At 44.3% G+C, this 288,358-nt stretch overlaps 1 protein-coding gene and 1 long non-coding RNA gene across 2 annotated transcripts; one reads left to right on the top strand and one right to left on the bottom strand.

Moving 5' to 3' along the window:
• Window positions 1-106,561: 106,561 nt before the first annotated feature.
• On the bottom strand, window positions 106,562-234,137 carry rgs7bpa (regulator of G protein signaling 7 binding protein a). The gene is made up of 6 exons (XM_078548976.1): window positions 232,629-234,137; window positions 231,682-231,848; window positions 157,996-158,126; window positions 123,880-124,030; window positions 123,737-123,807; window positions 106,562-106,961 (listed from the first exon to the last, which is right to left on the bottom strand). Exons 1-6 carry the CDS (start codon window positions 232,776-232,778, stop codon window positions 106,870-106,872), a joined length of 762 nt encoding a protein of 253 aa, XP_078405102.1. The 5' UTR covers window positions 232,779-234,137; the 3' UTR covers window positions 106,562-106,869.
• On the top strand, window positions 233,651-235,208 carry LOC144684777 (uncharacterized). The gene is made up of 2 exons (XR_013577567.1): window positions 233,651-233,764; window positions 234,428-235,208. It is a non-coding gene; the product is annotated as an uncharacterized LOC144684777 (long non-coding RNA).
• Window positions 235,209-288,358: the final 53,150 nt, after the last annotated feature.

The raw sequence follows: 288,358 nt of genomic DNA on the forward strand, positions 1-288,358 counted from the left end.
CAACACGGGTAGGATGGCGGCTGCCATGGAGACCTTGGTCCAGGACATCACTCCTGCACTGCTGTGCGGGCTGAACTCCATTGCTGACGCTATAGTTGGCCTCCAACAGTGTGTACGTAGGGCGGCTCAATCTCACTCCAGATACCCTTTCTCCTCAAGGAGTCAGCCAAGGGCCCTTGGGCACCCATAGGGAGAAGGAACAGCAGGTGCATAACCCGGGGCCATCCACCCTGGTTACTCTGGGAGTGTTCTGACCATCCAACTCCCCTCTTCCTGTGACCTCAATGGCTCCAACTCCACAGGCCAAGGAGGGTGGCACTGCCACATAGCAGGACTCTGAAAGCAGGCAGAGGCCTTCCAGGTCTCGGCCCTCCAGAGGATGCCCATCAAGGTCATCACAGACAGGGCGTAGCAGTCAGCAGGCTGCCTCCACTTCCACTGCGGGTAGCACCAAGATGTAGCAGCAGGGTTAGGAAAGTTAAGAACATGGGACTCTTTTCAGTGAAAACAATTAAACCAAATTAACAAAATCAAGGATAAAGTAAAAGCATCCCTTTAAAGGGAAACTGCAAATACAAAAGACAAAATGCAAAGGAAACTTACTGACATCAAATCAAAATGTGATTAAGGGGGTCTATAAAACACCCCAGTCCCCATGGTGCCCACCAGGCACGGAAAGCCTCAACAGTGCTGGCGGACACCGCGTGCTCCCTCTCCAGAGACACCCGGCCACGAACATAGCCGCGGAAGAGGGGCAGACAGTTGGGTCAGACAACCCCCTTGATTGACCACTGCCTGGACCTGTTAATGGCCAACTTGACAAGGCCCAGGAGCAGTTTCACGAGGAGACCCTCCTCCCTCCCGTCCCCCACTCCGCACGGGGTGCCTGTGGTTCAGGAGCATGGGGCTGAAGCACAAACAAAACAACAGTAAAAGGTTTTTCAAGAAACTAAAAAGGGGCTGCAGCCTAAAACAATTAACATTATACATGGTCCACGGACTCCACAAGGACGCAAAAGACGCAGGCATCTTGGGAGTCAGTGAACTGACACAACTTACGATTGTATGGGACTGTCACGTGCAACACCCTCCACCCCAGGTCCCCAATGGAAAAGGGGAGGACACCTCCGTAGGGGTCCCCCACCGGGGACCTCCACTGCCAGACAGCAACAAGGCACGCCAGGGCATGTCTGGGCGGCAGGTGAGGGCAAGGAAGTGAAGGGTGTGCAGCAGCAGCCCATACAGGACGTGTACCACGCCATGCTAAAGGGCACAGAGGGCATTTCCACGAGGTGGCTCAGGTTGTAGGGCACCGGCTCCCGAGGGAGGGTTCGGGATTTGGGGACATTGTGGAATTCCGTCAGAACAGGGGAACACTTAGATGGAAGACCACCGTGCACCTGCGCCGCCTCGAAACCCAGAATGACGTCGGGGTCAAGCTTGACCGTCCTAAGGTCTTGAATGGCATCGGCCGCGAGCCGGACGTCCACGGACACGCGATGTGCCAACTCCTGTGGTAGCATCCAGCCTACTCCTCCGCCGCCCAACACATCCCAGATCCTGGTCACCCTGGCAGCCACAGCCCCCCTCTATGCCAGCCACTGAAAAGGGAGGAGGTGCAGAGTCCTGAGCAGTGGCTCTCTAACGATAGCCGCTAATCCTGACAGTGGAGAGCTGTATCGCGAGGCGACCATGTTCCAGACTTTGATCAGGTCCTGGTAAAAGACGGGCAACACCTTCAAGGAGCCACAAAGGCCTCTCAGGTCTATAAACAGGAGCTGCACTTCATAATTCAGGCCGTGCACCTGGCGGAAGAAATACGTTGTCAGGGCCACCATCTCAGAGGAGGCTCAAACTAAAGGTATCGTTGCAGGGTCTGAAGGCGGAAAGTCGCCACCTGGGAGTGTAGGCACACCAGCGCCTGACTGCCCTCCCCTAAGCGGGAGACTCAGAATCTCAGCAGCAACCCAGTGCAGCCTTTTGTCCCAGAAGAAGTCAACGAACATTCTCTGGAATTTTATGACAAAGTCCAGGCGAGGGGACAAAGTGACCAGCCGGTACCACAACATGGTGACAATCAGCTGGTTTATGGCCAGCACTTGGCCCCAGTAAGACAGCACTCGGAGCGGTCCTGTTCAGTGCCACAGACGAGTGGTGACTTTGGCCTCCAGCTCCTGCCAGTTCGCCAGCCAGGGTTCCTCAGCAGGATAGAGGTGGATCCACAGGTAGAGGAGGCTGGTCCTGCTCCAGGTGAAAGGCCTGAGCTCCTTGGGTAGGGGATCCATCTGCCATTGACCGACCAGGAGTCCAGAACACTTGTCCCAGTTGATCCTGGCAGAGGACGCGGCAGAGTAGACCTGCTGGCACTCACACATCCTCCGCAGGTCAGCCGGGTCGGTGAACATGATGATCACATCATTGGTGTAAGTTGAGAGAACCACCCCGATGCCCGGCTCGCGCAGAACCAATCCCGACAACCTCCTCCGCAAGAGGCGCAGGAAAGGCTCCACACAGATAGAATACAACTGGCCAGACAGGGAGCAGCCCTGATGCACTCCTCTCCCAAAACGAAGGGGTGCAGTCAGGGACCCGTTAACCTTAACTAGACACTCTGTGGCAGCGTACAGGAGTCAGATCCGGGAGATAAAAAGCGTCCCGAGCCCGAATGCTCGCGGAGTCCCGAATAACTATTCGTGATCCACCCTGTCGCACGCCTTTTCCTGGTCAAGAGACAGGAAGGCGCTCGACAGACCAATCCTCTGTGAAAAGTGGATGATGTCCCGGACCAGATGGATATTATTGAAGATGGTCCAGCCCAGGATGATGTAGGACTGGTCAGGGTGGATCATGCGGTCCAGCAAGGTGCCGAGGCGAGAAGACATTGCCCTGGCAAAGATCTTGTAATCGTGCTGAGGAGGGAGACCAGGCGCCAGTTTTTAAGAAGGCGGAGATCTCCCTTCTTAGGCAGCAGGGTAATAACTGCCCTGCACCGGTTGTGACAATCTCCCCCAGGAACCCCCACATAGTCGTTCCCCAGGACTTCCCAGAATGCCCTGAAGAACTCCATGGTCAGCCCGTCCAGTCCCGGGGATTTGCCCCTGGAGAGGCTGTCGAGGTGAATGGACACTTCCTCAAAGAAGCTCGCTTGCTGCTGCGCGCCCAGGGGAGGGTACACATTCACAAAGTGAAGCGCCGTCCCCTCCAGGTGCACAGTAAGGTGCAGCAACCAGCCTGGCACTGGCTCCTTGACCCCTAAGATCTCTGGCTGAAAATGTGGGGCCAACAAGATAACCACCCCGCCAGAATTGGAGGCTAGGTGACTCATGTAGACCTCCCCTCGCCACTCCAGGAGCCACGTAGCTTTGTCTCCCGGAACGGTATGGGTTTCCTGCAGGAAGCAGATCGCATACTTCCCGTCCCTGAGGACCGAGAAGTTCTGGAACCTGCGCTGTGCGTCCTTGCTGCTGTGGATGTTGAGGCTGGCTATGGTAGTCTTCATTTTCAGAAGTATGTGCTGCCATCACCTAATGCAAAGTACTAGAAGGGGAGGACTGTTTTAATCCTTCCCCTCCTTCAGGAGCCCAGCGGGAAACGTTTGGACCCTCCACTTGGCATTCTGGTCCAGCCCAGGGGCCTTGAGGGCCTCGCGGGTGGACCAGAACACAAGAGGAAAAGAATGGCCACCGGTCCAGGGCTGACTGGACCCTGTCTCGGTGACTGTGATTACTCGCTAGAAAATCCTGGAGCTCCCGTAAAGGGATGAGGGGAGAATCGATGGGGGGCACCAGGGGATCCGATAATGACTCTAAGTCGCCGCAGTGCTCACCACCAAAACCCCACCCTCCTCCCGTTCGACACCTCCAGCTTCCAGCCCCTCCCCCGCATTGAGTGTGGGGGCTGGTTCGGAGCTGCCAGTCGGCTCCGTCTCCACCTCGATCCCACCCCCAGGATCAAGGGCAGATGGGTTCTCTCTGGCCTCCCCTTGGGTATATGGGCCAAAGGGGGGCGGCACCTCAAAGCCCCGCTCCCCCTCAGGCACCAGGTCACCCGGAGGGTTTGGAAAAAGCTCCGGAATTAGCACGGAGGCACCCAGGACTGAAGGTTGGAAGGGAGCCGCCCGATGACCCAGTGGTCAGGGCCATGAAGGGACTGCTGCAGCCCCCCGGTGGGCCAGATGGCATCTCGGGGGTACAAGGTGGATCAGGATGGGGCACCACCGCAAGGGCAGTACCCTCACCGACCCCCGAGGAGCCCTGCTCAGGGGACTGCAGCAAGGGAACAGGGGTTTGGGCTCCCCCCAGAGGGCAGAGTGAGGACTTACTGGGTGGAGACGCCACCACCACTTCACTGGGGGAGGGGACACATCCGACCTTGTGAGTCGCAAGGTCCTCCCCCTCCGAGGTCTGGCATCTCTTCCAGGATAGGCTGGGGGCTATGGAGACTCCTAAGAATGTCTCCCTGCCTATGGCTCCTTGTTCTGATGAGCAGTGTTCTTGTCACTCAGATGTGAAAACTTTCTGCACAAGATAAAAGGCAGGTGTCTCAGTCCAGGGCCTCTTCCCTGTGCTTTGTGCAGCCTTCAGACCACAGTGATGGTCCAGCCTCACACCCCCTGGAAACATTACTGATGCCTGCACCTCGGCAGTGCTGGTCATTGCTGCCAGAATGTTGTAGGCAGGAGCAATTGCGTTCCGTCACTCTCTGTGTGCTCTCAGCACCTTTGAGGTGGAAGGTATGATGAGGCTCTCAGCACACAAGGATCAGATGCTTTTAAAGTTTCAATGCTGCACCTCCATGATATGAACCTGATCACAGAGCGCAAGTGAGCTGCCCTTGGTCAGACAGGAATCAGATCTTCTCAGAGGCTAAATGAAGATCTATGGAGTGTCCTCACTGCATGTCGTCATCATCCTCCTGCAATCGAGCGACTAATAGGGCCTCCACTGCATCTCCATGATCGGAGCATTCTCACAGAGGGTATGTGTGCTACCATAAGCCAGACTGGAGTCAAACATTCATAGATGCGATGTGAGGATCTATGGTGTCTCCTCACTGCATGTAGTCATCATCCTCTTCTCTTCCCCCGTAATCTCGTTCATTTGAAAAAAGAACATGAGACGTTCTATGTATTGAGACCAATCATCTATGGCAGGTTCAAAGGTTCAATTCTCCCAAATTGTGGCATTTTGAGAGAAGATAACTTCTTCAATTCTAATGGAGCTTGCTACTTACAAGCACTGGGTGAGGTACAGTGCTGATTTCTTTCTAATTTGATTTCTCCTGTTCAATACTGTTTTATCCTCATTGCCAGTTTGTTGTGGGGTGGCTGTGTTGTGCTATTAATGATAGAGTTGATCTGCAGACACTTCTTGGGTGGAAACTTTAAGTTTATTTACAATACACCCAGCAACAACTACACGTGTGCTTTCAACTCCAGCTCTATCTCTACACTGACTGCGAGGTAGCCTGTGCTGCTCTCCTATTGGTTACTACAGATCATCTGTTCTTTCTCAACAAGTATTATTCTTAAAGTTACATTGCACACTAAATAAAGCAATAATTACTGCAGAGGGCCTCCAGAGCACGCCTGCCTCGTCTGGCCATTGCAAAGGCTTCATCGCCATCATTGTTGCCTTCGAGGATCTCCTCACCCTCATCACTGTCAACATCCTCCTCATCAGAGGAGACCTCCAGCTCTTGCATTTCCTCTTCAACCAGATCCTGTCCCTGTTGCAGCGCCAGGTTCTAAAGGGCGTAGCAAGCGACGATGATGCGTGACACCCTGTGTGGACTATATTGCAGGACTCCACCAGACCTGTTCAGGCACTAGAGCCTCATTTTCAGCATCTCGAAGATTTGCTCCACCAAGTTGTGAGCTGCAGCATGAGCCTCATCATACCTTCACTCTGCTGCAGTCTGAGGCCGCCGCACGGGTGTCATCAGCTACAACCTCTGTAGATAGCCCTTATGCCCGAGGAGCCATCCCTGCAACTTCTGTGGACCCTGGAAGATGTCAGGGATCTGTGACCGACTGAAAATGTAGGAGTTGTGGACACTTCCTGGAAATTATGCGCAGACCTGCAGGATGCGTTTATGGTGGTCGCCACCAGCTGCACATTCAGTGAATGGAACCCCTTGTGGTTGTCATAGTTGACCACGTGCTGCGACGGAGATCTGAGCGCCACATGAGTGCAGTCGATGGCACCCTGCACCTGTGGGAAACCTGGGCAAATCCCAGCGCTCTTGCATCCTGGCTTTCCTAGTCCCAGGCGAAATGCACAAAGTTGCATGCCCGCGCGATGATGGCATCTGTGACCTCATGGAAGCATTTGTGGTCGGAGGCTTGTGATATCCCACAGAGGTCACCTGTGGAGCCCTGAAAGGAGACACTGGCATAAAAATTGATCGCCCTTGTCACTTTCACGGCCACGGGCAGTGGATGCCCTCCATGTCCATGTGATGCCAAATCCTGCAGCAGCTGGCAGATGTGACCAACCAGTACCCTAGACATGTGCAGTCCTTGTGAACACTTGTTCTCAGTCATCTGCAGGAATGAAAGCCGATGTCTATAGACCCTGGGTGCCGACCAGCGATGGCTCGCTGTGACTCTTCGGCAGCGTGTGTGGGAGCCTCAGCCACCCCTTTCTCCTGAGGGTGTTGCTCATCCTTCTGCGCAGCCAGGCGCCTCAGTTGCTCTCTTCTCCGTCATCTCGCTCTCTGTACCTCACAAGGCATACAGCTAGGTCACCAGGCCTCATGATCCTGATGTACTCCTCCTGCAGGATGAAAAGAGAGACACACGTGGGTTAGCATGGGTGTACTAAGAACCTGCCTTGGTTAAGCCCGAAGGCCCCTTAACACATCCCAGAGAGTGCTGGCCATCACTTGGATGGCCAGAGATTAGTGCGCTGTTTGGCTGCCCGAAACCCCACCCACCTCCGCCCCACTCCACTCAACCGATTGTCAGCAGCTTTGCCCACCTGGCTGCACGCTGTGCTCTCAGCTCAGGCATTCTCCTAACCCGCACTGCAAGGCTGCACTGGTAGCCTGAACCATGGGGGAGACTAGTCCAAACCAGGATGATGACATTGCAAGAGGCTGTGAGCACCTCCACCAGTGACTGCTCCATGGCCAGCTTTAGCAAGGAGATTGTACATCTTGCCCAGTCATCAACTGTTCTGCAGTCCTCTAAAATTAGTTTGCAGTCTGTGCCTGAAAAGCTCTGGAGCACTTGGTGGCACTTTGATGCCTCTGTGTTGCTTGAGTGGGCAGGTAAGCTAGAGGCCTGACTCCAATCATATCAATGTGGCTGCACCTGAACTGTCTCAGTTGCAGAGGAATGGTCACTTTATACAAGGTTTCCCTAGTACGTGGCCACTTCCCTCACCCACCAGCATGTGCTTGTGCGCTACCTTCAATTGCAGGGTAGCCTTTGCCCACCCCCCACTAAAGTTGCCTCAACTTCAAGGCAGCCTTTGTCCCCCTCCAATGCACCTCAATCTTGAAGTCCAACAGGCGTCCCTCGCAAGCGCTCCGCAACGTTACTGTGTATCACCTCTGAGTTCCCCTCAGAGTGCAGCTCACCATGTGCACAACTTTTATATGCTGTTGTGAAACACATCACCGTGCAATCACAGCGACTTGGGCGGATGGTCCAGCAGGTAGGGGGGATGAGTCCAACTGGCTAGCCTTATAATGATATGCAGATGTATTACAATAAGGTTCCCAACATCCAATGGTGGGAAACATGGTCGGCCATTGACGGGCTGAGAGGACAATTGCAAACTGGTTTCACGTCGTGATACCTATTTTTGGCCTTCTCGCCATATTGTCCACTCACGCCACTGAGCACGCCGGACACCAGCAGGCACAGACGATTCCGCCCTGAGGTCCAGAACCAGAGGATCTTGAAGGCACTTGAGGCAAAGCCATTGTGGACTTCAGTCTAAAATAAGAACAGGAATTGCTGGAAATACCTGGTCTAAAAGCATCTGTGCAAAGAGACAGAGGGTGGAACTTTCCCAGAATTGCACTAAGTGCGGTAGTGGGTGGGTAAAATGGAGCCCTACCCGCTGATGAAAACAGCAGGTTTTCACACCGTATCTTCCCGAGCCCGCCTCATTATTTATGCATTCCCGGGAAACACGCCATTTCCATGGCAGGCGGGATCTCATTCGCCCGCTCGTCATCACACCGCTGTTGCATCACACCGGCCGCCATCTTTAAAGGGCAGCCACAAGCAAAGTGCACATCACCACCAGCTCACCACCGCTGCCTGGGAGACATGGCCAGCAAAGGAAAAGAGACTGCAGCCCCCCTTCCCTATTTCAACAATGGGTGCTTCGAACGACTGCAGGATGGGCAGCAACGTCACCAACCCAGCTTGGGAGGCGGTGGCAGCGCTGGTCAGAGCGAATGCCCTGCAGAGGAGGACAGCCACCCAGTGCTGCAAAAAGATGAATGATCACCGTTCCGCCAGGGTAAGTCACTCATCTCATCACTCCCAACTCACACACTCACAAACCAATCGCAGGGCCCTCACTCACTGCCAGGTCAAGGGACATCACCATTCACTCCTTCACACACACCATCATTGTCCACATCCCGTCCATGGGACGACTCACCACCCACACAAGCCAGGTATACTTATCATCTGGCCTGGCAGGCATCCTGATACACTCTGCCCATCTCTATCCATGCAGAACAAACTGGCTCACAACAGGAGGGAAAGGTCACAGGCAGGTGGAGGGATGCAGGATATAAAGGTTCTGACAGAATTTGAACACAGCCATCCAGCTGGCCGGCGATGATCAGTACCGGTCCTGTGTTGACGGTGAGGTTGGTGCTGCTCTACCAAGTGAGGATCCAGCAGTGCAACATCCATCAGACAACCATGCTGTGAGTGATGTGTCCTCTTTCACAGGCCACTGCCATACACTGATTATCTCTCCTTGCTCTCGCTGGCACATCTGCCAATCAGCCGACAGAGTCCATGACCCAGGGCCTCCAAACAAGCTCTGAAGAAACCTCTGAAGAGGAAACTGGAGGCACCCGCCCTGAAGTCCCATCACAGCGCTCACCCACACCCTCCACAGAGCAGATACACACACCTCGGTGTGTAGCTTTAGAGTAGCCTTGGGATCTGGTGAGCACATCGCACTGTCTGATCCACAACAGCCAGAGGCAGGGACTTGCCAGGTGTCCGGCACTCGGAAGATTTCTGGAGACCAGAACATTGCTGAGTCCGAGTCAGATGACAAGCCCCTGAACTCGGTCATGCCACAGTTGCTGGAGCTGGAAAGGCAAGCTTGGGAACATCAAGAAGGAATGTCCGCTGCAGTCCTCAGATTGCAAGGCACGATGGAGCGCCAGCATTGCAATGCACCGAGGTCAACGCTGGCGGGATGGCGGCTGCCATGGAGACCTTGGTCCAGTACGTCACTCCTGCACTGCTGCATGGGCTTAACTCCATCACTGATGCCATAGTTGGCCTCCAGCAATGTGTGCGTGAGAGGGGTGCTGGGCAGCTTGACCTCACTCCAGCTCCCCCTTCCGCTCATGGAGTCAGCCAGGGGCCCTCGGGCACCCATAGGGTGGAGAATCAGCAGGTACACACTCAGGGGCCATCTGCCCAGCTGACTCTGGGAGTGACCGGTCCATCTGAATCCCCTTTTCCTGTGACCTCCGCAGCTCCAGCTTCACAGGCCGAGGAGGGTGTCACTGTCAAACAGCAGAACCATGAAAGCAGGCCAGGGCCCTCCAAGTCTCGGCCCTCCAGAGGACACCCACCAAAGTCATCACAGACAGGGCGTCACAGTCAGCAGGCTGCCTCCATCTCTGCTGTGGATGTCCGGGGAGCACCAAGACGTTGCAGCAGGGTTAGGAAAGTTAGGGAAAAGTAGTTGCATAGCCTGGGCACGGATGTTGATCACTTATACAAACTGTTCACTATTGTCAATAAACTACTAAGAATGTCCCCCTGCCTGTGACTCCTTGTTCTTGTCACTCAGGTGTGAAACCTTTCTGCACAAGCTAAAGGCAGTTGTCTCAGTCCAGGGCCTCTTCCCTGTGCTCTGTGCATCCTTCAGGCCACAGTTATGGTCCAGCCTCACACTCCCTGGAAACATTACTGATGCCTGCACCTCGGCAGTGCTGGTCATTGCTACCGGAATGTAGTGGGCAGGAGTCACAGAGTTCTCTCATTCTCTCTGTGTGCTTTCAGCACCTTTAAGGTGGGGCTGGCTTCTGAACGGCTGAGGTGCTGAAGGTGGACACAGCATCAGATGTGTCTAAAGTTTCATGGCTGTGTCTCTGAGATGGCCCTGATCATGGAGCGCAAGCGAGCTGCCCTCAGCCAGACAGGAGTCAGACATTCTCAGAGGCTATGTGAAGATCTATGGAGTGTCCTCACTGCATGTTGTCATGATCCTCCTGCGATCGAGTGGCTATTAGGACCTCCACTGCATCTCCATGACAGGAGCATTCTCACAGAGGGTATTGGCATTGGAGTCAAACATTCACAACTGCGACGTGAGGATCTACAGGGATACCTCACTGCATGTCGTCATCATCGTCCGCAAATCTGGCAGCTACGAGGGCCTCCCGAGTGTGCTTGCCTCATCTAGCCAGTGTGAGGGCCTCATCCCCATCGTCGTCAGCACCGAGGACCCCCTCACCCTCATCTCTGCTGCCATCCTCCTCATCTGAGTTGCTGAAACCCCTGAGGCCTATAAACATCAGACGAGCTGTGGGGGACACTACTGTTCATTCACCTCAGTTCCCCCAAAATGAAGGCCGCCAAGTGCATGTCGCCTGTGTGCTGTTGTGAAACATGTTGATGTGCTTTCCCGATGACGTGGACAGAGGATACTGCAGGGTTCCAAGAGCCTGGCGGGATGGCCTTTTAATTATATGCTAATATATTATAATTAGCCCCCTGCCGACCGAAGGTGAAAAACGCGGCCCGCTGTTAGCAGGCTGGGCGGACGGTCACTGTTGTGAAGCAGGTCGCACTACATTTTCCGCGCACGCCATCTATCGCGCCCTCTGCCAGCAGGCTCGGGAAATTCCGCCCAGAGTTAACGTTTAAGGTGTGTGACCTTTCACAGGACAGAAATCCCCCACTGTGTTTAATAAAACCACAAAACATTGAAACATCAGATCGAGGATAAGGCACTTATGCTTTAATGCTCAAAATGGCACTATTCCCATGACTTAGCCCGAATGGTGTTACTTCCACAGTCATGATTTAAATTAGAATGATCAATCAGTGCTTTTATTTTTCTCAGTCTAACAAGGTTTTGATGATGAAAAAACTCATTATCCACAATGCAATTCGCTCCCCGCATTTCAGCCAAATAAATCCCACAATAATTTGTCCTTGCAGGTTCAATTGTCTAAGAAGCTCTGAACATAATATGCTTCTAGCGGCAGTGTTTAGTTTAGTTTAATTCTGGAGGACATTTCATAAACAAAAGCTTTGTTTTTGGATTTCTACTTTAAAAGTCATTCAGTTCTGTTATGCTGAAGTTACTGTCTGGACTGGTTTTGCAGTCTGGTGGGTGCATCAATAGGAATTCCCTTCACTGATAATTAAATAGTGACACTGCCATTATTGTAGTGATATGCCTCAATGCCAGCTGTATATTTGCTTAATATTGTTATACTCTTGACAACAAATACAAAATAATAATTCAGTCAAATCAAATTGTATTTGGCATCATCATGTAAGTTTACATGACAAACAATGATTTTTTAAAACAATAATATAAGTATGAATATTTTGAAAATGTCAGGGGAAAAATAAATATTAACTCAGTGCCAGGTTTTTCCCAATCCCTGCATAGAGGCTGCAGAAGAATGCAGCCTTTTAAATAAAGTTGGTATTCTTTAAAAGGTTCTGATTTTCTACAGCCTCAGTGCAGAGGTTATAAGATATAATAGTGAGTGATTCCCTTGTACCCCTATACTATTATTCCCTGGTGTGATTTTTCTCTGAAGTCACAGTTCTGGTGGTATTGAAACAGTGGCTGTTTTAACACAATAAATATTGTGACTACAGGGAATAAACACAGCAGGAAATAATACCAAAACTGGATTAATAGGGATGAGCCGTGTAACTAGGAGGAACTGCAGTGCGAAAGTGCTGTGGAAATTCGGGGAGTGGTGTTACATGTCCAAGCATGACATAGTTTCATTACTCAAATCCTGGAGACAAGGGAGTTGCAGTGGGAAGCCTTCAGACACCCATGGCTATAGACAGTGGCCAAGGTAAGGGAGCAGCCTGGTGGCTGCAACTCAGACTTGGGACCAGGCTTGGAATGATGGGTGGTGGGGGTAGGGTAGTGGATGGGGGCTGGGATGGACTGGGGCTGAGACTCAGGGGCTGGGGATTGGTCTTGGGGACTCATTCGATGCGGGATTTGCAGGGATCAGGGCTGAGGCTCAGACTAGGGATTAGGGCTTGGAGTGGATGGGTGCCAGGAGCTGGAACTGGGCCGGGGCTGCAGCCAGGGTTGGGGCTGAGGCTTCACAGTGAACAACTGCAGTTGTGGTTGTGGAGGAAACTTAAGTGCTGAGCAGAGTCAGAAGGAACAGAACAAGTAGTCAACTGAATTGAATGAAAACATATTAGATTGTTAATACCTGCTGACGGCTTTCTGTGTGAAGTGGAAACAAATGTTTTTATTGTTTTGAAATTTTTTGCAAATTCGCTCTCCAGCGCCAGCTAGTCCTACTCCACTACTCTTGTCCTTGTGGCTGAGTTGGCCAACAGCTGAGTGCTTGTGCAGGTGCATGGTGCTCATGAACAAAAAACAAAGATGCAAGGGCAGTGGCAAGAGGAGTCTCACCAGCAATCTCCCAGTTGCACTCCAGAAAATATGGGACAAATGGCATTCCAGGCATCAAAAAAGGGATGCGGGACAAAATATAAAATTATGGGATGATCCCATAAAATATGGGATGGTTGGTGACCCTGCTACACCTCCCACCACCCCCCATGACCTTTTACAGTCCCCATGCCAAATCGTACCAACATATGTCAACTCATGCCCCCATCCAACACCCATGGCCCTTTATACCCCCATGCCAACTCCTGCCCACTCATCCAATATCCACCCTGGGCAGACCTCAGGAGACATGTGGAGATGAAATAAAAGAAAATTCTAAAAATATAATGCAGATTTTACAATACCAATTTGATAGTAAAAAAATTTCCATTCATGAAAGCCCATTCATCTTAAAAAAAACTCAAGTGCTTACTCTCTTATAAAACAAACAAATTTCTATTCAAATCCCACATCAAATCCTTTAATAGCCTCTTTAAGCTGTCAATCAAACTGTCAGCTCAGGAACCTTTGCTAAAATAATTGTAGCTTTTGGAAATGAGCCAAAAATGCATAAAGAGCCCTTAGGGAAATGTTAACAAACAGCTATTGAAACTGCTAGAACAATTTTTAAAAATTCACTGACACCTGCGGTCTATTTCTTTTCCTCAATTTTAAATAACTTCAAAAATGGCAGTTATGCAGACCTTATCCATCTTTCGAGAGCCTTTATGTCTACTAGATTTGGAGCTGGGATTGGGAATAAAATTAGAAAACCTTCCAATGCGTTTTCACCTCTGAACAACATTTCCAGAGATGGGGTCTGACTGACATCAGCTACCGGCCTGGCAGCAGTACATAGTAAATTAGGCTCATTTAGTGCCCTCTTGGGGGCAGATTTGTGATGCTGCCAGGATCTTTTTGATGGCGGATGGACCCCCGAAGCAGAAGCCCAAACAATGCCTGGAGACAACTCCCGGTTGCAGGCCCAATGTGGGTGGTGGGGGTTGGGAGGGCGGTGTGCAGTGAGGCCTCCTTTAAATATAACACTTTCCCCGCCTCCACCCCAGAGCCACAGGTATCAGAGGGCCACAGCCACTACTGAAGGCTATCCTGTAGATGGATTCCCCTCTACAATGATGACCTGGTGGCTGTGGCCACAATTACATTTTAACAATTTTATACTTATTCAGAGGAGCCTCCATCTTGTGATGCTATGGCCTTCTCCTACCTACATTGACAGCACCCAACTCTCCCAGTGTGTCTGCCAACCAGATATCACTGCAGGCCCTCTGATGGGCTTCCTGGTTCCCTTCTCTGTCTGCCATCCTTAATTGGACCTGGCTCTTGGAGGCAGATTCTTAATTGGTTAACTCCAGGAAGATCATAACCGATATCCTGGTATATGGCCACTTTCAGGTTTCCAACCCAGAATTGAGGCCAATGCAGTGATCACAACCCAACCAGGAAAAGTCAGTCCTATGGTTCCCAAAGTTCTTCATATCATATAACTAACAGGATAGTAGAAGGTTCACTCAAAGGACATTTGTCTTTTTTTGTCCAGCAATTTTGATGGTCCAAAGTGACTTACTTAAGGAATGGATTCAGCTTGTTTTCACATGGTGAGCACAAATTCAAAATTATAAACCTACACTACCTTATCTGTGCAATTTTCAAAATTGACTTTGAACTTCCTTTTTCACAGATACTGCATCAATAGAAGCTGGCAAACCTTTTGTGCCGTGACCAAATATACACATGCCATTTTGCTATTGCACAATGTTACATTAATGTACTTTAGCTTAATCAAATGCTTGCGGTTCATCTCAGGACTGGTGTGCAGCAGGATGACAAAGACCAACAACCTTAATACATTTTATAAGAAAGGAAAGAGAATAGATCAAAGGGTTCAATAATTCCAAAAATATTCTCTAAATGCTGCATTCTAACGCAGAGAGCTTGTTTGATGGGTTACTATGGAAACTGAGTGCTATATGGTTATGAGTGTATGTTCCAAGCATCTCTATGCTCGTTAAGTGACTTTGGATTATATGAATAGGCTTCTGATGGGCCTTGGCTGAGTGCCATCATGATTAACAGGACAGTTGTAGCGAACAGCTTGTGTTGGTGTGAAGACAATTCTTGCATCAGCTGGGCATCCATGTAAGCACCCATTAATGTCTTTGATTGTACTGCCTTGAAATATCCAATATATTTATCACCCTTTGGGCAAAGGAACTTAAAATTGTTATCTGTTTTAAATCTTACTAGGATAAAAGCATATAGAGAAAGCCATTTGACCCATTAGAACTTAACCTTCACAGCAACAAATTGCCACTTGAATGAATCCAAAATTTCTGCCTTCACTACTGCAAAAACCATTCCATGTGTTGGCTGCTCTTTGAATAAGTGATTTTTGATTCGAGATCTAGATTTGTCATTTACTTTTCAGATCTTAAACTTCTCTAATCTTTCCTTATACTTTATCTGTTGTTCTTTGGAAAGAAGTTAAATATTTTGTATTTGTGCTTTGGAGGTGATCTTCCAAAATGCTATAGATTCTGGAATGGTTCCTGCGGATTTGGTAACATAACCCCACTATCTAAGAAATGAGGGAAGGAGAAAATGGGGAACTACAGACCTGTTAACCTGACATCAGTAATAGGGGAAATTCTAGAATCCATTATAAAGGATGTGATAACCAGACAACTGGAGAATAATGGTAGATTGGGCAGAGTCAGCATGGATTTATGGAAGGGAAATCATGCTTGACAAACCCTGTTAGAGTTTTTAAGGATGTAACTAGCAGAATAGATAAGAGGGAGCTAGTGTATTTGGATTTTCAGAAGGCTTTCAATAAGCAGGATTGCCCTATGAGGAGAAATTGAGGAGACTGGGCCTCTATTCCCTAATGTTTAGAAGACTGAGAGGTGATCTCATTGAAACTCACAAAATTCTTACAGAGCTCAACAGACTAAATGCAGGAAGGATGTTTTCCTTGGCTGGGTGGTAGTCAGAGGACCCAGTCTCAGAATATGGTGTCGGACTGAGATGAGGAGGAATTTCTTCACTCAGAGGGTGGTGAATCTTTAGAATTCGCTGCCCCAAAGGGCTGTGGAAGTTCAGTCATTGATTATATTCAAGACAGAGATCAACAGATTTCTAGATATTAAAGATATCAAGGGATACGGGGATAGTGAGGGAAAATGGAGTTGAGGTTGAAGATCAGCCATATTCCCATTGAATGGCGGAGCAGGCTCGAGGGGCCGTATAGCCTACTCCTGCTCCTATATTCCTATTTAAGTAAGATATACCACATCCTCAGGAAAGCCGGAGTACTTTGCAGCTCATGAATTACATGTGAAGTGTAGTCACAGTTGTGTTGTAGGCAAACACAACAGCCAAATTGCACATCTCACAATTAGTAATGAGATATACATCAGCTTATGTGTTTTTCATGGTGCTGGTTTAGGAATAAATGCTGAGCAAGGCGCCAGCTCTTCTTTGAATATTGCCACAGGATCTTTTATGTACACCTCCACAGGCATGGACCTCTGCTTAAAATCTCATCCAAAAGGCAGCATTTCTAACAGTGCAGCCCTCCTGGCATGTCCTGGAATGGAGTTTCTGACTCAAAGTCAAGGGCACAACCACTAAATCATGTCGACATACTTCAGCATCTTCACAACAACAGCAACAACTTAAATTTATATAGAACATTTAACATATAAAACCTTCCAAGGCACTACACAGGAGCATTATAAAACAAAGTATGACATATAAGGAGGTATTAGGTCAGATGACCAAAGGTTTGGTCAAAGAGGGAGGTTTTAATGAGAATTTTAATGGAGGAAAGCAAGGTAGAGAGGTGTTGAGAAGACATTCCAATGCTTGGGCCCAAGGGAATTGATGGCATTTCCACCAATAGTGGAGCATTTAAAATCGAGGATACACACAAATTAGAGAAGTTTAGATATCTCAGAGGTTTGTTGGGTTGGAGGTGATTACAGAGATAGGGAAGGATGAGGCCATGGAGGGCTTTGAAAACAAGGATGAGAACTTTTAAATCAAAACATTGTTTGACTGGAAGCCAATGTAGATCAGCAAGCACAGGGATAATAGGGAAATGGAACTCGATGTGAATTAAGACACAGGCAGCAGAGTTTTGTGTGGCCTCAAATTAACAGAGGGTTGACCGTGGGAGATCAGCTCATGGGGATAGCCGAGTCTAGAGATAATGAAGGCATGGATAAGGGTTTGAGCAGCCGATGAGCTGAGACATGGGTGAAGATGGATGTGGAAATAGGTGGTCCCAGTCATGACAATAATGCACCGATATCCCTTTGGAAATGTAGCAACTTGTACAGTGGCCAGGATTTTCCTGCCCCGTCGCGGGTGAGGTGGCACCCCAGCCAGAAGTCCATTGACTTACAGTGGGACTGGACGATCCCGGCAACGGGCGGTTGCGGAAAATCCCGCCCAGTAGATTAGTGGGCCTTGTGCCTGGAACCAGGGGTGAGGCCTGCAAAAGTGGCAGTCACCTTATGGTTGAAATCTGAAAATGTTTTGCATCATATGCCAGGAAAATAGTATCTGCCTGCTTGGTGCATCTCCCTTCCTCACTCCTCTAATCTAAGGAAAGTTGAATGTAAATTCTAAAGCTGTCTTTTTGTGGACAAAGTCTCTGCTGAGTGGGAACCCAGAAAAATCCGGTCATAACAATATTACAGTTACTAATCTGATACTTTATCTCCTTAACTGTTCTGCCTCTTTCCCTGTGAATTCAGTTATAGCTTTGTACTGTCCACTAAATGTATGTAATAACATTATTTTGCTATTTTGTCTTTGCTAGAATATAATAGAATCATAGAATAGTACAACAGAAGGAGCCAATCAGCCCATCAACTCTATATCGGCTCTTTTGGACAGCAATCCAGCTAGTTCGGCTCCCCTGCTCTTTCCCCACATCCTTGAGATTTTTTTTCCCCCTTCAAATATTTATCCAACAAAAGTTAAATATCCGAACGTTATTAATGAATCTTTATCCAACACCCTATCTGGCATTGCATTGCATTTCAAATCCTAATCACTTATTGCGTAAAAAGGTGTTCCTCCTATCATCTCTGATTCTTTTGACGATCACTTTAAATTTGTGCCCTCTAGCCTTTATCGATCCTTCAGCTATTGGAAACAATTTCCCCTTTTTATTCTATGTAAGCACTCCATAATGTTAAAGGTGGTGGCATTGTGGTGTTGCCACTGGACTAGTAATCCAGAGACCCAGGGTAATGCTCTGGGGACCTGGGTTTGAATCCCACCATGGCAGATGGTGAAATTTGAAATCAATAAAAAATTTGGAATTAAAAGTCTAATGATGACCATGAAATCAATTGTTGATTGTTGTAAAAACCCATCTGGTTCACTAATGTCCTTTAGGGAAGGAACTCTGCTGTCCTTACCTGGTCTGGCCTACAATGTGGTTGACTCTTAAATGCACTCTGAAATAGCCTAGCAAGCTATTCAGTTCTCAATGGCAATTATTTAATGAATTATTAATGGTTAGTAATGAATCTTTATCCAAGTTGCATGAATCCTAATCACTTATTGCATAAAAAGGTGTTCCTCCTATCATCTCTGATTCTTTTGACAATCACCTTAAATTTGTGCCCTCTAGCCTTTATGAATCCTTCAGCTATTGGAAACAATAAATGCAGGCCTAGCCAGCGACACCCCATCTCATGAACAAATTTTTAAAAAAACCTGCTCTAAGAAGAACAACACTGGCATCTCCATGTAATTATAACTCGTTGTCCCTGGAACCGTTCTAGTGAAACTTTTCTGCACCCTCTCCAAAGCCTTTAAGTGCTTCCTAAAGTGTGGTGTTCAGAATGGGGAACAATACTAGGGTCGAACGAGTGTTTTATGCAGGCTTAGCATTGCTTCCAGGTTTTTGCACTTTATGCCTCTATTTATGCTTTACTAAGGGCAATTTGCGATGGGCAATAAATGCTGGCTTAGCCAGCGACGTCCACATCTCATGAATGAATTTAAAAAACTGCTGCGTTAACATGTCCTGTCAGCCTCAAAGATTTGTGCACAAACAACCCATGTATTTCTCTTCTTACACCCCCTATAAAATTGAACTATTTAGCTGGTATTGACCCTCATCATTCTTCTTATCAAAATTTATCACCTCATACTTCTATGCTGGATTCCATCTGCCGTGTATCTGCCCATTCCACCAGCCTGGTATGTCCTCATGAAGTCTATTACAATCTTTCACACCATTTATTACACTTCCAAGTTTCATATATCTGCAATTTTTTTCAAAAAGTGCCCTTTGTCTTCAAATTCAAGTCAGTAGTGTATCTCAAAACCAGCAGCTGTCCTGGTACTGAACCCTTGGGAACTCCACTATATACCTCCTTTCAGTCTAAAAAACAGCCATTCACCACAGCTCTTTTCTATCCCTTAGCCAATCTTGTTCCTTTTGTCTCATGACTTTCATTTCACTAACAAGTCTAACATGGGGTACTTTATTGGAAGTCCTCTTACACAACATTAACTGTGCTGTTCTCATCCACCCTTTGTTACCTCGTTAAAAAACATAATCCAGATGGTTTGCCCTTAGTGGGCTTGTGCTAGCTCCCCTTTCTGAATCCATGCTTGTCCAAGTTGCTTTTAATGTCCCAGGTTTTCTGGTTCTAATAGCAGTAAACGATGAGCAGTAAACGATATTGAGAGCCACAAGTTCCGGGGAGCTGAAATACTAGAAGCTAGAACTTGCGGTTTGCCAAAATTGGCTACCTGGGAGCCCATGCTGATGGTCAGGACCTGTCAGCACATAAGCTTGGGCTGTTTTCTCAGTAGCTACTTGGTTATTTTCACTGATATATTTAGGGCTGCTTCTAGCAGGTGTAAAGCCTGCTCCAGGAACACAATCCTTTAAATCAGGAGAAGTGTCAAGCACTCCTGCACCTACAGCAACCTGGCTCTGTTCGCCAACACCCAAGCCCCCAACCCCCAACACCCCCAGCTCTGTTCATCACACTCCCTTGGCACCCAGGGCTCTGCTCACCACCTCCCCTCCCCCCACCCCAACCAGCTCTGTTCACCACCCCATCCCCATGGCTTTTCTCACCGCCCCCACCCACCAGCATCCCAGCTCTAACCACCCCACCTCTTCTCACCCCTCCCCCAGCACCCCTGGCACTGCTCACAACCCCTTCCAACATGATATACCCCACTGATCAAGAAAATTCTCCTGAACACACTTCAGAAATTCCTTCCCTTCTCAAATCTTTGTGCTACTGTGGAGCTTGAGGACAGAACTGGGTGAATCACAATTGGAATGGCTTGCAAACAGAATGGAAGTTGGGGATAGTTGGAATTTGGTAGACAGGAGGTAGGCAGTTTCTCATGCCCAATTCAAATTAAAGGAGCGGAACCACAGAACTCAAAGATTATAAGTCAAACATCTAAGTTAAAAATCTAATATTTAGGTTCTACGGCCACAAAATTTATTTGTGCAGTGTCTATTTTTTCAGCCTTACGAGTGCCGTTTTAGTTGCAAAAGGGCGTCCGCTGTGTGTACGCAAATGTCTGGTGGGGGCCATGCTGGATGCTATCTTGGGAAAGACAGTAACATGGGTGCAGGAATTGTACAGTGGAAGTACGCAATGTAGCCAGACTGTGATGTTGATTTTAAGCCAGCACTGCCATTTTGGACCTCAATGCTCTAGAAAATACCTGTTCTGCAGCAGGAAAGACCCCCCCCCCCAACCCCCCCCCCCGAACTCCTCATTGACCCCTCCCATCAGCACTAAATAAAGGCATCATAAACTATTTTCAGGCGAGTTGCTGATTGGAGTTTTACTGATTGTTGCTGAGTTTGTAGAATTGTTTTATTTGTACAACCATTTAAAGTTGCTAAGCCTACAGGGAGCAATGAGACAGGTCCTGTAGCACTTGGTACTGATTTCAAGGGTCCTGCATAGAACACTTGCTCCTAGATATGGGTGTAATATTTTGCATCTCTCTTTGACTACAGCAGGACAGGGGGGATGAGAAGGGGCGAGACAAAGCAGGATTAGCTTCTGCAAGAGGGAGGTGGAGGAAGAGGAGACGGGCTTTCAGATGGAGGCCATATACACAAAGGATGTTCAGGAAGAAATTTCTATACTTCAGCTGCATCAAAGTACAATGTGTCAAGCGTCTTCACTTCACTAAAGACACCTTCACTGAAATCTGTCACTTACTGCAGCCATAGTTGAAACCTCAGAGCAAGGCAAGAACAGCATAGCCAGTTGCTGTGAAGGTGACCGTGGCTATGAACTTTTATGCAACTGGTTTCTTGAGGCCGGAGAAGGTGATATTTGCAACATACATTAGTTTTTCTGCCACTGTTGCATAAAAATCATAAAATCATAGAAATCACAGCACAGAAAGAGGCCATTCAAGCCATTGTGTCCACGACGGCCAACAAGTAGCTATCTAGCCTAATCCCACTTTCCAGCAATTAATCCATAACCTTGTAGGTTATATCACTCAAGCCTCCGCTTGGGCTCCAAAATGCAGAGATCACTTAGGTCCTGTATTCCAAGAGAGCTGAATGCATTTCATTCTCTCCTACCAGAGAGAAGCAGGCAGAGCAAGAATGGGGCTTCCACTGCCTGTACCACTTTGGAGGAGACACGCCGTGCTCGGCAGAATTGGTGTCAAGATTTCTGGCGTATGCTGCATGGTACACAACCTTGCCATCATACAGCCACCAATTATACGGTGACCAGAGAAGCAGGAGGAAATAGTGAGAAGGAAACCAACACAGTCACTTTCTAGGCAGGATATCAATGATTGACTCATCTAACTGGGTACCAGTGAACATAAACCCAATTCCTCATTCAATGACAGTCCCATGCATTATCTTCCTGCTGTCACTGAATATCACAGCATTCTCTTGGCCACAATATTAAAATAGGAGCCACCACAAAACAAACATTCCAAACAGTCCAAATCAAATTCATAAATCAAGCCATCCAATATTTAATTCCACCCTTTTTCATTCCCTTAGTGCCTGTCCTCCATGTGCCTTTGCCTGTCCCGGTGCTCCTACACAGTCCTAACCCAGTGGCTGCAGCATGACTGGTGGAAGGGGCTGATGCTGACTTTCAGAGAGGGAGATTGCAGATGGCTATACAAGATGCCCTGGAGCAGCCCTGGGCCTAGGAGGTCCTGCTTTGAACTGCGCCAGCTTGGCATGGCAGTAGAAGTCTGGGCTGGCTGGTTGAAAGGCATCAGCAAGGGCACTGGAGGACGTGGCAGTAGTGGGAGGATGAATGCTGCCATCCTGAGAGAGGGCAGCAAGTTTGTGCTCCAAGAAGCCACTGCCATTCTCTGGAGTGGCCCCTCAGAAATCCTAGCAATGTGTTGGAGGGCAGATTGCTGGACTAGTGTGATGCCCAGAACATTGATATCTGCAGCTAAGAAATCACTGTATAATACTTCATAAAATCCTAAGAAATTTATTGAATATTATAGAAATAGCTCTCTCTCTCTCTCTCTCTCACTCTCTCATAAAGAAAGCTCCCATAGCAGCTTCCTAGGCTGACAAGCACAAGACAACAAAGGTCAATATCCTGGCCAATGAAATTTCTCTAGCACAAGCACTGAAAAAGCATTGCTGATAGGGGGATGGGAGGTGACCTCATGACCTGTATGTAAACTAATTGTCTGAAGGTTAAACAGGATGTCCTAGCAAGCAATGAGCCAGGAGTTGACTTCATGGGCATCTGACAGAAATCAGCACCCCCATGCCTCCTCCATCCGTTTGTCCAATCTGGGACCAGTAAACCATTTTCACCTCTTACAGACTGTATATTTTTTCTGCCTATTTAGCTTATGCATCAAATATAAACTGTTGCTCCTTATTAAGCTTAATAAATTACCTTAAAATCACTTAGGAATTCTCATCCACCTATTTTGGGTAATCTGTGACTCCCAAACCCTAAACCTTACAAATTCGGGTCAGAAGTGAGATTCACAGTGGTCAACCTATCACCTTGGAATTTGAGAACCAACAGTTTTAGCTTGTAGTAAAATGTGTAGTTCTTAAATGAAGCCAGTAGCTGCAAAGGCATTGACATTTGCTAGAGAACAACTGATAGAGAGTTTGATTGAGAAAGCAGCTGTGCCTGGAGCAAGAGATGTCCCAGAAGGTGTAGAAGGGTGCGATGGAGATTGTGAGTGTATTATTGATAGGCTTTCTGTTATAAGGATGGCCGAGTTGCACTGTTAATGATAGAGTTGATCTGCAGACGCTTCTTGGATGGAAACTTTGGGTAGAATTTTTCCTATGACGGGTGGGCTGTTCGGGAGTGGGCGTGGGTGGGCACAGAGCCAATCACTGGCTTCACGCTGGCATATTACGCGGGCGGGCCAATTAAGGCCCACCCAGTGTGAATTGCGGCTCCCGAGTACAGCGGGAGGGGGCAGGCGGCGGTGGGAGTCCAATGACCACCGGGTCTAATGGCGACCCAGTGGCCTGTTTAAAAATGGCACAGGCAGCCTTCCAAAGGCTGCCACCGATGTTGCACAGGAGGATGTCCGAGAGCACTCTTGGACAGCAGGCCAGGCGGGAGGGCTGGTCAGCGGGGCAGTGTGCTCCGAGATTTTCAGATGAGTGCCTCGCTGCCCTCCTCGAGGAGGTGGCAGCAGGCTACAACATCATAGCGCCAAGGGACGGGAGGAGGAGGAGGCCCCCGACATGACGAAATGTGCCTGGGAGGAGGAGGCAAAAAGGGTCAGCTCCCACGATGTGGTGAGACTCACCTGGGTGCAGTGCCACAAGCAGTTCAATGACCTCTTGCATTCGGGAAGGGTGAGTACCGTGTTGGCATGGGTCACTTAGCACAGCAGTTAGGTTGACCCCCCCTGGCCCCCCCTCCCCGCCCCAACTCGGAATGTTGTTATTGTATTCATTTATTCACGGGATGTGGACTTCGCTGGGTGGGCCAGCATTTATTGTCCATGCATAGTTCCCCCTGAGGAAGTGGTGTTGAGCTGCCTTCTGTATCTGCTGCATGTGGTGCAGGAACACCCACATTACTGTTTTGGGGACGAGCTCCAGGATCTGGACCTAGGCACAGTGGTGGAACGTCAAAACATTTCAAAGTCAGGATGCTGACTTTCTTGGAGGGGATCTTCCAGGTGGCGGGGTAGGCATCCATCTGCTGCTCTTGTCCTTCTAGGTGGTAGTGCTCCTTGGTTTGGAAGGTCTTACAGTTTGGGTGGCAAGTGTGATGGAGGCAGCATCTGGGCAAGGGGGTCAGCCCTGGCTGCTTGGAGTGAGTGTATTGCGGGTCCAGGGTCACGAATCAGATGAGCCCTGCAAGGTTTTCCTCAGGTGGGGTTGGCCAGGCTGCAATGGCAATGCAGGTACAGGGTGGACTAATCAATGCTCCTCTCTCCTTTCAGGAGAAGACAGCACACAATAATGCAGAGCGGCTGCGGACTGGCAGACGGCAGCCCCACCTACTCACACTGACCAGATATGAGCAGGAGGCTCTCGAGCTGCAGAGGAGCCATGTACCCAGGTCTACCGGCCATGGTGAGGTTGGGGTGCCACTGGGAGGTAAGAGATTACAATGTCTGTCAGTGCAAATATTCCACTGTTGCCTGTATATTGATTTCAGCCTCCAACATGGGATCCCCATTGATAATGGAAGGATGAGTGCATCCTGCTCTGGGTGCCAGGCATGCACATTAACAGTGTAACAACTTCAACTAATCAAATGTTCCTGTTCTTCCTTTCAGCCTCTTCAGAGCACGCCCACACTCAGGAGGCAGAGGGGCCACCACTGACAACTAAGGGCCGTGAAGATATACATACACCAGCGTCACACCATCTCAGCCAGGCAGGCACCAGCACAGATACCAGCACCTCGGTTGGGATAAGATCGTTGGCTAGTATCTCGGTGCACAGTGGTGAGGGCACTTCACACTCGCTTGAGGTGCAGGCGGAGACAGAGAGTGCCCAGGACGCCGGCAGTCGGAGGACTGCTGGAGACCAGGAACATGCTCAGTCGGTGGCTGATGATGTACCTCTGGAGTTGTCCTTGAGGCAGCAGATGCTGGAAGTCCAGCAGGGTGTGCGGGAGGATCTGGCGGAGATACATGAGGGAATGCACACCATGGTCTCCGTGATGGAGGAGTCCATGTGGAGCATGAGCAATGCAAGCGCAATGCTTCCTCCATGGAGAGAGAGGGGACTCTCATGGAGAGGCTCCTCCAGGAGAACAATCAGGGCTTCCTGGGGATGCGCTTGCACCTGCAAGCCCTCACAGCAGCAATGACCTCATGTGGTCAGTTTCAGTGTGGGAGATGGATTGGGCACCCAGTATCCCAGCTCAGTGCCCATCCATCAATGGTGAGCAGGGAGGTCCAAAACGACCTCACGTTGGTGCACGAGCTGCTCGTCATCTCTGCGGGCTCCTCTCAGGGCGCTCCAGATGAAGGCAGCAGCTCCTCCGCCCCTCTGCCAATCACCGTGGCATCTGATGAGGCTGCGGCAACTGGGGAGATGCCAGCCATGCCACTGGCCACTCCCTCCCAGGCAGGGCCAGCACAGGCTCCATGGGCCAGAAGACGACTGCCAAGGTCATCAATGCCAACAGGGCAGCAGAGTGAGCAGGTTGTCTCCAATGCCGGTGCCAGCGAGGTGGGGGCACTGAGACGTAGCAGCTGCAAATGTAAATGTCAATCACCTTAAGCACAACACGGGCTTCTCACTGGTGCTTTTCTTTTGCCCCACGTATCAGTTGCTTTTCACTCGGTGTGCTGCTCAACACCTTTTTGTGCACTTTCATTTCTGTTTTGTAGTTTGCAATCATTAAATGTTTTCATTCTCAACAAGGTGATTCCTTACTTCTGCAGGTGGACGGGAACCCATGATGTTATGAGTGACTTGTTTGTCATTGAGCTTTATTGACAAGTCACATAGTTAATGTTCCTAACCAGGTAGATGTATCGAGTATGGAGCCTGCAGCCCTGGCGTGTGTTGGAAGCCCATCTGTGGTGTGCTAGCTGAAGGATCATTGCATCAAAGCCTCCCGGGTGTCCTTGCCTCCCTGGAGATTGCCCAGGTCTGCGTCTATCCCCTCAGAGTTCTCCTGAGCGTGTGCATCCTCGGACTGACTACTGGACTCATCGTCCGCAGCCAGAGCATCTGCGACTACATCTTCTTCCCCCAATGCGTTCCCCCCTTTCCAGCACCAGATTGTGGAGAGCGCAGCTTGCAACCACTATCAGTGACACACGATCTGGGGGGTATTGGAGTGCGCCCCCTGAACGGCCCAGGCATCGGAAACGCATCTTGAGAAGACCAATATTAACTCTGTCTTCCTCACCACAGATGCTGTCAGACCTGCTGAGTTTTTACAGCAATTTTTGTTTTTGTTTCAGATTTCCAGCATTCGCAGTATTTTGCTTTTATCTTGAGAAGACCAATGGCTCTCCACCACAGCCTTTGTGGTGTCGTGGCTCCTATTGTATCGCAGCTCAGCTTCTCTTCTTGGATGGTGGAGAGGCGTCATGAGCCACCTTTTCAGGGGATAGCCCTTGTAACCCGGCAGCCATCCATCCAGCTGGGCTGGAGCACTGAAGAGCCCCGGCACCTGGGAGTGTCTGAGGATGTAGGCGTTGTGGGAGCTGCCTGGGTACCTTGCACAGACTTGTAGAATCAGCATCCTGTGATCACACACTATCTGCACGTTCATGGAGTGGAAGCCCTTCCTGTTGACGAAGGCACCGGCTTACCTGCTGGCGCCTTGATGGCCACATGTGTGCAGCCTATTACACCCTGGATGCGGAGAAACCCAGCAATTGCTGCGAAGCCTCTGGCTCACTCTGTCTGGCTGGCCTCGTCCAAGTGGTAGTGAATGAAGGTCAATACACGCCTGAACAGAGCATCTGTAACCTGCTTGACGCAACTGTGGACAGCTGATTGGGAGACTCCACAAAAATCACCCACCGACCCCTGGAAAGAGCCGGAGGCATAGAAGCTGAGGGCAGCCGTGACCTTCAACACCACTGTGTGGTGTTCACCCACACAGTCAGAGCTGAACTCAGGGCCAATCCTCTGACAGATGGAGGTGACTGTCTCCCTTGAGAAATGGAGCCTCCTTCGGCACTGCACCTCAGGCATATTGAGGTAGCTGAATTGCTGCCTGCAAACCCTGGCAGCAGGATAGTGGTGTCTTCTGCGGCCCCTTCCAACTTGGCCTTCCTGCTGGCCCTGTGCCCCTTGTGCCTGCACCTCTCCTCCCACAGGCTGCTCCCCTGGAAGCTGCATTGGGACACCTGGACTCATCCCCCTTCTGGCCCTCTCTTCCTCCTCAGAGGAGGTGCCTCCAGTGGAGACCACAATCACCATTCCCAGGGTAAGGGAAGGCTGTCTGATACCTGGAAGGCCGCACACGGTGTGAATCCTCTGGGGGCTTGGAAGACATCACCGAGTCCTGAACTGAAGCATCTAAATGCTCTGAATGCAGTGCTGAAGTGAAATAAAGCTGTCCTGTTCACAGAAGCAAGCAGCAGCAAGTGATGTCCAAAACTATTCACTATTCGCTTTGTGAAGCCCACTGACCCCTTTTATCCCACCGTGGATGAGGTTTTGCAAATTGTGGCCTGCCTGCCTGCCCGTTTTTCCCATGTGACATCCTGAAAATCACATGAGCTATGTAAACCTGGAGTCAATTGGTCTCTCAAGGGCTTTAACTGGCCACTTAATTAATGGAGGGCGCGCCTCCGTCTTCATTGCGTGCCTGCCTAGTGAAATATCGCGAGAGTGCGCGGTGACATCGGGACGCTCGTCTGACGTCAATGCGCTTTATTTCACGCATGGGCCTGTCGGGCGCGCACCCACATGCCAAGGGTAAAATTCTGCCCATATGGACACAGGCTCCATTTTACAATAGATTCCAATAACATCATGGACATTTTTATATCTTCCTGACAAGCCTGCCTGAATCTTTCCTTGCACTGCCTCATCACATGTCCATTTCTATGACAGCAGTAGCATTCGATTTTTTAAAACTGCCAATCGCTAAAAGACTGATTGTTTCCATCTCTATTAAAATTATTCTTCGATTTCGCTGCCAAGTTATTTTTCTTTATTCATCGGCTAGCAGCAGCTGTTTCCTGCTTCTCGGCAGAGCCTTGCATTTTCACGCTGTTTTCAGCCTGGTGTGGAAGATGTCACCATTTGAATCTCTTATTGCGCTTTCCATGGCCAGTGCTATCTCTAGCATCTTCTTGAAATCCGGGTTCACTTCAGAATATAATCTTTTCTGAATATTGTCCTCTTTCACACTACACACTAAACAATCTCCGAGCATGTTGTTTAGAGATGTACCAAACTCACAATGTTCTGTTAGCTGCTTTAAATTTGCCACGTAGCATGCAATTGTCTCACCCGGGGCTCTATTTTGTGAATTAAACCTGAACCATTGCATCATGACTGAGGGCTTTAATGAAAATGACCCTTCACGGTGTCCACCAATTCATCGAAAATCTTCGAATCTAGGGCACTGGGTGCCATGGAACTCTGAATCTAACCGTAGGTTTTGCTCCCACAAGTACTCAGGAGGATTGCTCACCTCTCCTCTTCCCCCGATATCTCGTTCACTTGAAAAAAGAATGTGAGGCGTTCTATGTAATGAGACCAATCATCTGTGCCTGGTTCAAAAGGATCAATTCTCCCAAATTGTCGCATTTGAAGAGAGGATAATTTCTTCAATTCTAACAGAGCTTGCTAATTACAACCGCTAGGCGAGGTATAGTGCTGATTTCTTTCTAACTTGATTTCTTCTGTTCAATCCTGTTTTATCCTCGCCACCAGTTTGTTGTAAGGAAGGCTGAGTTGTACTGTTAATTTTAGAGTTGATCTGCAGACACTTCTTGGGTGGAAATTTTAAGGGGAGAATTTTCTCCCTGTCGGGGGATATTGGGCAGGAGCAGGCACGGGCGGGCGCACAGCTGATCAACGCCTGTGATCAGCTGCGCGCTGCCATTTTACGTGGGTGGGTTAATTAAGGCCCGCCCAGTGTGACACGCACCCGGAAGCGCTGAGTGCTTCCTGTGCGGGTGGGAGGAGGAGGCTGAATTGGGGCCTGCACTCTTTCGCACATGCGCGTGAAAGAGCGCAGAAATATCCCTGAGGCACAGAGCTGCCTCAGGGAGATTACTTTGATTTTTAAAAATTTTAATGAAGGAAAAAAAAATTTAAAGACATGTCGCCTCATGTGACAGTGTCACATGAGCTGGGACATGTCTATGAATTGTATTAAAAATTTTTATTTATGTTTTAAAGCCTTCACAAAACCTCATCCCTCCCGCGGATGAGGCTTCATTAAAAATGCGAGGGCGGCCTGGACTCTTCACCTGCCCACCATCCTTAAGGTTGGACGGGCGGCGGTGTTAATTATTTCAATTGGAATTTAAATGGCCTTAATAGGCCTTTGACAGTTTGGCGGGCGTGCAGCCAACTCCAGTGCGTGCCCGCCGAACTTAAGATCTGAATGACACGCGGTGACATCGGGATGCACGCCCGACATCACCGTGCGTCATTTTATGCGTTGGCGAGCAGGGCCCACCCCCACTCGCCAACCCAAAGATTCTGCCCTAAGTTTATTTACAATGAACTCTGCAGTAAATACACGTGTGCTTTCAACTCCAACTCTATCTCTACACTGACTGATGAGGTAGACCACGCTACTCTCCTATTGGTTACTAGAGATACTGCGATCTTCCTTAACAAGTATTATTCCTAAAGATACATTACACACTAAATAAAACCATAATTACTACACTTTCTAAAGAGGTTTAGAAAGGCAGGATGAAGTTGACGAAGGTTCAGTATAAGATCGGTATATGGTGCACATATGTATGTCTTAATAGTTGAATAGAAAGTACAAGAAGTTAAGGGAACGGGTAGATAAGTTGCAAAAGTGATGGCTGGCAAGACAGCAGCGCTATTCTTCATAATCAGTTACATTGGGAACAGGAAGCAAATGATAGAATGTGTTATACAAGGAAAAACTAGACTAAACACTGCAACAAAATATTGGGTGGAAATTTACGGCCCTGTTGCGGCAGGGGTGGGGCTGTAAATTGCAGCGAGCCACTCAAAAGTTCATTGACTTCGGCGGGGCTGGAAAATCCCGCTGGAGGGAGGGACCATAAAATTCCACCCATTGATTCACAGGCAGAAAATACCAGACTAAGTGAGAAGTTAGAAGATGCAACGGGAGCTTTGACGGAGTTAATTCAATAACAAATTGAAACAGACCACTCCCAGTGTTTAGCTAAAGTCAAACAGCTTCAGTCACAAATTGGTCAACACTGGGAACTCATGGCTGTTGTCTCCAAAACCAAGGCAGGTAACTTTGCTGGAACAGCATAGTTGAAAGCACTTATGTCTCTGCTCTACCTCTCTCATAGGATGAGGAAATGCTGGTGTCCATGGTACCTTGAGCCAGGACCAAGATAGTGAGAGGAATGGGGAAGAACCATGATCAGAGAAGAGGTCATGACCGCACACAGGCCCTTTTCTCTGGCGAGGTTAGGGCCTGGGAGGAATAATTGGGCAAAGCATTGGAAACGCGTACTGATCCTCTCCCCGTCATCTCAAAATGGGATATTTATAAGATTTCACATCCAGAATTAGAGAGTGGTGATTTTAAACAGATCTTTCGAGCTGCAGTCTCCCTGGAGTTAAAGCGAGAGATGGATCAGGACACTATGACCAGATGTGCGCGCAAGGAGGTAGAGGCTGCTCTTCAAAGGGCCCTAGGGGAAGGGAACATTTATTTTCACAAGGTCCTAGTTAGCATCAAACAGACCCCCACAAAAAGTCCAGTTGTATTTGTAGAGAGACTCCATGACTGTTACCGTAAGAGATGAGAGGGGGAGGGAGAGAAGGACGAGGATGGCCCGAAGGCTCCTTCCCTAACCAGAAACCTGAGCCGCGTAGAAGCTTTGTGTTGAGAAGGAGTATACCAGTACGTTGGCTGAAATTTCCTGACCCTGTTGGCATCGGGTGTCATGTTGGGTGGTGAGGGACAATGTGGCAAGAAGGCCAAAAGTTAGTTTCAGACCTAAGTGAAACCACTTTGGGATCACCCGCTCCACCCGTCAATGGCAGGCCGCGTTTCCCACCGCCGAACATCGGGAACCTAATTTCAATACTTTAGCATCTCATTATAAGCCCTGCTCACTGGAATCATTCCCCCCTTGCTGGATCATCAGGGCACGTTGACATGATTTCATGCTGATGTGCCCCACAGCTGTATATAAGTGACGTGTACCTGGTGAGCTGTATTTCGCTCCGGGCTTCAAGGTTTGTTTGCCTACTTTGCTTCGGGCCTTCACAGGCAGCACAACATCCACTTTTAGGGGGGCTTACGGACAGGTCTCTAACTCTCTAACTACCAGGCCAGCCATGAGGTGGGGGTGGCTTTTCAATTGCTACAGGGCTAGGGCTTCCTTGGGGAAGGGGGAGAAATGGCCTCAGGCAAGGGAAGAGGCTGCAGGGTGAGGGCTGTACTGGGGAAAGAGGGTATCCCAGGTTATGTGTGGGGGCACATGTTGATCTGTTCAAGTGGCCTTAAGATCGTGAGATCTGAGGAGGCAGTCTCCAGATGAGCTGAGGCCAGATGGAGATGTGATGATGTATGTGAGAGAGTGAGTGGTGATATCCATTGAGCTGGCAGTGAGCGAGATGCCAGTGAATGTGTGGTGGCCTTGTGAGTGCGTGAGTTTAGATGGTTGCCTCACCCTGGCGGCATGGATGAGATCACTCATCCATTTTCTGCACTGGATGGCCGGCCTCTTGTGTGCACTGACCACCTCTGCCACTGACTCCCAGGCTGATGGGCCTCCTGCGGCCAGAGCAGGGGTAGAGGACATCACAGCGGGCCTCCATGGCATCTAGAAGGTGTCCCAAGGATGAGTCACTGAATCGGGGGCTGCACTCTTCTTGGCCTTTGTAATAAACATGGAGTGCAGGCCTGGTTTCTTGTAAGAAACAGTAAACTTTATTTACAGACTCCAGATGAGGCTACATGCTTGTTCCAAGACCAAGGCTAAAAAGCTCTGCCCCTAAGATTCCTCCTGCTTAAGGCTGATTCGTATATAGAGTCATATGATCTCCATAACAGTAAGAAATGGTTTAACTTACACTCATTACATTCCTTCCCCTTTAATTTTGCTTTACCCTCTTATTTACAAAAATGTCTTAACCCATTTTATCTACAATTATACATAGTTCGTGCCATCATAATCTTTGAGGGGGTTTTCGGATTCTGGTAGAGAACAACTCTACAACTGGTGGTTCTTCCATTGGATCGCCTTGCACAGGAACTGCAGCATCACGAACATCCTTAGACAATAGCAGTTCAGAATTATTTACTTCAACAGAGACAACCGGTATGTCTATTCTTTGTTGATCTGGCACCTCAGGGGTCAAAGTTTCGTCTTCAATTTCAGGTGGGTTAACTGGTTGTTGGAGGGTTTCTCGACTTCTTTTCCTAACAATCCTATTTCCCACTTCTACCTGATAAGATAAAGGTCCTGCTTCAGAGACAATTGTACCAGGGACCCATCTCAGTCCAGTTGCAAAACTTCGTACAAAAACTGTCTCTCCCGCAGTAAACTCTTGACCTTTACTGTGGACGTTATGATTCACTTTCTGACTCCCCTGGTTTCTCTCCACCTGCCCCTCTAAATTAGGGGATACTAGACTCAATCTTGTATGAAGCCGGTGCTTCATTAACAATTCTGAAGGTGTTAAACCAGTGGTCGCATGAGGAGTTGGACAATAGTTGGATAGAAATCTTGAAATTTGTGTTTCCAAGTTACCCCTGATAGTTTCTTCATGCCTGTTTTAAAGGTTTGTCTTGCTCTTTCTGCTTACCCATTGGACAAGGGATGATACAGTGCTGTTCCGGTGTGTTTAATTCCATTTAGGTTCACGAATCTTTGGAGTTCAGTGCTAGTGAAAGCGGTACCATTATCTGACACAATAACTTCAGGTAAATCATGGACACTGAAAATCTGGTGCAGATTTTAAATGGTTGCAGATGAAGTAGGTGATTTCACTTCAAACATGTCCATCTATTTTGAATGTGCATCGATAATCACCAGAAACATGGTACCTAGAAATGGATCTTGGGATTGGGGTAGTGTATTGAGGTGGATAGAAAACCGGTTGGCAGACAGGAAACAAAGAGTAGGAATAAATGGGTCTTTTTCCGAATGGCAGGCAGTGACTATTGGGGTACCGCAGGGATCGGTGCTGGGACCCCAGCTATTCACAATATATATTAATGATTTAGATGAGGGAATTAAATGTAATATCTCCAAATTTGCAGATGACACAAAGCTGGGTGGGAGGGTGAGCTGTGAGGAGGATGCAGAGATGCTTCAGTGTGATTTGGACAAGCTGAGTGAGTGGGTAAATGCATGGCAGATGCAGTATAATGTGGATAAATGTGAGGTTATCCACTTTGGTAGCAAAAACAGGAAGGCAGATTATTATCTGAATGGCTATAAATTGAAAGAGGGAAATGTGCAACGAGATCTGGGTGTCCTTGTACACCAGTCACTGAAGGTAAGCATGCAGGTGCAGCAGGCAGTAAAGAAGGCAAATGGTCTGTTGGCCTTCATAGCGAGAGGATTCAAGTACAGGAGCAGGGATGCCTTGCTGCAATTATACAGGGCCTTGGTGAGACCTTACCTGGAATATTGTGTGCAGTTTCAATCTCCTTATCTGAGGAAGGATATTCTTGCTATAGAGGGAGTGCAGTGAAGGTTTACTAGACTGATTCCTGGGATGGCAGCACTGACATATGGGGAGAGATTGAGTCGGTTAGGATTATATTCGCTGGAGTTCTGAAGAACGGGGGGGATCTCATAGAAACTTATAAAATTCTAATAGGACTAAGTTTTTTACGCAGAGGGTAGTGAGTGTCTGGAATTCGCTGCCAGACGAGGTGGTGGAAGCAGGTCTGATAGTGATGTTTAAGAGGTAGCTTGACAAATACATGAATAGGATGGGAATAGAGGGATACAGTCCCCGGAAGTGCAAAATGTTTTAGTTGACGGGCAATATGATCGGCGCAGACTTGGAGGGCCGAAGGGCCTGTTCCTGTGCTGTACTTTTCTTTTGTTCTTTGTTCTTTAGACAGGGTAGATGCAGGAAGGATGTTCCCAATGGTGGGGGAGTCCAGAACCAGGGCTCACAGTCTGAGGATATGGGGTAGACCATTTAGGACTGAGATGAGGAGAAATTTCTTCACCCAGAGAGTGGTGAGCTTGTGGAATTCGTTACCACAGAAAGTAGTTGAGACCAAAAACATTGTATGTTTTCAAGAAGGAGTTAGATATAGCTCTTGGGGCAAAAGGGATCAAAGGATATGGGGAGAAAGCGGGAGCAGGCTATTGAGTTGGATGATCAGCCATGATCATAATGAATGGTGGAGCAGGCTTGAAGGGCCAAATGGCCTACCCCTGCTCCTATTTTCTATGTTTCTATGACCTACATAGCCTATATGTAGTCTAACCCAAGGTTGACCAGGCCACTCTCACGGATGCAGTGGGGCTGAAATGGGCAAATTCTGCTGTTGCTGACACTGGAGACAGTGGGCAGAATTTTCTGGCTGATGTGCGGGTGGCGGAGCCTGCATGTCAGTGCTTAAAATGTTGCGCGGCGTCCCGACATCAGCGCGCGGCATCACGACATTTAGATTGGTGGGCGTGCTATGCCGCGGGACACACGCCCGCCATTAATTAAAGGTCTCGTTAAGGCCCTTAACTTGCCAATCAACGATGATTTTGAGGGGCCCATGCAAACTTATGCTCGGCGCATGGGCCCAACGGGCAGGCGGGTAGGTGATTTTTTATTAAAACTCATGCACGGGCGTGATGTGTGGACTCAGAGGGGTTGTTCATGTTTTTCATGAAGTATTTAATGCAGAAAGTGTTTTAAACTTGCCTATGTGATTGTTGGCAATTCACATCGATTTCCAAGAGCTTTCTCTGTACTTTGAAGCTTCAGCTCAGCAGTCTGCAGACAGTAATCTTTATCGGGCCTGCAGCTTTCCGGAGGCCTCCATTTAGCCTGGGTATAGGTTCTGACATCTCCACTGGAGGCAGCTCCTCTGAGGGGGAAGGGAGGGCTAGAATAAGGAGGAGGCCAGGAGTGGACAATCAGCCTCCAGGGGAGCCACCTTTGGGAGGCCAGGTACAGGCAAAAGAGGCACAGGGCCAAGAGGTTGTCCAAGGTGGAAGGGGCCGCAGAAGATGTCACTATCCTGCTGCCAGGGTATACAGGCGGCGAAGCAGCTACCTCAACATGACTGAGCTGCAGTGCCAAAGGAGGCTCTGTCTCTTAAGGGAGATAGTCAACTATATCTGTCAGATGATTGGCCCTGAGATCTCCGCTAATTGTGTGGATGGATGCCCCATGCCAGCAGCTCTGAAGCTCACAGCTGCCCTCCACTTCTTTGCCTCTGGCTCCTTCCATGGGTCGGTGGATGATCTTTGCGGTGTCTCCCAATCAGCTTGACACACTTGTGTCAAGCAGGTTACAGACACTCTGTTCAGGCGTGCATTGACCTTCATCCACTTCCGTTGGGACCAAACAAGCCAGACATAGCGAGCCAGAGGCTTCGCGGCCATTGCTGGCTTCCCCCTCGTCCAGGGTGTAATAGGCTGCACACATGTGGCCATTAAGGCGCCAGGAGGTGAACCCGGTGCCTTCGTCAACAGGAAGGGCTTCCACTCCATGAACGTGCAGATAGTGTGCGACCACAGGATGCTGATTCTACAAGTCTGTGCAAGGTACCCAGGCAGCTCCCACGATGCCTACATCCTCAGACACTCCCAGGTGCCGGGGCTCTTCAGTGCTCCAGCCCGGCTGGATGGGTGGCTGCTGGGTGACAAGGGCTACCCCCTCAGAAGGTGGCTCATGATACCTCTCCGCCATCCAAGAACAGAGGCTAAGCAACGGTACAATAGGAGCCAAGCCTCCATAAGGACTGTGGTGGAGAGAGCCATCGGTCTTCTCAAGATGCGCTTCCGTTGCCTGGATCGCTCAGGGGGCGCACTCCAGTACCCCCCAGATCGCATCTCTGTGATAGAGGTAGCATGCTGCGCTCTGCACAATCTTGCGCTGGAAAGGGGGGATGCAGTTGACGATGAAGACCTTGACACAGTGGATGAGGCTGCACATGATGTATCCAGCAGTGGCTCAGAGGATGAGGAAGCACAGGGCGATGATGAGGGGCACTACGCCGACCCGCTACTACACTAAGGAGGCAGGGACATCCGGGACACTTTAATCCAACGAACATTCAGCTAGCTCCACACACATGGATCAGCAGGAACAGCATTGCCTGGCACTTCCACACGTGGCATTTAGGTGCTACATCTTCCACCTTATCAGCTGCAACTAAGGGCCTAGTACAGAAACATCAATGTCCACTCAAACACTCATGATATGTTTGTGAAACAGACAAATGCAGCACAAAGGAAAAAGCCTCAGCCACCGTCAGAAAACTGGACTTTATTCCATCCAACATCAGAGAGAAACGTCTCTATAACAAACATAAATATTTGTTCCCTAATCTAAGGCCAACACAGAATCACCAGTGACATACCCGTGGAGTGCCTAACGTGCCTTATGCTTATGTTTGCGGGTGCTACGTCTAGGTGCCGTCCCATCACGCGGAATGGCTTGTGAGACAGCCTGCTGACTCTGCTGTCCTGTTGGCCTCGATAACCTTGGCGGGCGTCCTCTGGCCCATGGAGCCTGTGCTGGCCCCGCCTGGGAGGGAGTGGCCAGTTCCAGAACTGGCACCTCCCCAGTTGTCGCAGCCTTAGCAGAAGCAACGTTGACTGGCAGGGGAACGGAGGAGCTGCTGCCCTCATCCAGAGCGCCCTGAGAGGAGCTCGCAGCGACGACAGGCAGCTGCTGCGCCGACGTTAGGTCACATTGGACGTCCCTGCTCACCACAGATGGATGGGCACTGAGCGGCAACACTTGGTGCCCAGAACATCTCCCACATTGGGAATGACCACCTGTGGTCATTACCGCTGTAAGGGCTTGCAGGCCAGAGCGTAACCCAATCAGAAGAGTCTCAATCCGATTGAAGCCCCTCTCCATGAGAGTCGCCAATCTCTCTGTGGAGGAAGCCTGAAGCTCTGTCCTGAGGTTCATGCCTTCACTGACACTCTGCCTGGACTCCTCCACCGCAGTGACCAAGTGAAGCACACCCTCATGCAACCCTGCCAGATGCTCCCGCATATCCTGCCGCTTGTCCTACAGCTGCTGTATTGGTGACATCTCCAGAGGCACATCATCACTGCCGGACTCAGAATGTGCCTGGTCCCCTGCAGCCCTCTGGCTGCTGGCACCATTGGCACTCTCTGTCCGTGCCATCTCCTCCAGCGATTGTGAAGTGCCCTCTCCACTGTGACCCGGGACACTAGTCGACGTTAAGTTCCCCACCGAAGTGCATGTGGCTGCGCTGGTGCTTGGCTGGCTGAAATGATGTGACACAAGTTACACATCTTGGCCCTCAGGTGTGGAGGGGGGGCTCCGGTCTTGTTGGCCACGACCATGTGGCGGTGATGCTGAAATTTACAACAAGCACAGTGCATCAGTTAGCGTTTAGTCAGTAACACCTTTCATCCCTTTCCCCCCCAGCCTCACAAGTCGCTCACCCTTCAAGAACCTAAGGAGATGAACATTGGTGGGGTGGATAAGAGTCAATAGGAGGTCCAAACATTAGATGTGCATACAGACAGGCTGGTCAGATGGCCTATGGAATGCTACATGGCATGATATGTACCATTGGAGTGGGGAGAGTGCAGAGGTACCTGATCTGGATGCATGCTGGCCTGGAGAGTTGCGGGGCTGAGGAAACATCGCAAACACTTGCGACATTTACCGTGGATCACAGGAGATGGAGAGGTCACATTATTGGCCTTCATACTGTTATGAGGGGCATAGAACGGGTGGGCAGAAGGCAACATTTCCCCTTGGCGCAGGGATGAGTAACGTGGTGGCATTTATTTAAGTTGAGTGCCATGAAGTTGACAGCTGAGGTGTTGAGGACCTTTTGGACAGAGTAATGTGGAGCGCACTGGCTGAAAGGGTGGTGGAGGTACCAACCCCCTTAAGATGCAAAACGTCTTTAGCTGTGCAGCAGCGATGCCAAGGCATGTTAGGCCATCGGGATAGTGGTCAAAAATGGGATAAGGTGACTTTGGAAGGTGCTAGAGACGCGCATCCTCAAGGGGACGAGGGACCTTTGTGTATGACCCACACGTCTGACTGTATCAGTCTGTGAATGAGCAGTGTTGCTGCATTAACGATTGCGGCAACCATCAGTGGTTTGGATGGTGGGCAGACAGAGTGGATGGGACTGTGGACCTCAAATACCTGGCCGCTGGACCCCAGCCTCGCCGCCCCCGGCCGCCCTGGCCGCCTGCCTCCTCCCCAGCTCCATGGCCTGCTCCTCAAATGTGGTGAGGCACTGGAGCAGGGTGTGCCCACCTCTAGTCCTCTGGTGCTCGCGCTGATTGTGCTCAGTTTCTGCTTGCAGAACAGGGAAGAGCATTTATTGGTGCTGATCGCTCATGTACTCTGCACGCACATGCCACACCCCAACCACAGTGGCCCATTTGAGGCTTCCAGCGGCTCCTGTCCACACTACTGGTGATCAGTCCCCAGAAGATAGTATGGCTGGTCCCAACCCCCTCCCCCAATGGCCACCTTGGACACATTCGGTGTCCATCACTTTGAATAACACACGGGTCTTAGCGCCCATGGCAAGGAGGCACAATTAGGTGCGGCGCCGAGGTCAGCAGATGGCTCTTGGCCACGACACCTTGAGGCTCCCCTTCCACCATCTCATCACCATCAATAAGACATGTGTTGGAGTTCTGAGTATGTCCCTAGTTGCCTCTCCTGCAGGTTGTCCCCAGACTACTCAAATGCGACAAACACCAACATATGCTGCGGGGAGAACCTACCTTCTCATCAACCACTGAGGCTGATGTAAGCATGGTCACTATCTGTTTGCCCACCCAGTGTGTGCCAAATGCCCAATGCAGTAACGACACTGTGATGTGGTCGGGGGGGCCTCAAAGGCTAAGGCTACCTGCTGGGTTAAATGGATATGTAATGGTACATGGTACTCACCCTTCCAGAGCGCAACAAACCATTGAATCGTTTGCGGCACTGTGTTCCTGTGCACCGCACATCATCATGGGAGCTCACTGCCTCACCCACCTCCTCCCACGCCTGCCTGGTGACATGGGGGGGCCCTCCTCCTCCCATCATCCACATACAAAATATCCCGACTGTTGGACACCTCTTGGAGGAGGACAGCAAGGCAGGCTCTGAGAATCGAGGGGCACAGTGGCCCCCCGCTGGCCTATCCTGCAGCCTGCCCCTCTCCTCCTCCTCCTGCTCCTGTGCTCTGAGACCAGCCTGTCTCTCTCTGTGAGTGGCCATGGTGCACTGCCTCAACGAGGCTGCCTGGCCACTCTTTATACAGACTGCCAATTCCCCATTGGAACCGGCGGTCTGAACAAGCCCGCCTCCGCAATGATTTTCCCATTCTACACGGGAGTTGCTAACCAGCTGGGCGGGCCTTAATTGGCCGGCCCGCGCAAAATGGTGGCACAGCCCGTTTTGGCGGTGGCAATCGGCTGCCTGCTCGCCGCCGAGTCGGTCGGGCCCGCCCGCCCATCAAATGCAAAATTCTTCCTAGTGTTTCACCATTTTCTCTATATCACTGCCTGTACCTGGCCACCAGATATAACTTGTACAAGCATCTTCATTTTCAAAATACCAGGATGCGCACTATGAAGCACTTCCAATAGTGGTTCTGTTCCTTGGACAGGGATAACGACTCTTGCTCCCCATAACAGGATACCATCTTGACAATTCAATTCGGATCTATCTACAAAGAATGGTTTTAATTCTTCAGGGACTTGTGCATTTGACCATCCTTGTAATACCTGTTCATGGGCTTTTGCCAAAATTAGATCCCAATTTGTCCAATTCTTTATCTGTCTTGCACAGACTGGTTTAAATGCAAGTACTACTTCTTGAGGTACTGGTACATGTGTAATAATATCTGGCAAAGGGAGGTGACTGAGGGCATCTGCATTTGATGTATGCACACCCAGAGGGTGCAGAAAAGTGTGCTCGTATGCTGACAAAATTAAAGCCCATCTTTGAATTCTAGCAGAGGCTATTGTTGGGATTGCTTTATCTTCACTAAACAAACCCAACAGTGGTTTGTGATCTGACACTATGGTGAAGTGTTGGCCGTGTAAATATTGATGGAACTTTTTTACTCCAAATATGATAGATAAGCCTTCTTTTTCTATTTGCGAGTGTCCTTTCTCGGCTGCAGAAAGGGTTGTGGATACATATCCTGTTAATCTGTCTGATTTGATTGCTGTTTTTCCTTCTTGTGTTTTTCCACAGAGTTTTGTCTCATCCTTCATTTTGATTTCACAGTTGGCCAAATTCCTCCCTGGTGATATTTTAACTTGGTTCAGTTCGGGGCTTGAGTTATCCATTCACCTCTTGGAAAGTTCCATAATTTTTCCTTCTAATGCCTCTTTTGTATAATCAACTGATTCCTCAGTTCTTCTGTCTCCTTTTTGTATCTTCTAGTTTCCCCTTGGAACATGGAACACTGTTGGATTTTTTCTTCCAACTGTTTCTTCAGTTGGTTCAGAGTGGCACTGCATTTGTTTAGCTTCTTTTCGTGATTTTTCTGTGGAAACAACTCTGACCTGAGGGATCCTTGCTGCCTGTGAAGGTCCTTCGGTTCTTTTATCTTATTCCAAAAGACACCATCATATTCCCTCGTCAACTCAGGATTTCTACCTGCTCAGACTTGAAAAATTTCTGGCCAATTTAGTTTGATTTATTTCAACCAATCATGGCCCAGAAGGTCACGGACCTGGAAAATACTCACCTGGACCTGGAAAAATGTATTAATTTTGCTTCCAATTTCCACCCCTCCATCATTTTCACATGGTCCATCACTTACACTTCCCTTCCCTTCCTTGACCTCTCTGTCTCAATTTCTGGCGATAGACTGTCCAACAATATTCATTTCAACCCACAGCTACCTCGACTACAGCTCCTCACACCCCACTTCCTGTAAGGACTCCATCTCATTCTCTCAGTTCCTTCACCTCCATCGCATCTGTTCTGATGATGCCACTTTCCAAAACAGTTCGTCTGAATGTCTCCCTTCTCCGTTAACCGAGGTTTACCACCCACGATGGTTGACATGGCCCTCAACCGTGTCCGGCCCATCTCCCGCACATCCGCCCTCACACCTTCCTCTCCCTCCCAGAACCATGATAGGGTCCCCCTTGTCCTCACTTATCACCCCACCAGCCTCTGCATTCAAAGGATCATCCTCTGCCATTTCCGCCAACTCCAGCATGATGCCATCACCAAACACATCTTCCCTTCACCTCCCCCGTCGGCATTCCATAAGGACCATTCCCTCCAGGACACCCTGGTCCACTCCTCTGTCACCCCCTAAACCTCAACCCCGTCCCAAGGCACCTTCCCATGCAATTACAAAAGGTACAACACCTGCCCCTTTACTTCCCCCCTCCTCACCTTCCATAGGCCCAAACACTCCTTTCAAGTGAAGCAGCACTTCACTTGCACTTCCCTCAATTTAGTCTACTGCATTCGCTGCTCCCAATGCGGTCTCCTCTACATTGGAGAGACCAAACGCAGACTGAGTGACCGCTTTGTGGAACACCTTCGGTCTGTCCGCAAGCATGACCCAGACCTCCCTGTCGCTTGCCATTTCAACACACCACCCTGCTCTCGTGTCCACATGTCCGTCCTTGGCCTGCTGCAATGTTCCAGTGAAGCTCATAGCAAAATGGAGGAACAGCACCTCATCTTCCGATTAGGCACTTAACAGCCTTCCGGACTTAATACTGAGTTCTACAACTTCAGATCATGAACTCTCTCCTCCATCCCCACCCTCTTTCCGATCCCCCTTTTTTCTAATAATTTTTCTACTTTTTTAATACATTTTTCTTTTCCCACTTATTTCTATTATTATTTTAAAATTTATTTCCATCCATTGTTTTATCTCCACCTTTTAGCCTATTTCAATCCCTTCTCCCTACCCCACCCCCACTAGGGCTATCTGCCACTTGCTCGTCCTGCTTTCTACCCTTAATGTCACCATTAGCACATCCTTTAGCTAATATCACCACCATCAACACCCCTTTGTCCTTTTGTCTATGACATCTTTGGCAATCTCTTCTTTGCCTCCACCTATCACTGGCCCTCTATCCAGCTCTACCTGTCCCACCCACCTCAAACGGCTTATATTTCACCTCATTTCTATTTTCCTTTAGTTCTGATGAAGAGTCATATGGACTCAAAACGTTAACTCTGTCATCCTCTCTGCAGATGCTGCAGACCTGCTGAGTTTTTCCAGCTATTTTTGTTTTTGTTTCAGATTTCCAGCATCCACAGTATCTTGCTTTTATATTATGGCCCAGAAGGTCTCCTGTTACAACAATTATTGGCAGCTGGGCTGTCTGTTGTTTGTAGGATACAGGCACAGAGGTGATGCCTTTCACCTGTATTGCTTCTCCTGTATATGTTTTTAATTGAGCAGCAGTTTTCTCCAAACTCAAAGGCTGGTTTTCTTCTCTGAGGTATTTAAAGATGTGTTCTCCCACCACTGTGGCCGATGCTCCTGTGTCAACCTCCATGAGCAGAGGCTTTCCATTTACTTGAAATGTAACAGTGATTGGTTCAGTTTTCCTGACCTACAGATTGTGTAGGGAATAAACGTCAGCCTCAGTAACTTCTGACTCATCTACGTTGTGCATTTCATTTAACTTGACCTGATGTCTGAATGGTTGTCTAGATCTAGTCCTGCACTGTTTAAGAACATGCCCTTCTGGTGGCAGGAATGGCATTCTGCCTCTTTAACTCTACAGACTTCGGGTGCATGATTTCCCCCACATTGGTAACACTTTTGGATTACTAGTGAGCTGCTTCTGGTATTTCTTTTTACTTTTCTAGCAGTAGGGTCTGTGTGCCACTTCACAGTTGCCTCCCTGGTCTTCCCACCTCACCCAGTGGCCAGTTCCTGCCCCTAACTGCAGAATGGCGCCACGTTGCTCAATCTGCAGAGCCTGCGAGTCCCTCTCAGCACTCTCCATTGCTAGCGCTATTTCCATGGCACGCTTCAGGTCAATCTGAACTTCTGCAAGCAAACGGCGCTGAATGGCGTCGTCATGTACACCACAAACCAAACAATCTTGAAACATGTCGTTTAAAGTATCACTGAAGTCACAGAGCTCTGTTAACTGTTTTAACTGTGCGATGTACTCACCGAGGTATCTTACTCAAGAGTTAAACTTGAATCTTTGCATAATCACTGAATGTTTAGGCTGAAAATGTCATTTCACGAGGTCTACCAGCTTGGTGAAGGATCTGGAATTTGGTGCATTCAGAGCCGTGAAGCTACGGATTAGGTTATACATTTTGCTTCTGTGACACTAAGAAGAATTGCCTTCTGTTTCTCCTCTGCCATTATTTTGTTAGCTACAAAGTAGAAACCTAATAGATCATGTATTGACTCCCGTCCTCAACGGATAAGTCGATGGATCAATTCTACCAAAGAGAGGCATTGCTGGTGAATATACTTCTTTTCTTCCTTCCCTCAAAATATCAGAATACTCACAGTCGCGAGGCGAGGTGTTGCGACAGTGATATATATATCCTCATTGCCAGTTGTAATAAACTTGGAATGCAGGACTGGTTTCTTGTAAGAAACTATTAACTTTATTTACAGACTCCAGATGAAGCTACATGCTTGTCCCAGACCAAGGCTAAAAAGCTCCGCCACTAAGATTCCCCACACTTGGGGCTGATTCATTGATATAGTCACATAATACCCATAACAGCAAGAAATGGCTTAACTTACAATCATTACAGCTTTTGAGGCCAAATCTTCACTGGACCAGTCCTGGGCTGCAAGCATTGAGAAGTGTGTAGGGGGCTGCGTGAGGAAGCGGTGAGATAATGGCATAGTGGGACAGTTGGAGGCCACCCACCAGCAAGATGTCATGTTTCCTGTGGCTGCATAAATAATAAATTGGGAATGGGATGATACTATGCAAATACCTGTTTTGCGGCCAACGGGTAAACTGACTTTTTTCCTGTCCACTACCACACGTGGTGCAAATCTGGGACCATTCTGCCTGTTGTTTTAACTGCAACAACTTGGGCCACTTTGCTCTCAGTTGCCATAATAGGTGTACTCCGGGAACTGATAGAAATAGTGAGCCTTGCTTCCCTCCTCCTCTAGCACAGATGAGTCCCAACTCTGTCGAATAACATCTAGAAAGAATCGAGGTAGCAACAGAGGCCATGTGAATTGGAAATGGGGCCCGACGGTGGCTGCTGCAGTGCCTCAGTCCCCTGGGCCAGTGAGTCAACCTCTCCTGTAACTCATATTGACCTCCCAGGGAGAGGTTATATCCGCTCTCCAAAATGATGGCCATCGGAGACCGCACTGTTGCTAATGGAGGATATCAACAATTGATGTTAGTCGACTTGAGCTTCTCTGCTACCATCATCCACGACCATCACCCAGACCCCACCAAGGGCCCATCATAAACTCTAACAGGGTTCAACAATTCAGCTCAGACATTGATACAGGGGTCCCTTCCCATAGAGTTAATCATGGATGGGATTTGAGTCACAGCATTGTGCTCGATTTATATGACCATGTACAACAGCTCACAGCTAATTGGGTAGTGATGTTCTCAAGAGTTATGGAGCAATCGTTGATTATGCCAATAATTGTATCTGGTTCCACCAGATACAGGCAATTCTCGAGTCAGTCGTGGGCCTGATCATGACTAACAAGCATGAGTGCGGAAGCATGACTGGACCCAATGAGATTAGTGGACTTGTATATGCTCCTGTGTAACAGTACTCCTACTCAGCCGACAGTATAATGTATATCTGAGACACTATTGAGTTTTTATTAAAGGAAGATGTTGTTCACAAACATTAAAGATTCAAAAAATCAGTCTGGGGAAGAAGCTAATCAGTGTGGAAATAATTGGGAATTTAATCTAAAATGTTGTCTTCCCCGGTGAGAATATTTTCTTTTGATGTTAATAATGTTACTAATGGGTTTTGCTATTTTCAATTCCTAAGGATAAGACAAAATTTTGTGCAAGTTTAAAAAAGATAACAAAGGAAAACAGTTTAAAATGGTGTTTGATTTGTCTTCGATCTGGAAGAAAAAGAGTTATGTAAAATGGACACCATAGCGTGCGTTTCAGAATGCTCGATCTGTTCTTTTGCAAAAAAGCAGAGGCTAGCCCTTTCCACTGACAGTGTGGTGACAATTTAAACTAAAGACTTCACCTTTTAAAAGTTTGATCTTTTCTTCAAGACCAAGTGTTCAAGAAGGGAAGATATGGAAGCCACTTGAAATTAGCTGTAAGCATTTTTGTCTCTGATGTAAAAACATCATGTGAGAATATTGAATTGAACAATAAAGTTCCTCCAGGGCTCATGAATGAGATAGAACAGTTATTAATGAGATTCCCCACTTAGAATAAAAGATTGAGAGAGGAAAATCATACCACCAAATGGGAATTGGAATAACTCACCACAGGTGTAATTCAATTGAATATTGCAACCTGGTATTGATGCACATTCTAGTGAAAGGAAAGTGTGGATGAGACTTGTATGTTGATAGCTTTCTCTTGGAGATGTCTGTATCCTTGCCTATGAAACGTTTACAAGAACTGAATTGGATAGTTTGGCTGCTACCCGAGACATCAGGGCCATGCAGGGGGAGATAAGCAAAGATCTTCAAACAGGCACATCCTTGATCTTTTGAGATTACCTGAAAGTCACGAAGGCTTGTATGGGATGGAATGTCTGTGGAATGATATTGGGACAGTGTGACATGAAATTGGTAATGAGGCCAGTGAGTGAGGAAACATTTTTAAATCATGAAGCTATGGAAGCATACTCCATAGAGAAAATGACTTTAAGACAATCAGAATAGAGTTAAATGCACTAGTATACAGTATATGAGTGGGGGTAAATTTAAAGCAGATTAAAGAGGATTATAGAATCTGGGTTTAGAAAATATCCACACAGTGGAATCAGGAGAACAGGGAGCTAAAGAACATTTAAAGTCCATGTATGAACTTTTGACTGAACCATGGGCTGAATTCTCTGGTTGGCGAGCAGGAACAGAGCCCACTCACCGATGTGTAAAATGATGCTCGGTGACGTCGGGCAGACTCCCACCTGTCATTTAGATTTCCAGAGTCTGCTGCTCGCCCGCCGAACTGTCAAGGGCCTATTAAAGCCTGTTAAAAACTAATTAAAGCAAATAAATGAGCTGCCCGTCCAACCTTGTAGTTGGCGGGCAGGCGAAGAGCCCAGGCAGCCTTCGCATTTTTCATGAAACCTCATCCACGGGTAAAATTCAGTAAAAATTTTTAAAATAATTCTTTGACATGTCCCAGCTCATGTGACAGTGTATGTGCGCATACCCGGACTCAGGGAATCCACCCCCCACCTCACAGGGAGCATTCAGCGCGTCATGATGGGCAGGCCTTAATTGGCCCCCCCACGCAAAATGGTGGCACGGCCCCAATCAGAGGTACCGATCAGGTTCACGCCTGCCCCAGACAACCTCCCCACAATAGGGGGAGAATTTTTCCCCATATGTATTTACAACATGCCAATCATTTAGAATTTTGAGAGATGATCCACAGGTTGGGTTGGGTTGGGAGGGTGGGTGCGTGAGGAATCTAATTTGAAAGTTATCACATTTTACTGGGAAAGTTTTTATATTCATTCTTAGTGCTTGTTTTGATGATTCTGATAATTCTAGCAGCTTAGGTTGTTATCTACTGTGTTTGATCAAGAAATTAGGGGAACAAGCTTGTAGTTTAGAAATAACTAGATTGCTAAAAATAGGCTGCGAGATGTCCAAAAGGATATTTCCTTCTCAAAGGGGGGAGCTGTAAGAAATCATTGCATAATGACTTCATAAGATCCTAAGAAATGTATTGAATATTATAGAAAAACCCTCTCTCTCTCTCTTATAAGGAACGCCCCTATAGCAGCTTCCTGGGCTGATAAACACAAGGCAGCAAAGGCATGTCTCTAGCACAAACACTGAAACAAGATATTGCTAATCCTGATCAGTGGTGGGAGGTGACCTCATGGCCCATGTGTAAGCTAACTGTCTGAAGTTAAAAAATAGGATGTCCTAGCAAGCAATGAGCTATAAAATGACTTCATTGGCTTCTGATAGAAAATAGCACCCCCTGCTTTCCCCCATCTGTCCAATTCGGGACTAGTAAATCGTTGTCGTCTGTTATGGATCATATGTCTTTATTGTCTAATTTGCATATGCATCATATCTAAACTGTTGCTTCTTAATAAACTGCATTAAAATCACTTATGAATTCTTGACTGTACCTCTCAAACCCTAGGATGGTAGGAGCCTGAACTTCCATAGTAGCAAACTGAGCTTTCATGACTTCAGTTGGAGCTTTCACTGCAGCACCCAAATGTTGGCCACTTCTGTTCATGTTGCAATGGAAATTGGCACATCAGACATCAGTCACTGCATCATGGCTGAGACTGCAAGTGTTCCCATGGAGCTGGCCATTGCATCCACCAGAGAGGAAGGGCTTCAAGATCTGTACAAAATCCTGTGCCAATATAATGCTGGACTCCTCAATGCTCGTTAACAATGAATGCAGGTTTTCTAATAGGCTTCCCAATACACCATTTCAGTGTGCTTACCCATCAGCCTTTCTCTATGGGGCCCCAATCACAGTTCTCGTCTCAGTCTTCAGCAGCAGAACACAAGTACAACCTTGCCCTCCAGCGAGCTGCCAAATGTGCTACACTTGTCCTCTGGCTTGAGTGCAGGCCATTCATGCCTGGTGTCTCATCACGTGCAGATCCTGCCTCCGTTATCTTTTAAAGTGTGCATAGTGTCAGTATCTGAGCTAGTGGCTGTGAGAGCAAGTGATGGCGTTTGTTCTTTGTAACTGTCTTCCTGCTCAGTGGTGTAGTGCTGCTAGAGCGCACCGGAGGCACCACTCCGGCACCTTCTATTTAAAGCAGGCTCATCCAACTCAGTGCGGCCCACCAAACGTTTTGGACATTCAACTGACATATTCAAACAAAGTTGCTCATTCAATCATGGAATGGTTTTCTCTGCATTTGCTGCTGATAGGCTCACCGATAGGCAGGGAGGAATCAGCCTGTGATTGGACATGCAGCAAAGAGTGTGAAGTGGGAATTCTTAAAGGTAATTTCCAGGGCCTGGTGTGCAAGGCAGCTGGAGCGGAGCCCAGATGAGCCTGAGTGGTGTGCGAGGCAGCTGCAGCAGAGCCCAGATGATGCTGGGCAGCCATAGCAGGGCCAGGTGAACATGAGTGGGGCCCAGGTGAGCCCCAGAGGGGCCGAGAGGGGCATGAGGCAGCCGTAGAAAGGCCCAGGCGGGCGGAAGCAGGGCCAGAGGCAGCCCAGAAGGAAAAACCAGTTTGGACCAGTACTCTTATTTCCCAGTTTTTACTGGTGTTCCATTTTAATGTATACAAGACCAAATAAGTATTCTTATTTCCCAGCTTTTACTGCTTTTTCCTTCTGGGAGCCTACGTGGGGCCCACCTGTATCTGAGGAGGTGAGTGACTGAAGTCAGAGTGTGAGGTGGTGGGGGGTGGGGACTGTTATGACTGATGCAGTTGGTAAAGCCAAGTTATTTTTTAAAATCCTAGAGGGAAATTTTAAACAACTGTCATAACCAATAATTTAGGTGTTATGTTTAAGACGCGACTCTAAACTCAGGAATCAGACCATTAGTTCTCGAGGTTTTATATTAAACTAAATGAAACATTTTATTAATTTACACAGATTAAAATTTATGTACACATGTCTACAAATTACTACTATCGTAACTTTTAACAAATTCCCAAATTAATCTCCAAGGCAACAGCAACTCATAGACTTAACCAGACACCAGGCAAAGAATTTTCATCTTACAAATTCAAAACCTGTGGAGCCAGTTGGAGGCTTGCAGCTGCCTTTTGATCTCATGTTGCATCTGCTCTGCAAACCCGAAAACTGCTGAAGTTATACCTACCACCACTGATTGAATTCAAATTCTCGTTGTTTCACCAGCCTCTTTGAACTTCACCTTTTAACAATGAAACCCCTTTCATAGTACCAATTTTATTAGTAATATAAACATATTGCTTGGTAGCTGCTAGATAGGCATCAAGTTTTCACCCCACTTCTTGAATGCTTAATTCAGAAAATGGAAATGCACGCTATCTCTCTTCCAAATCAAAACTAGTACACATCAAAGCACCCAGACTAGAAGGATTTAACTCAATTAAGACACACCCACAGACTAAACCTCTATTTTAAAAGAAAAAGATTTTCCAAAATATTATATACATTAACAGCTTCATGATATCCCCCCTCCTTATCGATAAAAGAACCATCATAATTTTAAAAAGATGGCTTCATTTTTATAACCCATCTCACACTATCTCCTATACTCATGACACTATTACACTACCAGTATAATAGTATAATTACATAACAATATATATATATACACATAGGACTGAATTTTCCCCCCATTTGTGGGCAGGGAGGTTGATGGGTGGCGCACTTCCGATCAGTGCCCCCGATTGGAGGCGCGGTGCCATTTTACCTGGGCGGGCCAATTAAGGCCCACCCAGCGTGACGTCTGCACAAAAACACTATGCGCTCCCTGTGCGGGCGGGGGACGGGATCCCAAAATCGAGAGTGCACTCTTTCGTGTACGCGCATGAAAGAGCGCACTCACCTCCCTGAGGCTAAGTACAGCCTCAGGGAGATCGGCTCTAAATGTGAAAAAGACAAAAATAGAAAAATAAAATTTCCCTTACATGTCCCCTCATGTGACAATGTCACATGAGTTGGAACATGTCCATAATTTTCATAAAACCTTTATTTAAATTTTTTAAAGCCTACATGAAACCTCATCCCACCTGTGGCCCCTGCTCACCAACTCGTAAAATTCTGCCCATATGGCCCTTCAACAGAAATCATTCCAGTTCAATGTCCAGGTTTTTTTTTAAATGTCCCAATTTCCTTTAAGCTTCAAACTCTTGATAATGCATCTGCAAACAGATTTTCTCTCCCAGCAATATGTATAATACGTAGATTAAATGGTTGTAAAAATAGATTCCATCTGAAAAGCCTTGCGCTTTTGTCTCAAAATTTGTCCACAAACTTCAAAGGACTATTATCTGTATAAACAATTCTTTCTGATCAATTGTTTGCAACATAAATTTCAAAATGCTGCAATGCTAACGCCAAACTCAAAGTCTTTTTATCGATTGTTGAAAATCTTCTCTGTTGTACATTCAGCTTCTGTGAAAAATACCCTATCGGTTTTTCAATTCCAGTGTCTTCTTCTTGTAACAACACAACCCCAATGTCTATATCACTTGTGCCAACAGCAAACTTGAATTGCTTGGCATAATTGGGCACTGCCAACACTGGTGTCATAGTTAATACAGTTTTAAAACTATCGAATGGCTTCTGACATTCCAGTGTCCATTGAAACTTCTTGTTCTTTTTTAATAGTTCAAAGCAACCACTTGGCTAAAGTTTGGTACAAATTTCTGGTAAAACCCACTCATGCCCAGAGATCTCAAAACTTCTCGTTTTGTTGTAGACACTGGGAAATCCATGATAGCCTTGACTTTCACATCTCTTGGAGCCACCTTACCCTGTCCAATGGTATGGCTTAGATACGTAACCTGCGCTTTTGCAAATTCACTTTTAACCAAGTTCATCACCAAATTAACTTCTTGCAGTCGAGTAAATAATTCTTCCTGATGCTGTAAATGCTCCTCCCAGGTCATCAATATGAACAGTACAATTGCTTAGACCTGCAATTACTTTGTTTGTCAGTCTTTGAAATGTCGCAGGTGCATTTTTCATACCAAACGGCATGATTTTAAACTGATATAGTCCACTTGGCATCACGAAATCTGATATCTCCTTTGCCCTGTCCGACAATGGTACCTGCCAACATCCTTTTAGCAAGTCAATCTTTGTGATGAATTTTGATTGTTCCATTTTCTCAATGCAATCCTCCAACCGTGGTATGGGATATGAATTGGCTTTTGTCATCGCATTCACCTTTTGATAGTCCACACACAGACTTTGTGTTCCATCTGGTTTTGGTACCACTACAGTAGGCAAACTCCTGTTACTGCAACCAGACTCAATGATATCATTTTGATGCATGAAATCAATTTCTTTTTGTACTTGTGATAACTTTGCCAGATTTAATCTATAAGGTTGTTGCCTCACTGAAGGTGATATTTCTATACATGCATCATGTAAAGCTATATGTGTCTTTCCCAACTTATTTCCACAAATAGGTTTGTGTGACTGTAATAGCTTTTCCAAATCACTTTGGCATTTGCGTGGAAGGTAAGTCAATATTGCATTTAAATTTTCAAACACCCCCTCCCCCCCATTATCTAATTTGATTCGAGGAAAATCAATTTCAGAGTCCTGCACTTCTACCTCTTTCTCATCATCCACCATCATTAACACCTCTTTTTAGTTCCTCTTCCCTGTCAAAGTACTTTTTAAGCATATTTACATGACACATCCTCTGCTTCTTTCTTCTATCTGAAGTATTCATTAAATAATTTACTTCATTCAATTTCTTTTCAATCCTGTAAGGCCCACGAAATCTTGCATTTAAGGAGTCCCCTAGTACTGGTGTCAAAACTAGTACTATCTCTGAAATTTGATACGTAATCCAGGAGAGTAGTTTCTGAATTTTGACCCACCAATTTCTCATGAATCAATTTCTGTGGTCCCCTTACTTCATGGCATAAACTAGTTCAAAAGGGCTAAAACCAGTCGATGCATTAGAAGCGTCTATAATAGCAAATAACAAAAATGGAATTCCTGTATCCCAATCCTGTGCATAATCAAGACAGTATGCTCTTATCATAGTTTTTAAAGTTTGATGCCACCTTTCCAAAGCTCCTTGTGACTCCGGATGATAAGCTGTTGACTTGAACTGCTTTATCCCCAAACTGTTCATTACTTCCTTAAACTGCTGTGACATGAAATTTTACCCCTGATCTGATTGTATTTCCTTAGGTAAACCATATCTTGTAAAAGATTTAATTAATTCCTCCACAACCTTCTTAGCTGTAATATTTCTTAAAAGTATCGCTTCAGAAACCTAGAAGGCACATCCATTATTGTTAATAAATACTGATTTCCACTTTTTGTCTTAAGGAGGGGCCCTACACAATCAATCATGACCCTGGTAAAAAGGTTCTTCAAATGTTGGTATTGGAATTAAAGGCACTGGCTTAATCACTGCTTGCGATTTTCCTGTTACTTGACATGTATAACAGGTTCTACAGAATTTGACTACATCCCTATGCAATCCTGGCCAAAAAAATACCTCTGTATATTTTCCTGTGTTTTCCTAATTCCTAAATGTCCCCCCATTGGAATTTCATGAGCAATGCTCAGAACCTCATTTTTATATCCTAATGGGATAACAATCTGATGCACCTCTCTCCAGGTTTCATTTGCTGAGACATGATCCGACCACCACTTTCTCATTAATATATTCCCTCAAAGATAATAACATACTGGAATACATTTTGCTTCTGTTACCGTATAAGATTTCTGATATAACTGTTTTAATTGCAAATCATTTTTCTGTAACTCCAGCAACCTCTTTGAATTAAACACTTCAACTGAACTGTCCCGCATTCCTTCCTCCTGCACAATGTTATCAAATACAGTGCCAGCTAATTGGATTTAGACACCTTCTTCTTGCCTTTGAACTGCCTGCTTGTCTTGTTTATTTTGTTCTTCCCTATGGGCCTTTGATCTTGTTATAACACAATCAGGAAACAATTCAGGATGTTTCTTCTGTAGCACTTCTGTTGAAAACACTTCTACAGGCTGCTCAACTACCATTTGCAATCCAGCTATATCATTGCCCAGAATAAATTGAACCCTTGCAATGGGCAATTTCTCCATCACTTCAACTGTAACTTCACCTGTCTTCCATCTGCTCTTTAAATTTACCTTCCACAACGGAATAGATTTAGCATCTCCATGAACCCCAATTATTGTTACCTTCTCCTACAGCACTCCTTCTGAACAACAAATATCACTATTCCACAACATTAAGGATTGACTAGCTCCTGTGTCTCTTAAGTTTTTTTAAATCTTTACCTACTCCACCCTGTACACACGGAAAGACTTTCCCTTCACATACAAAGTCTTTAAACATTTCTGCAACCTGCTCATCAGAATTCTCTTGAGTAAACTGTGAATGCATTCCCACTCCTGTACCTTTCATTGATTCTCCCTGTTTGACCTGTACACATACCATAGGTTTCTCCTGTGCCTGAACCTCAGAATCCACAGTACCTTTACTTGCAGAGCTTTTCTGTACCTCAATAATTCCTATAGATTAGTAATATTGCTTGGTAGCTGCTAGATAGGCATCAAGTTTTCACCCCACTTCTTGAATGCTTAATTTAGAAAATGGAAATGCACACTATCTCTCTTCCAAATCAAAACTAGTATACATGAAAGCACCCAGACTAGAATGCTTTACCTCAATTAAGACACACCCACAGACTAAACCTCTATTTTAATAGAAAAAGATTTTCCAAAATATTATATACATTAATAGCTTCATGACAGGGAGAGATAGTTTTTGAAGAGGTGGGGGAGAGAGAGTGTGAGGAGGTGGGGGGAGAGAGAGAGTGAGTGTGAGAGGGGAGCAAGAGAGCGTGAGGAGGTGGGGGGAGAGAGATCGTGTGGATGTGGGGGAGAGAGAGAGTGTGAGGGGGGAGCAAGAGAGAGTGTGAGGAGGTGGGGGGGGGAGGAGAGTGTTTGAGGAGGTGTACGGAGAGAGAGAGAGAGAGAGAGAGAGAGTATAAGGTCTGCGGCTCTGGCTGCTCAGACTGGACAATCATCTCATGTGCTACTGAAAAAGATCTCGCGTACTATAAGTTGCTGACCTCTGATATAAATTGTAAATCGCTGCACTGATCCTTGTGGTACTCCACTAGTCACAGTCTACCAACTTGAAAATGCCCCATTTATGCTTACTCTTTGCTTTCCGTCTGTTAATCAGTCCTCTATCACCCCCAACTCCATGAGCCCTATTATCCCCAACTCCATGAGCCCTTATCTTGCCTATCAACCTTTTATGTGGCACCTTATTGAATGCCTTTTGGAAATCCAGGTATACTACGTCTACTTGTTCCCCTTTATCTACCCTACTAGTTACATCCCCAAAAACTCTAATAAATTTGTTAAACACTATTTTCTTTTCATAAACCATATTGACTGTGTCTGATCATACTTTGATTTTCTAAGTGCATTGTTAGAACTCCCTTAATAGTAGATTCCAGCACTTTCCCAACAACTGATATCAGGCTAACTGGCCTGTGGTTCCCTGTTTTCTTTCTCCCTCCTTTTTTGAATATTAGGGTTACATTTACATTTGAATATTGATTAAATGGGAAGCTTTCTAATTTATAAATACACTTGATTGATCTGGATTCCAGGAAATCCATTACCATTAAATTTAAATGTGGGTTAAAATGTCATTGCAATGCTCTAAGAAAAGGTACAGAGGGGTTTACCAGGATGTTATGAGGGAAGAGTATCTTTGCTTAAGAGAAGTTATTGGAAAAGTTAGGACTGTTCATCTTGTAACAGAAAAGATTAAGAGGTTACCTAACAGAGGTTTTCAAGGTGATTAGAGGTTGTGATTGAACGGATAGAGAAAAGTTATTCCCTCTGGTCAATGGGTCATTGTCCAAAGGCCATAGATTCAAATCATTAGCAAAAGATCTCGAGGGGAGAGGAAGAGGAATATTTTCACTCAGAGAATCATTAGGATCTGGAACAGTTTACTTGAAAAAGTGGTGGAAGCTGATTCCATAAACAATTTTAAAAGGGAGTTGGACAGGTAGTTGAGGTTCAAGAACTTACAACTTTATGAACAAAAGTAGTAATGTGGAGTGGGTTATGCCCTCGAATTAAACTGGGAAATCTGTGGGTTGAAACCAGCTTCCAAACGCATTGATATTTTCAACAAATTTAAGCCCCAACCACACCTACATGATCCTCAATGTTAAATTTTCCTCTATGTATCAATAAAGAGTAAAATAACTTGCATTTATATAGCACCTTTCACACCCTCAGAACCTATCAAAGGACTTTACAACCAACAAAGTTCTTTTGAAGTATAGTGACAGTAGCATTATAGTGGCACCCAATATGTACACAGCAATAAGATGATTATTGGATAAATTGTCTCAAAGATGTTGATTGAGGGATAAATATTGACCAGGACACCATAGAGAATCTTCTGCTTTTCTTTGAATAGTGTCATGGGAACTTCTACATCAACCTGAGGTGGCACAAGGCACCTTGATTTTACATCTGATCTGAAAGATGACATCTCCAGCAGTGCAGCATTCTCTCAGTGCTGTGGTGGAGCCTGTTTTACATTATTACCTAAAGTTAAAATTATCTCCAGGATGTTTTAATAGTTAGTCAGTTGGTCTACCTACACATCAAATTTGGTAGCCCAAATCATGTAAATTAATTTGCTCCCTCTGTTTCCCATAATTGTGCTTCTAAATACTCACCTGGATGAGAGAAATTACCCTGAAGACCCTTCTCCTCCATGCAATCTCTTCAGTGTGAATAAAATTCTCAGTTACTGCTGTGTGAAACATAATAATTCTTGCATGTTTGGGACCCTGTCTTGCTAAGCAACGATGGAAGGATAGTTAGACATTCTAGACTTCCATGTGGTTACCATTCGATTAGCTTGACAGGAAGAGAGAAACTAATGTAACATTTTCTCAGAGAATAAATAGGTGCAGTAAAGCACAAGATAGAACAGATGGTCTGTTGTAAGAAGGAGCTTCATGAGCTACTTGACATTTTCTCCATTGCATGCTTTACTTTATTGTAATTTAACAGTAATTAATTACTAGGTTAGCAAAGTCAAGTAAGAGCTGGAAGGGTTGTTTGGAAGAGAACAAGGTTGCTTTTTGTTGCTTATTGTTTGGTTCACCCTAATAATTCAATCACCTATTGTACAAAACAACTCCAGCAATACAACTCAATGATAACTTCATACTTTTCAGTGGATGCATTAACAACTGAAAAATTATCTCCAGAAACTGTAGCCTTTGTTTAACATTTGACAGCTATCCTTGTGATTAATTCCTGTTTCAACATTCAAACAAATGGTTTTCACAAGCGCAACTGTTATCAAGGCTTCAGCATTATTTAAAATGTAAAGCAATTTTACGAAGTAATGGATAGGATTTTGTTGTTACAGAACTCTGCATTATAAAATGATACTTTAAATTAAGAGTAGCATTAAGAAAAATACCTACTGGTTAATCCTGCGATACTTTTCCAGTCAGGTATTGAAGAACCTATTTAACTATTGTGACCTTAATCTTTAAACTTTGTAGACTTATAAAAATTATTATATTGCAGATTAAAATACAATGTTCAAAGCAAAATTATGTGCACATAATATCAATATGTGCATTATTTTCAATTTTTTGTTTCATAAAACGCCTAAATCTGAATTTTTATAACTATGTTTCCTTCCAATAGTTTATTTTTGTTAAATGCTTGCTTAATATTTAGAGTTATAGTGTAGTCTTAGAGTCATGATCCCTGCTCACCTGACTAAAGGTCGGGGCAAGCCCACCCCTGCTCAGGCAGCTTGCCCAACTGACATTTAACGCTCAGAGAGGAGTTAATTAATTTAAGGCAGGACATCTGCCCCGCCTCAGAGAGCTGTCGGAAAATTAAATGGCCAGCAGCTCCCTGGCCCCAGCAGCACCACCGGGAGCAGTAGCCATTGCTGGATTTACAGCAGTCCCTAGTGCGAGGAGCTGGAGATGGATGCAGAGGGAAGGTTAAGTGGAAGAGGGGATTATCGCTGGAGCCATGCTAGAAAGCCCCAGCCGCCGGTGGGGAGGGTGGGGGGGGGGGGTAAGGGCAAGGTGAGTGGAAGCTGGGGTGGACAGGCCGGTGGGGGGAGCAGGAAGGAGTAATGCCAGGGCCCTCATGGCTTCAGGTGACCAAAGGACACCCGCCAAGGTCACCCAGGCCAAGTTGACGTAAGGGTCAGCAGCCTGCTTCCTGCCGATGGCGTTGTGAGAGCACCATGATGCAGCAAATAAAAAAGAATAAATCACTGTAGACATTGAAGGGCCATCACCAGCGTGAGCTGGATGTGTTGTGCTGCTCACTTGCACATTGTGCCATTTTACATTATTTTTACATGCTTATGCATGGAATTAACAGTGGAATCGAAAGAAATAAAACAAGTAAAATTATTTTCTTATCTGGGTAGCCAAATAGCATCTGATGGGAAAAGTGATCAAGACATCAGAAAAACATAATGCTTGCAAAACAAATCTTCAGAAAAATGTCAGACCTCTTTAGAAATATAAACATCTCCATGGAAAGTAAAATGAGATTACTAAAATGCTACCTCTGGTCAACAATGCTATATAGATGTGAAAGGTGGAATATTAGCAAGAGAGTGGAGGATAAATTAAAGACAATAGAAATGTGGTTTCTGATGAGGATTAGTTAGACAACATACACAACTAATGAGGAAGTTTTGAGGAAAGCAGGCACATGAAAACATTTTGCCAATGGTCGCCAAGAAACAACTACAATTCTTTGGGCATGTGCTTAGGAGAAAGAAGCTAGAACATCTGGTAGTGACTGGTAAAGTTGAGAGTAGCAGAGCTAGAGGAAGACAAAGGAGGAACTACACTGACAGTTTAAGAAGGATGTAGTAATTATGGTTTTATTTAGTGTGTAATGTACCTTTAAGGATAATATGTATTAGGAAAGATCACATGGTCTGTAGTAACCAATAGGAGAGTAGCGTGAGCTACCTCAGCAGACAGTGTAGAGGTAGAGTTGGAGCTGAAAGCACAAGTATGGTTGCTGCTGAGTATGTGATAAATAAACTTAATGTTTCCACTTAAGAAGTGTCTGCAGCTCAACTCTGTTACTAATAGTACAACTCTGCCACCCTACGACAAACTGGCAATGAGGTTAACACAGGATAGAACAGAAGAAATCAAGTTAAAAAGAAATGGGCACTGTACCTCGCCCAGAGATTGTAAGTAGAAAGCCCCATTAGAATTGAAGAAGTTATCCCTCCTCAAAATGTCACAATTTCGGAGAATAGATCCATTTGAACCAGCCACAGGTGACTGGTCTCAAAACATAGAACGTCTCACGTTCTTTTTTCAAGTGAATGAGATTACAGGTGAAGAGAAAAGGCAGGTGATCCTCTTGATTACTTGTGTGGACAAATCCTATGATTTGATTCAAAGCTTGATGGCATACAGTGCCCCAGATTTGAAGAATTTTAATGAATTGGTGGACCTCGTGAAGGGTCACTTTCAACCCAAGCCCTCAGTCACGATGCAGAGGTTCAGGTTTAATTCATGAACTAGAGTTCTGAGCGAGACTAGTGAATGTTACGTGACAAATCTGAAGCAGCTAATAGAACATTGTGAGTTTGATACGACTGCGGACGACATGCTGAGAGATTGTTTAGTGTGTGGTGTGAAAGAGGACACTATTCAGAAAAGATAAATGTACAAAGTGAACCTGGATTTCAAGAAAGCGCCAGAGATAGCACTGGTCATGGAAAGCTCAGTAAGAGATTCAAAAGCAATACAGGGTGCGCAAAATGGTGCCGTCCTCCACATTGTGTGGGAATCCTCAAGCGAAAGTGACATGATAAGGCGACACTCTGCTAAGAAGCAGGGAACAGCCCCCGCTAGTTGAAGAATAAAGAATAACTTAGCAGTAAGATCAAAGAATAATTTTAATAGAGGCAGAAACAATCAGTCTTTTAGCAAATGGCAGTTTAAAAAAATCGAAAGCTATTATTATCACAGAAATGCACATATATTGGGACAGAGTAAGGAAAGGTTCAAGCAGGCTTATAAACAAAAGTAGAAGCCCAATGAAATCTACAATATAGAAGAGCCTGAAAAACAAATTCTGACATTTACTCGTAGTTTAATCTGAAAGTTAGAAAGACAGAACCAATATTTGTCACAGTGAAAGTAAATTGCAAACCTGTTAGAATGGAAGTCGACATGGGAGCTTCCACTACAGTAATTGGGGAACATACCTTCAGATATTTGAAAAATAGTGAACATCAATTAAGTTCAGAACAAACAGTGGCTAAGTTAAAAACATATACAGGTGAAGACATTCAAGTAAAAGGCATAAGCAGAGCAACTGACAATTATGGAAGCCAAACAGCAAAGCTACCAGTGTTGGTATGAGAAGCAGAGGACCAAGCCTTCAAGGGCAAAATTGGCTAAGGGAAATCAACCTTGATTTGCTATTGAGATCCCGAAAGGAAGCTGGAAATGTTCCTGTTTTGAAAAAGGTGTGTGTAAGGACTCAACAACCTGAAGAAATGCAGGCTGTCCTAAGCCAAAACCTGGGAGAACAGCAGAAGAATCTTAAAGAAACCATGCTTGCTGACAGAGTTTCAGACGAGGTGAGTAAACTTCACAGGGGAAAAGAAAAGCTGCTGATAGACTTTCACACAATACAAGATTCCCTCAGGCCAAAATTTGTACCTCTGGAAAAGTATGAAGAGAAACAGAAGGAATTCAGCACTTCTCTGAATAAACTGAAGGATGAGTTGGCAGAGAAGACACAACAATGCTCAATTTTCCAGGAGGCAGCAAACAAATACAAAAAAGAGACAGAAGAGCTCAAGAATCCACTAAATGAAGCTAAAGAGGTTTGGAGGCAAAACTCACAGAATTTCCCAAGAAGCAGACAGATAATGAAATTTTGGGAGACTCAGCCACTGAGCCCAGACAAGTTGAGCTGGCAGCTGAGAGAAGTCTGGCCAACAGTGAAGTCAAAAAGAAGGCCGAGGTTAAAGTCTGTGCTAAAAAGAAGAAGGCACATAGAAAGCAGATACAGAAATACTAATAGGGCTTTAATTCTGGCAGCATATGAATACACTTTCATACATAGGCCTGGCAATCAAATCGCAAAAGCTGATGGCCTTAGTCATTTACCTTTACAAGAAAATGTTGAGGATGTCCCAGTTCCACAGGAACTTGTTTTATTGTTAATTTCTTAGATTTCTCGCCGGTATATACTCGACAGATCAGAGACTGGACAAGTCAGGGCCCAGTCCTATCCCAAGTATGAGAACAAGTGCTACAGGGTTTGTCACAGGAGCCCATATCTGATGAAATGAAACCGTACTTCAACAGAAGACATGAAATAACCAGCCAGGATGGCATCTTATTGTGGGGAGCATGAGTGATAGTTCCTTCAAAGGGTGGGGAGCCACTTTTAGTTGAACTACACAGCGGACATCCAGGAATTTCCCGAATGAAGACGATAGCACGCAACTATCAATGGTGGCCTGGGATGGATGATGAAATAGGGGGTTTGGTAAATCATTGTGTGCAATGTCAGCAACTGCAAAAGTTGCCTGTGACAGCCCCATTACACCCATGGGAGTGGCCAGGTAAACCCTGGGTGTGGTTACACATTGCCTATGTTGGACCTTTCCTGGGAACAATGTTTCTGCTCATTATTGATGCTCATTCAAAATGGATGGACATACATGAGGTGAAGTCACTAACATCAGCTGCTACAATTGAGAAACTATGTCAAAGTTTTGCCATTCATGGACTGATTACGGCACGGTATTTTTGAATGCTGAGGTTCAATGGTTTAGCCTCAACGGCATCACTCATGTGAAAACTGCACTGGACCATCCTTCCTCAAATGGACTGGCTGAAAGGGCTGTTCAAACGTTCAAGGCAGGCATGAAAAAGCTAACTGGTGTTTCCTTGGCAACCAAGCTAGCACACTTTCTCTTTCATTACAGGACCACCCCTCACACAACAACAGGTGTCACACCTGCGGAGTTATTGTTGAAACGCTGTGTCAGGATGAGATTGAGCTTAATGCTGAATTTAGAGGGGAAGGTAAAGGGAACCTGGGAAGCCAGAAAGCTAGATATGACTGGCATAGTCATGAGAGGAAATTTACTGTGGGAGAGACGGTATACGTGAAAAACTTCGGGGAAGGACCAAAGTGGTTACCGGGTGAAATAAGTGCAGTGACTGGACCTCTATCTTACCACGTGGAGGTGGAAGGCCAGATCATCCGTAAACATGTGGACCATTTAAGGAAGAGACAAATGACCAAGATATAGTTCCACCAGTGGCCATGAATGGCTCTGCATTTCTCTGTTGAAGATACTCAACCCAGGACTGATGTGTCTGATGTTCCTGTAAGAGTTAAGGGTACAAAATTGCACCTGATGTTCAGGCAACTCCAGAAAGGAGATTCCTGACAAGGAATCTGAAGTTGTGGAGCTGCAATGTTCCACACATACCAGGAAACCACTTGAAAGACTGAATTTGTAAATTCTTACCCAGTGTAAACATTATGTTGTCTTGTAAAGTATATACTTGTAAATATAGTATGTATAGCCTAGTTAAACGGGGAGGAATGTAGTAATTATGGTTTTATTTAGTGTGTAATGTACCTTTAAGAGTAATACTTGTTAGGAAAGATCACATGATCTGTAGTAACCAATAGGAGAGTAGCATGGGCTACCTCAGCCAACAGTGTAGATATAGAGTTGGAGTCGAAAGCACACGTGTGGTTGCTGCTAAGTATGTTGTAAATAAACTTAATGTTTCCTCTTAAGAAGTGTCTGCAGTTCAACTCTATTACTAATAGTACAACCTGGCCATCATACAACAAAGGAGAACAGGTATAAGATTTGAGAACAACGCCTAGATGTTGGTTGTTATCAAAGACCATGAAAGCTGGACAACAATGATCACCAACATTGTAAAACGTGACACCTGAATATGTATGGACTGGGCATTACCTTATATTGATAAAGGCAGCAATGCTATGGCACTGTTGAGGAAAATCAGAGGACCGTGTAAGATGTTTGCAGAGGCGGGCATTTTGGGTGTTTTAAGCGTGTGCTTCATAGGCCTGGGCAGAAGTTAGATGGTGGCACCACACTGATGTTTGGGAGAGGTCTGCAAAACTCAGTTGAATCGCCTCATTATAAGGGCCTCTTGCCTCCATAGCACCCAATTTCTGCTGGCCACCATGTGGATCCTGATCAAAGTCTTGTTCCTCCTCTGAGTCATTACTGGCCTCATCATCTCAGGATGAAAGGCAGCCCTCCATGTTCTCATCCCCAAGGTCTTAGCCAAATTGTGCAGCTCACAGCTGATGACAGTGATCAAGGACACATAATCTGGGGCGTACTGCAAGGTGCCAGAAAACTGGTCGAGGTGACAGAACCAAACTTTGAGCAGACCCATGGGGCAGAATTTTCTGCCGTCAAGCAGGTGGTGCGGGAGCGGGAGCAAACCCGAACGCCGCCCGCGATCAGCGCCATTTTACACGGGTGGGCCAATTAAGGCCCGCCCAGCATGAATCGTGGCCCCCGAGGACAGCGGGAGTGGGCAGGTGGCGGCGGGTCTGCAATGACCGCTGGGTCCGATGGTGACCCGGCAGCCTGTTTGAAAAAGTTGCTGCAGCCTTTCAAAGGCTGTGAATCATGGCCAGTGGAAGGGCTCCCCAGAGCGCTGCTGGTGAGCAGGCCAGGCAGTAGGGTAGGGCAGGGGGGCACTGTGCCCCTCATTTTTCTGATGATTGCCTTGCTGCCCTCCTCGAGGAGGTGGCAGAACAATAGGAGGTGCTCGTACCCCAGGACAGGAGGAGGAGGACCCCCACATGACCAAACGTGCCTGGGAGGAGGTGGCGGAGGTGGTGAGCTCCCGCGACGTGGTGCGGTGCACCTGGATCCAGTGTCGCAAGCGCTTCAATGACTTCTTGCGGTCGGGAAGGGTGAGTACCATGTTGGCATTGGTCACTTAACCCAGCAGGTAGGCTTTCCCCCCTGGTACCCACCACCCCCCTCCCTCCCCACCAAGTCTGAGTGTAGTGACTGCATTGAATCATTGATGGAATGTGTCCTTCTCTGGGTGGGCCAGCACATATTGCCCATGCTGAGGTCAGTCTGAGAGGGTGGTGAAGAGATGGGCTCTGCACCTGCAGCATGTGGTATACTGAGACCCACATTACTGTTTTGGGGGTAACCTGGAGGAACTGCACCTAGGCGCAGTGCTGGAATTCCAGGACATGTCAAAGTCAGGGTGATGAGGTGGTGGGAGGGGAGCTTCAAGGTGGCAGGGCACCGATTGATCCGCTGTCCTCTGCGCTCCACATGCTTGCGCCTCCTTGCTATGGAAGGATATACCACATGGTGCCTAATGTGATTTAGGCAGCATGTAGCCAAGGGGGTGGGGGCGGGGGTGGTGGACAGGCCTAGCATCTTTGTGTGAGTGTTCGGCAGCAGCGGGGTGAGGAGGCACTGAAGCCCTACAATGTCCCACTCTGGTTGGGGTGGGCCGTCCACAAAGAGAATCCAGGTACAAGCTGCACTAATCAATTCTCTTCTCTCTTTTTCAGGAGAAGGACTGGTGGAGGGCCGGCCCAGTTGGAAATTCTCAGCCGCTTCAAGTAGGAGGCCCTAGATTTGGAGAGGTGCCATGCTCCCCAGGTCCGCAGTGTTGGTGAGGCTGTGGTGCCACGGGCAGGTATGTTTGCCCAGCAGTGATAGCACCATTGTTCTCCCAACAGCCATGGCACTGCTGAATGTTCAGTGATTGAAGTTTGCAACATGGCTTGACCATTGCTTATGGAAGGATGAGCGCATAATGATCCAGGGGACAGGGATGCACTTTGTCATTGTCTCCACATTAACTGATCCAATGTCCTTGTTCTTCCTTTCAGCATCAGTGGAGCAGGACTGGGAGGAGGAGCAGCAGAGGCCCCTCTCACACCTGAGGGCCCTGATGTCATGGACTCACCAGCATCACACCATCTCTGCCAGGCAGGCACCAGCGCAGATATTAGCACCTCGGTGGGAATTAGAACATCGGCTAGTGTCCTGGGGCACAGTGGTGAGGGCAGTTCACAGTCGCTGGAGGAGCTGGCAGAGACAGAGTGTGCCCATGGCACCAGCAGTCGGGGGACTGCAGGAGACCAGGCACATGCTCAGTCGGTGCCTCATGATGTGCCTCTGGAGTCGTCTGAGACGCAGCAAATGCAGGAAATGCAGCCGGGTGTGCGGCAGTATCTGGTGGAGAAACATGAGGCTATGCTTGGCTTGGTGTCCATGGTGGAGGAGTTTATGTGGACCATCACCGATGCAATGACCCGCATGACCAAGCACCATGCGTCCTCCATGGAGAGAGTGGTGACTCTCGTGCAGAGGCTCTTCCAGGAGACCAATCAGGGCTTCCTGTGGGTGTGCTCAGACCTGCAAGCTCTCAGCAGCATTGACCTCAGCTGGTCAGTGCCAGTGTGGGAGATGGCCTGGGCACCAAGTTTTCCAGCTCGGTGCCAATCCATCTACAGTGAGCAGGGAAGTCTGAAGCGACCTCACGCCAGCGCAGCAGTTGCCTGTCACCTCTGTGGGCACCTCTCAGGTTGCTCCAGATGAGGGCGGTAGCTCCTCCACCCCTCTGCCAGTGACTGTTGCATCCGGTGAGGCTGCGACGACTGGGGAGATGCCAACTGTGGAACTGCCAGGCGTGGCCAGCACAGGCTCCACTGGCCAGAGGACGCCCGCCAAGGTCATCGAGGCCAACAGGGCAGCAGGCTGTCTCAGATGCCAGTCCTAGGGAGGGGGCAGCACCAAGACGTAGCACCCGAAAACGTAAACATAAGGCACCTTAGGCACACCATGGGTTTATCACTGGTGCTTTTGTGTTGGCCCGAGATGAGGTCTTTATGAGTTGGTGTGATTTTTAACACCTTTGTCGTTTTGTTTTCTTATGTTCCTTTAGTTGTAATATTAAATTCAGACATGTCACCATGGCTGAGGGTGCCTCTTTTCTTCTACAGGTGGATGGTTTCCAATAATGTTTTGAGTGATTTGTGGGACATTCAGCTTTATTAACAAGGCCCTTAGTTAATGTTCCTATCCAGGCAGATTTTGCACTTAGGTATTGAGTATGGAGCCTGCAGCACAGGCTTGTCCTGGAGGTCCGTATGTGATGTGATAGCTGAAAGTTCATTGGATTAAAGCCTCCCGGGTGTCCCTGTCCCCCTGGAGTATGCCCAGGTCAGCGTCTACCCCCTCAGCATTTCCCTGTGCCTGCTCATCCTCGGAATCACTGCTGGACTCATCGTGTGCAGCCGCAGCCACTGCGTCTACATCTTCATCTTCCACAGCGTACCTGCTTTCCAGCGCAAGATTGTGGAGAGCGCAGCATGCTACCATTATCAGTGACACACAATCTGGGGGGGTACTGGAGTGCGCCCCCTGAGCGGTCCAGGCATCGGAAGCACATCTTGAGAAGATCGATGGCTCTCTCCATCACAACCCTTGGCTCCTATTGTACCGCTCCTCAGCTTCTGTTCTTGGATGGCGGAGAGGCGTCATGAGCCACCTTCTGAGAGGATAGCCCTTGTCACCCAGCAGCCATCCATCCAGCCGAGCCGGAGCACTGAAGAGCCCGGTACCTGGGAGTGTCTGAGGATGTAGGCATCGTGGGAGCTGCCTGGGTACCTTGCACTGACTTGCAGAATCTGCATCCTGTGATCACACACTATCTGCACGTTCATGGAGTGGAAGCCCTTCCCGTTGACGAAGGCACCGGGCTCACCTGCTGGCGCCTTGATGGCCACACGTGTGCAGCCTATTGCACCCTGGACACAGGGGAAGCCAAAAATTGCCCCGAAGCCTCAGGCTCGATGTGTCTGGCTGGCCTGGTCCCAATGGTAGTGGATGAAGGTCAATGAACGCCTGAACAGATCATCTGTCACCTGCTTGACACAAGTGTGGACAGCTGATTGGGAGACACCACAAAGATCACCCACCGACCCCTGGAAGGAGCCAGAAGCATAGAAGTTGAGGGCAGCTGTGACCTTTAGAGCCACTGGCATGGGGTGTCTACCCACACTGTTAGTGGAGATCTCAGGCCCAATCATCTGACAGATAAAGTTGACTGTCTCCCTTGAGAGATGGAACCTCCTTCGGCACTGCACCTCAGACATATTGAGGTAGCTGCTTCACTGCCTGTATAGCCTGGCAGCAGGATAGTGGCATCTTCTGTGGCCCCTTCCGCCTTGGACTACCTCTTGGCCCTGCACCCCTGTTCTCTCAAAGGTGGCTCCCCTGGAGGCTTAATGTCCTGGCCTCCACCCCCTTTCTAGCCCTCCCTTCCTCCTCAGAGGAGGTGCCTCCAGTGGAGAGTTCAGCTCCCACTCCCAGGCTAAGGGAAGGCTTCCTGAAGCCTGCAGGCCCAAAAAAGACTTCTCACTGCAGAGTGCTGACCTGAAGTTTGTGAGTCCAGACCAAGCAGCTGGTATGCATTTTGAAGAATTGCAGATCACACATCAGTAACTTTGAAACATCAATATTTGACAGAGCACACTCGCGACCCCACTGAGCCCTCTCATCCCACCCGTGGTTGAGGTTAATACAAATGTGTCCTACCCGCCTGCCCGTTGCACTCGTGCGCCGACCCGAAGATCGCACGGGCACTGAAAAATATTTGTCGATTGGCGCTTCAAGGGCCTTAAGTGGCCCATTAATTAATGGTGGGCATGCATCGGATATCATCGCGCGCCCGTCCAACTAAATATCGCGATGGCACATGGTGATGTCGGGACTTTTAAGCACTGGCGTACGGGGCCTGCCCCCACACGGCAGTGGGAAAATTCTGGCCATGGTTCTCTCGATGGTCATCCTGGTGGAGGCAAGGCTGGGATTGTACATTTCTTCCGCTTGAGACTCTGGATGCCTGTTGGGTGGTCATAAGCCTCCCCTTTAACAGATATCCTTGTCTCCTATTAACCAGCCATCCAGAAGAGGAGACAACGAGACAGTCGTGCCTGAGGATGTAGGCATATTGGCTGTTCTCAGGGTACCACACAAACACACAACACCCAGCTGCAGGATGCATAGACGGTGATTACATACTGTATTAGCTGCTCCCAATGCAGCTTCCTCGACATTAGGGAGACTAAATACAGATTGGGTGACTACTTTGCGGAACACCTTGCTCAGTCTGCAGATATGATCCAGAGCTTCATGTTGCTTGACATTTCAACACACCACCCTGCTCTCATGCCCACATGTCCGTCCTTGGCCTGTTGCAATGTTCCAGTGAAGCCCAACGCAAAATGGAGGAACAGCACCTCATCTTCCGATTGGGCACTTTATAGCCTTCTGGACTTAACATTGAGTACAACGGCTTCAGACCATGAACTCTCTCCTCCATCTTTACTCCTTTTTAATCCATTTATTTATTTATTTATTCATTCATTTTAAATTTCGTTTTAAATCCTTTATCCCCAACTAACTCCCACAGGACCCTTTGTCACTTGTTTCTATGTTTTGCTTTCACAGAACGCTGACCCTTGTTCTGCTATTAACACATTCTGCTATCTTATCTTTATGCCACTATCAGCACCTTTAGTATTTAACACTACCATTAACACTCCCTTTTTCCTGTGTCCATGACATCTTTGTCAAATTTCTCCTTAGCTCCCACCTATCCCTGACCTCCTATCTTGTTCCACCTGCTCTACCCCTCTTAAACGATTTAAAATCCATCACATTTCTACTTCTCTTTAGCTCTGAAGTAGAGTCACATGGACTCAAAACGTTAACTCTGTTTCTCTCTCCACAGATGCTGCCAGACCTGCTGAGTTTTTTCCAGCATTTTCTGTTTTTATTTCAGATTTTAAGCATCTGCAGTATTTTGCTTTTATCGTAGCGACTACATACAATCTGGATGTTCAGAGAGTGAAAATCTTTCTGGTTCATGAAAACCCCTGGCTGTCCCAGGGGTGCCCTAATGGCCACATGTGTGCAATCGATGGCCATTTTAGGAAAGCCTGCCATAGCCCAAAGCCTCTCCCTCTCTCAGCCTTGCTCTCGTCATCAGGGATGAACTGGGTGAAGCTTTTCACTCTCCAGAACAATGTGTCTATCACTCCACCAATCATGTCACTTATGGATATCACTACCTCCCTGGAGAGATAGAGCCTTTTGTGACACTGCTACTCAGTCATTTGAAGGTAATTGGAGCACTGCCTGTACACCCTTCCCTCATGGTAGTGGCTCCGCCTGGCATGTGCCCTCCTACACTCTGTTCGTGGGCATCCTGGACCTTCAGCAGCACCATGACATTCATGTTGCTGGTGAGTTGGTTGTTACTGCCCCAAAGCAGCAGCCTTTCTCCCCTTCCTTCTCCTCTTCCTCATTGGATCAGCCTCCAACTGTTCCCAAGGCATCTTTGGCTTCTGTTGCTGCAGACTGCCCTGTAATCACCCTTCCTTTGTTCAAGCCCCTCTTCCCAGTGAGTCCCTCACAGCTGATCCCTTCATTGGCTCAACAGCAAACTTGTCCACAAAGTAATCATTGGACAACTTCACCGACTTCTCCTGCAGACTCAGCTGCAGCCTCCGACTGCTTAATGTTCTCTGGTATTGCCTTCTATCCTGCCCTGGAGCCCTTTGGAGCACCCTACCATGATTCTCCACTGCCTGTGCAGCCCATGTGACCACTGGTAAATTGCACAGGCTGTGTAAAATATCAGTGTATTGGCAAATTAATTGCCTAAACTATTGCAGAATTAACCTTAAATGTAAATGCCCGCCTTTATATCGAATTCAGACGTAATGACGTCAGGGACCTGACCTGATGTCACCATGCCAGATTTTGCATCGGAGCAGAAGGGACATCCATCCGCTTTTTGTTCATTAAGTTCTGCCCCAGGATTTGTTCCTCTGATTCTTTGTCATGTCTACACAGAATTATATAGAATTTACAGCACAGAATTTGTCCAATTCTTCTATGCCAGTTTTTATGCTCTGCATGAAACTAATGAGTATTGGTTGCAGGGTGACCAAGACTGGGAACTCAATATTCAAGGGTATTCGACATTCCAGAAAAATAGGCAAACAGGAAAAGGAGGTAGGGTAGCTTTGTTAATAAAGGAAAGTGTCAGTGCGGTGGTGAATAGTGATACAGATGCAGTAGATCGTGATGTGGAATCAGTCTGGGTAGAAATAAGGAATAGCAAGGGGAAGAATTTTGAAGTGTTTAAAAATTTAAGCACAGATTTAAAGTTATTTACAAAAGAAGCAAGTGTTACGTGAGAAAAAACTTTTTCACACAACGAGTGGTTCTGGTCTGGAGTGCACTACCTGGAAGTGTGGTGGAGGCAGGCTCAATCGAGGCATCCAAGAGGGCATTAGTGACTATTTGAATAGAAACAATGTTCAAGGGTTATATTAATGACTTGGAGGAGGGGTCAGAGTGTAATGTATCCAAATTTGCTGACGATACAAAAATAGATGGGAGGGTATGTTGTGATGAGGACATAAGGAATCTCTAAGGGGATATAGATAGGTTAAGTGAGTGCGCAAAAACTTGGCAGATGGAGTTTAATGTAGGACCATGTGAGGTCATACACTTTGGCAGGAAGAATCAAAAGGTAGACTATTATTTAAATGGAGAGAGACTTCAAAAAAGTGCAGCACAGAGAGATCTGGGTGTTCTTGTGCATGAAACACAAAGTTAGCTCGCAGGTGCAACAAGTAATTAAGAAGGCAAATGAAAATTTGGCCTGTATTGCTGGGGGGTTGGAATCTAAAAATAGGGAAGTCTTGTTACAACTGTACAAGGTGTTGGTGAGGCTGCACCTAGAGTACTGAGTACAGTTTTGGTCCCTATACTTAAGAAAGGATATACTAGCATTGGTGGCAGTTTAAAAGAGATTCACTAGACTGATCCCTGGGATGAAGGGGTTGACCTATCAAGAATGGCTAGACAGGTTAGGCCTTTATTCGTTAGAGTTTAGAAGAATGAGGGTTGATTTTATTGAAACGCGCAAGATTCTGAGGGGGCTTCACAGGGAAGATGTTGAGAAGATGTTTCCACTGGTGGGGGAATCACAAACTAGGGGAGATAGTTAGAATAAGGGAAAACTTATTTAAAACTGAGATGCGAAGGAATTTCTTCTCTCAGAGGGTAGTGGATGTCGGGAATTCTCTACCTCCTAGAGTTGTGGAGGCTAGATCACTGAAAGTATTTAAAGAGGAGGTAGATAGATTTTGGAAATATTGGGGAGTTGAGGGCTTTGAGGAGCTGGCACGAAAAAGGAGTTGAGGAGATCAGCCATGATCTTATTGAATGGTGGGGCAGGCTTGAGGGGCCAAATGGCCTACTTCTGCTCCTATTTCTAATGTTCTTATGTCTTAATCTGAATTCCTTATCTATTTCCATGCACATTTCAGCTGCTATGGCCATGACTCCATCTTTCTTTTCTTTGAAATTTGAGGAATGCAAGTTTATAACAAATCACATTAAAATGGTGTTTCACAATGTTTAATTAATGTTTCATAGTAATAGAAATACATTCCCACTAGCAGCCAAAATTTTAGATTTTTGCACAATTTTATCATTGTCCTTAGCCACAGGGATGGATGTGGAGATGGGGTGATTTTAACTGGAAGATGGTTTGAGATGGGTGGGAGGATGGGTGTAGGGTATGTGGGGCACAGCAAGAGTCACAAGCTTCATTTAATCATTTAGACAGTTAGCCAGCTTCCCGCCTCCTGGTCTAACAAAGGTAAGTCACATAAGGCAGAAGTCCCACCTCAGAGAGCTGCCAGCCAACCTGGAAGGGTGTGGGAAGGCCGCGGGAAGGCCATCTGAAGAATATTACAGACTCTCCAGCTGCAAACCCACCTGTGGGGGACCATAAAGTTCTGTCCACAATATATCAAAAAAATCTAATGTATATTTTTTTTTAAAATATTCACTGGAAAAGGGAAATGTGGCAGAGGGCTGCCAGACAGCTAATCTGATTCCTATATACGCAAAAGGAGGTAAAACAGGTCCAGGGAGCTATGAACCAATTTTTAAAATATTGATTGACAGGATGTGGGCTTCGTTGGCTGGGCCAGCATTTTATTGTTCATCCCTAGTTGCCCTTGAGAAGGCGGTGGTGAGCTGCCTTCTTGAATCGCTGCAGTCCATGTGGTGTAGGTACACCTACAGTGATGTTAGGGAGGGAGTTCCAGGATTTTGACCCAGTGACAGTGAAGGAATGGTGATATATTTCCAAGTCAGGATGGTAGAGGCTTGGAGGGGAACTTCTAGGTGGTGGTGTTCCCATCTATCTGCTGCCCTTGTCCTTTTAGTCGGTAGTGGTCGTGGGTTTGGAAGGTGCTGTTTACGGAGCCTTGGTGAATTCCTGCCATGCATCTTGTAGATGGTACACACTGCTGCTACTGTGCGTCGGTGGTGGAGGGAGTGAATGTTTGTGGATGTGATGCCTATCAAATGGGCTGCTTTGTCCTGTACAATGTCTAGCTTCTTGAGTGTTGTGGGAGCTGCACTCAGCCAGGCTTGATATTGGTGGTGGGAAAGATTATGGAATCCTTAAAGATGTATTGGAAAAACATCTAGAAAACTGAAATTATAATAGTCAGCATAGATTTCAAAAGGGAAGGCTATGTTTGACCAAGTTTACTGAATTCTTTGAAGGAGTAACAGAAAGGGTCAATGAAGGTAATGTAGTAAATGTAATATATTTGAATTTCCAAAATGTCTTCAGAAAGGTACTCCATAGTAGACTCATAACTAAGATCAGAACATGTGAAGTCAGGGGTCAAGTAGCAGAACACAGCAAGCTGAGTTAAAGGTAGATACTGAGACTGACAAAAGGTGGAAAGTGGCGTTCTATGAGGATGGTGCAACGACTGCTGTCATTCACAATTTACATAAACAATCTGGAACTGGGACTTACAGTCACAATTTCAAAATCTGTGGATGTCACCAAATTGCAGGAGGGATGTGGTGAAGGGTATAGTTAACAAAGGGAAACATTAATAATCTTGCTGAATAGGTGCATAACTGGCAAATTGACTTTAATATAAATACGGGTGAGGTGGTACATTTTGGCAGGAAGAATAAGGAGGCTATATCGTGGAAAATAAGTGTCTAATGGGATTGAGGAGCAGAAGAATCTGGGGTAGAGATACACAGGTCACTGAAAGTGGTGATGCAGGTTAATAAGACCATAAAAAAGCAACCTAAACACTGCGGTTCATTTCTTGAGTGAAAGAACTGAAAAGCAGACAATTATGTTATGTACAGAACCTTGGTTGGATCACACTTGGTATACTGTGAACAGTTTTAGTTTCCATGTTATAAAAATGATGTGGAGGCATTAGAGAAGATGGGAAAAGATTTGCTAGCATGATACCAGAACTGAGAAGTTGTACCCATCAGGAAAGGCTGGGCTTTTTTCTCTAGGAAAGAGAAGACAGATGGGTGACCTGAAAGTGGTCTTTAAGATTAGGAAAGGGTTTGATCAGATCGACACAGAAATGTTTCTATTTGTGAGGAGATCGGAACTAGGTGCCATGAATATAATATAACCATTAATATATCCAACAGGGAATTCAGGAGAAATTCTAGAGAGTGGTTCCTATTATACTATTGGTTACATCTCAGTAGGTTTTAATGAAGTCTTCATAGTCTGAAGTAGGTTAACTGCAAGTCTTTTTTAACTACTAGAACTATTTATAAAGATACAGTAAAAGGTACACACTAGGGGCTATCTCCATGCTTGGGTCTGCACACGGCTCTGTCCAACACCACACTGACCATGGGTGTAGGTCATGTGCTCTCTTACATCGCTGTGTGGGTGGTACAATACTCAGCCCTCATTATCTCTATATGTGCCAGACCCTTATACTACATCTGCAAGTCTTTATTCAATGTGATTATAGTTCCCTTATGTCTTACTTTGTTATTACCATTATAATTATACATTTACATTGTCATTACTCAAGGCATCAGGTCAAACATGGGCAAGGAAACCTCCTGCTGATTACCACCTACCCCCTCCCTCAGCTGGTGACTCAGTACTCCTCCATGTTCCACTTGGAGGGAGGACTGAGGGTGGCAAGGGCACAAAATATACTCTGGGTGGGGGACTTCAATGTCCATCACCAAGGGTGGCTTGGTAGCACCACAAATGACCAAGCTGGCCGAGTCCTAAAGAGCATAGTTGCTAGACTGGGCCTGTAGCAGGTGGTGAGCGAACCAACAAGAGGGGAAAACATACTTGACCTCATTCTCACCAACCTGCCTGTCACAGGTGCACCAGTCCATGACAGTATTGATAGGAGTGAGTACTGCACATGCTTGTGGAGACAAAGTCCTGCCTTCACATTGAGGCAACCCTTCATCATGTTGTGTGGCACTACCATCATGCCAAATGGGATAGGTTTCGAACATATCTAGTAGTCAAAATGGGCAACCATGAGGCGCTGTGGGTCTTCTGCAGCAGCAGAATTGTATACAACCACAATCTGTAATCTCGTGGCCCGGCATATCCCCCACTCTACCATCAAGACAGGAGGTCAACCCTGGTTCAATGAAGAGTGCAGGAGGGCATGCCAGAAGCAGAACCAGGAATACCTAAAAATGAGGTGTCAACCTGGTGAAACTATAACGCAGGACTACTTGCATGCCAAACAGCATAAGCAGCAAGTGGTAGACAGAGCTAAATGATTCCACAACCAACAGATCAGATCTAAGCTCTGCAGTCCTGCCACATCCAGTCGTGAATGTGTGTGAACAATTGAACAACTCACTGGAGGAGGAAGCTCCACAAATATCCCATCCTCAATGTTGGAGAGACCAGCACATCAGTGCAAAAGATAAGGCTGAAGCATCTGCAACAATCTTCAGCCAGAATTGCCGAGTGGATGATTCACCTCGACTTCCTCCGGAGGTCCCCAGCATCACAGATGCCAGTCTTCAGCCAATTCCATTCACTCCACGTGATATCAAGAAATGGCTGAAGGCACCGGATACTGCAAAAACTATGGGCCCTGACAACATTCCAGCAATAGTCCTGAAGACATGTGCTCCAGAACTAGCTGCACCCTTAGCCAATCTGTTCCAGCACAGCTACGATATTGGCATCTACCAGCAATGTGGAGAACTGCCCAGGTATGTCCTGCTCATAAAAAGCAGGAGAAATCCAACCCAGCCAATTACTGCCCCATCAGTCCAAGTAGGTGGTAATCAATAGGAGGTTTCCTTGCCCATGTTTGACCTGATGCCTTGAGTAATGACAATGTAAATGTATAATGATAATAACAAAGTAAGACATAAGGTAAACTATAATCACATTGAATAAAAACTTGAAGATGTAGTATAAGGGTCTGGCACATATAGAGATAATGAGGGCTGAGTGTTGTACCATCCACACAGTGATATAATAGTTAGTGTGGTGCTGGACAGAGTCATGTGCAGACCCAAGCACGGACCCATCAGTCTACTCTCGGTCATCAGCAAAGTGATGGAAGGTATCGTTGACAGTACTATCAATTGCTTAGCAATAACCTGCTCACTGATGCTCAGTTTGGGTTCTACCAAGGCCACTCAGCTCTTGATCTCATTACAGTCCTAATTCAAGTATGGACAAAAGAGCTGAACTCCAGAGGTGAGGCGAGAGTGACTGCCCTTGACATCAAGGCAGCATTTGACCATGTGGCATCAAGGAGCCCTAGCAGAACTGGAGTCAATGGGAATCAGGGGGAAAACTGTCTGCTGGTTGAAGTCATACCTAACACAAAGGAAATGGTTGTGGTTGTTGGAGGTCAGTCATCTCATGTCCATGACATCACTGCAGGAGTTCCTCAGGGTAGTGTCCAAGGCCCAGCCATCTTCAGCTGCTTCATCAATGACCTTCATTTCATCATAAGGTCAGAAGTGGGGAAGTTCACTGATGATTACACAATGTTCAGCACCATTTGCAACTCCTCAGATACTGAAATTGTCCATGTCCACATGCACACAAGTGCACAGGCAATGACCATCTCCAACAAGATAGTATCCAACTATCTCCCTTTGACATTCAATGACATTACCGTCACTGAATCTCCCATTATCAACATCCTGGGGGGTAACATTGACCAGAAACTGAACTGGACTAGCCATAAAAATACTGTGGCTACAAGCACAGGTCAAAGGCTAGGAATTGTGCAATGAGTAACTTACCTCCTGACTCCCCAAAGCCTGTCCACCATCTACAAGGCACAAGTCAGGAGTGTTATGGAATACTCTCCACTTGCCTGGAAGAGTGCAGCTCCTTCAGCACTCAAGGAGCTTGACATCCAGGTCAAAGCAGCCTGCTTGATTGGCACCCATCCACCACATCCAACATCCACTCCCTTCACCACTGATATTAGTGGCAACAGTGTGTACCATCTACAAGATACACTGCATCAATTCATCAAGCACCTTCCAAACCCACCTAGAAGGACAAGGGCAGCAGACAGATGGGAACACCACCACCTACAAATTCCTCTCCAAGTCACTCACCATTCTGACTTGGAAATTTATCACCATTCCTTCACTGTCGCTGGGTCAAAATCCAGTGTTACGACTGATGCAGTTGATAAAGCAGAGTTATTTATAAATCCCAGATGGAAATTTGAAACAACTGCCATAACCTATCATTTTAAGTGTTATGTTTGAGATGCGACTCTAAATTCAGAAATCAGACCATCAGTTCTCGAGGTTTTACATTAAACTAAATGAAACATTTTAATAATTTACCACAGGTTAAAATACATATACACATGGCTACAAATTACTGCTATCATAACTTTTAACAAATTCCCAAACTAATCTCTATTAAGGCAACAGCAACCCATAGACTTAACCAGACACCAGGCAAAGCACTTTCACCTTACGACCCTTATGAGGTTCTTTTCACTTTGGTTCCTTGTGGAGCCAGTTAGAAGCTTGCAGCTGCATTTGACCTCACATTGCCTCCGCTCTGCACACCCACAACAGTTGTCTTGTTATACCTACCACTGCCCATTTAATGTTAATTCTCATTGTATCAACAACCTCTGAACTAAACTCTCTAACAATAAAATCCCTTTCATAGCACCAATTTTATTAGTAATATAAACATATTGCTTGGTAGCTGCTGGATAAGTATCCATTTTCACCCCACTTCTTGAATGCTCTATTCAAAAAATGCAAATGCACACTATCTCTCTTACATGTCAAAACTAGTACACACCAAAACACCCAGACTAATTGGCTTTAATCCAATTAAGACACACCCTCAGACTAAGCCTCTATTTTAAAAGAAAAATATTTTCCAAAATATTATATACAGTAATAGCTTCATAACGCCTGGAATTCCCTTTCTAACAGCACTGTGGGTGTACCTACACCACATGGACTGTAGCAGTTCAAGAAGACAGCTCACCACCTTCTTAAGGGCAATTAGGGATAAGCAATAAAAATGCTAGCCTAGCCAGTGACGGCCACATCCCAAGAATGAATAAAAAAACTACATTCTCACTACCTCATTTCCCCCCTTCAAGTACTAGAATTCAAAGGTTCAGGTGGACTGGAGGCCTTATACTTCCTTATTCCTCATATCTTGTACACACTACTGTCGGAGGAATGGTAGGCTCTGTCGCTGCTGGTGCTTTTTGTCGGTTTGGAGGTTATTCTTACGTCTGGGTATGCTCCTTGCTTTCACTCCATTGCACAGTGCGTGTAAACAGTCTAGAGATGAGGTGGAGACTCATCCTTTTCCTTCTGACTTTGCCCTCCGCTGTGCCAACCAGGTAGGCGCAAGGTTGATCCTCATTCTTCCTAATGTCGGTACCTTCTCTCTTGACGTCTTTAATCCAGGCCTTGTTACCTTTCAGTAATTGTTGCAAGTGTCTAGTGTTGTATCTTATTATAGTTTGCTTCTGCCTGTATGAATGCCCACTTGCTTGGATGTCATGGTAATTCTTGGTTACCAACCATGCTATGAGATTTTTCGACAGGATTGGAAGTTGTGTGCGGAGTTTCCTGCCCATCAGGAGTTCGGATGGGTACAGGCCACATTGTAAGGCAGTTGACCAGCATGTGAGCAGTGCTATGGGCAAGTCCTCATCCTACTTTAGTAGGGCTTTTACTGTACGGACACCTCTTTCAGCCTCCCCATTTCATTGTGGGTATCTCAGGAAGCTGGTGCTGTGGTGGAAGATGGATGTGGTGGCGAAGTGCACTAAGTCACATTTGAAAATTGTGGGCCATTACCCACATTCTCGTCTGGGATGCTGTGATTCATGAACCACTCTTTTAGTGCCTTAATTGCTGATCCTGTGGTAGTCGTATATAGTTGCTGCATCTCAACCTAGCTGGAGAAGTAGTCCACCACCATAAGGAACAATTTGCTGTTGAAGGTGAACAGGTCAATGCCCAGCGTTTCCACGGCCTGGTTGGGAATTGTGTGGGGATGAGGGGCTGCCTTTAGTACTTCCTGTGCAACACACACCCCTGGCAATTTGCAATGCCACCTTGAATCACCTTGGAAATGCCTGGCCACCAGATAGTGATTGGGCCCGTGCTTTGCACTTGGTGATGCCCAGGTGGCTCTGGTGTATTTTTTGAAGGACCTGTGGCCACAGGGAGACAGGGAAGACCAGCTGCTCATCCTAAACCAGGAGGTCACCTATAATCATGAAGTGTTTTTGTTGTTCGAACCAAATTTTTATGCTGAGACCACTCTTGTTGGCAGTGTCTGTGGATGCAGGCGCACTCCTCATCACGCATTTGTTCTTGGTGGTACTTGTGGTCACTGGCAGATGTCTGCTTGTCAATTGGGAGAACACCTCCAATTGTTCAATGAGATTGACATCCTGTTTTGTCAGGAGGCCCACTGTGGCCCTTGAGAGTGTGTCTGCTGTAGTCTGTTTTTTTAACTTGGACATATACCATCTCGTAGGTGAACCTCATGAGATGCAAGCAAAACTTCTGGATTCTGGGAGGCATCTATGCTAAGAAGACTAGTAGACAATAAGAAGACTAGTGGCTTGTTATCCATTTCAATTGTAACCTTGAGGCCGACGATGTAGTCTGATAACTTCTCGCATGCCCATGCGACTACGAGGGCTTCCATTTCTATGACCCCATCTCCATGTCTGACAGCCCTCTGGATGCGTAGTGCACAGGTCGGCGACTTCCATCCAGTTGTTCCTGGAACAGAACCATTCCTAAGCCTGTAGACAAAGTATCAATTGCTATGGTGGTGGACCGTGATTGCTGGTTTTGGCGGGCTCTGCAACAATGGCGATGGCACTCAGCTTGAAAAAAGATTTTTCAACAATGGCTACCCGGATCGGCAGACTGCAGACTTCTCCTGTTCAGCATTTTACTTTGCTGGCTCGTGAGTCCGTCAAATTCTAGCTTCTGCTTGCATTTTACCGAGTTGAATAGTCACGATGTTCCCAAAATACTTAATTAACTCTTTCTCTTTTTTTTCATTTCTGATGAGCTCGGACGCCATGTTTTCAGGCTCTGACTCGGGGATTGTGTTTTAGCAATGGGTTTCTTTCAATCTGCACTTCTGACACCAAATTACTTTAAAGATTTCTCAGGACTTGCACCCTGGAATTTTAAAAGATTTAGCTCACCTTTGCAAGTTCTGCTGACTTTGCGCGCTGAAGCTGGACTTCCAAAGGAGATTCAATGGAGTCTTCTTTTCTCTTGCAGAAAGGAAATTTAAATCTCTGCCTTCAGCTTCCAAGCCTCTCTTTAGAGCTTTTTCCTGATGATTTTTCCCTTTGCCCCTGTGCCCGTACTTCTGGAGCATCTTTTCAGGTCAGAATGCTTCTCAGTCTTCCAGAATTTCGGTTTATCTCTGCATTTTGGCGAGGTTTTGGGTTTTTACACAAGCTGCCATCATGTTGTGCGGTTTGGTTACATCTCAGTAGGTTTTAATGAAGTCTTTATAGCCTGAAGTAGGTTAACTTTAAGTCTCCATTAACTACTAAAACTATTTACAAAGATATAATAAAGGCTACAAGCTAGAAACCATCTCCATGCCCAGATTTGCATGTAGCTCTGTCCAACACCACACTAACTCTGGGTGTGGGTCACGTGCTCTCTTACATCATTGTGTGGGCAGTAATATGCTCAGTCCCACATTAACCCTATACGTGCCAGACCTCCTACCACAGTTAGAAGTGAAAGACAGGAGCAGTTGAGGTAAATAGCATAGATGCATTTAAGGGAAGCTAGGTAAATACGTGTGGGAGAAAAGAATAGAAGTATATGTCAATGGGTTTAGATGAAGTAGAGTGTGAAGAGGCTCATGTGGATCATTGGACAATGGCATAGATCTGTTGGGCTAAATGGCCTGTTTCTAGAGAGTGAATACTATGTAATACTAAGTGATAGTATATTTGTTTCCAGATATTTTGTTGACTATTATCAACAAGAATATATACGCAAGGTAATAATATAATATGCAGCTTATTTCGAAAATGTATCAACACCAATATTACAATGTTGTGCTGATACGTACTGGAATGTTAGCATCCTCTTGAAAAGCCTAAACACTCAAACCATTAATTCTCATTTTGTAGACTGGTCTTTTTCTCCTTCCTTTTATTGCCTGATCTGTTGGAGACCTCTGCTGGCTCAATGAAGCATCTAATCCCTGATTTGCAATCTTTCTCAGTCAATATGATCTCCAATTGTTCTAGACTGTGTTTCATGAGAAGCCAACAAGTGATAAGTAAGATTTTCCAGCCCCTTTGTTGAACTAGGTGTATCTCAGACTGACAAGCATACTGCTCACTCTTCGCAGGATTCCCTGAGTTTGGATCCATTGCCATTATTGTGAACTTCTGACCTAGAATGAACCTAACTGTGGGACCTCACTGTGAGGGAGGAAATAAAGCCCATCCACAACTCTTAAAGGGCTAACAGTTATTTAGTTTTCTTCATTACTCATTCTCTCCTTAAATGGTAGATAGGCTTTGGGGATATGAGTTACCACAGAATACATGACCTTTGACTTGCTGTCGTCGCCAGAGTATTTATATGGCTGGTCCAGTTAATTTTTTGGTCAATGTTGTTATAATCCTGGTAGAGTCCAGTAACATGTTTATTTATTTATTTTTTTATACAAAAATTCAGCTATTTACTAAAAGAATGAAGCCACAGGGTTCATAGTTTAAATGAAAAGAATTTTACTATATAAAATCGAAGAATACGAATACCAATAACTGCACAATCTTAAATAATCAGTTATATTAAACTCCTTGCAGCCACAGGTCATCATGGGGAAGCTGGCAGATGTGCACAATCGCATTACAGGACATCCGAAGGTGCGTCTGGCATTGCCTTTCACTCATCTGTAGATAGCAGCACCGCCTGCGATATCTGTGGTCAGGCCAGTGGTCGCCATCACTCTGGCTCCTGGGTGCCTGCATCATGACCTTCTTGAGGTCCTGCTGCCTCTTACTGTTCAGGCATTTGCACCTCCTGGCCCTGTGCCAACTTGATTTGGGCCCTCCTCTGCCTCATCTGGATGAGAGCTAGTAAAAAGGCGGGATTGCCTGGAGCCTATATCATTTAGGCCTCAGTGGATCTGTGAATGAATTGAAGTAATAAATGTAGTGAGAATATTCTTTGCAGGTTTGCCTTCATCTCCGAGCCACCAAGCCTTTGCTAAACCCTGTGCCTGACTTCCATCTAGCGTGGTATCCCATCCTCATCCTCTAGGTGAAAGACATCCAGGAGGACCAGAGGTACATGTTCCTCCTGTTCATATATGTTTGCGCATGGACACATTGCTCTTTGACCAGGGTAATGAAAGCCATGTGTAACAACCCTCCCTCTGACATTATTCAGCTTGCCTTCATTACCCTTGAGACTCTATGGGCAGAATCTTGCCCTTGGATGGCGGGCGGGCCCCACTGGCTTGGCGGTGGGCGGGCAGCCGACCCCCGCCACTGAAACGGAGCCCGCCACCATTTTAAGTGGGCGGGCCAATTAAGGCCCGCCCAGTGGCATCCCCGACGAGAAGCGCTATGCGCTTCCTGTGTGTGGGGGAGGGAATCCCCAGCTGTCAAAGTGCGCTCTTTCGCGCATGCGCGCAAAGGAGCGCACTTCTCCCTGAGGCAAAGTCCTGTCTCAGGGAGAATAGTGATAGTGTCAAAAACATTAAAAATAGAAACATTAAAAAATTAACATGTCCCCCTCATGTGACAATGTCACACGAGATGGGACATGTTAATAAAGAACACATACACTTTATTAATTTTTTACAATATGGACATGAAACTTCATCCCGCCAGTGGATGAAGTTTCATCAATAATCAGAAGCCCGCTGGGGCTCCTGGCCTGCCCGCTAGCCTTAAGGTTGGACGGGCAGGTCTTTAATTACTTTAAATAGCCGTCAATGGCCTCAATTGGCCATTGACAGGTCGGTGGGCGGACAGCTGATCTCATTGTCCGCCCGCCTTCCTAAAAATTTAAATGGACCGGGATGACGTCGGGGATTCCTCCCAACGTCATCCCATGTCATTTTCCCCTCAGCGACCAGGCCCCGCCCCCAAATCTCCGAGGGGAAAATCCTGGCCTATAGACAGACCATTGCCTTGGCAGCATTGAAAGACTAAACTCATGAGCCCTTGTCAGCCATGACCATTCACTCAGGAGGATGGAGGTTTGGAGTCAGGAGTTTTCTGCCTTCCACCAGCCATGCCCTTTGGCATCCACCTCCCTCCCTCTGTAAGATTTGGGGTTCATTCCAACCTCAGTTGTAATACTCAAGTCAATTACAATTATCAGGATGAGTTGAGAATGTCATCTAAAAGGAACCTGCAGTTCCTGACTAGCTACAGACCACTCCAGGCACAAGAATGTTGTCACAAGTTTCACAGAATTTATTAAGTTTATTGTAATAAGTGCAAAATTACAATACTTAACAAGGCAGTGGATCAGTCCGGTCGCTCTGGAACACTGGCTCTCGGCTTCCAGGGAATTGTGTCTTGTTCTGTTGACTGAAGTCTATCTTCTTTCTTCTTCCTTCATGTTGTGTTGCGCACCTATCTACTGAAAGTTGTTGCTTATTAGCCCTTGCTAGCAAATATTCTGTGCATGGTCAGTAGTATCCTTTAGTTCTGATTGACCCAAACAGCACATGATCAGTCCCTGATTGGTTAAGTGGTTCATGATCAATGTCTGTTTGGTCTCTTAAGGGTGTTACAAGCAGGATGGGAGGAGTGTGCGTGTGATCTAGCCCCACTAGATCTGCAGGTCATATCATTAATTTAAAAGTTTAATTTTCTCACCAAAATTGCCAATCGTCTATTTCCACCACTGGTGCCCAGAATAAAAGTATCTTCAACCAGGCTTCTTTCAATAAACTCAGCACGATTGTTTATTAAAAAACAAAACTTATTTTTAACAAGTTGCAGGTACTGGTTAACACACAATTGTAATTGAGAAGTATAACTATCTATCTCTTCCTACAGAATTCCCCCAGTGCACACACACATACACAAAGAACAAACAGATAGAGTCTCTCTGCAGAGATGGGCTTTAGAGGATAGGTGTTATAAAATAAAGGATAATGTTCACAGGGTCTTGACGCTGTTGACCTGGCGTTCCCTCACGTGAAGATGTGTTGCTTGTCCCGGTGGACATCTGGAATTTCTCACTAACTGGTCTCAGCTTTGCAGACCAGTTACACTCAGCTGAGGGTTTTCTGGCTATAGGTTGATAGCCACACACAATTTTGAGCAAGGTAGGGAGAGAGAGCGAGTTAGGGCAGCCTTCCTTCTGTTCCCCAACAAGACTGCCTTCAAAATCAGTAGGTTCACAACTTAAGCTTTTTTTTCCCTCTCCCATGTGATTTCCAGCAAGTTACCAACCTTTGCCTTTTCCCCATCAATTAAAGTGATTACTGTTCAAAACAAGCAACCAAATCTTCCTCAAGTACCATAAAGGTCAGGTTATTTCTTGGAAGAGGCCTAGTTGTTGACAGTTCCAAGGTGAACTTATGACCTTTTTAAAAAAATTCTCAGGTTAGCATCCAAATGTACAGATAATGCCATGTCCTTCCATTTTGTAAAAGGAAAATTCAGTCTTGAGAGATATGATGCTAACATGCCTTCACCCCTAAGAGATGAAAAAACATTTCCAAATGTGTTTCATCACAAAATATACAGAAAAAGATATGTATATCTTCCCAGCAATATTAACAAATTTTAAGTTATAAGGCTGTATTAGCAAGCTCCATCGGAACAGTCTGTCATTCTGAGTCTTAAATTTTTCCACAAAGGCCAAGGGATTATGGTCAGTATATATTAGGGTTTCTTTACAGCCATGATGGATATATACATCAAAATGTTTAGGAGCCAGTAACAATCCCAGGGTTTCCCTTTCTACTATAGTGTGTCTCTACTGATGCCAATTTAATTTCTTAGAAAAGTACCCCACCGACTTTGCTATACCGGATTTATCTTCCTACAGTAAGACTGCACCCACCCCAAGTCACTAGCATCGATTACCACCTTGCAGGGTTTAGCAGAATTAGGGGTGGCTAACACTGGTTCATTAGTTAGGGTCACCTTCAGCTTCTCAAAAGCTGTCTGGCACCCTCTTGACCATACCAGTTTTGCCTTCTTTTGCAATAAATCTGTTAGTGGAGAAGCTGTTGTGCTGAAATTTGGCACAAGTTTATGATAGAAACCACACATCCCCAAAAATTTCATGACTTCCTGCTTAGTTTTAGGGTAAGGAATTACATTAAAGCCCCTACTTTCATTGTTCTTTGCAACACTTGCCCTTGCCCTATGTGCCTTTAATGAGTTACTCGCGCTTTTGCGAACTCACTCTTGGCAAGGTTTATTACTAGACCCACCAACCGTAATTGATTAAATAAGGCCTCCAATTGTTTTACATGGTCTTTCCACGTTTTGCTGTTAATCAATACATCATCTCAGTAAACCACATAGTCAGAAACATTAGTGACCACTTGATTCATTAGACTTTGGAAAGTGGCTAAAGCATTTTTTAGCCCAAATGGCATCACTCGGCATTGGTATAGCCCATTTGTCGTGACAAAAGCCAATATCTCCTTAGCTCAAGATGTTAAAGATATTTGCCAGTATCCTTTCAACAAATCTATCTTAGTAAGGAGTGTGGCACTGCCAACCCTGTCAATACAACCTTCTAGATGAAGGATTGGGTGGGAATTCGGTTTTGTTACTGCATTAACCTTTCTATAATCTATGCAGAGTCTGGTTGACCCATCAGGTTTAGGCACTAGCACTACTGTACACTTTTACTAGGTTCAATTAGGTGATTTTCTAATATATATTGAACTTCTGCCTTCACTTGAGCTTGTTTCTCTGGATTAAACGATAAGGATGTTGCTTACAGGTGAAGATTCCCCAACCTCCACATCATGCATGGCTAAAGTTGTACACCCTGGTTTGTCCCTATTGATTCCTTCAGATTCTGTGAGTAACCTCACTAAATCCTCTCATTGTCCTACTTCTAACTATGAAACGTCTAACTATCCTAATATTTCAGTATTAGCTGATCAGATAGTAGGAGGTTCGATTTGTAGGCTGCCTAAATCTCCTTCTGCCTCACTATCACTGTCTCTTTCATCCTCTAGTATCCTTAATAGCTGACATCCTGATCCTTTTTACTTTCCTCCTTACGATGGTATTGTTTTAACATATTGATTTGACACAGCTGATTCTTTTTCCCGCGATCTGGGGAGTCTATCAAATAATTTAATTTACCAACCCGCTTGATTACTTTGCATGGACCACTGAACCTTTCAGATGTTTCCCCTGTAAAGGCAATAGACTAAAACTTCATCCCCTGGTTATAATGCTCAGGTCACAGCTTGCCTATCTGACGATTCCTTTATCCTTATTGAGAAGCTTTAAGATATTCTTAAGCCACTTTGGAGGCTCCCATGAGCCGTTTCTGGAACACGGACACATAATCTAACTTAGAGGATTCATCCCTTCTCCTAAACATTTTTCCTTGATTAATTTCAGAGGACCTCTTATCTCATGCCCATAAATTAATTCAAAAGGGCTAAAACCAGTAGATTCATTTGGCTAATCTCAAGTAGCAAATAAAAGAAAATCCAGTCCTTTGTCCCAATCATGGGGATGTTCATGATGTTATGACCCCAGTTGAGGTTTCCCCTGGACAAGCCTAACCCCAAGGAGGAACCCAGCTTGATAGATCCTAACTTTTATTTGTTTGTTTCAATACATGGAGAGGGGCTACTGAACAGAGTCACTGGACTCAGCTGATGAACTTCTAGCAAAAGAATAAAACATTTATTCAACAAGAAAAGATGAACTATATTACAATACTCCTTCAACCACAACTATACCTTTACAGATATATACAGGTTTGTAAGGATAACACAAATTACAAAAGCTATCTTTTACTCTAATGTTCACAGTAAGTACATAGTCCATGTAAACCTCTGGCACCCTGTAGTCAGACACCCCACACTCTGAAACCAAGTGACAGATTCTACCTCAACCAAATGCTATGGATCTCTCCTCACCTCCTCCCTGATGCTTATCACATCATGAGCCAACTGGTCTCACTGAACTCCATCTTTCACATGAGGGTTTCCAGTTTCCACTCTCCAAGAACTTGCTTCAAAATCTCCTCCCAAACTGATGCTTTCTCTCAGACGCCTTCCTGCTACTTGAGATTAACCTACTGGTTTTAGCTCTTTTGAATTAAGATACGGGCATGAGATAAGAGGTCCTCTGAAATTAATCAAGGAAAAATGTTTAGGAGAAGGGATGAATCCTCTAAGTTAGATTATGTGTCCATGTTCCAGAAACGGCTCATGGGAGCCTCCAAAGTGGCTTAAGAATATCTTAAAGCTTCTCAAACAAGGATAAAGGAATGGTCTGATAGGCAAGCTGTGACCTGAACATTATAACCAGGGGATGAAGTTTTAGTCTATTGCCTTTACAGGGGAAACATCTGAAAGGTTCACTTCCAGGGTTTCAAACTCTCCTTCCTATGTTCCTCTCTCCTGAGTCGACACATGCATTCAAGCTGTCCTCCATGAGCTCTCTCTCATCAACTCAGCATCAACAGTACACCACTGCTTCACATGCTCATAGCAAAGAGTTACAGACCTTCAGTTGTCTCTTTAAATCTGCTTTCTGCAGCTTTTGTTTCTTTAAATCTGGAGCATGGAACCTTTCTCTCTGCCCCTTATTCTTAACTTCTCTTAACAGGACCTTTTCCCAGGTTCCTGTCCTTCCTTTGACTAGAAGGTCTTCTTTGGACTTTCCCCTCCCCTGGATTTTTGGGGCTTTCCTTAGCTTGGGACTGGCTATCTGTCCCCTTTGCTCCAGTCTCTCCTGGCAGCAACTTTCAAAAAAAACAACTGAACTCAAACAGCTTCCAAATCAAAACTGCTGTCTCTCTTCTGCGTGTATGTCTGTGGGAGGTACCTGCCTCTCTAGCCCCCTGTTGCTAGGCAACAGTCCAATTCTTCTACCCTTGTTTGTTTAACTTAGCTGCAACAGTCGTAAAAAAACCTCTTTAGAAATGTAAGCACCCTTTTCAAGTGAAACTAAAATTCCATTTGACCTTTCTTAACACAGAGACATAGAAATACAAATCAAACTTAAACTTTAAAGCTAAAATTCATTCCTAACACCTACAAATACAAATAAAACTTACTTAAACTATCTCTGTTTCCTAACAATGACAGTATACTTTAATCATTGTTTTGAGGGTTTGATGGTACCTCTCTAAACCTCCTTGTGTTTGTGGATGATATGTCACGGATTTTAACTGTTTTATACCTAATCTACTCATTATGCTTTGAAAAATTTTACACATAAAAATTAGACTTTGATCCAACTGGATCTCCACTGAAAACCCATATCGAATAAAAAATTGGGTTAACATTTCCACTACTATCTTAGCCGTAATTGTTCTTAAAGCGATGGCCTCTGGAAATTGAGTTGTAATATCTACGATAGTAAGGATATACTGGTGTCCTGCTTTCATTTTTGGTAACAGTCCCACAGAGTCTACCAACAATCTACTAAATGGCTCCACAAAAACTGGTATGGGAATTAAGGATGCCAGCTTGTTTGTATGTTGTGATTTTCCTACCATCTGGCAAGTATGGCACATTTTACAAACCTGCACCACGTCCTAATGAAGACCTGGCCAGTAAAAATGTCAGTTTATCCGCACTTGAGTTTTCTGTATCCCTACATGTCCTTCCATAGGAATTTCATGTGCTATCTGTAATATCTCTTTACAATACTTTGGTGGTATCACTACCTGTTGAACAACCATCCACTTTTCATCTGCTAGTCTGTGAGGAGGTCTCCACTTCTTCATTAGTATCCCATTTTTAATATAATAGCATTATTGAACTTGCTCAGTTTTATGCCTTGGGTAAATGAGTTCATTGGCCTTCTGAACTCTAACTGACACCTTCCTATGTTCTCCTCAATTGCTGCTTGCAATCAATAACAGGGAGAGACTGATGTAAGAATAAACAGTAATGGTTTATTGAGACATAGGGCAGAGCACCAGATCATACATGCTCACTCAGAAACCTCCAGAACGAGACTTACAGTTCCCAGTTGCCCACACTGTACAGTGGTTTGACAGTGCCGTCACATGATCAGTACACGTGCATTCTCTTAAAGGGATAGGGTACCTCACTTTACTGCACTCAGCTTCAGCTTCAGTTTGGGCTGATTCTGCTATCTTTCTTAACTCCAGATCGGCTTACTGAGCCCACAACCAGAGAAGATTTATTAAACATCTCTCCTGGATTATCTAAGTCTTTAAAGAAAGTTTCAGCTAACTAAATATCTCTTTGTGGTATCACTTTGATGTCCACTGATGGACCTTGCCTAGACAATGCTCAAATCATCACACATGAAGGAAAAATTCCTGGAGCCTTTTCCTGTAACTATTCTGCCTCTTTAACCTCACTTAGGCTTTCTGTAATTATGGGAGAAGCTACTACCTTCGTTCCGGCTAAATCATTGCCCAGGAGTCAATCAGCTCCGTTTACGGCTAACTTCTGAACAACCCTGATTGTCACTGTCCCAGAAAATAGGTCGCACTCCAGGTGCACCTGGTACAAAGGTACAGGTATATATTCCCTGTCAATACCATTTATTAAAACTTTGGCTTTTAATGCACTTTCTGATGGAAAAGTTATGCCTTTTCCCAGCAACAAATGTTTGATTGGCTCCTGTATCTCTTAATATAATTATACATTTAGCTGTCTCATTTGAGGGAAAAGGGGTTACTATTCCTCTCGACAAAATGTCTTTATAATTCTCTTGTATCTCATTCACCTCTCCTGAACTCACAGCAGTGTTCACACTCGGTTTCACAGCTGCAGTTAACGCTACAAGTTGATCTGCTGTACTTTCAGTGAGGGTTCCTTTTCCTGAATCACCCTTACATACCCCAATAAGTCCATGACACCATAAGACGTAGGAGCAGAAGTAGGCCATTCGGCCCATCGAGTCTGCTTCACCATTCAATAAGATCATGGTGGATCTGATAATTCTCAACTCCACTTTTCTGCCTTTCCCCCATAACCATTGATTCCCTTACTGATTAAAAATCTGATTATCTCAGCCTTGAATATACTTAATGACCAAGCTACAGCTCTCTGTGGTAAAGAATTCCACAGATTGACTACGCTCTGAGAGAAGAAATTCCTCCTCATCTCTGTTTTAAATGGGCTGAGGTTACTCTGAGGTTATGCCCTCTGGTCCTAGACTCTCCCACAAGGGGAAACAACCTCTCAGCATCTACCCTGTCAAGCCCTCTAGGAATCTTATGTCCCATGGATTTCCTGCGGAACTTCCAGCAATCGGCACGAATGTGCCCCAGCTTGTTACAATGGAAACACTTAGGCCTTCGAGTCTCACTTCCACCCTCAGAACCTTCCTCCAGGGGATTCCCACCTGTTCCTTCATCTTGTGTGGCTACTTGCTTCCTTTCACCTTCCCACTCTCTATCCTTCTCGGGCTTGTGGGGGGGGGTGGCGGAAAAAGGTTTAGATTTGTGCACAAGCTCGTAATCGTCAACCATCTCTGCTGCCTGTCTAGCTATTGCAACCTCTGGTCTCTAACATGGGTTCTAACTACTGGAAGAAGTGAATTTTTAAATTCTTCCAGGAGAACTACTTCCCTATGAACTTCATACGTTGTCTCTACCTTTGATGCCACTATCCAGCAATCAAAATTACTTTGCTTTACCCTCTCAAATTCAATATAGGTCTGCCCATGCTGTTTCCTTATGTATGAAATTTCTAGGTGTATGCCTTAGGGACCAACTCAAAGCACTGAGAACAGCCTTTTTTACTACATCATAGTCCACCAATACCTCTTCTGATAGCAATGCTTTTACCTCATGAGCTCTACCCACCAACCTACTCTGTAAGAGCAATATCCAGATTTCTTTTGGTCATTTCATTTGTTTAGCTACCTTCTCAAACAAAATAAAGAATGCCTCTACATCCCTTTCCTCAAACTTTGGAAGGGCTTGTAAAAATTTAAACATCTCCCACTGGGTTTTGGGTTGGAGGTGGTTGTTTCACCATCAGCACTTTCCTCAGTATCTGAGGCCTCTCTTTTAAATTCCAGCCTTTTAAGTTAGTAGTCCCTTTCTTGTTCCTTTTCCTTTTCCTCCCTTGTTAACTGCTTTCTCTGGAGGTCAAGTTTTCGCATTTCCAATTCTCATTGAAATGCTCTCTTTTTTCTTTTCTCTCGTTCCCTTGCACTTTCCTTCACCTGAAATTTCAGTTCCAACTTCTTCTGTTCTAACAGAAACTGTGCCCATGTGAACTTGTCTCCTTCTGATTCTAAATGTTCCTTTGGTTCTTTCAGTCCTATTTTCAGCGTTTTGGCTACTAATCTTCGAAGTTTAGCTCTTGCTCTTTATCTGTAACTCGTCCGCCACACTCACTAACTGAGTGACGGTTAATATCATTAAAGAATCATAATTTAACCCAGGCTGTTTCAAAACCTCACTTGCATCCAAGGTAGCCATTTTAGTTTACTAATATACAAGAAACCAGGTCTTTGTCCTTTTATCCTTTACCAATTGCTGTTATTCTGCGTCCAGTCACCCGCTGTCTGCATCTCAAATCCAGCAAGAGCCCCCAATTTATGTTACAACCGGGATGGGAGGAGTATTCATGTGATCTAGCCCCATTAGTCAGCAGGCCATACCATTAATTGAAAAGTTTAATTTTCTCACCAAAATAGCTAATTGGCTATTTCCCTTACAGGTATCCATAATAAAAGAGTCTTCACCAATCTTCTTTCAATAAACTCAGAACTATTGCTTATTATAAAACAAGTTGCAAGTACTGGTTAACACACAGTTGTAATCTGGAAGTATAACTATCTATCTCTTCCTAGAGAATTCCCTCAGCACACACACAGACAAACAAAGGACAAACAGATAGAGTCTCTCTGCAGAGATGGGCTTTAGAGGATAGGTGTTATAAAAAGGATAAAATTTGCAGGGTCTCAATGTTATCGACCTGGAGTTCCCTTGTGTGAAAACATCTGGAAGTTCCGGTGGACATCTGGAAGTTCTCACCAACCGGTCTCAGCTTTGCAGGTCCAAATACAGGTTGATAGCCACACACAATTTTAGGCAAGGTAGAGCGAGAGAGAAATAGTTAGGGTAGCCTTCCTTCTTCAGCTTGTTCCCCAAAACGACTGCTTTCAAAACCAGCAGGTTCGCAATTTAAGTTTTCTTTTCCCTCTCCCATGTGATTTCCAGCAAGTTACCAATCTTTGCCTTTTCAGTTTTTTCCCCATCAATTAAAGTGATTGCTGTTCAAAACAACCAGATCTTCCTTAAGTACCAGAAAGTGATTTCTTGGAAGAAGCCTACTTGGTGACAGTTCCAAAGTGAACTTATGATTTTTAAAAAAAATCTCAGGTTAGCATCCAAATGTACAGATAACGCCAAATCCTTCAATTTTGTAAAAGAAAAATTCAGTCTTGAGAAATATGATTCTAACATGGGTGATGATCATCTTGCTGATGTCACTTCCCATTAACTCCTAACTGGCTACCTAGGATGTCAGTCACTTATGGGAACATCCTTCTCTTTGTAGCTTTTCCCTGTTATTTTATTAAGTTCATAGCTTTTCACAAAGTCAACAAGGCACCACAAGGTAATTTGTGTGTCTGCTTATTTGTGATAAGAGGATGTGTGGTGTCACTTCCTATGGATTGATTTCCTTTAGGGCTCCTGTCCCAAAAGACGTAATCTTAAGGTGTTCTGGAAAGTTCAAATGCCTATATGTAACTTCATAGTCAATGCTGATGCCTGAAGCAAGTTACTTAAAAACAAATAACTAAATGTTCAAGAGATACATAAGCTTAAACTAACATAGCAATTGCAAAATTACTACAGTACATATAAAATCAATAGTCAGATAATTGGTGTGCTAAAGTTGATGCAACAATCTACACATTACAAAATACCAGGTTCTATTAATACATAACATATTCCTAAGAAATAAAAGTCACAAAAGCTACATAACTACAACAATATTACAGAGACTATAATACTGCAGTAATGCACAAAATCTTGTACTTTGTACTTTGAAAGTAAATGACTATTTCTCTTTAAGGCACTTTAAGTTAAATAGCTAATACAATTTAAGATATAGAACTGTAGTTTGAGACCTAAAGCTATTTTACTTCACACAACAGACTTTTGAGAGGGATACAACATTAAGCGTCAACCACTCCCTAAAGCCTAATCTCTCAGCATTTCTACAGCATTTGTTTTCACAATTAAACTACCTCTAATCAAGCCATAAAATGTAACAGTGATTCTCTTCAATATTTGTCCAATGGTAAAACCTTTATTGCCAGTATTTTCTTTATTACTGTTAATTTATTTATGTTAATTTTGATGAGAACCACATCCCTGATTTAATATTTGTTTCCTTGGGATTTCTGGCATGTCAACTTCTTCCTCTATTGTAAATACTGCCTCAAAATAATAATTTAATTAGCCATTATCAGTTTTTAAGGAGCCCAAAATGCTCTTCACCATCCTCTTTTTCCTAATATAATTGCTAACAGTTCTTTGTGTTGATTTTGATATCCCTCGCGTTTCTTTTCACACTCGCTCATTGTAGCTCTTACAACCTGTTTTGCCACCCATTACTTTTCTTTGTAATTCTCCCACTTGCCAGGATCTGCGATTCTTTTGCACTCTTATCTATTTTTTTCCCCTTTAATTTTATGCCATCCTTTAACTCTTTAGTTGTCCTTTATTTCTCTGGTAAGTGGAGTTCTTGCCCTTTAGGGTATAAAGTGGTTCTGTACACTGTTAAATTCATTACAGCTCCAGTTCTGTAATTTTACCTATTGACAGCTATGCCCAGTTTGCTACGGGACTCCCATCCCCACATTGCCAGATGAGAGTACCAACTCCAAACCTGCTAAGCCAGCCACCTTGGTAATACTATTTATTTTAATAAAACCTCTGACTCCACAGTTAGCACAAGCAATCTACTGAGTTTTCAAATAATGATGTACTAAAAATAACGAAAAGTGTGAAAAGTGAGCAATAAAATTGAAAATTAAAATGAAAACTGCAAAAATAACATTGCAAATGGAGATTCCCTTTGTTCATTCTATTTGTCAATCTAGAATGTGCTAATGCAATTTCATCCTAAATGGATTGATAATGAAGCACTCTCACACATTTGAGTTTCAACACTTTAGGCTGGTACAAAGATCACTGAGACCTGGTGACAGAGATTTATGAATAATTTTCCAGCTCCTAATCATTGTTCTGCTCTAGCACCACTGGCAATGGTAGCTGCAAGATCCACTTTTATTCTTAATCAGTTTGGAGATTCTCTGGATTTCATTTAACAAACCCATAAACTTTCACTGGTGCTGACATAGATTTGGGGCTGGATTTTCAAATCGTGTGCCTGACACCCCCAGATGAATTCCGGGTCCTGACCCAGGACCCGAGCGGAGTTGTTTTCACAATGCCGGTTTTAAATTTAGATGGCTTAATTGGTCAGGTGGCAATCTCAGTGCCCAATTAGTAGCACCGGGTGCCTCCAGAAGGCAGAGGTTGCTTGCCTGGTGCCAGTGTCAAACGCAGGAAGCAGCCATGTTGAGGTCTGCCACCGCCTTGCCAATTAGAGCAAGCAGCTCATCAGATGCAGGAGGTAGAACACAGTGGAAGTGACCATGGAGAATAAGATTAGGAGTAGCAGTCATGCCAGCGCTAGTTGGTCCCACATATTTGAATAAATATCAACTACGGAGAATCTTACTTTGACCCTGCAGGGAACCTGACAGCTGTGCACGAACGTGCACAAGACTGCTTGGGCTCGTCTGAAAAGATATTGAAAGTTGCAGTGTCAAGTGGACAGGACCCTTAACAAGCTCATTAAGGAGCTGAAGGGACTGTTAATTGGCAGCAACCATGTTTCCTGCTCCTTCACCCCACCGTCTCTTTGAAAATTGAAACTATCCCGGAAGCATCAGGATCCTGACATGACCTCTGGGACCACAATTTTGAATTCCCACTCGCACTGGGTCCTGACCCCATAGCCCTTTGAAAATCTAATCCATAGTATCTAGAAAGTCAAATTTACCAAAAAAATAAATATGCATTTTTGTACAATATAGTTGCAACATTCAATGAGAGGTTTGAACTCAAAGGGGCAAGTTTCCACAGCATTGCCCATGGAAACCACTTCTGTATCTGCATAAAACCAATGTGTCACTGAGTGGTTATAGGTGCAACACATGTAGTAACAAAAAGGAGACTCAGTGAGAGTTGCAGGATAGTAAAATTGTAGTTACTGAGGTGCAATTGGTGCTGCCTGATGTTGTAGAACTCACTTCCAGTGTTAGTGTTTGAGGCAGATATGATGTCAGCACCCTCAACTGAATTAGGTGGACGAAGGAAACAGAGATACTGCTGAAGAGAGATTTTTTTGTCAAAGCTATTCATTTTGTACTCATCAGGATAATTCGCAACAATGTCAAATGTAAAGGGAACAACAATTTATACTATATGAGAAGAGAGTGCTGATTGGTTGGCAAGTGGACTCTGATGGTTAGAGGTGTTACCATTGAGACTGCACCAGTTGAGGAAGCGATAGAGGAATATAAAAATCCAGTAGGTAAATGTGATTAGAAATATTTATTCATATGGGAGGGTAAATGCATGGACTGGTTCAGGTAAATAATCTCTTTCCATAAGCAATTTCTATATATTTCCTGCCTTTCCTTGAATTTTTTTTGAGGGCATCCTCTGCATTTCACTTGTCACTTATTGGTTGGAAGCAAACACTTTCTTCTTGGTTTGTTAATGCTGCCTTGTTCCTAAAGAATGATTACTATCTAATTCATATGTTTTTTTCAGTCATGCAAATGGTCCAATTTTAATCAGTAACAATCATCAACAATAAAAATGTCACCACAATGATTTAATGTAAAAATGTATTTAATTAAAACAATGTAAAATTTGTTTAATTTATACAGTCAGAGCTATCTCTGGCATGCCTAAGAACATTGAACACAATTTTTAATATGCAAGTATCATGCTTTTATTTTCTATTAACAAGATGTTATAATCGCTAAGGTAATTGTATACATAGTTATAGATACATTTTTCATTTTAATATATTGCACATTAGGTTTAATCCTTTTATTGAAACAAAATTAAAGGAAAATACAGCAATTGAGGACTGAATATATAGTACTGAGAGCAACATCTGATACATATTTACAAATTAAGCCATTGTTTTTTATATATGTGCATGTGAAACAAAATTACTTACGGTATGAACTGCTCTCAAAATTATAAATAAGATTCAGTACAGAGGAACGTCTTTTTTTATACTCCGATTATTGACCTTCCTGATTATTTTGCAGAGATTTTGTAGAAAACATCCTGCAGGAGACATTACAAAACATGCTTACACCAATTCCTTCTCTGACATAAGCCTCTTCTTGTTTGACATATCACTCATGTCCTGTCTGACATAAGTCAACTTCACAGCTCAAGACAGATTAAGGTGGAAATTTTCAATTTCATCTTCTGGGTGGTGTCTGTTGGAGCAGCTGTTGTTGAATCCAACTGACTTTTGTTCAAAGGGATATTCTGCTCTACCTAGGGTGGCCACATTTGTTTGGTTTCGTACAGGACAGCCTAGCTGTCAACCAGTCTGCTTCCGTTCCAGTATCAGATGTCCTTATGTCCGGTGTTTTGAATTTAGAAATGCCCAGCCTGAGGAAACTCCAATGGGATGTTGATTCGTGGGCACTTGCTGTGGGTTGCTGCCCAATGAAAATGATTTTAAATAACATTGATATCAACCAATGAAGATTAGAGGCTGGACAGTTCCAAATTGCCATTCTACCAGCCTCATTAGTTGATATCAATGTCATATAAAATAATTTCCAGGCCGGCAAGTGCCCATGGGAAATAATCCTATTGGACCTACCCATGTGTTGTCTACATCCTTATGGCGCTGCCGTCCCATTATACCCCGAAATGAACGTTGAGCTGCTGTCATCACCAATTCAAAATGCCTACTAGTCATTCCTATGGTGGGTACATTAGTTTTAAATTGCTGATACAATTATTACTTATTATACTTCATATATTAGTCATTAGTACAACTAGTAATTATTTATTGAATTTAATCAATAAAGTAATTCAGTGCACAAATGCAATTGCAGTGCTTGTTCTAATTCATTATATTGGCAGGCCTTAAGCTCGCAATCATTTTTGCCTGTGCGCACACGCAAGGATTGGTAGGTGAGAGTGCTCAGTATAGGTACCAGGAGCAGGAGTAGGCCACACGGCCCCTTGAGCCTACTGTATTCTTAACCTCCATTCGTGGCCACCCCAGCTCTACCAGCTCAGCACCCAGGTGGTGAAATTGAAAATTATCCCTGATATTTAATTGATGTTATTTATATTGTTTGCATCTTCATTCTGTAGCTAAAGTACTGTTCTAACATTTTTTTTAAACAAAATTTGGGGACTTTCAAGTAGGATCATAGCAAATGCTTGATGAAGGAAAAACAAGGTCCATCTAGTTTGTCTTCCATTGTCCTATTGTTTATGAGATGCAAAGATAATGGAGGTTTGACTCATCATGATAATCAATCCCTATCAATTGGTTTACTATAGATCCCAACAAGGAGAAACTTAGCAATAGAAAAGGTTTGTTCACCGTCTTGTTCTTCCCTAACATTCTACACTTATCAAATTACCCATGTGCTGTAGCCCATAATGTTATTTTGTGAAAGAAATAATTCTAAGGTGTATTTGAATGAATCAATACTAATTGCTTCCATCTTGTTTCTAAGGAGCCTGTGACCAGTCACTCACTGAAATATTGGGGGGAGTTTTCCCAGGTCTTGGAGGTGAATTCAGAAGCAAGGGGTGCAGAAAATTAGACAAATGCATGGGGCTGCTTTGCCGATGTGTTCCTACCTCCACCGATTTGAAAACTCAGGTCTCAGCATTGTGAAGGCAACTAAAAGCCATTTTCCCTAGGCTATAGCTCTTTCCCAGCAGCCCACAGGATCCCTGCAGTGTCAGCATCCCAGCAACTCAGAGGAGGTGAGTGTACAATGAGAAGTCATTGAGGCTTGAACTGACAGGCAGTCAATGTGATAAAGGGGAAAAGCGTCAAGACTGAGATCAGCTATAGGAAGAGGCTGGTAAATAATGGAACAACTCAGTGAGACTACTGTTAGTAAAAGTGCTAAAGGGAAAGAAATTGCTGGAGCCCTCCAGGGCAAAATCTGACAAACCAGCGGAGATAAAGGCTCAAATAAAAACAGAAAATGCAGGAAATACTCAGCAGGTCAGGCAGCATCTGTGGAGAAAAACAGAGGGAGGAAGTTTCCCAGAATTGCACTAAGTGCAGTAGCGGGTGGGTAAAATGGAGTCTTGCCCGCTGATGAAAATGGCGGGCTTTCACGCCGTATCTTCCCGAACCTGCCTCATTATTTATGCATTCCCGGGAAACACACCGTTTCCATGGCGGGCGGGCTCTCATTCGCTCGCTCGCCATCACCCCCAGTTGCATCACGCTGGCTGCCAGCAAAGCATTCATCGCCACCACCTCACCACTGCTGTCTGGGAGACATGGCCAGCAGAGGCTAAAAGACTGCAGCTCCCACTTCAACGATGGGCCCCTTGAGCGACTGTTGGATGCCGTGGGGGCCCAACAGGATTTGCTCTACCCCCACTCTGGCCGCAAGATGGGCAGCAATGTCACCAACCCAGCTTGGAAAACGGTGCCAGCGGTGGTCAGCGCGAATGCCCTGCAAAGGAGGACAGCCACCCAGTGCTGCAAAAGGATGAATAATTCCCTCCGTTCTGCCAGGGTAAGTCAACTCTTTTCATCACTCCCAGCTCTCACACTCACAAACCCACAGGGCCCTCACTCACTGCCAGCACAAGGGACATCACCATTCACTCCTTCACACACACCGTCATTATCCTCATCCCGTCCATGGGACCACTCACCACCCACACAGGCCAGGAATACTTATCATCTGGCCCAGCAGGTGTCCTGATACACTTTCACCATCTCTATCCATGCAGGACAAACTGGCTCACAACAGGAGGGAAAGGTCGCAGACAGGTGGAGGGAGACTGGAATTCTAACTTCTGACAGAATTTGAAAACAGAGCCATTCAGCTGGCTGACGATGATCTGGGCCTGTCCTGTGCTGACGCTGAGGTTGGTGCTGCTCTATCAAGAGAGGATCCAGCAGTGCAACATTCATCAGACAACCAAGCCGTGAGTGATGTGTCCTCTTTCACAGGCGACTGCCATGCACGAATTATCTCCCCTTGCTTTTGCAGGCACATCTGCCAAACAGCTGACAGAATCCATGACCCAGGGCCTCCAATGAAGCTCCGAAGAAACTGCTGAAGAGGAACCCTCCCTGAAGTCCCGTCACAGCGCTCACCCACACCCTCTACCAGCACAGAGACACACACCTCGGTGGGACCTAGCTTTAAAGTAGTCTCGGGATCACAATCTGGTGAGCACATCACATTTTCTGATCCACAGCAGGCGGAGGCAGGGACTTCCCAGGTCCCCAGCACTCAGTGAACTGCTGGAGGCGAGAACATTGCTGAGTCATAGTCGGATGACAAGCCTCTGGACTCGGTCATGTTACAGTTGCTGGAGCTGCAAAGGCAAGCTTGGGAAGAACAGGAAGGGATGTCCGCTGCACTCCTCAGATTGCAAGGCACGATGGAGGAGTCCATCCCTCTTTAGGCTGAGATGATAGCGTCAGCATTGCAACGCACTGAGGTCAACACTTTCAGGATGGCGGCCACCATGGAGGTCCAGGACGTCACTCCTGCATTGTTGCGCAGGCTTAACTCCATCGCTGATGCCATAGTTGGCCTTCAACAGTGTGCACATGAGAGGGGGTGCTGGTGCTGGGCAGCTCAATCTCACTCCAGCTGCCCCTTCCACTCACCGAGTCAACCAGGGGCCCTTGGGCATCCATAGGGAAGAGGATCAGCAGGTGCTTCTCCAGGGCCATCCACCCAGGTGACTCTGGGAGCGACTAGCCCTCCAAATCCTCTCTTCCTGTGACCTCCACAGATCCAGTTTCACAGGCCAAGGAGGGTGCCACTGCCACATAGCAGGGCCCCGAAAGCAGACTGGGGCCCTCCAAGTCTCGGCCCTCCAGAGGACGCCCGGCAATGTCATCACGTACGGGGCGTCACAGTCAGCAGGCTGCCCCCACCTCCGCTGTGGTTGTCTGGGGAGCACCAAGACGTAGCAGCAGGGCTAGGAAAGTTAGGTAAAAGTAAGTGCAGAGCCTGGCTAAGGGTGTTGATCACTTTTACATACTGTTCACTACTGTCAATAAACTTCTAAGAATGTTATCTTGCCCTTGGCTCCTTGTTATGATGAGCAGTGTTCTTGTCATGGGTGAGTTCTTGTCATGGGTGAGGTCGGCGCTGCTCTACCAAGTGAGGATCCAGCAGTGCAACATCCATCAGATAACCATGCTGTGAGTGATGTGTCCTCTTTCACAGGCCACTGCCATGCACTTATTATCTCCCCTTGCTTTTGCAGGCACATCTGCCAAACAGCCGACAGAGTCCATGACCCAGGGCCTCCAATGAAGCTCCGAAGAAACCGCTGAAGAGGAATCTGAAGGCACCCTCCCTAATGTTCTGTCACAGCACTCACCCACACCCTCTATCAGCACAGAGACACATACCTCGGTGGGACCTAGCTTCAAAGTAGCCTGGCCAGGGATGTCGATCACTTGTACATACTGTTCACTATTGTCAATAAACTCCTAAGAATGTCACCCTGCCTGTGACTCCTTGTTCTGATGAGCAGTGTTCTTGTCATGGGTGAGGTCTTGTCATGGGTGAGGTCGGTGTCGCTCAGATGTGAAGCCTTTCTGCACAAGATAAAACGCAGGTGTCTCAGTCCAGGGCCTCTTCCCTGTGCTCTGTGTGGCCTTCAGACCAAAGTGATGGTCCAGCCTCACACTCCCTGGAAACATTACTGATGTCTGCACCTCAGCGGTGCTGGTCATTGCTGCCAGAATGTAGTGGGCAGGCTTCACAGAGTTCTCCCATTCTCTTGATGTGTTCTCAGCACCTTTGAGGTGGGGCTGGCCCCCATCACACCAGCATCTGCGACCAGTGATGCTGTGCACCAGCTTCTGAAGGGCTGAGGTGCTGAAGGTGGACACAGCATCAGATGCATCTAAAACTTCATGGCTGCATCTCATAGATGGCCCTGATCATGGAGTGCAAGTCAGCTGCCCTTGGCCAGACAGGAGTCAACCATTCTCAGAGGCTATGTGAAGATCTATGGAGTGTCCTCATTGCATGTTGTCATCATCCTCCTGCGATCGAGTGACTAATAGGGTCTCCACTGCATCTCCATGACAGGAGCATTCTCACAGAGGATATTAGCACTGCGATAAGCCAGACTGGAGTCAAACGTTAACAACTGCGATGTGAGAATCTACAGCGACACCTCACCCCATGTCATCATCATCCTCCACAAATCTGGCAGCTATTAGGGCCTCCTGAGCGCACCTGCCTCGTCTAACCAGTGTGAGGGCTTCATCCCCATCGTCATCACCACTGAGGACCCCCTCAACCTCATCCCCGTTGGCGTCCTCATCAGAGGAGATGTGCGGCTCCTCCATCTTCTCCTCAGCCAGCTCCTCAACCCATTGCAGCACCAGGTTGTAAAGGGCGCAGCAGACGTCGACAATGTGTGACACTCTCTGCAGACTGTATTGCAGGGCTCCACCAGACTGGTCCAGGCACCAGAACTGCATCTTCAGCATCCCGATGGTCTGCTCCACCAAATTGTGAGCTGCTGCATGAGCCTCATTATAGTGTCACTCTGCTGCAGTCTGAGGCCGCCGCATGGGTGTCAACAACCACGGCCTCTGCGGGTAGCACTTGGCCCTAAGGAGCCAACCCTGCAGCCTCTGTAGACCCTGGAAGACAGCACGGATCTGCGAGCAACTCAGGATGTAGGTGTCATGCACATTTCCTGGAAACCATGTACATACCTGCAGAATGCGTTTCTGGTGGTTGCATACCAGCTGCACATTCAGTGAGTGGAAGCCCTTGTGGTTGATGAAATCCACCGAGTGTAGCGGCCAGTGTTGGCGAGGAGATTGTACAACGTGTGCAGTCCAACTGCTCCGCAGTCCAATGAAGTAGTGGCGGAGTGAGTGGAAGTCTGTGCCGGGGGGTTGGGGGGGGGTGCGGGGGGAAGGTATGAAGCGCTTGGTGGCCCTTTGGTGCCTCCACGTTGCTTGCATGGGCGGGAAGGTGAGGAGCCTGACCTCAATCATTTCACTGTGGCTGCGCCTGATCTATCTTATTTGCAGAGGCATGGTCAGTTTATACAGGTGTCCCTAATATATGGCCACTCCCCTTTACCCTGCCCCCCACCTCGACTGTCTGTGCGTGAGTACCAGGGCAGCACTTGACCTCCCATCCCTCAGCAGTGGCCTTTGAGACTGGCCAGCACTTGCCCACAGACACCCCCCTCACCCCCCATCCCAGCAGTCACCTCCGAGGATGGCCAGCACTTGCGCCCAGACACTATCCCCCCCTCAGCAGTTGCCTCCAGGGTCAGGCATCAGTTGTCCCCGCCTCCTGCCGTCCCTGAGGCCTGTAAACAACGGGCAAGCTGTGGAAAACACTTCTATTCACTCACCTCAGTTCCCCCAAAGTGAAGGCCGCCAAGTGCATGTCGCCTGCGTGCTGTTGTGAAACATGTCAATGTGCTTTCCCGCCGACATGGACAGATGATATGGTGGGGTTCCAAGAGCCTGGTGGGGTGGCCTTTTATTTATATGCTAATGTATTACAATTAGCTCCCTGCTGACCGATGGCGGGAAATGCGGCCCACCGTCAGCAGGCTGAGTGGAAGACCGCGTCCCAGCTTCACACCATCGTGAAGCAGGTCATGCCATATTTTCCACGCACAGCACCTATCTCGCCCGCCATCAGCGGGCTTGGAAAATTCCGCCCTGAGTTAACATTTCATGTCCGTGACCTTTCATCAGAACTCGGGTGCTGCTGAAAAGAGAGGTCAAGTGTGCATGTGGTGGCGCATGGCGCTGAGAGTGAATCTGAAGATGTGGCAAGAACAGCAGTTCAAGCAATGTTATATGTCTAGGAGATATCTGTAATTGCGGATCCAAAACAAGAAGGGTGGAATTTCAGTTGGAATGCACACGCAATAAATTGGAGCTGGAGACAGTTGCAAAGGTAGGAGATGTGGCTGTGAAAGCAGTTTTTTCTAGTGATCTTGTGAAGGGAAATAGAAAGCAATGAGGATGAACACTGTACAGAGACAAACAGAAACCCCATCGGAGAGAAGAGCAGAACTTCCAATTTGGCAATCCTGGAAGTGAAGTAGTAGTGAATCAAACACTAATATAAATGCAAAAAACTGCAGATACTGGAAATCTGAAATAGAAACACAAAATACTGGAAATAACAAGCAGGTCAGACAGCATCAGTGCAGAGAAAAACAGGAGTTAACATTTCAGGTCTGTGATCTTTATTTCAGATTTCCAGTATGTGCAGTATTTTGTTTTTGTGTGGCATGGGTACCACCTACTCAGGTCAGGTGGTTCACGAAGGAGGAGTTGAATGTGAGCCAGCTCAGCAGCCGAAGGGAGAAGGCACACCACCTGGAAGACAAACAGCAGCTGTAGCAAGCCAAGCACCCACATGCAGCTGGGTTGTGCAGAGGGGATGGCTGAGTACAGGAGAGTGAATGAGGCGCTACCCTCAGCGCAAGGCTTAAAGGCAAAGGGTCAGCTTCCTGGATCTCCCTGAGCAGCAGTGCCTCTGAAGCCTGCAGCTATCGCAGCAGTTGGTCACAGACCTCTATGCCCTTTTGGAGGAGGACGTGAGGGCAGAAGGAGAGGATGGGCACCTATTGTCCATAGTGGTGAAGGTGACCGTAGCAATGAGTTTCTTTGCGTCAAGATCATTCCAGGGGTGGTTGCTGACATCTGTAGGATCACACAGTCTGCCGCTCATAATTCATCACCCAGATGACATTATCTTGTATGCAAGGGCAATGGACTACATCAGGTTCCAAACTGCTGCTGCAAGTCAAGCCTAGAGGACAGTCAGCTTCTTCTCCTGGGCAGGATTCCCTCAGGTGCAAGGCATGATAGATTGCACCCATGTGTGGCTATCAATTCACCATCAGACCAGTCAAGTACTTTTGTGAACAGAAAAAGGTTCCATTCCTTTAATGTGCAGCTGGTAAGTGGCCATGGCGTAAGGATCCTGTGTGTGCAAGATTTCCAGTTGCCACCATGACTCCTTCATCCTGAGATAGTCTCAGGTGCCTCAATTGTTCAGGCCTTCAGACAGTCTCCATAGCTGGTTCCTGGGTGACAAGGGGTATCCACTGAAGGCATGGCTACTGACACCAGTGCAGAAACACCACCTCTGAGTCCCAGGAGCAACACAACTGTAGCAATCTGACGACCAAGGAAACCACTGAGCAGACCATAGGCTTGCTCAACATTTGGTTCTGGCGCCTTGCAAACCCCCCAATATGTCTCTTCAAGGGTCTCACACGTGATCCGCTCTGCACATCTCTGCACTACAGAGAGGAGTGGAACTGGTGCTGAAAGAGGTTAATGAACGCATTGTGTCATCAACAGAGGAGCAGAAGCAAGAAGATTGGCTGGTGGGACATGTAGTGGTCCTGCTGATGCTTGTGCCATTGACACACTTACCAAGGAGGTCCATGACTCCCTCATCCAGGCAAGATTCACCTTTCATGGGTTTCCTAGACAGCTCTCTATGCACTCGGACCCCTTTGCCAGTAGCTTTGGCTGGACTTGCAAGTCCATGACAACTTTAAGATCCCGTTGATCAAAGCAATCCTAAGCTGCTACCCCTCCCACTGGATCACCACAATCATGGATTTCACTTCCAAGCCTCTCTAATTGGTCAATGTATGTTTTGCCAGCACAAACAGTTTCATCACAATAAAGTAAAGCCACATGACAGTCACAGAAAATAAGGCACCCAAGTGAATCCCATTGTGCAACTAAGAACTTTTCCACTTTCTCTTCTGCATATTTCTAATGCTGTCACCCCTGCACTAGAGCAGATATAAAGGTAGCCTGCTCACGTCTGTGCTCCAGTGAATGAGATGCCCATGGCACACATCCTGGGGGTGCCTCTGAGGGCCCAACCAAAGAATGCCCACCTGCATCTGCACTGGGGCAGCCTTGGTCACAAGGGCAGGACGCAGCGATTGTGTTTCTGTTAAACGGGCCAAGGGGGTGCCTGCAGAGCAGGGGGCACCTTGAGTAGAGCCCTCCATTGCCATCATCACTCCCTCCTTCTGCCCTCAAGATCCATCTGCAATTCCCAGCTAAGCAAAACAGGAGAGCACTTGGCTGCATTTCCATGCACCTCTGAACCATTACTGCAACTGCCGATCAATGCTGCCGAATTCTGAAGACATACTGTGGAGGCTACACTGCTGTTCCTGCATCCACTCATTGGCCTGCACATATGACACTCCATGAGGGTGGCCACTAATTCAATGGAGAAAGTCACAAGCTCATTTGCCTGAGTCATTGCTACATTCATTGCACGGATGGAATGGGCTCCACCATCTGCTGAGTAAGGGTCCGCAATGCCTCAAGGAAATCTGACAGGTGACCACACATCTCCCTTTGCTGCTCTGCAAGCATCAGCTTCGGTCAGCACCCTCAAGGCGCAACATCTGTGTGGAGCTCGGCATGGCGCTGTCTTCAGTCCTCCAATGGGGGCTGCCCACAACTGTTACTGCCTTCCTCACCTCCTGCTCATGTGCAATTCTCACCTTGTGCTACCTGTTTTATCTGCAACTGAGGGGAGCATATCTGCGCTGGTGGATGGCATGCTTGACTCATGGGATGGTGCATCCTCAGTTGGTCTGAGGTCTGCAATGCCTCTTGTCACTGTTGATGTGGCTTTGGCATTGTCCCTGCAGGAGACAGAAGACCTCAATTAGTGAAGCACCTATGCACCAGCGGTTTCATTCCATTACATGGGCCTGAGCTTGAAATGTTCACTTACATAGACAAATGCACCACTGAGGTCACAGCTCACATGCAACTGCATGATCTACAACTGAAGCTCTCACTCTCCTCCACCTCCATTACCCCCTCTGCAACAGCCTGGCCTGCTGCCACCTTGAAAACCTCCATGGCTACCTCCTGCATCGACATCAAAATTGTCAGTAGGGCCACACCATGCCTGGTGCAACGCCTCTCCTGTCTGTTATGTGCTCTCTTCTCCTGACAAAGAGGAGTTTTAAGGGCATGAGGTTCCAGTGTGCGGGTGATAAGGACTTCACTGCGGGATGGGGAGCACAAGGTCAGTACTTAACTGTCTGCATACAAATGCTTATGAAGGGACCAGTTGATATGTTCCTTTTTGCTGCAGAGTGGTCCTCTCTGTCTTTCTGTGCAGAGAGTTGCGAATGAAGTGAGAGAGTCATGATTGCCAGTTGATAATTGCAGGAGGTAACTGAAACACTTCCTGCACCGTATCCAGGTTCCGATGATGACACTTTGGCATCTGTACTCTTCTGCTATATCCAGCCAGTCCTTCATGGTCATCCTGATTGACCTCCTCCTCCTGTCCTCTAGAAAGATCTTTTGCCTCCATACAATTACCACCTATAACATGACCATCAAAGAAGCGTCACTGAATCCTTGAGCAGCCCTTCCATGAGTGGCATCTTTCTTCTGCTGAATTCCTTGCTGAAAGTCTCCCCCCTTCTCCCAATGCAGCAATAGTGCAGGCTGTCAGCTGACTTTGAAGTGGTACCCACTCATTTGTGCTGTGAGTTGACATCCCACTCACCATCTCTAATTGAGTGGTGATCCCGGAGAAGCACTGTTAATTGAACATCTCCTGGAAGTTTGGACCAAAGTCCAACCAAGTGCACATCCAGATTCCCGATCCGGAAATGATCCCAATGGCTGAAAAAAATAAACCAAGTTGGGGAAATTCACGCCACTGCAGATGAGCTTTACCTCCCTTCAGGTGCAGGTTGTGTTCTCTGGTTCTACTGTTCTGGATAAAGTGAATTGACTTTTTATTGAATACATTATGTAGTCCCTTTAGAATCCTAAAAACAACAATCATATCACTTCACGTCGTACTGTTTACCAGTGAGAAAATGCCTAATTTCAATAATCCCTCAATATAATCTAATCCCTACATCCCCTCACTCATTCTGGTTGCCCACTTCTGTATACTTTCAATATCTGCAATGCCTTTTTTATACTGCAGCAGCCAGTGCTGTCCTGCAGCCATACGAATGATTTATAAAGTACCAGCATTATCTTATTATTTTGACTCAACATTGACCTTTTCTACATCCAATTCGCCTTACTCACTGCCACCAAGTATTGTTCTGATAGCTTCAATTTGTCAGCCAGGACCCCCAAATCTCTGCCATGCTCTGCATTTCTCCTTCCATTTAAGTAATAGCTCCTTCCTGAATTGTTGTCCTCATGTAAAGCACTTTGTATTTTTCCAGATTTAATTTCATCTGTCACCTCCCTGCTCAATTCCCAAATGTATTCACATCCTCCTGTAGTTCATCCTCTTTGACTTTGGAGGCTACTAACTATCTGGCAATTTTTGCCATCCACTGAAGGTTAATTTCCATTATAGTGAATAATGGAAGTTCTATTGCACTGATTAGTTGGAAGACTAATAAAATAAATGATTACAGTTAGGAGCCGCAGCCTGAGTGAACAATGTATTTTTAACCATGTTTTCCTGGTCAATTTTTCTGCTTTTGCTTTGTGCTGCTTTATTCCAATTGGGTTGTGATCTTTAAATTATATATTCATATGTTCGCATCGAGCTACAAAAGGAACATGTATTTAATGTACATCCCTTTATTTACAAAAAATAATCTTTTAATAGTTCAGCTTGTGAAAATCAGTTTAAAATGTATTTCAAGCATAACACTGCTGTGGAATCCATGGGTACACAGGTACCAATTTTCAAAAAATTTCTTCAGAGAAAAGTAAAAATACAAAATTGCCATCCTGTACAGCAAAAATAAAACAATATTTACAATAAACAGTAGGAAGTAGTAAGGGGAAAATATCTTCTCACCATAAACATTTATTCTGAAGAACTTAATACCCAGAATGATTTTTGCTTTCAGTTTTGTGTTAGGATATCCTAGCTTGACACAAGGCAGCAAAGTCCAAAGAACCTTCGTTTCCTCCTTCTCACTAGTGGATATGGAGTCAGGTTGAGGAGGCTGCTATCATCTGTCCAGGAAATAGAGAACTGATGTTTAAATCTAATTTTCATTATCATCCTCAGATATCAATGCTGATTGTAAAATAAATTAACAAATACTCAGTTCATTCTTTGTTAATTAGTTCAGTTCTCCATCATTATTAGTTCATTCTGTGTTTGCGGGTGAGGATGCTGGAAAAGAGAAAGGCCTCCATTGCAGATCCCAACATACTAAGAGCTGTTCATAAATAGCAACAGGGAGAGATCATAACCAATCCATATAAATCAATAAGAAATAGCCTAGGGAATTAATTAGTTTATTTAAAGACTTCTGCAATTGCAGTAATTGAAAAGAATATAAATGGAATTAATTCACCACAATATGGATGACAGAGAAATACAATTAACTAGAATACTACAGTAATAATAAATTGCATTTATATAGCATCTTTAATGGAAAAAAGTGCCAAGGTGCTTCACATATGTGTGTGTATAAAGCAGGTGCTAAGATAAGAAAATAAAGGTTAGAAGTTTGACTAAAAGCCTTGCCAAAGAGGCGGGTTTTTGAGAGGTGCCTAGGTCAGGAGAAGATACCATGATGGAGGGGTTTTTTAGAAAATAGGACATAGGTACTGAATGCTGTGTTGTTGATTTTGCAGTGATGGGAGGGTGGGATGCTCAAAAGATTGGAGTGACAGGAATGAAGCATCACAGCAGGTGGTTGGGGGGAGAGAAAGCAGGTGAGCTTGGTGTATGTAGACCTGAATGTCATTTTAGACATAGGATATATTAAGGCCATAGGAGGGATTTAAATGCAAATACAAGGTTTTAAAGTTGAAACACTGGAGGACTGGGAGCCAATGTAGGTCAGTGAGGACTGGTGTAGTACATGAATGATGCTTAGTTCAGGAGATTTGAATTGGGTGAAATTTAATGAAGGTAAGAGATGGGAGACCAACAAACAATGCATTGGAGCAGTGAAGTCTGGAGATGACAATAGCATAAATAAGTATAAGGAAGGGCTGAGATAGGGACAACACTATCAAGATGAAAATATATAGGAGGTAATATGAAGCTCAGTTCATAGTTGAACAAACTCAGAGTCATGTGTAATAGCTAGGTGCAGCAGCAAAATTGAGAAATTTGTATAAAGGGAAGACAGAGCATCCTTCTTGATTCTTGTGCAATAACTCTAGGGAGGAACCACATAATTTCTGTCTCAATGGCCATCAAAAAAATCTATAGTGACAGCAGCTAGTTTCCCTCAACAATCCTGTAGGCTATTCCCAATGAGGCAATACAAAGTAGAAAGATAAACCAAAAAAAAACTGAAGGAAGCCAAAATACTGGAGGGTTCAGATTTGCATGAAAAGGAAGAAAAACAAGGAAGAAATTTTCCAGCTTCAGTTATGAAGTGATGAGGGCATTCCAACTGAGATCAAGCACAGAAACTAAGGAATTCAACGCCAGTCTGTCCCACCACTAGAGTACTCTGAATCCTCCAAACAGGTAATATTAACCTGACCGGCACAGGTAATTTTCTCACTGCTTGTCCAGGTAGGAACACCCTGCCAGTTAGGGCCAAGACCATATGGGGTTGAACGGGAAGAATGAGCCATTGATGACATATCTAGTCCCTGTGATCCTATCTGACTGACCGCTGGCTCAGGAATCAGATTACTAAGTCTGTGATACAGCTTTGCTCAACTCCCATTGTCAAGCATGTCATCTTCAAGCCACCTTGATGTCAATGAAATCCCACTTATTTATCCTGTAAGGGGGGTAGACTCTAGATGACTACCAGACAAGTGACAAATGTGAGTTTAAACCCACTAGACATATGGAAGATACCAGGAATGCCTTTTGAGCAACACAATAGTGCACCATGAAACTTGTGACTACACTGCTATCAAGCATCTTACTTTTTTGGCAGCCCTCTGTATTTATGAGATGATGGTTTGTGCCTTGGTGGTCAGCTGTGTTAAACACTGCCTGGCTCAGGAGTCTCACTTTGGTATAATAGTCTCTGCCACACTTGTTGCAGATGATGACCTTGATTTGCTGGCTGCTATTTTCTCTGGGCTCTCTTCTCTGCCTGCTGAGCTTTCTGTTTCACCCTGCCTCTTCAGTCAGCTGTCAGGAGGTCACAGTCGTCGGCGGCTGTCTCCCAGTTGTCTGTATCAATGTCTGCCATCTTCATATCTCGCTTGCAGGTGTCCTTGCAGAGGAGGTATGGATGCCTAGGAGGTTGTGACCCAGTGGCCAGTTCACTGTACAGAAGATCTTTGAGTATAGAGATGTCATTCATCTGATGAACGTTAGCGCCAGCTCAGATATAGTTGACTGAGTGTTGATGGGATTGACATGAGACAGGACCTCTGAATTGGTGACCTTGTCCTATCAAGAGATGCTGAGGATACATTTGAGGCTGTGAGGGTTGTGACTGTTCAGCCTTTTCTCCTGCCCAGCATATGTTGTCCAGGTTTCACCATTATAGAGAGCATGAGGATGCAGGCTTGGTAGATTCGTAGTTTGGTGTTCTCGGTCAGATTGCTCTTATTCCACGCTCTCTTACTCAGCTTGGACATAACAACTGCAGCTTTTACGATGGGTATGCTGATTTCAGCATCAAGTGACAGATTGCTGGAAACATGTTAAACAATCAACAACATTGTCACATTGTCAATGGCAATATCGTGGGCCATGACATTTGTCTTCCTGATACTAATAATCAGGCCAAGCTCTTTACAGGCGGGAGAGAGTCTGTCCATTTGCCACTGAAGGTGTTTCTTGGAAATGGAATGCAAGTGTAGCATCATCGGCATAAAGGAACTCTGAGGACTTGGCACACCTTTGTCTTGGATCTCAGGTGAGCAAGGCTGAACAGCTTTATGTCAGTTCAGGTATGCAAGGAGACACCCTCTGTAGATGACCTGAAGGCATATGACAGCAGAAAAGAGAACATGCCAAAAGGTTTTGGCCCAGAACACAATCCTGTTCGACCCCACTGCAGACCTCAAAGCATTCTGATGTTGCCCCATCATAACTGACCTTACCCATTATGTTGTCATGTGATCTCCTATCACATTGAGCAGCTTCAGCAAGCAGCCAATTTTCTCCAGTAGCTTAAATAGACCACCTCTGCTCACATGGTCGAATGCCTTGATGAGAATGATTAAGGCAATATATAGCGGTCTCCTTTGTTCACGGCATTTCTCCTGCAGCTATCGGAATGAGAAAGTCATGTCGATTGAGGACCTTACAGTTCTGAACCTATACTGGAATTCGGGGTAAATGCATTCAGGTAAGATCTACAGTCTGACAAGGGCAACAGGGGCAAATACTTATATCATGGTGCTCAACAGGGAGATGCCTCAGGAGAAATTCATGCAAATGCTTTAGGAGTGCCGGTTTCCTGTGCCCGATGTATTCAGGTGGTATAGCACCATCGCCTGAGCTTTGCCAATGGCAAGCAAGTCAATAGCTTTGCTAAGCTCCTTTTCTGTGGGTTTGATATCTAGCTCTGCAATGACAGGCATGCTTTCTATGGTGTTTAGAGCTTCCTCAGTGATTGTGTTCTCTCTAGAGTACAAGTTAAGGTAGTGTTTCATCCATCTCTCCAACTGTTTATTGCAGTCAGTGATGCAACACCCTCCCCCCCACAACCACCCACCTCTGTTTTCAATAGAGCTGTTTTCTTTGTTGATAGACCTGTTGCCTTTTTGATCTCTTCATATACACCCTTAGCATTCCCTGTGTCAAAGGATATCTGGATTTTCTGGCAAAGTTGTAACCAGTAGTCATTGGCACAGTGCCTAGCAGTCTGGTGGACTTTTCTTTGAGCAGTTCTTAATACATTCAGAGTTTTCTTACCCTTGTACATAATGAGAGTGTGCCGCTTGGCTTCAATGACAGGTTTCATTACAGTGATATTATCCTCAAACCATTCAGCGTTTTTCTGCTCTTGTTCCCCATATGTTGAGAGTGCAATATTGAAGATGGTGTCTTGAAGTATGTCCCTCTTCACTTTTGCACTCTGTGTGCGAATGCTGGAGAGCACCCATTCAATTGAATTGAGGAACGATTGGTGCTTATCTGGGAAGGCAGTATAGCTGACTTTGATATGAGGACAGTGTTTCTGCTTTGAATGAAAAAGCTTCAAGGGTTGCATCCTAACCCTGATGCACTTGAGGGAGTAATCTATATCACAGTCAGTGCTGTGGCAGTTGTGTGTGTTGAGAATGTTGTTTAAAGAATCACATCTAGTGATGATCAGATCCAGCTGATTTTATTGAATGGCGGAGCAGGCTCGAGGGGCCGAATGGTCTATTGCTCCTATTTCGTATGTAATGTCCTGAATTTGGATTTCTCCAGAACTACTTGTGGCATAGCTTGTTCTGAAAGTGTTAGTTACACAAAACTCATGGTAACAGCATAGCTCAAGTAGTCTCTGTCCATTTTCATTTATCTTTCCCAGGCCACGATGTCCAAGGCAGGAGGGCCATGCCTCATGGTCCAGTTCCACTCTTCCATTGAAATGCCCCAGTAGGTAAAGATGTTCTGCCTTAGGGATTCTGCTCATAGCAATATCAAGCTCCTTGTAGAACTGTGCTTTTGCCTCTGTACTGGAGCACTGTTGGAGCTTTGATACTCATGGGTGTTAACTGGCCCTGTTTGAGTTGAGAGGCAGATGGAAAGAACATGTTCTGAAACATGTGTGGAGAGTCTATCATTGAGAGTAGTGAGTTCTTCACAGCAAAGCCTACGCTCTGCTCATGCATATCCTCTGAACTCTTCCCTTGATAAATATTTTTCTTTCAGTGACCCACTCTCAGCAAGCCTTATAGGGAGGCTATATGTCAATGTTCAGCCTATCATATTCCATGTGCATCACAGCTATCCTGCGGGCATTACTGACCAGCTGCAAGTTATCTGTCATTCCCATGCAAATAGTCCTGACGTTCCACAAGAACACAAGAATTAAGAGCAGGAATAGGCCATTTGGTACCCCCCCCCTCCCCCAAAGCCTGCTCCACCATTTGATAAGATCACGACTGATCTGATTTTGCCTCAACTCCACTTTCCTGTCTCTCCCCATAACCCTCGAATCCCTCGTCGACCAAAAATCAATCTTGAATATGTTCAATGACCCTGCCTCAATTGCTTTCTGGGGAAGAGAATTCCACAGACTAATGATCCTCGGAGACAAAAATTCTCTTCGTAGTCATAAATGGGAGACCTGTAATTTTTAAACTCTGCCCCCTAGTTCTAGACTTCCCCCATAAGAGGAAACATCTCAGCATCCACCTTGCCAAGTCCCCTCAGGATTTTATATGCATCAATAAGATCACCTCTCATTCCTCTAAACTCTAATGGGTATAGGCTCAACCTGCTCAACCTTTCCTCATAAACCAGCCCCTTTCATCACAGGAATCAATCGAGTGAACCTTCTCTGAACAGCTTCTAATACAATTATATTCTTTCTTAATTATGGAGACTAGATTTACACTGTATTCCAGATACAGTTTAACTGAGGCCCTGTCCAACTGCAGTAATACTTCCTTACTTTTATACTCTAATACCTTCATGTTATGAACAATGTATAATTTTAAGTTGAATTTATATATATTTGTGTGTTAAGAAAGGTAAAAATGGTTTCAGTTTCACTTAGGTTTTGTTTATGAACCTTAGTATCTGGATAGATTGTCATTGAAAAGTGTCAGGTCTTTTGAGTTTGTTTGTATATATACATTTTTAATGAGGTCTTACAACCCCTGAAGTGAAGGAGATGAGTTATAAGGGGTTGAAAGTTCAGTGGAAAAAAGGAAAAATAGAAAAGCTTAATGACAGTGATCCAATGACAAAGACACAGAAAAAGACAGAAGTTGAGAGAGGGGGAGTTTAGTGTGCATGTCAGAGCGAGAAGACAGGGATCAGAAGTTCTCCGAGATGAAAACCTGTAAGGATAGTGGGACAGCAGTTAACTGAATAATCAGTTATGGGACTTGGTAAAGCGATCAGTTTAGCAGGTGTGCTACTGGAAGACTGAGTTTAGGAAACTTATTTGTTTGCTTTGCAGTTGAAGAAACAGTAAGGTTAGAGTGCAGTTTTTGGGTGTCTTGAGGAGAGAGATGAGTTGGGAGAGAAGCATCAAGTGAATGCTCAGGAATTCACTGGAGGAAAGCTGTTTGCAACTGTGCTAGTGCCAAGTGAGAAGCCTTTGTATCAAGTTAATGGTAATTCTTCACAAGTTTGTGTGTCTGTAAAGATATTGCTGGGGTAAAGGAATAGTGGGAATTTGAATTGTAGTCTTGAATTAGTATTGAGATCTTTCTAACCTTTTTGTCTGGCGTAATAGAGTTCACTTTTCTTGTTTTAATAAATATTTTATTTTTTGTATTAAAAGTTCATCAGTAGACTCCTATGAATTTGTTCAGTAGCTTTCCTCCACAATTTCTAAAAAAAAAAGTTAGTATCTATCAAGCCTTGTTTCACTCTGGGGTGTGACTTGTTCAGTATTAACAGCAGCTAGGATCATAACACTTCAATAAACACAACATTCCGTTTGCCATCCTGATCACTTGCTGCATCTGCATACTAACTTTGTGATTCATGTACCAGGGTACCCAGATCCCTCTGTACCATAGAGTTCTGCAGCATTTCTCTATTCAGATAACATGCTGCATTTCTATTCCCCCTGCCAAAGTGGACAAGATCACATTTTCCTACATTAAACTCCTGCTACCAAATTTTTGTTCATTCACTTAACTTATCTAAAGTTGACAACTTACTTTCCGACCTGTTACCATCAACAAATTTAGCAACCATTTGTTTAGTCCCTTCATTCAAGTCATTGATACAGATTGTAAATAGTTGAGGTTGCAGCACTGATCTCTGTGGCACTACACTAGTAACATCTTGCCTTCTGCAGTATCAATGAACAGGAAACTCTCCTGCATCAGGCGTATTGATGGCCCAAAATGGCCCATTTATCCCTACTCTGTTTCCTGTTAGCTAACCAATCCATACTAATATGTTATCCTCTACACCATGAGCTCTTATTTTCTGTCATAACCTTTGATGTGGCACCTTATCAAATGCCTTTTGGAAATCCAAGTACACCACATCTACAGGTTCCCCTTTATTCACCTTGCGTGTTATTTCCTCAAAGAACTCTAATAAAATAGTCAAACAGGATTTTCCTTTCACAAAAAACTTGCCAATCACAGAATCTGCTTTCTTTTTGTTTGTTTTGTTTGTTTGTCTGGCGCAATGGATTCAGTCCTCTTGTTGAGCAGGGACTCAAAGCTCCAAGCACCCATTGAAGCAGATGGACCATGGCGGGTCAGCACCCTATGAGCTGACGGCTAACCAGCTTTGAGAAGGGCAGTGATGGCTCTTCCCACCATCGGAGACAGCCCATAATGCCCATTTTCTACTCCAAACAAGTTGCGCTTATCACTCATAAGTGCTATCTCCTTGTGTTGTGTTAACACTCTGCAGAAAAACTGGACTATCCGCTCCAGGATGTAAGACTGGTTAAAATTTATGGATGAAGCAGGCTGCAAGGCAGTGTCAGGGTCCTCCTTGTGACTTCCCCAGTTGGGTCCAAAGAAATGCGGATTATTACACTTAGAATCAGCTTGGTTGCAGGAGTTACTGGAAAAAATTACATATTTAATCATCAGTCTGCCTTTGGGCTCCACTCCAGATTTTTTGTCAGGGTTTACTCCTGTAACCTTCAACTCTCCCAAGGTATCCAGAAGGCAGTGGAGCCATAGCCAGGAGTTTGGTTCATGAGCACCAGGGCACGTCCACATGCCAGTGGGCCTGCACATACATGTCTGGGAGCCCAACCAACACCAAATTCCTCAGAAGCTTTAACCTGGGGATATGAGGGAACCCAGTTTCTAGATGTCATCAAGAGGAGACACAGCAAAGGAATTGCCGATGGAGAGGCAGTATACTGACAGGGAGACTCTTATGCATTTGGCTTTCCTTTTCACACTGCTGCTAGCCAGCGGTGTAGGTTGAAAATGAGTGGCAAACAAGCACACAAAAAGCTAGAAGCACACCAACTCTCTTCACCCACACACTAGATCCATCACGTCGACTTGTTGGACACACATGCAACTCACTACAGCATAAATATACTATACCTCATTGAATCGAATGGAATGTGGCACTCCAGAAGCAATTATTTGATTCTCTTCACTCAACCAAAATACATCGGGACATGTGAACAGGGAGTGCTCATAAAACCGCCTGGCACCTAAGGCCTTATACTGACTGTCATTCCAAGCCTTAGACCTTCCCCATCATCTTTCTGATGGACAATTTGGTGAACTTACATATGTAGGGGGGAGGTCTGGTGGTGCAGTGGTACCAAACACATTGATTATCACCATGTAAATCCTTCCAATACGCTTGATGCAGGAGAGTTTCCTGTTCATTGATACTGCAGAAGGCAAAGGCAAACCACTGTAGCAATTTGCCAAGCATAATCATGGACCAATCCAATGTAAGGCCATGATCACCAATGCCCTCTTAGGGCATGGTACCTGGAGGAGGAGGATGTATGAAGGACAGCTGTCAGCATGCAAGCTACTTTGACCTTGTATATATCAAAGTTCAATAGTGCATACCAGGTTTACTTGTCATCAATTGCTTTATTCAAGTCTGTGTGTTTGAGCTCTTAGCAAAGAGATGCATCTCCTGTGAGGTGATTCCCCTTAGAGTGCTGAGTGTAAGGTTGGTATCTGCTGAAGTACTTTCTCCCTGTTTCCCATGCTTGGCCCTTGCTCTGACTGATGGAAAACCTTTAGTTGCATTCCTGGACACTCTAAACCACAAAGAAAACTGGACACACATCTGATATACCACAAGCTTGACCTGTTTTGAACCTTTGCTGAAATTGAACAGAGACGTAGAAAGACCAGAGCAGCTTTGCCCAGCTGTTTGCAATCCTGAGAATCTGTGTTCAATGTAAAGCTGATATCAGTCAAAAGCCTTAAGTACAAATGTAATCAAAGAATGGGACAGATGTTCCTTATATTGTTCAATCAATAGTTTGAGAAAGCTTCTTAATGCAACAGCCAACAGCACTTTGGGAGCACCCATCATCAAATCCAACTAGCCCATGGTTCAACAGAATGAATGAAGTGTACTAGACCCCTATAGCATAAAATTATGCTGCTCCAAAAATTTAGTTAAGCCTAACTATTGGCGGCCTACGTGTAAGGGGCAAGCTTGAATTAAACTGACTAGTCTATTTTGTCATACACATTTTCAAACAAAGACTGTACATACCAACCATGCAGCATTTAGATCTCTGCATCTCACTTGACTGCATTTATACCAAACATCAGCAGAATTTCCACTCAGCACTGTCCATCATAGGATGATGGGAACCAGTAACCAGTAGCAAACCATTTAGCCTCTCAAGTCTATTCCATTTTTCAATTAGATCATGGCTAGCCTGTACCTCCATTCTGTTTACCTACCTTTCTCCAGTCTTGAAAATTCAGTTGATCTAGTATGCATGGACCTTTGGAGGATCAACTTCCAGATTTCCACTACCATTTGTGTGAAGAAGTGTATCCTGATTTCACTCAAATACCATAGCTATAATTTTACGGTTGTTTCCCCTTGTTTGAATTTTTCCTCAGATGAAATGGTTTCTTTGTATCTACCCTATCAAATCACTTTATCATTTGAAAGACCCCAGTTAGATCAGCAGGCCTGGCCAGTATTTTTGTTTTTGTTTTGGATTTCCAGCATCTGCAGTTTTTTGCTTTTATCCCAGTTAGATCAGGTCTGAACCTTCTAAATTCAAGGAAATAAAAGCTAAGTTTATACAATTTGCCCTCATAATTTACATCTATAAGTTCCAGTATCAGCTCTGGTGAATCTGCACTGTGCCCTTTCCAAGGCCAATATATCTACCCTGAGGTAGATTGGGTAAACCTGAATGCAGTACTCCAGATGGAGTTTGATCAAGACTCTGTACAACTTAAGCATCACTTCCTCACTTTTGAATTCCGATCCTATCAGTACAATTGAGGAGAGACTAAAAACCATAGAATAACACAGGGAGTGAAGGTGTCATATACAAATCTCTAAAGGACCAGTGCACAGGTAGAATAAGTAATCAAAAAGTCTAATGGAATGTTGGCTCTTACCTCAGGGGATCAGAATTCAGTCTGCCTGCTGTCTTATTCTTCTAGACAGTAGAGAATGAGGGTTTGGAAAGTAAAGTCGATGAAGCCTTGGCGAATTGCTACAGCACATCGTACGGTTGGTATGCAATAAGTATACAATGTGCCAGTGGCGCAGCAAGTGAATGTTTAAGGTGGTGGATGAAGTGCCAATCAAGGGGATTCATTCTTGCTGCCAGCTGCTTCAATGGACATGTACACTTCACCCCTTCCAGGTGAAGGACATCGTGGGGGGCTAAGGATGGGTGTTCTTCCCACTAATACATGCCCGCTCATGGAGACATTGCTCTTTGACAAGGGTGATGGGAGCAAGAAGCCTCCCACTCACACTATTCTGTTTTCCTCCAGTGGCCTCGAGACTCTATGAAGAGACCTTTGCCTTGTCATAATAGAAAGGCTAACCACATGAGCCTCATCAGGTAGATCCATTTCCCGGTGAGGGGGTGGGGTGGTGGAGGTTTGCAGTCGCGAGTTGGCTGCCATTCGCCTGCAATCCCCTTGTAGGCATCCATCTCCCTCCCGCCGTTCATATCTAACTCTGTTTGGAGCCGATGGCAAGTTGCTCAGAGTGAACAGCAGCTCTATACCTTGCTGGGATCTCATTGTAATGACAACCCTCTGGGCCAGACCTGCTGCCTTGCAACCTTCACCATACAGTGAGGATTTCAAAAGAATAAAGCTCTCAGACAGTCCCCACATGACTATTAGGGTTTCCCTTTAGTTGTCCAATTTTGCTGACATTCAGCTCCACCTGCTCGAGAAGATCGTACTCCCATCTCAATGTTTTGCAGTTGGACATTGAGGGCGTTGCCTTGCTGCTGAGCTGTCTGTCATCACTTTTCAAACACTCTCCACCACCTTTTATCCTCCCCCTGTCACCCACAAACTTCCTCCCATCACCACTGACTCTTCCAATGTGACCTGCACTCTCCCCTCTGTAACCCTTGAACCTCCCCCCATTCTCCTGCACCCTATAACCATTAGCCTGGACATGCCTTCCCTTTCCGATGAGCCCACACCAGTCACAATGCCCATGTCCACTCTGTTCCTGCCCACTCCTTTTATCCATACCACCATTCTCATCCCCCTCAATGATCCACCCGATGAGAAATACACCCGCCATACCCAAAGCCTGACCCTCCCACCCTACCGCATCCCACTTCCCCCTCTCATTGTCAGGGTCCCTTCATTCCATCAATGCCCTCAATTCTCCCCCCAGGACCCCACTATTGACTCTACTGACTCCTCCCTATAAAATATTCCCCCCTTCCCTGCTCACATCCACCCTTCCCCCTAACACCCATCCTTCTCTTCGAGCCTTCAACCGCAGCACCACCCCAACCCCTGCCCCCTGCCTTCGGCCTCAACAATCTACCCCTCAAGCCTTCAACTCCCCCTTCTCCAGCCTCAATGCCCCCCTGAACCTACCCCGACCCCCAAGCCTTCAACACCCACCCCCCCTTCAAGCCTTCAACCACCCCTCTCTTCAAGCCTTCAACCTTCCCCTTCTTTGGCCTTGGAGCCTTGAAATGGGGGGAGGTGGTTGAACACCACACACCCCCAACGCCCCCATCGCATACCATCTTCTGCGGTCCTCAGAAATGGTGCAGGCTGCGTCAACATGATTGACAAGTCCTATAAGTCTCCCTCGCTGGGTGCACGCCATGTTTGTTGAGTCGGGTAATTGAACAGTGTAAGTTCCCACTGACAGGGCAAAAGATTTGACGGGGCCACAAGATTCCAGTCTATTTGGCTGGTAATGAGCATTCATGAGATGCAAAATGGGTTCCTGACAATCTTCAGCGGGAAAGTCGACCTGCCATGACAGTCAGGAAAACACGATTCCGACCTGACATCCGGAAAGTGGGTTTTGGACTCCTGCCACATTTTATGTCTCCACCTGCCATGATTCCCGCTGATGGAGAGAATAGGAAGATTCTGTCCCTAGAGTGAAGCTTGAATCTGGAGCTTCTGGCTCAGAAGCAGGATGCTAATCACTGCACCACAGGACCTCCCCAGGGCAGATTAACAAAGCAATTAATAAAGCATTTGGAATCCTGGGCTTTACAAATGGAGACATAGAATGCAAAAGCCAGGAAGTTATGCTAAACTTAGATAAAACACTAGTTTGTTACGGTATTGTATGCAATGTGAATGACACACTTCAGGAAGGATGTGAAGGCTTTGGAGAGGGTACAGAAGAAATTTGCTACAATGATTCAAGAGATGAGGGATTATTGTCACATGGATAGAGTGGAGAAACCTAGGGTTTTCTCCAAAGAGCAGAGAAAGCTCAGAGGAGATTTGATTGAGGTTTTAAAATCAAAAAGGTTTAAATAGAGTAAATAAAGATAAACTATTTCCAATGACTAAAGAGTTGATAATTAGAATGCACCAATTTAAGTTGATGAACAGAAGGACCACAGCCTTTTTATGCAATGAGTGGTTGTTAATTGGAATGCATTGCCTGAAAGAGTGAAAATGCACTCAAATAATTGTTTTCAAACAGGGACTTGGATAAATGCTTCAATGAGAAAAAAATGCAGGAAAAGAGCAGGGATGTAAGACTAACAAGATTGTTATTCCAGAGAAGCAGCAGAAACTCAATGGGCTGAATAGCTTCCTTCAATGCTGTCCTATTCCATGATTGTCAAGGGGAAGTGGTTAGACTCTCTCTTATTGGAGATTGTCATTGCTTGGCACTTGAATGGCACAAATGTTACATGCTACTTATTAGCTTAAACTTGAATGTTGTCCAGGTCTGCTGCATGTGGCCATGGTCTGCTTCATTATTTGTGGAGTTGCAAATAGAAGTAAACACTGTGATATCATCAGTGAACATCCCCATTTCTGACCTTATGATGGATGAAAGACCATTGATGAACTAGCTGAAGATGGCTGGGCCTAAGGCACCATCCTGAGGAAATCCTGCAGTGATGCCCGGGGCTGAGATGATTGACCTCTAATAACTGCAACCATCTTCCTTTGTGCTAGGTACGGCTTCAACCAATGGAGAGATTTCCCCCAGCTCAACTGACATAATTTTTTTTTTTAATTCATTCACGGGATGTGGGCTTTGCTGGCTGGGCCAGCATTTATTGCCCATCCCTAATTGCCCTGGAAAAGGTGGTGGTGAGCTGCCTTCTGGAACTGCTGCAGTCCATGTGGAGTAGGTACACCCACAGTGCTGTTAGGCAGGGAGTTCCAGGATTTTGACCCAGTGACAGTGAAGGAACGGGGATATATTTCCAAATCAGGATGGTGGGTGACTTGGAGCGGAACTTCCAGGTGGTGGAGTTCCCATCTATCTGCTGCCCTTGTCCTCCCAGATAGTAGTGGTTGTGGGTTTGGAAGGTGCTGTCTAAGGAGCCATGGTGAACACCTGCAGTGCATCTTGTAGATGGCACACACTGCTGCTGCTGTGCATCGGTGGTGGAGGGAATGAATGTTTTTGGATGTGGTGCTTTGTCCTGGACAATGTCAAGCTTCTTGAGTGCTGTGGGAGCTGCACTCATCCAGGCAAGTGGGGAGTATTCCATCACACTCCTGACTTGTACCTGTAGATGGTGGACAGGCTTTGGGAGTCAGGAGGTGGGTTATTTGTCAAATGATTCCTAGCTTCTGATCTGCTCTTGTAGCTACAGTGTTTACATGGCTAGTCCAGTTCAGTTTCCGGTCAATGTTAACACCCAGGATATTGACAGTGGGGAATTCAGTGATGGTAATGCCATTGAACACCAAGGGACGATGGTTGGATTCTCTCTTGTTGGAGATGGTCATTGCCTGACACTTGTTTGGCGTGAATGTTACTTGCCACTTGTCAGCCTAAGCCTGGATATTGCCCAGGTCTTGCTGCATTTGGACATGGACTTCTTCAGTATGTGAGGAGTCACAAATAGTGCTGAACATTGTGCAATCATCAGCGAACATCCCGATTTCTGACCTTATGATGGAAGGAAGGTCATTGATGAAGCAGCTAAAGATGGTTGGACCAAGAACACTACCTTGAGGAACTCCTGCCGTGATGTCCTGGTGCTGAGATGACTGACCTCCAACAACCACAACCATCTTCCTTTGTGCTAGGTATGACTCCAACCAGCAGAGAGTTTTCTCCCTGATTCCCATTGACTCCAGATTTGCTAGGGCTCCTTGATGCCACACTCTGTCAAATGCTGCCTTGATGTCAAGGACAGTCACACTCACCTCACCTTGGGTGTTCAGCTCTTTTGTCCATGTTTGAACCAAGGCTATAATGAGGTCAGGAGCTGAGTGGGCCTGGCAGAACCTAAGCTGGGTGTCAGTGAGCAGGTTATTGCTAAGTGCCGCTTGATATCAATCACCCCTTCCATTACTTTTCTGATGATGGAGAGTAGACAGATGGGGCGGTAATTGGCCGGGGTGGATTTGTCCTGCTTTTTGTGTACAGGACGTACCTGGGCAATTTTCCACATAGCCAGGCAGGTGACAGTGTTGTAGGTATACTGGAACAGCTTGGCTAGAGGCGCAGCAAGTTCTGGACCACAAGTCTTCTGTATTATTGTCCGAATATTGTCAGGTCCCATAGCTTCTGCAGTATCCAGTGCCTTCAGCTGTTTCTTGATATCATGTAGGGCTCCTTGATGCCACTCATTCAAATGCTGCCCTGATGTCAAGGGCAGTCACTCTCACCTTATTTCTGGAATTCAGCTCTTTTATCCATGTTTGAACAAAGGTTGTAATGAGGTGTGGAAGTGAATGATCCTGATGCAATCTAAACTGAGCATAGGTGAGCACAAAAAATTGCTGCTCGATAGCACTGTTAATGACACCTTCCATCACTTTGTTGATGATCGAGAGTAAAATGATTTGGGATAATTGGCTGGATTGCATTTGCCCTGCTTTTTTGCACTGGGCAATTTTCCATTTTGTTGGGTAGATGCCAGTGTTGTAGCTGCATTGGAACTAGAAGTGTGACTAGTTCTGCAGCACAAGTCTTCAATGCCACTGCTACAATGTTGTCACAGCCCACTACCTTTGCTGTATTTTTTTTATTCATTCAAAGGATCACTGTCCAGGCCATCATTTATCGCCTATCTCTAATTGCCCTTGTTCAGAGGACATTTAAGACCCACATGTCTGGAGTCACATGTAGACCAGAACAGGTCCTAAAGGACATTAGTGAACCAGATGAGTATTTACAACAATCAGTAATGGTTTCATAGTCATCATTAGACTTTTAATTCTAGATTTTTTTTTTCATTGAATTCAAATTCCAGCCAAGGCAGGATTTGAACCCAGGTCCCCAGAGCATTACCCTGGGTCTCTGGATTACTAATCCAGCAACAATGCCACTACGCCATCACCTCCCCAGTGTATCCAGTGTGCTCAGCCATTCCTTGGTACCAAGAACATGATTGGTTGAGGTCTGGCATCTGTAATTGCAGGAACTACAGGGAGGAGGCTGAGATGGATCATATATCTATTTTGCTTATCTCAACTACCCTATATGTTAGCAAGTTTGACATTCCAAATACCCTCTGGATAAAAAAAAAAGTTTCTCCTGGATTCCTTATTAGATTTATTACCTTATATTTGTTTCTTCCAGTTTTGGTCTTCCCAAAAGTGGAAACATCTACCCTAGTAAATCCCTTCATAATTTTAAAAATCTCTATTAGGATGTCCTTCAGCCTTCTCTTTTCCAGAGAAAAGACCCCAGAGCTCTTCAGTTTGTGTGAGCAACCACTGTAATGCACTACACATTCTACTTGCATGGCTTGGGGATTATTAAATCTGTTCATACCTGTGAAGGAGCAGGTTTACTTACTGCTGCTAATGAGGTATGATTGACCATGAACATTGTGAATCGACATTGGGGATAAATCTCTGACTCGCCACTCCCAGAGGACAGCCTCACCTGCTGATGGCACATATGGAAAAATCTGGTGCATGTTAGACATGTTTTCTGATCATAGAATTTTATTTTACTTAATGTATTTAACATCTACTTTGTAATAATCATCTGTAGAAATATTTCAGTTTCCAGATGTATACGGTATAATAGGATACATGTATATTTCACAATCTGCCAAGAGCATTCATTACTTAATTGAGGGAAAAACAGTAATGTTAATTGCCATGGTAATGCTATCAAAGTTTCTTAAAATCTGCAAATATGATCATTTATTTTCAAGTCCTTTTACACATCCTGTTCTTGTTCATGGGATCGATAGCAGTAAACGACTGCAATGTTGTCAGAGGAATTTAACCCTTTTGTTTTCTGCTCTCCAATAGAATGAGAAAAATATTTTGAGATGAAGTTAAACTGTTCATTTTGTCTGTTTTGCCTATGAGCCAGACTCTCCACTATGGCTGATATTTACATTCAGCAGTTCTCAGCCATGTTGCAAGTCAGGCTGTTCCAACTCATGTGAAAACTAGCAATCTGCCCGTCTCATCCAGTAGTCTCTGATCCTTTTCTTACCTAAACCACACTGTGGCATGAAAATCACAAGTACACAATTGCCTGCAATCCAGTCACCGAGCTTCTGTTTTGAAGGATATGTAAAATGGTTTGTCTTAAAACATGGTGAATAAGGACTGATACTTGCCTTGGTTCTTTAATGGCAAAGGCATAGTTTCCCTGAGTTTGCTTAGAAGATTTTTCATTTCTCGTATGTCTCTGTAAAAAAACAAAAAATATAAATTATAGAAGGAATGGAACAACTTAATTCTAATGGAGATGTTTACTAACCTTTCAGTATTTTCTATATCTGCGGAAACATGCCACGAATACGGTTGAAGATCTTGGAGAGGTGAAGTTGATGGATCTTCTAAAATTGGAGCTTGAGAACTCTCTTCCTGTTTGATGTCTATTACTTTGGGAGCTATCAAGCAGTCCATTTCTTTAAAATTCAAAAAAAGAAAAAACTGTTGTGATCATAGTTGACAGTCACTGTCTATATTATTTGAATCATTATTATATAAGCACTTGAAGATTCCAACAAATAATAGCTCAGTTACAAAATTCCTTTCCACCTAAATACACTAGGATTAGGAAACAGCCTAAAAATTAGAGCCAGACCTTTCAGGAGAAACGTCAAGAACATGCAAAAGGTGGTAGAAGTTTGGAACTCTCTTCCGCAAATGGCCGTAGACGCTGAGGCAATTGTTTATTTTAAATCTGAGATTGATAGATTTGTTATCCAAAGGTAATAAGGGATGTGTGAGACAATGGCAGGTATACAGAGTAAGGTAATAGATCAGCCATGATCTTATTGAATGAAAGAACTGGCAGCTTGGAGAGACCCTTCATCAGATGTTTGAACTTTATTAGGTTTTATCATGCTCTTGACCTACATCCTTTGGGTTTTGGAGCCTGTGAGGACTTTGCCAAAGATTACTCCATCTGTACTTGTGGAGGGACAGACATAGTCATGGAGACAAGGCGAAATATGTGGGGCACTGACTGTTGGAGGAGGGGCAGCAGGTTAGGAGTAGAAACACTTTGAGCAGCATCCCCATTTCCATGTCTCCATTCACTACCTTCTCTCTCATGGACCACCTGCACTTCCCCACTGGCAACAAGCTGGAGAGCATTTTACTGCATATCAATGGAACATTAAATGACAAAGGCTGGCTAGGGTTTCATAAATCCTATTTAATGTGGCATTCAGAGTATACAAGCCATCGGTAAGGGCCAGCATGCATTAGTCTGAATGTCACATTAGATGCTCCATGCACGTGGCCGCTCTTTCCAGGGACGAAGACATCATTGTAAAGGCCTGCAACATTAGGCCACTCTTGCTTGAAAAAGATTCCTCCAATCTCTCTGCAAACATGCACGGCTTGGCTGGGAAGGCTGCCAATATATTGCACATTCATTCTTTGCTGCTGCTCCAGAAGTCTCCTCTTCGTTGTTAGTCCCCACAAGGTTCAGCAACTGGGTGCAGCTGTGCAGAGCTTGGAGCATCCTAAGTCCTCTAACACAGACTCTCCACTGTCCTCCCAGTCTCCACCAGATTTTGCTCACTTGTGACATGTCTGACACCAAGTGAAAACCCAACCATCTTCCTTACCGGCCCCACTGAAGTGCAAGTATCTGCGTGAGCCCTGTGACGGTGCACCCTGAGAGCGAGTGGCTTCCCTTGAGGAATCCTTGTCCTCCTGGGTCTCCTCCTATAGGATGCTCGATGGCCCAGTTGGAGATTGAAGACATGAATTGGAACTGTTAGGGAGGTGACCAGGTGTGTAGATGAGGGTAGTGTATTTGAAGTAGTTTATATGGATTTCAGCAAAGTCTTTGGCAAGGTCCCACATGGGAGATTTATAAAGAAGGCAAATGCACATGGGATACAGGGTAATTTGATAAGGTGGATTCAAAATTGGCTTAGTTGTAGGAGGCAGAGGGTGATGACAGAAGGATGCTTTAGTGACTGGAAGCCAGTGTCCAGTGGCATACCACAGGGATCTGTGCTGGGTCCCCTATTATTCGTCATTTATATAAACGACATAGATGGCTATGTTGGGGGTAGGATTAGTAAGTTTGCGGATGACACAAAGATTGGCTAGTTGGTTAATAGTGTGGCTGAGTGTCTTGGGCTACAGGAAGATATAGATGGGATGGTCAAATGGGCAGATAAGTGGCAGATGGAATTTAACCCTAAAAACTGTGAAGTGATACACTTTGGAAGGAGTAATTTGACAAGGAAGTATTCAATGAATGGCATGACACTAGGAAGTTCTGAGGAACAAAGGGACCTTGGTGTGTGTGTCCATAGAACTCTGAAGGCAGAGGGGCATGTTAGTGGGGTGGTGAAAAAGGCATATGGGACACTTGCCTTTATCAATCGGGGCATAGATTACAAACGTAGGGAGGTCATGTTGTATAGAACCTTGGTGAGGCCACAGCTGGAGTAGTGTGTGCAGTTTTGGTCGCCACATTATAGGAAGGGTGTGATTGCACTGGAGGGGGTGCAGAGGAGATTCACCAGGATGTTGCCTGGGATGAAACATTTAAGTTATGAAGAGAGGTTGGATAGACTTGGGTTGTTTTTGTTGGAGCAGAGAAGACTGAGGGGCAACCTGATCGAGGTGTACAAGATTATGAGGGGCATGGACAGGGTGGATAGGGAGCAGCTGTTCCCCTTAGTTGAAGTGTCAGTCTCGAGGGGACATAAGTTCAAGGTGAGGGGCAGGAGGTTTAGGGGGGCATGTGAGGAAAAACTTTTTTACCCAGACGGTCTGGAATGTGCTGCCTGGGAGGGTGGTGGAGGCGGGTTGCCTCATATCCTTTAAAAAGTACCTGGATGAGCACTTGGCACGTTATAACGTTCAAGGCTATGGGCCAAGTGCTGGTAAATGGGATTAGGTAGGCAGGTCAGGTGTTTCTCACGTGTCGGTGCAGACTCGATGGGCCGAAGGGCCTCTTCTTCACTCTGTGATTCTGTAAGTAAACATTATTCACATGATGTTTTTTCACTGGCTGTTGACATTAATTCAATATGAGTGAATGTTGCATGGCTTGGGGTTGTCTGATATTTAATTCTGTTACCAGGTAGCTGGCAGGCCCCATCTCCAATGGCTGGCTCCCTGTTTATCTCCACCTCCTCCTCTGCAGCTGTCAGTATGGAGGTGCAGACACAATGGGCTGAATGGCCTCTTTCTATGCCATAACTTTTCTATGGTTTTATGGTTCTACGGATAAATTTGCATGTGTCATTTTACTCCACTTTCCTTACCAATTAGGTCATTAAACCGCTTCTGGCATTGTATACAAGAGCATGGCACCCCGCTCTTATTGCTCATCTCCTTAACAACCTCCAGCCACGCCTTCTTACTCTGTGAAAGGTTTCTTTTCCCGTCGGCAGAGGAGACTATCTCACTGCGGATCCTTACAGATTGCGGCATCAAGTCAAGGGAGACATCTGTGAAGCAACGCACAGCTTTGCCATGTTGTAATTCCATAACACCAGTTGCTTCCTCCATTCCCCCACTTTCACAATCTATAAATTGTTAACTTTGCAGTGTCCTTTTAAATAGTTAAGCTGGAATAGACTCATGCATATCATTACCACATCCACTCAGGCTAATTAGTCAGGAAACTCGGAAATCAGGTGCAAATAATGGCTGGGTAATAAAGCCACTGACAGCCATACTGCACTTACTTCTGCTTTCTCTGCATACTCCAGGGACCCTTGCTGCCAGCACCTAGCCACATTAAAATTCTCCCCTTGGTCACTGAAATTTATTTTCGACTTCTGGTTAACCATTTCTCTCCTTTTACCAATTTCTGCATGTATTGGTTTATCATTTCCATGTATTTTGGTTAACCACTTCCCATTTCAAACTTAGCCTTTTCAGGTATTTTTTTTTACTTTCAGTTAATGATTTCCCATCATTTACTAATTTTTGCAGTTTTTGGTTTAATTTTCTCCCTGCTTTTCAGTGAACCATTTTTCCCCCTCTTTTGGTCTCCTTGCATTTTTTTGACTTTTAGTTTAATCATTTCCCACATTTCACTTATTCTTGTTGAAGATACCGCCACACCTTGACAGTTTTGTTGTTCAGCACCAGAGACATGTTTCACATGAATTGAATAAACAAAAATAATAAATGTACATGTTCAATTGTATAACTATTCTTTTCCACAGAAAAACTACTTGTGTTACATGGGATTTGTGGAAACTGTAGAACATGGGAGGGGGCCTCAGAAGTAAAACAGTTGCGAATTCTTGTCTTAATGGTAGTAACATGCTGGCCTGAGGCCTAAGCCAAATTTGGATTCGGGCCTCATTTTATTGCTGCTAGTAAGCTGTGCCACCCAATAGATGCTGGTGTCAGTGGTCAGGAAGTGTGGGAAATCATTAGGTTCTCATGTGAAGCCAGCCAACAGGTTGGCTCACTCTGAACTGAATTTTATATTTGGGTCTACAACTGGTGTATGACCCTAATTTGCATATTTAAGGCGCTAAATGCATATATACATATGAAAATACATACAAATTAGGAGCAGGAGTCGGCCATTTGGCCCTTCAAGCCTGCTCTGCTTTTCAATGACATCATGGCTGATCTGATTGTAACCTCAATTCCACATTCCCGCCTACCCCCGATAGCCTGTCGCCTCCTTGTGTATCATGAATCTGTCTAGTTCTGCCTTAAAAATATTCAAAGACTTTGCTTCCACCGCCTTTTGAGGAAAAGAGTTCCCAAGACTCTCAACTCTCTGAAGGCAAAAAAATTCTCCTCATCCCTACCCTAAATGGGTGACCCCAATGGTTGCCCCTGGTACTATATTCTCCCACAAGAGGAAACATGCTCTCCACATCAACCCTGTCATGGCCCCTCAGGATCTTATATATTTCAATCAAGTCGCCTCTTACTCTTCAAACTCTAGCAGATGCAAGCTTAGCCTGTTCAACCTTTCCTCAAAAGACAACCTGGCCAATCCAGCTATTAGTTTAGCAAACCTTCTCCAAACCACTTCCAACACATTTACATCCTTCCTTAAATAAGGAGACCAATACTGTACACAGTGCTGCAGGTGTGGTCTCGCCAATGCTCTATATAACTGAAGCATTAACTGAAGTAATTTTCCCAAGTTCCTCCCTCCCTTCCATTTCCTGATTCCAGCTAATTCAGGAATGTTACCTGTATCCTCTATAGTGAAGACCGATGCAAAACAGTGGTTCAATTCATTTACCATCTTCTTACTTTCCATTACTAATCCCCCAGACTCACTTTGTTCACTTTGTTAAACCTTTTCTTTTTTAAATATCTACAGAAACTCTTGCTATCTTTTTTATATTCCTAGCTAGTTTACTCTCGTACTCTTAATTTTTCCTTCCTTATCAATCAGGCAACCTTGGCAACTGAGCCGATATCCAGTCCAGATCAAGCGCAACATTTCTTTATCTTTGCGCCTTTTTAAAGTCAATTCCAAAATTTCCTGGCATGTGCTACCTGTTTGAGTGTGTCTCTCTCTCTCTCTCTGCTCCCTCCCCCACCACCGCCCCCCGCAAACCACTGGAAGCACTACATCATGGAATGATCCATTATATCTTTAGTTTTACTGTTTCTATCTCCTTTTTGGGTTCAGATTGCACCATTGATTATTAGTACTATAGGTTCATATTTTAGTGAGAAGTTCCTTTGTCTGCAATTATAGTGAATGTGTTAATCCATTCATTAGCCACAATGACAGTTTAGTCACATGAACTAATTTTAGTTAAAAACATACATTTGCACAATAAAAAGACTTGCATTTATATAGTGTCTCTCACAACTTCTGGATATCCCAAAGCACTTTACAGCCAATTAAGCACTTTTGAAGTGTGGTCATTGTTGTAAGGTAGGACATATAGCAGCCAATCTGAGCGCAACAAGATCCCATGTGAGAATGACTTGTTTTATATATCTGTTTTACTGATACTCATTAAGCAATAAAAATTGGTCAGGACAACACTGCTCTTCTTCAAAATAATGCTATGAGATTTATTATCTAACAACTCATCTGAAGGACTGCTCCACACAAGGATATGTACTCCATGTGCATATTTACTTAACAAAACTTATGTAACCAAGGAATTAAAGTACTTGCATGATGACAAAGCACATTGAGGAGAATTTTTTCCCTGTCAGGCAGGCCGGTTGGGAGTGGGCGGGCCCAGAGCCGATCGCTGCCTGCGATTGGCTCCGGACCGCCATTTTATGTGGGCGGGTCAATTAAGGCCCGCCCAGCATGACGCATGGCTGGTAGCGCTCAGCACTACCTGTGCAGGCAGGGGAGAAGAGGGAGAGCCAGAGTCTGCACACTTACGTGCATGTGCGTGGAAATCTTTGAGGCACGGTGCTGCCTCAGGGAGATTAAGCACATGTTGACATTTTTGAATAAAGAAAAATAAAACATTTAGACATGTCCCCTCGTGAGTGTCACCTGAGCTGGGACATGTTTATGAATTGTAGAAAAAAATTTATTTATTTAATAAAGCCTTCAGGAAACCATCCCGCCTGTGGATGAGGTTTCATGCAAAACAGGAAGGCTGCTTGGTCTCTTCGCCTGCCCTGTCAATTATCTAAATTGGTCTCCTAAAGGCCTTAACAAGCCTTTGACAGTTTGGCGGCCGTGCAGCCGATGAACAAAAGTTCGAAATGACGCACACCCGACGTCACTGCACATCATTTTACACGTCAGCATCCCGGGCCCGCCCCCACAAGCTGACGTGAAAATTCTGGCCATTAAATTACAATTTTACCTACAGGCCCACAAAATATTGAACTGCACTTGCATATACACTGTGCAATTATTAGTTTGAGACGAATGCCCAGTGATGACATCTATTATTCATTTTGTACTTACTGATCTGAAATGTAATTTACCACACCTGGATTCCCATTTAGTTACAGGTGGCTAGTGGCTAATTATTGGACAACACTGGCATAAAAGGGGTAATGCTTTCTTTAAAATAGTGGATAGAAGAATTTTATAGGAACGTACTCACTACCAAGTATCACTGCCATTGCAACATATTTGTAAGTGAAGGCCACTGCTGTTTTTTTTTTATTCATTCATGGGATGGAGATGTCGCTGGCTAAGCCAGCATTTATTGCCCACCCCTAATTGCCCTCGCTCAGATGGCATTTAAGAGTCAACAACATTGCTGTGGGTCTGGAGTCACATGTAGGCGAGACCAGGTCAGTATGGCAGATTCCCTTCCCTAAAGAACATCAGCAAACCAGATGGGTTTTTATGACAATCGGCAATGGTTTCGTGGTCACTATCAGACTTTTAATTCCAGGTTTTTATTGAATTCAAATTTCACCATCTGCCATGGTGGGATTTGGTCCCCAGAGCAATACCCTGGGTCTCTGGAATACTAGTCCAGTGACAATACCACTATGCTACCTGTGCCAATGCAGCTGTGTACTGTGAGTAAGCATTTTCACAACAATGATATAATTTTAAAAATAGTGAATATGGTTATTCCTGACGTAGACCAATTTTCTCACATAACATAACAACATGGTTGGGGCGGGGGGGAGGTGGTGGGGGGCTGGTGGTGGGATGGGTGCGATTTTAACCTCCGAAATCAGGTGTACTTGAGTTGGGTTCTGTGGTAATCTGATGTGTGATATACCTTTAAAGAAGAATGTTATAATAGAAGATCACTTGATCTGATTATCCAATGACAGAGTAGCACGGGCTACCTTCGTAGTCTGTGGTTAGTAGTGAGTAGTCTAGAGTAAGAGTCTACAGAATGTGTTCTACATAAGAACTGTCTACTAATCTGCTATCTTTATGGTACCAACTCAGTCATCCCAAAACAAGCATGCAACCCAGACCCATTAGTCCAACTAAACTAGTGATCCAGGGATTCAACAGGTTCCAAGTTGGATTTTTCTAAACTTTCAAACTCAAAACCTACACATCTTCTGGGGTTTTGCATCCATGGGGAGAATTTTCTCTGTCGGCGGGGGGCTGAGCGAGAACGGGCGCGGGCGGGCAGCTGATCGCCGCCTGCAATCAGCTGCACACCATTTTACATGGGCAGGCCAATTAAGGCCTGCCCAGCATGACACGCACCCGGAAGCGCTGAGCAGGGGGAGGAGGCTGAGTCGGGGCCTGTGCTCTTTCGCTCATGTGCGCGAAAGAGAGCAGAAATCTCCCTGAGGCATGGAGCTGCTTCAGGGAGTTTAATTTCATTATGAAGAATTTAAATAAAGAAAAAAAAAAATTTTCAGACATGTCCCCTCATGTGACAGTGTCACATGAGCTGGGACACGTCAATGAATTTTAATTAAAACATTTATTTGATTTATAAACCCGTGAAACCTCATCCCACCCGTGGATGAGGTTTCATGATAAATGCGAAGGCCGCCTGGGCTCTTAGCTTGCCTGCCAACCTTAAGGTTGATGGGCAGCTCTGTTAATCCTTTTAGTTAGTTTTTAAATGGTCTTAACAGAACCTTGACAGTTCAGTGGGCGCGCAGCTGACTCTAGTGCGCACCCACTGAATCGAAGGCCAGAATGATGTGCGGTCACGTCGAGACGCGCCCGATGTCACAGTGCATCATTTTATGCGTTGGTGAGTGGGGCCCGCCCCTGCACGCTGACCCGGAAATTCTGGCCCATATCTCTTCCCCCTTGCTCCAGGCCAGTGGCACAATAAATATCGTTGCACGCCTTTGGAAATCTAGGCTACCTAGAATATTATCTAGTGCTGTTTGTCAGTTAATATCCATTTGCTGTAGACACTTAAACTGAGGGAGGATGAAGGACATTGAGGAGTCAGCAGCAAATGGAAATTGCAGGCCACGAATAGCTTCAAAATGGAACTAAAAGCTGAACATACTAGTAAGGTTAATTAGGCTTGTGTGCAGCATTATTTGCTCCACTAGTGCTTCCTTCTGCAAAATTAACTTAACAACTCTGCTTCTTGTTCACTCCTATTTTGAACAAAGGTATTTTTTTCATCTGGGAGGCCCTGGCAAGACCAGCATTTGTTGCCCATCCCTCACTGCCCTTGAACTGAGTGCAAGTGGAAGTTGTAAATCAGGAAATGGAAGGGAGGGAGGAACTCGGGAGAATTACAATCACCAGGGAAGTGCTATTAAGCAAATTGTTGGGGCTGCGGACTGACAAGTCCCCAGGTCCGGAGAAACATCACCCTAAGGTGACTTAGGTGAAAGAAGTAGCTAGTGAGATAGTTGATGCATTGGTTTTTAATTTCCAAAATTCCCTAGATTCAGGGAAGGTTCTGTTAGATTGGAAAATAGCAAATGCAACTCCTTTATTCAAAAAGAGAAGGAAGACAGAAAGCAGAAAACTGCTGGCCAGTTACCCTAACATCTGTCATAGGGAAAATGTTAGAAGTTATTTTTAAAGATATTACAGCAGAGCACTTAGAAAAATTCAAGGCAATCAGGCAGAGTCAACATGGTTTTCTGAAAGGGAAATCATGTTTAATCAATTTATTGGAGTTCTTGGAAGTAGTCATATGTGCTGTGGATAAAGGGGAACCGGTGGATGGACTGTACTTAGATTTACAGAAGGCATTTGATAAAGTGCCACATCAAAGGCTATTGCGGAAAATAAAAGCTCATGTAGAGGGTAACATATTGGCATAAATAGAAGATTGGCTAGCTAACAGGGAGCAAAAGGTTGGCATAAATGGGTCTTTTTCTGGTTGGCAGGATGTGAGGGGTGTTGTGCCACAGGGATCAGTGCTGGGGCCTCAACTTTTTACAATTTATATAAATGACTTGGATGAAGGGACTGAAGGAATGGTTGCTAAATCTGCTGATGACACAAAGATAGGTAGGAAAGTAAATTGTGAAGAGGACATAAGGAGGCTACAAAGGGACAGGCAATGGTGTAGTGGTATTGTCGCTGAACTAGTAATCCAGAGATCCAGGGTAATGCTCTGGGTACCTGGGTTCACAGAATTACAGATTACAGAAGAGGCCCTTCAGCCCATCGAGTCTGCACCGACATGTGAGAAACACCTGACCTACCTGCCTAATCCCATTTACCAGCACTTGGCCCATAACCTTGAATGTTATGACGTGCCAAGTGCTCATCCAGGTACATTCTAAAGGATCTGAAGCAACCCGCCTCCACTACCCTCCCAGGCAGTGCATTCCAGACCGTCACCACCCTCTGGGTAAAAATGTTTTTCCTCACATCCCCCCTAAACCTCCTGCCCCTCACCTTGAACTTATGTCCCCTTGTGACTGACCCTTCAACTAAGGGGAACAGCTGCTCCCTATCCACCCTGTCCATGCCCCTCATAATCTTGTACATCTCAGTCTTCTCTACTCCAATAAAAACAACCCAAGTCTGTCCAACCTCTCTTCATAACTAAAATGTTTCATCCCAGGCAACATCCTGGTGAATCTCCTCTGCACCCCCTCCAGTGCAATCATATCCTTCCTATAATGTGATGACCAGAACTGCACACAGTACTCCAGCTGTGGCCTCATTAAGTTTCTATACAACTCCAACATGACCTCCCTACTTTTGTAATCTATGCCTCGATTGATAAAGGCAAGTGTCCCATATGCCTTTTTCACCACCCCACTACCATGCCCCTCCGCCCTCAGAGATCTATGGACACAAATGCCCAAGGTCCCTTTGTTCCTCAGAACTTCCTAGTGTCATGCCGTTCATTGAATACTTCCTTGTCAAATAGCTCCTTCCAAAGTGTATCACCTCTCACTTTTCAGGGTTAAATTCCATCTGCCATTTATCTGCCCATTTGACCATCCCATCTATATCTTCCTGCAGCCCAAGACACTCAACCTCACTGTTGACCACCCAGCCAATCTTTGTGTCATCCGCAAACTTACTAATCCTCCCCACACATAGTCATCTGTGTTGTTTATATAAATGACAAATAATAGGGGACCGAGCACAGATCCCAGTGGTACGCCACTGGACACTGGCTTCCAGTCACTAAAGCATCCTTCTGTCATCACCCTCTGTCTCCTACAACTAAGCCAATTTTGAATCCACCTTATCCAATTACCCTGTACCCCATGTGCATTTGTCTTCTTTATAAGTCTCCCATGTGGGACCTTGTCAAATGCTTTGCTGAAATCCATATAAACTACATCAACTGCACTACCCTCATCTACACACCTGGTCACCTCCTCAAAAAATTCAATCAAATTTGTTAGGCATGACCTCCCTCTGTCAAAGCCATGCTGACTATCCCTGATCAAACCTTGCCTCTCCAAGTGGAGGTAGATTCTCTCCTTCAGAATTTTCTCCAATACTTTTCCTACCACTGATGTGAGCCTCACTGGCCTGTAGTTCCCTGGCTTATCTCTACAACCCTTCTTAATTAGCGGAACCACATTAGCTGTTCTCCAGTCCTCTGGCACCTCCCCCATGGCCAGAGAGGAATTAAAAATTTGGGTCAGAGCCCCTGCGATCTCCTCCCTTGCCTCCCTCAGCAGTCTGGGACACAAATCAACTGGACCTGGAGATTTGTCCACTTTTAAGACTGCCAACACCTCCAATACCTGGCAGATGGTGGAATTTGAATTCAATAAAAATCTGAAACCATTGTTGTAAAGACTTATCTCATCTGGTTCATTAATGTCCTTTAGGGAAGGAAATCTGCCATCCTCACTTGGTCTGGGCTACCTGCGACTCCAGACTCACAGCAATGTGGTTGATTCGTAAATGCCCCCTGAAATGGCCTAACAAGTCATTTAGTTGTATCAAAACGCAACAAAGTCAAAAAAAAGGAATGAAGCCGGACAGACCATCTGGCATTCACCTAGGCACCAGAAAGGGCAACAGAAAACTGAGCCCTGTTGACCCTGCAAAATCCTCCTTACAAACATCTGCGGTCTAGTGCCAAAATTGGGAGAGCTGTCTCACAGACTAGTCAAGCAACAGCCTGACATAGTCATCCTCACGGAATCATACCTTATAGATAATGACCCAGATACCACCAGCAGAGGTGGCAGCACAGTGGTATACAGTTGGGAGGGAGTTGCCCTGGGCGTCCTCAACATCAACTTTGGACCCCATGAAGTTTCATGGCATCAGGTCAAATGTGGGCAAGGGTACCTTCTGCTGATTATCATGTACCACCCTTCCTCAGCTGATGAATTCAGTGCTCCTCCGTGTTGAACACCACTAGGAGGAAGCACTGAGGGTGGCAAGGGCACAGAATGTTCTCTGGGTAGGGGACATCAATGTCCATCACTGAGCGGCTTGGTAGCACACTAGTAGCTGAGCTGGCTGAGTCCTAAAATACATAGCTGCTAGACTGGATCTGTAGCAGTGGTGAGGGAAACATACTTGACCTCATCTTCACCAACCTGTCTGCCGCAGATGCATCAGTCCATGACAGCGTCGGTAGGAGTGATCACAGCACAGTCATTGTTGAGACAAAGTCCCGCCTTCACATTGAGGATACCCTCCGTCGTGCTGTGTGGCACAACCACCGTGGTAAATAGGATAGATTTTGAACAGATCTAGCAATTCAAGACTGGGCATCCATGATGCGCTGCGGGCTGTCAGCTGCAGCCAAATTGTACTCAAACACAATCTGGAAACTCATGGCCTGATATATCCCGTACTCTACCATTAACATCAAGCCAGGGGATCAACCCTGGTTCAATGAACAGTGCAGGAGGGCATGCCAGGAGCAGCACCAGCCATACCTAAAAATGAGGTGTCAACCTGATGACGCTATAACACAGGACTTCTTGGGTGCCAAACTGCATAAACAGCAAGGGATAGGAAGAGCTGAGTGAATACACAACCAAGGGGTCAGATCTAAGCTCTGCAGTCCTGCCACATCCAGTCATGAATGGCAGTGGACAATTAAACAACTCAATGGAGGAGGAGGCTCCACAAATATCCCCATCCTCAATGATGGGGGAGCCCAACACATCAGTGCAAAAGATAAGGCTGAAGCATTTGCTACAATCTTCAGCGGGAAGTGCCGAGTGGGTGATCCATCTTGGCCTCCTCTGGAGGTCCCCAGCATCACAGATGCCTGTCTTCAGCCAATTCAATTCACTCCACATGATAGCAAGATATGGTTGAAGACTTTGAATACTGCAAAGGCTACGGGCCCTGCCAATATTCCGGCAATAGTACTGACGACTTGTGCTCCAGAACTTACCGCGCCCCTAGCCAAGCTGTTCCAATGCAGCTACAACACTGGCATTTACCCGGCTATGTGGAAAATTGCCCATGTATGTCCCGTACACAAATTGCAGGACAAATCCAACCCGGCCAATTAACGACCCATCAGTCTACTCTCGATCATCAGTAAAGTCATGGAAGGGATCATCAACAGTGCTATCAAGTGGCACTTGCTTAGCAATAACCTGCTCACTGATGCCCAGTTTGGGTTCCGCCAGGGCCACTCAACTCCTGACCTCATACAGCCTTGGGTCAAACATGGACAAAAGAGCTGAACTCCAGAGGCGAGGTGAGAGTGACTGCCCTCAACATTAAGGCCACATTTGATCGAATATGGCATCAAGGAGCCCTAGCAAAACTGGAGTCAATGGGAATCAGGGGGAAAACTCTCCGCTGGTTGGAGTCATAACTAGCACTAAGGAAGATGGTTGTGTTTGTTGGAGGTCAGTCATCTCAGCTCCAGGACATCACTGTAGGAGTTCCTCAGGATAGTGTCCTCAGCCCATCCATCTTCAGCTGCTTCATCAAAGACCTTCCTTCCATCATAAGGTCAGAAGTGGGGATGTTCGCTGATGATTGCACAATGTTCAGCACCATTTGTGACTCCTCAGATACTGAAGAAGTCCATGTCCAAATGCAGCAAGGCCTGGACAATATCCAGTCTTGGGCTGACAAGTGGCAAGTAACATTCGCGCCACACAAGTGTCAGGCAATGACCATCTCCAACAAGAGAGAATCGAACCATTGCTGCTTGACGTTCAATGGCATTCCCATCACTGAACCCCCCCTTATCAACATCTTTGGGGTTACCATTGAGCAGAAACTGAGCTGGACTAGCCATATAAGTATTGTGGCTAGAAGAGCACGTCAGAGGGTAGGAATCCTGTGACGAGTAACTCACCTCCTGACTCCCTAAAGCCTGTCCACCATTTACAAGGCACAAGTCAGGAGTGTGATGGAATACTCCCCACTTGCCTGGATGAGCGCAGCTCCCACAACACTCAAGGTGGCTGACAATGCCCAGGACAAAAAAGCCCACTTGACTGGCACCATATCAACAAACATTCACTCCCTCCACCACCGACGCACAGTAGCAGCAGTGTGTACCATCTACAAGATGCACTGCAGGAATTCACCAAAGCTCCTTAGACAGCACCTTCCAAACCCACAACCACTACCATCTAGAAGGACAAGGGCAGCAGATAGATGGGAACATCACCACCTAGAAGTTCCCCTCCAAGCCACTCACCATCCTGACTTGGAAATATATCGCCATTCCTTCACTGTCACTGGGTCAAAATCCTGGAACTCCCTCTCTAACAGCACTGTGGGTGTACCTACACCACATGGACTGCAGCGATTCAAGAAGGCAGCTCACCACCATCTTCTCAAGGGCAACAAAGGATGGGCAATAAATGCTGGCCCAGCCAATGAAGCCCACATTCCGTAAATGAATATTAAAAAAAATTGGTTCATAGCTCCCTGGACCTGTTTTACCTCCTTTTGCATATATAGGAATCAGATTAGCTGTCTGGCAGCCCTCTGCCACATTTCCCTTTTCCAGTGAATATTTTATATATAAGATATACATTAGATTTTTTTGATATATTGTGGACAGAACTTTATGGTCCCCCACAGGTGGGTTTACAGCTGGAGAGTCCGTAATATTCTTCAGATGACCTTCCCGCGGCCTTCCCACACCCTTCCAGGTTGGCTGGCAGCTCTCTGAGGTGGGACTTCTGCCTTATGTGACTTACCTTTGTTAGACCAGGAGGCGGGCTGCTGGCTAACTGTCTAAATGATTAAATGAAGCTTGTGACTCTTGCTCTGCCCCACATACCCTACACCCATCCTCCCACCCATCTCAAACCATCTTCCAGTTAAAATCACCCCATCTCCACATCCATCCTTGTGGCTAAGGACAATGATAAAATTGTGCAAAAATCTAAAATTTTGGCTGCTAGTGGGAATGTATTTCTATTACTATGAAACATTAATTAAACATTTTGAAACACCATTTTAATGTGATTTGTTATAAACTTGCATTCCTCAAATTTCAAAGAAAAGAAAGATGGAGTCATGGCCATAGCAGCTGAAATGTGCATGGAAATAGATAAGGAATTCAGATTAAGACATAAGAACATTAGAAACAGGAGCAGAAGTAGGCCATTCGGCCCCTCAAGCCTGCCCCACCATTCAATAAGATCATGGCTGATCTCCTCAACTCCTTTTTCGTGCCAGCTCCTCATAGCCTTCAACTCCCCAATATTTCCAAAATCTATCTACCTCCTCTTTAAATACTTTCAGTGATCTAGCCTCTTGGAGGTAGAGAATTCCTGACATCCACTACCCTCAGAGAAGAAATTCCTTCGCATCTCAGTTTTAAATGAGTATCCCCTTATTCTAATTATCTCCCCTAGTTTGAGATTCCCCCACCAGTGGAAACATCTTCTCAACATCTTCCCTGTCAAGCCCCCTCAGAATCTTGCGCGTTTTAATAAGATCACCCCTCATTCTTCTAAACTCTAACGAATAAAGGCCTAACCTGTCTAGCCACTCTTGATAGGTCAACCCCTTCATCCCAGGGATCAGTCTAGTGAATCCTCTTTTAAACTGCCACCAATGCTAGTATATCCTTTCTTAAGTATAGGGACCAAAACTGTACTCAGTACTCCAGGTGCGGCCTCACCAACACCCTGTACAATTGTAACAAGACTTCCCTATTTTTAGATTCCAACCCCCCAGCAAACAGGCCAAATTTTCATTTGCCTTCTTAATTACTCGTTGCACCTGCAAGCTAACTTTGTGTTTCATGCACAAGAACACCCAGATCCCTCTGTGCTGCACTTTTTTGAAGTCTCTCTCCATTTAAGTAATAGCCTGCCTTTTGATTCTTCCTGCCAAAGTCCATGACCTCACATGGTCCTACATTAAACTCCATCTGCCAAGTTTTTGTGCACTTAACCTATCTATATCCCCTTAGAGATTCCTTATGTCCTCATCACAACATACCCTCCCACCTATTTTTGTATCATCAGCAAATTTGGATACATTACACTCTGACCCCTCCTCCAAGTCATTAATATAATCCTGACTCTCTGTTTTCTGTGTGTTAACCAATCCTCAATCCATGCTACTACATTACCCCAAAACCATGAGCTCCTATCTTGTGCAATAACCTTTTATGTGGATCCTTATCAAATGCCTGCTGGAAATCCAAATACACTACATCTACCGGTTCCCCTTTATCAACTCTGTTTGTTATATCCTCAAAGAACTCTAGCAAATTTGTCAAACATGATATCCCTTTCACAAAACCACGTGTACTCTGTTTGATTCTGTTAAGCTTTTCTAAATGTCCTTCTATTTCTTCCTTAATAATGGACTCTAGCATTTTCCCAATGACAGATGTTAGGCTGAATGGCCTTTAGTTTCCTGTTTTTTGTCTCCCTCCCTTCTTGAACAGACGCATTACATTAGCGGCTTTCCAATCTGCTGGGACCCTCCTGGAGTCCATTGAGTTCTGGAATATTTCGACCAATGCCTCCATTATCTCTGCAGCCACTTTCTTTAAAACCCTTGGATGCAGGCCATCAGGTCCTGGCGACTTGTTTGCCTTTAGTCCCATTAGTATTTCCAGCTTCAATAGTATTTTGCTTTTATCTTAAAGTCACTCACCATCCTGATTTGGAAATATTTCGCCATTCCTTCACTGTCGCTAGGTCAAAATCCTGGAACTCTCTTCCCAACAGCACTGCGGGTGCACCTATTGCAGCGATTCAAGGCGGCAGCTCACCACCACTTTCTCAAGGGCAACTAGGGATGGGCAATAAATGCTGGTCCAGCCAGTGAAGCCCACATCCCGTGAATGAAAAAAAGTGATCTGAAGCTTATCTCAGGGCCAAATATGACCCCAAAGTTGTGAATAGTCTGGTTCAGCCTTAGACAATTACTCGAGGAAGGGATGGAGTCAGTAGCTAAGCAATGAGGCTTATGGAGTGGACCAAAGACAATGGATGAAGTCTGCCCAATATTTAATTGTAGGGAATTTCTGCTCATGCAGTACTGGATGTCCGATCTGCAGCCTCATAATTTTGTAACAGTGGAATGGTTACAAGAGGTTGGTGTTTCCAGCCTGCTGTGGAAACTGAATGTTTTTGGATGATATCGCCGAGGGGCAGCATATAGATGAGACATAGGAGGGAGCGAGGGAGAGATCTTAGGGACACCAGTGGTAAATCACTGCTGGTGATTCTCTGGCTACTAATAGATAGATAAGAATGGGCCTAGACAAGTGAACTGTCATGCAGTTGGACAACAATGGGGAGGCATTGGAGGAGGATGGTGTGGTCAACCATGTCAAAGGACAAAGAGGATCATTTACTTTTGTCACGATCAATTAGGATGTCATTTGTAACTTTGACAAGAGCTGTTTCTGTACTGGGACTGGGTGTAAACCTGATTGGAGGGATTCAGACATGGAGTTCTGGGAAAGATAGGACAGCTTTGGGAGACAACAGCGCATTTAAGGACTTTGGGAAGAATAGGAAGTTGGAGATGGAGGGTGGTTTACAAGGAAGGTGTGGTCAAGGAAGGCTTCTTTTGAGGAGAAGGGTGATGATGGCAGATTTAAAGGATAGGTGAACAGTACCTAGAGAAAGAACTTAACAAGCTCAGCTAACATGGAGACCAGGAAGGAAACTTGGTCGGTCAGGAGTTTAGTGGGAACATGGTTGAGGGAGCAGGAGGTGGGTCTCATGGACAAGATGAATTCTGAGAGTGCAGGAGGGGAGATAGGAGAGAAACTGGAGAAAGATGGGAGTTTAGGGCTAAGGTAAGATCTGACTCACTCAAATCAAATTCCCCAAAAACATGCAGTCAGGGAAAGAACCCGGCCCCACCCTACAACTCTCCCAGCAGCAGTTGCTAGCTTCTTACTTGTAGCTGCAGTCCAGACTCCATCTGACTGGAAGCCTATCAGATTGACTTTGGGTTGGGGATCCTGGCAAAGTGAAAAGGCACTGTGGAACATTATCTTTGCAGAGTTCGGGGATCTTCAGCTTCAATGTAAGTGTTGATATTCAAAGAAACTTGGGTGTGCTTGTACAAGGAATGCAGAAAGTTAGCATGCAGGTGCAGCAAGCAATTAGAAAGGCAAATGGCATGTTGACCTTTATTGCAGGAGGATTGGAGTACAAGAATGAACAAGCCTCTGCAGTTGCTACAGTTGTACAGGGTTTTAGTGGGACTGCAAATGTGACATAACAAAAAGCTTTTTCACACGAGTGGTTCGGGTCTGGAATGCACTGCCTGAAAGTGTGGTTGGAGCAGGTTCAATCGAGGCATTCAAGAGGGCATTCGATGATTATTTGAATAGAAACAATGTGCAAGGGTACGGAGAAAAGGCAGGGCAATGGCACGAGGTAATAATGCTCATTTGGAGAGCCAGTGCAGATATGATGGGCTGAATAGCCTCCTTCTGTGCCGTTAAAATGTTGTGATTGTGTGGCTGCATCTGGAATATGATGTGCAGTTTAGGTCTCCACATTTAAGAAATTACATACTTGCGCTGGAGGCAGTACAGCGAAGGTTCACTAAATTGGTCCCTGGGATAAGGGGGGCTGAGTAAATTGGGCTTATATTCTCTGGAGTTTAGAAGAATGACAGGTGATCTTATTGAAATCTACAAAATTCTGAAGGGGCTTGATAGGTCAGATGCTGAGAGATTGTTTCCATTGGTCAAGGAATCTAAAACATGGGGACACAGTCTCAGGATAAGAGATGAAGAGAAATTACTTCACTCAAAACGTTGTGAATCTTTGGAATTCTCTGCCACAGAGGGATGCTCCATTGTTGAATACATTTAAGGCTGGGATAGACAGATTTTTGGTCTCACCAGAGATATTCAGGTTACGATGAGAAGGAAAAGAGAGGCTTTTAGCAGGTACAAGGGAAGCAAATCAGCAGAGGCATTAGTGGAGTACAGAAAGTGCAGGGTGGAGCTTAAGAAAGCAATTAGGAGAGCAAAGAGGGGATATGAGAAAGCTCTGGCTGGTAAAAGTAGGGAAAATCCCAAAATATTCTATAAGTATATCAATGGGAAGAGGATAACCAGGGAAAGAGTAGAGCCCATAAAGGACCAAGGGGGCAATCTATGGGTGGAGACACAGGACATCGCTAGAGTGTTGAATGAATACTTCACATCCATCTTCACCCAAGAGAATGAGGATGAAGGTATCGAATTCGGGGAAACAGACTGCGAGGTTCCTAAGAAAATTGATACAGGGAGTGACAAGGTATTGAAGGTGTTGGCAGTCTTAAAAGTGGACAAATCTCCAGCTCCAGATGATTTGCATCCCAGACTGCTGAGGGAGGCAAGGGAGGAGATCACAGGGGCTCTGACCCAAATTTTTAATTCCTCTCTGGCCACAGGGGAGGTGCCAGAGGACTGGAGAACATCTAACGTGGTTCTACTATTTAAGAAGGGTTGTAGAGATAAGCCAGGGAACTACAGGCCAGTGAGTCTCACGACAGTGGTAGGGAAACTATTAGAGAAAGTTCTGAAGCAGAGTATCTATCTCCATTTGGAGAGGTAAGGTTTGATTAGGGATAGTCAGCATGGCTTTGTCAGAGGGAGGTCATGCCTAACAAATTTGATTGAATTTTTTGAGGGGGTGACCAGGTGTGTAGATGAGGGTAATGCAGTTTATATGGATTTCAGCAAAGCGTTTGACAAGGTCCCACATGGGAGACTTATAAAGAGGGCAAATGCACATGGGGTACAGGGTAATTTGATAAGGTGGATTCAAAATTGGCTTAGTTGTAGGAGGCAGAGGGTGATGACAGAAGGATGCTTTAGTGACTGGAAGCCAGTGTCCAGTGGCGTACCACTGGGATCTGTGCTGGGTCCCCTATTATTTGTCATTTATATAAACGACATAGATGACTATGTGGGGAGTAGGATTAGTAAGTTTGCGGATGACACAAAGATTGGCCGGTTGGTTAACAGTGAGGTTGAGTGTCTTGGGCTACAGGAAGATATAGATGGGATGGTCAAACGGGCAGATAAGTGGCAGATGGAATTTAACCCTGAAAAGTGAGAGGTGATACACTTTGGAAGGAGTAATTTGACAAGGAAGTATGGAAGAACTAGGAAGTTCTGAGGAACGAAGGGACCTTGGCATGTGTGTCCATAGATCTCTGAAGGCGGAGGGGCATGTTAGTGGTGTGGTGAAAAAGGCATATGCCTTTATCAATTGAAGCATAGATTACAGAAGTAGGGAGGTCATGTTGGAGTTGTATAGAACCTTAGTGAGGCCACAGCTGGAGTACTGTGTGCAGTGCTGGTCGTCACATTATAGGAAGGATATAATTGCACTGGAAGGGGTGCAGAGGAGATTCGCCAGGATGTTGCCTGGGATGAAACATTTAAGCTATGAAGAGAGGTTTGATAAACTTGGGTTGTTTTCGTTGGAGCAGAGAAGACTAAGGGGCGACCTGATCGAGGTGTACAAGATTATGAAGGGCATGGACAGGGTGGATAGGGAGCAGCTGTTCCCCATAGTTGAAGGGTCAGTCACAAGGGGGAATAAGTTCAAGGTGAGGGGCGGGAGGTTTAGGGGGGATGTGAGGAAAACTTTTTTACCCAGAGGGTGGTGACAGTCTGGAATGCACTGCCTGGGAGGGTTGTGGAGGCGGGTTGCCTCACATCCTTTAACAAGTACCTGGATGAGCACTTGGCATGACATAACATTCAAGGCTATGGGCCAAGCGCTGGTAAATGGGATTAGGTAGGTAGGTTAGGTGTTTCTCATGTCGGTGCAGACTCGATGGGCAGAAGGGCCCCTTCTGCACTGTGATTCTGTGAATGGGTGGAAAATGGAGTTGAAGCCCAAGATCAGCCATGATAGTACTGAATGGCGAAACAGGCTCAACAGGCCATGTTGTCTACTCCTGCTCCTATTTCTTATGTTATGTTCTTAATGGATCAAATTGTGAGGCCATCTCCAATCTAACTTAAAACTCCACAAAATGCAGGGAAACCCTGTTGTAATATTGCTTTAAGAGTGATGTCTCTATAAGAAGCTCAACATGCAAACGGTCACCTCGGACATGCTGAGCAGATTGACAGATCCAAACAAGAATGCAGAAATTCCACTGGATCTACAAGTAGATAACATGGCCACTGAGGTGGAAAATGTGCTCAAAATCGACCTACAGCACAAGTGTGACCAACTTCAATCAGAAACAGCTAACGAGCAGAACTGTCCCGGGTTTGCACTAAATGTGGTAGCGGGCGGGTAAAATGATTTTTACCCGCCGGCCGCAATGGCGAATTTTCATGCCATATCATCCCAAACCTGCCGCGTTAATTATGCATTCCCAGGAAACACGCCGTTTCCAAAATGGGCAGGTTCTCATTCGCCCACCACGCCATCACCTTGCCACTTCATTACACCGAGCACCATATTTAAAGTCCAGCCGTGCGCACGCCTCTCAATGCTTCCAGCTCACAATTGCTGCAAAAAAGACATGGTCCTGAAGGGCAAAAAGACTGCAGCTCCCAGATTCAATAGCATGTCCCTACAGCACCTTTTGGATGCAGTGGAGACTCGCCATGATGTCCTCTACCTTTGCTCTGGCTGCAGGATGGGCAGCAACCTCACTAATTTGGCTTGGGGGGGGCGGTGGTACCGGTATCAGTGTCAATGCCCTGCAAAAGAGGACAGCCACCCAGTGCCGTTACAGGATGAATGGTCTCATCCATTCTACCAAGGTAATTCTCTCCTCTCATCACCCCCAACTCTTACTCTCAAACCCATCACCAATCCACAGGGATCTCACACCTCAAGGGACAGCACCACTAACTCTCACACACACCCTCACATCTCCATCAGGTTTATATCCTCTCAAGCTCGCGTCCTCATCCTGTCCATGGCCCCTCTCACCACACAAACATTCCACACGGTGCCACGTGTCCTGCTCAAACTCTCTCCATCTGTTTTCATGCAGGAGAAGCCTGCTCACATCAACATGGAGAGGTCCCAGACTGGGGGTGGAGTGGCCAAAATTAGGCCTCTCACTCACTTTGAGGAATGTGCCATTGTGCTGACTGGTGAGGACATGGACTGTGCCTGCGGTGACGGCGAGGTCGGCGGCAAACGCCATCATAAGGATCCTGGCACCACATTATCCCTGTCTCAACGCAAATGTGAGTGTTCTCTCTCCTGCTTTTGACTCTGCTGCCATGCACTACTTATCTCTACTTCAGTTCTCAGGGAGCTCTGCCAAGTGACTGACATACTCAGCCAGCCAGTCCCTCGACTCCATCCACGTCCTCCCCTCCAGCCAAGAGGACACCTCCTTCATTGAAGAGCTGAAAATAAGCAACCTGAAAGACCCATCACAGCATTTACCCACACCCTCCAACAGCACAGAGACACACACCTCGGTGGAACCTAGATCTAGAGCAGGCCCAGGTTCACAATCCGGTGGTCACCGCATGGACACTCGGAGGACTGCTGGGGATCAGGCCTCTGTGAGGGCCGAGTCAGATGGTAAGTCTCTAGATTTAACCTTCCAACTCATTGTGGAGAGTCAGCAGAAGGCATGGGAACATCATGCAAAGCTGTTGGATGGCCTCAGCAGAGTGGCACGTGAATCGAAGGAGTGCATCCGCCTGCTCTCTGATGAAGTGGTGCCCAAGTGTGCATGTGTATGGAGGTCTCCATGGGGAGGATGGTGGATGCCATAGAGACCCTGGTCCAGCAGAACGCAGATGTGTGTGTGCAGACCTACACAGCATCGCAGGATCCATGGGTGAGTTTATGCAGTGGCAATGCAGGAGGGAAACAGGGCACCTTGATGTCCCTCCAGGTGCTCCTTTCCCCCAAGGAGTTAGGCAGATGCCCCCAGTCACCTGAAGGAAAGAGAAGCGGCAGCTGTACACCCCTGGTCATCCACTCAGGAATCGCAGAAGCTGTTCTCTCCCTCTGAGTCCCTTTTGCCTGTCAGCCTCTCAACCTCATCCTCTGTCACCGCAGAGGGAGCAGCTGACCAACAAGTGATTCTGGAAGGTGTGTGTGTGTGTGTGGCAGGGCCTTTCAGAGCCTCGTGCGAGCACCTGAAAGTTCTCCCTTCCGGACCCTTTCCCTTCCAGAACCCTTAATCCTTACCCCTCCCAACTCCTTCCTCCAGCTTTACCTCTTCCTCTAGCCTTACTCCTTTCCCCTTCCTGGCTCCTTCCTCTACCTTATTCCCTCCCCTCTCCACACACCTTCACCCATCCAAACCCCTTCTCTTACAGCTTCCACCCCTCTTACAACTAGCTCCCCAGTTGCCATCTTCTCCGTTATCCACTCCACTCCATTAACCCCTCCTCTCCCCATATCCCTCCTCCCACAAACTCACCCCCCCAAAAACCTTTATTACCCCCTCTGAAACGCTCCACCTCCCTCCCCCTCCCCCGACACCGTCATTCCCCCCACTCCCAATCTCACCCTCTCGACACATTCGTTCCCCCCACTCCCAACCTCACCCTCCTGACACCTTCATTACCCCACCCCCACCCCCGGACACTTCTTCCTCTTCCAGTCGATCCTAGACCTTCCTCTCCCACTCACTGGACCATCATCCATTGTGAGCATCAATAGCAACTTTCCCGCTTCTGTGTGCTGCTTCACAGCAGAGCCATGTCCATGAGAATCCACCCAGCATGCCTTGGACGTTCCTCCAGCGTGCTGTTGCTATTGGGCTCCAGCATCTTCTGCTCCTCGGATGTCCGCGATGTGAGCAAGGCCCTGGTGGTAAGTCCCGACTTCTGCACCTCAGTTGTCAAGGCGTGTTCTGCACCAGCGTGTTTTCTCACCGATGTGGGCGGACGATCCAGTGGGGGTGGTGTATGAGTACAGTGAGCTCGTCTTATGATGATATGCTGATGTATTACAATGAGGTTCCTGATGTCCAATGGTGGGGAACTCGGCCCGCGGTCGACAGGCTGAGCGGACAATGGCAAACTGGTTTCAAGACATTGTGAAACCGATTTCTGGCCTTCTCGCCATATTATCCACTCATGCCACCGAACACACTCAACGCCAGTGGGCACAGAAAATCCCGGCCAATGACTGCAACTGAAGACAATGTGGAAAGCTATCATAGAAGGATGACCCAACATGATAAGAGGTGCCAGCAAAACTCAGGTGGTTCTGGATGTACAGGGACGAACTCAGTTATCTAGTGAGGAGTCATTTTCAAAGAGAAACAAGTACTTGTGCCTGAAGTTATTGTCACAACTACGCCAAGAACATAAGGGCATAGAGCAGATGAGAAGACTGGCACGTGATACGATCTATTGGCCAGGGATTAATGGTGACATTGAGATGTTAGTGAGGATGTGCGAGGCATGCCAGAGCCACCAGTGACCTGTCCAGAAGACAGGAAGGAAAATATATATATATCTACATCAACGTGGCTACTTTATAAAATTATTTTATTTTTAAAATGAACAAAGGCTTTACCCTGACATGCCTGGTTAGCCATGCATGCCTCATAGCAGAGCAATATCTAACCTTCTCGCCTTCAGAAACCACCTTTAAAGAGGCACTAATGCCCCCTGTTCCTGCAGAAAATCAAATTCCAAAGAAATGCACCAACACCCTTTAAATTTCTAAGGCAGAGCCGTGGCCAACAGAGACGGTATGTCTGCAAGGAAAAAAGGGAACCTGACTCCTCTATTAAACCCATCAAGATTCAAGACCTGGAAAAATACAGCTTTTGTCCAAAACGCAGGAGAAGAGGTGAGAGATATGTCACATGACCTCCCCTAAGCTGCTAGAACCTGCAATATTGCTGTGTGGAATTGAACACAGGCAGTCTACCATTTTACCACCTAATAGGTAGCAGTAGAAAAAACTCTGTCCAGATACATCGCCTGGCCGTCATCTACATTGTGTACTACTGGAACGTCGGAACTCCTGTATCCTAAGACTTCCATCGGGAAAGTCATTGCTTCTGGGAAGACGGATCGCCCTGCAACAGTTTCAGCCTGCTAACCTCTGAAGGGATGCACCATTGGGCTTTTGATTCTGGACTCTGGACTCACTTTAAATCATAACTCTAACTTTTGTCACGTTCATGCCCTGTACCCCTTTATTTTCCTTATCTCTTTTTTATTGTATGACTACAAAAAGGGGAGAACATTGCAAAACCCCTTGCTGTATTTTGTGTGTTTAAAATAAACCAACCCTCTTATCTGACCTTATCTTGAGTTTGCTGTGAGGTTATTATTGGTGGATTGGATCACTCCAAACTGAAGGGTTGGGGAAACAACACCAACACTTATAAAGGGGGAAATCAGAAATCAAAAACACCTTTCTGTTTATGGATGGGCAGTAAAAGGAGAAAATCCGGGTTGTTTAAATTAATCTCACTCCTGTCCATAACAGAAATTGGGAGCTCATCTGGAATTGATCCAATTTGAATTTGACCGGAGTCCAGGTTAAGAGAGAGATAAGCCAAATTAGAGATAAAAGAGCCAATTGGAAACCATAAGAGGGAAACTCGGTGGCTACAACTAATTTTAAGGCAAGTAACTTACCACAGCAAATTCCTTGTCCTAACACTAAGAAAATGGCAACGATTGATGTCCAAATGTTTGTTCAGGAAGAGAATTTAAGCAGGGAACGTTTGGAGACCTTAGCACAGATCAATTGAAAGCTGTAGCAAAGGAGATACAGTTCAAATTGCCCAGCAAAATCAAATGAAATGAACTAATCCTGGTGTTGGTGGAACGTCTGGATCTGTGTTACCAGCAGAGCAGTCAGACGAAGGGCTCAATCATGACTCTGAATCCCCTCACCTAGCCAATTTCGAGTTGCAAGAGTTTAAATTGGAGCTAGAATTTAAGGAGAGTGAAAGAGCAAAGGAACAGGATAGGGAAAGAGAGAAAGAAGGGGAAGAGAGAGCAGGGGAACACGAAAAGGCAAGAGAATTCCAGCTCTGACAATTGGAAAAGGAACTATCAACTCCAAGGGAGAGAGAGAGCAGTCAACTAGCTGCTGCAAGGGAAATTCTCTCTCACCACCGGAAAGCATCCCCAATCCCCTAACCACTCTCTGAGGCCCTCAAGTATGGGAGATTTCTTCCCAAATTTGAAGACAGTGATGTGGAATCATCTTTTTGCCACCTTTGGCAAAATAGCAGGGCAGCTAAAATGGCTCAGATATCTGAACATTTTTAATTCAAGGGTAGCTGTAAGGGAGAGCTCAAAAGGTCTACTCCATGCTACCTTCTAAAGTGTCCCTAAATTATGAGCAGACTAAGGCTGCCATCCTAAGTGCCTACGAGTTTGTTCTAGAGCCATACTGCCAGCAATTCTGGAACACTCGTAAGAAGCCAACCGAAACCTACATCGAAAACAAAACAAAAATACCTGGAGAAACTCAGCAGGCCTGACAGCATCTGCGGAGAGGAACACAGTTAACGTTTCAGGTCCGCATAACTCTTCAACAGTTGAAGAGTCGTGCGAACTCGAAACGTTAACTGTGCTCCTCTCCGCAGATGCTGTCAGGCCTGCTGAGTTTCTGCAGGTATTTAAATTTTTGTTTTGGATTTCCAGCTTCTGCAGTTTTTTGCTTTTATCCAAACCTACATCGAGTTTGAATGGCTGAAACAAATTGCGTTCGACCAATGGATAAGATCCCTAAAAATCCCAGGCAACTATGAGGAGTTGCATGAGCTAGTACTGTTGGAGGAATTCAAGAATTGCCTACCCTCCAACCTATGAATACACCTAGACGAGCAGAGGATCCTCTCAGCCAGGGGTGCAGCAGTCACAGCAGGAAACCATAGGCCTGTAAACTCAGGTAGACCCTTTCCAAACTATACCCACGAGCATTGGAAAGAGAAGCAGGGCGATCTAGATAGGAAAGAGCCCCACCCAGAAGAGAAAACACAAAAGAGGGTACGAGAAGCCCTCCCTACAACTCAAAAGGAGAATTCCCGGAGGCCGGTGTGTCCTCATTGCAACAAAATAGGCCATTCCAGACTCGAACACTGGAGGCTACGAGGCAAACCAGTTGGCTTAGTAGGGCTCCACACGAATAGTTTCCCAAAGGATGCCCTGATGGGTTGTGCAGCAGAGCCTCGCGCTACAGAACTTACCCATCGGAGGGCATGGCACTCTGTGTCTGAGCTGGACAGGCTCCCAGACCGCTTCTGGACTTTTGTCCTTTCAGGAACGGTGACCCCTGCCCCGCCCAAAAATATGAGCAAGTCCGTGGTATTGCTCCGGGACACAGGGGCCACTCAGTCCTTAATGTTGGAGGGAAACCTAAACCTACTCCCAGGGTCCTCCCTGAAGACCAAAGCCCTGATCAGTGGAGTGGGAGGAGGATCTGTTTTTGCACACCTCCATAAGATCTGCCTAGAGTGAGACCTTGTTTCAGGCCCTGTTACAGTAGGAATTGTCCCTGAGATACTAGTAGCGGGAGTCAATTTCCTCCTTGGGAACGATTTGGCTGGCAGCCAGGTGCTAGCCAGCGAAAGAAAAGAGGTCAAGGCCAAGTGGCAGAAATCTGCAGAAGGGCAGAAAGCTGGAAAAAGTCCAGAGGCTTAAAAGGGTGGGACAGCACCCACAGTCCTTGAGCAAGAGCTGTTCGAAGGTAGCAAGGCCAGAGCCAAGCCATTAAAATTAAATAGGGTCCAGGGAAGGTTCCTGGAATCTGAAATGGATTCTCCAAGTATCCCCAAGTTAAATAGGGACCAGAAAAGTCCAAAAAGGGAAAGAATTAGTGAGGGAGATGCCCCATGTAGTCAAAGAGCCTGAAAGAAGACAGGTAATCCGGAAAGGAAAAGGTTAAGGACTTGTTTGAAGTATGGCTGGCAGAAACCTTCTTTCCAGCATTAAATAGGGGCAAAGAGAATTCCCAAACCAATAAGCAGATACTGCCTCCCCCAGTAGAAAGGCCACCAGGGAGAGTAGCTGGAGTTGCATCTCCATTTGGGGTGTTCCAGAGGACATGGAATATGTTAGGAGACGGCCTCCACTGAAGCCAAAGGCCCCAGCCAGGAAGCCAGTGGCTGATTTCACTGACCACATTATGAAGAATTTAAATGTGGAGCAAAAAGTTCCCAAACTGGTTCAGAAAGAGTCAGGGTGGTGCCTCAACCAGTTGATAAGCCACCCAGAGGTACAGCAGGAGCTGACCAACCCCCAGAGGGCAGTAGTGTCCCAAAAGGCACTGAAGCTATCACACAACTGATCAGCAGAAGGACACCAACCAGTTTGGACCCCCTGCTCACCAACCATCAAGCAAAATTGCAAAAGGACTAGACAGAATTAACCACCCCCTTTAAAATGATCCATAGCCCCCCTCGAGACTACAGCCCTATAACCATAAAAACAAAAAGCTAAAAGCTACTGCGGATGCTGGAAATCCAAAACAAAAACAGAATTACCTGGAAAAACTCAGCAGGTCTGGCAGCATCGGCGGAGAAGAAATCAGTTAACGGTTCGAGCCTTCATGGCCCTTCGGCAGAACCTATAACCATATCCGGTATGGATGTGGGAGAGGCCCCTGTTAGAAGGCCACCTTCCTGTCATCGTGGCTCAGAAAGGCTGGCTCGAGTTCAGGGGCCAACTGCCACCTGCTGTTGTGCCAACCAAAAGCACCTAGCACCAGAAGCTGGAACTCTCCAGCTGTGCTAGTGTCCAAGCCGGACCCTGAACTGAAATACTCTAAAAAGGTCAAGGTCCCTTTAAAACACCCCACTCTCATAACCCTCAGCCGACCCCAGTCTCTGGGTCAGCACACCCAGGCCCACAGATTAACAAAATGGACAGGCAGGTGCTAGGCTGGACAAGAGCAGCTCAGCCCTATGATCCTAGGGCCTGGCACCCATGGAGCGAGCTGCCCAGCACTCCCTTATGGATTGCCCTGAGCAGCTTGAGCATTACTCGCCCCCCCGAGTGCTAGCCACCCTGTAAAACCCCCAGACGTTTTTTGAGGATACTTAATCAGGAGGTTGGAATGCCTGACCCCCAAACAGAGGGGAGTCAGAACTGTAGCAGAAAATAGGCTTCCCCATGCAGCAACGGACTGCCATTCCCCCTGCTAATTGTGTGTTTAATGTGCTGGCATGAATGAGAGAATGCCTGTATACTTCTGCTCTTCCTATTCTTCCTTCCCTAAGACCACATTAAAAAAAATGAAATGAAACAGAATTCATTTCAATTTTCTCCAATGGGGAGGCATGTCCCATCTGGCTACTTTATGAAATTGTTTTATTTTTTAATGGACAAAGGCTTTACCCTGATATGCCTGACTAGCCATGCATGACTCATACCAGAGGAATTTGTAACCTTTAGAAACCAGCAGGGACCTTGTTCACTTTAAGAGGGGCTAATGCCACTGTGACTGCAGAAAATCAAATTCCAAGGAAATGCACCAACACCCTTTATGTTTCTAAGGCAGAGCCATGGCCAATGGAGACGGTATGTCTGCAAGGACAAAAGGGACCCTAACTCCACTATTAAACCTCTCAAGATTCCAGACCTGGAAAAATACATCTTTTGTCCAAAATCTAGTAGAAGAGGTTGGGGGTATTTCAGATGATCTTCCCCAAGCTGCTAGAACCTGTAATATTGACGTGTGCTGCTGAACACAGGAGACTACCATTTTACCACCTAATAGGTGGCAGCAGAAAGAGCTCAGTCCAAGTGCATTGCTTGGCCGTCATCAACACGTGTACCACTGAAACATCAGAATTCCCATAGCTGTGCCTATAAGACTCATTCATCTCCACGTGCCTTCTTCCATTGGGGAAGCTATTGCTTCTGGGAAGTTGGAACACCCTGCAAAAGTTTCAGCCTGCTAACCTCTGAAGGAATACGCCACTGGACCTTTTGATTCTGGACTCTGGTCTCACGTGAAACCCTAGCTCTTGTTTTTTATCGTGGTCTTGCCCTGTACCCCTTTCTTTTTCTTATCCACCTTTTATTGTATGAGTACAAAAAAGGGGCGGATGTTGTAAAGCCCCTTCCCGTATTTTGTGTGCGTGTCAAATAAACCAACCCCTCTTATTCTAACTTATCTGAGTTTGCTGTGGGGTTATCAATAGAGGATTGCATCACTCCAAACTGAAGGGGTTAGGGCAACCATATAAAGGGGGAAATCAAAAATCAAAAACACCTTTCTGTTTCCAGCTGGGTAATGAGAGGAGAAATCAAGGCTGTTTAGGTTAATCCTCCTCCTGTCCGTAACGCCAGCCACATCAATATAAAGAACCCAATATCCTCGGTACAAAATCACCAATTTATTTACTGTAAATAAAGGCGACTTTATCTTAGTCACCGATTACTTCTCCAAACTTCCAATTGTTAGGCAGACAAGGGACTTGTCAAGTGCGCCTGTGGCAGACACATTGGATGCAATATTCAGTCTGTTCGGTGCGCCTGATGAAATCATTTTGGACAATGGCCCACAGAATACAGGCAGTCCTTTCAGGGACATGTGCCAAGTGGGGCATGAACATGTGACATACTCATCACACTACCCCCAACCTAACCGCCTCACCGAGCAGATGGTCTACACCATCAAATCACTTATCCTGAAGTGTAGGCAACGAAGCAAGATTTGTGTGTCTCCATGTTGCACCTCCGAGCTACATTTCTATATATGGGTTTACCATCACCAGCAGAGATGGTAATGGTATTTTTGGAAGACAAATGAGAATGATCTTGCCGAACCATCACCAATCCAAATTCTCCGAGATGCAGGGTGCACTTCTCGAAAAACAAGAGAGGATGAAGATGATTCATGACCAGCATGAAGGTGTGGAACTACCTCAGCTACGTGTAGGACAAAAGATCAGGGTCGCACACCCAACAATGGGAACATGGTTAACCACAAAGTGTGCAGTGAGTCCAGGTCTTAGGAGGTCACAACATCCAAAGGAGCAACATTAAGGAGGAACAGAAGCCAGCTAAAAGAAATACACAACACACCAATTGCGCACAGCCAACACAAAAGAACACACCCAGACGATAACAATGGGATGGAACACCAGGACAACAATCAACACAACAACACATCTGTGAATCAAGAACAGCCAAGGGTGAAAACCACATCTCCAGAAGGTTACATCGTAACAAGATCTAGAAGAGTTGTCAAACCACCGAAATGATATAAGGACTCCGAGACTTCTAAACTCGTAAATTTTACGAGCATTATTACTGTACTTGGAAAGCTTACAATCCTTAACTCTGTATAAGTAAGTTTGCTTTTACTCAATGCCTATGTGTCTCACTTGTAACGTACAGGATTTATCTTTGGAAAGAAAGGGAATGTTGTAGCATTGCTTTAAGAGTGATGTCCCTTTAAGAAGCTCAACATGCAGGTGAGCCAGGTACCTGGATGTCATCATGTGACCAGGAGCCACAGTCTCTCTCTCTCTGCGCTGTAGTACACTAGACAACAGGATGTGTCTTGAGATTGCTCTACTGCTTATACTGATTTAGCTGTAAATAAACCTCACCAGAGATCCTCATGCAAACAGAATCCACATACCACATTTGCATTACATACAGATAGCACAAGAATATCAGTACAAACCCAGTCTTCCAAGATTCCTGTCCAAAACTCCACCCACTGCCTCCATAACCCACCTCTGTCAAGATTGGGGCCTTACCTTTTGAACTGCTCATATAATGTGTCAGAAGTTGTCTTCAAACAAAAAGCTAAAGTTTCTTCAAGCTTCACTCCAAAAAATTCAAATGGTCTCTTCAATGCAGCATCTGCCTCAGGAATACTTAAATATTGGTGGTTCTATTAGGAGTAAAGTTTGGGGTCATTATGTGGAAATGTTAGACATATGACCCTCTGGTATTTACATCCAGCGGAACAGGCTTCAGGTGGCCTCACGAGTTGATCCATTGAAGCTGAAGATTTCTGATCTCAACGGAGTTATTGCTGCAGACCACCAGTACAACACGAGGAGGAGGGCAGTTTGATACTCAAAGAGACAAGAAGGTTATGTGATAACGGAAAGGTTATTTTAAAGGGAGACTTCAATTAACCCAAAATAAATGAGCAAAACTCAAGTGGCTTTAAGTCAGAGTTGGTAAATTTAATGCATAACTGCTTCACAACTCAATGTGTAAGGAAAGCCACAAGACTGTGCTCACCTTGAACTGGTATTCATAAATGACCCAAATAATGTACAAGAAATAGAAGCTGTGGTGCCCTCAGGGATATTAACTCTAGAAACATCAAGTTTAGCATGATAGGAACATAATTATACTTAAGACCATGAGCCAGTTTTATAAGTTTAAAAAGTCAAAATTCAAAGAGATGAGGGAAGAATTGGAAAAAATGTGTTGGAGGAGGGTGCTTATGAATAGTTCTCTAGAAGACAAATGTAACACCCTAAAGATATGAGATATGCAGGACAAATACGTATTTAAGCTCAGCATAATGAAATTAAACTTTTGTGATTATCTTAAATCAACTTTTGTGATCATCTTAAATACGTGCCCTCCCTTTACCCAACATGGTGCAACAAAATATTACTTTGCTCTTCTTAACTTTTAGTAATCTTTAATACTTCTCAGCTCAAAGGAAAAAACATATATGTAATATATATATATATGGCCTCAATATATATGGCCTCTTGTGGAACATCACTCATCACATCATTACATCCTGAGTAATTTTATTTTACTTCCTCATCCTTTCCAAAACATCAAACATCATGGGCTGGATTTGACGGGAGCGCGGAGTGCTCACTCCCAGGAAGGAAAGTCAGCTGGCAGCAGTGCACCTGGAAGAGGCTCACCCTGCAGCCATAAAGCACTACTAGCAGGCTAAGTTAGGTGAGAGTGGGACGTCCACTCCTCAATGGGAGGGAGTCCCGCCCTTGAGAGCTGCCAGCCAATTTGATTGGCTGAGAGCTCAGGCAGTCCTGGCAGTGCCAGAGCTCAGTAGTGAGCGCTGCCGAGACTGCAAGGAGGAGCATGAAGAAGAGTGATGGCTGCTGGGGCAGGTAAGTTCTGGACTTCTAGGGCAGGGAGGGATCCAAGAGCCCAGGGAGGAGGGAGAGGGGGGTGGGGGCCAAGTTTTGGAATGCAGGTGGTGAGGAATGAAGTGGGGGGTGACATCTTTGGGGGTGCCCCTGATGTACAAACGGCACCCCTAATTATTTGCCCCCCTTCCTTTCATTCCTGCATTTTTTCAACTTGGCCTCAATAAATGGCCATTGTTATGGCGCACGCAGTATCAGGGGAGGTGATGGCTTAGTGGCATTGTCACTGGACAAGTGACCCAAAGACCCAGGGAAGTGCTCTGGGGACCCAGGTTCAAATCTCACCATGGCAAATGGTGGAATTTGAATTCAATAAAAATCTGGAATTAAAAAGTCTAATGATGCCCATGAAACCACTGTCGACTGTTGTAAAAACCCATCTCGTTCACTAATGTCCTTTAGGGAAGGAAATCTGGTCTGGCCTACATGTGACTGCAGAACCACAGCAATGTGGGTGGTTGACTCTTAAATGCCCTCTGAACAAGGACAATTAGGGAATGGCAATAAATGCTGACCTAGCCAGCAATGTCCAGGTCCCATGAATGAATTTTTAAAAAAAATCCTGGTCAACTGATTTGGAAACAAGTACAATTGACCATTAATTATTTAGTTAAATATGTCAACCTAATATACTATGGTGGTGGGCGGAAAGGTGATGGGCTGGGCACCCCTTTGCCTTTTTCGTGTCCCTTCCAACCACCACTGAAAACACACCCAATGTGGTGCCATAAAATTCCCCCTATCTCCTAGTTGGCTAACTGCTCCCAAGCTCTCACCTTTCCACTATTCTTAAAACCTGTGTTGAGGGGCACATAGGAACAATACAGAGTGGCTCCTCTTTTCTATCGCTTCTCAGCTGTATGCAATGTATTACCCTGGTGCTTTCTCCATTCTTTCATTCCCCCCATTCACCTCTACTCCTTCCACCACCCTTTCTCTCTACCATTTCCAGCAGCAGGGTTGTGGTAGGGACTTTGTATGTAGATAATTACATAATCCACACAGTTTAAAGATCCACATTATTTTGAGTGACCACAGTATTTCACCAGGAATGTCCACACTTGCAGTTTTATTGATCCTAATGACAAGTAGACTTGAATAAAATACAGAAAGCATTAATACCTTTCCGATGAAGCTGAAGGGACCCTAGTAGACAGACTGATTTCAACATTTCTGTTGTGTACATCTCCAGGCAGCATTGAAGCTGGATGTAAAGCCTGCAGATTTCAGGATGGATTTCCCCATCTTCAGCACTGAAGAATATAACATTAACAGTACATATTTTGAATAAATTTTAATTTGAAAAGGCATACATTGCATTTGAAATAGTATTAAATGTTGTCTGTTGTGTTTCCAATTCCTAACTTTTTTTTTTTAAAAGTATGTTCAAAATAAATTATTTTGAATGTGCTTGATAGGGGCCTCCTAATGCTGTAATTTTACTGTATTTTGAAAATAGGCAAATAATATTTTAAAATCTGCTTTTGGGGAGATAATTTGCCAATTTTACAACAGTAATAAAAATAAAACAATATTTGACATCTCAGATTTCTTCGTCTCATAACAAAATCTAAATCTATTCAATAATTGCTGTTTATTGTGCTGTGTGTCAAATAAAGGAAAGTCACTGACTTCAATAATATATTTTCTGTTTTTATTGTCCATGGATAATAAAATATAAACATTATAGATACTACTCTTGGATATCTTATAAGCTCAATACGTCTAAACATAGTCAAGTTAGAGGGTGTATCCTCTTCAAAGCAGAAGTCAGCCATTCAGTCCTTCGAGCCTGCTCTGACACTCAATAAGATCATGGCTGAACTGGTTGTGGTCTCAATTCCACTTTCCTGTCTGCCCCTATAACCCTCAACTCCCTTGTCAATCAAAAATCTATCTGACTTAGCCTTGAAATGTAAAATCAGGTGGTGAAATTGAGAAAGATGCAGGAGAAAAAGATCACGTATCACCTCAGCATTATACGCACTTACAATTGGCAATGCCAATAGTCAGCTATTGGAAATTATGTTGCAGAGTAACTGGAACTTAAAGAATGCAGAAGGTCATACACAATGGGAGCTAAATTGCTCACTGCATAATATCTGCTCATGTAATGAATATTATTGTTTTAATTGTAGGGCAAGATGCAACACTTCAGAATAGGCAAGTCTTCCCACTTTGAGAAGCAATAATAGAGATCATAGACAGAGAACCCGCTCCTAGCTGGGAGTCGGAGCGGAAGTGTGGGAGACAGTCAGGAGCTGAGGAGCGCCTATAAATAGAGACCAAGATTCGAGTGAGGAGTGGCGCTGAGGACTGCACAGTTTCAGTTGCTGTGAGGCAGCAGTAGGGAGGGTGGGGAAAGAAAAAAAAGCAACTGTGACATCACAGGAAGCTAGTGAGTTGATTGGCTGGTAAGTGCTCAGTCTATGAGACAGCGTGTGAGAAACCAGCTTAGGGCAGGCAAGTTCAGGTATATCTTATAATTAAAAAGAACTTCAACTTTAAAATAATAAGCCAAAATTTGAAAATTTTTAAATTAAAATAAAGCAATAAAGATAAAAAAGCAATAAAAATAAAGTAATTTAAACAAACATCTAAAACCATATCTTTATAGTTAAGAAGCATATAACCTTTGGTTGTCAGTGGTATGAGCATTCAATAAACACAGTAAATTGTAGCATACATAGGAAGAAAGTAATTAAAGTAAATTAACTAAACACCATAAGTTAGAATGGCAGGACAGGTGTTATGTTGCAGCTGTGGGATGTGGGAACTTTTGGACGCCAAGGCAATCCATGACAAATACGTCTGCAGGAAGTGTAAGCAGCTGGAGGGATTCCGGGTTGGGATTATTGAGCTGGAAGCCTAAATGCAGACACTGCGCAACATAAAGGAGGGGGAGAAATGCCTGGATACTTTGTTCCAGAAGACAGTCACACCTCTTAGAAGAGGGTCATCTGTTTTGGTCAGCAGTAAGGAACAGGAAGATGTGACTATCAGTGAGGCAGGTAATGGGACCGAGCAGACAGTAGTGGAGCAGCCTCAGACTTTGCAATTGTCAAACAGATTTGAGGTGTTCACAACCTGTGTGGATGAAAGCAAGGTCTGCAAGGTGGATAAGCTGACTGGCCATGCCACTGTGATACAGGAAGCCGTTCATGCCGGGGGAGTAAAAAGGAATGTAGTAGTAGTAGTAGGGAATAGTATAATGAGGGGAATTGACAATATTCCCTGCAGCAAAGACCGAGAGTTGTCAGATGGCTATGTCGCCTGCCCGGTTTGGGACACTTGCTCAGGGCTGGGGAGGAACTTGCAGTGGGAGGGAGAGGATCCAGTTGTCGTGGTCCATGTAGGTACCAAGGACATAGGTAGAACTAGGAAAGAGGTTCTGCAAAGTCGGTATGAGGAGCTAGGTGTCAAATTAAGCAGAACCTCAAAGGTAAAACATCTCTGGATTATTACCTAAACCACGTGCAAATTGGCATAGGGCAAATAAGATTAGAGAGATGAATGTGTGGCTCAAAGACTGGTGTGGGAGAAGTATATAGAGGGAGTATATTGCTACAGAGGGAATGCAGCGAAGGTTTACCAGAATGATTCCTGGGATGGTGGGACTGACATTTGAGGAGACATTGAGTCGATTAGGATTATATTTGCTGGAGTTCAGAAGAATGAGGGGGGATCTCATAGAAACCTATAAAATTCAAACAGGACTAGACAGAGTAGATGCAGGAAGGATGTTCCCGATGGTGGGGGAGTCCAGAACCAGGGGTCACGGTTTGAGGATACGGGTAGACCATTTAGGACTGAGATGAGGAGAAATTTCTTCACCCAGAGAGTGGTGAGCCTGTGGGGAATTCGTTACCACAGAAAGTAGTTGAGACCAAAACATTGTATGTTTTCAAGAAGGAGTTAGATATAGCTCTTGGGGCAAAAGGGATCAAAGGGAATGGGGAGAAAGCAGGAGCGGGCTATTGAGTTGGATGATCAGCCATGATCATAATGAATGGCGGAGCAGGCTCTAAGGGACGAATAGCCTACTCCTGCTCCTAATTTCTATGTTTCTCTGTTTCTATGTAAGAGGTTTCTGGTTTGTGGGGCACTGGCATCAGTACTGGTGAAAGTGGGGGCTGTACCGTTGGAACGGTTTACACCTGAACCATGCTGGGACGAGTGTCCTCGCAAATTGCATAACTAGAGAAGTAGAGAGGGCTTTAAACTAAACAAGAGGGGTGAGGGATCAAGCTTGGGTAGAGGTAGCAATTCAAGGTGTAGAGTCAAGACAGGAAAGCAATATAGTAATATGAGAAATGAGGGTCAGAGAATGGCAGGAAGGGACAGAGAGAAAAAACCTAAGAAGATATCAACAGTCAAGACTAGATGTTACAAAGGTAACAAAAAGACAAAACTGAAGGCTCTCTATGTGAATGCATGTAGCAGACATAACAAAGTAATTGAATTGATGGCTCATATTGAAGTAAATAAATATGATCTGATAGCAATTACAGAGACACGGCTGCAGGACGACAAAGATTGGGTCCTTAATATTGAGGAATATATGACATTCAAGAAGAATAGGAAGCTAGGTAAAAGTGGAGGGGTAGCACTGTTAATCAAAGAGGGCATTGGTGCAATAGTTAGAGATGACCTTGGTTCAGAATGTAGAACCGGTCTGGGTGGAGATGAGGAATAGTAGGGGGAAAAGTCATTAGTGGGAGTGGTCTACATGCCACCTAACAGTTGCCAGGGTGTAGGACAAAGTATTTAAGAGAAAATATTGTATGCTTGTGATTAAGGGATGGCAATAATCATGGGTGATTTTAATCTACATAGCAACTGGAAAAATCAGATTGGCAGCAGTAGCCTGGATGAGGAGTTCTTAGAATGCTTTGGAGATAGTTTCTTAGAGCAGCATGTTCTGGAACCAACCAGAGAGCAGGTTATTGTATGTGTAATGTGACAGGATTAATTAATGACCTCAGAGTAAAGACACCCCAAGATAGCAACGACCACAATATGATTGAATTTTACAATCATTTTGAAAGGGAGAAGAATGGGTCTAAGACTGGTATCTTAAACTTAAATAAGGGCAACTATATGGGGATGAAAGCTGAGCTAGCTGAAGTGAACTGGGAAACTAGGCTAGAGAATAGGTCAATAGAGAAGCAGTGGCAGTCACTTAATAGCATTCAGAATAAGTACACTCCTATTATAAAGAAAAATTCTAAGGGGAAGACCCACCATCCATGGTTAACTAAAGAAGTTAAAGAAAGCATCAAACTTAAGGAAGAAGCACTTAACTGCACAAAGATGAGTAGCAGGACAGATGATTGGTCAGAATTTAAAGAACGGTGGAGAATGACTTAAAGGTTAACCAGGTGAAAGAAATTACTATACGAGAAGCTAGCTAGAAATGTAAAAACGGACAAGAGTTTCTGCAGGTATTTAAAAAAGAGAAAAGTAAATAAAGTGGGTGCTGGTCTTCTCGAGAGTAACAGCAGGGAGCTCATAGTAGATAATAAGGAAATGGTGGAAGAAATTAGCAAATATTTTGCTTCTGTGTTCACTACAGAGGATACAAAAACACATTCCAGTAAGAGGAGTGGAATTGTCGCTGGACTAGTAATCCAGAGACCCAGATAAATGCTCTGGGGACCTGGGTTCGAATCCCGCCATGGCACATGGTGGAATTTGAATTCAATAAAAATCTGGAATTAAAAGTCTAATGATGACCATGAAACTATTGTCAATGGTTGTAAAAACCCATTCACTAATGTGCTTTAGGGAAGAAAGGTCGACCTTGAAAAATCCTCCTTACTAACATCTGAGGGCTAGTGCCAAAATTGGGAGAACTGTCTCATAGGCTAGTCAAGCAGCTGCCTGGCATAGTCATCCTCACGGAATCATATCTTAGAGATTATGTCCCAGACTCCACCATCACCACCGGCAGGACAGACTCAGCAGAGGTAGCAGCATGGTGGTATACAGTTGGGAGGGAGTTGCCCTGGGAGTCCTCAATATTGACTCCAGACCCACTGAAGTCTCATGGCATCAGGTCAAACATGGGCAAGGAAACCTCTGTTGATTACCACACACTGCCATCCCTCAGCTGATGAATCAGTGCTCCTCCATGTTGAACACCACTTGGAGGAGGCACTGAGGGTGGCAGGATGTCCTCTGGGTGGGGGACTTCAACGTCCATCACCAAGAGTGGCTCGATAGCACCGCTGCTCGCCGAGTCCTAAAGGAACTAGCTGCTAGACTGGGTCTATGGTAGGTGGTGAGGGAACCACCTTCACAGTGAGGATACCCTCCATCGTGTTGTGCGACACCATCACCCGTGCTAAATGGGATAGATTTCGAACAGATCTAGCAACTCAAGACTGGGCATCCATGAGGCACTGTGCACCATCAACGGCAGCATTGTACTCAAACACAATCTGCAATCTCATGGCCCGGCATATCTCCCACTCTATCATTTCCATCAAGCCAGGGGATCAACCCTGGCTCAATGAAGGGTGCAGGAGGACATGCCAGGAGCAGCACCAGGCATACCTAAAAATGAGGTGTCAACCTGGTGAAGCTATAACACAGAACTACTTGTATGCCAAACAACATAAGCAGCAAATGATAGACAGAACTAAGCAATCAGATCCAAGCTCTGCAGTCCTGCCACATCCAGTCACGAATGGTTATGGACAATTAAACAACTCACTTGAGGAGGAGGCTCCACAAGTATCCCCATCCTGAATAATGGGGGAGCCCAGCACATCAGTGAAAAAGATAGGGCTGAAGCATTTGCTACAATCTTCAGCCAGAAGTGCCAAGTGGATGATCCATCCAATTACCACCCCATCAGTCTACTCTCAATCATCAGTAAAGTGATGTAAGAGATCATCAACAGTGCTATCAAACAGCACCTCCTTAGCAATAACCTGCTTACTGACGCCCAGTTTGGATTCTGCCAGGGCCATTCAGCTCCTGACCTCATTACAGCCTTGGTTCAAACATGGACAAAAGAGCTGAACCCAAGGTGAGGTGACTGCCCTTGATATCAAGGCCACATTTGACAGAGAGTTTCATCAAGGAGCCCTAGCAAAACTGGAGTCAATGGGAATCAGGTGGAAAACTCTCCACTGGTTGGAGTCATAACTAGCACAAAGGAAAATTGCTGAGGTTGTTGGAGGTCAGTCGCCTCAGCTCCAGGACATCATTGCAGGAGTTCCTCAAGGCTCAACCATCTTCAGCTGTTTCATCAATGGTCTTCCTTCCATCATAAGGTCAGAAGTGGGGATGTTTACACAACATTCGAGTCAACCACAGTGCTGTCTGGAGTCACATGTAGGCCAGGCCAGGTAAGGACAACAGATTTACTTCCTTCCCCAAAGGACACTGGTGAACCAGATGGGTTTCTACAACAATTGAAAATGGTTCCATGGTCATTGTTAGATTTTTAATTCCAGGTTTTTATTGAATTCAAATTCCACCATCTGCTGTGGCAGGATTCAAACCCAGGTCCGCAGAGCATTACCCTGGGTCTCTGGGTTACAAGTCCAGAGACAATACCACTTTGCCATCACCTCCCTTATAAAAGAATGCTCTGCTTCAGTTATGCAGGGCATTGGTGAGGCCGCACCTCAAATACTGTGTGCAGTTTTGGTCTCCTTATTTAAGGAAGGATGTAAATGAATTGGAGATGGTTCAGAGGAGGTTTACTAGATTGATACCTGGAATCAGTGGGTTGTCTTATGAGGAAAGGTTGAACAGATTGGGCTTGTATCCACTGGAGTTTGGAAGAGTGAGGGCTGATTTGATTGAAGTATACAAGATACTGTACAGCCTTGACAAGGTAGATGTCAACAGGATGTTTCCTATTGTGGGTGAGTCCAGAACTAGGGGGCACTGTTTTAAAATTAGGGGGTTGCCCTTCTAGGACAGAGATGAGGAGAAATTGTTTCTCTCAAGAGGGCTGTGCGACTTTGGAACACTCTGCCTCAGAAGGCGGTGGAGGCGGGGTCATTGAATATTTTTAAGGCAGAGGTAGATTGATTCCCTTGCCTAACAAGAATCTCAGGTTTATCAGGGGTAGATGGGAATGTGGAAATCGAAACACAGGAACATCAGCCATGATCTTACTTAATGGCAGAGCAAGCTCGAGGGGCCGAATGGTCTACTCCTGTTCCTTTTCTTATGTTCTTATGTTCAGAGAGTCACGCACAAACTGAAGGGGTTGAAATTATTCCTTTTGCTTTGTACAATTATACCTATAAGTTTTAATTGTAGCAATGAATATGAATTTAATAGTGTAAAGCAATGGTAGTACTATTAAAAAGAAATATCAAGGCCATGAAATTTCTGTAACTCAGTTTTTCAGCACTACAATGCCGCTTTGCTTCTAAAATGGCATGTGATATATGCTCAGACTTCTGGTGCTGGCCACAGCAGATGCCACTTTAGTGAGGGCATTAGCAGGCAGGCAGGGGGCATTCACCAGAAGTATGCAGAGTAGACAGCGTGTGACATTGAACAGCTTGCACTAGCAGCACTGCCATCTGGAGCTCAACTCTCCAGTCAACACTCTCTTTTAACCTAGCTCAGCTAAACATGCAAATAGCAGCAGGAAGGAACACCTCAGCAGCGCTATTTAAAGCGATCATCAACTACTTACAAGTTCTTTGCTAATTGATTTCTGCGCAGTTCTTGCTGAGATTGTAGAAGTTGTGTAAAGCTGCTACAGGGAGTGGCTTAATATGTGCTGAAGGACTTTGTCCTGACTTCAAGAAGTCTGCACAAGCCACCTGCTCCTGCATATGAGGGCAGTAGTTTGCAACCTGCTAGGCTACAGTGTAATAGGGACAATGAGCAGAGACAATGCAATACAGGACAGGCACCTTGAAGAGGGAGGAGGAGGAGGGGGGGAGAAGGATTCACAGCTGGAGGTCGTAACTGCTCAGTGTCTTCAGGGAACAATCCTCCTACCTGGACCTCAGTGAGGAACATTGTGTTGCTCAATGAAATCTGCCACATGCTGCAGCCATGATTGCAACCACAGAGCTGGGCAAGAACAAAATTGCCAATGTATGTGAAGATTATCGTGGTCAACAACTGTTCTGAGTCTGACTCTTTCCAGGCTGGAGCAGGTGGATATGCAGCAGTGGGCAGCAACTCCAAGGTTGCTGCCCACTGCTGCATAGGGGAATTTACTGAAGCCCTGTACTCCAAGAAAGCTGAACATTTTATTCTCTCTGTCCAGAGAAGCAGGGGTGAGTAAGTATGTGGCTTTGACTACATGTAGATTGTTTTGCAGGTACTAAACGCGAAAACAAAAGTCACCACAAAAATCAAGATTTCAAACCAGGCTTATATATCAAACCATGCTATATTACTAACAAATGTCAAATAATTATGCTTGTGCATTCCCTTAGGGCAGAATTTTCTGTGCCCGCTGGTGTCGGTTGTGTTCAGCAGCGTGAGTGGACAATATGGCGAGAAGGCCAAGAATCAGTTTCACGATGAAACCAATTTGCGCTCAATTGCTCAGTCTGTCGGTGGCAGGACATGTTTCCCGCCATTAAGAACATAAGAAATAGGAGTAGGAGCAGGCCATTTGGCCCCTTAAGCCTGCCCCACCATTCAATAAGATCATGGCTGATCTGGCCCAGGCCTCAACTCCTTTTTTGTGCCAGCTCTTCATAGCCCTCAACTCCCTGATATTTCAAAAATCTATCTCCTCTTTAAATACTTTGTGATCTAGCCTCCATGACTCTCTGGGGTAGAGAATTCCAAACATGCACTACCCTCAGAGAAGAAATTCCATTGCATCTCAGTTTTAACTGAATGTCTCCTTATTCTGTAACTATGTCCCCTAGTCTGAGATTCCCCCACTAGTGGGAACATCTTCTCAACATCTACCCTGTCAAGCCCCCTCAGAATCTTGTACGTTTCATAATATCACCCCTCATTCTTCTAAACTCTAATGAATAAAGGCCTAACCTGTTTAGCCATTCATGGAATCCCAGGAATCAGTCTAGTGAATCTCTTTTGAACTGCCTCCAATACTAGTATATCCTCTCTCAAATACAGATTCCTCTGTGCTGCACATTTTTTGGAGTGTCTCTCCATTTAAATAATAGTCTGCCTTTTTATTCTTCCTACCAAAGTGCATGACCTCACACTTTCTTATATTAAACTCCATCTGCCAAGTTTTCACCTGCTCACTCAACCTATCTATATCCCCTTGCAGATTCCTTATGTCCTCATCATAACATGACCTCCAATCTATCTTTGTATCATCAGCAAATTTGGATACATTACACTCTGCCCCCTCCTCCAAGTCATTTAGATAATAAATAATTGAGGCCCTAGGGCTGATCCTTGTGGCATTCCACTAGTTATGTCTTTCCAACCTGAAAAAGAAACCATTAATCCCGTCTCTCTGTCTTCTGCGTGTTAACCAATCCATGCTAATACATTACCTCCAATACTGTGGGCTCCTATCTTGTGCAATAACCTTTTATGTGACACCTTATTGGATGCTTTATGGAAATCCAAATATACTACATCTACCAGTTCCCCTTTATCAATTCTGCTTGTTATTCCTCAAAGAACTCTAGCAAATTTGTCAAACATGATTTCCCTTTCATGTTTGATTGCATTAAGCTTTTCTAAATGTCCTGCTATTTCTTCCTTAATAACCTAGCATTTCCCAATGACAGATCTTAGGCTGACTGGCCTATAGTTTTTTTTGTCTCCCTCCCTTCTTGAACAGGGGTGTCACATCAGCGGTTTTCCAATCTGCTGGGACCCTCCCAGAATCCAGTGAGTTCTGGAATATTTCGACCAACGCTTCCACTATCTCTGCAGCCACTTCGTTTAAAACCCTTGGATGCAGGCCATCAGGTCCTGGCGACTTGTCTACCTTTAGTCCATTAGTTTGTCAAATACTTTATCCCTTGTGTTAGAAGCTGCCATATGATCTTTCCTCCTATTAGCTCCTTGCTTGTTTGATATCTGGGATGTTTATAGTGTCCTCCACCGTGAAGACTGATGTAAAATATCGGTTTAAATTATCTGCCATTTCCCTGTTCCCCGTTATCAATTCTCCAATCACATCCTCCAAGGCCCCATGCTCACTTTAGCTACTCTCTTTTTATATACCCGTAGAAGCTCTGGCTTTTGTTTTTATACTTCTTGCCAATTTACTTTCATAATCAATTTTCTCCTTTTATTAGATTTTGTCATCTGCTGCTGGTTCCTAAAATATTCCCAATCCGCTGGCTTACCACTAGTTTTCGCTGCTTTGTTTGCCTTAGTTTTTGATTGGATACTCTCCTTGACCACCTTTGTTAACCACAGGTGGTCCATCCTGCTCATCGAGTCCTTTTTGACCGGGATAAATTTTTGATCAGCATTATGAAATATTTACATAAATGTCTACCGCTGCTCATCCACAGACCTTCCCATTAATCTATTTAATCTATTTTCCTAGCCCACTTTAGACAACTCTTTCTTCATACCTCTGTAATCACCCTTATTAAGTTGAGGGCACTGGTTTGAGATGCAAGTTGCTTGTCCTCAAACTGAATTTGAAATTCTACTATGTTGTGAATGCTACCCCCTAGAGAATCCTTAACTACAATATCTCTTATTAAACCTACCTCATTACACATTACTAGATCTAAAATAGCCTGTTCCAGGGTAGGTTCTGCAACATATTGCTCTAAGAAACAATGCCTGTTGCACTTAAGAAATTTGTCTTCCATGTTACCCCTGCCAATTTGATTTGTCCAGTCAATATGCAGATTAAAAATCACCCATGACAATTGTAGTACCCTTCTTACACACCTCCATTATTTCCCGATTTATACTTTGTCCTACAGTGAGGCAACTTTTGGGGGCCTATAGACGACTCCCATCCATATCGTGACATTTCCTTTTTTTTGAGAAAAAAACTTTTATACAACTCAAGTACACAAAGTCTCTCATCTATTCTTTCTCACTCTGTTTTGATCAGTCCGTTTTGTCTTTTATTCATCTCTATCTCTTTGGTTTTTTCACAATTCTTCCACTGGATGTTCTGAATGATGACAGAGGTGATTTTGAAGGGCAAGGGGCCTTCTCCAGCTCTATCACTATAACCCCTTGGATAGTTTTCAGGACTCTCAGGCTTTGTCTGGTTATCTGTTGCTTCACTGGTGCATCCTGGTTTTTGATCTTCAGCTACACTTTCTGGTTCAGAGCAGCGTTGTGTTTCATTTGTTTTCCTAAGAATTTCTGGTTTCTCCTGTACTGCTGTACGTTTGGAGCCGGCACTAAGAAAGACCTTGGTTCTCCTGATTCTTATGACAACAGCAGGATTCCAGATCTGTTCATGCTGAATCCTTACCGTCTCTCCCATGTTCAGGTCAGGCAGAGGTAGGGAGCCTCGATCAAAATATTGTTTCTGCTGTCTCAGTTTGAGCAGGTTCTGCACGCTGTAGCTCGCTGGCTGTGGAAATAACATTTGGGATGCAGTTGGAAGCTTAGTTCTTAGTCTTCTCTCCATCAGGAGCTGTGCTGGAGATGATCCGATGCCCTCTAATGGGGTATTCCTGAAATCCAGCAGAGCCAGGTAGGGGTCTCTTCTGTCTGCCTTTGCCTTCTTTAACAGGTGTTTTAAGGTCTGCATGGTATGTTCCACCATTCCATTATTTGGGACTTGACGTAGTGCGGCAAAACTCCCAGTCCTATGCAAATTTGCGAAATTTTCAGTGCCTGAGAATTGTGGACCGTTATCTGAGATGAGCACTTCAGGTATGCCATGGTGAGCAAAAATTAACTTTAAATGATTTATTACAGTGATGCTCTTACTATCATTTCTCAGCAACACAGACTCAAAAACTTTGAGTAATAATCTACTGCTAGTAGGTACTCACTGTGTCAAATGTGAACAAGTCCACTCCAATTTTCTGCCAGGGCCTCTCTGGAACACAGTTGTTGGAGTGGTTTTCTTTTTGTTGTGATTTACTGTGCTTTTGCCACATTGCACACGCATTCAGTTCTTTGTCAGCATGTAAACCTGTGCTTCCATTTCTTTATCCTCTTCCTCCATGATGAGTTGGTATCTATGGTGTACATTTCTTTGCCTGGTTTGTATTTAACACTGAACTGGTACTTCTGCAGATGCATTAATAATCTATGGGTTCTTGGTGCTGCACAGTTCAGGGACTTAAGTATAGCTTCTGAAGGGTTACGATCAGACTCTACCTCCATGTCTTTGCCATAGGCAAACTGGTGGAAGCGTTCCAGGCCAAACAATTGCTAGCATTTCTTTCTCTACTTGGGCATACCACTGCTGTGTTTCAGGTATTGCCTTTGACGCATATGCCATTGGTGCCTCATTTTGCAAAAGGACATCTCCCAGGCGAGTCTTTGAAGCGTCTACTGAGATCTTGACTAGCTGACTGACATCATAATACTTTAACACTGGTGCCTGGGTCAGTGTTCTCTTCAGACTGGTCAAAGCTTCCTGGTGACTTTGTTCCCAGTGCCATTCCACATTATTTGGTAGAAGTCCTGAGAGGTGCTCTAGGTCTGATATGTTTGGAATGAATTTCCCAAGATAGCCTCTGCAAATCTTTCTTAAATTCTGGGGGTGGCATGTTCACGACTGCTTCAGCTTTACTCTGATCTGGTTCAGTCCCTCACTTGTTAGCACATGTCCCAAGTATTTGATTTCATGAAGACCTAGTTAGCACTTTTCCTTCTTCAACTTGAGGTTCCTTTCTCTAGCTGTGGCCAGTATCTGAGGAGTCGCAAATATAGCAAGATCTGGACAATATTCAGGCTTGGGCTAACAAGTGGCAAGTAACATTCACGCCACACAAGTGTCAGGCAATGACCATCTCCAACAAGAGAGAATCTAACCATCGCCCCTTAATGTTCAATGGCATTACCATCACTGAATCCCCCACTATCAACATCCTGGGGGTTACCATTGGCCAGAAACTGAACTGGACTAGCCATATAAATATTGCGGCTACAAGAGCAGGGCAGAAGCTCGGGATCGTGCAATGGATAAGTCACCTCCTGACTCCCCAAAGCCTGTCCACCATCTACAGGCAAAAGTCAGGAGTGTGATGGAATACTCCCAGTTCCCTGGATGAGTGCAGCTCCCACAAGACTCAAGAAGCTTGACACCATCCAGAACAAAGCAGCCTGCTGGATTGGCACCACATCCATAAACATTCACTCCCTCCACCACAGATGCACAGTAGCAGCAATGTGTACCATTTACAAGATGCACTGTAGGAATTCACCAAGGCTCCTTCAACAGCACCTTCCAAACCCTGGCCAGTACCATCTAGAAGGACTAGGGCAGCAAATAGATGAGAACACCACCAACCTGTTGTTCCTCTCCAAGTCACGATCGTGACTTGGAAATATGTTGCCGTTCCTTCACTGTTGCTAGGTCAAAATCCTGGAATTCCCTTCCTAAGCACTACGGGTGTACCTACACAATACAGCGGTTCAAAAAGGCAGCTCACTACCACCTTCTCAAGGGCAACTCGGGATGGGCAATAAATGCTGGCCCAGCCCACGAAGCCCACATCCGGTGAATGAACAAAAAAGACTGGAACGAAAGACTGGCAGGAAAAACCATGGCTGAACAATGGGCTGCCTTCAAAAAAGAATTGGTTCGGGCAGGGCCAAGGTATATTCCATCGAAAGGGAAAGGTAGGACAAACAAATCCAGAGCTCCCTCGATGAAAAAGGAGATTGAAATTAAGATAAAGAAGAAAAAGTGCACTTATGACAGGCATCAGGTGGAAAATACAATTGAGAACCAAGAGGGATACAGGAGGTTCAGAGGGGAGGTGAAAAAGCATATTAGAGAAGCGAAGAGAGATTATGAGAAAAGACTGGCAGCCAACTTAAAGGGGAATTCCAAGGTCTTCTATAGGCTATAAATAGTAAAAGGGTTGTAAAAGGAGAAGTAGGGCCGATTAGGGACCTAAAAGGGAATTTACACATGGACAAAGGGACCATGGCTGAGGTATTAAATGAATACTTTGATCCATCTTTACCAAGGAGGTAGATGCTACCCAGGCCATGGTGACAGATGAGGAAACTCTGTCACTAAAAGGGTTCAAAATTGACAAAGAGTGTTGAATAGACAGTCGGTATTTAAAGTTGACAAGGCACCAGAAACGGATGAGATGCATCCATGGATATTGAAGGAAGTGAGAGTAGAAATTAAAGGGGCATTGGCCATAATCTTTCAGTTTTCCCTAGACTCGAGGGCAGTGCTAGAGGACTGGAGAATTGCAAACATTACACCCTTGTTCAAAAAAGGTTGTAAGGAAAAGCCCAGCAATTACAGACCAGTCAGTTTAACTTCAGTGGTGGGCAAGATTCTAGAAACAATTATTTGGGATAGAATTAGCCACATGGAAAAACATGGGTTGACAAGGAAGAGCCAACATGGATGTCTAAAGGGGAAATTGTGTTTAACTGACTTGCTGGAGTTTTTTTGAAGAGGTAACAGAAAAGGTTGATGAGCATAATGCTGTTGATGTGGTGTACATGGACTTTCAAAAGGCATTTGACACAGTGCCACACAACAGACTTGTGAGAAAAGTTATTGCTCATGGAATAAAAAAGGGACAGTAGCAACCTGGATGCAGAATTGGCTGAAAAATAGGAAACTGAGAGTAATGGTCAATGGATATTTTTCAGGCTGGCAGAAGGTTTGTAGTGGAGTTCCCAGGTGTCGGCATTGGGGCTCTTGCTTTTCCTGATATATATTAATGATCTAGATCTTGGTGTGTAGGAGAGAATTTCAAAGCTTGCCTTTGCAGATGATACAAAGCTTGAGTGTTGTGAACTGTGAGGAGGACAGTGTGGAACTTCAAAAGGACAGAGACAAGTTGGTGGAGTGGGTAGATAGATGGGAGATAAAGTTGAATGCAGAGAAGTATGAGGTGATGCATTTTGGTAGGAAGAACATGGGCGGACAATATAAAATAAGGGTTAAATTCTGAGTGGGGTGCAGGAGCAGAAAGACTTGGGTATACATGTGCATATATCATTGAAGGTGGCAGGACAGGTAGAGGGATCAGTTCATAAAGCATATAGTATCCTTGGCTTTATTAATAGGGGCATAGAGTACAAGAGCAAGTTATGCTTAATTTATATTAGACACTCGTTAGGCCAAGCTGGAATATTGTGTAAAATTCTGGGCGCCAACTTATAGGAAGGATGTGAACACATTGGAGAGAGTGCAGAAGAGGCTTACAAGAATGTTTCCAGGGATGAGAAATTTCATGAGGTTAGATTGGAGAGATTGGGACTGTTCTCCTTGGAGAGAAGTAGGCTATGGGGAGATTTGATAGAGATGTTCAAAATCATCAGAGGGCTGGACAGAGTAGATAGGGAGAAGCCATTCCTGCTTGTAAAAGGATCAAGAATGAGAGGGCACAGATTTAAAGTGATTTGCAAAAGAAACAAATGTGACAGGAGAAAAATCTTTTTCACACAACGAGTGGTTCGGGTCTGGAAAGCACTGCCTGGAAGTGTATTGGGGGCAGGTTCAATCGAGACATTCAAGAGGGCATTAGATGATTATTTTAACAGAAATAATGTGTTAGAGTACGTGGAAAAGGCAGGGCAATGGCACTAGGTCATAATGCTCATTTGGATTATTAGTCCAGTGATAATACCACTACGCCACCACCTCCCCTTATGTTAATCTTCTTTCATGTCCAAATCATTTAGGGGGATATGTACATGTCCCTTATAATGAGAATAATAGGAATAAAGAATTTGGGCATAGTGCAGGAATGTGGAATCGAAATAGGAGATCTACTATGAGCATACTGATTGGCAGTGCAGCTGGAGGGGCCAAATGAACTCGTCCAGCTTCCACACATTCTTATTAAATTCCAGACAGATCCACCCATGGCTCCATCTTGTCAATCCAAGAATCAATTATTCCTATTCTTTTATTCCTACCTTTCAGCCATCTACTGGCCATGTTGCCAGGTTTCCATGTGTAGAGCCAAGTATCAGTAGGAGGCCTTGGGCATAGAGAGATCAAGTTTAAGCATCTCTCAAGAGTGTTTAGGCATTGAGAGTAGCAGGTAATATTGCTATAAAGTCTTAAATTGACGGTCGGAAATAGCAAAAAGAACTTCAGTGACCTCATAGGAGCATACAAGCTCTATTCACAGAGATAACTGTCCACCGTAAATGCTCTACTTCAAGTGCAGCTTGAAGTCACACAACAGTATGGGAACCAATGGATGGCTTTTGTGTCACTGTCTGTTTCTCTGGCAAGTGATATGAGAAACTTGTATGCATCCAATGTGAGAATAGAGCAAGCTGTTGATTTTGTCAGAAGGACCATCTGGATCTACAGGACCTATAGGTGGATTGATAGTGGAATCACAAACAGGTTCTCAAAGAACCTCTGCATCTACTCCTTTGAATATGCCATCACTTAGCACTAGAAAGGTCACTCAGTGAAACTAATATATTTCATAGTGCCACATCATACTAAACTTATACTAAATATTCAAGACATAAAAATCCACATTCCTTGACGGAATCAGCAAATTCAACCAAGATTTGGATATGCCGGAGTGGTACCTCCATCTGCCCCTACAAGGCCAGTCATGTAAGGATTTTGAGCCAATAGCGGGGATTCCCTAAGATGGAGGCCCTGTTCCCCATCCCTCAGTTGGGATCCAGGAAAGCAGTGAGTTACAAAGCAAGATCGATTCCAGTGTAACAGTTAGGATCACACTACCCCCAAACCCATTCCCCATAGACTTTTGGGGGGTAAATGCAGCATCTCAACTGAAATTTTCTATTAATTGTAAATTATTTGTAAATTTATCTTTACAATGAACAATGGCAATAAGAATGCTTGAAAGAACAAAAAGACATGAACTCAAGCAGAGATTTGAGACTTCCTGGATTTATTCCTGGTAATTGGATTACAGTGACAAGTTCTTCCATGGCTCAATGATGGCCTAATGAATCAGTGCTAGGCTTCTGGTGACTCATTGTCATCATTTTCTCCTGCAGTACAAGTTATGGCAACTTCTCGCCCACAACCAAGCATCATTCCCCTTTACATTGCTTTGCTTTTCAGCATGCAGCATATTACCACCATTCTGCCAGCTCACTCTGGCATATTGTATTGATGTAGTCTGAACACCTGAATCACTTTTTAATCAGGCCAAGTGTCTACTTGCTTTGTTGTATGCTCTTTGCAGGGGTGTTTAGGGATGCATACTAGTGTCATGAGCCACATTTCCTGGCATAACCTATATCTCCAAGGACTGAAATTATTGTGCCTGTTGTCATTCTGGAAAAGGAGAGGAATCCAACAATTCCTTGAGATATGAACATCAGCATTGGAAATGAACAATTATATATACAGAAATTTATGCTGGTGATTACAAAACATTTGCATATTCTTAAAATGCTCTAGTATATCATTTTATATTTTAGAGCTAATTGTGTCCATCAATCTATTCTCTTAAGGCACACCATTAACTAAAATATTTTATTTTGATGCCTAAAGCCACATCCATTTCTATAGGCAAGCAATAAAGATATATTTCATTTATACTCAGATTCTCTGCACAATGATTGTGTGAAGATTTGGGAAGTGTTTACTTAATTATGTGCAAGTGGAAATCCACTTATTTTACTTTGATATGCAATTTATATCTTTATCAAGCGGCGGCGGGGGGAGGGGGGCGGTGGCAGTTCTTGATAGGGGATACATAGGCTTTCAAAGAAAAAGGACATGGCAGCCTTTCAGGGTAGCTATTTAGATAATGATACGCAGAATGTGACAGGCATGTATAAGTACGGTAGCAAGAAAGGATCTTGGATCGGAAGATGTAGAATCCATATGGGTGGAGGTAAGAAATAACAAGGGGAAGACGACACTGGTGGGAGTAGTCTATAGGCCTCCTGACAGTAGCCATACTGTAGGACAGAGAATATATCAGGAGATAATGGGGGCATGTAAAAAAGGCCTTACATTAATCATGGGTGACTTTAATCTTCATGTAGATTAGGAAAATCAAATTGGCAGAGGTAGACATGAGCAAGAACTGATAGTGTATTTGGGACAGTTTCTTAGAACATATATTGTGAATCCAACCGGGGAGCAGGTTATTTTGGATCTGGTAATGTGTAATGAGGCAGGTTTTTAAAAAAATCTGAGTAAAGGATCCCCTAGAAAATAGTGACCATAATATGGTAGAATTTGGCAGTTTAAGAGTGAGAAGCTTCAGTAGAAAACAACTGTGCTAAACTTAAATAAGGGTAATTACAATGGAATGAGGGCAGAGTTGGCTGGAGTGGACTGGGACAGGAGTTTAGCAGAAAAGACAGTTGATGAACAATGGCAGACGTTTAAGAAAATAGTTCATGACTTTCAACCAAGATATGTCCCAGTGAGGAAGGAGGATTCAAGAAAGGGGATAAACCAACCATGGTTAACCAAGGAAGTTAAGGATGGTAACAAATTGAAAGAAAAAACATACAATGTGGCGAAGATTAGTGGTAAACCAGAGGATTGGGAAAGTTATAAAAACCAACAAAAGATGATCAAAAAATTATAAAAAGGGAGAAAATAAACTTTGAGGGTAAACTGCAAGTAATATGAAAATGGACAGTAAGAGCTTCTTTAAATATATTTAAAAAACTAAATAATCAAGGGCCAAAAGGGGTGAAATAAATACAATAACTATCACTAGAGAAAAAGTAATAGGGAAACGAATGGGGCTAAAGGCCAATAAGTCCCCTGGACTTGATGGGTTGCATCTTAGGCTATTAAAAGGAAGTAGCTACAGAGATAGTGGGTGCACTGGTAGTAACCTTGCAAGAATCCTTGGATTCTGGAAAAGTCCCAGAGGATTAAAGAACGGCCAATGTAACACCCTTATTCAAAAAGGGGAGGCAAAAAAACAGGTAACTATGGGCCAATTAGCTTAACATCTGTCACTGGAAAAATGTTGGAGTCTATTATAAAGGATGTAATAGCAGAGCATTTAGAAATACATAATTTAATCAAGCAGAGTCAGCATGGTTTCATGAAGGGGAACTCATGCCTAACAAATTTATTAGAATTCTTTGAGGAGGTAACAAACAGGATAGATTAAGGGGAATCAGTACACGTAATATATTTGGATTTCCAAAAGGCGTTCGATAAGGTGTCGGACATAAAGTTACTTAATAAGATAAGAGTCCATGGTGTTGGGGGTAGTATATTAGCACGGATAGAGGATTGGCTAACTAATAGAAGACAGGGAGTTGGGATAAGGGGGGAAATTTTAGGATGGCAACTTGTAACTAGTGGAGTGCTACAGGGATCAGTGCTGGGGCCTCAATTATTTACAATATACATTAATGACTTGGATGAGGGAAATGAATGTACAATTGCCAAGTTTGCAGATGATGCAAAAATAGATGGGAAGGCAAGTGGTGAGGATGACACAAGGAGTCTACAGAAGGATATAGACACGTTAAGTGAGTGGGCAAAAACTTGGCAGACGGAATATAACGTGAGAAAATGTGAGGTTATGCACTTTGCAGGAAGGATAGAGGAGCTGAATATTATTTAAATGGAGAAAGGCTGCAGAAGAATGCAGTAGAGTGGGGTTTGGGAGTCCTTGTGCACGAATCCCAAAAAGCTAACATACAAGTTCAACAGGAAATAGGGAAGGCAAATGGAATGTTGGCCTTTATTTCAAAGGGAATGGAGTATAAAAATAGGGAAGTCTTGCTAAAACTATACAAGGCACTAGTTAGACCACACCTAGAATACTGTGAACAATTCTGGTCCCCTTATTTAAAGAAAGATATACTGGCTTTGGAGGCAGTCCAGAGAAGGTTCATTAGGTTGATTTTCTAATGGGAAGAGGTCGAGTTATGTTGGGCCTGTGCGCATTGGAATTTAGAAGAATGAGAGGCAACCTTATTGAAACATACAAGATTCTTAGGGGGCTCGACAGGGTAGATGCTGAGAGGTTGTTTCCTCTTGTGGGAGAGTCTAAGACTAGGGGGCATAATCTCAGAGTAAGGGGGCACCCATTTAAAACAGAGATGAGGAGGAATTTCTTCTCTCAGAGGGTAGTCAATCTGTGAAATTCTTTACCACAGAGGGCTATAGAAGCTGGGTTAAGTATATTCAAGGCTCAGATAGACAGGTTTTTAATCAATAAGGGAATCAAGGGTTATGGGGAAAAGGCAGGAAAGTGGAGTTGAGGATTATCAGATCAGCCATGATCTCATTGAATGGCGGAGCAGAGTTGATGGGCCGAATGGCCTACTTCTGCTCCTACGTCTTATGGTCTTATGTTCATAACTAAGTTTCCATGATGGCTGCATAACAGGCTGCTCTATCTCTACATGGAAGCTGCAGTCAGTCATTAGCTTTCATACCACGAACACTGGGTCTGAAAGTCAGCTGGCCCAACACACTGCATGAAGGCAGAAGTTCGCCCACCAATTGCGCCTAGTGCTGATCCCACCAAGCTTGGTCACTTAACTAAAATGACCACGTACCCATGCCAGGAGAGGCACGTCTTGGCCACCTGCGAGCCTGGGATGGCTGCAAACTATGGTGGAGCATGCCATAGTTTCAAGGAGGTGAGACAATTCTGGCCTTACTTCTATCCTTGGCTCCCATATATTTCAATTATCACCAGCCTGCCGATTGGTGAATGGAGGTGGGGTGGGGGGTTAGGAGAGGGGGGCTCAGCTAGCTTTCCAGGTCTGGATTGTGGCCCAGACCCTGGGGAGTGAGAAAAAGTCTGGAGAACTGTAGCAGCAGGTATATCATTAAACTGGTAGGAGGTCCAGAAAGAAGAATGGAATTATAAACTGTGACAATTTGTATCAGCCAGTCCACAATAACCTGGGACCAAGATTTAACCAGCTGTTTGAGATAAAGAATATGAACTAAGCACTGACAAAATGGGCTGTGTAATTGAAAAATATATTGAACGTTTCAGAAAGAAGTGAGGCACTAAGTCAAATGCAGTAAAATATAAATATATCCAAATTATACTGTTGAATTTAATTTTGGGCAATCTTTTCATAATCATCAAAGCCCTAAGGGCATAAACATCAACTATCAATTATGCAGTTCACTCTATTTTCTGTTATATATGTGGAGAAAAGATAACATCTTCTCACAATCCCAAAAAGACTCTACTCTTTGCCAAAGATATAAAGAAAAGGGTCATTAACAACAATAGGAGAAAAGCATACACAACTGATTGTCAATGCCGAATCTCTTATAAGATTACAAAATTGCATACCACAGGTTTGTGCTGATCTCAGCTGTAGTAATGTGGAAATTGGGTCACTTACTGCCCCTTTTATGCAGGCATTCCAGAAGCTGTCACCTTGATAGGGGCCTTTAAATGTACAACTGGACTGTCCAGTGTTTTAAGGCGAGAATCCATTCTTGAAATGCAAATGGGCAGATCTCCCACCAGTTTAATGAAACCAACCTTTGTTAAGCCATCCATAGGTCAGACTTTCAACTGGTTCCATAGAGGAGCATGCTGATTTCCCAACTTTCCTTACAAAGCCCGTTTGGTGAGCATAGTTCATCAGATTCATGCAAATGTGGCCCGGGCCTCAGATGGCTTGGGCTTCATGGCAACAACAATAGGCAAGTAGGGCTATGTTCTGCCCATCCATGATCTGTTTTGTGCCAAATGTTAAAATTGGCTCTGATATCTTATTATTGTGTTTCTGAAATTTTAGGCAAATTTTAGAAAATGCAAGCCCACTCGATCCAACAAGAGACTTGGAAGATTGGGCAGGATCTTAACTGTGAAGGGGCGGTAGGTTTGGGTGCGTGCAAATGTTAGTTCACCTAAAAGTGATTTTCGTATCATCCTGCCCAATTTCAGGTTTTACCTGGTAGGGTTTGTTACCAAGCGGAGCGCCCCCTTGGAGCTGAGTAATTATAATATGCAAATAAGTAATTAACTCCTGTTTTAACCAAACATTTTTGGCTTTAACAGCTAGCACAAGTATTTCTCGAACTGTCTGCAACTTCCCAGGGTTAACCAGGCAAATGCATTGTGGGGAGTCCTTCTTCAGTGAAATCGGCAGGCTTTGATCTGTGAAACTGAATAAATTCAGTCCTGCCAAGATGAGAGGCTGTTGCTCATAGCACTTACACTGAGTGTGTGTTCTGACAGGTGATTACCATCTTCTTGGAAGTTAATTTATCTTGGACTTTACTCATCGTGAGCTGCACTTCCCTGCTGCCAGCCTTCACCACTGCATGAGAGCAGCTTATGCAGCTATGCCTCACACCTCTAATGAGGAACACGGGGAGCAGCAACACCAACAGCTCCAGGAGCAGCAACTGCAACTCCAGCAGAGGCAGCACCAGCACCAGTTGCCTTCTCCTTAGCAACATGCACCTCCACAGATCAGAGGGGATGGGCACAGATTTAATTGGAAGGAGGAAGGGCCCCCATTATAGGGGCTGCAGGCAGAAATGAGCACTAGAGCCTCAGGAAGCTCAGATTTTCACAGTAGGACTTTTCTGGCATCAGCGGCTTCCTGGAACAAGACTCCTTCCCACTGGACCAGGTTGGCATGCATTGGCAGTGACTGTCAAAGTGCCTGTCACTGGCAGGCCACCAGCCCTGTTCAGTTTTCTGCCTCTCCCTGGAGTTGTCGGCTCTCTGCTTTCTCTCTTTGCATGAGAGGTGTGAATGTAAAAATGGATTGTGTGGCGAGGTCGGAAGGACAACATTTGTCCTTGTCCATTTGTGATTGAGGGACATGGGTATGAGATGGCATAAAGACAAAGGTGAGTTTGAGTGTTGGATACTCAGATGAAGATGTGAGTTGCCTGGAGAGGAATGAGTGGAACTGCACTGTATTGTTCTAAGGAGTGCTGTGCAGGGAGGTCAGAGTATAGGGCCTGGTACCTGGAAGTATTATGCCACTTACCTTTCCCCTCCCTTTTGAGGTCCTTGATCCTTTTGAAGCACTGTCTCCAGGTTGGAGAGAGCACACTCCTGTTGTTCAATCCCTTGTTCTCTTCCTTTGAATTCCAAAGCTGGACTCTAGCTCCTACCTTTGGCAAACATCACCGTATTTTAGTCCCTCAGATCCTGTAGCAGCAGCTCCAGCTAAGAATCTTCACTGGGGAGTGGGAGCAGCCTTCCCAGTTTCCACTCCATTCCTGTGGTTGCCACTACCTCAGGAATCAATGTACAGCTTGGTCATCTTGAATCCTGCAGGGGTCGCTTTAATTAGAAATCTTTCCTTTGACAGATTCAGCACATCATCCTGACTACCCTCTCTAATTGATTGAGAAACCAGGAAGCTCAATTACGCATGCCATAGTCACTTCTTTGGCAGACAGGTTCCAGGCTGGGAAGCCTCCCCACTGTGTGCGGGTCAGTTGAAATAAAATTCAGCCCATTGGATCAATATGTACTATCTACATTAAAATTGAACATAAGTGTAAATCGTTATAAAAATAACGGTGCCCAGATATATACACTAGAATGTTCTGTGTAAAAACAGATGCTAGATTTGCATAGATGCAAATGGAGTGTATCAGAAAACTATGCAAATATAAAATGTATTTTTTTGTTTTCATTTCATCAAGAGTACTTAAAATAGATATGCATTTCATACAGAATAACTGAGGCAGTTCAGTTCTAATCTTACATAGGTTAAACTGACTTGTGCTCCAGAACTTGCCGTGCCCCCTAGCCAAGCTGTTCCAGTACAGCTACAACACTGGCATCTATCTGGCTATGTGGAAAATTGCCCAGGTATGTCCTGTACACAAAAAGTAGGACAAATCCAACCCGGCCTATTACTGCCCCATCAGTCTACTGTCAATCATCAGTAAAGTGATGGAAGGGGTCATCAACAGTGATATCAAGAGGCACTTGCTTTGCAATAGCCTGCTCACTGATGCCCAGTTTAGGTTCCACCAGGGCCAATCAGCTCCTGGCCTCATTACAGCCTTGGTTCAAACATGGACAAAAAAGTTAAATTCCAGAGGTGAGGTGACAGTGACTGCTCTTGACATCAAGGCAGCATTTGACCGAGTATGGCATCAAGGAGCCCTAGCAAAACTGGAGTCAATGGGAGTCAGGGGGAAAACTCTCTGCTGGTTGGAGTCATACCTAGCACAGAGGAAGATGGTTGTGGTTGTCGGAGGTCAGTCATAGCTCTAGGACATCACTGCAGGAGATCCTCAAGGTAGTGTCCTCGGCCTAACTATCTTCAGCTGCTTCATCAATGACCTTCCTTCCATCATAAGGTCAGAACTGGGAATGTTCGCTGATGGTTGCACAATGCTCAGCACCATTCGCAACTCCTCAGGTACTGAAGCAGTCCATTCCAAACGCAGCAAACCTGGACAATATCCAGGCTTGGGCGGACAAGTGGCAAGTAACATTCGTGCCACACAAGTGTCAGGCAATGACCATCTCCAACAAGAGAGGATCTATCCATCGTCCCTTGATGTTCAATGGCATTACCATCACTGAATCCCCCACTATCAACATCCTGGGGCATACCATTGACCAGAAACTGAACTGGAGTAGCCATGTGCTGTGGCTACAAGAGCAGGTCAGAGGCTAAGTATCATTCGACGAGTAACTCACCTCCTGAACCCTCAAGGACTGTCCATCATCTACAAGGCACAAATCAGGGCTGTGATGGAATACTCCCCACTTGCCTGGATGAGTGCTGCTCCCACAACACACAAGAAGCTCGACATCGTCCAGGGCAAAGCAGCCCGCTTGACTGGCACCACATCCACAAACCTTCACCGCCTCCACCACCGACGCACAGTAGCAGCAGTGTGTACCATCTACAAGATGCACTGCAGGAATTAACCAAGGCTCTTTCGACAGCACCTTCCAAACCATTGACCACTACCATCTAGAAGGACAAGGGCAGCAGATAGATGGGAACACCACCACCTGGAAGTTCTCCTCCAAGTCACTCACCATCCTGACTTGGAAATATAATGCTGTTCCTTTACTGTCGCTGGGTCAAAATCCTGAAACTTCCTTCCTAACAGCACTGTGGGCGTGCCTACACCACATGGACTGCAGCAAATCAAGGAGGCAGCTCACCAGTACCTTCTCAAGGGCAACTAGGGATGCGCAGTAAATGCTGGCCCAGCCAGCAAAGCCCACATCCCATGAACGAATAAATAAAAACCCATCAAAATGGAGATCCAGGTAGTGTCTCAAATCCAGCTGTCCAGAAACCGGAAGTGTCCGAAAACCAGGCAATTTTAGAATGTGCCATGTATGAATTTTAATTGAGTAAAATAAAAAAAACTAACTTACCTGGACAATTTGGTTAGGCGCTGCATTGGCGCAGTGTGGCATGTGACCCGTGCAGGTCTACTCCCGCACTCCAAGCGACCCTTGCCCCTGCCCGATCTGGATGGGCCCAAACCGCCTTGACCCAAAATCTGGCAAGAACTGAAATTCAGCACAGCCTCGGTCCCGAGGTTGCCGATTTTGAGACACTGAATGTGTAATGTGAAATCTTCCTGCCTGGATTAGAGATGCAATTTTTGAAGCAAGTTAAGGTTTTGCAATAAAAACAGAAAGTGCTGGAAAAACTCAGCAGGTCAGGCAGCATCTGTAGAGAAAGAAACAGAGTTAACGTTTCGAATCCAATATGATTCTTCTTCGGAACTCAAAGTAAGATTTTGCAGTTTGTTACTTAATGTTTTTGTCTAAGTAACCTTTCCAATTATTACAGATCTCACAGATCAGAAATGATAAATTTGTTCATATGGAACTAACAGGAATAAAGGTGCTACTCCATCTCCACAGTACTCATATTGGGCTCCAAGAAAGCGAAGCAGGGAAGGTAGCAGCACAGGTTAGGAATCAGAGTCCAGTAACGCAGGGCCGCAGGCGTGATGTGGGGCCATGTGTATGGGGAGCTGGACCTCAGCTGGTCTTGTTTGCAATGGTGGATTGGGGTTGGCAACTGACTGGTGGCTGATCTGGGCCTGTTTTCCAGGAGGGATGGGGAGGGCTGGCGGCCCTCAGGAGAAGCCTGAGAGTCAGGGGAGGGAAGGAGGAACAAATTGTTATGACGCAGAGAGTTATGAATATCGGTAATTTAGTTTAGTATTGAAGTGGGAACTTGTTCAGCTTAGGGGTCTTATTGGGGTTATTCAGTCTTGTGATGGAGGTTTTATTGAGGGGGTTTAGTGCCGAAGTGGGTGTTTTACTGGGGCATGGACTGTGGATTGAGGGGTGAGAAGGGAAGTGGGCGTTGGCAAGAGAGCGAGGGTAGGGATACTGGCCAGAGCCAAGTGGTAGGCCCAGCAGCCTTGGGGGACCAGGGTCAACTGACAAGCCCTGAGCTCTTAGGGGCCAGCAACACATGCTTGGTCACCGGAGGACCGGAGACAGCAACGAACCCTCGGCCTCAGAGGGGGAAGAGTGATCCCGAAAGCACCCCCTCCCATGGGGAGCGGCTAGGAGGAGTAGGACGACCACAGTAAGAGTGGGAGGGAGGAGGGAAAGGAGGACAAGATGGCAGGGAGGATAGCAGCCGGAGCTTCTTTACCAGAGCAAAAGGCTGAGGGGTGGGGAACACTCTGTGGAGGGCGCTACTGTAACCAATGTGGGTTCCTTTAAACATAGAAACATAGAAAATAGGAGCAGGAGCAGGCCATTCGGCCCTTCAAGCCTGCTCCACCATTCATCATGATCATGGCTGATCATTCAACTCAATAGCCTGCTCCCACTTTCTCCCCATATCCTTTGATCCCTTTCGGCCCAAGAGCTATATCTCACTCCTTCTTAAAAAAATACAATGTTTTGGCCTCAACTACTTTCTGTGGTAGTAAATTCAACAGGCTCACCACTCTTAGTGGACAAATTTCTCCTCATCTCAGTCCTAAATGGTCTACCCTGTGTCCTCAGACTATGACCCCTGGTTCTAGACTCCCCCACCATCGGGAACATCCTTCCTGCATCTACCCTGTCTAGTCCTGTTAGAATTTTATAGGTTTCTATGAGATGCCCCCTCATTCTTCTGAACTCCAGTGACTACAATCCTAGACGACTCAATCTCTCCTCATATGTCAGTCCCGCCATCCCAGGAATCAATCTGGTAAACCTTTGCTGCGCTCCCTCTATAACAAGAACATCCTTCCTCAGATAAGGAGACCAAAACTGCACACAATATTCCAGGTGTGGTCTCACCAAGGCCCTGTACAATTGCAGCAAGACATCCCTGCTCCTGTACTCGAATCTTCTCGCTATGAAGGCCAACATACCATTTGCCTTCTTTACCGCCTGCTGCACCTGCATGCTTACCTTAAGTGACTGGTGTATGAGGACACCCGGGTCTCGTTGCACATTCCCCTCTCTCAATTTATAGCCATTCAGATAATAATCTGCCTTCCTGTTTTTGCTACCATAGTGGATAACCTCACACTTATCCACATTATACTGCATCTGCCATACATTTGCCCACTCACTCAGCTTGTCCAAATCACATTGAAGCATCTCTGCATCCTCCTCACAGCTCACCCTCCCACCCAGCTTTGTATCATATGCAAATTTGGAGATATGACATTTAGTTCCCTCATCTAAATCATTAATATATGTTCAGAATAGCTGGGGTCCCAGCACTGATCCCTGCAGTACCCCACCAGTCACTGCCTGCCATTCAGGAAAAGACCCGTTTATTCTTACTCTTTGTTTCCTGTCTGCCAATCAGTTTTCTATCCATCTCAATACACTACCCCCAATCCCATGCCCTTAAATTTTACATGCTAATTTTTTATGTGGGACTTTGTTGAAAGCCTTCTGAAAGCCCAAATAAACCACATCCACTGGCTCCCCCTCATCAACTCTACTAATTACATCCTCGAAAAATTCCAGTAGATTTGTCAAGCATGATTTCACTTTCATAAATCCATGCTGACTCTGTCCGATGCTGCCACTGTTTTCCAAGTGCTCAGCTATTAAATCTTTTATAATGGACTCTAGAACGTTCTCCACTACCGACGTCGGGCTGACTGATCTATAATTCCCTGTTTTCTCTCTGCCTCCCTTTTTAAATAATGTGGTTACATGTAGGGGGAGAGAAAGTCGGGGGGAGGGGTGGAGGCTGAGGAAGGAGCGGCTTGATACAATTAGAAGGCTACTCCAGCAAGAACCTGGGAGGGTGAGGGAGGAAATCTAAGGGGGGGGAGGGCAGGGGGAAATCTGGTGGTGGGGAGGGGAAAAAAAGAGACACTTGAGCAGACGAAGGTGGGGTCATAGGTAACCAGCGTCCATGCAACCACATGCGCACCAGTGTGTGATCATGCACAGACCATGCTAATGTTTCACAGCACAGCCTGGCACCCAATCATTTTGGAACCCCCTTGCCACTGGACCAAGGCTCTGCTCTGCCAAGACCGTGTGGTTGTCAGTATGCAACTACCAGCACACATCAAAAAAAAAAATCACACACAAGCATCTTCCACTCATCAAAATGAAGTTTGGGACTTGGAACTTCATGGACAACCCCAACGGTGACAGACCTGAGCACTGCACCATCATCATAGCACCGGAACTCAGGCACCCCGACATTCATATTGCTGCCCTAGGTGAGACACGACATGCAGGAGAAAGCCAACTGAAGGAGCAAGGTGGATACACCTTTTTCTGGAAGGGCCTTCCAGAGAGGAGTGGTACTTCCACAGGGCGGGCTTTGTCATCAAAAATGACTTTGTCTAGCCCCTCAGCGACTCCCGGCTCACTATAACGAGGAATGAGCATACATGGTCCTACGCTTGAGGCAACAGGCAAGGCCAAGGAGGGATCCTACACTGACCTTGAGAAATCCCTGGAGACTTGTCAGCCCACAGCTCCATCAGTTTGCTCAGTACCACTTCCCTAGTGATTGTAATTTCACCAAGTTCCTCTCTCCCTTCCACCTCCTGATTTACAGCTATTACCGGAATGTTTTTTGTATCCTCTATAGTGAAGACAGAAGCAAAATATTCGTTCATTTCATCTTCCATTTTCTTATTATCTACTATTATCTCCTTTCTCACTCTTGAGAGGACAAACACTCACTTTACTTACTCCTTTCCTTTTTAAATGCCTGTAGAAACTCTCACTATCCATTTGTATATTTCTAGCTAGCTTCCTTTTATACTTTAATTTCTTTCTCCTGATTAACCTTTTAGTCATTCTCTGCTATTCTTTATATTCTGACCAACCATTTGACCTGTCACTCATCATTGCGCAGTTGTGTGTTTTTCCCTTAAGTTTGATGCTTTTCTTAACTTCTTTAGTTAGCCATGGATGGTGGGTCATCCCCTTAGAAATTTTCTTTATAGAAGGAATATACCTATTCTGAAATATCCCCTTAAATGTTTGCCACTGCTCCTCTATTGATCTATCCCCAAGCCTAGTATTCCAGTTCACTTCAGCTAGCTCAGCTTTCATGCCTACAAAGTTGCCCTTATTTAAGTTTAAAATACTAGTCTTGGACCCACTCTTCTCTCTTTCAAACTGGATGTTAAATTCAATCATATTGTGGTCACTGCTACCTAGGGGTGCCTTTACTCTGCGGTCATTAATTAATCCTGTCACATTACACAATACCATGTCTAATATAACATACCCTCTGGTTGATTCCAGAAAGTTTCTTAGGATGCTTTTGAGATTGTGCTTCTCTATGAACTCCTCATCCAGGCTACTACTGCCAATCTGATTTTTCCAGTTTAAATGTTGTTAGGAAATAAAGATAGTTTAAGTGAGTTACATGAGTATTTGGGTATGTTAAGACTAATATATATCTTTAAGTTTAAGTTTAATTTGTATTTTTATTTGTGGGTTAGAAAGGTGAAGCCTGGTTTCTAATCTCATTTTAGAGTGGAGACAACAGGCCTAAGCTTTGTTTGTGTGCCTGCATTCTAAGGAGTTTCATGACCCTTGAAGTGGAAGGCTGTGTTATCAAGGGGGATACTGGTTTAGGGAAGAAAAAAAACCGTGGTGTTGCCTAAAAAGAGAGGGAGACCACGCACGCATGCACACCTAGAAAAACAGTTTCAGTTCATTTCAAGCTAGGATTCCAAAGAGGCTGGACAGGAGAGGAAACTGCAGGAGCAAACTAAAGAAGTCAGTCCCCAACTCCAGGGGAATGGAACAGAAAAGATCCCAAGAGGGCAGTCTAGTCAAAGGGCAGGGGCAGGAACCTGGAAAAGGTCCTGTTCTGTGGAAGTGAAACTAAGGAGCAGAGAGGAAGGATCCAAGCTTCAAGCTTAAAGGGACAAAGCTGCAGGATGCAGATTTAAAGCAAGATAGGTGTACGAGAAGCCAGAAGATCCAAGGGGACAGCTAAAGGTCAGTAACTCTTCATTATGGGCATGTGAAGCAGTGATGTTCTGTTGGCACAGCTGAGTTAGTGAGAGAGTGCATGGAAGGAAGCTTGAATGCATGTGGTGACCCAGGGAGAAGAACATCAGAATGAGAGTTCGAAACCCTGGAGGTGGACCATTATGGAAGGCGTCTGAGAGAAAGCATTGTTTGGGAGAAGATTCCAGAGCGAGTACTTCGAGAGTGGAAATTCGAAAACCTCATGTGAAAGACGAAGTTCAGCAAGACCAGTTGGCTCTCTGTGTGACAAGCGTCTGGGTGAGTTGAGGAGAGATCCATAGCATCTGCTTGAGGTGGCATCTGTCACTTGGTTTCAGAGTGTGGTGTGCCTGACCACAGGTTTCCTATTGATTTACATGGGCTGTGTACTTACTGTGAAATTAAAGTATAAGATAGCTTTTGTAACCTGTGTTATCCTTACGAATCTGTAAAGGTATAGTTGTGGGTGAATAAGTATAGTTCATATTTTCTTATTTAATAAATGTTTTATTCTTTTGTTAGAAGTTCATCAACTGACTACTATGACTCTGTTCGGTAGCCACTCTCCACGTACCTAAACAGATGAATAAAAGTTAGGGTCTATCAAGCCAAGTTCCACTTTAGGATTTGGCTTGTCCAGCAGTAACATCAGCTGGGATCATAACAATGTAGATTAAAGACACCCATCATTATTGCCGTCCCTTTATCACAAGCACCCAATATTTATTCATGCATACTTTGTCCTTTGTGGTTACTGTTAGGGGGCCTGCAGACCACTCCCACTACTGACTTCTTTCCCCTCTATTCCTCATCTCCACCCAAACCGATTCTACATTCTGATCTCCTGAACCAAGGTCATCCCTAACTAGTACACCAATGCCATTCTTAATTAACAGTGCTACCCCTCCACCTTTACCTAGCTTCCTATTCTTCTTGAATGTCATATACCCCTCAATATTCAGGATCCAATGCTCGTCATCCTGCAGCCATGTCTCCGTAATAGCTGTCAGATCATATTTATTTATTTCAATGTGCGCTATCAATTCATTTACTTTATTATGTTCTGTGCATTCAGATAGAGAACCTTTATTGCTATGTGTTCTTGTTATCTTTTGGTTCTCAGATATTGGTAATAATCACACTTTAAGCTCTGAGAGAGAGGGCTCTTTATGTTTAATACTGGCCATATTGCCTTGAACAACAGAAGGACTGGTTTGAACTGGTTCTGCTACACATCACGAGTCTTAAGTGCAACTGTGAAATGTGGCCCCCTTGAATACTCACACATAACAATTAGTTCCTAGCTCTTTACAGATATTTACAGATAATGCAACAATATATAACAGTTAAGCTCGCATTAGAAATACTACCTGAGGCAATTCCAACTCATTTAATCACAAAGCGAGTCGTGATTGCCTCTGGTATTAGCTCTAATGGGAGCATAAGCAAAGGAGGAACAGAAAGTATAACTGTTGAGTATTTCTTTGTAACTGAATGTAAGATTTTGGTTGGGAAATAAAACCAATAAAATATGCTGTATATTAATGATGCTGTTGCTTCCTAACCTTCAGGGAAATGTTAGAGTTGGTGCAATCAATCATTCACAGCACTGTCAAGATGTAAAATAACACAGAGGAAACAATGGAGTTCAGCATAAACAAAGTTTTTAACCTACATAAACATAGATAAGTGTTTATCTGTGGGCGACAATTAACTGTGAAAAGTAATGTTATCCTAAATAACTGATGTCAATGATACCACTATGAAGGCTAAAAAATCGGTTTCACAATGTCGTGAAACCAGTTTGCCATTGTTCGCTCTACCCATCAATGGCAGGCCGCGCTTCCTGCTGCCAGACATTGGGAACTTCATTGTACTACAACATAACATCAAAAGCCCAGTTTGCAGGAATCATCTCCCCACGCTGGATCATCTGAGTACGTCGGTGTAATTGCACACCGACATGTTTCACAACTGAACATAAGCAACATGCACCAGGCGAGCTACGTTTCATTTGGGACTTTGAGGTTTGTTTGCCTACCTTGCTTTGGGGAGCACTCGCGGTCATCAGCGCCAGGCTTCACAGGTAGCACATCACTTTTCGGAGGAATCACAGGCAGGTCTCTACCTACCAGACCAGTTATAAGGCAGGAGTGACTTTTCAATGGCTGCAGGGCTAGTGCTTGCTTGGGGAAGGGGGAGAAGCAGCCTCAGGCAAGGAAAGAGGCTGCAGGGCGAGGGCTGTACTGGGAAAGGGTGGTATCCCAATGTGTGTGTGGGGGCACAAGTTGATCTGTGCAAGTGGCCTTAAGATGGTGAGGGCTGAAGAGGCAATCTCCAGAGCAGATGAGGCCAGATGGAGATATGAGGGCATGTGAGAGAGAGTGAGTGATGATGTCCCTTGAGCTGGCAGTGAGTGAGATGCCAGTGAATATGTGATAGGCTTGAGTGTGAGAGTTTAGAATGGTGAGATTGTTCCCTTTGCCCTGGCAGCACAGATGAGGTCATTCATTCTCTATCTGCATTGGATGGCCAACTGCTTTTGTACAGCATTTGCAGTGATGATCAGTGCCTTTGCCTACCAAGCCAGAGTAGAGAGATTGCTGAATGTCCTGCAGCCAGAGTGGGGTAGTGGACATCATGGCGGGACTCCATGGCATCCTAAAGGCATTCCAGGGACGTGTCACTGAATTGGGAGGCTTCAGTCTTCTTGCCCTTTGTGGCCATGTCTTCTGTGCAGCAGTCCAAGGCTGGAAGCACAGAGGTGTGCTTGCGACTGTACTTTAAATATGGCACCCAGCATGAGGAAGCAGCGAGGTGACAGCCTAGCAGGCAAATAAGTGCCCGCCCACCATCGAAATGGCGTGTTTCCTGAGAATGCATGATTAGTGAGGTGAGATTGGGACATATTCTGAGATGACACTTTTCTATATGCAAGTTCTCAAAGTCATAACGGCACAGAAGATGACCATTCGGCCCATCGCGTCCATGCTGGCTCTCTGTCAAGCAATCCATTTAGTCCCATTTCCCCACTCTATCCCCTTAGCCCTGTAAGTTTATTTCCCTCAAGTGCCCATCCAACTTCCTTCTGAAATCATTCATCAGCCCCATTTTCACCATCTTTGCAGGAAGTTCCTTTGGAGGCAGGGAGTTCCAGGTCATTGCACTCACCACATTAAAAAAAAGTCTCTCGCACACCTCGCTTGCATCTCTTGCCAAAACCTTAAATTTGTGTTCTTTGGCCCTGTACCATCAGCTAATGGGAACAAATTTTCATTGCCTACCTTATCTAAACCTGTCATAATCTTGTACACCTCTATGAAATCTCCCCTCAAATCTTCTTTGCTCCAAGGAAAACTTCTCCAACTTAAAATCCTTCATCTCTGGAACCATTGTTTGATTTTTAATATGCATGGCTGGGGAAGCCATCTGATGTGGAGGTTAAAATTCCATTCAACAGCTTCAGCTGAGGCAGTGTGAACGGTTGTGATGCCACGAGGAACAGATCTCTCAGGGCAGAAGTTCAGTATACAGGCAATGGTCTGACTTAATGGTCACATCGAGACAGCAATCTTCACATGATCCTCCTGGTAAACTTAAGTATTCCAACCTGAAAACCTGCAAAATAATACATACGAACATACAAACATACGAATTAGGAGCGGGAATAGGCCACTTGACTCCTTGAGCCTGCTCTGTTATTCAATAAGATCATGGCTGATCTGAATGTAACTTCAACCCCACATTCCTGCCTACCCCCGATAACTTTTCATCCCCTTATTAATCAAGAATCTATCTAGCTCTGCCGTAACAATATTCAAAGACTCTGCTTCCACCACCTTTTGAGGAAGAGAGTTCCAAAGACTTACAATCCTCAGAAAAAATTTCTCCTCATCTCTGTCTTAAATGAGCAACCCCTTATTTTTAAACAGTGACCCTTAGTTCTAGAATGCTGTCAAGAAGGCGACCAAACCTTGGCCACCAGGCTCCTGGTCTAAGCAGTAAAAACTCACCTTTCTGGTAAATCTCCTCTGCACCCTCTCGAGGACCCTCACATCTTTCTGAAAGTGTGATGACCAGAACTGGATGTAATACACTAGTTGTGGCCTCCCGGGCTTTACAAATGTTCAGCATAACCTCCCTGCTTTTGTATGCAAGATCTCTATTTTTGAAACCAAGATCCCCTATGCTTTGCCAACTATTCTCTCAATATGTCCTGCTGCCTTCAAAGATCTATACACATGAACCCCAGGTCCCTCTGTCCCTAGAAACTCTTTAGAGCTGTACCATTTATTCTATATTGTCTCTCCCTATCCCTTATGCCAAAATGCATCACCTCATACTGCTCTGTATTAAATTCCATCTGTCACTTGACTGCCCATCCTGCTAGACTATGTCCTATTGCAGTCAATTGGTATCATCTTAACTATCAGCCACTGCAACTTTGTTATAATCAACAAATTTTGAAATTTTACTCCATATTCATTTATATATATCAAAAAAGCAATGCTTCTAGCACTGAATTCTGTAACATATTGGAATATAGTGTGGTGAAGTGTGAGGTTATTCATTTTGGTAATAAGAATAGAAAATTTTTTTAAAGGACGTGTAACTTGTAAATATTGATATTCAGAGAAACTTGGGTGTAGTCATATAATGAACATGGAAAGCGAGCATGCAGGTACAGCAAGCAATTAGGAGGGCAAATGGCTTGTTGGCCTTTATTGCAAGAGGATTGGAGTACAGGAATAAAGAAGGCTTGCTACAATTGTATGGAGCTATGGTGAGATCAATACTCTGCACAGTTTTGGTCTCCACATTTAAGGAAGGATATACTTGCTTTGGGAGGTCTTGTGGCATAGTGGTAGCATCCCTGCCTCCGAGTCAGAAGCTCTGGGTTCAAATCCCACACCAGGACTTAAATGGCCAAGGAAGGTACGTACAAAACACATCCAAGACAGGTTGAGTGTCAATTTGTAAATCCTTCCAACACGCACCAATTGTAGGTGGTAAGGGCAGGATGGCCAGCCATGTGTTGGGAAGAAATTGGAGCCTCTACCATCACTATCTGTAGCTCCAGGCTACAAAATGCAAGTAAAAGTGTAGTAGCGACAGCATCTTGGACTCCTTGGGAGGCTGATTGGCTCTGTTGGCTGGATTGTCAGATTGGTGCCAACAGCAAGGGGTTTGATCCCCACTCCAGCTGGGGTGGGTTCAGGACCTGCCTCCTTGCCCTACTTGTGGTGGAGGTTGTGGCACTGTGGATTGGACCTGCCTTTGGGTAGAGACTCAAGAAGAATAGTTGCATTGGAGGCGGTACAGCATAGGCTCACTTGATTGGTTCCTGGGATGGGAAGGTTATCCTATGATGAGACACTGAGTAAATTGGGCCTATAGTCTCTGCAGTTTAGAGAAATGAGAGGTGATCTTGTTGAAAAATTCAAGATTCTGAAGCCCCTTGAAGGGGTACACACTGAGAGGCTCTTTCCCTTGCCTGGGTATAAAGGGGATGTACCGTACTTAGATTTCCAGAAGGAATTTGATAAAGTGCCACATCAAAGGTTATTGCAGAAAATAAAAGCTCATGGTAACATATTGGCAAGGATGGAAGAGTGCATTTTCTGGTTGGCAGGGTGAGACAAGTAGTGTGCCCCAGGGATCAGTGCTGGGGCCTCAACTTTTTACAATTTATATAAATGACTTGGATGAAAGAACCAGAAATCTGAGGTGGTGGCATGAGGTGAGGTTTAGAGGGTTGTTAAGAGTTGAGAGCTGGGCTTCTGTGTTGGAGAATGGAGGCCGGCCTTCTAACCAGCCCGTCTCCATGCCCACACTCCTTCCACACACCATTGCAGCTTTCAAACTGTACTGTGAGCTCTGAACCTTGCATGAGAAACCAAAAATACCAGAAAAGTCACACATGGGTCAGGTGTGCAGTTCACAAGCCACAAAAGTGCGCAAGTTGTGTTTTCCCACACCTATATGAAAATCTGACCCTCTGAATCCACCCTGTCAATATCATTTTAAAGACTTTGGTTTGAGCACCCCTGAACTGTCTAAACTCAAGAGAATGCAAATCAAGCTTTCGTAACTTGTCCTCATAATTTTGCCCTTTAAGCCTCAGAAATCATTTTGCTGAATCTGCTTTACATCCCCCTCCAAGGCCAAATGCCAATGTATCCATCCTAGGGGGGGGATTTTCCACCCCTGCCCGCCACTGGGATTGTCTGGTCCCGTCGAAAGTCAATGGGCTTTTGGCTGGGCCACAATCTCCTGCGGTGGGTCATACCACAACAGGGCAGGAACAACTGTACTCCAGGCAAGGTCTGAACAAGCGCTATACAACTGAATCACCATTTCCTCATTAAGATAAAGGCCAAATCTAACTTCATAGCCATAAACAGCAACAAGTGACACCACAGAGCCAGGCAATGCTTCAACTGAACAAAAGAAAAGTAAACTTGCAATACAAACTAAAATGCGGCCAGTGTGCAGTCAACAAAAGCTATCAATGAAATCACTCAAAATATAATTGAAACTTTTTTTTCAGCTTCCTTCTCGGTTTCTCCACTAAACTAAAGTTTGTAACAAAGTTACTATATAAAATTCTAAAATTTACAAGATAATGAGTAAACTTGGCTCTACAGTCACATTTTCCTTAGCAAAATGTGTCCAGCACCATTCTTTGCTGAGATGATCTGTGTATGTCTGGAAAATGTAAGCCTTGAACTCATGGGGGATTTCCTGAGTCAGCACTTCCAGCCGAAATAAAATCAATAACGCAACAGGTAAGAATGGCTAGGATGGATGTTTTAAAAACATTGGCAGTGAGACCAGCCATCCACGGAATGTGTTAAAACTTTGTGTTGTAAGTCCTGCACCAACATGCCATGGCGTTCCAAGTGATAGAAAATTACTGAGAAAAATAGGCAGCATTTTAGGGCATTGAAAGTAAATTTATTTTTGTGCATAAAAGTATTAGGACAGAATAATAGATGAGTAAGACGTAAACAGCTTGCTTATGTCACAGAGGAAGAATAGAATTGGAGGACACAAGTATAAAGAACTGAAGTGATAACAACATTTTTCCACAACAACCATACAAACTACCAGTAAAAGCAATTAATTTGGGATGAATTGAAACTTGAAAGTTGAATATCCATTCAGAAGGGCCTTGAGGTTATAGATATTAAACAACAAAACCTTTCACCCCAGATCTCACAAACCTCAGGTAGGAATTCCATTGTTCTGCCATACCCTTTGATTACCCCATCAAAATAATCTCAGGACTCCAAAATCTCCTCAAGATGCCAAACCTCAGGAGCCCCAGGGTCGTAGAGGCAGACTTCAAGGTTCCAACCTAAGAGCTACCAAAGCTTGTGTGACCAAAGTCTGCACTGCCCCACTGCATCCAAAATTCATGGCTGCCCCCATATACAGCTGAGCTCCACTCCCTCTCCTTAACACAAGAGTGAACAATCACTAATACAAAAGCAGAATACTGTGGATGGTGATCTGAAATAAAAACAGAAAATGATGGAAATACTCAGCAGGTCTGGCAGCATCAATGGAGAAAGAAACAGAGTTAACATTTCATCTTGCTAATCTTTCATGAAAGGTCATCAACCTTAGGTGATATTTTATTGAAACAGACCTGCTCGCTGCTGTGGAGATATGGCAAGGGGGGGTGGGGGGGATGGATTTTGGTACGTGCTCATTTTAAACAGCATGGCAAAGCCTGCTACTAACTCAACCACGGAATTACCATCCCGCTTCCACATTTCCAAACCATCACAAAGCACGATGGCGATTTGTATCTGGCAATGGAAGGCTTTAAAGGGGCCCCAGCAAGGGTCAGATGGCTGCAACCAACATGGCTGCTAAAGGGTGGAGGAAGGAAATGAATGGACAGAAGTAATGGGAAGGCTGCTGCATCCTGGTGGTAATACTGGAGACAGTGAGGGCCAGAAGAGATTTGCCGTTTCCTGTGGATGGGAGGAAAATGCCAGCCATCCAGATTAAACCAGAGATAAAAACAAAAAACTACTGCGGGTGCTAGAAATCCAAAACAAAAACAGAATTACCTGGAAAAGCTCAGCAGGTCTGGCAGCATCGGCGGAGAAGAAAAGAGTTGACGTTTCGAGTCCTCATGACCCTTCAGCAGAACTGAGTATAGTTAGGAGAGGGGTGAAATATAAGCTGGTTTAAGGTGGGGGGAGGGGGGGGAGAGAAGTTGAGGGTGGGGTGGTTGTAGGGACAAGCAAGCAGTGATAGGAGCAGATAATCAAAAGATGTCACAGACAAAAGGATCAAAGAGGTGTTGAAGGTGGTGATATTATCTAAGAAAATGTGTTAATTAAGAATGGATGGCAGGACACTCAAGGTACAGCTCTAGTGGGGGTGGGGTGGAAAGACTGACAAGGTATTAGTTGTAGATTTAAAAATAATGGAAATAGGTAGGAAAAGAAAAATCTATATAAATTATTGAAAAAAACAAAAGGGAGGGGGAAGAAACGGGATAGGGATGGGGGGAGGGAGTTTAAGATCTAAAGTTGTTGAATTCAATATTCAGTCCGGAAGGCTGTAAAGTGCCTAGTCGGAAGATGAGGTGCTGTTCCTCCAGTTTGCGTTGGGCTTCACTGGAACAATGCAGCAAGCCAAGGACAGACATGTGGGCAAGAGAGCAGGGTGGAGTGTTAAAGTGGCAAGCAACAGGGAGGTTTGGGTCTTTCTTGCGGACAGACCGCAGGTGTTCTGCAAAGCGGTCGCCCAGTTTGCGTTTGGTCTCTCCAATGTAGAGGAGACCGCATTGGGAGCAACAAATGCAGTAGACTAAGTTAGGGGAAATGCAAGTGAAATGCTGCTTCACTTGAAAGGAGTGTTTGGGCCCTTGGACGGTGAGGAGAGAGGAAGTGAAGGGGCAGGTGTTGCATCTTCTGCATGGGCATGGGGAGGTGCCATAGGTGGGGGTTGAGGAGTAGGGGGTGATGGAGGAGTGGACCAGGGTGTCCCGAAGGGAACGATCCCTATGGAATGCCGCCAGGGGGGGTGAAGGGAAGATGTGTTTGGCGGTGGCATCATGCTGGAGTTGGCGGAAATGGTGGAGGATGATCCTTTGAATGCAGAGGCTGGTGGGGTGATAAGTGAGGACAAGGGGACCCTATCATGTTTCTGGGAGGGAGGAGAAAGCGTGAGGGCGGATGCGCGGGAGATGGGCCGGACACGGTTGAGGGCCCTGTCTACGACCGTGGGTAGAAAACCTCGGTTAAGGAAGAAGGAGGACATGTCAGAGGAACTGTTTTTGAAGGTAGCGTCATCAGAACAGATGCGACGGAGGCAAAGGAACTGAGAGAATGGGATGGAGTCTTTACAGGAAGCGGGGTGTGAGGAGCTGTAGTCGAGGTAGCTGTGGGAGTCAGTAGGCCTGTAATGGATATTGGTGGACAGTCTATCATCAGAAATTGAGACAGAGATGTCAAGGAAGGGAAGGGAAGTGTCAGAGACGGACCATGTGAAAATGATGGCGGGGTGGAGATGGGAAGCAAAATTAATAAATTTTTCCAGATCCAGACGAGAGCATGAAGCCGCACCGAAGTAATCATTGATGTACCGGAGAAAGAGTTGTGGGAGGGGGCCGGAGTAGGACTGGAACAAGGAATGTTTCACATACCCCATAAAGAGACAGGCATAGCTGGGGCCCATGCGGGTACCCATAGCCACACCTTTGATTTGGAGGAAGTGAGAGGAGTTAAAGGAGAAATTGTTTAGTGTGAGAACAAGTTAAGCCAGACGGAGGAGAGTAGTGGTGGATGTGGATTGTTCGGGCCTCTGTTCAAGGAAGAAGCTAAGGGCCCTCAGACCATCCTGGTGGGGGATGGAGGTGTAGAGGGATTGGACGTCCATGGTGAAGAGGAAGCGGTTGGGGCCAGGGAACTGGAAATAGTTGATGTGACGTAAGGTGTCAGAGGAATCACGGATGTAGGTGGGAAGGGACTGGACAAGGGGAGAGAGAAGGGAGTCAAAATAACAAGAAATTAGTTCCATAGGGCAGGAACAGGCTGACACGATTGGTCTGCCGGGACAGTTCTGTTTGTGGATTTTGGGTAGGAGGTAGAAGTGGGCCATCCGAGGTTGGGCAACTATCAGGTTGGAAGCTGTGGAAGGAAGATCTCCAGAGGAGATGAGGTCAGTGACAGTCCTGGAAACAATGGCTTGATGTTCAGTGGTGGGGTCATGGTCCAGGGAGAGGTAGGAGGAAGTGTCTGCGAGTTGACGCTCAGCCTCCGCGAGGTAGAGGTCAGTGCGCCAGACAACAACAGCACCACCCTTGTCAACGGGTTTGATGACAATGTTGGGGTTAGACCTGAGAGAACGGAGTGCAGTAAGTTCAGAGAGAGACAGATTAGAATGGGTGAGAGGAGCAGAGAAATTGAGACGGCTTAAACCTTAAAGATTAAACCAGTGTGGATAGAAGTGTCAGAGGCTATGAGCAGTTGAAGTATGCTCCTGAGGACATGGATCCAGCATTGAAAATGGTTTAATAACCTCATTAGGTCAGAAAAGGCAAGGGGCATACTATTTTCAGGTGGCAACCCTCGCCCTCAGATTTCCCCAGCACAGCAGCGTTCCGATTAACACATCTCACAGCTCCACTCATTTCTTTTTCTTAATGAACCTCTTCAAATCTCCATTTGTGCAACCAGCACTGACACTCATCTTAGTGCCATCTCGGCCTATCCCTCACAGTAATCCTTCACAAATATTCTCATTCACTCATTTTCACGCATTGTACTTCTCACATTCATGATTCTCTGCTTTCTCTCATTGCAGGAGAGTGTGACCAATTCCAGGGAGAGGTAGCGAGCCCTCCAGCCATAGCCAACCTGGCTACAGTGAAGGACGATGCCTTGGAGATCAACAGGGTGACACAGTCATTTGAGTAGGTGCTGCAGAGGTGCGGGTCTCCTGCAGACCTGATAGCAGCATTCACTCATTTTCAATAGTTGTCACCACTAACTGAATGCCAAGAGATGCTTATGTAGACTTTGAACTCTTTCTACTTGTCAGTTCTAATCAGTGTCTTTCATCTCCCACAATTTCTTCAAGGCTGACGGAAGAGCAACTGGGGGAGGAGGCTGAGGAGTCCTTAGAGGGAGGCAAGCACTCGAAGATTGCGACATCACAATACATAGGCAAACTCTCCACCAGCGCAGTTGCTCAGCTCAGTGGGTATTTAATGCCATATTTAACTCAGTTGTCACATATCTCTGGTTAATACAATGTGGCAAATGTATTAAATGTAGTGAGTGGTGCATAGTGGTCAGCCTGCTTGTCACATCTTGATTTCAGCTCTCACCATTGGCTAGCCGTATAACTACTGCGAAAAGGGTCATGAGTGTAAGTCTCAACAAGCCTCTTCATCAGCAAGTCCTAGGTAGTGCCTCCCCATGGCGACATGTGTAAAGTGGATACCTGATGGACCCAAGCTAAAACTACATGGGACTCGGAGGAGGCCTGACCCCCAGATGCATGACATACAGGCCCATCAGTGTGTAGTTACACCCTGGTGCCGACAAACCAGGGCAAATGGGTAAATAGCCCCACTGCATTTTTTTTCATTCATTCACGGGATGTGGGCTTCGCTGGCTGGGCCAACATTTATTGCCCATCCCTAGTTGCCCTTGAAAAGGTGGTGGTGAGCTGCCTTCTTGAGCCGCTGCAATCCATGTGGTGTAGGTACACCCACAGTGCTGTTAGGGAGGGGGTTCCCGGATTTTGACCCAGCGACAGTGAAGGAATGGCGAAATATTTCCAAATCTGGATGGTGTGTGGCTTAGAGTGGAACTTCCAGGTGGCGGTGTTCCCATCTATCTGCTGCCCTTGTCCTTCTAGATGGTAGTGGTCGTGGGTTTGGAAGGTGCTGTCAAAGGAGCCTTGGTGAGTTCCTGCAGTGCATTTTGCAGATGGTGCACACTCCTGCTGCTGTGTGTCAGTGGTGGAGGGAGTGAATGTTTGTGGATGTGGTGCCAATCAAGCAGCTGCTTTGTCCTGGATGGTGTCAAGCTTCAAGTGTTGTGGGAGCTGCATTCATCCAGTGAAGTGGGGAGTATTTCATCACACTCTTGACTTGTGCCTTATAGATGGTGAACAGGCTTTGGGGAATTAGGAGGTGAGTTACTCGTCACATGATTCCTAGCCTCTGACCTGCTCTTGTAGTCACAGTATTTATATGGCTAGTCCAGTTCAGTTTCTGGTCAATGGTAACCCCAGGATGTTGATAGTGGGGGATTCAGTGATGAAAATGCCACTGAACGTCAAGGGGCGATGGTTAGATTCTCTCTTGTTGGAGATGGTCATTGCCTGGCACTTGTGTGGCGCAAATGTTACTTGCCACTTGTCAGCTCAAGCCTGGATATTGTAAACCCTGACAGAAAATCCAGAGTGGTGTCCCATAGGCGGTAATCTGTCAGCTATCAGGCAGCTTTCTGGCAACTCCTACAGCAGAACTGGTACCACACAGTACTGGTTTCATCCTTTCCTTTGCCCAATACCTGTAATGCTGGCAGTTTGGTGGGGGGGGAGGTCTGATGCTAGGGCAACTCGGTCTCCATACTATTTGCCCAGGTCTGCACCCTGGAGAGGTCACCCCAGCTTTGTGGTTCACATCGGCACAACATGGGAAGAAACAGTTACTGGTTACAAGCTCTCGCTCGATTGGCGTACAGCACAACATAAGAACTAGGAGCAGGAGTAAGCAATTCAGCCCCTTGAGCCTGCCCCGTCATTCAATATGATCATGGCTGATCTCAATTCAGCCTCAACTCCAATTTCCCACCCTCTCCCTATAACCTTTCAACCCGTTACTAATTAAAAATCTGTCTGTCTATCTCCTCAAATTTATTCAGCATCCCGGCATCCACTGCACTCTGAAATAGTGAATTTTACAGATTCACAACCCTTTGAGAAAAGTAATTCCTCCTCATCTCTGATTTAAATCTACCACCCCTTAGCCTAAAACTATGGCCTCTCATTCTAGAATGCCCCACAAGGGGAAACATCTGCTCCACGTCTACTTTGTCCATCCCCTTTAGCATCTTATATACCTCAATTAGATCTCCTCTCATCCTTCTAAACTCTAGCGAGTATAGGCCTAAACTGCTCAATCTCTCCTCATAAGACAAGCCTCGATTTGGAATCAATCCAGTGAACTTGCTCTGAACCGCCTCCAATGCAACTACATCCTCCCTCAAGTAAGGGAACCAAAACTATGCACAGTACTCTAGGTGCGGTCTCACCAATGCCTTGTACAGTTGCAACACCACTCCCCTATTTTTATACTCTACTCCTTTAGCAATAAATGCCAAAATTCCATTTGCCTTCCTTATAACCTGCTGTACCTGCATATTAGTTTTCAGCCATTCATGCACGAGGGCACCCAGATCCCTCTGCACTGAAGCAGTCTGAAGTTTCTCTCCATTTAAATAATGTCGCCTTTTTATTCTTCCGACCAAAATGGATAACCTCACACTTATCCACGTTAAACTACATCTGCCAAATTTTGGCCCATTCACCTAAACTGTCCATATCCGTTTGTAAATTTCTTATTTCTTCATTGCAACTTATTTTCCCACCTATTTTGGTGTCATCTGCAAATTTAGCTATACTACCTTCTATCCCTGAATCCAAGTCATAAATATAGATTGTAAATAGTTGGAGCCCCAAGGACCGAACCCTGTGGCACCCCACTAGTTACAACTTGCCATTCAGAAAAAGACCCATTTATCCCAACTCTCTGCTTTCTGTTGGTTAGCCAATCCTCTATCCAAGCTAATATATTACCCCTCACTCCGTGTGATCTTATCTTGTGGATTAATCTTTTGTGCGGCACCTTATCAAAGGCTTTCTGGAAGTCTAGATATACTACATCTACAGGATCCCCATTATCCACTTTGCTTGTCACACCTTCAAAAAACTCTAGCAAATTAGTCAAACCTGATTTACTCTTCATAAAATCATGCTGACTTTGATTGCATTTTCGCTTTCCAAATGCCTCATTACTACTTCCTTAATAATGGATTCCAACAATTTTCCAACGACAGATGTTAAACTAACTGGTCTATAGTTTCCTACTTTCTGCCTCCCTGCCTTTTTGAATAAAGGCGTTATATTAGCAATTTTCCAATCCACTGGACCCTTTCCAGAACCCAGGGAATTTTGGAATATCGTAGCCAGTGCACCCACTATCTCCGCTGCCACTTCCTTTAACACCCTGGGATGTAGGCCATCAGGTCTTGGGGACTTATCACTTTTTAATCCCAATAGTTTGCTCGGTACTTTTTCTCTAGTGATGGTGAATGTTCTAAGTCCCTCCTTCTCTATACCCTCTGCACTACCTGTTACTATTGGGGTGGTACCAGTGTCCTCCACTGTGAAAAATGAGGCAAAATATCGATTAAGCATCTCTGCGTTCCCCACTTTTAACTCCACAGTCTCGTCCTCCAAGGGACCAACATTCACTTTAGGTACTCTCTTTCCTTCTATATACTTGCAGGAGCTTTTGCTATCAGTTTTTACTTTTGCGTTAGTTTTCTCTCATAATTTACCTTTGCTCTTCTTATTATTCTTTTTGTAACCCTTTGTTGATCTTTAAAAGCTTCCCAATCTTCCAGCCTGCCACTGATCTTTGCAATTTGGTATGCCTTAGTTTTTGCCTTCTTGCTATCTTTAACTTCCTTACTTAGCCATGGATGCTTCTTCCTCTTTCAAATATATTTTACTTGGGAGGAATTGAATATCTCCTTAAATATCTGCCACTGTTCATCAACTGTCCTACCTTGTAGTCTTCCTGCCCAGTCCACTAGGGCCAAATCTGCCCTCATGCTTATGTAGTTACCTTTGTTTAACTCCAGAACACTAGTGTGGGACTCAAGTTTCTCGCTCTCAAACCGAACTTGAAATTCTAGCATGGTATGATCATTCTTCTCTAAAGAATCCTTTACCATGAGATCATTAATTAATCCCATCTCATTACACAAAACCAAATCCAGAATAGCCTGCTCCCTGGTTGGTTTCACAACATATTGCTCCAAGAAACAATCTCTAACACACCCTATGAACTCTCCCTCGAGGCTACCCTTGCCAATTTGATTAGTCCAGTCTATATGCATATTAAAATCACCCATGGTTATTATTGTGCCTTTCTTACATGCTCCCATAATTCCTGGTTTATACTGTGCCCTACTGCTGAACTACTGTTTGGGGACCTATAGATTACTCCCACCGGGGACTTCTTTCCCTTGCTATTTCTTATTTCTACCCAGACTGACTCTACGTCTTGCTCTCCAGTGCCTATATCATTCCTCACTATAGCACTGATCTCTTCCTTTACTAACAAAGCTACACCACTTCCTTTTCCTTCCTGCCTATCCTTCCAAAACACTGAGTACCCTTGGATATTCAACTCCCATGCTTGTTCTCCCTGTCACCACGTTTATCTCTATTTACACTGTTAACTCATTAGTTTTATTCCTATTGCTACACGCATTTAGATACAAAGCCTTTAATTTTGCCCTATTGTCAATTTTCCCTACTCTTATATAATTCTTTGGTGCAATATGGCGTTCACACCCTCTGTCCCTTCCTTTCACTTCTTGGTAACAATCAACCTCGTCACTAACCTGCACTCTTACCCTCTCCTTAAACTTTGATTTTTTTATATTTCCAAGTACCAGGGGTTACTTTTGACAGTGGGAGAGATCATCACATCCCAATGGATAGCTACCGCCACCTTAAGCTGGGCAGTTCCCAGTGAATTAAGTGCTGTCCCGGCATGGCCTGCTTGTTTAGAGCTTAGAGAGTTAGCTCTCAACGGGTTGCTAATCTATGCACCAGGCAAGACAAACTCAACAAAATAGACACCAATCTTTCACATCATCAGCTGGACAGTAAGGACCATGCATCCTGGCCTTACCAACAACCTTCCGCAGGTTGATGACACATGAAAAACTGCAAGAAACTCGCTCAAAGTGGATCCCTTAAAGAGAAACATTAGCCCTTCTTCTGGCAGGGGAAACCTCAAGAGGCAACACGTGAGGATAGCTTTTGATGATGATTGAACATCCCACAAAAGGTTCAGAGAGACTTCTTATACTTTGCTTGTCAACAAGCATAGGCCCAGTTAACCTCATGTGCATTTATGCCTGGACACTCACCTCCATCCCAGATGTCTAGGATCAATTTTTAACAGAAACTGCCATTAGCAGAATTCCCAGCACTAATTGACTGTACCTTCTAAGGGATTTCAATGCAAGGGTGGGTAACGACTACACAGCTTGACTAACATGCATAGGACACCAGGGAATCAGCAAGATGAACAAAAATGGACCGTGGTTGATGGAGCTATGCTGTTACCATGGACTCTATATGACAAACAGCTACTTCCAAACTAAGCTGCACCACAAGGTGTCCTGGAGACATCCAAGATCATGCCACTGGCACCAGCTAGATCTCATCATCACCAGTTTTACCACCCTCAACAGTGTCCTCGTCACTCATAGCTATCACAATGCTGACTGTGACGCTGACCAATTCCTGGTGTGTAGCAAGGTCAGGCTTCAGGCTAGGAAACTATTTCACTATGAGAAGAACGCTTGCTGTACCACTAACCCAGAAAGGACCCAGGAACATAGGAGCAGAAGTAGGCCATTTGGCCCCTCGAGCCTGCTCTACTATTCAATAAGACCATGGCTTATCATCTAACTCGATGCCATTTTCCTGCGCTATCCTCATATCCCTTAATGTTATTAGTATCCAACAATCTATCGATTTCTGTCTTGAACATGCTCAATGATTGTGCTTCCACAGCCCTCTGAGGTAGAGAATTCCAAATATGCACCAGCCTCTGAGTGAAGAAATTTCTCCGGATCCAAGTCAAAAATGGCCTGCCCATTATTCTGAGACTGTGTGCCCTGGTTCTAGACTCACCAGCTGGGGACAACATCCTATCTACATCTATACTGTCACGCCCTGTAAGAATTTTGTAAGTTTCAATGAGACCACTTCTCATTCTCAAAAGACCCATTTATTCCTACTCTTTGTTTCCTGCCTGCCAACCAGTTTTCTATCCATCAATACACTACCCCCAATCCCATGCGCTTTAATTTTACATGCTAATCTCTTATGTGGGACTTTGTCGAAAACCTTCTGAAAGTCCAATTATAGCACATCCACTGGCTCCCCCTCATCAACTCTACTAATTACATCCTCGAAAAATTCCAGTAGATTTGTCAAGCACGATTTCCCTTTCATAAATCCATGCTGACTCTGTCCGATTCTGCCACTGTTTTCCACGTGCTCAGCTATTAAATCTTTTATAATGAACTCTAGAATTTTCCCCACTACCGACGGCAGGCTGACTGATCTATAATTTCTTGTTTTCTCTCTACCTCCCTTTTTAAATAGTGGGGTTACATTAGCTACCCTCCAATTTGTAGGAACCGTTCCAGAGTCTATAGAATCTCGGTAGATAACCACAAATGCATCCACTATTTCTAGGGCCACTTCCTTAAGTACTCTGGGATGTAGATTATCAGGCCCTGGGGATTTATCGGCCTTCAATCCCATCTATTTCCCCAACACCATTTCCCTACTAATACTGATTTCTTTCAGTTTCTCCCTCCGCTGTGTTCCCCAACATTTCTGGTATGTTATTTGTGTCCTCCTTTGCAAAGACAGAACCAAAGTATGTATTTAGTTGGTCAGCCATTTCTTTGTTCCCCATTATAAATTCTCCTGTTTCTGACTGTAAAGGACCTACATTTGTCTTCACCAATCATTTTCTCTTCACATACCTAGAGAAACTTTTACAGTCAGTTTTTATGTTCCCTGCAAACTTACTCTCGTACTCCTTCTTAATTAATCCCTTGGTCCTCCTTTGCCAAATTCTAAACTGCTCCCAACCCTCAGGTCTGTTGTTTTTTCTGGCCAAATTGTATGCCTCTTCCTTGCATCTAATACTATCTCTAATTTCCCTTGTAAGCCATGGTTTGGCCACCTTTCCTGTTTTACTTTTGCGCCAGACAGGAATAAACAATTGTTGCAGTTCACCCATGCGCTCTTTGAATGTTTGCCATTGCCTCTCCACCGTCATCCCTTTAAGTAACGTTTCCCAATCCATCATAGCCAATCTTATTTCGAATGGCAGGCAGTGACTATTGGGGTACGCAGGGATCGGTGCTGCGACCCCAGCTATTCACAATATATATTAATGGTTTAGATGAGGGAACGAAATGTAATATCTCCAAATTTGCATATGACACAAAGCTGGGTGGGAGGGTAAGCTGTGAGGAGGATGCATAGATGCTTCAATGTGATTTGGACAAGCTGAGTGAGTGGGCAAATGCATGGCAGATGCAGTTTAATGTGGATAAATGTGAGGTTATCCACTTTGGTAGCAAAAACAGGAAGGCAGATTATCTGAATGACTGGCTATAAATTGAGGGGGGGAATGTGCAACGAGACCTGGATGTCCTCGTACACCAGTCACTGAAGGTAAGCATGCAGGTGCAGCAGGCGGTAAAGAAGGCAAATGGTATGTTGGCCTTCATAGCAAGAGGATTCAAGTACAGGAGCAGGGATGTCTTGCTGCAATTATAAAGGGCCTTGGTGAGACCACACCTGGAATAGTGAGTGCGGTTTTGGTTTCCTTATCTGAGGAAGGATGTTCTTGTTATAGAGGGAGGGCAGCGAAGGTTTACCAGACCGGTCCCTGGGATGGCGGACTGACATATGAGGAGAGATTGAATCGGTTAGGAGTATATTAGGAGTTCAGAAGAATGAGGGGGGGATCTCATAGAAACCTATAAAATTCTAACAGGACTAGGCAGGGTAGATATAGGAAGGATGTTCCCGGTGGTGGGGGAGTCCAGAACCAGGGGTCACAGTCTGAGGATACGGGGTAGACCATTTAGGACTGAGATAAGGGGAAATTTCTTCACCCAGAGAGTGGTGAGCCTGTTGAATTCGCCACCGCAGAAAATAGTTGAGGCCAAAACATTGTATGTTTTCAAGGAGAAGTTAGATATAGCTCTTGGGGCGAAAGGGGTCAAAAGATATGGGGAGAAAGCGGGAGCAAGCTATGGAGTTGAATGATCAGCCATGATCATGATGAATGGCAAAGCAGGTTCAAAGGGCCGTATGGCCTACTCCTGCTCCTATTTTCTATGTTTCTATTCTTTGAAACCTGAGAGAATACAGGCCCAGTTTCCTGAATCTCTCCTCATAAGGCAATCCTATCTTCCCAGGGAGTTCCTAAACGTCCTTGATCAGGCTCTTTCGGACAGCAACGCCTAAGGCCAGACTGCACTCTGTGGGATCATCTGTGCAACACCATCTATAACTCTGCTATCACTGCATATGGAAAAAGAGATCAGAGGAATGCTGACTGATTTGAGGCTTATTGGGCTAAAATGAAGTCAGTTACTGCAACCAAGAGGAGAGCCCTCATGAACTAGAAGCAAGTCCCCAGCAAACAAAATCCAGATGCTCTCAGAGCTGTCAGATCTAAGCAGACCGCTAGGCACTGCGCCAATCAATACTGGATGAAACTCTGCAACAACAAACTATCTGCTGCTGAATCCGGGGATACTAGAGGGATGGATGTAGACAAATGTAGGTCCATTACAGGCAGAGACAGGAGAATTTATAATTGGGGATAAGAAAATGGCAAAGAATCTAAACAAACATTTTGTGTCATGACATCACTGCAAGAGTTCCTCAGGGTAGCATCCTAGGCCCAACCATCTTCAGCTGTTTCATCAATGACCTTCCTTCCATCATAAGGTCAGAAGTGGGGATGTTCGCTGATGATTGCACAAGTTCAGTTCAGCAACATTCGTGATTCCTCAGATACTGAAGCAACCTGTGTCCATATGCAGCAAGACCTGGACAACATTCAAGCTTGGGCTGATAAGCGGTAAGTAACATTTGTGCCACACATGCTAAGCAATGACCATCTCCAACAAGAGAGAATCCAGTCATCTCCCCTTGGTGTTCAATGGCATTACTATCACTGAATCCCCAACTATCAACATCCTGGGGGTTACCATTGACCAGAAACTGAACTGGACTAGCCATATCAATACTGTGGCTACAAGAGCAGGTCAGAGGCTGGGAATTTTGCAGACTCCCAAAGCCTTTCCACAATCCAAAAGGCACAAGTTAGGAGTGTGATGGAATACTCTTGCTTGCCTGGATGAGTGCAGCTCCAACACCGCTCAAGAAGCTCGACACCATCCAGGGCAAAGCAGCCCACCTGATTGGCACCCCATTCACCATCTACTCTCTCCACCACTGACGTGGCAGCAGTACATACTATCTACAAGATGCACTGCAGCAAATCATCATCAAGGCTCGTTCAAAAGCACCTTCCAAACCTGTGACTTCTACCATCTGGAAGGACAATGGCAGCTGATACATGGGAACACCACCACTTGCAAGTTCCCCTCCAAGCTATACACCATCCCGATATGGAGCTATATCACTGTTCCTTCACTGTCCCTCGGCCAAAATCCTGGAACTCCCTCCCCACCAGCTCTGTGGATGCACCTACACAACATGGATTCAGTGATTCAAGAAGGCAGCTGACCATCACCTTTGAGGGCAATAAATGTTAACCTAGCCAGCAACGCCCACACCCATGAAAGAATATTTTAAAAAATTCAAGACAGAGATTGATAGATATTAAAAAGACATCAAGGGATATGGTGATAGTGTGGGAAAAAGCATTAAGGTAGATGATCAGTCATGATCCAGTTGAATGGCGGAGCAGGCTCGAGGGGCTGAATGTCCTACTCCTGCTCCTATTTCTTATGTTCCTATGTTCTCCTTGCTGCTATTGTATGCTTTTGGCAACTCGAATGAGGGTCTCTACTTGCACGCCTGAGCTGATGGCAAACTATTCAGCTTGGCGAGACTGTGGGTCAAGACCAAAGTGCGTAATCTCCTAGATCGCGAGTTGCAGTTTGCTGATGCTGCTGCACTGGCATCCCATACCGAAGTTCACTTGCAACAGCTTGTAGGTCACCTTTCCCAGACCTGCAAGGAGTTTGGACTGACAATCAGCATTAGGAAGGCCAAAGTTATGGGCCAGGACGTAGACCACTCCACCTTCCCTCAACATTGACTTCACATACCTTGGATCAACAATTACCAGCAACCTATACTTTGATGTCAAAATCAGCATCAGAATTGCCAAGGCCACAGCTGTCATGTCAAAGTTGAGAAGTCGAGTGTGAACCAACAGCAAACTAATTAAAAATACAAAGCTCCATGTGTACAAGGCTTGTGTTCTTATCATCCTCCTTTACAGTAGCGAAGCATGGACAATTTATGCAATCCAAGAAAAATTTGTGAGCAGTGTTGTATGGTGTTAGTTACAGTTTGTTAGATCTGAAGAAGTCTTTGTAGTCACATGTAGGTTAACTGTAAGTCTTTATTGACTCAGAGCTATTTACAAATATACAGTAAAAGGGTACAAGCTAGGAGCTGCTTCCATGCTTGCTGGTACACATGGCTCTATCCAACATTACACTGATCCTGGGTGCAGGTCATGTGCCTCTTACTTCACTGGATGGGAAATACTGTACTCAGGCATACATTAACCCTATATGTGCAAGACCCTTATACTACAAACAGCTTCTACCTCTGCAGGCTCAGATGAATATTGCGCATCTCCTGTCAGACTGCCGAATATGGAAGTGCACATTTGTTAATTTAAATGAAGCTAACACTTTGTTTGAACTAATCATTTTGCTGCCATCTACTTTGTTGCATCTTGAATTTCAAATGGACAGTAACCTTCAGGTGAAAGATAGGCCAGCTTAGAAGATGAGGAAAGGGTGTGAATGTAAAGGTTGGGTTTTTGACTTGTGGAAATGATTTAAGTTGGAGGGATGGTTAGGGAGTTTATGATTGCACTGCCATATGTCCTCACGCACTCAGATTAGCTGAAATTTGCTTGTATGTCATGGCCATAGGCTTTACTGGCAGCCAGTTGAGCGATTGCTGGCACCCTGTCCACATTTGGCTCCTCCTTCTCTTCCTCCTCAGAGGAGGACACTGAGCACGCTGCTTCTCTTCCTGCAGCACAATGTTGTGCAAGGCACAGCAGACCATAACCAGGCTGGAGACCCATGATGGTGCAGTCTGAAGGGCACCCCCACCCCAGGTCAGCACAGGCACCTAAATTGCATCATAGCAACCTAATGGCTTGCCCTATATTGAGTCTTTGGTCGCATAGTTTCTGATGTATCTTTCCTCTGTACCAGTTGTAGGGTTCCCAGAGGAATCATCATGTCCTCAGAGAGTAGCCCTTGTCTCCAAGGAGTCATGTTCTCACTCTAGGTACAAATCATGTGGGAGATTTGAGTGTCACACAGTGAATTACAGCAGCTTCCAGGATATTTTGCATAGGCATGTTGATAACCTTCTGATAATCACATATGAGCTGAACATTGAGGGATTGGATTCCCTTCAACTTGCTAAACATTCCAGAATGGTCTGAGGGTGCCTTGTATGCACATGTGTGCAGTCTGTCACTCCCTATACCTGTGGGAATCCAACCATTGCAGCAAATGCGAGGGCCCGGCATCTGACTGGCTTCATCAGTGTCAAAGTGGACATAAGTGGCACTCTTGGAAAACAAGGCATCAGTCACCAGGGAGATACACTTATGGATGGCTGATTGTGAAATTCAGAGATGTCACCAGCAGATCTCTGGAAATAGCAAGAGGTGAAGAAATTCAGGGCTGTGGTGATCATGAGGGCTATTGGCAATGCATGCCCATCTGGCCCCCTTGGAAGCAGTGCTTGTTGCAGAAGGCTGCAGCTGTCAGCAGGGACAAGCTATGGAAGACTGAGACTCTTGAGGCACTGGTGCTCCGTCATGTTAAATCTGTCCCTTTGCCTGTACACTCTGTGCTGAGGGTGTTGCCTCTTTTAAGCTGGAGTTCCACATCCAACCACTGTGCCTGCGCAGCAGTGTGTGGCTGTGTATGGCTATGTTAGGATCTTGCTTTACTAGTCAGTGGGACAGCTTTCCCAGTTCTGCCACAAGCCCCCAGGTGTTAATAAGGAGGACTTTGCTATTGTTATTTCCAGTGCCTAGCTCGATGCTGGGTGGTCCATCTGGTTTTATTCCTTTGATTGTTGGTGTTCTTTCTGCTCCTGGTGCTGTTGATGCTGTTGGTCTGGCTCCTAATCACATAATCTTAAGGGCACAAAAGGAGGCCATTCAGCCCATCGTGTCTGCACCGGCTCTCCAAATAAGCATTATGACCTAGTGCCATTGCCCTGCCTTTTCCCCATACCCCTGCACATTGTTTCTATTCAAATAATCATCTATTGCCCTCTTGAATGCCTCAATTGAATGTGCCTCCACCACACTTCCAGGCAGTGCATTTCAGGCCCGAACCACTCGTCGTGTGAAAAAGTTTTTTCTCACGTCACATTTGTTTTTTTCACAAATCCCTTAAAATCTGTGACCTCTTGTTCTTGATCCTTTTACTAGTGGGAACACCTTCTGAACACATATTTTGGTTCTGTCTTCACAAAAGAGGACACAAATAATTTTCCAGAAACATTAGGGGACCAAGGGTCTAGCGAGAGGGAGGGATTGAAGAAAATCAGTATTCGTAAAAAAAAAAAATGGTGCTAGAGAAATTAATGGGGTTAAAGGCTGAAAAATCCCAAGGGCCTAATAATCTGCATCCCAGAGTACTAAAGGAAGTGGCCCTGGAAATATTGGGATGCATTGGTGGTCATCTTCCAAAATTCTATAGACTCTGGAGCAGTCCCTTCAGATTGGAGGTTGGCAAATGTAATCTCACTATTTAAAAAAGGAAGGAGTGAAAAAACAGAGAATTAGAGACCAGTGAGCCTAACATCAGCAGTGGGGAAAATGCTAGAGTATTGGGGGAAATGCTAGAGTATATTATAAAAGACGTGGTAACAGAACACTTGGAAAGTATTAACGGGATTAGACAAAGTCAGCATGGGTTTATGAAAGGGAAATCTACTGGAGTTTTTTTGAGGATGTAACTAGTAGAACAGATGAGAGAACCAGTCGATATGGTGTATTTGGATTTCAAGAGTATTATTTAAATGGTGATATATTGGGAAATGTGGATGTACAAAGGGATCGGAGTGTCCTTGTACACCAGTCACTGAAAGTAAATGGGCAGGTGCATCAAGCAATTAGGAAGACAAATGATACGTTGGCCTTCATTACAAGAGGATTTGAGTTCAGAAGTAGGGATGTCTTACTGCAGTTTTACAGGGCTTTGGTGAGACAACATCTGGAGTATTGCATGCAGTTTTGGTCTCCCTACCAAAGAAAGTTGCCATAGAGGGGGTGCAGCGAAGGTTCACTAGGCTGAAACCAGGAATGGCAGGACTGTTGTATGAGGAGAGGTTGGTTCGACTGGGCCTGTATTCACTAGAGTTTAGAAGAATGAGAGGGGATCTGATTGAAACGTATAAAATTCTAACAGGGCTAGACAGGCTGGATGCAGGGAGGATATTTCCCCTGGTTGGGGAGTCATCCAACCAGGGGCCTTATACCGGACAGGCCATTTAAGACTGAGATGAGGAAAAATTTCTCCACTCAGAGGGTGGTCATCCTGTGGAATTCTCTACCACAGAAGGTTGTGGGGTTTGGGTCACTGAGTATATTCAAGAAAGAAATTCCTCAATTTTTGGATATTAGGGGCATCAAGGGGTATGGAGAGAAAGTGAGAATATGGCGTTGAGATAGAGGATCAGCCATGATCATATTGAATGGCGGAGCAGGCTCGAAGGGCCGAATGGCCTACTCCTGCTCCTAGTTTCTATGTGTTCTATCTACACTGTCCAGTCCCCTCATGATTTTGAGCATCTCTATCAAATCTCCTCTTAGCCTTCTTCTCTCCAAGAAGAACAGTCCCAACCTCTCCAATCTATCTTCGTAATGAAGTTTCTCATCCCTGAAAATATTCTTGTAACCCTCTTCTGCACTCTCCAATGTGTTTACATCCTTCCTATAGCGTGCTGCCCAGACTGTACACAGTACTCCAACCGAGGTCAAATGAATGTCTTATATAAATTCAGCATAACCGCCTTGCTCTAGTACTCTGTGCTGCTATTAATAAAGCCCAGGATACTATATGCTTTATTAACTGCTCTCTCCACCTGTCCTGTCATCTTCAATGATCTATGCACATATACACCCAGGTCTTTCTGCTCCTGCGCCCCCTTCAAAATTTCACCCCTTATTTTATATTGTCTGCCCATGTTCTTCCTACCAAAATGCATCACTTCACATGTCTCCACATAGAACTTAATCTGCCACCTATCTGCCCACTCCACCAAATTGTCTTATGTCCTTTTGAAAATCCTCCTCTCAGTTTAAAACACTCCCAAGCTTCGTATCATCCGCAAACTTTGAAATTGTCCCCTGCACACCAAGATCTAGATCATAAATATATATCAGGAAAAGCAAGGGTGCCAATAACGACCCCTGGGGAACTCCACTACAAACCTTCCTCCAGCACGAAAAATAAGCATTGACCATTATTCTCTGCTTCCTATTTTTCAACCAATTTTGTATCCACATTGCTACTATCCCTTTTATTCCATGCGCAAATATCTTTTCTCACAAGTCTGTTGTGTGGCACTGTATCAAATGCCTTTTGAAAGTCCACGTACACCACATCAACAGCATTAACCTCATCAACCCTCTGTTACCTCTTCAAAAAACTCCAGCAAATTAGTTAAACACAATTTCCTCTTTAGAAATCTATGCTGGCTCTTCCTCATCAACCCATATTTTTCCATGTGACTACTAATTCTATCCTGGGTAATTGTTTCTAGAATCTTACCCACCACTGAAGTTAAACTGACTGGTCTGTAATTGCTGGGCTTATCCTTACGACCTTTTTTTTGAACAAGAGCGTTATATGTTTGCAATTCTCATGCTGCTGCTGTTGGTGTGGTTGCTCTCCTTGTTCCTAATCGGAGATTCATGCCATAGCTGCACATTGCTTCAATGCTGCAGTGGAGGCTGAAAGCTGAGATGTTCAGATCAAGGTGAGTAAAGTCCAAGGAAGATAGGAACATAGGAACAGGAGAAGGCCATTCAACAGGAGAAGGCCTGCTCCGCCATTCAATACAATCATGGCTGATCGAACACTTCAATGCCTTTTACCCACAATATCCCCATAACCCTTTACATTATTGTTAATCGGAAATCTATCAATCTCTACCTTAAACAACTCAATGACTGAGCTTCCACGGCCCTTTGGGGTACAGAATTCCAAAGATTCTGAGTAAAGAAATTTCCCCTCATCTCAGTTCTAAATGGCTTCCCCCTTATTTTGAAATTGTGTACCCTGGTTCTAAACTCCCCAACCAGGGGAAATATCTTACTTGCATCTACCCTGTCTATTCCTTTAAGTATTCTATAACTTTCAATGAAATCACCTCTCATTCTTCAAAACTCGAGAGAAACAGGCCCAGTTTCCCCAATTTCTCTTCATAAGACAGTCCTGCCATCCCCAGAACAAGTCTGGTGAACCTTCGTTGCACTCCCTCTATGGGCAATAATATCCTTTCTGAGGCAAGGGGACCAAAACTGCGCACAGTACTCCAGGTGTGGTCTAATCAAGCTTCTACACAATTGAAACAAGACTTCACTACTCTTGTACTTAAATCCTCTTGCGATAAAGGCTGACATTCCATTAGCTTTCCTAATTGCCTGCTGCACCTGCATGTTAGCTTTCAGTGATTTATGAGCAAGGTCCCTTTGTACATCTACATTTTCTAATCTCTTACCGTTTAGGAAATACTCTGCACATCTGTTCCTTCTACCAAAGTGGATAATCTCACATTTTTCCACATTATATTCCATTTGCCATGTCTTGCCCACTCACTATGTCTGTCCAAACCCTCCTGTAGCCAATTTACATCTTCCTCACATCTCACATTCCCGCCTGGCTTTGTATCATCCGCGAACTTGGAAATATTACATTTGGTCCCCACATCCAAATCATTGACATATATTGTGAGCAGCTGGGGCCCCGAGTACTGATCCTTGTGGTACCCCACTAGTCACGGCCTACCAATGCGAGAATGACCCATTTGTTCCTACTCTGTTTTCTGTTGTTAGCCAATCCTTAATCCATGCCAGTACATGTGCTTTCATTTTGCTAACCAACCTCCTGTGAGGGACTTTATCAAAAGCCTTCTGAAAATCCAAGTATACTATGTCCATCAATACTCCTTTATTAATTTTGTTAGTAACATCCTCAAAAAACTCCAACAAGTTCATCAAACATGATTTCCCATTCGCAAATCCATACTAACTATGCCTAATCAGATCATGATTATCCAAGTATCCATTTACCATATCCGTTATAATAGATTCCAGCATTTTCCCTACAACTGTTTAGATATAACAAATTAATTATTGGTTGCTTGATTGTGAAGTATAAGGGAATGAGAATTTGAAACTTGTTGTCCTATCTGAACCTGAGCTAACCTTCCCATCCCAAATCACCTCCGTCACCAGCACTGTCCACCTCCACCTCAGCCTCTACCGCATCCCACATGCTGCTGAATCCCAAAACTGTGCTTTTGTTACCACCAGGCCCAACTATTCCAAAACACTCCTTACCAACCTCGTCTGCCACCCTTCATAATCTTGAGCACATCTTAAATCCTGCTGTCTGTATCTTAACTTGCACCAAGTTCTGTTCACCTATCACCCCTGTGCTCCCTGACATTAGCACCCAGTCCAGAAACAGCTCAAGTTTAAAATTATCATTCTTGTGTTTAAACGCCTCTATGACCTCCATTCCCAAGCCTGTAATACCCTCCACTCCTATAACCCCCTGAGAATTCATGTTTCACCAGATGTTTGCACCTTTGAATCAACGTCAATATTTCTCTGATTAAATTCCTGTGTAGAGCCTTGAATTATTTTACTACATTAAAGGTTCTATGTAAATGGAAGATACTGTTGACTGGTCCTTTAAATTTTAGATTTACTTAGGTTTCAGAGATTATCCCCTTTTCCGTTCCACTAATTGGAAAACGGTGGTTTTGTTATAATGAAAATCCATTTAAATGGCGAAGCGGAGCAGCGCAGAGGACACACTCCCTTTTTATGACATCAGCTGCCATGTTCAACTGAGTAGTTAAAAAATCTCAAAGGCTTTGAGTAGGCAGCGAGTGAGTGGGTGGCCAGTGAAGAATGAGTGGGTGGGGAGGTAGTCAGGGGGATAGTTGGCTCAGGTCAGGGGGGGATAGTCGGGTTGGGGGCTGGGTAGTTGAGTCAAGGAGGTGGGTAGTGAGGTTAGCGATGTGGGTAATGGGGTTGGGGGGCTAGGTAGACAGGTAAGGGGGTGGATAGTCGGGTCAGTGGGGTGGGTGTTTGGGTCAGGGGGGTGTGGGCAGTTAGGTTAGAGCGGTCAGTAGTCGGGTCAGGGGGTAGTCAGGTTATGATGGGGGTAGTTGGGTTGGGAGCTATGTAGTCACATTGAGGGTTGGATAGTGTGGTAGGGACTGTGGGCAGTCAGGTCAGTGGGGCAGGCAGTCGGGCCAGGGGGAGTGGGCAGTCAGGTCAGGATTGGGGGTAGTTGGGTCATCAGTACAATTGAGGGTGGTTAGGGGTGTGAGGGTGCATGTCTGGGGTGATGAGTTGTGTTATGCTGAGTTACACCAGAGATCAAATAGTGGAACAATATTGGACTAAGTACCCAGATACGTATCGCGAACCTGGCCAAGTCCCCGACTGAGCTTCATGCAAGAGACTTTTGCGGATGGGCCCAGGCAGTGCAAATCAGCTCATCAGAAGTTTAAGCTCCCTGGGCAATCACAGTGCAAGTATGTCAGTCAGGGCGCCAATGGGTCCTAAAGTGCAACAGCGGTTGGCATCAGAAGATCCAGACCATTGTGAATCACTCAAATACTACTGCTAATACTTGCATACAATACCAAAAATTTATTTTGTTAAGATAACCAAATTTTTGGTGGTTCCAAAATGCTATTGAATTTATTATATCTTCCACAGAAAGCAGATTAGCAGCTTACCAGGGTTATATCATCCAAAGTATCAACCATTGATCTGAAACTAGATCCTCTACCATTCAAACTGCACTCAGACTGGCTCAATTCACAATGTAAGGCTTCTTTCAACCATATGCAAAATTTATGACAAATCTAAATAGAATTTGCTTTGAATGCTACACTAAAGTATTTGTATTAGTCATCCAAAAAAGTAAAAATCCTGTTTTATAAAACTTATTTGCTCATTTCATGAAACAAGGGAATATACCTCTCAGCATACAAACCTAAAACATTTTTGTATTTCGTCTTAGAAATACACTGTTATTCACGTTACAGTCATTGTTCTAAAGTGTCTTTTTAAATATTAATATTATGAATGTTATATTAGGTTTGATTAACATAATACAATGCAAAAAAAGGGCCTGTATTTTCTTTCATGTCCTCTTTATAAACGTCCTCTTTATAAAGCAACACTTGCATTAGTATCTATCCATGATATTATCTTGAAATCTGAGGCTATAACAATCATGGTTTTAAGTAGACTCCTTTTTCTTTTATCTCAAAGCTTTCCATTATTCAGATACTTGATGACTGTGGTGGCTTTAAGACATTTTCTAGAATACAATTAAACATGATTTTCCCAGGCAGCTATTGCCAGATATTATATGATAGTCTAATTAGCTGAATATGTCAAGTTCATGCAAAGGATGGGGAAAAGATATTGTACAATAGGCTAGTCACATGAACAATTTTAAAAGTATACAAAAGGATTCTTATGAAGTATCAATAAATGAGTGTGTGTGTTAAAATTGCATAGTCATGTTCACCTTTAACAGCCTCAAAGGCTGCCTCACCTCTCCCAAAGATGTCCTGGGACCCTATCCAAAGGGTTACCTTAGTTATCCAAACACATTCACAGACCCCCTCTTACCTGTTCTATTCTGTACACTCTGAATTTGACACTATTTTTCAAAAATCCCACTTCAATGGAGGCAGCTCGTAATTTACATGGCTTTCTGCCACTGTGAATCGCGCATGTGGGAACCCCGGCCCAACTCCAGTCCCCTCCCCGTGAAGATGGCAAATGCTGGGTTGGGAGGAAGAGCATCTCCGTTGTGGAGATAATCCAATCCCAAGGACGGCTGTTGCACCTAGTTTTGTGAGTGAGGTTTGTGCCATGGCCTAAGCTGCTGCAAGTTGGTAAATGTGTGTTAAACTTTAATATTGCCCCGGCCAATTACCGCCCCATCAGTCTACTCTCCATCATCAGTAAAGTAATGGAAGGGGTCATCAACAATGCTAACCTTCTCAGTGACACTCAATTTGGGTTCACCAGAGCCACTCAGCTCTTGACCCCATCACAGCCTTGGTTCAAACATGAACAAAACAGCTGAACTCCCGAGGTGAGGCGAGAGTGACTGCCCTTGACATCAAGGCCACATTTGACCGAGTATGACATCAAGGCACCCTAGCAAAACTGAAGTAAATTGGAATCAGGGGGAAAACTCTCCACTGGTTGGAGTCATACCTAGCACAAAGGAAGATGGTTGTTGGAGGTCAGTCATCTCAGCTCCAGGACATCACTGCAGGAGTTCCTCAGGGTAGTGTCCTAGGCCCAACCATCTTCAGCTGCTTCATCAATTACCTTCCTTCCATCATAAGGTTAGAAGTGGGGATGTTCATTGGTGATTGCACAATGTTCAGCACCATTCGCAACTCCTCAGATACTGGAGCAGTCCATGTCCAAATGCAGCAAGATCAGGACAATATCCAGGTTTGGGCTGACAAGCGCCAAGTAATATTTGCACCACACAAGTTTCAGGCAATAATCATCTCCAACAAGGGAGAATCCAACCATTGCCCCTTGATGTTCAATGGCATTACCTTCACTGAATCCCCCACAATCAACATCCTAGGGGTTACCATTGACCAGAAACTGAACTCAGCTAGCCATATAAATACTGTGGCTACAAAAGGAGGTCAGAGGCTAGGAATCCTGCGGCGAGTAACTCACCTCCTGACTCCCCAAAGCGTGTCAACCACCTACAAGGCACAAGTCAGGAATGTGATGGAATACTCCCCACTTGCTTGGGTGAGTGCAGCTCCCACAACACTCAAGAGGCTTGACACCATCCAGAACAAAGCAGCTCGCATGACTGGCACCACATCCACAAACATTCACTCCCTTCACCATCGACACACAGTAGCAGCAGTGTGTACCATCTACAAGCTGCACTGCAGGAATTCACCAAGGCTCCTTCGACAGCACCTTCCAAACCCACGACCACTACCATCTAGAAGGACAAGTGCAGCAGACACATGGGAACATTACCAACTAGAACTTCCTCTCGAAGCCACTCACCATCCTGACTTGGAAATATGTTGCCGTTCCTTCACTGTTGCTGGGTCAAAAACATGGAACTCCCTTCCTAACAGCACTGTGGGTGTACCTGCACCATATGACTGCAGTGATTCAAGAAGGCAGCTCACCACCACCTTCTCAAGGGCAACTAAGGATGGGCAATAAATGCTGGCCCAGCCAGCAAAGCCTATATCCAGTGAATGAATAAAAAATAAAATTTATACCAGACTGTGCATGCCTCATTTCATTTGTAAGGACATAGTGCAGCTTCATTACATGGAACATGCAGCACAGAAACAGGTCATTCAGCCCAACCAGTTCATACTCGTACTTATACTCCATTTAAGCCGCCTGCCATCCTTCCTCATCTAACTCTCAGTCTAATCCTCTAATCCCTTCTCCTTCATATGCTTATCTAGCTTCCCTTAAATGCCTCTATAATATTCAATTCATCTACGCCCTGTGATAGGGAGTTCCATATCCTCACCACTCTCTAGGCAAAGACGTTTCTTCTGAGTTTCTATTGATTTCTTGATGACTACCTTACATTGATGGTCACAACTTTTGTCTTTTCCAAAAGAGGGAACACTGTATATGCTCTATCAAAACCTTTCATAATTTTAAAGACCTCTATTAGGTAACCCATTAGCCTTCTCATTTCAAGACAAAAGAGGCCCATCCTTTGTATCCATTCCTGACAGTACCTTTTAGTACTGCTACTTCCTTCCATAAATTTTTGCACCCCCTCCAGTTCCTCTATAACCTTTTTATAATATGGTGACCAGAACTGTCCATAGTACTTAAAAGTGTGGTCTAATCAAGGTTCAATGTAAGTTTAGCATAAATTCTCTACTTTTCAATTCTCTCTAGAAATAGTCCCTAGCACACTTGGTTTACCTTTTAAAAGCCTTGTTAATCTGCATCATTGCTTTTGCTCCTCCTTCCCTTTTAGACTCTTATTTACCATCTAATATTAACTCCTTAGTTTTCTTACCAAAATGTATTACCTCACACTTATCTATGTTGAAATTAATTTGCCATATTAAACTTCCTCCTGTAACTTTCAAATCAGTGCCGAAAATAGAATTCATTTGGTTAAAGCCCTTATTTGGCCTTAAATCACACCTCTTAAAAAATCAGAGAAATGAGGTTATGGCCTTTGCCCATTAAATGCAAAGCTCTCCTGGCATCATGGGCCCATGTAAAAAGATCTACAGCATAATTCCAATTGCTTCTCTTACTGATACAAGCCAGTCAGTTTCTATGAGGAGGAGATTCAGCTTTCTAAGCGAGGGAAAAGTACCTAGCTTATCTCAAGAAATGTTTTTTATTATGAACTCATATTTTCACAGTTTGCACTGATTCCATAAATAATACGATATACAAATTGTTTTTAAACAGTAACATGCAAGTTTATTTAGAAAACCTTTAAAATGCAGCAAAGTAATTTCAAAAAGCTTTAGGAAATTTCATTGGTCAGCAGTTAAGACAGTTCCAGCTTCCTCCCTATCAGCCTGCTCACTCAAAATAAAGAAAAAAAATGGTATGGAAACTTTACAACAAAGTGCTTGTAAATGAAATAAACTTAATGGAGCTTGCATGCATTCAGTTGTTATGAACACTAATTTGTTGTTGCTTTGGAAATTTCAGCAGCACATTTTTCATTTTTGTTATCAAAACAGAGAACCTCCCCATAGATGGAGCTCTTACACAAGTAATAAGACCTTGGGTACAGCAACATAGACAGACGTTTAATATAGTACTATGCAATGTCTTGTGCTTTATACACCCTTTGACATAGAAGAAAAACATGATTCTGATAAAATCATCTCATTTTAATATGTATAGCTTAGAAATGACATGTTGGATTTCCTATATGTATGTGACTTTCTACAAGAGTATTTTGACACATTCTATTATTAATGTAATGTATCAACATACTTATTAAAAATCTCTCCTTATATGGAAAATTTAAATACACAGAACTCAAAAAAGTATTGAATTCTCCCTCAAGGTTTATTAACTTACAGGTTATCACAGAAACAAGGGTGGTGGGGGCAGTAGAACATGTGGATAAAAGGGAAGTCATAAAAGAAATCGGGGGAAAAGAATGTAAAAAAAAAAATCTGACATCTAGAGCTGGAACACGGTATGGAGATCTACCGAATTGAGCACAAACAAATATCAAGAAACTGTTCAGATGTCAAAGGGGAATCCCAGTGGAGGTATAGGTGGAACTATAAAAAGGCAATAAAAAGATGCTTTTCAAATCCATCAGCAAAAGAAGGGTACGGAGGGACACTGAATCATTTGAAAAGGGAAAGAACTGCCTGGATTGATCAAGAAGGAACAGAGAAGACTGGACACTCCTAGTGTCACAACTGAAAGTTTTAGGAAACTGAAGTAAAAAATGCTTTAGGGGTTGGACAATTTCCATCCAATAATTCCTTCAGTGATACCCGGGGCAGGAATGCGATCAGAGAATTTTTGTAGCTTGGTCATTAGAACATTCCGTTCTGTAATCACAGGGATGAAAATACTGAAGTTGCGTTCAGACCTGGGGAGACCACTTCGGGAGTACTAGTTTTATTCCTTGTATTACACAAATGGCGTAGAATTATTGGATAGAGGTTAAAGGAAGCCAATGTGACAGATTCCTGTTACCTGATGTTAAACAGCTAGGTTATGAGGAAAGATTTCTGGAGAAAGATAACAAGAAATAGAACTTAACTGAGGTTTTTAAGATTTAAGATTCCCACAAGCACAGAGAATTTGGTACTAAGTGCATCCTGTTTTTGGGCATAGGTTTCAAGACTACAGGAGAAAGATTAAAGTTAAGGTTGGAAAAAGATAATAAGGTATTTAAACATCTTTGTAGTATAAGGGTGATCCAATTGTGAAACAGATTACCAGCTGAGGCCAGGTTTTTAAAAATTACTCAAATCCTTGTCAGAGAAAGGGATGCAGGGCTATTAGCTTCAGAATTATAGTGGTGTGGATCAGTGGTCTTTCCCTGTGCAAAACATCATGGTGTTACTATGATACATAAACAAAAACCTTTATCGTTATCAGGGCACCCTGACTAAGAAATAAATATTGTACATCAATATCCATAGGCCTGGATTTCATAGTCAGCAGGGAAGAAGAAAGCTTCCCACAAAGATCTGTGGCATGGATTTCTCCTTTCCCGACGTTGTCTTGTATTTGGCACCAAGTCAAGGAGATTTCTCGGTGTCCAGCAATGTGGGTAAGCAATCAATCACATTGAAGTAAACTCAGAGAGCAAACCAGGAAATTAAAAGCACTGATTATCCTTCACTATTAATTAAATTTTATAGAAAGCAAAATAAGTGATTGGGACATTAATGCGAGATTAAAGTATAAACCAATATATCATAAAAAATCATTTTTACAATATTTTATTATAATGAAGAAATTTGACATCACATAAATATAAAATTAGTTTCCCCAAAGCCAAAGAAGTTTTTCAGCAATAATCAAGAACATTGCATACTGTTAAAAACTCAATTACATCTCCTTCAGCTGGATGCACCTTTTCAAGGGTTATTACCGCGGGATTATTGTAAATGGGCAAGTTCCCAGCAGGCAGTGATTTCTAATTGATTGCATTCTGCAGCAACTTCAGCACTGTACGCTATGGAAAAATGTAGAATCATTGACTGCAACTTCTGGATTTCTGTGCTTAACTGTGCACGTGTGCATTTCAGAAATTGCTGTCAATTTCAAAGAAATAATGACAGTGAATGCTGACAGTTTCACTGTCATTACTATTGCAAATTCTAGGCCATCATCTCCAGATTGTCCATCCTTTATTTATAAAAAGAGAGTAATACTTATTTAAGTCTACTGAACTATCGTTCTCAAGGAAAAATAGATGGAACTGTGGAATTTGAATCCAAGAACATGAGCAAATAAGTCCTAAAATTCAATATTATAAAAAAATAAATTGACTTAGAACCAGAGAATGATACAGCATAGCAGGGGGCCTTGGAGCCCAAAAGGCTCTGTGCTGGCTCTTTGAAAATGCTATCCAATCAGTCCTACACCTCTATTTCCCCATGCCCCTGTGAAATTTTCCACTTCAAGCATTTTCCAATTCCCTATAGAAAGTTATTATTGAATTTGCTTCCACCACCCTCAACAGTGCATTCTAGGTCAAAACAACTTGCTGCATAAATAAAAATTCTCAAGATGCATCTGTTTTTTCTGCCAATTACCTGAAAACTATGTCCTCTCATTACCAACTATTCTGTCCTCGAAACAATTTCACCTTATTTTAAAACCCTTTAAGATTTTGAACATTTCCATCAAACTCCCCTTAACTTTAACACTCCTTTCAGGTGAAGCAGCTTCTTCAATTTGGTCTACTGCATTCGCTGCTCCCAATGCGGTCTCCTCTTCATTGAAGAGGCCAAATGCAGACTGGGTGACCACTTTGCAGAACACCTTCGGTCTGTCTACAAGCATGACCCAGACCTTCCTGTCACTTGCCATTTCAACACACCATCCTGCTGTCATGCCCACATGACCATCCTTGGCCTGCTGCAATGTTCCAATGAAGCCGAATGTAAACTGGAGGAGCAGCACCTCATCTTCCAATTAGGCAGTTTACAGCCTTCCGGACTTAACATTGAGTTCAACCACTTAAGACCAATAACTCTCTCCTCCATCCTCACCCCTTTTTTTATCCCCTTTTTTCAATATTAATTTTTATTTTTTAATTTTACTTTTTATCCAATTATTTTTATTTATTTTCATTTTTATCCATTGCATATCCTCACTTTTTATCCTATTTTCGATTTTTTCCCCCATCACCGTCCCCTCCCCCCACCCCAACCCTACTAGGGCTATCTGTCACTTGTTCATGTTGTTCTTTCCAGAGTGCTTACCCTTGTCCTGCTATTACCACATTTTGCTTTCTGACCTTAATGCCCCCATCAGTACCTCCTTTAGCCAACACCACTACCATTAACACCCCTTTGTCCTTTTGTCCATGACATTTGTCGTCAATCTCTCCTTTGCCTCCACCTATCGCTGGCCTTCTATCCAGCTTCACTTGCTCCACCCATCTTAAACAGTATAAATTTCATCACATGTTTACTTCTCTTTAGCTCTGAAGGAGAGTCATGCAGATATTTTCTGTTTTTGTTTCAGGTTTTCAGCATCCACAATATTTTGCTTTTACCCCCTTAACCTTCCCCTGTTTTAAGGAGAACAACGCCAGTTACTCTGGTCTCTCCATGTAACTCACATCTTTTATCCTGGTAAACCATTTTATCCATTCTAATAAATCTCCTCTGCATCATCTCCTTTAGGAGGCCTTGAGGTCCTCCTAAAATGCGGTACTCAGCATTGGTCACAATGCTCCAGCTGGGGCTAATCAGTGTTTTATAAAGGATTAGCATAACTTCCTTGCTTTTGCACTCTATGCCTCTATTTATAGAGCCAAGGATTTCACATGCCTTTTTAACCAGCATTCTCAGCTTGTCCTGCTAACTTCAAAGCCACACACCCCTCCAAGCCACACGTCACCTTGACTTGGAACCATATCACGGTTCCTGCACTATCATTGGGTCAAAATCCTAGAGCTCCCTTCCTAATAACAACCTACACTAGATGGACTGCAGCAGTTTTAGAAGGTGGCTCACTACCACATTCTCAAGGGCAATTAGGGATGAGCAATAAATGCTGGCCTTGCCAGTGATGCTCTCATCCCATTAGGGAATAAAAGAAACATTGTGAACTTACACTCCCCTTTAAAATTGTACCATTTGACAGCTCACCACCACCTTCTCAAGGGCAATTAGCGATGGGCAATAAACGCTGGCCAAGCCAGCAAAGCCCGAATCCCCTGAATGAATAAAAAAAATTACTTTATGTTGCCTCTTCTCTTTCATCCTACCAAAATGGGTCAATTCGCATTGCTCTGCACCAAATTTTATCTGCAATATATCTGCCCATTTAAACCAGTCTATGTCCTCCTGAAGTCTGTTATTTTCCTATTTGCTGTTTACTATATTTCCGGGTTTTGTGTCATCTGCAGACTTCAAAATTATGCCCTGTATACCCCTATGTCCTTAAAATATATCAAAAAGAGCAGTAGTTTTAACAGTGACCCTTGGGGTCAACATTGTATATTTCCTCAAGTCTGAAAAATAACCATTCACCACTACTTGCTGCTTTGTGTTGCTTCAATTTTGCATCTATGCTACCATTGTCTCTTTAATCACATGGGCTTCAATTTTGTTAACGAGTCTTTCATGTGACCCAATTCCATTTCTGCAGATTCAACATCAGAATGATATGAGCACATCTTAAAGTAGCTTTAATTGATTTTCAATAGCTACAAAATATACCAAAATATTAATGAAAATTAATTTTTAGTTGAAAAATTGAATGGACCACAGTCAACAATGTGTTAAGCTGCCACTACCAGTAAACATTTTTCTCTTTCCTTTATAGACATATATTATATTTTTAAAAATCATTGGGGTGGGGTGTGTGTGTATGCTTGAGAGAGAATTGGTGAACACAAGATTGGAATCATAATGCTTTGCTTGTTTTGCTTTTGCACTGTTAACCTTTTCTTCTTCATTATCGTTTGATAGTGCTAAACATTGGTAGTATAGAGTATTGCTGAAAAAAGAGAGGGGCATTTTTTGTCAAAGCTTTTTGTCTTGCACTCATCAGGACAATTCGCAAGAAAATACCAATGTTAAGGGAAACAACATATTTATACTATGTTTCCACTGATATTGGAGATGTTTGGAATAATAATTTTTAACTATAATTACCCTGTACTTGTAATATATTAATGTTGTTCTACCAGAGGCTGAACTATCGCCTGAATATTGTGCTCTCAAATAAAGTATCACTCATCTGTTTATCTATGATTTAGCAAATATTAACTCCTTTACTTTTTATATGAAGGGAATAAAAATTGGTAACGTTTCACCAAAAATATTAATAAAAAGTTATGATTTTTGCAGAAATATTCCAATCTTTAATAAAATCTCCAGGAACCAAATTGGTCCATAAATGGTGCCAGCTTGCACAGTGGATTAACATAATATAAACTGAAACCTACTGGCTTGAAAGTCTTGTCTCTTTGGTGGTTGTAAGACATGAGCCCCTAATATGTGTTGTTTCAGAGCCCGGAACTTCTGAGAATTCACCACAAACTGCTTTCATTCAAAGAAACCACAGGATACTTAGTGCAGGAATAGTTCATAGTGTACAGTAGCAGGTATTGTTCTGAGATGGAGTCAGAGCACATTGAGGGAGTGAAGATGAAGCTTTTACTTCAGTTTCCTCTAGCAATGCTGCGTATTTGATTATAACAATATGTACACATATTTGAAAAAGTTTAATCCCTGAATACTTGCTCTCACATTTGTAATGTAAAAATCAGGATTATAACCTAAAACTAGTAGAAGCTGGATGCAATTCTAAAATTTAGTCATGCATATGATAATTACGGAAACATACATTATTACTGTTTTTTTTCAAATCCGCCAACATTAAATTGTTGAAAACTATATCAATGTATGAATATTCATATGGCTTCACATGCAAAACAAACAGAATGAACAAAATAATTGAAATATGCTTTCTAAAAATTATCGTCATTGCATGAAAAAAAAGTTAAAATATACAAAATGGCAGATAAAATCTGAAGGAATCCATACATTAGTTTTTATTCTAACTTCTGTCTACTCCATTTTAGTTCCCTTAAATGTGGAAGACTACTTGATCCTAAAACTCTTTGTGTATTTGAATTTATGTACTGGCCTAAAGAAAGATATCAGATAACTGCAAAACCTAGTTTTAAAAAAGTAAACTGCACCATCATGTGAGATTTTTATGTCAGCTATGGACAAGTCAGTGAGTTACACACTACTGAAAGTTACATTTCTTCATATCAAGATAGCAACCATAAAATAAGTATGTGACTTACATTCTAGATGCTATGATTTTTGGATTAGATATCATTTAACAACTGTTAGACTATAACTTCCACTTCTAATAACTTTACTATTCAATGACCTGATCACTTGTTTGAAGCTGTAAAGTCTATTTTGTGTTGTAGAGTATACTTTGTCCTTTTAAAATGAACTCTCTCTTTTAATTTACCACTCAAGAAACTGACTTTGCCTTATGGTTATATCTTGTTGGAACCAAAACATTTATTGGATTTTATTAAGTTAATCTGAAGTCAGATAATTGCATAATTAAGAATTAAATGAAATGAAAATACTCTATATAGAAATATTTCACAAGTGGGGTGGGGTGGGGGGTGGGGTAGGGTCCCATGTTGGTTCAGGAGATCTGATGATGGTCAGGAAACTGATGGTGGTTGAGGGGTGAGAGGTGGGTGTCCAATGATGGTCATGGGGTCTGACTGTGCTAAGAAGAGAAAGCAGACAGATCACAGCAGGGAGAGGTGGTTTACTGGATAGCTTGTTGGGCCTGAAGGAAACACTCCTGCTCTTCTTAGCCCACAAGCAGTGTTATAAAGACACTCACCACAGGGATCCAGTCCCTCTTGTCCCCTTTAAGCTGCCAAGTTTCCTAAGGCCCAATAAACCTGGCTGCCTGTGGTAAAAAATATGACGACTGGTAATCTGCAGGCACACAGCCTCATTATAATATTTAAATGACCAACCCATTTCTCATGAACAGGCTCATCACTCTCCCCTCATTATGCCACCATTTATTTTTGCATTTTTTGCATTTTAATCTCTGACATAACTCCAACCTGTCCAACTGACTGAGTTAAGGTTCAATCCATGGTACATGTTAAAAAGCATGGAAAAAAAATTATTGATTTCAACTACGAACTGATAGAGGCAAGTATTTTGTATTTTCATATACATTACATAAGCTTTGAAATCTGCCTGTGCTCTTTGTCTGTACTCTGTTCCTGTTGTAACAGAAAATTGATGACATTCTGTACTTTTTTGTATCAATCTAATTCCACTGCTATCTTGCACCCTAGTAATACAATGCTTGAAGTGTTTTTGAGAGGTGTAAGTTATAGCTATGTTACCCACTCACACCACCATTGAATTGGAGAAAGCAGAGCATTAAACATCCAAGTGTAAATGGAATTCTGCCAGCCAACCAACCTCCAATTGCTCATGACATTTTTTTCATTCTTAATGTTTTCTCACTTGGTCTTCTTTCCTCATCGATAGGTGTAAACTCAAGTCAGGGTATGATTAAAATAAGCCTTAGCATTTATAATGCACCTGTCCCAATGAAATGATGAATTGTTTTCCAAAGTTGTTATATGGACAAATGCAATAGTCATCCCATACCAGTAACAACCACAAGCAGTTGTGAGTTGGCTAACAATCTGTTTTTTTTTTAAATGTAGTGGTTGAGGCAGAAATGTTGGCTGAGAAACTGAAACTTGTTCTTCAAAGGGTAGCATGAGATTTTTAGTTTCCATCTGAATCACTGGAACAGGCAAATAGAACCTGGACTTAACATTTCAACTGAGGCTCCCTAAGCAACAGCAGTCATCTGCTATGCCAAATTATTACTTTTTCTGCTTTCTTAGGCAATAAGTGTTGGAAGTTTCAATGCAGACAGGGCAAATTAATCACACTGTAGCCTCATTATGTTCTCAACCAATACTTATGTAATTGTATTGCTACAGTTGCGCAGCTAAGTTAATTCAAACCATTTTGTTATCAAATGATGCAATATAAAAGTAGTTGATGTTTTAATTTTTTTGAAAAAAAATATTCTCCAATGGCTGAATTTACATTGCAGTTGCTGAGCAACACTAATGATGCAACATCACTCCTTTCTTCTGGGTAACTACAGTATGAATCCCAAACTGCTGACTAACGCTGGTATAGGACAAAGTCTATGCCACACCAATGTCAAATGTGATGTATAACTGGGGCACGTTCTCTTCCAAAAATGTACTCCAAGAAAATTACAGCTTTTAGACCTTTTCAAAGTCCTCACAGTTGTTTTCATACCTGTCCTTGGTCTCACTCCAATCTGTTCCTGCCCAGATTCAAGCTCAGACCTTTGATTCTTCCAGTTTTGGCCAACCTTCTGTTGCCCATCCTAGGCCTTGATTTTCTAGCCTCATCCCACAGCCATTCAGCCCCCATCTCCAGAATTCTCTATGAAAACTCTTTGCCTCGTTAGGTCTCTCCCCAGTTTCAAATGCTACCTCAAATGCTGGATAACATATGTCTGAGATTATTGCATTATTCTTGAAGTAAGACATGCTGTTCATCTCCAAATATTCAGCACTACATGCTAAGAGGTTGAGAAAGGCAATGACAATGTAATTTGACAATGTAATTTCTCAGTGAAGAAAAATTTCACTTAATTCAGTTGTAAGTTAGAAATATTTGGGATGAAATTGGTCTTTGACAATCATGCAAAATGACCAATCGACAATTGGCAGCCCATCTTACACGACTGTCTTTTCCATAGATGCTCCACAGAAGAGAAAACTGGTGGGCCATAAACGCAAACAATTGATTATTGGCCCTTTTGCACAACTGGCAAAGATCAATTTCCCTCCCCATCCCCACTAAACCTTAAGGATAAAGGTTCTATTGCAATGGTCAGTTTTAGAAACAAACTAAAATGACTTTTCCCTCTCATTTTTTTTATTCAGCCAATTTGCTCCCCTCTTCTTTCTTTCTGTGGTACACATATTGGCTCCAGGTGCTCTCTGCTGTCTAAACGAAGTGGCCATTTAACAAAGAGATAAAAGCAAAAGAACTGCGGATGCTGGAAATCCAAAACAAAAACAGAAACAGAAATACCTCGAAAAACTCAGCAGGTCTGGCAGCATCGGCGGAGAAGAGTTATGTTGAAAGGTCATGAGTACTCGAAACGTCAACTGTGCTCTTCTCCGCCGATGCTGCCAGACCTGCTGAGTTTTTCCAGGTATTTCTGTTTCTGTTTTGGCCATTTAATAAGTGAGAGTTTACATAACAAACATTGGCAGGATACTTAACTGTAAAGTGGGGGGGGGGGGGGGGCGATGTGGGGATAACATAATTGAGCTGGATCCTGTCAAACTCAATGTGCATACATGAGCCCTTTTAAGAAGAGCCACTCTAACCATCAGGTATGGGAACGCCAATGGTTTCTCCCCTCATTAACTATGGGCTATGAGACCAATTGCAGCACTGTTATTTCAACCTGAGATCAGCACAGACTGATGGAATTGAGTCCACTTTGGTGCAAAGCTCAATTAATCACTTCTTAAATTCGTCTTTTGTCAAAGGAAATATTTTATTTTCCAAGTAAAAATTTTCAGATAAAAACGGAAAATCAACAGACTAGCAAGTTAATGTTACTAAACCAGGGGGTTTGGGCTGGCGCTGGAAAGCCGGCACAGTTTAACTAACATAAGAGTGGCAAAATGAAACTGTAGAAGAAAATAAATGTGGCTTTACCGCCATTTCTTTTTCAAACCCAACCTAATAAGCACGTCGTATAAATTCCACAGTCGGTGAAACTCCGAATACAGAATTGCCATATGAGAGTTATAATTATGCGTGTCACAGGCTTGCCCTCAGCCTTGAAGCAGCCGACGCCTCTAAAGGGAGAAGCTGCCGAGGGCAGAAACTGACAAGAAACCATTGTTGTAACCTAAAGGCTAGACAGGACAATCTTAGGCTTTAACTGTAAAAATCCGGTTCAGTATATAAAAACTATTAAGCAAATCATTCCAACATATTGCTCTGTAATAAACGTCAAAAACAGCTTCAGATCTCGATCTACGTCTAGATCACGTACTCTTTTTTGAAGAAAAAAACCCTCACTCCTGACCGACAAGTTTGTTCAGAGTTTGGGATGATGTGAATGGAAGTTGAAATAAATTTCAAAACCCCGCATTGATCACCGGGATTTAAAGAGCTTACTCACCCGGAGATTGCGGAGAGTTTTTGATGTGCGCTCTGTGCCATCTCGCAACCTTTGGTCCGAGTCTTCTGCATTTCAGCTCGCAGGGAGGGAGAGTCCACCGAGGCATCTCCAATGGAAATGACCAGTTCGCGGTAAAGGGCCACCTGTGTGTTGAAGTCTTGCACCAGCTGGAAAGAGAAACTCTGGTGGTTATCGGTCGTTTGAAAGAAAGCAAAAAAGAAAGGGGCGCTGGGGTGTGGTTCGGAAAAATTAAAGAGCAGCTGGGACTTGCTGCCATTTAGACGGAGGATGAAAGAAAATTGAAGGTCAATAGCGGGGCAGCCATACTTAGCGGCTGTGACACAAATATTCACACAATGCTCGCAATATATAACAAGTAACACATAGCGATTTTACCATGACAGCATTAACATTCTCATATCATGGCGCAGAATGTTTTAAAATGTAACTCCCACTAGTTATACCTGTGCAGCTTCCATCTGAGCCTCAAATCAATGCAACCACTGCAAGTAAGTCTGACTAGGTTCTGCAGTAAAGATCATTAAATCGGCACAATCTTGGAAAAGGATAACATGTTCGCACTTTCTAGGGTTGATGTGCTATCTTCTACTCGGATCTAACACTTTTGTTTACACGGATACTTGATAAAAACGCAGGCTGATTCTAGTTAGGCGGAGTGACTTGTGTCCTCTTGACACGGGAACTCCACTTAGTATTCAATAAAGCACTTCAATATGCAACCAACTCACATGCAACAGAATAGATAAGCCGTGCCATAAATAGAGGCGTCAGAATAACGCTGAATTTCAGTCATCACCCAGGCCAATACTCCACATTAACAAATACGGTTGTGCATTTACACGTGATCGGAATTGGAAGGAGCTGGGGGTTGGGGGAGCCAGGGTGGATTAAAAAATAACGATGACTTTGTTTTGGTTTGGACCTACCATCTTACACTCCTCGAGTGCTCGGAAGGGTTTCGCGGCGCTCTCTGAGCTGCCTCTCCTCTCCGCTGCTCTATCCTGTGCCTTGCCGAGCCGGAGGAGGGAGCCAGGCGACTTGCGGCGGGGTTTGCGCCCATTCGGTGCAGAAGTCATGCAGACACATCCAAGATGAGATGCTCTTCGCTGTGGATGAGGCGTGTTGCGATGAATTGCGAGTTCCAGGAAGCAAATTGCGAGCTCAAAATACAAGAAAAGGGATGTTTGTGTGTGTGTGTGTCTGTGTGTTTTCCCCTTCCCTACATAACCTTGAGCCTGCAGAGCGGGCGCTGCCTGCCCTCTCTCAACATGCTTCAAAGTCACCACTATCTAAGAATAGCGGAAATATCCCAATATTAGCATGCTCCGGGCTGCTTAGGGTGGTGATTTCATTCGGGAGCTATTCACATCTCCAAGATTTAGGGGTTTCCATTAAGAAACTGACGGCTCCAGAAATCCCACACTGGAACGATCTCGCCTTTAATGCCCACGGGGTGAGGGAGGCCACACAGCAGCTTTTATTTTCACCTCAAAGAATACAAATTAGAGTCCTGGTGTGTAGGAAGTGACCGTGATCGTTTGCTCTTAATCTAAAGTCTTCCGAATGGCTTTTTTTTTGCGGCTCTAACCTTGCTGGAAAAGCAGGAATCAGGCAAGCTGACGTGGATAGCGACACAACACATTGATAGGACAGGAATACTAATACAGCCCAAATTGTTGGATCTTGCTATTTAGACACTTAGCCAAGGAAATGTGAAACGGCGTCGGCAATGCAAATATCAACACGGTGTCTTATCACTGAAATGTTCTTGTGTGAGGCAGAGGAGTGAGACAGCCTTGAAACAGAACAATTTCCTAGACGTTTGGCATTTTGGCGCCGTGCGTGAGGTTTGACAAAGGTCGCTGCAACAAATCAATCATTGTCCTTACATGTTTCGATCGTGTCAATTGAAGGTTCGATAGTCCAGGAGGTGCTTTGGCAGAGGAAGGGATTAAACCTCGCCATTTCCGTAAAACGAAAATTGCTAAAACAAATGGAAATAGGATCTCACCTCAGTTCTCCGTACGGTCATGTTGTAAAGCACGTTTCTGTTCAAGTTAAGGTGAGAAAACCGGTCCGACACCAACTACAGTAAAAATCCTGATTGTTCACTTCTGAAATGTATCAATAACAGTAAATGTCTTTAAGACAGCAGGAACAGCGGTAGAAAATACCATTGGGAATGTTACGGTACTAACACCCTATACACAGCTGAAATTTCTCTCGGCGGTGTGAATCCACTTATTAGGAATTTGATCGGCACCTATAAAGCATTTAAACAATAACATCAGAATAGAAATGACATTTCTATCATTACGCGCCTGCAGAAAATTCACATTCCCCGCTTTCAGTTGACAGCCAGTGAAATATTACTGCATTCTGAAGTGGGAACCACAAAGATAACAAAATGCAGGGCAAGATGTCAGGGAATGAGTAAACTTAATGTTCAAGAGAGGCAGGTCCGGCAGGGAGTTCTGAAAAGTTTCACAACCTCAAGAAGAATACTAAAGTAAGGCAGTGAAAATACTAATTGAAGAGCAAATTTAGGGACCAGTTAGTTAATGTAAAGGAAATTATCCAGGCCAGGAGACAGGAAGGTAAAATATATTATATATATATATATACACACACATACATACATCTACGTCAGCCTGGCTACTTTATAAAATTATTTTTTTTCTGTTTTTCAAAATGGACAATTGCTGGGCTGATAAAATGGCTGCAGCTGATCACATGCTGGTTTCTGGAAGATTCTAAGCCCTTCCAATGAACGAAGACTACCTCATCATCCTGGAATGCCACTTGTATCATACAAACATTCCAGCCAAGCCAACACAGGATTCGTAGAGGATAAATCTATCAGCCAGCCATGGACAAAGGTAGAGCTATTTGTGGCTCATAATCTCCAATGGCCCCACCTACTGCTCCAAAATACAATGAGTTTCAACCAGGCATCTCGTTAGCTGAATAGCTCGACCTAAAATCACCCTGTCACATGACTGAGACTTGTGCTGTTTGAATTCCTTTAATTATTACAGCTCTTGAATTTTATCTTCGGTCCCTGTTTGACCTCAGAAGAGAAGCAGGACTCCAGGCAAGCAGCCTGACTCTGTCCACCATTTTACCATCCAACAGATAGCAGCAGAAAGTGCTCTGTCCAGGTCAATGGCCTGGCCCTCATTTACACTATAAACTACTGGAACATTGGAACATCTGTATCTGTGCCTTCAAGACTAATTCATCTCTATGTGCTTTCTTCCATCATGGATGTCCTTGCTTCTAGAAACAGTTTCAACCTGCTAACCTCTGAAGGAATATGCCACTGGACTTTTGATTCTGGACTCACGTAAAACTATAATTCTTATTTTTATTGTGGTCTTGCCCTATACCCCTTTCTTTCCCTTATCCCTCTTTTACTGTATAAGTGCAAAAAGGGGCAGATGTTGTGAAACCCCTTTCCCACGTTGTGTGTGTGTAAAATAAATCAACCCTCTTATTTTACCTTATCTCGAGTTTGCTGTGGGGTTAGTAATAGAGATTGGATCACTCCAAGCCGAAGGGTTGGGGAAAACATATTACCATAAAGGGGGTAATCAGAAATCAAAAACACCTTTCTGTCTTTGGACGGGTAGTGAGAGGAGAAATCAGTGCTGTTGAATTTAATCCCCCTGACCCTGTCCATAACAAAATCTACTCATAGAGGCGGAGGACATGGTTGAGGCACTAAATGAGTACTTTGCATCTGTCTTTACCAAGGAAGAAGCTGTAGTCGGAGTCATAGTGAAAGAGGAGGTCATTGAGGTACTGGATGGGCTAACAATTGATAAAGAGGTATTAAAAATGCTAGCTGTACTTAAAAGTTGATAAGGACCGGATGGATGGGATGCATCCGAGGTTGCTGTGGAAAATAAGGGTGGAAATTGTGAAAGAACTAGCCGTAATCATCCAATTTTCCTCGGATACAGGGGTTGTGTCAGAGAGGACTGGGGAATTGCAAATGCTCAAAAAAGGGTACAATAAGTCCTCACTTAAAGTTGTGGATGTGATCGTGAAAATCATGACTTTAAGTGAAATGGCTTTAAGCAAATCATGGGTTTCCATAGGGATCAATGTTAAAGCCAGAGCTAGGCTCCTTCAGACATTTCTGACCCAGAAAAAACAATGTACAAGTTGAAATACTGTACCATACATGTGTAGCACTGTGCATTCCCAGCTGAAATAATTTGCAAAATAAAATACATCAAGAAATAAAGTACAGGACACAATAAAAAAAGACACTCACCATATGGGTATTTGTACTGTACTTTTATATTGACCAGGTCCCATCTAGTGCCAGATAATTCTGAGACTTCAACTAATAACTGGCAAACCAAATTAACAATAATTATGTGGAGGATTAATTCCTGGAGAGTGTATGAGATGATTTTTTAGACTATTACATCAAGGAACTAACTAGGGAATAGGCTATCCTAGATTTGGTATTGTGCAATGAGAAGGCGTTAATTAATAACCTTGTTGTGCAAGGACCTTTCAGGAAGAGTGACCATAACATGATAGAATTCTTCATTAGGATGGAAAATGAAGTAGTCCAATCAAAACTGCGGTCGTAAATCTGAACAAAGTAAACTACAAAGGTATAAGGGGTGAGTTGGCTATGATAGATTGGAGAACTTCATTAAAAGGCATGACGGTGGATAAGCAATGGCTAATATTTAAGGAATGAATGCAGGCATTGCAACAGTTATAGATTCCTTTCTAGTGCAAAAACACAACAGGAAAAGTGGCCGAAGTATGACTAACAAAATAAATTATAGATCATATTAAATCCAAAGAGGAGTCATATAAAGTTGCTAGAAAAAGTAGCAAGCCTGAGGATTGGGAGTATGAGGCGACTTCACTGAAACCTTTAAGATCATGAGGGATCTTGACAGGGAGGATGTGGAGAGGATGTTTCCTCTTCTGGGAGAATCTAGAACTAGGGATCACTGTTTAAAAATAAGAGGTTATTCATTTAAAACAGAGGTGAGGAGAAATTTTTTCTCTCAGAAGGTTGAGAGTCTTTGGAACTCTCTTCCACAAAAGGCGGTGGAAGCAGAGTCTTTGAATATTTTTAAGGCAGAGCTAGATAGATTCTTGATTAACAAGGGGTGAAAGGTTATTGGGTGTAGGCAGGAATGTGGGGTTGAGGTTACATTCAGATTACCCATGATCTTATTGAATGGTGGAGCAGGCTCGAGGGGCCGAGTGACTTACTCTTGCTCCTAATTTGTATGTGTGTTCATATGTATGTTCATGATAGATTGGGAAATGTTGCTGCACAAAAGGACTTGGGTGTCCTTGTACGCCAGTCACTGAAAGCAAGCATGCAGGTGCAGCAAGCAGTTAAGAAGGCAAATGTACGTTGGCCTTCATTGCAAGAGGATTTCAGTAAAGGAGCAAGGATGTCTTACTGCAGCTGTACAGGGCCTTGGTGAGACCACACCTGGAGTAGTGTGTGCAGTTTTGGTCTCCTTACCTAAGAAAGGATATACTTGTCATGGAGGGAGTGCAGCGAAGGTTCACCAGGCTGATTCCTGGGATGGCAGGATTGTCATATGTGGAGAGATTAGGCTGACTAGGCCTGTATTCACTGGAGTTTAGAGGAATGAGAGGGAATCTCATTGAAACAAATAAAATTCTGACAGGGATGGACAGACTGGGTGCAGGGATGATGCTTCCCCTGGCTGGGGTGGGGGTGGAGGTCTAGAATAAGGGGTCACATTCTCAAGATATGGGGTAGGCCATTTAGGACTGAGATGAGGAAAAGTTCCTTCACTCAGAGGGTGATGAATCTGTGGAATTCTCTATCACAGAAGGCTATGGAGGACAAGTCACTATTTAAGATAGATAGATAGATTTCTAGACACAAAAGGGGTCAAGGGTATGGGGGGAGAGCAGAAGTTTGGCGTCGAGATAGAGGATCAGCCATGATCATTTTGAATGGCGGAGCAGACTCGAAGGGCCGAATGGCCTACTCCTGCTCCTAGTTTCTATGTTTCTATATGCCAAACAACTTTTGCCACTAGATGGAGCCAGGACTTCAGTGGGAGTTCAGCATGGGGGAAGCCAGAAGTGGAGGCAGCAGCAGAGCAAGCAGCCAGGAGAAGAAAATACCCTGGGCCTAAAGCAAGAACAAAGGGTGGGGGGAGGCGAGGCCTGAGGTGTGGGCAAAGGCGAGGCAAGGCTTGGGGCTGGCGGTGGCATGCCGGGAAGCAGGGCTGGAGGAATGGGTGGCGAGACCAGGAGACTGGTGGCAAGGCCTGGGAGCAGGGGCGGGAGGCCCAGGAGCAAGTGCGGAAGGTGAGGCTCGGAGCAAGGGCGGCAGCATGTGGAAGAGGCTCTGGAGGCAAGAACGGAAGTCCTGAGGGAAAGGTTTTGTGAGCAGACAGGCCACAGGAGAGGAAGTCTGTGGCAAATGACGTTAAAGTGAAACTGGCAATGTTAAACGGATATACTGACAGTATTTTATTAACAATGTTAAAGTGAAACAACATTAAGTGAGGCAACGTTAAGTGAGGATTTACTGTATAAGGATAAACTAGGCAACTACAGGCCAGTTAGTTTAACTTCAGTGGTGAGAAGGTTTTTAGAAAAAATCATCTGGGACAAAATTAACGGTCACTTGGACAAGTGTAGACTAATTAAGGAACACCAGCACAAATTTGTTAAAGATAAACTATTGTTAACTGAAGTGGGGTAATTGAAATGATTCCATTTTCAGATTGATATTAATACATGCATTAACAGCTCTAGAATGGACAAATGTAGTTGTGAGAGCTCTTTCTAAGCATAATGGGAAATATAACCAACACATTAGGCATGATGGATATGTAGGCAGTACTGTGGTAACCCAACTAACAATCACAAGTCATAAAATTTAATGACCTTCACAGGATGGGTAAACAAATGTTTGGGCAATAAGAGCACAGACTGGGAGGCATTAGATCTGAGGCATTCACAGCCTCCCAGTGAGATAACAGAGAACATTTGAAAGGTAATTCTGCTTATTAGGTATGTAATCGGAGGTTGTACCAGGCCGTATGGTGAAATGTGATAACTAAAAGATATAAGTATGTTATACAGCCTTTGTATCGAGGAGACACCCTGTAGAATCAGGCTGTGTCCTCCCAGCATATTCTTGTAATAAAGTGCTTGCTTGAATCTCACAAGACTCAAGAGTGGTAAGATTTTCACCACAACAATTGTTGGAGTCAGCAGGATTCTCGCAATATTGGTCGCTGGCACTGGATTGAACGTTGACAGCAGAGGATGGGTTCATTTACCACCCATTAGGTAGGGCGGTTAGCATTCGAGACGGGAAGCCGGTGGGCCAGTTTGAGGATCTGAACCAGAGTACGGGTCTGTTAATGGAGTAACTGAGGACAGTGTGGTGCCACTTAACCAACCATTGTGCGGTAAAACGTTACAGACCATTTCCTAGTGAGAGCTCTGAGAGCACCGATGTGGTAAAACGGGATAGACCGTTTCCTAATGTCTAGGGTAGAAAGAGAACCGGTGTAGTAAAACAGGATGGGCCATTTTTTAGTGACTGTGTATAGTAGTAGTCGGACTAGAAATGTAACATCAGCCATGGCAGTAAAAAATTTAGATTATGGACCCAAAGGGTCACTGAATTTTTGGCAAATAACTTAAAAGGTGAAAGGAAAAAATTGAAATTGATGTAAGTCACTAAAGCTTTTGTTCAGGGGAGAGAGAGAGCCTCAAAGATCCCATTTTCCCCCCATTGCTACTTGAAGTTCTGTTCAGGGTATGAAAGTTTTAAGTTGTTAAGATAAATGTTATAAGAATGGGAAATATATATCTTTAAATATGTATGTGTTTGTGTACAATGAAAAATTTGTCTGTGAGCTTTAATGTGTTTTCTTCCCTAAATTATCATTTGTGTATGGAGTTTCAGCACTTTGAGTTAAAAGCCTCACAATGAGGATTGTGAGTCGGATTAAATGAAAGTATAATTAGATAAACAAATATTTTAAATTATAAGGTTTGAGTTGAGATTTCTGGCCAAAAATCACAATTTGAAGATATTCTAAAGAAGATACAGCAGGTTTCAGACTAGCAGGAAGTTAACTCTTTCCGCCAGTAGCTTCAGCTTTCAGGCTGCTGAATTAATCCATTCCACCTCAAGCAAAGTGGATCCTTGTGCTTTTATTCAGAGGTAACCGCAAATGCAACAAAATTTCTAGCAGCTTTAAGAATCTATGAATTTATATGTCGATTTTCAATGCCACAGCATAGTCATGGTTTAGAGCCTTTACTTTACCTTTTTAAAAACAATGACTTAACCCATTCAGGCCAGGAGATCTGATACAAACACACTGACCAATGAATAGCAGACCTTTTAGCGAGTTACTTTTGAAAAACTATAATGCCATCTAAGATAAAGAATATGTATTGATAAACATGTGGGACTTTTAATCTGGATACAAATTCACACACGAGAAATAGGTAGTTATAATTTTCATGGTTTTGAAAGATTTGAGGTTTGGTTCCCAATAAAATTCTCAAAAAGGAAAGGGAATTTTTATTTTAAAGGGTTTAACAACAATTGACACTAACTCAAATGCTGCAAGCTTCTGTGCCGAAAAAAAAAGTTTAAAATGTACTTGTAAGTCTGTTCCCAAAGTGTAAAGATCAGCCTGAAGCCCTGAAGAAGTTTGGCAGAAATCCAAATTTTTGCAGTGAAAGAAGGTAGCTCAACAATACTGCTATTTGAATCTGGGATGAAAGAAAAGTCAGACACAATCTAGTGGGTTATTTTTGGGAAAATAAAATGTTGTTTGAGGAGAAGAAGACAAAGAAATAAAACATGTTAATGCCTGGAATCAAATAGAGATTGCTTTCTGTTTTTAAAAATATTATGAGAATGCTTTATTGGACTGTAAAGTCTCTCCAGACAACCCGAATGAGATAAGGTGGTAACTATTGCATGTATGTAACGGTATGAGGAAATGATTAAGGGTGTGAGATAGAGTTAGAGAAAAAGGACACAACATACAACTTTTTAAGAGAACTGAATTTGATAATCTGGCCCACCTGAGACATTGGGTCCAAAGAGGGAGAGATAAGCAAAGATCTACAGAAAGAGACCCTCTTTGACATGAAAGGGTTAATATGGCTTAAAGAGTAAGGAAACATTTTTAAACAATCAAGGCAACAGAGTAACTGACTTTAAGAAAATCTTAGGATGATCATGGTCAGGGAGAGTAAAAAAAATTAAAGTAAAAGTATAAGGGATTTGTTGTTGAGACAATTGAAGGGTAGGAGAAATAATACTTAACAGTGATTTACTACAAGATGGATACAGGTAAAGGGAGAGCTGGATAAAGGATGGATGGATGTATTGCTGACCATATTAATGTGCCTGTGAGCTATAACAAGTAACCGCTCCCTGGTTTTGGGACTTTTCTTTTTCATTCTTTGGGACATGCTCCCTGCAGCTCCTGTGTCCAGCTTCTCCTGGCACCTTCTTCCAACTGAAATAAAACTGCTTTCTGTTCCCTCTTATCTCATTGTGGGCCTCCTGTTGCTAGACAACAGCACATTTTTTTCTACTTTGTGTTTGTTTTAACTTCCTTAAACCACTCACCCACTTGGTAACACAACTGTCCACTTCAAGAGTCATAAAACCTCATTGAAAATTCAGGTATACAACCAGAGTTTCAGGCTAGCTGTCTTCACTCTAAAGTGAAACTAAAATCCAAACATCACCCTTCTTAACACACAAAAATAAAAAAACTAAATTAAACTTAAACTTAAAGCTATAGCTTATTCCCAACACACACACATCCACATATAAATTACTTAAAATAATCTCTAATTCCTAACACCTTTTCCCTTGAAAGAAAGAAAGCTTCACTACAGTGAAGGTTTCTTTATAATGGCCTTACAATTTTTGTACACAAACCTAACATCATAAGTGTTTCATTTGCATCTGCTTCATCTAACAAAATAGCTTATTATTTTCATCTAATTTTACAACTACACATGTCATTCTGCACAATTACAAAGGCTTAAGCAAAACAAAGTCAATAAATATAACAAGACTAACAGAATTTGAATATTATAGCATTATCATAACTCAACCCTTGCCTTTCTTTTTCCTCTTATTCCCAGTCTTTAATTCAGCAAAGAATGTTTCATTGAAGCCCATAACCCAATTGTCCTTTTTGTTAGCTGTGGGCATACTTTCATCCTCGAGTTCATTTTCCAAACTCAAATGTGGTAAATTCTCATTTTGATTTAGCAAAGACAAAATGGCATTTTTGTGCATTAACATCTCATTTCTTCTCTGATCAATATCTCTTTTAACTGTTTCAAGGATGTTATCGAGACAATTCTTATGTTCACACAAGAGTTTCATACTTCTGCTTGGTTTGATCTTTGAACTTTTTATGATCTTGTTGTTTCTCCCAATCCCATTTCAAACAGGTCTTTTCGACTTTTTGAGCAATGTGAATCACTTTCTCCCTCTGCGGTTTCATAGTTCGTTCCAACCCTTCAGCTCTTCTACATCAGTACGAATTATATCAGTCCACCCTTCAGCAGGTTTTGAATGGTCTTTTGCAAGCTGTCCACTTGCCTAGATTCCAGCTGCTATACCTTGTGCATTACCATTTGCAAACACGTGTAAATAAGTGTCCTCGGTCATTAACCTGGTTCATTTTGCGCTTTCAGTCTTTTTTATTGACACTTCTTAATTTCCAATGCTGTGGGCACTTGAGTTGTTTTTGTACTGCCCAACACCAGTAATGTTAATTCGATCAGTCCTTTGTTCAGCTGGACCACAATTCGGCAAGGAGTTTTTATTCATAGGAGCAACTTCAGACCTGTGACACTCCATACCACATATCTCCTCTTTCATTTTCTCCAGTTTGCTTCGAAGTTCAAGAATCTCATTGCTCTTTTCACGATGGAGTTCTAACAGTTCGTCAGTTTTGATTTTTAATTCTGCATTAAACCATTTATTCTGATTTACCAACAATTCTTTTTCTTGTTCAAGGCATTTTTCACAATTCATAGTGACATCTGATGCTGAAGTTCATCAAATTTTAACTGAAGATCGACTTTTATCAAATTTGCTTCTACAAGTTTAACATTTAGACATTTCAAGTCCTCACTCAAGTGTTCCACTTTCTGTGTTCTTACCAATTCTCGTGTTTCGTTAGCAAACTCCTCTTTCATACATGAAAGTTGCTTTTCTACATTAATCAGGTTGTCCTTCAATTGCTTGTTGTCAGCAATAAATGATTCATTTCTGGCCACAGTACCTTCCTGAAGTTGGTTAAGATCAGCATGACCAACTGCCTGCTGCAATACAGTTGTTGCCACATTACTGTCTCCACTAGCAAAATCATTACCCAGAATAAAATCTACTCCTTCAATAGGTGATCTAGGAATAATTCCCACTGTAACAATTCCATTTATGAAGTGACTTTGTAAGTTGGCTTTACACAAAGAAACAGGTTCACAAGTTCCATTAATACCACTTAGTAATACTTTTTCCTTTATAAAACTACTTTTAAAAATTCATTCATGCTATGTGGGCTTCACTGGCTGGACCAGCATTTATTACCCATCCCGAGGTGACCTTGAGAAGGTGATGGTGCCTTCTTGAACTGTTACAATCTATGTGGTGTAGGTACGCCCACAGTGCTGTTAGGAAGGGAGTTCCATGATTTTGACCCAGCGACAGTGAAGGAACAGCGATATATTTCCAAGTCAGGGTGGTGAGTGACTTGGAGGGGAAATTCCAGTTGGTGGTATTCCCATCTATCTGCTGCCCTTGTCCTTCTAGGTGGTACTGATTGTGGGTTCGGAAGGCGCTGTTGAAGGAGCCTTGGTGAATTCCTGTAGTGCATCTTGTAGGTGGTGCACACTGCTGCTACTGTGTCAGTGGTGGAGGGAGTGAATGTTTGTGGATATGGTGCCAATCAAGCAGGCTGCTTTGTCCTGGATGGTGTCAAGCTTCCTGAGCCTTGTGGGAGCTGCACTCATCCAGGCAAGTGGGGAGTATTCCATCACAATCCTGACTTGTGCCTTGTAGGTTGTGGACAGGCTTGGGGAGTCAGGAAGTGAGTTACTCGTCGCATGATTCCTAGCCTCTGACCTGCTCATGGGGCAATGGTTGGATTCCCTCTTGTTGAAGATGGTCCTTGCCTGAACTTGTGTGGTGCAAATGTTACTTGCCACTTGTCAGCCCAAGCCTGGATATTGTCCAGGTCTTGCTGCATTTGTGAATGGTGCTGAACATTGTGCAATCATCAGCGAACATCCCCACTTCTGACCTTATGATGGAGGGAAGGTCTTTGATGAAGCAGCTGAAGATGGTTGGGTCGAGGACACTACCCTGAGGAACTCCTGCAGTGATGCACTGGAGTTGAGCTGACTGACCTCCAACATCCACAACCATCTTCCTTTGTGCTAGGTATGACTCCAACCAGTGGAGAGCTTTCCACTGATTCCTCTTGACTCCAGTTTTGCTGAGGCTCCTTGATGCCACACACAGTCAAATGTGGCCTTGATGTCAAGGACAGTCACTCTCGCCTCACTTCGGGAGTTCAGCTCTTTTGTCCATGTTTGAACCAAGGCTGTAATGAGGTCAGGAGCTGAATGGCCCTGGCGGAACCCAAACTGGATGACAGCGAGCAGGTTATTGTTAAGCAAATGCCGCTTGATAGCACTATTGATAACTCCTTCCATTACTTTACTTTACTGATGCTCGAGAGTAGACTGATGGGGCGGTAATTGGCCTGGTTGGATTTGTCCTGCCTTTTGTGTACAAGACATCCCTGGGCAATTTTCCACAAAGCCGGGTAGATGCCGGTGTTGTAGCTGTACTGGAACAGCTTGGCCGCTTCTGGAGCTGAAGTCTTCAGTACTATTGCCGGAATATTGTCAGGGCCCCTAGCCTTTGCAGTATCCAGTGCCTTCAGCCGTTCTTTGATATCATGTGGAGAGAATTGAATTCACTGAAGACTGGCATCTGTGATATCTGGAGGAGGCCGAGGTGGATCATCCACTCAGCACTTCTGGCTGAAAATTGTAGCAAATGCTTCAGCCTTCTCTTTTTCGCTGATGTGCTGGGCTCCTCCTTCATTGAGGATGGGGATATTTGTGGAGCCTCCTCCTCCAGTGAGCTGTTTAATAGTCCACCACCACTCACGACTGGATGTGACAGGACTGCAGATTCATTGGTTGTGGGATCACTTAGCTATACCTATCACTTGCTGCTTATGCTGTTCAGCATGCAAGTACTCCTGTGTTGTAGCTTCACCAGGTTGACACCTCATTTTTAGGTATGGCTGGTGCTGATCCTAGCATGCCCTCCTGCACTCTTCATTGAACCAGGATTGATCCCCTGGCTTGATGGTAGTGGTAGATTGAGGGATATGCCAGGCCATGAGGTTACAGATTGTGTTCGAGTACAGCTCTGCTGCTGCTGATGGCCCACAGCGCCTCATGGATGCCCAGTCTCGAGTTGCCAGATCTGTTTGAAATCTATCCTATTTAGCATGGTAGTAGTGCCACACAACACGATGGAAGGTATCCTCAATGTGAAAGCAGGACTTCATCTCCACAACGACTGTGTGGTGGTTACTCCTACCAATACTGTCGTGGACAGGTGCATCTGCAGCAGGCAGGTTGGTGTGGATGAGGTCAAGTAGGTTTTTCCCTCTTGTTGGTTCCCTCACCACCTGCCGCAGACCCAGTCTAGCAGCTATGTCATTTAGCCAGCTCAGTCAGTAGTGGTGCTACCAAGCCAATCTTGGTGATGGACATTAAAGTCCCCCACCCAGAGTACATTCTGCACCCTTGCCACCCTCAGTGAGTCCTCCAAGTGGTGTTTAACATGGGGGAGTACTGATTCATCAGCTGAGGGAGGGCAATACGTAGTAATCAGCAGGCAGTTTGTTTGCCCATGTTTGGCCTGATGCCATGAGACTTCATGCAGTCCAGAGTTAATGTTGAGGACTCACAAGGCAACTTCCTCCTGACTGCTGGGTCTGTCCTGCCGGCGGGTGATGGCAGTGTCTGGGCATTGTCTGCAAGATATGATTGCATGAGGATGACTATGTCAGGCTGTTGCCTGACTAGTCTGTGAGACAGCTCTCCCAAATTTGGCACTCGCTCCCAGATGTTAGTAATGAGGATTTTGCAGGGTCGACAGGGCTGAGATTGCCGTTGTCGTTTCTGGTGCCTAGGTCGATGCCATCGGTTTCATTCCTTTTTTGTGACTATAGTGGTTTGATACAACTGAGTGGCTTGCTAGTCCAGAGTCAACCATATTGCTGTGGGTTTGGAGTCACATGTAGGTCAGACCAGGACGACAGATTTCCTTCCCTAAAGGGGAATCAGTGAACAAGATGGGTTTTTACAACAATCAACAATGAAGGGACTAATTCATGGTCATCATTAGACTTTTAATTCCAGATTTTTATTGAATTCAAATTCCACCATCTGCCATGGCTGGATTCCAACCCAGGTCCCCAGACCATCTGGATTACTAGTTCAGCGACAATACCATTACACCATCACCTCTCTTGTCCGAAGATGTCCCACCTTGTTACAATGGAAACATTTATGCCTTCAAATGTCACTTGCACCCTCAGCACCTTTCTTTCTGGTCTGAGGAGTATTCAGGGAATTCCCAGCTGTCCCTTCTCTTCCCTGACTACTTGACTGCCTTTCACCTTCCCACCTTCTATCCTTTTTGGGTTTGTGGGTTGATAGATAAAAGGTTTGGACCTATGGACAAGCTCATAATCATCAGCCATCTCCGCTGCCTGTCTAGCTGTTATAACCCTCTGGTCTTCAACATTGGTTCTAACTAATGGAGGAAGTGAATTTTTAAATTTTTCCAGGCGAATTATTTCCCTAACAGCCTCAATACCTTGTCTCTACCTTTAATGCCCATATCCAACAGTCAAAATTACTTTGCTTTACCCTCTAAAATTCAATAGAGGTTTGTCCAGGCTGCTTCCTTATGCTTTGAAATTTCTGCCTGCATGCCTCAGGGACTAATTTATAGGCACTAAGAATAGTTTTTTTTTAACTGCATCATAATGCCCAGAAACCTCTTCTGAAAGTGATGTATGAACCTCATGAGCTCTACCCACCAACCTACTCAGTAGGAGCAATGTCCAGTTTTCTTTTGGCCACTTCATTTGCTTAGCTACCTTTTCAAACAAAACGAAGAATGCCTCCACATCCCTTTCCTCCAACTTTGGAAGGGCTTGAACAAATTTAAACATCTCCCTAGTGGGCTTAGGTTGGAAGTGTTTTTTTCATCACCAGAGCCTTCCTCAGCATCTGAGGCCTCTTTTTTTTTAAACTCCAGACTTTTAAGCTGGTATTCCCTTTCTCATTCCTCCCCTCTTTCCTCCCTTGCTAACCTCTCTCTCTGGAGGTCAAGTTTTCATATTTCCCATTCCCTTCCCCTTTCCTTTTCTTTTTCTTTTGCCTCCAGCCTTTTCCATTCCAATTCTCTTTACTTCTCTTTTTCAAATTTTCTCATCTCTTTCTATTTCCTTTGCTTTCTGTCTCCAGTTCAAGATTTTTCAATTCAATTTTGTGTTCAAGCTGTGTCATTAGCAACTGAATCCAAGATAACTCAATTGACTCAACCCCTGGCATCCCTTGTATCTCTTCCAATTTCAAATGCTGCACTGTTACCTCAAATATGTCCACTTTCCTCGCCCCTATGGTTAATTCTAACTCCAATTTATCTACCAATTCCATTAATTTAGCCTTGGTTACTTTTTGTAAACTAGTCAGAGTTAAAACGTCCATCTCTAGGAAAGCCTTAGCAACCTCTATAACCAATTTGAATTCCAACCCGTATAATATACTTCGCAGCAGCTCCAATTCCTAAGTCCTGTACCTCCATGTACTCGTTTTTTAAGGATTCACAGATCCCACCAAAAGTCAAGGATTTCTAATCCCACAAGAGATCCCACCTTATTACAATAATCCCGGACGAGACCCCACTTTGTTATGATCCCAGCTGATGTTGCTACTGCACAAGTCAGATCCCAGGCTTGATAGATCCATAAGGTGAACTATGTTACACTACTCCTTCACTCAAAACTATACCTTTACAGATATATACAGATTCGTAAGGATAATACAAGTTACAAAATCTATCTCATACTCTAATGTTCACAGTAAGTATACAGCCCATGTAAACCAATAGGCAACTTGTGATCGGACATGCCACACCCTGAAACCAAGTGAAGGGTGCCACCCAAAGCAGCTTCTATGGATCTCTCAGCAATTCCCCCCAAATGCTCATCACACTCTGAGCCAACTGGCCTCACAGAAACTCTGTCTTTCACACAAGGGCTTCCAATCTTAACTCTTGAAGAACTTGCCTTGGAATCTTCTCCCAAATGACACTTTCCGTCGGACATCTTCAACAAGGATCCACCTCCAGGGTTTTGATCTCTCCTTCCAATGTTCATCTCCCCTGAATCGCCACGTGTATTCAAGCTTCACCTTCCACACACTCTCTCAAGCACTCAACCATGCCAACAAAACACCACTGCTTCACAGGCCCGTTGTAAGGAGTCACCGACCTTTGGCTGTCTCCTTGGATCCTTTGGCTCTCACAAGCCCACTTTGCCTTAATTCTGCTCCCTGCAGCTTTCTCTCTTTAATTCAGAGCCTTTCCCTCTGTTTCTCACTTTAACTTCCACTGAACAGGATCTGTTCCAGATTCCTGTCCTTGTCCTTTGACTTAACTGTCTTCTTGGGACCTTTCTCCTGTTCCACTCCCTGGTTTTGGGAGTTTTCTTTTTCATTCTTTGGGACCTGCTCCCTGCAGCTCCTTCTCCTGTGCCCAGCTTCTCCTGGCACTTCTTCCAACTGAACTAAAACTGCTTTCTGTTTCTCCCTGTCTCTCTGCGAGCCTCCTTCCTGTTGCTAGGCAACAGCACAGTCTTTTTCCTACCTTGTATTTGTTTTAACTTCCCTAAACTACTCACCCCCTTGGTAACACAGTTTTCCACTTCAATGCAGGTAAACAACCAGAGCTTCAGACTTGCTGTCTCCACTCTAAAACCAAAATCCAAACTTCATGCTTCTTAACACAAAAATAAAAAACAATTAAACTTAAACTTAAAGCTATAGCTTATTCCTAATACACACAAATACACATATAAATTACTTAAAACTATCTCTAGTTCCTAACACTGCATAGCTACGGGGAATCCAGGATATCTGGATGGGGAGAAGAAAGCGATGGAATTTCTTGGGGGATGTGAGTGGTTTCTTCGGAAGTGCCAATTCAGCCCTGAATTCATTACAAATCTCCAATATAAACAATTATGCCTCTTGGGTAGCCAAGGAGACTAAGGAGGACTGTGGTTCATAGCGCGGGGAACTGAGTATGCACTTACGTTCAGGATCAGGGAGAAGGTATAATGGAGGGCATGTGGCATGTTGGCTCTGGACTTGACAGGTAATGTTAGGTCAGATATTGGAGGTATAAGATTTGGTACTGCGCCTTGACACATATATCAGGCTGTGGAGAAATTAAACCTTATCAATTTACAGAAAGAATGACAGGAATTAGAAATTACACAGCCCATGATGGGAGGTATGGGAGACACAATATAATTCCTGAAGAGTATATCACAGGAACAGACTAACGGAACATAGCGGGGTGGATATAAATGCGATTCTTTGGGAGTGGAAAAGAGTGGGTGGGTGTACCAGGTAGGATCTCAGGGAGATCTGGTTCGGGGATTGAATAGCACCCTTTGAATGACAACACAAGAATGTTGAACTGAATCGCAGCGTTACATCATTTGCTCCTATAATACCCTGGAACCCATCAGTGATGATCCTGCCATTGTGGTGCGGTAAATCCTCGTGAAAGAGCCTTTAAGTTTGTCCAAACCTCCCCATGCACTGCTGCTTTCTGACAAACAGGGCAAGATTCATATGGGGAGGATTAGAGTGTGACAATAACCACACCTTCTGCTTACAGGTCACCAGCTCCTTTACTGTGGAGGACTTTCATCTTGCAGATAGGGTCCTCACTGGTTATGTATTCAGTCCATGGTGGAACGGTATGTTAAATATTGATGACACTGCGGGCCAGATGACTCAGGTAGTGGTGGTAAGGGCGCTAACCACTACCAGGAGGTTTATGGAATGAAGCCGTCAAGCAATCATGAAGGGAAGGGTACAGATGAACCTAACCACAGAGAAGGCTAGCAACCTGGAAAACTCAGCTAGAAATCGAGCCAAGATGGCAAGAATGCAGTATAACAGGTGGGAATTAGGAAAGATGGCAGTGGCCGTTGTGTCTAATGCAGTCCTGCTGATCAGTCTCTGTATTTGCTGTTATCGGAGACAGATAGTATCCCAAACGGTGCAGATGGTAATGTTGGTTACTAAAGGATATATCTCAGTATCCACTGTAACCGAAGCCCTCCTCCCAGAGAATACAAAAATCAGGAACATTTATGAAGACTTTACAATCTAATTAAATGATGGTTCCGGGAATAGCTTAGGTCATTAGGACTTAGGCAAAGCCATAAGAGAATGGTAGAGTAGCAGATCCAAAGCCCACTGGGCTCTAGTAGGATCCCTAGAGCTACTGGTGGGTAGAGGCCATTGGGAATGTCCCCCCTGGGCCAGGTAGTGCCTGACCATGGGCCAAAAGGAGAGAGTGAAGTGGGGTAATTGAGATGATTCCATGTGCAGAGTGATATTATGACGTGCAATAGGAGTTTTAGAATAAACAAATGTAATTAAGAGAGCTCTTTCTAAGCTTGATAGGAATTATAGCCAATACGTAGGCATGATGGATATGTAGGCACTACTGTGGAAACCCATCTAACAATCACAAGTCATAAAGCTTTACACTTTCACAGCATGGGTAGACAAATATTAGGGCGATAAGAGCACAGGCTGGGAAGCGTTAGGTCCAAGGCATTCACAGCCTCCCAATGAGATGGTAGAGAACATCTGCAGGGTAATTCTGCTTATTAGGCATGTAACCGGAGGTTGTACTAGGCCATATAATGAAATGTAATAACTAAAATATATAAATATGTTACGCAGCCTTTGTATCGAGGAGACACCCTGGAGAATCAGGCTGTGTCCACTCAGCATATGCTTGTAATGAAATACTTGCTTGAATCTTACAAGACTCGAGAGTGGTAATATTTTCACCACAATAATTGGCGGAGTCAGCAGGATCCTCGCAATATTGGTCATTGGCAATGGATCGAATGTTGATAGCAGAGGATGGATGAGTACGTTTATTTACCACCCATTAGATAGAGCAGTCAGCATTCAAGACGGGAAGCCGGTGGGCCGGGTGGAGGATTCAAAGCAGAGTGGTAATTTTTTTGACTACAACATTCACCAACTTGATTGAGTTTTTTGATGAGCTAACAAAGAGGTTTGATGAGTGTAATGTGGTTGATGTGGTATATGTGGACTTCCAAAAGGCATTTGATAAAGTGTCACAAAACTTGAAAGCATTGTGAACTGTGAGCAGGATAGTGAAAAACTTCAAAAGGACATAGGCTGCTGGAATGGGCAGACACATGGCAGATGGCATTTAAAGTGGAGAGGTGTGAAGAGATATACTTAGTGAGAAGAACAAGGGGAGGCAATATAAACTAAAATTCCAAATGGGATGTAGGAACAGAGAGACCTTGAGGGTATATGTGTACAAATTTGAAGTGGCAATGTAGGTTGAGAAAGCGGTTAAAAGGGCATATGGGATCCTGGACTATATAAATCGAGGCATGGAGTACAAAAGCAAGGATGTTATCATGAGCAATTTTGTGGAGTACTGTCAGCAGATCTGGGCATTACACTTTAGGAAGAATGTGAAAGCTTTAGGGAGGATGCAGAAAAGATTCAAGAGAATAGTTCCAGGGATGAGGGACTTCAGTTATGTGGATAGATTGGAGAAACTGGGATTGGTCTCCTTAAAGACGAGAAGGTTAAGAGGAAAATTGATAGAGGTGTTCAAAATCATGAGGGGCCTGAATAGAGTAGACAGAGAGAAACTATCTAATTGGCAGAAGGGTAGAGAACCAGAGGGCACTGATTGGTAAAAGAATCAAAGCCAACAAGAGGGAAAACATTTTTACGCAGCAAGTGGTTAAGATCTGGAATGCACTGCCTGAGGCTGTGGTGGAGAAAGACACAATCATGGTTTTTAAAAGGGAATTGGTTAAGCATCTAAAAAGGAAAAAAAAAATTGCAGTCCTACAAGGGAAGGGGAGTGGAACTAGTTAAACTGCACTTGTAGACAGCCGGCACCCTCTCTACGGACCGAATGCCCTTCCTCTGTGCTTTAATCATTCTATGATTGTATGAATGAAGGATAAAGTTATTTTTATTTCAACACAATGAAAAGCAGCATTTGTTTGAATAGTACTAGCCAATGCTCAGTGTTGTTGGCTGCGGCCATCAAGACCAGGTAAAGTATTCAATTCAAGCAGATGGGAGGGAGGAATAACTCAAACATAAGAAATAGGAGCTGGTATAGGTCATTGGGCCCTTTGAGTCTGCTCTGCCATTCAATAAAATGATAGCTGAATTTCTACCTCAACTCCTTCTTCCTGCACATAGGGTGCTAACCTTCTCCTTCAATACCCAAAAAATCTATTTACCTCTGTCCTGAATCTACTCAGTGACTGAGTATCCACAGCTCTATGGGTAGAGAATTCCAAAGTTTACACAACCCTTTGAATGAAGAAATATCTCCTTGTTCCAACCCCTTATTCTGAGACTGTGGCCCCAGGTTCTGGATTCCCCAGCCAGGGAAACATTTTCTCAGCATCGACACTGAGAAGGTCCTTAAGAATTTTATTTGCTTCAACTAGATTACCTCACAATCTTCGAAACTCTAGGTAATATAGGTGCAGTCTACTCAATCTCTTCTCATAGGATAATCCCCTCATCTAAGAATCCAGTCTAGTGAACCTTCGTTGCACTCCCTCTGGGCAAAGTATGTCCTCTCTTAAGAAGGCCAAAACTGCACAGAGAGTGTTGATTGGTTGGCAAATCGCGTTGCCATGGAGAATGTACCACCGATGGTGACTGACAGTTAACTGCTGTGCATTGTTTGAAATTTAAACCAGGCAGCTTGACCCTTATTGGTCAAGGCATTACCCTGAGGAATGAGTCAGCAAACGGCTGTCACTTATTTTGTGGTACCCTGCTACTTACAGCCTGCCAAGTTGAAAATGACCGATTTTACCCTATTCACTGTTTTCTATTCATTAACCAATCCTCGATTAATGCAAGTATGTTAACTCCAATCTCATGAGTCCTAATTTTGTGGAAGAACCTTTTATTGAATGTATTTCGAAAATCCAAGTATGCTATATCCACCAGTTCCACCTTATCCATGCAACTCGTTACATCCTTAAAAAACTCGAACAGATTTGCCAAACATGATTACCCTTTCATAAATCTGTGTTGATTCTGCTTAATCATTTTATGTCTTTCTAAGTGCCCTGTTACCATGCCCCTAATAATAGATTCCATCGTCTTCCCTACTACTGATGTTAGTCTTACTGGCCTTTGGTTCTTGCCTTCTTTCTTCCTCCTTTCTTGTAAAGCAGGGTTATGTTTGTTATTTTTTAATCCTTAGGAACTGTTCTAGAACCTAAGAAATTCTGGAAAATTCTTCAATGAAGAGTGCAGGAGGGCCTGCCAGGAGCAGCACCAGGCATACCTAAAAATGAGGTGTCAACCTGCTGAAGCACTAACACAGGACTACTTGCGTGCTAAACAGCATAAGCAACAAATGATAGACAGGGCTAAGCGATCTCACAACCAATGGGTCAGATCTAAGCTCTGCAGTCCTGCCACGTCCAGTTGTGAATGGTGGTGGACAATTAAACAACTCACTGAAGGAGGAAGTTCCACAATTATCCCCATCCTCAATGATGGAGGACCCCAGCACATCAGTGCAAAAGATAAGGCTGAAGCACTTGCTACAATCTTCAGCCAGAAGTGCCGAGTGGATGATCCATCTCGGCCTCCTCCAGAGGTCCCCAGCATCACAGATGCCAGTCTTCAGCCAATGCGATTCACTCCATGTGGCATCAAGAAATGGCTGAAGGAACTGGATACTGCAAAGGCTATAGGCCCTGACAATATTCCGGCAATAGTAGTGGAGACTTGTGCTCTGGAACTTGCTGCGCCCCTAGCCAAGCTGTTCCAGTACAGCTACAACACTGGCATCTACCCAGCTATGTGGAAAATTGCCCAGGTATATCCTGTACACAAAAAGCAGGACAAATCCAACCAGACCAATTACCACCCCATTAGTTTACTCACCATCATCAGTAAAGTAGTGGGTCATCAACAGTGCTATCAAGCGGCACTTGCTTAGCAATAACCTGCTCACTGACACTCAGTTTGTGTTCCGCCAAGGCCACTCAGCTCCTGACCCCATTACAGCCTTGGTTCCAACATGGACAAACGAGCTGAACTTCTGAGGTGAGGTGATAGTGACTACCCTTGACATCAAGGCCACATTTGACAGAGTGAGCCCTAGCAAAACTGGAGTCAATGGGAATCAGGGGGAAAACTTTCCACTGAATGGAGTCATACCTAACACAACGGAAGATGGTTGTGGTTGTTGGAGGTCAGTCATCTCAGCTCCAGGACATCACTGCAGGAGTTGCTCAGGGTAGTGTCTTCAGCCCAACCATCTTCAGCTGCTTCAGCAATGACCTTCCGAACATCATAAGGTCAGAATGGGGATGTTCGTTGATGATTTCACGATGTTCAGCACCATTCACGACTCCTCAGATAGTGAAGCAGTCCATGTCCAAATGCAGCAAGATCTGGATAAGTAACATTCATGCCACACAAGTGTCAGGCAATGACCATCTCCAACAAGAGAGAATCTAACCATCACCCCTTGATGTTCGAAGGCATTACCATCACTGAATCCCCCACTATCAACATCCTGAGGGTTACCATTGACCAGGAACTGAACTGGACTAGCCACATAAATACTGTGGCTACAAGAGCAGGTCAGAGGCTAGGAATCATGTGACGTGTAACCCACCTTCTGACTCATCAAAGTCTGTCCACCATCTACAAGGCACAAGTCAGGAGTGTGATGGGATACTCTCCACTTGCCTGGTTGAGTGCAGCTCCCACAACACTCAAGAAGCTTGACACCATCCAGGACAAAGCAGCCCACTTGATTGGCACCACATCCACAAATATTCACTCCCTCCACCACCGACACACAGAAGCAGTGGCGTGTATCATCTACAAGATGCACTGCAGGAACCCAAGGCTCCTTCAACAGCACCTTCCAAACCCACGACCACTACCATCTAGAAGGACAAGGGCAGCAGATAGACAGGAACACCACCAACTGGAAGTTTCCCTTCAAGTCACTCACCATCCAGACTTGGAAATATATCGCCGTTCCTTCACTGTCCCTGGGTCAAAATCATGGAACTCCCTTCCTAACAGCACTGCGGGTGTACCTACACCACAGGGACTGCAGGGGTCCAAGAAGGCAGCTCACCACCACCTTCTCAAAGGCAATTAGGGATGGGCAATAAATGCTGGCCCAGCCAGTGTAGCCCACATTCCATAAATGAATTTTAAAAAATCAAAACCAATGCATCTATAATGTCTGCGACTACCTCCTTTAAAACCCTAGGGCTCAGGTCGTTGGGTCCAGGGGATTTGTTGCCACTTAGCCCTATTAATTTCTCCAGTGCTATTTCTCTACTTATACTTATTTAAGTTCTTCATTCTCGCTAAACCCTTCATTCTCCATTAAGTGTTTCAACCACAGTAATTTTGAAAAACGTAAATTTTTAAACTAGCAGAGAACATAAGAATTTATAGGCATAGAAAAGGGAGCTGATTTGTGGGTAAGGGTGAAGAATATCTACTTTCTGCTAATCTCCACTTTCTAGTTAAATAGTACAAGCGTAAGGTTAAAGTAAATAAAAGTAACTAAAGTTAATGTAAATAAAGTGATTTAAAAGTTTAAGGTCAAGGCATGGCAGGACAGCCCAGCCAAATGAAATGCCCATCCTGTGGCATGTGGGGAGTCGTGGACACTTCTCGTGACCCAGACGAGAAGTGTCACTGGCTGCACAAGCTTGAGCTCTGTGTTTCAGAGCTTGAGCAATGGCTGGGGTCACTGAGGTGCATCCATGAGGCAGAGAAGTACGTGGATAACACATTCAGAGAGGTGGTCACACCGTAAGTTAGGGGCAAGCAGGCAGATGGGGAATGGGTGACCGCCTGGCAATCCAAGAGAAACAGGCAGGTAGTGCAAGAGTCCCCAGAGGTCTCGTTCACTAACCGGTTTTCTATTCTGAATATTGGTGACGGCGATGGATCCTTGGAGGAGTGCAGCAAAAGCCAAGCCTGTGGCACCATGGGTGGTCCAGCTGAAGAGGAGGGGAGGAAGAAGAGCGTAAGGGCAGTACTGATAGGGAATTCTTTAGTTAGGGCAACAGACAGGCATTTCTGCGGCTGTCAATGTGACTCCAGGACGGTTTGTTGCCTCCCTGGTGCTAAGGCTAAGGATGTCACAGAATGGGTGCACGACATTCTTGTGGGGGAGGGCAAACAGCCAGAGGCCGTGGTCCACATTGGTACTAATGACATAGGTAGGAGGGGGGATGTGGTCCTGCAATTGGACTTTAGGGAGCTAGGTAGAAAATTAGCAAGCAGGACCTCTAAAGCAATAATCTCCGGATTACTCCCAGTATCACGTGCCAGTGAGTACAGAAATAGGAAGATAAGACAGATGAATGCATGGCTGGAAAGATGGTGCAGGAGGGAGGGCTTTAAATTCCTGGGACACTGGGACTGGCTCTAGGGGAGAGGGTACCTGTACAAGTCGGGCGGGTTGCATCTGAACAGAGCCGGGGCTGAGTTCCTTGCAGGGCGTTTTGCTGGTGCTGTTGGGGAGGGTTTAAACTAATTCAGCAGGAGTGTGGGAACCAGGAGAGAATATTAGATTAGAATATTAATACCAGAGGGCTCAAAATGCTGGGAGGCAGGTAGCACTAAAATAGAGAATAGTAAGTTAATAGATGGAGTCGGAGTAAGGGAGCAAGAAATGAAGTCTAAATCAGGGTTACATCATATGTATGTGAATGCACAGAGCATAGTTAATAAAATTGGGCAGTTGCAGGCACAGGTTGCCTTGTGGGATTATTATGCTGTGGTGATAATGGAGACCTGGCTTAAGGAAGGGCAGATCTGGGTGTTAAATATTCCTGGTTACAAGGTGTTCCGAAAAGATAGGAAACCGAAAAAAAGGAGGGATGGCATTTTTGGTTAAGGAGAGTATTGCAGCACTGGAGAAAGAGGATGTGTCAGAGGATTCAAGGACAGAATCGATTTGGCTAGAGCTAAGTAATAAGAAGGGTGCAATTACATGGCTTGGTGTAATATATAGACCACCAGCTAGTGGGAATGATATAGAGGAACAAATCTGCAAGGAAATTACAGAGAGGTGTAAACATCATAGAGTAGTTATAATGGGGGACTTTAATTACCCGTATATAGATTGGGATAGTGGTAAAGGGGCAGTGAGGGACAAGTGTTCCTAGATTGTGTTCAGGAGAATTTCCTACAGCGCTATGTGTCTAGTCCAAAAAAAAGGAAGCATTGCTAGACCTGGTTCTTGGGAATGAGGTAGGCCAAGTAGATCAAGTGACAGTGGGGGGAAAATTAAGGGGACAGTGATAATTGTATCATAAGGTTTAGGATGACTGTGGAAAATGACATTGGTCAATCCAGAGTAAGAATAATCAACTGGTGGAGAGCAGACTTCAATGGGGCAAGAACAGAACTGGGCCAGATAGACTGGAATCAAAGGTTGGTGGGAAATACAGTAGCTGAACAATGGCTACCTTCAAAGAGGAGATGGTTTGGACACAGTCAAAAGGGAAGGGTAAGACAACAAATCCAGAGCTCCCAAGATGACAAAGGAGATAGAAATTAGGTTAAAGAAGAAAAAGTGCGCTTATGACTGGTATCAAGTAGCAAAGACAATTGAGAACCAAGCTGAATACAGAAGGTTCAGAAGGGAAAAAAACTGGCAGCTAACATAAAGGGAAATCCCAAAGTATTCTATAAGCACATCAACAGTAAAAAGGTGGTAAAAGGAGTAGGACCAACTAGAGACCAAAAAGGAGATTTACACATAGAGGCAAACGGCATGGCTGAGGTGTTAAATGAATACTTTGTATCTGTCTTTACCCATGAGGCAGATACTGCCCAGGCCATGGTGACAGAAGGGGAAACTCAGTAACTAGAAGGGTTTAAAATTGATAAGGAGGGGTTATTGGATAAGCTGTGGATACTTAAAGTACATAGAGTACAAGAGTAGGGAGGTTATGATGAACTTATATAAGACACTGGTTAGACCTCAGCTGGAGTATTGTGTACAGTTCTGGGCGCCACACTAGAGGAAGGATGTGAACACATTGGAGAGAGTGCAGAAGAGGTTTACAAGAATGGTTCCAGAGATGAGACACTTCAGTTATGAGGAAATATTGGAGAAGTTGGGACTGTTTTCCTTGGAGAGGAGAAGGCTAAGAGGAGACTGGATAGAAGTTTTCAAAATCATGAGGGGTCTGGACAGAGTAGATAGGGAGAGATTGTTCCCGCTCGTAAATGGATTGAGAACCAGAGGGTACAGTTTAAAAGAGTTTTGCAAAAGGAGCAAATGCGAGGTGAGAAAAAACTTTTTCACACAGTGAGTAGTTAGGGTTTGGAAGGCACTGCCTGGAAGTGTGGTGGAGGTAGGTTCAATTGAAGCATTCAAGAGGGCATTGGATGATTATTTAAATAGAAACAATGTGCAGGGTTATGGGGAAAAGGCAGGAAATTGGCACTATGTTAAAATGCTCAGAGAGCCGGTGCAGACAGCCGAATGGCCTTCTTCTACACTGTAACAATTCTGTGATTCTGTGAAGTCCAAAATGTTTTTGTGTCTTTTATTGTGAAGACAGGTACAAAGTATTTCTTTAATGTCTCTACGATATCTTTAGACCCCATTATAATTTTGCCTGTCTCTGACTCTAGTAGGCCCATCTTTACTTTCACTAATCTCTTCCTTTTTACATACTAATAGAAATTTTTTATGTCTCTTGCTAGTGTTACGGACAGGAGAGAGACAGGCAAACTACTTATTTCCTCTTACCACCGGTCCGTAAGCAAAAGGTGTTTTGAATTTTTTTTCAAATATGTGGTGGCGTATTTTCCCAATCCCTTTGTTTTTAGGATCCAATTTATTAATAATCTGCAGACCATAAGACCATAAGACATAGGAGCAGACATAGGCCATTTGGCCTATCGAGTCAGCTCTGCCATTCAATGAGATCATGGGGTGAACTATTAATCCTCAGCTCCACTTTCTTGCCTTTTCCCCATAACCTTTGATTCCCTCACTGATTAAAAATATGTCTATCTCAGCCTTGAATATACTTAATGACCCAGCTTCTACTGCCCTCTGTGGTAAAGAATTCCACAGATTAACTACACTCTGAAAGAAGAAATTACTCCTCATCTCTATCTTAAATGGGTGACCCATTACTCTGTGATCATGCCCTCTGATCCTAGACTCTCCCAAAAACGACCTCTCAGTATCTACCCTGTCAAGCCCCCTAAGAATCGTATATGTTTCAATAAGGTCGCCTCTCATTCTTCTATGCTCCAATGAGTACAGGCCCAACCTACTTAACCTCTCTTCATAAGAAAATCCCTCCATACCCAGGATCAACATAGTGAACCTTCTCTGGACTGCCTCCAATGCCAGTACATCTTTCTTTAGATAAGGGGACCAAAACTGTTCACAGTTTTCTAGGTGTCGTCTAACTAGCACTTTGTACAGTTTTAGCAAGACTTCCCTATTTTTATACTCTATTCCCTTTGAAATAAAGGCCAACTTTCCACTTGCCTTCCCTATTATCTGTTGAACTTGTATGCTAGCTTTATGGGATTCATGCATGAGGACCCCCTCTGTGCTGCAGCTTTCTGCAGTCTTTCTCCACTTAAATAACATTCAGCTCCTCTATTCTTCCTGCCAAAGTGCATAACCTCACATCTTCCCATATTATATTCCATCTGCCAAGTTTTTGCCCACTCACTTAACCTGTCTATATCCCTCTGTAGACTCCTTGCGTCATCCTCACCACTTGCCTTCCCACCTATTTTTGTGTCATCCGCAAACTTGGTGATAATGCATTCATTTCCCTCATCCAAGTCATTAATATATATTGTAAATAATTATGGCCCCAGCATTGATCTTTGTGGCACGCCACTAGTTACACTAGTTCCTGAAAATGCTCCCCTTATCCCAAATCGCTGTCTTCTATTAATTAGCCAATCCTCTAGCCATCCTAATATACTACCCCAAACACCATGGGCTCTTAGCTTATTAAGTAGCCTTATGTGCAGTACCTTATTGAACGCCTCTTGGAAATCCAAATATATTACATCTACTGCTTCCCCATTATCTATCCTGTTTGTTACCTCCTCAAAGAATTCTAATAAATATATCAGGCATGATTTCCCTTCATGAAGCCACTCTGACTTTGCTTGATTATATTATGCATTTTAAATGCTTTGCTATTATATCCTTTATGATAGACTCAACATTTTCCCAATGACAGATGTTAAGCTGATGGCTGATAGTTACCTGTTTTTTGTCCCCCCCCCCGCTTTTTGAATAAGGGTGTTACATTGGCAGTTTTCCAAACCTCTGGGACTTTTCCAGAGTCTAAGGATTCTTAGAAGATTACTACCAGTGCATCCACTATCGCTGCAGCTACTTCCTTTAACATCCTAGGATGCAACCCATCAGGTCCAGGGGGCTTATCGGCCTTCAGCCCCCTCAGTTTCCTTAGTACTTCTTCTCTAGTGATAGTTATTGTATTTATTAGTGTCTTCTGCCATGAAGACTGATGCAAAATATTTATTCAACTCCTCTGCCATTTCCTGTTTCCCCATTATTATTTTCCTAGCCTCATTCTCTAAGGGGCCTATGTTCACTTTGGCCTCTCTCTTCCTTTTTATATATTTAAAGGAGCTCTTATTGTTTGTTTTTATATTACTTGCTAGTTTACTCTCAAAGTTTATTTTCTCCCTCTTTATTATTTTTTTGGTCATCTTCTGTTGATTTTTAAAGCTTTCCCAATCCTCTGTAATCCAGTAATCTTTACCACATTGTATGTTTTTTCTTTCAATTTGATAGACTTCTTAACTTCATTGGTTAACCATGGTTGATTTATCCGCTTCTTAGGATCCTTCTTCCTCACTGGGATATAACTTTGTTGTGAGTCATGAATTATTTTCTTAAATGTCTGCCATTGTTCATCAATTGTCTTTTCTGCTAAACTCTTTTCCAGCCAACTCTGCCCTCATTCCTTTGTAATTACCCTTATTTAAGTTTAGCATGGTTGTTTCCAACCCAAGTTTCTCACTCTCAAACTGAATGCTAAATTCTACAATGTTATGGTCACTGTTTTCTAGGCGATCTTTTACTTTGAGATCATTTATTAAACCTGCCTCAATACACATTACCAGATCCAAAATAGCCTGATTCCTGGTTGGATCCACAACATATTGTTCTTGGAAACTGTCCCGAATACACTCCATGAATTCTTGCTCATGGCTACCTCTGCCAATTTGATTTTCCCAATTTACATGAAGATTAAAGTCATCCATGATTAATGCACTGCCTTTTTTACATGCCCTCATTATCTCCTGATTTATTCTCTGTCCTACAGCATAGCTACTGTTAGTGGGCCTATAGACTACTCCCACCAGTGTCTTCTTCCTCTTGTTACTTCTTACCTCCATCCATATGGATTTTACATCCTCCCAAGATCATTTCTTGCTATCATACTTATTCTATCTCATACTAACAAGGCTACCCCATCATCTTTCCCTTCCTGCCTGTCCTTTTGAAAAGCCACATACCCCTGAATATTTAGTTCCCAGCTTTGATCTCCTTGTAACCATGTCTCCGAATTGGCTATAAGATCACACCCATTAACCTCCATTTGTGCCGTTAATTCACCTATTTTGTTCCGAATGCTATGTTCATTTAAGTAAAGAGCCATTAAACTTGTCATTTTATCATTTTTTCCCCCTTTGACCCTATTTGCTGCTATTTTTTAATGTTTGGACACTCTGTCCCTTCCTGTCACACTCTGGGTATCAATACCTAAATAGCTGCTCTGCAATGCTGCCAAATCCTTTGCTTTGTAAGCCTACACATCCCCCCACCCCTCCTCTATTTAGTTTAAAGCACTCTCTACAGCCCCAGTTATTTGATTCGCCAGGACACTGGTCCCAGCACATTTCAAGTGAAGCCCGTCCAACCGAAGCAGCTCCCTTCTACCCCAGTACTGGTGCCAGTGCCCCATGAACTGAAACCCATTCCTCTCACACCAATCTTTGAGCCACACATTTAACTCCTTGACTTTATTTACCTTATGCCTGTTTCCCAGTGGCTCAGGTAGTAATCCCGAGAATATTACCTTGGAGGTTCTGCTTTTTAATTTAGCTCCTAATTGTTCAAATTCTACTAGCAGAACCTCCTTTCTAGTCCTATCAATGTCATTGGTACCAACGTGGAGGACAACTGGATCCCTCCCCTCCCACTCCAAGTTCCTCTCCAGCCCTGAGGAGATGTCCTTAACCCTGGCACCGGGCTGGCAACACAGTCTTTGGGACTCATGCTCACAGCTGCATAGAACAGTATCTATCCCTCTAATTATACTGTCCCCTAACCCTGCTGCAATCTTATTTCCTCCCCCAACTTGAATGGCTCCCTGTACCACAGTGCCGTGGTCAGTTCACTCATCCTCTCTGCAGTCCCCGTTCTTGTCCACATAGCTTGCAAGAACCTCATAACAGTTGGACATTTGGAAGGGCTGAGGTTCCTCGAACATTGCCCCCTGGGTCCCCATACCTGCCTCACCTGCAGTAACACCCTCCTGTCCGTGATCACAGACCAAATCTGAATTACCTAGTCTGAGGGGTGTGACCGCCTCCTGGAGCAAAGTGTCCAGGTAACTCTCCCACTCCCTGATGCGGTGCAATGTCTGCATCTCTGAATCCGGCTCCTCAACTTGAATCCGAATTCCTTGAGCTGCAAACACTTACTACAGATGTCCAAAACAAAAACAGAATTACCTGGAAAAACTCAGCAGGTCTGGCAGCATCGGTGGAGAAGAAATCAGTTGACCTTTCGAGTCCTCACGACCCTTCGGCAGTTTTTGTTTTGGATTTCCAGCATCCGCAGTAGCTTTTTGTTCTTACTACAGATGTGTTCGCTCTGGATCACCTTGGTGTCCAGCACCCCTCACATGTTGCAGCAGCAACACACCACTCGTCTTGCCATCGATAACTTATTTTATTTAATTTATTGATTAATTCCTCTAGGATCCCCACTCTTCACACTTTATTGTAATTATTTTTTTACACCAGTATCGATCTTATCCTTAACAAGATATTTTTAAGGAAGAGGAAATAAAGACTAGAGACCTAAACACAAACTATAGGCCTTAATTTTACTTTAAAGACTAGAAATACTCACCAATCCAACTCACCAACTCAATCGGCTGCTCCTCCCGCTCTTCTTAAATGAAATCTCCCTGCTCTTTGTTTAAAATGAATTCTCCACACTTTTTTTGCGCAGTTTTAAAATTAAGTCTCCACACTTACCATGCTCACATTTTTAAAATCAAGTTAGGATTAACTCAGAAGGTTAAATTTATTTCACATTCAAAACCTGGGGGAGGGGTGTTGGCAACTTCCCGCATGCATGCACGCACACGCGCAAACGCACACACACATAGAGTAAAGGGGGGGAGGGAATAGAAAAAGGAGTTTTACAGTACAAGGACCACAGAAATAAATATTAGTTCATGTTGTTTCCAGAGTCCAAAGAAGAATTCTTTCGTGTAGGTGTTTGAGTTCAGCTGACTGAAGACCAGAGTTGTAGTATTCGCTTTTCAGCTGGTGCCGATATTGCAAGATGAAGTAGGTACAGAGATATTGGGTCGCTTCTGTATGTGATAGTAGGGTAATTTTCCAGCAGGGTCAGGTTTCAAGACACAGACTGTTGTTTTGCCTGGAAGGGTCTATTTTTTGGTGGTTCCCCAGCTGGATGTTACAGCAGACTGCCTATTTCTCAGTTCTCAAAGGCATATAGAGATTTCAAAATGGTCACTTGAGTCAAATGACCTTCTTTCTCCACAATGGTTTCAAACAGGATATTTATCCAGTATCTGCAACTGGCTTTGATTTCAGGACTGAAAGTGTCCCAGTCATTAGTTGTTGAAAGAGTGAACATCCATATTGAGGGTCTGGTGTTGGGAAGCTGTTGTCTAGGCAGACCCACTGATTCTGCTAGCAAGGTGAGCTTATCAGATGCAAATGACGTCCCTTTGGTTCCCTTTCGAAATGGGCCTGGACAGTCCCAGTTATGATATGAGTCTCTTAGCAGTTTTACAGGCATAACAAGTTTTGATGTGCAAGCTTCCCGGTTTTGTGATTACAAGGGGTCCGTACAATGAGGTGCAAAATTCCCCAGCTCAGAAAAGAATTCTTTTGCGCTGGTAACACCTGTGGTCATGAGACTTGTAGCAGTGATCTTTTCGTTCAGCAGGTTATCTATTTTTAAAAGTAGCAAGAAGGATGCATTTTTGAACATACATTGTTGGATTTGTTTCTTATGTCATAGGAACGCAACACTAGTCTACTCTCATATTGTCTTTTCTCTTTATCAATTTCTTGGTCCTCCTTTACTGAATTCTAAAATCCTCCCTATCTTTAGGCTTGCTTAGGTTTTTGGCAACATTGTAAGCATCTTCCTTTGATCTCTTACTTTCTTTATCTCCACTTGTTAGCTACTATTGGACCACAATCTCTGTGGGGGTGTTGTGCCTTAAAATGAATGTATATTTATTGAAAATTATGCATTAATTCTTTGAATGCTAGGCATTGCTTATCTACTGTCATATCTTTTAATGTGGTTTCCCAAACTACCTTAGCCAACTCACCCCTCATATCTATGTAGTTTGCTTTGTTTAGATTTTAGACTCTAGGTTTGGACTGAACTAAGTCACTTTCAAACTCAATATGAAATTCTATCGTATTATGGTCACTCCTTCCCAGACACCCCTTTAGTACAAGGTTATTAATTAATGCTTTTTCATTGTACAATACTAGATCCAAAATAGCCCCTTAGTTGGTTCTTTAACATACTGATTAGAAAAGATCCTTTCTCGCTACTGTCTTCATTCCATCATTTATTCTCAGGGAAATCCCTCCTCCTTTTCTATTTTGCCAATCTCTTCTAAAAGTTAAGTACCCTGGAATATTTAGTTCCAACCTTGGTCACTTTGCAACCATGACTCCGTAATGGCACAAGAACACAAGAAATAAGAGCAAAAGTAGGCCATATGGCCTGTCAGGCTTGCTCCGCCATTCAATACGATCATGGCTGATCTTAGGCTTCAACTCCACTTTCCTGCCCACTCCCCATATACATTGATTACCTGTGAAAAATCTGCCTATCCCAGCCTTAAGTGTATTCAATGATGCAGCATCTGCAATTCTTTGGGGTAGAGAATTCCAAAGATTCTCAACCCTTTGAGTGAAATAATTTCTCCTCATCTCAGTCATAAATGATCAGCCCTTTATCCTGAGACTGTGCCCCTATGTTTTAGATTCCCTAACCAGGGGAAACAATTTCTCAGCATCTACCATATCAAGCTCCTTCAGAATCTTGCATGTTTCAATGAGATTGCCTCTCATTCTTCTAAACTCCAGAGAATATAGGCCCAAATTACTGAGCCCCTCATTATAGAACAATCATCTATCCCAAGGATTAATTAAGTGAATCTTAAGTGTACCACCTCCAATGCAAGTATATGCTTCCATAAATATGGAGACCAAAACTGCATACAGTTCTCCACATGTGGTCTCACAAAAGTCCTGTGCAATTGTAGCAAGACTTCTTTAATTCCGTTCTCCAATCCCCTTGCAATAAAGGCCAACATGCCATTTGCCTTCCTAATTGTTTGCTGTACTCGCATGACAACTTTCTGTGTTCCTTGTATGAATATACCCAATTTTTTTTTAACATCAACATTTACAAGTTTCACACCTTTTATAAAATATTCTGCTTTTCTATTCTGATGACTAAAGTGAATAACTTCACCACTTCCCCACATTATACTCCCTCCGCCATCTTGTTGTGCACTCACTTAACCTGTTTACCTCTCTTTGTAGCCTCTGTGTTTCCTCCCACAACTTACCTTTCCACCTAGCTTTGTATCTTCAGCAAACTTAGATAGCGATTAGGTCAAACCTATTAATTTCTATCCATGCTATTAATTCATCTAACTTGTTGAGAATGCTTTGCACATTCAGATACAGTGCCTTTAGCTTTCACATTTTTCTAATTTTCCCTGATATCATCTTAGACACTAATGCCCCATTACCATTGTTACCCTCAGTATACGTTCCTGACCCACTCTGCAGCCGGGATTTTCCTTGCCCACTGGTATCAGGTGTGTTCAGGGGTGTGAGTGGATAATATGGCGCGATCAGTTTCACAGCTACGTGAAACTAGTTCGCAATCATCCAATCAGCCCGCCGATGATGGGCTGCATTCTCCGCCATCAGACCTCAGGAATCTCATTGTAACACATCAACATATCATTATTAGGCCTGCCTGATGGAATCATCACCGCCCCGCTAGATCATCCATCCACGCCAGCAGGAACAAAACACCGATGTGTTTTCACAGCGCATATGTGATGTGCACCTGCTGGGCTGCACTTCGCTCAGGACTTCAAGGTTTGTTTTCCTATCTTACTTCGGTCAGCACTCGCAGTCATCAGCTCCAGCCTTCACAGACAGCACCACTTCACTTTTAGGGGGACTTACGGCAGGCCTCTCCCTACCAGATAAGCCATGTGTGGTGGCTTTTCAATGGCTGCAGGGCTAGGGCTTGCTTGGCGAAGTGGGGAGGGGGAAGTGGCCTCATGCAAGGGAAGAGGCTGCAAGACTGGGGAAGGAGGGTAACCCAGGGTGTGTGTAGAGGCACACATTGATCAAGATGGTGACAGCTGAGGAGGCAGTCTCCAGAGAGATGAGGCCAGATGGACATGAGGGTATGTGTGTGTGAGAATGGATGGTGATGTCCCTTGAGCTGGCAGTGAGTGAGATGCCAGTGAATGTGTGATTGGCTTGAGTTTGTGAGTTTAAAGTGCTGAGATGGTTGCCATACCCTGGCTGCACAGATGAGATCATTAATTTTCTATCTGCATTGGATAGCCAACCTTTTCTGTGCAGCATTGGCACTGATCCGCTGCCATCGCCTACCAAACCTAGTAGCTGTGTTGCTGCCCCTCCTGCGGCCTGAGCGGGGCTAGAGGACATTACCGCTGGCCTCCATGACATCCAAAAGATGCTTGAGGGCTACAGCCTTCTTGCCTTTCGAGGCCATGTCTTCTTTGCTGAAGTCCTGAGTTGGAAGCACTGAGCAAGGCTGTACTTTAAACGTGCTGCCTGGCGTGAAGAAGAAGCAAGATGATGGCGTGACAGGTGAATCGGAGCCCGCCCGCCATGGAAACGGCATGTTTCCCGGGAATGTGTAAATAATGTGGCGGGTTTGCGATGATACGGCGTGAAAACCCGCCATCACAACCAACGGGTAAAACATTGTTTTACCCACCCACTACCGCTTAGTGCAAATCTGGGACGATTCTGCCCTGCTTATTTTCACCCAAAATGCTGCTTTGCAGGAGGGTGCTGACATTTTCCTTGCCGCTTTCGAATTTTTCGTTTCCTGAAATCTATGAACCATCACACCACCAACCATCGACCCCCTCATACCAAACACTGCTTTTATTAGTTTAAAGCATTGTTTACTCTCACTACTCAATTTGCTCAGACATTGATCCCAACCAAGTTTAAATGGAGCCAGGCCCAACGGAACGGTTCCCTCTTTCCCCAGTCTTGATGCCCATGGTCTATGAAGTAAAAGCCCTGCCTCTCACAACACTCTTTCAGCCTCGCATTTAACCTTCTAATCTGTTTGTCCTGATGCCAACTGGCAGGTGGCTCAGGTAACAATCCAGAGATTATAACCTTTGAGGTTCTGCTTTTTAATTTGGACTCTAACTCCTCAAGCTCTCTCAGTAGAACATCATTCCTAGTTCTACCTCTGTCATTGGTTACACCCTCCTACTCCAAATCCTCCTCTAGCCAAAAGGATATACCTTTAACCCTGGCACTGGGCAGACAACAGAACCTTTGTAACACATGGCCATGGCCACAGAAAAGAGAGTTTATTTGCCCAACTATATCCCCTTCCACAACCACATTCTTTTTTGCTCCCTCTACTTGTATGGCTTCCCTCACCTTGGTGCTATGGTCAGTTTGGCCATCACCCTGCAGTTCTTGTTCTCACCACCAGGTAGCAAGCACTTCATACCTTTTGGCCAAAGTCGAGGGCTGAGGCTCCTCCATTACTGCATCCTGGATCTCTATGCCCCCTTGACTTGCAGTCACATTCTTCTGTCCCTGACCACTGGCAAACTGTAAAGTTTTGCTTAACCTCGGGTGTGATGTCCAGGTAAATCTCCCGCTCCCTGATGCCCACAATGTCTGCAGCTGGGACTCCAGCTCAACAACACTGAGCCAAAGTTCCTAAAGCTGCAAGCACTTACCATAGATATGGTTGTCCAGTATTACAATGCGCTCCACAAGCTCATAACCATTGCAGGGATGACACACTACCTTCCCTGTCATGTTAAATCAAATATTATTAATTAATTAATTTGATTAGTGAATTAATTTTTATAATTGGTTCAATTATTTTAGTTCTATTAATTCTTTAGTTTATCTTGTTCAAGTTATTAACTTAAAGTAATAGCAAGTTACAGTTTCCCAGCTTACAGACAGAAAGAAAATTAGACAGAGAGAAAAAATCGGAATTGTGAGAATCCTCTTGTATTTGCTTCTCTCTCAGTGCTCTGTGCTGACTGGGGATATTTCCTCACTGTCACTCCTTTTTAAACTCGCTGGGTGCCTTCTTCAGTGCCCCACAGTGACTTGAGATTCTCTCTCATGGATGGTTTCTTTTTTAAACTGGCTCAGTTCTGTGTTGTCATTTTACTTTTCATCATAGAATCACACAGCACTGAAGCAGGCCATTTAGCCTGCTGTTCTGTGCCGGTTCTTGGAACGAGCAATCCAATTTGTCCCACTGCCCTGCTCATTTCACATAGTTTGCACATTTTTCCATTTTACTGGTCTGGCCTATATGTGACTCCATACCCACAGAACACAAGAATTTGGAGCAGGAGTAGGCCATTCAGCCCCTCAAGCCTTCTCTGCCATTCGATAAGATCATGGCTGATCTGATTGTGGCCTCAACTCCACTTTCCTGTCTGCCCCCCATAATTCTTGACTCCATTGTTGATGAAAAATAGTTGAGGCCTGAGCACTGATCCCTGTGGTACTCCACCAGTACCAGCTTGCCTACCTGACAATGACTCATTTATCCCGACTGTCTGCTCCCTGTTAGCTAACCAATCCTCTATCCATGCTGTTATGATCCCCAGCTGAGGTTAGCCCTGGACAAGCCTGAACAGAGTCACAGGAGTCAGCTGATGAACTTTTAACAAAAGAATAAGACTTTTATCAAACAAGAAAAGATGAACTATATTACAATATTCCTTCACCCAGAACTATACCTTTACAGATATATACAGATTTGTAACGATAACACAAGTTACAAAAGCTATCTTATACTCTAATGTCCACAATAAGAACACAGTCCATGTAAACCAAAAGGTGACCTGTGGTCAGGTGTACCACACTCTGAAACCAAGAGACGGATGTCACCTCAACCAGATGCTATGGATCTCTCCTCAACTCCCTCCAGATGCTTGATACACCGTGAGCCAACCAGTCTCACTGCCCTCTGTCTTTCACATGAGGGTTTTAAATCTTCACTTTCCAAAAACCTGCTTTGGAATCTTCTCCCAAACCAATATTTTCTCTGCTTCACATGCCCATACCAAAGAGACCTTCAGGTGTCTCTTTGGACCTTCTTGCCTCTTGCAAACTGTTCTCGCTTTAAATGCGCTTTGTGCAGCTTTTGTCTCTTTAAATCTGAAGTCTGGAGCCTTTCTCTCTGCCCCTCACTCTTAACTTCATTAACAGGAACCTTTCCAGCTTCCTTTGACTAGAAGGTCTTCTTTGGACTTTCCCCTCTTCCACTCCCCTGGATTTTGGGGTCTTTCTTTAGCATGGGACTTGCTATCTGTCCCCTTTCTAGGCTGCTTCTCTAGCAGCTATGTTCAAAACCAGCTGAACTCCAACAGCTTCCAAACAAACTGCTGTTTCTTTTGTTTTTCTGTGTGTCTGGGGGTGGGGGGACCTGCCTCTCTGGTCCCCTGTTGCAAGGCAACAGCCAATTCTTCTGCCCTTGTGTTTGCTTAACTTAAAGTAAACTCTCATTAGAAATGCAAGCAACTTTTTAAAGTGAAACTAAAACTCAATTTGACCTTGCTTAACCCACAGATACAGAAATACAAAACAAATCTATATTTTGTAACAATGCCAACATGTTACCCCCTACACCATGAGCTCTTATTTTGTGTAGTAATCTTTGATGTGGCACCTTGTTGAATTTCTTTTGAAAAGGCATTCCAGGACCACACCGCAACATGGTTAACTCTTAACTGCCCACTGAAATGGTCTTGCCAGCCATTCAGGGGTATCAAATTGCTTTGGAAAACATTAAAGATAAAAAAAATTATCAGACACAACAAAGGATGATATGGTAATGGTGCTTATCTCAATGGACTATATTGATTTGCATATGTGAAGCAAAATTTTTTCACTGATTTGCATTTCATGGCCTACAGTGTACCTGTTGGCATTAAACTTGCTTTTTGTTACAATTCAGGTTTAGTTTGATTAACAAAAAAAGGTAAGTTTAATTAAAGGCTTTATTTCCTTGCGACTAACTGAATGTCCATTTCCAATCCAACTCAACAACGACGCCATTTCTACGACGTTACCTGTTGAACATCATGTAATTTTTTTTGCAGGCGACCATTGCATCACCCCGAAGCAGCGGCTCACAATGAGGCCGCATGCATGGCACGTGGGCGGCTTCCACGTTGCTATCGCGACGGCCCGGCCGGCGGTTGGCGATCGAGGTTGTTTGAAGCTAAGATGGCGACGTTGACTGTGAGCGGGGTTGAGGCGTCGTGTGAAGAAGCGGCTCCGCTGCTCACACTCCTCCACTTCAATGATGTCTATGAGATCCAGTCTCGTCCAGAGGAACCCGTGGGAGGCGCGTCCAGGTTACAATCGTTTTTTTTTACACAATTACATGGTACATTGAAACAGTGAGATTTAATAATCCATGAAAATCTGACCCTGTGCGAGTTTCGCATGGTTGGAAATGGATTGAAAAAAAAAGGACATGATGGTATTTTCCATTCTTCCTTGAACGTAAAATGTCTATATGATTTATAGAAAGCTGGGGCAGCACCATTAAGTGTAACCTTGATCCTTCAATATCCTTTTCAGTTGGACCAGGGTTGGTGATAATGGAGGACGTTACCAATCAGGTTTTCCGCACCAGATGTTTCACTGGCACGAGTGTCAGTAACCAGAGGGCATAGATTTAAAATCATTGACAAAATAACCTGGGACAGTGGAGGAGAATTTGTTTAACCAATTGTTAGGGTCTAGAATTAGTTTCCTGAAAGGGTGGTTGCAATATATACAGTAATAACTTTCAAAATGGAACTGGATATATATTTGAAAATGAAATATTACCAGGACTATTGGGGAAAAAGCAGTGAAGAAAAACTGAGGCCTCTTATTAAAGTTCCAGATTCCAGCAAAATCCCTCTCAGTGGTTCCACAGCCAATCCCCTTTCCACAGTTTCCCAGATCATGTCATCCCATCCATTCCACCAACATTTCTCTTCCATTGCCCCAATGCTTCTAGGCGTGGACATCACTTTCCACTACGTCCAATATCTTAGACTTTAATTTTAAGTAATTACTACTCCCAGTGTTCTCAGGATCCAGTTTCCTGCAGTGCCCATCTCTGGGACTCTATTTCCAGATGCCACAGTGCCATACCTGCATTGGTAGGAAACAGGACCAACTGTTGCTCCTGGAATATATAACATCTTCATAGCCTTTAGCATACACCAAGACCCTATCCACCCTTTTACACTGGTTTCAGATTTTGTGCTACCACTCCTAATGCTTCTAGACACCTACCTCTCTCCTACCACAAATGATTCCTAATGATATAGTACATTACAATTAACCATAGGTTCTGGCATTCCATGGTGTTGCAGATCCTGATACTCTACTCAATGTTATCACCATCTCAGACTATCATTTCCAGTGTTGATAGGACAATGGGGTGTTACCCTCACTCACTGCTCCAAAGCCCTGGTAGTCTACACAGAAGCTACCCTCCAGGAATCATCCAGTAACCAGCACCTAAACTTTTATACACCAGTATTAGCAAATGCCAGGTTTCCAATCAGGAGTACTGCCATATTTCCAGAACCAGTCCTTAAGGTATCAAAGCCTAGCATCCTACATGACTACTGCTAAACACCAGAACCCCCATTACCTACTTCTTGACTCCCCAAAGCCTTTCCAGCAACTACAAGATAGAAGTCGGAATGTGACGGAATACTCCCTGGATACTTGCCTGGAAGAGTGCAGATCCAACAACAACTTAAATAGTCACTCCCTCCGCCACCAGTGCATCGGGGCTGCAGTGTGTACCATCTACAAGATGCGCTGCAGCAACTCACCAAGAACTCACCAAGGATTCTTTGTCAGCATCTTCCAAAGCCATGATCCCTAATACCTAGAAGAACAAGGTCAGCAGGCGCATGGGAATACCACTGCCTACAGGTTTCCCTCCTGACTTGGAAATATACCGCCGTTCCTTCATTGTTGTTGGCTCAAAATCCTTGAACTCCCAACCTAACGGCATTGTTGGTGTGTTCAAACCATACAGACTGCAGCAGTTGAAGAAGGTGGCTCACTACCACCTTCTTGAGGACAATTAGGGATAGGCTGGTATTGCCAGCAATGCCCATACCCCATGAATGAATAAAAAATAATAATTTGGGAAATAATGACCACAAAATTGTTGCATTCAATGCAAGAATAGATAAGGATAACCAGGAGGCAAACATTTGACTCTACTAACTAGACAAAATGTTAATGAACAGACAAATCAGCAATTCAAAGATACTGTTCTATGGATAAATGGAGACATTAAAACGGAACAGAAACTTAAAACAAAGGCATATGATAAAGCTTAGGCTAACAATATAATTGACTAAAGATATGAAAGGTGATATTTAAAAGGCTAAAAAGAGCAATATGCGAAAAATAACAATTTGAAAGAAAAAAACGCTTTAATAGGCATAAAATAGGCAAGGAATTGTTAGAGGGTAGAAAAACTCAGGGCTAGGAAAATGGGTATAATTTCAGAGAATGAAGGTTTCAAGGTAGGTTCTTGATTGGTAAGGGGATCAAAGGTTACGGGGCAAAGGCAGGAGAATGGGGTTGAGAAACTTAGCAGCCATGATTGAATGGCAGAGCAGACTCGAATCGCCTAATTTCTGCTCCTATGTCTTATGGTCTTATGGTATGATGGGTTTTTAATATCTTGGATTGATGTTTAGAAACAATGGTGAAAGTGAGAATGTAGATGTACTGCAAGATGATAAGGAACAATTGTTGAGGTTAACTAGTAAATGAGAGTGCAAATTTGTTAAAGGCAAATCATGTCTGACTAATCTGATTGCGCCCCTTGATGAAGAAAGTGCGGTTAATGTTTTTGTGGACTTTCAAAAGGTGTTTGACAAAGTACCACATTATAGACTTATTAACAAAATTAAAGCCCATGGGGTTAAAAGGACAGTGGCAGAATGAATGCAAAATTGGCTTGGGGACAGAAAGCAAAGAGCAGTGGTGAACATTTGCTTTTTAAGATGAGAGAGAAGTGTACAATGGTGTTCACTAGGGGGTCACTATTAAGACCACTGTTGTTTTTGATGTATAGTAATGACCTAGACTTGGGTATACAGGGCATAATTTCAAAATTCCAAGACTTGGAAATGCAATTAGCAATGAGGATGGTAATAAATGTCAGGAAGAAATAATCAGATGGTGAAATGACCAGAAACACATTAGATGAAATTTAACACAGAAAAGTGTAAAATTATTATTTTGGTGGGAAAAATAAGAGGAAATATGAGCTAAATGGTACAATTTTAAAGGGGTGCAGGAACAGAGAGATCTCAGGGTAGGGGGGTCTGTACGCAAATTTTTGAAGTTGAGAAGGCTGTTAAAAAGCATATGGGATCTTTGGCTTTAGGGTGCAAAAGCATGGAAGTCATGCTAATTTTTTATAAAACACTGGTTAGGCCTTAGATGAAGTGTTGTGTTCACATTTTAGGAAAGATGTCAAGACTTTCAAGAGTTGCAGAAGAGATTTAGTGATTTTTTTTGTTTGTGAGCATTTGTTGGCCATCTCTAATTTCCATTGAAGCTGCCTTCTTGAACTGCTGAAGTCCAAGAGGCGTAGGTACACCCACAGTGCTGTTAAGAAGGCAGTTTCTTGATTTTGACCCAGTGATAACGAAGGAATGGCGATATAGTTCCAAGTTAAGCTGGTGTGTGACTTGGAGGGAATGTTGAAGATGGTGGTGTTCCCATGCATCTGTTGCCTTTGTTTTTCTAGGTGATAGAGTTCGCGGGTTTGGAAGACACTGGAAGGAGCCTTGCTGAGTTGCTGCAGTGCATTTTGCAGATGGTATGCACGGCTGCCACTGTCCACCTGTGGTGGAGGGAAGAAATGTTTAAGGTGATGGATGGGGTACTGATCAAATGAGCTGCTTTGTCCTGGATAGTGTCGAGCATCTTGAGTGTTGTTGGAACTGCACTCATCCAGGCAAGTGAAGAGTATTCCATCATGCTCCTGACTTGTGCGTTGTAGATGGTGGACAGGCTTTGAGGAGTCAGGATATGAGTTACTCGCTGCAGAATTCCCAGGGGCGAGGGATTTCAGTTATCTGAAGAAACTGGGATTGTCCTCCTTAGAACAAAGAAGGGTAAGTAGAGGTGTTCAAAATCATGTGTTTTGATAGAGTATTTCCTGTGTCAGAATGATTGCTAACAAGAGATTACAGATTTCAAGTGATTTGTCAGAGAACTAGAGGCGATGTGAGGGAACTGTTATTACATAGTGAGTTGATGTGTTTTTGGAATGTACTACCTGAATTGGTGATGGAAGCACATTCGTAAGTAACATTAAAAAGGGAATTGTGTAACTACTTGAAGAAAAATAATTTAGAGTTATGAAGAAAGAGCAGCGGAGTGGGAATAATTGGATAGCTCCACTGTAGAGCTGACAAAGGTATGATGGGTCGAATGGCCTCTTTTTCTGTATCATGCTATGATTCTACAATCAGAAGTGCAGTGGGACTGTCTTCTACTGCCGCTTTGATTGCCCAGTGCCAAATCTCAGAAACAGAACCCTTTATACAATGGGGCAGGCTACCTCATCTGGTGGCACAAGAGAAGTGCTCACTTTGAGAAGCAGTAGGCTCCTTGCTGCCAGAGGGTTGGGGGAGGGTGTCATAGTGCCAAATGCGGCTGAACAAAAAGCCCCAAATTTTTATAATCTCTATTTTAGTTTTGTCTGGACACTGCAGCAATAACAATGGATCCTTCTCAGATTAAATGTTGCCCTTTGAATCTATTATCGAAATGTTTAATATACTTAATGGTTATTGCCTTCAGTAAAGTAATGAAGAGGATTTTGAAATAAAATATCATTGTGATATTACAAGACATAGTTTTCAATTTTATATTGATGTAACAAAATGCATGTAATTTGAGATTACAAAAATGTTTATAATGAATTACATTGTGCACCAAGAGGTTATTTCTGAGTGGGGGCATAGTCTTCGGATGAGAGGATGATCATTTAGGACTGAGATGAGAAATTTCTTCACTCAAAAGATTGTGAGTCTTTGGAAATTTTTACCCAGAAGGTTCTGGATCTCCAATGTTGAATATATTTAAGGCTGAAATAGACAATGTTTGGTGTCTCAGGGAATCTGGGGAGCGGACAGGTAAGTGTAGTTGAAGCAGAAGATCAGCCATGATCACATTGAATGGTGGAGCAAGGTTGACAGGCCATATGGTCTATTCCTGTTCCTATTTCTTGTGTTCCGCTCTGAATTCAGAATACAGAAAAAGTATGTTTACTTCAACATCTCTTCAAATTTTATTGCATGCATATTTATTAACTGTATATGTACAAGCTCAGGTGGCTGTGATATAGATAATTGCTTAACTGTTCCAAACTTTGAATGTATTAGAAATATATGACGTATAGAAAGCAAACACTTAGCATGTTTCTTCTTTCTTCTCAGAGATACATAATTTTGAGTATATTTGCAAATAATATTTGCTTGTTTCCATTTGAATTTTGTTCATTTCACAAATTCAGCAATCATTTTTTTTTAACAGATTTGCTACAGCATTAAAACAATATAAAACACTCAATCCCCTGATCCTTTTTAGTGGTGACTGTTTAAATCCTTCACTCTTAAGTACAACCACAAAAGGACGGCACATGATACCAATTCTTAATGCTTTTGGAGTACAGTGTGCAGTATTTGGTGAGTAAGTTTTGAAGTGTCATAATTTATGTTAATTACCTCATGATTTTCATATTTCTTTATTGTGCCACTTATCCATACTATTCGATTATTGAGAACTTTGATCCTGTCATTTTTATTTTAAAGATAATAAAGATTTGCTTCTTTAAATATTTAGGCTTTAAAGATTTACTTCTTTCATAAGTTGGTATAATTTTGTCAAGGTGGATTGCAGGCATCTTGAATAAAATATGATGAAGTAATAATTTCACGTAAATGTGATGGTAGCAAATATTCGAACGAAAACTTAAGGCCGAAATGGAGAAGAGTTCCATTTGAACCGGAGTTGAATGTGGGTCAGTCAGACCTAAGAGATAAGCACACAATATTATGTGGTATTGTAATATGATTTAGTTAATGGCCTGAATAAAAGTAAAGGGATAACCAGTATAATGAAATTACTTAACACAAAATGATCAGGTACCTTAAGAGACTGAGGCCTCTTGCCACATCCTTCCAATCAGATCATGTTCCCATTACCCTACTTTATCTCCTATCTGCAATCACCCAGAGGGAAAAAACAGTAAAAACTGGGAGGTCTTTACGGGGTGGATGTGGAGAGGATGTTTCCTCTTGTGGGAGAATCTAGAACTAGGGGGTCACTGTTTAAAAATAAGGGATTGCCCATTTAAAACAGAGATGAGGTGAAATTTTTTCATTCAGAGGGTCACGAGTCTTTGGAATTCCATTCCTGAAAAGGCGGTGGAAGCAGAGTCTTTGAATGTTTTTAAGGCAGAGGTGAATAGATTCTTGGTAAGCAAGGGGGTGATATGTTATCGGGGGTAGGTGGGATGCAGATTTCAGGTTACTATCAGATTAGCTGATCTTATTAAATGGCGGAGCAGGATCAAGGAGCTGAATGGCCTACTCCTGCTGCTTGTTCATATGTCAGTATGTAATAAGAATACTGGTCCAAACCGGTCTTGTATACCTTAAAATGGAACACCAGTAAAACTGAGAAATGAGAGTACTGGTCCAAACTGTTTTTTCCTTCTGGGTGCAATTACCTTCCCAGGTCACAAGATTACCTCCAAATTTGCATGCTTTTAACGTTGCTAATTATCTCTGATATGGAGAATTCTGAAATTCCTTTTAAAAGTCCAAATACAAAATACCAATATATAATCCCCTATCCACTATGCTAGTGACCTCCTCAAAATATTCAGCAAGATTAGTCAAAGGTTACCTATCCTTCACAAATGCAAACTGGCTCCCCTTTGATCAGCTGATACTTGTCCATGTGCTTAGCTATTCTGTCCTTGATGTCAGATGATGTTAAACTGTAGATTCCTAATTTCTCCCTCCATCCTCCATTAAATGATAGTAAATTTTGCAAATTTCTAATCTAGAATTTTGGAAAATTATGACTAATGCATCTGTAATTTCCTTACGCACTTAATACTCTGCAGTAAAAGCTATCAGGTCCTGGAAATTAGTAGCACTGCATTCTTTACTCCATTACCTTCTTTATTTAATTTATGTTAAATCCAAAAATTTCATCTCCTTGATTTATTTTTATATTCCCCTGTTTCCTTTTCCTTCACGGAGAAAATATTGCACTGCGGCACTGGTAGTCCAATGAAGCAGCATCATGAGCCATGGGAACAGTGGGTATTTCTCATCACCCAACAGATATCCTGCCCTGCTTGTCCCATTGTAAGTAGAGCTATGGCATTGGAAAAGCAAATTTTAAAAATAGCATGATGGCTTTCAGCATGTTGTGAATTCACATGCATGGAGTTGAGGTACAGATCAGCTGTGATCTAATGGAATAGTGGAACTTGTTTGAGGAGCTGACTGGCTTAATCCTGTTTCTATGGGCTAAATGTTATGGTTGGGAAAGCAGACAGGTGGGCACATAAATTAGGGCACCGTGCCATCGTATGTATGCCCACTGCCAGTTCACCCACTCCCAACCCCACCACGATTTTACTGGCGGTGGGGGAAGTGTCGGGTGAGTCGCCCATGGACCAATTGAGGATTTTAAGTGGCAATTAATGTCCAATTAAGGGCCTCATCCTGCCGCCACTCCAATATAACAGGCGATGGGAGAGGCTTGCACCTAACGTATAGCCTGGCAGGTTTGTCCTGCGGACTCTTGGTCAGTGAAAGGGAGGCTGGGGTGCCTCTTTCCCAGGCCCACTGTGTCAGTCAGAAGCCTCTCGTCCACAGTTTTGCTTCCCCACCTCTAACCTCCCCCCTATCCTATCTAACATGCCCCCACTCACTGGGGCCTGTCAGCCTGGCCTCGGAGAGATTTCAAACTTAACTGAATGTCTGTGTCCGTTGCTGAACGCGACCTCCTTGGCCTCCCTGCAGCACCAGCAGTGACTTCCCCTCCTGCTTGGCGCTGTGGGTGTGCAGAGATGCTGGCATTTGATAGGTCTGAAGCTCTATAAGGCGGGCGTTGTCCTGGATCGGACGGAAGTCCCACTTCACACTAATTAAGGGCCTTCGCCTGAAAAATTAAAGCAGGGCAAGCCAGCTAAGTGGAAGGGGTCTCATCCCCAAAATTCTCATTGGGTTGCAGGGAGCCCACCCTCGGCATAAAATTCAGCCCTATGTTCCTGAATATACAGTGGGATAAAAATTGAGTTAGCTGTTGGGACGCTTAGACCTATCCACTGTCAGGATAGATCTTGGGGCTCCCTGCAGAATGAGCCAAGTATCTAGTGCTGCTGGACAATTGAGATCCAGATTCATTTAGAATATAATTACAAATGCCTAGATCAAAAATTTTCTGCGGTCTTATCCACCCTCCTGTTGAAAACTTGCTTATAGTCCAAGTAAATTCTTTGCTCATCACAATTAGCCGTCATGTTATAACTGAGCTTCAACATCAGTTACATATTCATTTGCCATTGTCCAACAGCAGAATCAAATACCAAACAGTCAACACAACAATGATTCTAATGACACAAAAACAGAAAAGGTCTAGCAGCATCTGTGGCGAGAGAAACAGAGTTAACATTTCGAGTCCACATGACCCTTCAGAGCTGAAGAGAAGTGGAAATATGATGAAATTTATAATGTTTAAGGGGGGTGGGGCAGGTGGAGCTGGATAGAAGGCCAGCGATGGGTGGGGACAAAGGAGGGATTGACAAAGATGTCATGAACTGAAGGACAAAGGGAGTGTTGATGGTAGTGGTTAGTGCTAAAAAAGGTGCTAATAGTGGATAAAGGTAAGAAAGCAGAATGTGATTATAGCAGAACAAGGGTAGCATTGTGTGAAAGAACAACATGGAACAAGTAACAGATAACTGTGTGGGGGATGGGGTGGGGGGAGTGGGTGGTGGTGAGAAAAAGGATAGAAAGTGGGATAAAAGGGATAAAACCACGGATAAATAAATAAAAATAAGTGGATAAAAATTAAAAATGAATGTATGGGTAATGGTCGATGGATGCCCTTGTGAATGGAAAGTTGTCTCAAGTGGTGTTCCACAGGGCTCGGTGTTGGAACCCTTGCTGTTTGTGTTATATATTGACGATTTGGACGTGAACGTGGGGGGCACGATTGGGAAATTTGCAGATGACACAAAGATTGGCCGAGTAGTGGATAGTGTAGAGGATAGCCATAATCTCCAAAACGATATAGATGGGTTGGTGGAGTGGGCGGTAAAGTGGCAGATGGATTTTAACAATGAGAAGTATGAGGTCATACATTTAGGGAGGTCAAACAGTTACAGGGATTACAAAATAAATGGGAATATACTAAGAAGGGTAGATGAAGTGAGAGGTCCCTGAAGGTAGCAGTTCAAGTAGACAAGGTTGTAAAGAAGGCATATGGAATGCTCTCCTTCATTGGTAGAGGTATAGAATATAAAAGTAAGGATATAATGTTGGAATTGTATAAAACACTGGTGAGACCACAACTGGAGTATTGTGTGCAGTTCTGGTCACCACATTATAGGTAGGACGTAATAGTTCTGGAGAGAGTGCAGAGGAGGTTTACAAGAATGTTGCCAGGGCTAGAAAAGTGTAGCTACGAAGAGAGATTGGATAGGTTGGGGTTATTTTCCTTAGTACAAAGAAGGCTGAGAGGTGAATTAATTGAGGTGTACAAAATTATGAGGGGAATAGATAGAGCGGACAGGATAAAATTGTTTCCCTTGGTGGAGAATTCTAGAACCAGGGTACATAGATTCAAAATAAATGGCAGAAGGTGTAGGGGAAACATGAGGAAGAACTTTTTTACGCAGAGGGTAGTGGGTGTCTGGAATTCACTGCCCAAGTTGGTGGTAGAGGCAGAAACTCAACTCGTTTAAAAAGTACCTGAATCTGCACCTTAAGTGCTGTAAGCTGCAGGGCTATGGGCCGGGTGCAGGAAGGTGGGATTAGAAAGGGCACTTGGGTGTCCTCGGGCTGGCATGGACAAGATGGGCCAAATGGCTTCCTTCTGTGCTGTAACTTTTCTATGGTCCTCTGGTGCTATGGTATGTATATAAGAAATGAATCTTCCTTAACCGAGGTTTCCTCCCCACTACGGTTGACAGAGCCCTCAGCCGTGTCTGACCCATCTCCCGCGCCTCTCCTCCCTGCACCTTCCCCTCCCTCCCAGAACCATGATACCCTTTTATCCTCACTTTTCACCCCACCAGCCTCCGCATTCAAAGGACCATCCTCCGCCATTTCTGCCAACTCCAGCATGATGCCACCACCAAACACACCTTCCCCTCACCACCACCACCACACACACACACACACACACACACACACAGTCCCCCCAGCTGTCAGCATTCCATAGTGACCATTCCCTCTGGGACATCTTGGTCCACTCCTCCATCATCCCCAACACCTCATCCCCATCCCATGGCACCTTCCCATGCAATCGCAGAACGTGCAACACCTGTCTCTTTACCTGCTCCCTCCTCATCGTCCAAGGGTCCAAATACTCCTTTCAGGTGAAACAGTGCTTCACTTGCACCTCCTTCAATTGGGTGTACTGCATCCGCTGCTCCCAATGCTGCATCTGGGAGACCAAGCGCAGACCGGGTGACCGCTTTGTGGAACACCTCCGGTCTGTCAGCAAGCATGACCCAGACCTTCTGGTCGCTTGCTATTTCAACACACCATCCTGCCCACATGTCCGTCCTTGGCCTGCTGCAGTGTTCCAGCGAAGCCCAACGCAAATTGGAGGAACAGCACCTCATCTTCCGAATAGGCACCTTACAGCTTCCTGGACTTAACATTGTGTTCAACAACCTCAGACGATGAACACTCTCCTTCATCCTCACCCGCTTTTTTAATTCCCTTTTTTCTACATCCATTTTTATTTTTTATCCATTTATTTTTATTCATTTATCCATGGTTTTATCCCATATCTATCCTTTCTATCCTTTTTTCCCCACCACCGCTTGCTCCCCCAACCCATCCCCCACAGGGCCATCTGTTACTTGTTCCATGTTTTTCTTTCACACAATGCTACCCCTGCTATAATTACATTCTGCTTTCTTACCTTTATGCCACTATTAGTATATTTTTTAGCAGTAACCACTACCATCAACATTCCCTTTGTCCTTCAGTTCATGACATCTTTATCAATCCCTCCTTTGTCCCCACCTATCGCTGGCCTTCTATCCAGCTCCACCTGCCCCACCCCCCTTAAACAGTATAAATTTCATCACATTTCCACTTCTCTTCAGCTCTGAAGAGGGGTCATATGGACTCGAAACGTTAATTCTGTTTCTCTCTCCACAGATGCTGCTAGACCTGCTGAGTTTTTCCAGCATTTTCTGTTTTTGTTTCAGATTTCCAGCATCTGCAGTACTTTGCTTTTATCTTAAAGATTCTAATGGTTTATCACAACTATCCACAAAGCTATTACTTGCATATCCTTGTGACCACACAACATTTTCTCTGTTCTATTCTAAGTGCCACCAGAGGGCCAGAGATTTAAGGTACAGATGACTGCTCTAAACTACCATGAGACTCCTGGGCTGGACGTAACTCTGTTGTCAAGGGCCCCCGAGTCCAGAATGGACATGGGATAGATTGAAACTTTTGTTACGGCTCCATTGCAAAACAGCAACCAATACAGCACCTTAACTTAGTAAAACATCCCAAGGTGCTTCACGGTAATGGTCTTGCAGAGTGGGACATTTCTGCACAAAGTTGCTTTTCTATGCTACTGCAGTGAGGAAAAGCAGCCTCATCAGCATACACGCAAGCCACTGTGCTCATATTGGCAACAGAATTCCAGAGGTCAGCAGGACAACTTGCAGAAAAATCCTTAAATTCCTGAGTGAGAGTAAATGAACATCCTCTAGACCAGTAGCTGTAGATCTTCCAGTAGCCTTTCAAGGCCTACTGTTCTTCACTAATGCCTTTGCATTAATTTGACTGGGAACACTCATGGAGTTTTCATATATTCCTGGAGCTGCCATCTTATGCCAGAATGCACTGCAATAGTGAGAAATCTTCACAGCTGCTGACACACAGCAGGGCGGTGGGCTCTACTACCGTCCCAGCTATCTGTTGCACATCTTGGGAGTAACTATATGGAACCTGCATTTATGTTTGATGCTTTGCTATCATCCATCATTTCATTGCTGAGATCATTATGCACATGTTCAGTACTTAGGAGCTGACATTTCTCAAAATTGTTCAGTTGATTTAGGCTACAGATTTGTTTTGGCTCATTTTTATCGCTCATGCTTTCACCATCATTGGTGTCCTCCTATCTTCTTTCCTGTCATTTCTTCCTCCTAGCTGTCACTACAATCACCCTCTTTCCCACTCAAAGCACCTTTTGTCTCTCCTCTCTTGTCTCTTTTTTTTTGCAAAAATATACTTTATTCATAAAATATCTTCAACCACAATCCAAACCACTTCAAAATCACCATTATAAAGGTACAATCGGGTTCAACTTTTACAACATGTATCACAAGGTGCATCAGTACAAACAATGAATATTACAATCATTTGCAGACAGTCATTTTGGGCTGTACAGCCCGAGGGGCTCTACACAGTTCCCAGCCCCTCAGTGCACTGTGGCAGAAAGGTCTTAGGCAGCGACCCTTCCCCATTGCGCCTTTGCGCAGCTGCCCCAAGCTTTAGTGCGTCCCTCAGCACGTAGTCCTGGATGTCTCCTCTCTTGTCTCACTTAAGCAGTCCCGCCCACCACCTAATGGTGAGCACCAATGCCTTTTTCCACAGCTGCCACTGCTGACCCTCTCAACACCACTCACACTGTTCCTGCCCCTTAGCACCAATCTTTCAATACTTCCACACGCAGTAAACCCTATTCTCCGGTACTCCTGCCTCTACCATCCCCATACTTCTAGCACTAACATAACTCTGCTTCTATTCCTACCTAGCCACAGACCCTTTCCCTCTCCCTAATATGGCTATATGCAGTACCTGCAGCCAATCGCCTACTTACCTGCATCTTGGAATGCCTTAGCTAACACCTCCTCTGTATCCTATACTTAAGTAAAAGAATAATGAAAGATTTGTATTTATATACCACCTTTAATGACTTCAGAGCATTCCAAAGCCCTTTATAGCAAATGAAGAACTTTTGAAGTGCAGCCACTGTTGCAATATATGAAAAGTTGTAATAAAATTAACTGCATTCATAAGCCTATATAATGAAGGCCAATTATTTATACATTCCACACAAATCAGGACATACCCAAGCATTTTAATCAGTAAATGTCACTAACACTATTATTGTATAATAAAAAATGCAAATCATTTATTCAGCCATTGTGAAATATCATCCACCTTGAATCACATTGAGCAGCAAGTCTTGTAACTGCCATAATATAGACATTACAATCCAATTAATCAATCAAAGACAGTATGAAAGAAGAGAAACAAGCAGGGTTTCTTTTTTCCTGTTTTTTCCAAAAAATAAATGCTGTTTTTTCCTGTCCTTGGTAGCTCTCCCCAGGGCTAGCAGCTAGGGATTTAAAAGCAGCTGCCAATCTGCGACCTCTGAATAGGAACATAGGAGCAGGAGTAGGCCATTCAGCCCCTCGACCTTATGCCGCCATTCAAATAGATCATGGCTGATTATCGACCTCAACACAATTTTCCCATGTTATCCCCATATCCCTTGATGTCATTAGTATCTATAAATCTGTCGATCTCTCTCTTGAACATACTCACTGACTGAGCTTCCACATCCTGTTGGGTAGAGAATTCCAAAGATTCATTATCCTCTGAAAAAATGCCTCCTCATCTCCTGCCCTTTATTCTGAGACTGTGTTCCTTCGTTCTAGATGCCCCCCAGCCAGGGGAAACATCTCTTCTGCATCTACCCTGTCTAGCACCTTAAGAATTTTGTTAGGGATTGGCTTATTTATACCACTTCAAGAGGACAGGGCAAGTTTTATATAGTTGCATTTTAGCAGTATTACATTGCTCGAGACTACCCATGAATAATCTCATGGAGATTAATGCCCATATGATTAGAATAAATTTCTACTTTTCAGTCATTTTATTGGGTGAGTCTCATTGGCGTAGATACCCATTTGAAATTTGTCAAGTCTTATTGACAACTTAAGGCAATTAGGTGGGATCAAAATTTTAAATAAAGCAATAGCATTGTCATTACTTTTCACGAGTTGATAACTTTTAATTTATAGTGATGGCCATTTTATCATCCACAGATTTCAATGCCATGCAGCACCACTAACGGTTTTGACTGAAAGCTATTTTAGAATATTTTTAGGAAAGGAAAAGAGCATCAGACCAGAATAAACCTGTCTAAATTTGTTGACAACCAGTTGAAAGCATATAAAATAAATTAAATCTAATTGTAAACTATTAAGCTTCATCTTCTCCTGAAAAGAGTTATTTGAAATTAGTTTCAACAAAATCCTTCCATCTAATGACTATCCTTGACTGCTTTATTTTTTTGCCTTGCATATAGTTCTATTCGTGTTATGAAATCTGACATTTTATGAATAATTTAAGTTCCTTTCTCTCAGTTATTGAATATAATGCCCTTTTGATAAACCTGAGGCTGGGATTTTCTGGCCAGCCCTCCCACTGCTGGGATCTTCCGGTCCCGCTGAAATCAATAGACTTTTGGCTGGCACGCCACATCCCCCGCGGTGGGTCACACCACGGCAAGGCTGGAAAATCCCAGCCCGAGTAACTGACAATACCAGAAATACTTCAGTACATTCTGTTTACAGGAAATCATGAATTTGACTTTGGAGTTGACCTGTTGGAAGAGGTTATATCAGAGATGAATTTCCCTTGGTTGCTCAGCAATGTGTATGATTTGTTTACTTCTGAGCCACTAGGACATGGCATAGAAAGCAAGATAATGGAATGGAATGGTGTAAAAATTGGCTTGATGGGCTTAGTGGAGGAAGAATGGATTGATACTTTAGCAACTATTGATAAGTCAAGTGTGAACTTTATCGATTACGTAATTGTTGCTGACCAAATTTCACAAGATCTTCGAGCCAAAGGTGCAGAACTTCTAATTGCTTTGACACACATGAAATGGAGTAATGATATTAGACTTGGAACGAGCGTTGATGGTTTGGACCTGATTTTAGGAGGTCACGATCATGACTATGGCACCAAAGAGGTTAATGGGACTCTGATTATTAAAAGTGGATCAGATTTTAGAAGCCTGACCAAAATTGCGATTACAAGAACTGGTGAGAATAATTACAAGTACACCACACAGAAGATAGACATTACAAAAGATTTGGAGGAAGACACTTTTGTGAACAACATTGTCCAAGAGTTTACTTTTAATCTGGAGGTATGTTGCCCACAGTTTAATTATTTTAATGATATACTTTCATCTCATCTATTTGTAAAAATATTGAAAGGACTTGCTGGAATATTCTTCAATCTTGTGCTGACACACGTATCTTGCAACTATCTTTGTTGGTGTTCAGTTATTGGATCAATGTTAACTGATAACACAAAACACTGGTACAAAACATCTACATGCCAGGCTCCAAAGTGAAATAGGTATTTTACTGGGCAGAATTGGAAACAGTATCTCCTAAAGAAAAATCTCTATTGTGTGATGATAAAACCAGGACAAATTATGATACCAAATTCTACATAATCAAAAGAAAGATTGCCTTTTATTAAAGAAAACTGGTGTGTGTTACAAACAAAAGTGTTGCAAGGATGGAAAGTTGGTTCACTGATGAGAAGCAAAGGGTTAATTATGGTTTGCTTGGATTGCAAAAGGTTTAGAAATGGAGTAGGGGTGTATCCTCGGGGTCAGTGTTGTATGCTTCGACTCTTAAAAGATTCCTGTAGACTTATACATTTGACTTATACAAGATTTTTAATAATGTATAAGGTGCACATTTCAGGTTGAATTTTGCCAGGGCAGCAGTGACCCTGACAATGGGCCGGAAAGCTGGGGACAGCCCCATCTTAGCCATTTAGGGGAGCCCCAACCCGGTTCTATGGCAGTCAAGCTGCCATCGGAGCCCCTGACCCTTTAAGGCAGGAGATTCCGCCTCCAAGAACTGCCAACCAGTCTGAGGCCAGCAGCTCTTCAGTCCCAGCAGTGCAACTAGGTGCACTGGCCAATGTTGGGACTGCACCCAGCCTGGAGAAGCAGCATAGACATTGCTCGCTGAACAAGATTAGTGGGGTTGGGGATCGCTGGGGCCATTCAGAGAGGCCCTGGAAAGATGGGGAGGTGGGGTGAGGTGTGTGGTTGGTGAGGTATGTTGCTGTGGTGGCTGCCATTGCCATCCAGGGGTCTCTCCATGGGCCGCAGGCTGCCTGATCAGGAAGACCCCAAGCCCACAGGGAGGCCACTAGGGTTTATCAAGAGTCTCCCCATGCACTTGGAGTCCACCCGCCACATTATTAAAAACCTTGTGTGAGGTGCACGTGGTAAAATGCCAGCTGCGGTGGAATGAGGCTTTTAAGTGGCCAATTAAGTGACACAATTGGCCTCTCGGCAGGAGATTGATCCGACCTTCCTGCTGCTGGCAGAATGAAATGGTGGCAGGAAGGTGATACACCACCACCCCTTTCCTTCCCCCCTGATTTTTCCGTTTCCCCTCCTCCCCCCACCTCCTCCCAGGCCACTCCTGCAGGCCCCGTAAAATTCAACCCTTCCTACCTACAAACATTGTTTTCTGTTGTCACAGATTTTGGTAAAATACTGAAATGTTCATCAGTTGGTGCAAATTATTTTTTACATGTAAGCCCTGGGACCTTAGTCCTGTTTAAAACCAGGAGCTTGTTATTCCTTCGTTTTGTTGACTTTGCAGTCGGAATTGCATTGTTGTTAGTTTTTTCTTCCCTGTACATTGTGTTAACTGTATTTTCTTGTGAATTTTTCATCTGAGGCCCAATTTCTTGGCAAAGCTGCACTTTGTTAGATGGCTAGTGGGGCTTTTTGCCAATACCATCTTTCTAGTAGAAAGCTCTGTAGTTCATTTAAGGGTCATTTGATTTGGTCAGTGGGTGCCTTGTGGGCTTCTCTATGACAACGTGAGTGTTGATAGTAACAGTAAAGAAGCTACCTGAAATATTTGTCACACTTTCTCAAACATTGCATTGATAAAGGAACAGTGGAGGATTGATTTTACCAAAAGCATTAAATTACTATTCTTAATTTACATCCCCAAGATTTGAAATCAATTTATAAATACTTCCAACATATGCCAATGGCAGACTTGAAATCACTGTTTGAATAATCTGATTTTTAAAAAATGCTCCCCGCCCCCCGCAATATAGTTTGCCTAAATGACCATTCTTCAGAACGTAGGTAGTATGTTGTCTGGCTGATTTCGGCTCCCTAGCTCAGAGATGCTGAGGATAATTATCAA

This window comes from Cetorhinus maximus, chromosome 1 (genome assembly GCF_964194155.1).
Source record: "Cetorhinus maximus chromosome 1, sCetMax3.hap1.1, whole genome shotgun sequence".
In the NCBI taxonomy this organism is placed as follows: Eukaryota; Metazoa; Chordata; class Chondrichthyes; order Lamniformes; family Cetorhinidae; genus Cetorhinus; species Cetorhinus maximus.

Bases quoted from the DNA above. Each gene is read 5' to 3' on its own strand.
- rgs7bpa (XM_078548976.1), bottom strand. From the start codon at position 232,778: ATGACTTCTGCACCGAATGGGCGCAAACCCCGCCGCAAGTCGCCTGGC. The intron at 231,849-232,628 runs GTAGGTCCAAAC...TTCTCTTTCCAG, and splicing joins CACTCGAGGAGTGTAAGATG to CTGGTGCAAGACTTCAACAC. The intron at 106,962-123,736 runs GCAAGTATCAGT...TTTCCTGGACAG, and splicing joins TTTGCCATTAAAGAACCAAG to ATGATAGCAGCCTCCTCAAC.